Source organism: Sylvia atricapilla, chromosome 1, assembly GCF_009819655.1.
Source record: "Sylvia atricapilla isolate bSylAtr1 chromosome 1, bSylAtr1.pri, whole genome shotgun sequence".
NCBI classification, from domain to species: Eukaryota; Metazoa; Chordata; class Aves; order Passeriformes; family Sylviidae; genus Sylvia; species Sylvia atricapilla.
Window position 1 is genome coordinate 16,692,042 of NC_089140.1, and position 217,038 is coordinate 16,909,079.

The 217,038-nt window shown below is 40.0% G+C and overlaps 3 protein-coding genes across 3 annotated transcripts; all 3 read right to left on the reverse strand.

Moving 5' to 3' along the window:
• Positions 1-242: 242 nt before the first annotated feature.
• Positions 243-40,557, reverse strand: GAD2 (glutamate decarboxylase 2). Its single transcript, XM_066315982.1, has 16 exons — positions 40,433-40,557; positions 40,124-40,183; positions 39,828-39,980; positions 38,596-38,829; positions 33,799-33,889; positions 32,840-32,952; positions 28,962-29,077; positions 17,242-17,321; positions 14,076-14,130; positions 12,508-12,624; positions 11,345-11,409; positions 7,497-7,575; positions 5,666-5,815; positions 3,812-3,919; positions 2,154-2,243; positions 243-1,519 (listed from the first exon to the last, which is right to left on the reverse strand). The coding sequence occupies exons 1-16, from the start codon at positions 40,506-40,508 to the stop codon at positions 1,346-1,348; spliced, it is 1,761 nt and encodes a 586-aa protein (XP_066172079.1). The 5' UTR covers positions 40,509-40,557; the 3' UTR covers positions 243-1,345.
• Positions 40,558-43,453: 2,896 nt separating this feature from the next.
• LOC136372956 (myosin-IIIa-like) lies at positions 43,454-96,436 on the reverse strand. Its single transcript, XM_066337859.1, has 20 exons — positions 96,425-96,436; positions 93,780-93,896; positions 92,936-93,040; positions 92,772-92,855; positions 91,892-92,094; positions 89,829-89,943; positions 85,385-85,572; positions 83,375-83,522; positions 78,276-78,429; positions 76,953-77,041; positions 68,808-69,013; positions 66,542-66,653; positions 65,752-65,914; positions 65,022-65,108; positions 60,067-61,013; positions 59,273-59,411; positions 49,885-49,994; positions 47,312-47,352; positions 45,432-45,572; positions 43,454-43,568 (listed from the first exon to the last, which is right to left on the reverse strand). The coding sequence occupies exons 1-20, from the start codon at positions 96,434-96,436 to the stop codon at positions 43,454-43,456; spliced, it is 3,276 nt and encodes a 1,091-aa protein (XP_066193956.1).
• An 11,267-nt stretch (positions 96,437-107,703) lies between these two features.
• LOC136359391 (myosin-IIIa-like) lies at positions 107,704-147,079 on the reverse strand. The gene is made up of 6 exons (XM_066315996.1): positions 146,910-147,079; positions 141,910-142,044; positions 124,145-124,249; positions 123,254-123,353; positions 109,095-109,171; positions 107,704-107,853 (listed from the first exon to the last, which is right to left on the reverse strand). The coding sequence occupies exons 1-6, from the start codon at positions 147,075-147,077 to the stop codon at positions 107,704-107,706; spliced, it is 735 nt and encodes a 244-aa protein (XP_066172093.1). The 5' UTR covers positions 147,078-147,079.
• Between the last annotated feature and the right edge of the window lie 69,959 nt (positions 147,080-217,038).

Consider the following 217,038-nt stretch of genomic DNA (forward strand, 5'->3'; position numbering starts at 1 on the left):
GATGCTGAGGGGAGAAAGGATAAATTTAAGTTTCCATGCAGAGACACCTCTAAAGCTAAGGAATGATGCAGCAAATAATTTCTGCGAGAGATGTGCCCATGGTTTCTAAAAAGGTTGTGAGGCTCTGTAGGGGATGTTCTTTGGCAGATGTAGCTATATCTTGACTTCATTGTAGACAAGGATGGAATCCTGCACTGTGAAAATCCTCTGACATAACAGTTTGTACTTAGACCCCATCCCTGTCACTCAGATTTAATTTAGGTCACATTTAATTTAGGTCTTGTCTTGCAGATCTGTTCTGTACATCTGTAAGAAGTCTTCACCTTCTTAATGCAGCTGTGAGGTTTTCAATGTAGTTTGGGACTGCTCACAGCAGAAATAGTTTTGAGGTAAGAATTTACTCAGATGTGACTTTTTTTTTTTTTTAAATAGGTTTTTATAACAGAACACAGAAGCCATCCAAATACAACCTTATTTCAGTCTTGGTTAGCACTGTATATTGATTGTGCGTCTGCTTAGGCCATGTGGGAAACATAATTAGGAATAATAGCATCCTATCGTTGTACTGTAATTGATCTTATTAAGTGGTTGTAAGAGCTGCAGTCCTCTTGAGGTTTTTCAGTAATCAACCCTGGAGATGTACAATCCATATGACATGGAGAAAGAATGTATTACGTGGGCTTGTCTTTTAAAATAAGCAGTAATAAATATTTGAGGCACCTCCATCAAAAGAAAAGAATCCCAGTTAATTTTCAGCTTCTGTCCTTGCAGTTTTATAACCCATATAAAATAAAAATATATAGTTTACAAAATAGGATTTTTTATATATATATATATATTTCCTTTTGTAAAACTATACTTATTTAAATACATTTGAAATGTTGCTATAGGTAAGTTAGAAATTCTGTTCTAATACTACGAAAAAGGCAAAATCCTTTCACTTTTAAACATACAGTATGCATATTCTGCATCTCACCACCCCCTCCCACTTCCCCTAATCTGATTTTATCATAATTTTGGGCAACTTTGGCATCATTCAGTCTGATTGCTGTTAATTTAAAATAATCACTGTGTTAAAATTTGGGGTAAAATTTTAAGTATCTTCTGGTCTTCCTTATTTGTTTCAATGAAGCTTTTTTTGTGCAGCTAATTATTAAGGAGGCATTCTAAAACTCAGGAAAGGACTTTAAAGGAGCCACGTTTCTTGATTTTAAACTGTACTCTACTCCAACGCCACGATATAGAAATAGATTTACTTTGGAACAAACTACAAATACATTCGCACAGTTTGTGACAACTTAATTGTCTACTTAGAGGTCCAGGAACAGACTTTCACACCCAGTTATTATAAATCTTGTCCCAGGCGTTCTATTTCATCAATCAGGAAATCAATGTCTTGGTGAGTGGCCGCAGGGTTGGAGATCACCATCCGGAAGAAGTTCACTTTGTCTCCCAGGGGCTGATAGCTCACCATGGTCGTGCCATACTCCATCATCCTGGCTTTTATCACTGGTGCCACCTGCAGTGCAACAGAAAGTAGGGGATGATGATGACTATTATTATTATTTTCATTATTACCATTATTTTCATTATTATCATCACTCTCATTATTATTAAAACAGAGTATACTTCCTTTCTTTATAGAGGATGGAGAGCTACAAGCAGCTGAAATGAAATTACATCCAATATTATTAAAAACATGAACCCCCAGCAAGGAATAAATGTCACACTGAAAAGACATTCAATTTATCCTGTTTCTTTGTCCTGCTCTTTAAATGACTCGGGAAATTTCCCACTGCTTCTTCCTCAATATTGCTGACAGGGACAGAGTAGCTGTTTTTTGTACTGTTCATAACATGGCTACAATTGTTTTCATATGCTGGGGTGCTGTAGTATTGTTGAGCTTTTGCTGCCCTTGCTGGGTTTAGTGACTGCAGTTCACAGTAGCTTCAGTACATAAAACCAGAGCAAATACGTGCTCTGGAGATCAGGCAAAGCCAGGGAATACCACACCTGGGGACCAGAGCAAGGTGGTGTCAGACTGGCCTGCAGTAAAACAACCATGGAGGTGTCATTTGCCAGAACCTCACCTTGCCCTGTGCCCTGGGAGATCCCTCTGGGGATTGCATGCCTGCAAGGGTTTCAGTGCTCACCTTCATCAGGCGGCTCGTTTTCTCTTCACTGTCCTCCATTCCACGCAGGCTGGGAGGTATGTACCAGAAGCAGACATTTGTGTGCTGAGGCTAAGCACAGAATAATAATAGTTTACATTGTAAGAAATGCTCGTAATATCTCAATTGCAATTAAATTCATGCCTTTCCTCCCTCTCATACATCATCTTGTGACAGCAGTCAATGGTTTTCATTATTGTGGTCCACTGAGAGTCATCATCATTATTAATGCAGAAAAGATAATTTTAAGCAATTTATTTCCAGGGTGTCAGATGCAGACACATCATCCAGCTGGGCAAATATATTTATGCCTTTCTGAAAGGCATCTGTATTTTGCAGCTCCTATCTCCTCCAGGGGCTGAAGGGATCGTGTGGCTAAGGCAAGAGTCTATTACAGATAATTTAGAGGTGAGGACCGTGTCATTTACTTTCATTACATGACAGAATAATATAGAATCTGATTCTGTAAACAGGAGCCACAGGTGGTGCATAAGACAGTCTAAGATTTTCTTACATTTAATGAAATTTATTACTTCTCAATTTGATTCAGCTAGCTGCTGTATTAATATGCATGCACCACAGCATCTTAGCTCATTTAACATCTATGGGAGCATTAAGCAGAAAGGCATAAAGTAAGAACTATTTGACAAGTTGTGCATTTTTCCAATCTCCCAACAGTTGCCTGTCTTGCTGTGTTCCTCTTTGCTGGATGCTAAATGTGTGTTACAGCAACTCCTCCTGCTGCCTGTTCCTTCACTCATCCTCAGACCCAGTGGACCAAATTCAGTGATGACGTGGGAGGCGGGGGAAATAAATTCCATAGTGGTATGTGGATATGAGCCTGCAATCTCTGAAGAAACATAGTGATGTTCATCCTTTCACAGTCAGAACACCAGCTAATTTTGTAACAGAGGTTTCTACCAGGCCTGCACCCAACCCTGACAAGTGAGAGGTTGTCCACGCAGCAATGGCCAAGCACAGCAGAGGTACAGCCACCCAACCCAGGCTGCACTGCCTTGCCCTGGGCACTGTGCTCCAGCCAAGCTCCTGGTATCCAGGGCTCCCATCCCAGCTGGAGTCTCTCCACATGACATGCGTGGTTATATTTGCACCTCAGACAGTGGTGCTACCTCTGGGTGCCAGCTGGGCTCCCAAGCAACATTAGCCCCTGCCCTGCTGCCTGCGCACCATGGCAGTAGGGACCTCAGTGCAGATGGTCCCTCCAGGCAACCACAGTGCCCCTGTCACTGCCCACCTAAGAATGCTGATAAAACTGCTCTGCACACCTGTCTTTTCAGAGCTGTGTGGTGTACTGTACTCCCACTCCTAACAGATCCCGCTATTAAGAAATTGAAACTTGTTTTTATAACATAAGAGCTGGTTCTCATTGTGCCTTTGTGTATTGTGTTAGGCTGAGATACTGGTGTTTAGTTTCAGCAGGGTTAATCTGAATAAACTGAACACTTAGGCACAGCTGCTGCATCTCCCTTGTTCCTTCATTCCATGAGGAAGAGAGGAACCTTTGCCACAAGGTTTTGCTTTCTGTCTCACGGTGTTTGATTTGACCTGTTGGTAGCATCCCGACAGATAATGAAGCAAACACTGTTGACCAACTAAGTAAAAGAAGTTGCACTACATACCTTTCCATCAAACACCATTTCATACCCTTCTCTGTTCTTTATTTTATTGTATAGGTATTCAGCAAGTTCCAAGCACTTATCAATTTGTGCTTCAAATCCTGTGGTTCCCTTTACAGAGAGATGAAGAAAACAAGTTACGTAAATCTCTGTTCTATGAAGTAAAATGGTAAAAGGACCATGCAATACTTGCCAACACATCAGCACAAGTCACCTTTCAGAAGTCTCTGTGAGATCAGTTAAGAATATGATTCTATGTCATGAAGGGCACTTTGATAAGCAGAGCTCATTTGTCTCCAGCTCTTGCCACTGACACCCCTACAACCAACTCTGCAAAATAAGCATCAGGTACTTGCTTGGTCCTCAGGAATATTTTGCTGAGAACCTGAATAGCACCTCAAAGAGTGCCTTTGGTAGATTTTGCAGAGGCTGAGGATGGTTTTGGATAGCTTGGGCTGGCAGAGAGAGGGGTCTTCAGAAGGTATTGAGTTCCAAACATGGGGAGTCTCCTGCTATTTACAGGATAGGGGATTTTCATCTTCCAGGAATGATATGCTGGGGAATTTCAAAGAATAATATTTTTCTTTTTCAGTTAAGCACAGAATGGGTAGACACACTTTTAGAGCCCAGTCTGATGCCCATGAAAATGCACACTTTGTTTAGATACTACTCTGCCTCTGTAGTGTTCTTCTCTCTTCTTTTCTAACAGATGCCATACAAACTCAGAAGCTGTGTTTTTAAGAGCTGCAGAAAAGCCTGCTTTTTCTTCTCTGGCAGAAGTCATAATCCTCTCTGTGACACCATAATTGTTCCTGCAATCACCAACTGTGATGCCTCAAACAAAGGATGCAGCTTCAAGAGGGAGGAAGGCGAATAAACAACTGGAATAGATAAACTCTTTAAGAAACACACATCCTATTTTGTAATGTTAATATTACAAGCAGAGTGTTTGGAGAGAAAAAGCAGTACAAGGCATATTGAAAAAATGGGCTTTAGGATAAATGTCTCTGAGTAACAGATGCATGTCCCTGCTAAATCTATTCTGGCAGTGCAGAACTGACTTAAAAGCCCATGTCATTATCCCTCTGTGTATAGAGATTTCAAAACAGAGTAGAGGTAGCCCTGGGAGAAAGGCTTGGAGTAAAAGAGGCATGTGGCTAAAATCGCCTGCCACTCCGCAGACCCCAGCTAGCACAACAGCTATTGCATCCTCCTTTAGAGACCTCCACATCTCCTCAGAGGTTTAATGAAGCACATGAGAATCTTCAAGGGTTTCTGGAAATGAAAACAGTGATGTCATCTCCTCTGAACCAACCTTAGGCAACCTGACATAATAGATTAAATAAATACACACAAGAACTTATTTAGCAATGTAGATAAAGCAATCATTAGAGCTGGTGTTTACAGATTTCCCAGGGAAGAGGTTTTGATGAGTTTTCCTCTACTCCTTCAGAAGATTACTTCATATCTACTGCATTCAATAAAACTAGGTATTCCAGCCTTGATTTGCCATGTTTAATTTCTGAATGTAATTAAAATATCTTTTTATTTCCAGAAATCTTTACAACAACATTCCTAGGTATATGATTTATGCTGTTAGACTCCTAGAGTTACACAAGGCAAATGCTATGCAAAGCCGTACAGTTCAAGTTTCAAAATCATGCGTGCTGCTTTGAAGCTCCATCGTTAAAAGTATAAAACCCCCAGAAAATAATAATGTTCTTTCTTCCATGTTATATATGTGAAATTCAGGTCAAGTATTTTCTAAAATTATGATTACAGAAAAAACAAAAACCTCTCAAGTGTATCTGGCGTACATGATTTTAATACAAACAAATGTGTGGCAGGCAGTCCTACCTTTGCCCTCCACATCAGCCATAGCTTGAAGACATCGACATGCCGTCCACACTGCAGAGCCTTGTCTCCCGTGTCGTAGGACAGGTCGTAGTGCTTGTCTTGTTGAAAGAGGTAGGAAGCATGCATTTGATTGCAACTCTGCATCAATCCCTTATGGACACAAAGACACAAGCACAGGGATGTTGGCACAGATTTGACTACACCTCTGAGGGTTGCTTTGGGTGAAAAATTGCAAACATCCAAATTCAGTCGAATATATGTCCAAGTGCAAAAGGAAGATCAAAAAAAGCACAAAACTAGACTTAAGTTGCTCAGTGAACTAATTCCTATCAGTGCCCAAGATGCCTTGGTACCTGATCCAGCAATGTGTAATCCACTCCTGGATCCAAATAAATTTTTAAAAAAGCTGGACATCGTGCTTCCTAGCTTTCTTATGCTTAACTTCATTTTTTGGATCTTGTCTTTTCTTCTTTGTTCTGGTTCCTTTTCCTCCTTTCCTTTTAAGGCTTTTTTTCTGAGTCAGACCAAGACAATTGGTGACTAATCTACAGAATATCACAGCAGTTTTCAATTGCTTTGGTCTCTAAAATTCTGATTTTTATTCTTTTCTTTCTTTGTAGGAAGAGTTCTTTTCTGCAAAGCCCTCAGCTGTAGACTGGATGCTTAAGCAATATAGAAAGCTTTGAACAAACAGAACAGCATATGGCCTTTAAAAACCCAGCTAAAGCTATTTCTGGGCAGCAACATACCATTCTAAGAGGTAACTGTGGGAGGGACAGAAGCCAACAAGGTGAGCAACCCTGGCTCATGAAAACTTAAGTTTTCCTTTTTAGCTTTTTAAGTAAAATGCAGAGAGCCACGTTCTGGCTCTAGTAAAGATCTCAACCAAGTTTATGGTATACCTTAGGGCACTTGCCTAAAATGGCAATTTCTAGTCATAGAAGAATCATAACATGGCTGTTTATCATCAAGTCTAATCTTTATGTGTAACTCAAAACTGAGATAGCAAAATAAGAGGGGAGGAAAAGGAATTGACTTTCTCCTAATCTGAACCATCTGTTCTCACTAGAAGTCAAGGATGGTACTGACTTCAGCTGGGCAGGCTTTGTCTTGGGGGACTGACCCAGAGGGCAAACAAAAGGCAGTTTCTCTCATCCTAAGTGCAATCACTTTGTACACAATCTGTTGTACAGCTGTTAGCAAAACAGCAACCAGCTTTTTGATGGCTGGTCTATTAAGTGGTGGCTGTACAGCAGCTGTCCCAGTAAGTGATGGTTTTATGAAAATTACAGGCTTGAAGGGTAATTCAAATTCTAGCACTAAATGAAATGTCTACTTTTTATTCCAAGTGCACTTCCCGTTCCATTTTTACTTCCCTGTGCCCCCAAGTGGATATATAGACCAAAGCTGGGTAGGAGTGTCATAGAAAGTGTAATGATGCCTCGATTCTGGACTAAATGTTGTACTGCATGTAAACCATGACTTTCACCCCAAGAGGACCAGAGTTTGCCTACAGTTGTATCTTATGCTACACAGCAACTAGTGGGGTTACACAGGTTTGCAGCCACAACTTAACCATGGACATTTAGAATGGAAAGTCACAAAACTCTGTACAGATATTGCCATTGATTACCTCATTTTTGCCAGACATTTGCTTCAATTCCTTTTGCAGTCACAGCTGAAGCATGTGAATAGGGGTCTTTTCTCAGTTCCTGTTATAATCCTCATCACATTACAAGTATTAGCTATGGCACAGTGATGAAAAAATATCCAGGGTTTTCAGAAGTAAAATGCCAGAAAGAAGCATAGAAGCATGTATATTGTGACATACCTCTTCTCTTACTAGCAGGGCTGAACACTGCAGTGGGACGCCCATCATCTTGTGAGGGTTCCAGGTTACTGAGTTAGCCCTGGGACAGAAAACCACATGAAACTCAGACATTGTACTATGTGATGAAACCCCAGAGGCATTTAGAAGTAATTAGAATAATATCGAGCATGTAGAAATACTCACTTCTTTCTTTTTCTGAGCAAGCAAAGCTGAAAATAATCATGGCTGATATTAGGAAAGCAATTCCTTCACAGGGGACCTAATCCACTCCAGTTGGCTTTTGGATGACAATCCTGGCAATTTACCACAGGATAATTGCTCTATTCAGTAAATTTAATCAGTATTAAACTTTCTGGGGAGTCATCTATACTTTACAAACATAGGGCAAACTTCCTAAAAACACACACTTGATTGATGAACTTTCTAAAACTGCAATTAAAGAAACAGATAGGAAGCTGGCAACCTAGCAGCTCTCCCTCCCTCTGATTCCAGTTTCAGCAAGATTTTAGTAATTACCTCACACAGGCGTTTTAAAAAAATTCCTTGAAATTCTTCTGGGTATCACTAAGTCTCTGAGTAACCTGGAAAACCTGGCCCAAAGTGATTTTTCTTGTTGCTCTGATGATGGCAAATTTTCATACCTCCTTAATTTTTGCTTGGCTACAGCATTTCAAACAACTACAGTAAGAAGCATAGAACTGCCAGAAGAGTCTGATCCTGCCTCTGTTCAGGATACATGTGCTGGAAAAACTGCTGACAGCCTAAGTTTTGGGAACAAACAGAGAGCTGACACAATATGGTCTAGAGAAGAGGCATTTGGGACTGTGGGAAGGGCTGAATGGAAGATTGTCCAGTTGTTTATTATTTTAATTCTGTGTTGTGCTTAACTGCCTACTTTATAATTAGTATTGTTACATATGATGAATTAGCTGATAAATGCATATAGTTGCATCCTATCTGGCAAGCTATCAAGGACACATTGTGCACATGATTTCCTCTAGTGCAGGGATTTGTATTCTGATGGTATAAATCAGTCAACTGAGGCATGTGAAAAAACTCAAAGAGCCCAGGACACACTTGCAGGTAACACTGATGTAAACAGAAGTAAGCATGTTAAAATATAGTTCCTTTGTAGGACTTGGAGACAGTGTTACAGGTTTATGCACCTCCTGCCAAATTGCTTCCACTCCTTCAAAGCGAGCAACTTCAACATTCACATGGACATCAGGCAGTACTTCTGTGCTTTCTTCTTCGCTTCCATTTAAATGGGACTCTGCAAGTGCCTGATGCAAAATCTGTAGGGAACAGCCTTCCACAGGCAACATCTGGCCACTTGGCTTGGCTTTTTGAGTATTTGGCAGCTCAGAATTTAATCAGCTCAGTCAGTCATCTGATTACAACACCAAAGCTAATGGTTCTGAACATCCACTCAGGTCTATGAATTTCCCTTGATATGATACTTTTAAATTTTATTTGTGCCGATGCAAAATCAGCCAGAAGTTCTTTAAGAGACCTCTAAATAACCATAGAGGTATACATTTTCTCAAGCAAAAGGGTTACTTACTGACAACGGCCAGATGTGAATTATCTGTCTAAAAGATTTATTTTACTCTGTGGCACTTGCTTACCTAATGAGATACCAACTGCACACAGAAAAATAATTAATTATGTAAAATAAAAAAAATCTACCATTTTTCATTTGTTATTTGTTATTTTGGGCTTCTGTCATCAGTATGTGTTTGAGGAAATTGCTGACCAAGGCAAACAGTGAGGTAAAGAACGTACAGGAATCCACAGGCGTTTTCCAAAAGCATATCATATTTGCCCAAATAACTGAGCACCAAGAACCTATGTGAATTTTTGGCTGTTGGTCAAAGATAGAAAAAAAAGAAATATTTTTCTTTTACAGATTTCAAATATATGACAGGAGAGATTCATGACTGGCAGAATTTGGTCCTGAGCCATCATTAAATCCAGACTGATACAATCACTGACCAGCCACCGCCCTGGGAAGGATGCTCAGGCCCTCTGTGGGAGCACTCACTCACTGCACACATGACTTTCTCATGTAGCTGTCACCCCTTGCCTGAGCCTCTGGACGGGGCACACCAAGCTGGAACTCCTGATGTTGGCCAGACCTATCTGCTCCACACACTGGGACTCGTGCTTCCTTCAGGGAACCTTCCAGCACCTTGAAATCTGCCATGGGGAGACTGGAGGGCATGGTAATGACAGTCCCACAACTCGTCCTCCTGTGGCAGGAGTATTTTCTTCTGTTACCAGAAGGATGTGAGTACTCAGAGCACAGAGTGCTGCAGGAAATGTTCCCTCTCCCATCAAATGTGAGTAACAGCTTCAGTTCTCTTCTACTCAGACCTGTGATGACTCCATTATCTACCACGAAACAGAAAGGTCCATAAAAGGTCTGCTCTAAAGATTCCCACAGTTGACAAACTGAAACGACCCACTGTGTCCAGCAAGCAGAGGAACAGCATGTAAAGTAACAAATTTCCTTAATTCACTGCCTCAATATTGAGATGGTGCTTATCAAAGCACTTAATAAAATCCAGTGGAGTTCTGGATCTAAAGCCTATTATGTGGAAAATGTTCCAAAGTAGATTTAACCTGAAATTATCATTCCAGCACAATCTGGTCAGCAATTTGGGAGGCAAGCCCTTTGTTTCATACTCTGCTCTCACAGGCAACGAGGTAGATTTTTGCTTGCTGGATATTTGGGTGTACATCTTTTTAATGCATTATATGTAAGTCTGGAGTGCTTTAGGCAGTCTTGACTAAATGAAATTCATAGAATCATTGGCTGCTTTCCAGATTTTGCATGAGAGATGTATGAGAAAAGAACTGAGTTATCAAGGTATCCTCCTAATCTCCAGGATCAGGATGAGGAAGTTGTTTGTAATTTTAATTGGCAAGGAACAGCAATTTGATTTAGTGATAAAGAAGGAGGAAGGAAGTAATGATTTACTCTCAAACATCATGAGCTTCAGTAAGTACAGAAATGCAAGTGACTCCACCTAGCCCAGTATACTGCCTCTAGAAAGTGGACTAAATGGGTGACTGGGAAGAATGCAAAACAGGGCAAGCACCTATGAACTTTCTCTGAGTACCCTCTGAGCTTCCACTCATTTGTGGCTCATAGAAATCCTGAAAGGTTTTTGTCTTTCCTTGAATGTAGATAAACCTCAACATCCTATAGAAAGCATTTCTATGTCTTAACTAAATGTTTCTGAGTAAGCAGCTGTTTTTAAGTTTAAGCTCAGTCCTTCCAGCCTGGACTAGCATCACTTATGTTCATCTGCATTATCTCCAATGTTTATGAGGTCATGACTACAACTGTGTATATATCCAGACACAGATTTACTAAAGACAACAATAACACAGTCTGGAGAGAGCTATTCTCTCCAGAAGTGACAGAGCAGGACATCTGTCCTAACTGCAGGTGCACCCACATTTTATACTTGAAGTTTTGTACTTCAGTGTAAAAGACCTACAAGATTCACTTCTTAGAGGAATGAAATTGCTAGTTCATGTTAGATGCTGAATCAGAGAATGCTGCAGAAACAACTGTGGACCTGTGAATGTATGGTGGGAGAACAGAGAAACAAGCACGACATGTCTGCTGTTTATACCACAAACCAAATTGCCACACTACTGTAGCACAAAGGTACCCTGCAATGCTGCTTCAACTGGAAGGACAGCTTATATGATGTCTCCCAACTGTATCTCAGAGATAACATTGATCCTTAATTTTTACAGACATTGCTATGGTAATCACAAGTATGTTAAAATGCATTTAATAAATGTCTTTTATTGATATTAATAAATCATACCTTTCAATGCCATTTAACTTCCATTTGTGTTTCCTGGACATCAGGAGCCCACCACCCCATGCTCCCTGGAAGGCAAGACACATTATCTTAATGAGAGCTCTGCTCTCCTCCGTGATGACAGCTGTGTGTTCCCATCAGTTTGGGACCCTTTTTATCTCGCTGACGTGGCACATTCCAAAATGACCAGGCAGATGGGGCCTGAGGCATGAGCTGTGACGACAATTTTCTTTCAGTAGCTTGGAAGCAGTGATTAATAGCCCCTAATCTGGGCACTCACCCTTATCATCTGCAAAGCCCTCTCTTGCCCCCCTGACACCGGCACATGGGGCTGCCCCACACTCTAATTAATGACTTGCAGATCTGTTCCTGGGTCAGTTGCATATTCTCCTGTAGTCAGTAAGTTATAATAACAAACCAGGCTGGGATCTCAGCTACTCTGGGGGATTTCCATCATATTTTGGACCCACTACTGCTTGCCCTCTACTCATTTGCCTTCCTCACAGAGATCTGAGAACTGCAACTGAGGAGTATTTAAAATAGATACGAATTCTTCCTTTGAATGGACTGATTTTGGATGACACAGTAATGAAAAATCAAGACTCCCAAACCTAAGGGAAGTCAATTACCAAGCCTTTTTGGAGAAGGGATTTGCAAAAATTACATAGAAGGTATTCTAGGGCTGAAAGATGATCCTTCAGAAGGATTTCTTGGCAAGAGCCTGGATAAAGCTAAGTAGCCAATCTGATAAATTTCCCTAGCACTTGCATTAACCTCATCAGCAATTTGCAGTACTTTATTCCAGACAAACGTATCCTTTTCCTTATGTATTTATTTTGCAGCTGCTGCAGAAGCTGAGCCAGTGCTCAGTACGCTTCTTATTTATTTCTTTACTAATGGCGTTTAAAGATAAAGCTGAAAGCCAAAAGCACTCAAACTAGGTCATCTTTAGTGTCCCAGTTGCTACAAGTACAACTACAGTCACAGCTCCTAAAATATCCCCCTGACCTGAGCCTTTCAGAGGAGTGGGAAGTCAGTGCTTGGATGTTAGACTTAATTACAGGAACTAAATACAATGGGTTTTGTACAAGATGACACTCTCCAAAATGAATAAATTAATGTTAATACACCTTGTAATCCAGCCCTCCACATATGATGGTACTTACATCCACGTGCATCCAGACTTTGTATTTCTTGCAGATGTCTGCAATAGCTATGAGAGGATCAAATGCCCCATACACTGTTGTCCCAGCTGTGGCACTCACCAGAAAAGGAACAAATCCCTGCAAGAAAGCAGACAACGTTATGCATGGCCAGAGTGCTGCAGCCCCCTTATCCCGCGGCAGCCCCAGCTCCCCTGGTGCTGCCCCCACAGCGACCCCACAAGTGTCTCCCAGAGGACATCCCCGCTGTGTTACGCTGGTTTTCTCCACGTTTCGACGCCAGCGACGTTATAGTTTCCACCTTAAGGTGGCAGCAAACTTCCAAACCAGTTCCAAATCCTCCATTTATTAGGATGCGTGAGACAGGTAAGGGCTCAACAGAACAATTCTGCTTCACACCACCTGCTTGAAACAAAAAACTCTGCGCTGCAGGATGTCACATAAACAAACCTCAACCAGGCACCACAGTGAGAGAAGCATTTCTGGCGGACTGTGCCCTGGGCTGCATTGCAATTATCCCCGTGAGTGTCTGGCCATGTGGTGCCCCAGTTTTGTCAGTGGGAACATCGTGTCCGAGGGTGTCTCCTGGGGCAGTGGGCAGGGGAGCCGTGGGGCTCACTGCCAGCCCCATCCCGCATGCAGAGCAGGGAGCAGCTTTTCAAAGGTAAAAGCAGCAGCCCCCACAGAGGCCAGGGACCATCTCTTGTATTCCCTCTGCTAAATGCTGTGCCTCACAGCAGAGCACTCACCAGCCATCACTTCTGCACCACGAGACCAGGGGTCTGCTAGAATTTATACCAGTGTTTAATTTAAATTTCAGTTTTAGTTACACTGATTTCATAAGGAGTACTTAGAGGTCAAGAGTGGGTGCTCTGTTTTGCAGAACTGGGGTTCAAACCATCAAACAAGTCCAAACTTCCTTCTGCAACAGTCAGTAGGTCAGTGGCACCCTACTGTCAGTTTGCCTTGTTTTTTTATCTACTGTATTGCTTTTCTTGGAAAAAATGTGCTTTTAATGAAGATTTGTGTTATTAATCAGCTTTGGCTGCTGTGTGTCTGCTGAATATAAATGCTGAAAGCACAGGGCTGAGTTCATTGCACACTTTAATCTGTTTGAATTCTAGTTTCTCTTAGAACAAATACAAAAGTGTGTGCATTTTTAGAGATATGTGGATTTTAGTTTACCCTCAATTGATTTGGTGAGTTTATGGAAAGGGTTTTCAATGCACTGGAATAAAACAAATTCCCCAAAATGATTACTCTGGTTTTCACAATATTCTGCTGAGAAGCTGCATCATAGGCTGATGATATAAAAGAGGAGGATGTTATGCAAAACATCATACAAAATGAAAGCCAAATAGCTCATGGATATTATAAAGCAACTCTAAACCTATTTTCTCAGCAACTCTTGCCTCACTAATTGGCAGGCTACATTTCTAAGAAATAAATCAAAACTTAATGAGCAAGCCTATGTTGTTTTACCAAGGAAACCAAACAACTGGCTTTACCATTCTCTGTTTTTTTTTTTTTTTTTTTTTCTTCTTTGGAAGCAGAAAAGCTGGTAAACTTACTTTTTGTTTGGCTTCAACAATTCTTCTTTCAAGGTCTGATGGGATCATTTTCCCTCTGGAGCAAAAGAGAGTTGTATCAGTAACTTGATCTTGAAATCAACTTTTGCTGTTACTTCTTCACTTAATAGGAAACCCAAAGAACGAGCAAAGTGACTTTTTTGCCCATGAGTTGTGCTGCATTGAAGAGCACAGAAAGACTCTGTCCATTAGTCTGAGTTTCTACCCTAATTGTAGAGTCAATACATTTGCATCAATATGGTGATGGTAACAGAGGAAGTGTCTCGTGGCCACCCCATTAAAGACTGATGCTGCTCCTTGGAGCCACTTGGTCCTGTCTGAAGGTACAGTCCTGGGAATAAGCTTCAGCCTTCCAGAGAGAGGCTCAGCCCAGCATCTCAAGAAGTTCACTGGGTGCCAAATCCCATGGTCCTCTCTCAGCAGGCACAGAAAATGCCAAGCTGCAAGGCCTTGAGCAGGGCAACTCATCTGGGCTGTCAGCAGCGGTCTCTGTGTTTTCTTCAAGGGATGAACTCATTCCAGGGTGACTTTTCCACAATTTCATGAATTACATGTTTGCATTTTCTGGAAGCAGGGTGTGAGAAGCTGCCAGTCTAGACTTGCTAAATGTCCTGTCAGGCTCTTTGTACTGACTGTATTTGCAATACCTCCAGTATGAACCATCTACTTCAGATTCAAACTCAGTCATGTAAGGCTTGAAGGCTAATTTAGGAAATCCTGTAAATTAACTAGGTGCAGCATAAAACAGTGCTGATACTGAATATTAAGGCCATGGGTTTTCTTTGCTTTAAACACAAGCAAGTCTATAAAAGAAGAGGCAGCATGAATACCAGCAATACAAACATGATAGATCCCCATGTTACAGAAATAACGTCTTCACCGGCTTTGAATGTTGTACATTTAAATTCATATAAATTTTTAAAGATTTTTTCAGATTTTTTTCTTTCCCATGGCCCTCATTTCCTGCTGCTATAAAAAAAGAACTTTAATTAAAGCTCAAAATGAAGTTACATGGAAACTAATAAACCTATCAGTTTTAGTTTCATTTTGCATAAAAACCCTTGACCTGTTTTCATGACATTTGGATGCATGTCCTTTTAAAAAATTATTAATTTATTGTAGTAAGACGTTATTGACTCTGAAAGTTTATTGACTCTGAAAGTTTTCCATCTTCACACAGCTTACAGTAAGATGGTATTTATTTCAGCAGAAATGGGTTTGTACTGATGAGTTTTTTTGCAAAATCTCTCCTGCACATTCAAAACACTAACATACTGAAATAATAACTAAAAATAAAAAAGCTCCAAAAATCTAAACATTAACCCTGATTTTTCTTGCAGAAAAAGTGTGAGGAAGGTCTAAAGAGTATTCAGCTCCTTGTGAGCTCCCCTCAGACACATGTACATGTTCAGAGAAAAGCAGTAGTAGTCTTATCCTCAAAAAAAGTTCTTGGGATCACTAGAGGAATAATGAAAATAAAACCATGTCGAAGGAGAGCAATGAGTTGCTCATCAAGACGTAATATAGATGCTGATCTTTAATAGTTTCTGATTTAGTAAGCTTGTGCATAGAAATGTACACAGAACCGGGCCAATGCTTTCACTGCCCAATTTTTTTTACCAAAGCCAGTGATTATCCAGCCCCATGGCTCATCAAAGAGATGCAGGAATTCATGCCAGAGAATGCAATACCCAAGCAATGTCAGGTTTTACCAGCTAAACAAGGCAAACTTGGCAGCTGTGGGTCAGAATGGGGAAGAGCCACTAGAAAATATGCTTGGTCATACTGAAAATATCAAAAAGTTATCAGTGCACTCCTTCACCCTTCCACAGGCCCACATCTTCACAGAGGGTCTTCTCAACCACACCAGCCCATTTCCTGTGCAAACAATTTGCTCTGTCCCTGTGCTGTCTGTGAGATATACAGGAATCCTGCTGTTTACTTCAGCGTGGGCAGGCCAACCATTGTGGTCTTCACAGCAAACCATCATACTGAATTGGCACAAGAAGAAAAAGAAGACACGGCTTCATTGATCCGCATCCATCTCTGGTGAACAAAAACAATTGGGGATTTATTTTGGTATGTGCTTGTTGTTCTGACGTCATTAAATCCTCTTCAAGGTGTGTTCAGTCTTTTGTTAATAAAGAGATAATAGGACCATAAGTCAATACGCAGGCACTGTGATTAGCACTGTAAATTGCTTATTTGATGCTTGGTTTTTAATGTGGGTGCAGAGTATTTTGATAGTAGAAAGCCTTCCATTTCTGTTAGAAATGTAATTGATTCAATACCTTGTAACAATGAGGGACTAAAATAGCATTTTCTATTGGAAAGACTCCACAGAACCAATAGGAATTGTTCTAATATTTTTTTGTCCCATAGAAAACATTTTCCCTAAACTAGAAAATTTTTATCATAACATGTTGATTTTGTTTATATAACTTTTTCTCAAAATGGGTTTTCACAGAGAATTGAAACCTTTTAGTTGGGTGAGTTAATCAAGGAGTTATCTACCATCCTTTTTCAGAGCCCGTGGGAGTTGCAGATTAGTTGCCTCCTGTGCTGTTGGTTTCCACGGACCCCCATCCTCCCCAGCCTATGCTTCCCACAATGCTGCCAAGATCCTTCTCTTCACATCCTATCACAAACAAGTCCCTATCAAGAGCATTGAGGAAAATGCAATCCGGCTGAGAAAGATGGTGGGGGCATAGGGTAATAGAATTCTATAAACAAATGCTCCTAAATATTTTATTCCTATAAAAGGCCCACTTCCGCTATTTTAATGCATCAAAACTGAGAGTCTGATTTGACCAAAACAAGCTTCCTCCTAGTTTCTTAGCACAAAATGTAAAGAATGATATTAATTTGATATCCTGTTTCACATCAGAATGAAAGAGAAAAAATATCAGAAATCTCTGAGGAAAGGAAATTTTAAGATTTTTTATGATCTCCAAAAATGATCTCCATAAAGAAGCTACCAACAGAGCCAGTTTCTCAAATGTGATAAATCAGTGTAAAGCTGCTGAAGATAACAGTACTATGACAGATTATACCAGCTGTTGACCACATCCTACACACCCTGAGATGAGCACCTGATGATCCTCTGTTATGCACCACAAAAAAAGCTGTATGTGACATCTTTACTTACCTTTCATCACATCTAATCAAAATCACACTATCTGTACCAATACCCAAGGCTGCAGCTCCTTTCTTCACAGAAAAGTGACTCTGAAAAAATACATTTATTATTATTTATTGGTTTTATTGTTTATTATCTAATTTAATATAAAACACTACCCTCTTGCAAACCCTTCAGCAAGAAGTCCCACGAGGCAATAATTACATTCAGAGCCCTTTTGGAAACTGATCACTGTAATTTGAGGCTTCAAAGCAGGTCACTACCATCAAGTAGAGAAACAGCAATCACTCTAATCTAGGTTTACTCCTGGAATATTACACACACAATTGTGGTCAATACTGGACCTTGATGCATACCTGCAGCTTCTATTGCTCCGACAGATTCAGCTACGAGTTTGATTTACTGAAACAAAATAGTCTTACCTAGAGAATTAATTTAGTTTGTGATGTTTAGTGTAATGTGCTACAATGTATCTTCTGCCCAAATAATACACTTAGAGGAATGAATATAGGAAGCCTAATTGTGATCTCATGCCAGTGGAAGCCAGTAGTAACTCGTACTAATAAACAGACCTACTGAAGTTTAAAATCAGAACAGAGCTATTAAGTAAGATTATTAGTTAATCTGTGTGGACAAAATAAAATGTGGAAGTTGCATACTGGAGTGCATGTTGGCCTCATTTTCTTGTGCTCAGGACTTAGTTCCTGAGCCACTGTTGGTGTGTAATTCTAAATTAAACCCCAGTGATTATGATAATGTGACTGTTTAATATCAAATTATAGCTCCAAGAATCTGATTTTGTATTAACTCAAATCCAGCTGTTAACAATACTGTCCACAGTAATTTTAACTACAGATTATGAAATAATAAAAAAATGGAAATTCTTTAGTTACTACAGTACCATTAGCTAAGGATGTAACACTAGAAAAAAGATCCAGAAGATAAAAGACTCACAAGGCTTTTTAAGTGTCCAGAATGTTAAAGAAGAAAGGAAGACCTAGTTTGCAGATCACAAAGGAAAGAAGTAATCACTACTGCTTTGTCAAAGGAGTATTAGCAAGCAGCAGAGAGCTGTAGGGAAGAGACTGGCACGATGGTTCCACGTGTGGACTTCACTTACAGGCCATGAGGGCACAGATTCACTGCATGCTAAAGGGCTCTATACATAGTGAACACTTTGAAAACTACAGTAATTCTAAGCCAACTTAATGAAAGAGGAAGAAGAGAAGAAGAACAGCAACATGTACACCAAACTGAAGAAGTGAAAAACCTCTGTGTTTTAAAAATTGCTCAGGGAATAGTTTTTATTGAGTCTTGACTGCTATGGTTAAGAATGCTATGGTTAAGAGTTTCCAGTACAGATTTCTTTTTTTATACGCCTGTATTCTTATAATTTTGCCTGAAATTCTTAATGTTTCATGATGTCTGCTTTTTTAATATCCAGAGATTTTGAAGAAGTTCAGACTGCTCTTAAGTCATGTGTCACTGATACATGGACAATTTGAAAATGCTTCCTCAGGTAAGTAGTTTTAATACTACATTTATTTCTTAAATGCACTGGGTTGGTTCATCTTTTCCCCATGGGATATGGCTGCAGTGTACAAACAATGTGTATTGAGCAACCACTGAACACGTTGCCTAGGTGTAAAATCAGTTTTTGAAGTCCTAGTACAGCAAATCACCCCAGCCTCTGAACTAAGCACACTCTGAAATGCAAACAAGCACGCATTGGGACTGACTCTGGAATTAACTGATGATAAATGAAATGCATACCCATCACCTAGATGGGCCACAGGGGGTTTATGCCTGTGCTTAAGTGTTCTGCTGTGCTAGGCCTATTTCCTAGCAGGTAGCCTAACCAAGCTGGCATCATCAAGTGGGCTTCCTCTGCATTCTGTGGGGAACAGGCATCTCCAGGAAAAGATTCACCCAGCGTAAGGTGGCTGGTTTGGAGTGGGTGCTGAACGACATCAGGTGAAGAAATTCCCACCCTTTCTCTCTGAACCAAGTCCTGTGATATCCCCTGTGAGAATGGGAAGTGTACAGCATCTGCAGCCATCAGTGCTCCAGACACTGCAGATGTTTGACACCCAGACACCATCCAGCCTATTAAAACCACTGGTCACTGCTATGTTCCTCTAGGAGTTTGCTCTGTTGTTTTTCTAGCTGGGAGTCAGAAAGTGCTAGGAGGTATTTAGACACTGAACATCAGTGACAGCCATCACATTGACATTTTTCATGGCATGCTATTTACTTCACAAAACTGAATTTTTGAACAAATGCATTTCCATGAGTTTCATCAGCTTCACTAAATTCATTGGGCTTTTCCCCAGCACAAAAGCACTGTAGATGAAAGCTTGGATTGTGACCAATCCACAAACCTCGAAACATCAAAGATACAGAAGTCTGTTCCCAGCACTGTGGACAGCCCCGAGCCCTGGTGGCAGGGAGTGAGCAGAGTGCACCTCTATGGGGCAGCAGTGCAGCTTTCTGCGAGTGGAGAGGAGGAGGCCATGACATGGCTATTGGCAGGAGGAGGCTTACAAAAAATTCCCAAGTTTAGGAAAGTATCTTGGAACGTTACAAAAATTGAAAACAGAGAAAAATATTGCCAGCATAATGACAGTTCAGTGATATGCTATATGAAGATAGAATTGAACTCATATACTTAAATTTTTTTTAATCTGTTTTTCAATCATGTATTACACAAACTGATGTGCAAATACTGGGTGACGTAAATATATAAAAACAGGTAGATATTTAGGAGCAAAGAGTCACAGAAATATTTCACTGGAGTTTGAGTCCATGACATACATTCATTAATTTTGCTCCTTACCCCACACTAGTTAAAAAAGATTTACTGTTGTAATTGGTTTTTCTACTAGAAAACAGAACTGTTCAAAGTACCTTAAAAAAGAAAAGACAGATTTAAATGGTCTACTATGAGGAAGGAAATTAAGGCCATGTGCTCAAAGGCATCTATTGGAATATGGCCAAGCTCAGCTGCCTTGCTAAGAAGTCTCATGGCACTGCTAAAAGAGCACTGGGGAAAAAAAAAAAATGAATGTAGTACTGATAGCTCAGTTGCCTGAAGGCTTTTTACAGACTGAAGGGAATTCAGCAGTCAGGAACCAAAACTGGTTTACAGATAAATTGGGATGAAATACAGAAGTCTGTGCACAGAAGGGCAAACGCAATTACAATTTCTAGACAAACTCTCAATATGAAATGGCTCAACCTGTGTATACAGTCACAGATATATGACTGCTATAATGTTTTCAGGTTTTAGGGCAATACCACAGGAATTACTCCAAGTGCTTGAGAGGCTCTGAAAGACCAAGGATGAAAGCAAAATAGAAAAAATATAGTTGTAGGACCAAAGAAAATTTTCACAATGTTAAGTATTAAACTTTGGTTTAGTATACCTGTCATGGTGCTGAAAGTTTGGTTGCCTGTGTAATATAATAGTAAACACAGAAAACTATAAAAGTCGAAGAGATGAAAAGGTTTGCAGAAATAAACCTGATCAGACAGAACTATTCACAGATGATTTAACTGGGCTAACAAGGAAGGGCATTAAAGGCAACTCCTTTGCAAATACCAGGGCCACAGACTTTTCAGACATGCCAAGAAGGGAGCTTGAACACCATCTTTCACAACACAGCTGTGTAAGAGTTACACAGATCTGAAGCCTCATGGTGGGAGAACCAGAGAACAAAGGGAGGACAGGTGCAGGCTGCCTGATGCCAGTCCTGAAGGAAAAGCCAGGCTTGGAACGGCTGGAATGTCTGGAGTTTCACCACTGTCCTGGGGTTGCAGACAGAGGAGGATGCACATCTGGGAATGGGCTGTCACTTTGGCTTCCTGGCTTCCTCCTTCCCTCTCTTCACACACTGCAAAGGGTGCATGGAATACTGCAAATAACATCCCCAATAGAGAGGAACCTAATTTGTGTATGGAAAGAATGTGGTAAAATTCAATGGTGAAGGAAAAGGTACAGATATTAGTGACTAAGATTGTATTGATGGTCAGAAAAAAAATATTGGTAACTCTGAGTCAGGGGAATTTTCCCTTTATCTAAAATTTAAAATGCTGTTAGGTATAGGTTTGTTCCCCAGAGAGCCATTTTTACATGGTTAGCTTTGTAAGCTAGAGACAGTGGAAATGTATTACATGTACAATAATGAATAGGCCCTCTGGAAAATGGAAGAATTAGAATAATTAAAAATGCTATGATGCTGAAAAGTACATCATTGTTATCTAAAGTGCTTCAATATACAGATGCCTCTATTTTTATAGCTTGCTAAATTACTTGCTCATCATCTGGCATGGTTGAATCTGTCACGAAGAACCATCCTAATGCCATGAGCCCCACAGGGCATGGCTGTTTTTTCAGACTGCTGTTTCTCCTTGCTTACATAAATCTGGAGTGGCATGAGCTTTGTGGAGGTGGCTTATCAGTAACCAGTTCCCAAATGCTGAGCCAGCTAAGACATCCTGCAGCTGAAACTCCCCTGAGGTCAGTCACTGACAGCCTCGTGTCCAGGAGATCTGGACCCCCAGCTTCACCCCATCACCAGCTATTCACCAGCAAAGAAGGTGAACACACCTTCCTCTTCACCTCTCCTTGGGCTATGAGCATTGTGCAATTCCTGGATGTGTAGGCTGGGCTGTTTCTCTCTTAATAATCCATAAATGTGTGGCTAGTCCAGGCTTGGTGTTTGGGCTCCCACAAAAGTGAGGGGAAGAAGGTACCTCCAGAAGGCACACTGATCTCTAAGGCTTTGGCATCTGTTTTAGACTGAAGGTGAGTTTTCTTCTGCAGATCTTGCTCTTTTTTATTTGCCATAAAAAGTGTATAGACTAACTCAGATTAAATGTTTACACTTCAGGTGATTAACATTAAGCAACATGAATCCTATCTTTATCATCTAATTTCAAGCTAGAGCTTCTCCTTCAATTACCTACAAAAAGAGCATACTGTGTCCTATCCAAATTTTAAATACACTGTAATGAGAGATATATTTGCTATGTTTTGATTTACTATTGCTATTCCGTTTTTAAAGTTACTTGTTAGTATCAGGAGAGAAATGAGAATATTAATGCTTCTGAACATACTAGTACATACATCTTTGGCATTTTTGAAACACACAACTTTATGCTGCTTTTCTAATCAGAAAGCTTCATTTGTTTTTTTTCTAGTGCAGATAGTTTTGCAGCACTGTATGTGATAAGAAATGTTGCACTGAGTTCAGGAGGATACTGCGGCAGTGTAAAAGCCACTAGGTAGTGACCAGATGGAGGACTAGACTTAAATGACTATTTTCTCATTTAGTGCACTAGAGCACTACTTTTCTAGAAAACACTTTTACTTTGATTTGAATGGTGTTACCTGAACTAAGCTGTTCCTCAAATAAGATCAAATTTTCACTGCTTCCCCCGGGTTCAAATACCATAAAATTTTTTTCTAGTTATTATGCAGAAAGTAATGCAAAGAAAAAATGTGAGAATCCATCAGCCTGATTTTAAGTTTCCTTAGGTGGAAACAAATCTAATTCCTACTTACTCTGTATGCCCAGAGAGTAATTCACAGCTTTGTAATATATGCTACCGAATAGAAAACAGGACTTCCAGGCTCCTCAAACCTTTCTCTTGAAACAGCACCTCACACAACCCCCCTTGGACTACTTCTGGCAGGAGGCAGTTCTGCAAAGCATCTCCTAAGTTGCAGGGACAGAGGGCAACACTACATATCATGGAAGTGGTATACTGGAGATCAGATTTGCCTTCATTCTACACTGAAACCAACCCAAAATCTATGTCCTGTGTGAAATGGTCTATTATCAAGCTACAGACACCGAAGTCACTTTTTAATTTCCTTCTGCATCAGCACCAAGAAGCTTCATTGTAGGCTTCTGAAACTGTTCAGATAAAAACTTCCCAAAGCCACTCTTCTCCCACAGATACTGGAATCGTTTGACACATTCCCTGCAACTAATGGGGCTTATCCTCAAAGGGAAAAGGTGATTTATTGCTAACTGCCTCCTCTGATCTAGCTGCTGTGTGGATGCTGAGTGCACTTCTGCTGGGAGGGTGAGCCCCCACCACTCCGGACAGGTCAGCTCTCCCAGTGCTCACCCAGAGGATGAGGTCCCTCCAAGTGGGTCCTGCTGTCTACACTGCTGATACCTGGAGAGCCAACAGACCCCTCCTTCAGTCATTACATAGCAGAGCTGCACTCCTAGTGAAGTCTTCAGGAGCAGCTATTTCAACACAAGAGCAGTGCAGATGGAGAGATGCCAGAGGCAAGGAGATCCTCTTCTGTGTCCTCTAACTGGGTGAAGAGGTCCCTTATTGCCAGATCAGACTCAATCACCTGCCAGTTCTTGACTTTGCATTTTGTTTTCTAAACCTATAATAAGGCATAGTGTTGCTATTCCATCACTGAGCACCTGACAAGAAGTTCCTTCATAGGGGGCTTCTAGATGAGTAAGAAAGTAAGAAAGCTGTTGTGAGCTACATGAGAACAGTCTTGCTGGGTTGGAGAACAGAGTAGGCAAAAAAATTTTCTGTCTTTCTGTAGCCCTGGTTCATGCCTGAGATGTTTTAGTTTTCTGAAATTCTTTTCCCAGGGAATTTTCTGTAAACAAGAGAAGAGTTTTTGTAAACTGTACTTTGTTTTCATTCTTTCCCTAGGAGGGACTTCTTGATGTCCCTCTGGTCTGACCAATGTGATTGAAGAGGTTTGTCTTCTTGTCACCAGTCAAATTGGCCTTTGTAAAAAAGTATATAAGGGAGACACATCCCAAAAATAAAGGAGTCATTTTCAGCTTTCTGAAATCAAAGTCTTGTGTTGTTGCAGTGTACAACAGCATCATCTTTTCAATTATGACCAGCATTTGTTTCATTCTCTGAATGGTGGATAAAGCCCACACAGTCCCTAATTAATCAAGTCCACAGAAATTCTGCAAGTCTCTTTAAGCTGTTTTCCTACTATCATTGAAAAGTGCCAAAGGCTGTTTTCTGACTTGAACCCACCTAGTTCTCTACAGCTAAACTTCCCCTTGGCACACATCTCCTCCTCAGGGCAGCATGACTCTGCCCTTTTGCCTGCTAGGTGTAATCCCTGCTCCATACTATTTCCAGCTACTATTGCATACTTTTTAAGACAGTGGTGGTTGGGCACGTCAAAATCACAATAGGGAATGGGTTAAATTTTAACAGCTCTTGCCTCTTAGACAAATAGAACAATTAAAATATTCTGAGAAGGCAGCTATCCCTTTCAGCAGCTTTGTCCATGCTTAAAAAGGGATGGACTCCTCTGAACAGCTACAGTAGCCTAAAGCTGATATGCTGGAACACAGGAGGAGGCCTTCACTTTAGATTTTTCACTGTGTTTGAAATGATAAACTGAAACAGGTTTTTACAACTGGCATCCATCACTTTTCCCCTCTGAGTCAAGGTCTCTAACATCATGTGCAGTCCAGAACAGCTGCCCTGAAGGACATCACTGCTCCTGCACTAGTGCAAATGAAAGAAGACTGATGATGTCCTGATGAATGCAGAGGACTGAATTAAATCCTGAGTGCAAGTGCATCTCAGTGAGAACTCAGGGTATTTTGCAGGGTACTTCACCATCACTGGTGAAACAGAAACAAACAGAAGCAGAGTGTGCTAAATTGTGGCTTGGGGAAGATTTGCTGGCTGGGAATGTGCATAGTAGGAATAATCACATGACCTATTTTAGGCACCAAATGTAGGTTGCGTATATGAGGAAGCTCTTTATGGTCAGTGCACAGAAGTAGGTGAAGCCCTCCCAAAGGTGATTTAGAACATTTAAATGAAGGAATATTTAGGTTCCTAATTTGGATGCTCTGAGTTTCTCTCCAGAGGTGCTTCTCTTCACTGGTTGTGCAGAGAGTGAGGCTCCTAATTTTGAAACACGTTGCACTCCTGAATTAAGGAGGTAATTACTTAAAAGCTGTGAATTACTCCTCCCTTTCCTTCTCCCCCACTGGCAGCTGAACCTATCATGGCATCAGACTGAGACAGATTCTGATTACAGTAGTAGTGGTGGCAACTGTGACACAACTTCATTCATTTGTAGTACAGGAAGCTCTAGGCTGGTAGTAATGAAAACAGAGTTTCATCTGAGATGCTGAAATTCTTCGCTGAGAATTGCTGATACTGAAATCTTTGCATCTGACTAAAAATTTCAAACCCAAAATCTCTGAGTTTCTAAACACATGCAGTTACTTTTTTACTATCACATCATGCATGTAGAGCATGGGGAAATGGTATTATGGATTTACTGCTCCAGCTAGATCCCTACTATCTATCAGGTCTGATACCTACAAATCTATTGGGCCTGAATTCTCAAAGAGCTGGCTGAAGTCATCAAAAAGCCTCTCTCAGTGATTTTTGAATGGTCTTGAGAATCTGGAGAGGTCCCAGATGACTGGAAGCTGAGGAACATCATCCCAATTTCCAAGAAGGACAAGAAGGAGGACCCCAGAAACTATAGGCCTGTTAGTTTCACTTCGGTAGCTGGTAAATTCACAGGAAAGATTATTCTGGGAGGTACTGAAACACAACTGAAACTGAAGGTACTGAAACTGAAGGTACTGAAACACTTAAACCTGGAGCACAGCACAGTCATTGGTCAGAGCCAGCACGGCCTCATGAGGGAAAGTCCTGCTTGTCAAACCTGATTTCCCTCTACAATAGGGTAACCCACTGAGCTGATCTAGGAAAGCCAGTAGATGTGACCATTTTGGACTTCAGCAAAACATTGGTACTGTCTCTCACAGTGTCCTTCTGGACAAAGCATCCAGCTCACAGCTGGACAACCCTGTTACAGGATGGGTGAGCCACTGGATCATGGGCACAAAGGGTTACGGTGAATGGGGTGATACCAGGCTGGTGACCTATCACAACTGGCATTCCTACAAGACTCTGTCCTCACCCCTGTGCTTTTTGACACCTTCAATAATGACTTGGACAGAGGACTGGAAGGGAAACTAGGTAAGTTTGCTGATGACAGTAAACTGGGGAGAGCTACTGACTCCCTCAAGGGCAGAGAGGGCCTGCAGAGAGACCTCGATAAATTAAGAGGACTGGGAAATCACCAGCCATATGAAGTTCAACCAGGGCAAGTGCAGCACTCTGCACATGGGATGGGGCAACCCTGGTTGTGTGTAGAGACTGGGAAATGAGAGGCTGGAGAGCAGTGCCTCAGAAAGGGACCTGGGGGTCCTGGTCCACGGCAAGTTGAACCTGAGCCAGCAGTGCCCTGGCAGCCAGGAGGGCCAGCCCTGTCCTGGGGGCATCAGGCAGAGCCAGGCAAAGGAAGGGATTGTCTGAGGGATCCTGCTCTGCTCTAAGCTGGGGCAGCCTCACCTTTGATATTATGCGCAGTTTTGGGTGCCACAATCAAAAAGACATTGAGCTGTTGGAGGATGTCCAAGGAGAGCCCCTGAGCATGGTGAAGGGTCTGGAGAAGCTGTATGAGGAGTGGCTGAGGTCACTTGGTCTGTTCAGCCTAGAGAAGAGGAGACTGAGGGGAGACCTCGCTGTGGTCTTCAACAACCTCATCAGGGAGGCAGAGGGGCAGATACCAACCTCTTTATTCTCGTGATCAGTGGCAGGCCACTAGGGAAGGCACGAAACTGAGTCAAGGGAGGCTTAAGTTTAGTATCTGGAATAGATTCTTCACCCAGAAAGTGGCTGAGCACTGTAACAGGCTCTACAGTGAGATGGTCACCAGCACCAAGCCTGACAGAGTTCAAGAAGCTTTTGGACAATGCTGTCAGGCACATGGGGTGGTTCTTGGGGTGTCCTGCACAGGGCCAGGAACTGGAGTTGATGAGTACCTAATCAGGGTGTTATATGATTCTACAGTCCATGGTCACTGTCTTTCAAGAGCATCCAACTGCAGCAAAGAGAAATCTCAGTCAGGCCACGGAGGCTAAAAGTAGGTAGATCATCAGCATGATGTGATAAAGGAGACAGATTACATTTGCATATCTTAAGTGTCTATTCAGGTCCTGCATGACACTTCCTATCTTAAAAAGGATTGTACTTCTAGGCCTCTGTAATTTCTGTAACAGCTTCTGCTGTTTTGAGGGTTAAACCATGATCCCATATCCTTTGGGCAATTAAGGGTTAAAGGGTCCTGTCTTCACATAGTGCAGTTTCTTAACTTCTCTGGAAGATAAGAACATACTTTTTATAAAGCTTGATTGAGGAAGGGACAAAACTGCAATTTCAAGACACTTTTAAAATATAACGGGTTTCAGATGCCATCCTATGAATTCTCTAGTATATTTGATTTTTGAATGTTTAATTTGCTAAAGGAACTCTTCTTCCCTGGCATGAAAACACAATTATTAAAGCTCATTTCATTATTTTGAGACTGATAGCACAATTTGGGTCATTGTTTAACACTCCATCACTATGAAAACAATTAAATTCTCTAATGATTAATAGGATTTGTTACTTTAAATAATCACACTGAACCTTATTTGCACGACTTAGGCTTGTTACTTCCATATGCATAATGTATCTCTAGCTGTACATCCAGCCTCTGAAAGTTGCTACTCATCTGTAGACTGTCCTCTTTAACTGCTATGGGGTCAGTAATTCTGCAGCACGGAGCCCACAGCTGTGTATTGCATCTCATCCCATCCTACTGCTATGAAAGGCATCCTTGGAGAGATTTCTTCCTGCACTTTCGGGATCAATTTTTAGGGTATTTTGTTCTTCACACTTGCACAGAACAGAAGCATATTCTATGGTAAGTCAAAATAGGCACCAGGAGGACATTGTTACCTAACATGGACAGTATCCTGCTGAGCCTCGGCCACAAATGAGTCCTTTCTGCCTGAGTCCACACAGCTGGAGAGAAATTCAGAAGTGGACAGTGAAGCCTGAAACCAGCTCATAGCCCCTCCTGGGCTCTCTCTCCATTCCTCTTTCCTTTCCTCCTGCACCCACATTCTCCAATCTAAGCTGCAAGGAGTTTTAAATGGTCATAAAACAAAAAACAATACTCCCAACAGAGACTTCCTTATGGCCGTACAAAGATTAAAGAACTCTCTCATGAGAAGTACTCCTGTTTGTCTTGTTCCCACCCCCCCTTGCCTCTGGCACTGCCAGGTCCCAGCAGTGCTTGTGATGAACCCCTGTGTGCTGAAGCTTTTGCTCACAGGCAGAAATTCACAGCACAGCCCAGTTGCCCAACAAATACTGGAGCTGCTCTACTGTACACACACAGCACTGCCATATGACTGTCTTCATGTATGTTATCACCTTCTCGTTAAATAACAGCAGGAGTGGTTTCAGATGGAAAGATTTTGACTCAAAAGGATTTTCTGTTGCCCCAGAGTGACCCAAACAGATGACATTCCTGGCAGAAAGTGCTGAAACCCAGTGATGATCTCCTCATTTGATGTGGTCCTTACCACTCACATCAACATTTTTATAGACACAAGGGATAGCAAAGAATTGGCCGTGGTTTGTAGAGACTGCTCTGCCTGGATTTCAGCCTCATAGAAATAGAGAGATCAACCCTCTATAGATCAAAAAGTCAGCCTCTTCCCATGCTTTTATTCCAAGTGAAGGAATAACAGAAATGAAGACAGTTGTCAACAAATTCCCGTTCAGCTATTTTCTTCATCACAAATTCATACAAGCAGACGTAACAGATAGGAAAAAACAGAAACACATACATGTTCTGATGTAAAGGCAACCAGTCTGGGAATAGCTGCCATTCCTTTTTCTTTAACTTCTGGGAACATCTTGAAACGTGCAATCAACATAGCATACATGTTAGATATGGCACCACCTGGAGTCCACAGTAATATACTGTTACTTTTTCTATTCATTGTAATATCATTTCAGAACAAATAAGTCTTGCTGTAGTTTTTCTAACTCTAATGCTAATGTCTCTGCCTCGTGGCAGGAACAGAGACTCCTTTTCCTGATGGTCCTTACAGCTGGGCTGCGTAATAAAAGGATCTACTATACACAAATAACAGCTTATGCAAAAAGTACCACTGCAAAAAATGACTGGCACTTCCTTTCACCCTCATTGTAACTATCATCTCTCCTTCAGTCCCCAGTCTTAGCTTTCCCTGTGCCATCAACACATAATCCCCACTCTATTCCATTTCCTAAGCAGATGTCCCCACAAGACAACTTCCTAAGGGATTTCCAAGTGCCACCTAATCTGTGCTTTCCCCTCCTAAATCAGGGTGGTGTTTCATGCCCCAGCTTTGAGCAAACCCACCCACTGAGACCCAACAGCCACTATCTTCTGGGTAACTGGAGTAGGAAGAGGGAAGAGAAGGGAAAATGGGTCATTCTAACAAATATTTTTCATTTTAATTGTCCTCTAATGGGAACAAGGGGAAAAGGTTAAATTGCCTAACGTTTGCCTTAAAATCACTGGCATACACATTCACTTTAAAATAGACATTTCAAGATGGCTGTTTAATCCACTTCGAGATGAGTATCAGACCTACAACTCTGCAGTGGTCTGTTTCTCCTTTTTGAGATTTTTTTACAAACTGAGTCTCTGTGTCTACAGTGGAGCAATGTTTGGCTTTACATTAATGCTGCATGAGCACTTTGGGAATATAATGCAGTACCTGAGGCAGAAGCTGAGAACTTTTACATGTGTATGCACACACACAGACAGACAGACATACATGTATACATGAAATCCATCAGGTTTATCCCATATATATATATATATATATATATATATATATATACAGAGATTGATTATATATCCATGCTTATGCACATGTATTTATATAAAGCAAAGGTTTAAAATGAACAGGTTGAAATGCCAGTGAGGTAGAGTTCAATTATTGCAACATTCATCCACCTAAAAATGGAGTGAAGAGCACAAGATGTGCACCTCCAGAGGATGGTTCAGCTCATCCTATGGCAGATGGGTGTACTAGGTGGAACTTGCCCTGCAGACACATTCCCCACTTTCCCTTGAATACACAGGAGCTGCTCTAACTAGCCCAGGTTAGACACCCAATGCTTGGACAGACAGAGTGAGATAAGATAAAATCCACCCTTTGAGCAGATGAAGGAAGCACTGTTGGGTTATCTGTGCTGGCAAATTTAACATTGTTTTGACTTTTTAAAGATTTGTTTTAATCTCACTGGAGACATATACTGTTCCACGGCCCACACAAGCTGTGCCCTTCATTTCTAATCAGAATCCTCTGCTCTTGCAGTGAGGCTGCCCTGCTGTGGGCCTTCCCTGACCTCACTGGCCTCCTGTGAATCTAAGGGAAAATGCCACAGAAAATTGGCATTGCTGGCATACGGGGCAGTACACATTCGGGTTTTTCTTCTGCTTTCATCTATCTTGAAAGATATTAATGTATTTCTACACCTCTCTTTGAAATGACAAAACAAGAAATGGAGAGATTAAGAGGAAATGCTCAGGTACCTGTCTCTAAAAATGCAGATGTCATGCAAGAGCTGCTTTTGATGATTTAGGTGACTGAACTAAGTCAAAGCAATTTGGCCTATCTTGTCCAAAGTAACTGGCTCAGTGTCAAAAGAATCAAGACTGAAATGTTAAGTTTTTTTCAATACCAGGGTTTCCTATTAGTATTAATTATTCATGTAACCTTGAGTGTATTAATAAGCCTGCATTCTGCTTTTAATTTCATAGTTGTGTTCACAGTTAATTGCAGCTAACAAAACACACCTACAGAATTTGGAGAAAGTAGTCAGGCTTTTATGCTTCACATGTATTGATACTGTATATTTCATTCCAGAGAATGCAGAGAGAAAGAACCTTTTCATTCCAACAGTAAGGTCGTCAGCTAAAGCCATAAAGTAAGAAGACAGCACAAACTATTTTGATTATTGCCAAAAAAGCAGAACTTGCTTTTTCAGAACTGAGTATTGCTGCCTTAAGAGAGAAAATTAGAAAGATGCACGTTGCACAAATTAGAAAGATGCACGTTGCACAAACCAGAATTGCAGAGAAAGAAAGAATGAGAGGGGGCAGTCCTGTAAATGCCAGGGCAGGTACATGCCTGCCAGAGAGCCTGTCCTCACACAGGTTTCAGCTCTCACACACCAACAATAACACCCTGTCCCCTTGCCAGGCAGCACCTTCCACAGCCCCGCAGGGCCAGCAGCTCCTCCTGAGGCACACACCTTTCCTGACTGACACTGTCTCTACCCGAGTTTGCCAGACTTGGGCAGATCTGGCACATGCACTTTCACCTAGCCTGTTGCCATGCCCAGCTCTGCTCTCCAGAGCTGGCTGGGCAGCCTTGCTATTGCTCTTCTCTCACCCTGACCAGCACAGTGGGAAGGTGAGGAACTAAGAGCAGCTGCACATAGTCAGCTCAGGGTTGGTAAACAACCACTGTTCAGTTTCCAAAAGCTTTCACTTTGGTCCTGGGCTCATGATACACACTTAGATGCCCGGTGTGATGGAGGCCAACGTTTTCAGGGGGATCTAAGCACCACAATAAAAGCTGTCAGAGCTTTTGATCTCATTGCTTTTTAAGTAAGAACTCATGAAAAAGCAATGTCAATTGTTCTCATCTATTTTTCTACATATATGGGAAGGGCCAGAATAAAACTCCCACACCACTTCCCATATGTGCATTCAGATGGGAGAAGTTGAGGATGAGCCTGACTTTCATGGCCTCGGAGACCTGAATGTCCTAGGCTGTTACCAGTGAGGCCTTTCCTCTACTCAAGAGTGCACTCTTTCTCTCTCCATTAGGTCAACTAACTTTCCTTCCAGAAAGGCTATTTCTTCAACAGCTAACAGTCCATTCTCTTTTGACAAGCCAAGATATTATACCCAATGTAAATCCTTTCAGTATTTTGCAATTTTTTAAGATTAGACAAGCCAAAATTTTTGAGCAATGGAATTACAAAGTCAGAGAAGAGGTGACAAAAAGTATAAATCAAAAGAATAAGTGGAATGATTAAAAAAAAATAAAGAAGCCTTACCAATGTTTGTCAATGATTTCTCTACACTAACTTTTTCCCCTTATTGACTTGCCCTGAAGGAACCAGGTTTTAAGCCTTTAAGCACTCAGATTAACTAGCCACCCAAGCACCCCACTGAGAAAAACAGGTCAGCTTCACATGGAAAGCTAACAGCATGCTCTAATGCTGGCAGGGTCTTACTGACTCTATTAATGCTGGAAGGGATGCTATGCCTTTCCCTGTTTCCTCCAGTTTCCCCTGTGGTGATGGAGAGCTTTGTTGTGTTTCTTCCCTCTGTTCCTAATACAACAGTCTTTCTATTTCATGGAATCCATAAAAAGTGGGGGCAAAGCAAAACTGCAAGGCAAATGTCTCTTCTCATTATGTTTCCCATGTGCCATTACAGCTGCTCATCATGCAGTGCAATTTGCTCAAACAGACCCTCATAATCACATCCCTGAAATTCATAAACATGCAATACTTTATCTCAAAGAGGCCACTGGTGTTTACTAGCAAGTGTCCTCTCAAACATGCATATTTAATTATATTTACTCTTTAGCTACAGGGGATGTCATATACCACAGTCTGAAAAATAGAGGAAGTTTGAAAGGTCATGTACCAGGTGAAAATATCCCATCGCCACAGCCCCCTGGCCAGCCAACCATCTCTCTCATTTTCCTTAGTGTGACATATTCCAAAAGTACAAACACTGGAGCAATTTCATAGGTGAACCTGAAATGTAGTAATGTCCATATTTAATGCTTTCATCTACAACACTAACACATCTTTTTCCAATATTACATTACATTATAGCCAAAATATACTCTATCTTATCGCGGGTAGGGTTCTGTTTCACAATACTTGCCACAGTCTTCCTTCTGATTTGACATCTACTGTCTAGAAGGAGAAATGCAGGGAGCACTTGAGAATCCGTTTCCACCCACTTCAGTGAATAAAATCTTGCCCACCTCTCCCAGGTTCGAGGCTTTGCCCTTTATCCAAGAGATGCTGGGCAGAGCCCTTTGCCTGCACAAACCCGTGTGCATGTCTGGAGGCACATGTCAGCAATCCTATTCTTAACAGCCAGACAGAGCATGCAGCTAAGCAAGTACACAAAAATGCTTCCTAATCCCAAAGAGGAAAAAAAAACAAAAACCCACACTTTAAATTCTGCATCACTTTCTTACAGGAAGCAATAGCTTTGCTGGCTCTAGGTATGGATTGTACATAACCCCTTTATGAATGAGGGGTGCAACTGCTCACTCAGCACCCCTTTCATTTCACACATTTATGCACGCAAAATGCTAATCTGTATATACATTTTTTGTGTGCTTTTGGGAGGTAGCACAACCAACATCATATCATGATGATGAAATTTTATAAATGACAGGCTACAGGACAATGTTGAAAGTCTTTCTAAAAATAACTGTTGTAACCATTTAAAAAGCAGATAATTTTTTCTCCAGAAATTTTAACATAAAATTATTCTTTCACTCAGATACAGAAACTAGTATTTTAGAGCATAACTGTGAAATTATATTAAATATCTATATATTCAATAAAAACCCTTCTACTTACATATTAGTATTTGCTGCTGATGTCAGCCAATCTGCAGCCAATCCAACCATGTCCAATCCAGTTGAAAGTTGATTAAAATATCTAGGGTGCCCTGCATAAGATAGAAAGTGTTATCAAAAGGCTGATGACTCTGAATGAAACTATTCAGTGCTGAACAGTATATTTACCTCCATATTTCTGTAGAAAAGGAAGCGCTTTCAAGGTATGAAACAAAGCAAATGGCAGTAAATAGATTTCTTGAAAAAGGCACAGTAATTTCTCTTCTTTCTCATTCCAAAGTCAGTAAAACCAGAGTAATTATACTCAACGCAGAATACTGAATTCCACACATTCCCTATTATCCTTTCAATATGCCTTGAAAATTAGCACATTGCTGCCTCACAAAAATAGCTGTTTGCTCCCGTTAGTGTGTCACATGTTGTCACTGGATATGGTTTTGCCTGACTAGGTTTGAAAGGCACACATGAGACACCATCTGAAAAGCTTGCCAGGACATATAACATCAGTGATGAATGGCTAATGATTGTAATAGACAGGGAGAAATGAGAAAATGGAGTATTTTGGTGACTGCTTTGCACATGACTCCATGGCTGATGATTGTACGAAGATGGCAGGGAAGGTGGTGGTCCTTGTCATTTCTTCACTGTCAGAGTGCAATTACAAATAGCCTGGCTACTTGCAATTGTGATTTTAATCGAATGCTATGAAAACCAGCACTGCTGCCACAGCAGAATGATGCACAGGACTATATTCAGTGAGCTGATAGACTCTTTACTCAGTTAATCTAATTGGCTCCTGTTTTTTTTTCTAAAATCCTCCTAGAGATTTTCCTTAAAAATGTGCCTAGAGCCATCAAACACAGGAAGCATTAAAATTCCATTTTTACTAGCTCCTTCCCGCAAGCTCCTGATAAGTGGCATAATTACTGGTACAAATTATGGATGGTCCACAATTACTTAAATGCCATCCAACTCAAAGGAAGGCAGCCTCTGCTTGGAAAACACCTGTCCTGACCCTTAGACGATGTACTGTTATTGCCATTACAGAAAACAAAAGATAGAGCAAGATGATTGAGGAAATGCAGACCCAGCACTGAGAGAAAACTTATCTTTGGTCTCCTGTGGCCTCTTATCAGGCGTGGACACATGGCTGGCAGAGCAGCACGGGGAATTGCTCCCCGGCTCCCACCCTGCAGCACACAAAGGCAGAGTAATCAAGCTGAGCAGGCAGACCAGAGCTGAGGATACGGGCAGGGGACACACGTGCAAATTCCACTTGCCTGTGCCCTTAACCTGAGACCAACCCTGTGCTATTGCCATCCAGCCTGATCGCATTTTGCACCCAGCTCCCCACTCTCACTGACAGGATCTGCCACCTTTCCCTGGTCTGTGCTGCCAAAGACAGGCAGCCACAGCCCGAGCACCAAGGAATGATGCTCAGATCCAGCAGAATAAACTGCATCTTGCTCCCTGCTCTTCACACTCCTAAGTGGGGCTGGTGGACCTAAAACACATGCACACTCCATCACCACCACCACAGCCCAGGCCATCCTGCTCCAAGGACTCTGCCCGCATCTCCCCTGATGGAGGGATTTTGATGCAAATTTCCATATTTATAGCTTAGGTTCCATATCACAGCTGGATGAAAAATTTCACCTGAAAGCAACAGAAAATTAGGAGCTAAAAGCCTTTAGTGGATCAGGGTTACAGGAAGACAAAGAAGGCTACAGAAACTCCTGTTTCGGGAATAAATCCACACTGAAAAGCTGGGGAATAGCAGAATTTGTATCTGCAGCTGCAGTGTCTCAGCGGTTCTCTGTCAGCCCCACACTCAGCCCCAGGCGACAGCCCTGTTGTCACTGCTCGTTTCTTCAAGCCAACCTCCCAGCACACCACCTGCTTTGGGAGCCACTGCAGGAACAGGCCCTGTGGCACAGCCTCCTGACGCCGTGCCCTCCCGTTCTGCAGCACGGCTGTAACACGGACGGGCAGGCGATGTACTGCCCCAGCCTCACCCCTGCCCCAGCCGCAGGGGTCTGTCTGTCCATGTGACGCCTCAGTACGTGAGCGGGCTCTCTTCCCTTGCCTGGATGGCCGTGGAAAACTGAGTCTTTGCTGAGAACACAGGCTCCACTGACCAGGTAAGGAGAGTTTGTGAGAGGTACTCGAAAATCTCTACCCAGGTTCCTCTGCCTGAAATACACATCCTTTGTTGAACTTGATTCTGAACAAAGAGGTACTGCAAAAGAGACTGTGACAGGGTGAAGAATTGGTCGAGGTGAAAATAGGAGATTATTACTTAATGGTCTGTTTAGCAACACCCAGTGTATTCACAGATATCCCAGAGTAAATCGGGAGATGCTGGCCAAGAAGCAGGGCCAAGGCAAGGGACACCCGAGGCCTGGCTTTCCCTACTGAGGGCGTGCCTCTGCCCCACACACCCTCTCAAACACATTCCCAGCTGCACTGGTTTGAGGCACGGGCACGCCCAGTGTGAACACTCGGCCTCCACAGCGCCCACAGGGAAGCGACGAGCAAGGCTGGGCACGGCCGGACTGCAGGGATAAAGGCACGGCTGGCAGCGCCCAGTGTGGCCGTGCCTGCAGCCTCACGGCGTGCATGACCAGCACCACGGCCTGCCAGGGAGCAAGGCTGGGCCAGAACCAGCTCCTCGCACCCTTCCTGGAGTTTCCAAGCCGCTTTTAAACGCTCGTATTTCAATTTCCCTGTCCATTTTCAATTGTACAGCGCACAGTAACTGAATTTCACACCCATCTTTCCCTGCATTCGCAGTCACCGCCTTTTACATCCTCTCAGCGAGAATTCCGTCTCTCCGGTAAGGGGGCAGAAAGCGTGGCTTCCCCGGCACCCCAGTGAGCCGTGGCATGCAGGAAACACCTGGGAGCTACCCACACCTGCCCCTCGGCCGGAAAATCAGCCATCTGCCTCGTCGAATCCCTTGACCTGGGTATCCAGCTGTGAGGCTAATCTATGCAATACAATTTATTTTTCAATCAGCCTCCCGGGCACTAAAGCAAAACGCCGCCCAGGAGGGGCCGTGTCCGCGGGGCTCCTGCGGCAGGAGTGGAGCAGACGCTGCCGCCAGAAACCGCACCATACTGTCCTTCCTCTGAGGGTAATTCCAGTGTTTTACTCCGGAGCACATGCCGACGGCTCTAGGTGTAAACCCCACGCATTTGGTGAACTCCCTCCCAGGCTGAGGCTGTCACCCCAGGGCGCTGAGAAGCAGCAGCAGCCAAGCGAAGCGGCTCTGCACCCCCTGGGCTGAACACTACCACGCAGCCACATTTCACAACCCTCTCCTGCAGCCGTTCTCAGACTTCAAAAACATTATTTTCATTAAAGCAAATTATAAAATGCCAAGATGGGAAAGTCTCCGATATTTACAGAGAGGAAGAGAAATGGTAACATTGTTTTAAAAGGTCTTTTTTTGGGTGCACAAAATGAAATAGGTCTACTATGTGAAAACAGGCTATAACAAAAAACAATTAATGAAAACCACCTAAGACACCATATTTTTTTTTTATTTCCCAGAATCACAGATCCCACATTCTATATCATTCTGTGCAAACACGTTTCCTGTGCCCTATCCAGACACATCGCACCCATCACTGGACTGATCGACTTTGTTCCTCTGGAAATCATTTACCTAACTATTTAATCCAATATTTTACAAACATCTTAACAGCACCCCACCCATGCATCAAAACATGGTCATTTCCACCTCTAAACGAGGAGGATTACACAGACTCCTCACAATCTTTACCGGGATCGGTGTGTCCTGCTCTCTCAAAACCTGAGATTTTTTTTTTTTTGTTTTCCACTCAACCTCTAGTCACAAATCAGCCTTTTGTCTCTTTCAGTAATTGCTTCACATTTATTTTTAAGCAATTTCTCAGTAATTCAAATTCCCACTAAGAGCTCCCCGGACTCCCTATTATTTCTCAATGACAGCCTAATTGCGGCTCCGCTTTCTGCCTGCTCCGCCGCAGTTTATTTAAGGTGGCCCCGGTGCGGAGTCGGGCGCTTCCCCACGCCTGGGCGAGCCCCATGCTGCTTTCCCTCCACGAAGCCCACAGGGAGGCACGACTAACGGGGGACCCCAGGCAGGCAGGAGTCAACCCATCCCTGTTTTCCCCAGGGGAAAACAACAAATGGCTCTTAAAACAAATCGGACTTTGGTTTTATTGCTTGAGCATAAAGTTGAAACAAAATCCTCGATATTTCTGTGTAAGATTCTGCTAAATTCTCTTTTTTATTTTATGTCCTACAGGCGAAGTTAAAGACACGGCAAATGGCCGCTCAGAGCTCAATTTACAGGCCGTCTACAGCGATTTCGGCTGTCAAATGGGCTGGTCCCTGCTTAGCCCCGTGCAGGGACTCCCCTCTGCCCCGCTCCCCGCTGCCCTGAGCTCCGCGCCCGCCGCACCCCGCTCTGCAGCGAGCAAGAGGCCATCGCCGGGGCATCACGTGAAATGGATGAAAAGAAAGTGGTGGTGGTGCAAAGTCTGCTCGGTGGCACACTCGGCAGCTCCGACGCACAGACGCATTAATTTTACATCGGAAAGGGTGTGCGAGGCTGCACTGACAGCTACAGAGATGGATCTGCTGAAGTGTTTTATCATTTTGGAAAACGATTTCTGTCTCTGCTAGAAATTGCTTGGAGCTGACAAAATACAGTTGCTCTTTCAATCTTTAACGTCTCAAGCTAAATTGAAATGACACCTTTAATCAATGGATGAGACCATACAGGGTAGAAAATGAGCATTGCTATTACCTGTTTTAATTGCATACTTCAGAGTTGTTCTGCAGTTCAATAAAATTTCTTCCAAGGTCTGTGGCTGGTCTGCCAGTTCCCAGTTATATTCCTGGAGCAGCTCATTTGGGTAATGGAAATCAATAACTTTTGTTGATCTATCAAAACTTTTCACCACATACTGAAGTAAAATGTCCACAACGTCTTGTAGGAAAGACATAGTAGTTATTTCTCCATTGCATGTCGGCAGAAGATCTGGGAATGAAGAAATGTAAAAGTTAACTTCGTTTTATGACCACATGCATAGATTTTGAACAAAATGTTCTCCCGTTTATTTTTAAAAAATCTCTACACTGTAGTCAATAAAAATAAGTTTTGTTTTCATTTAATAAGCAAACTGGCAAGGTTGTATTTCGAAGAATGTTCTGAGAAATTACAAGATTTAATATCCTATCTAAATTGGCCAGTTTTGTCCACAGTATATTTTCCCATCAATTTTTAAAACAGTGAGAGCAGGGAAACAAGAAAAAGGGGAAAACAAATCTCGTAGGAAATAAAGACTGAGCAAAAAATGCTACAAGCAGCACACTAAAAACTGTCATTTGCCTTGCAATAAAATACCTTCGTGGTGACTCTCCTATGAAAGTGACTTGTTGATAATTTAATGGCTTTTTCAGAGGCAATGCTGCACGGGCTCTCGGTGTACACAAAGCTTTTGTTTAAGAGCGATGGCTCGGTCAAAGCCAGACTGTACACGAAGCCATAATTTGGTGTCCCGGGCTGCCGAACAACCGGGAGAGTTCCTGGCCAGCTCATGTCGGCGGGGAGCTGGGATCTACTCACTGGCGGAGACGCTACCTCCAAGGTCAGAAAAGATGAAGTGCAAAAATATCTCGAAATAAAGCAAATGAGTAGGAGAGCGCTATCTCTCTCCTCCCCTCCAACCTTAATTACATCGCAGGGTCTTCAATGAAAGGTCGACGCTGTCAGTGCTTCACAGAAGGAAAAAGCTGCGGGCTCCAGTACGCGGGATTTTACTGCTTTGGGTTTTACTTTTCGGGATTTTTTGTTGTTTGAGTGATTTTTCGCCCGGCGGGGCCAGGGCTGAGGGCGCAGAGCTCCGCCGCGCACCGCCAGACATTGCCGGACCCCCCACGCCTCCGCGCAACGCGGGCAAAGGCAATTTCCCGACCGAACCGCTGGTTTTTTCTTGTTAGTTTTAGAGAAGCAGCGTGCCCCGGGAGCGCCGTTACCTGTTGAGTGCAGAAAGGCGTAATTCACGTCCGCTTTTTGGCAACTGCAGGGTTTTTTGTCGCAGGTGCAGGTCGGCCTCGGCTCCGCTACCCCCGGGGCTGCTGCCCTGGCGCCGGTTTCCACGGGCTTCTCGGCATCTCCGTAGAGCAGGGCTTGACAGCGACACGGACACACGGCCTCATTACCGGGGCATCGACCCCCGTCCCCCGCCCTCCCGGCCCGGGGCAGGTCCCGCGGCGCTCCGCGGGCGCGCAGCCGCGCCCCCGCCGCGGGCTACCGGGCCCCCTGCCCTTACCGCAGAGTTTGTTTCCGATCCCTCCCGTGAACTTCTGGGCAACCTGGCACCAAGCTCTGGCTGCAAGAGAAAATCGAGCGGAGGGTCCGTGGGGACGGGCGTGTGCTGGGGGCGTCTCGCCCGACCCCCGGCTCCGCTCCCCAGGACCCCCCTGCCCCGCAGAGCCCCGCAGAGCCCCGCAGAGCCCCGCCGCCCGCACCGCTTCGTCCCGCCGGTCGGGCTGTCACAAAGGGGGCTCCGGCGACCGGGCAGCGCTGTCACGGCGGCTCCGTCGGGCCGGTCCCGCCCGGTCGCTCGGCGTCCCCCTACCTGTGCCGGGAGTCTCGGCGGCTGCGGAGCCCTCCTCGGCTCCGAAGGGCCAGAAGCCGGAGCCGGGGCTTGCCATGGCGGAGGCGAACCGGCGGGGCGGGCGAGGAGCGGCGATCTGCAGCCCAGGCGGCCTGAGCGAGTGTGCGTGAGTGTGAGTGTGCGGGTGTGTAAGTGCGCGCGGCTGCGCCAGGCGGCGGCAGGCGAAGGGGCGGGAGCGCCCCGGGCACGCGTGGGTGGGAGCGTCTCCCGTGGGCGCCCCTGGGGCGCGCTCCGCCGAGCTGCCGCTGCCGCGCCCCGCAGGCGATGCTGCCCGGGACGGGGCGAGCTGCTCCACGGGGAGAGGTGACCGCTGAGGCCACCAGCGGCGACGGCGTCGGCTGTTCTAAGGGGTGTCCTCAGCCTGCATCGGAGGAGCGAGGGGCGGCGGTGGGAATACGATAGCGCTCGGGGCAGACCCGAGCTACGGGCGCTGCTTGAGCTGGGGCTGCAGCTGCCGTGCGGGGCGAAGGCGAGCGAGGGTGCTTGGTGCCGTCTTCACCCTTCCATGCGGCCGCAGCCCGGCGGGGCGGGCGGACAGGGCTGAGCCGCCCGGTGCCGCTGAGCGGAGTGCAATGGTAGTTTTCCAAGTCTTGGCGGGCCGCCGAGGTGGTCCAGCCTGGTACCTCGAAGGGATGGTCGGGGAAGTGTTTTCAGTCTTTTGAGATGCAAATCGAAGGGAAACCCCGCCACCATACCTCCCACTTTTTCACCGGGGCACCTCCGCACGTGCGAGCAGGCCACTCCCGGGCGGCGGCGCCGAGGCCGGGGACAGCCCGTGCCGCCGGCGGTCCCGGGCGGGGAATACACAGCCCCCGAGCCCACGCCGTCCCATCGGCCCGGCCCACAGCCACCGGCGGACGCCCCGTCGGGCCGGGCCGCCGCAGAGAAGGCGCAGGTGGAGGGGCAGGCGCAGGGCCGGGCTCCCGCTGTCCCTGCTGCTCCCGGGAGGGCAGGAGTGTCCCGGCCCGTACGGACGTGCGGGAGGAGCCTTGCGCGCCGCCGCGGCTGCCCCCGCGTGTCCTTGGAGTCCCGGGGCGCTCCCGGCCGCTTCCCGCAACATTCCGAATTTGGGACCCTGGCGGAACCGCCATCCTCGCTTCAGCCTCGAGGAAGCAGAGGGCCTCGCGGCCAGACCAGAAGAGCAAGAGAACCACTGTTCCCATTCCCATTCCCTTCACGACGTCTCTGAAGCCATCCAAACCTCCTTTTCCCACCCAGCCGGGTCTCCGCGACAGTCTTTCCCTAGCGCGGCTGCCTCTCCTCTGTCACAGGAGGGATTTCAGGCCCTGGCTTTGGAGGGAGGCAGGAGGGACCACGCCAGGTCAGGATGTGGCTCTGCCGAGACCGCTGGTCACGCAGGGCCCCCACGCCGCTCGCAGCCAGGCCCTGTGCTCAGCCCGGGGCATCTCTGCTTTCTGCAGGCACCCACATGGTTAGGAGGAGTGTCCCGCCATCAGACCTCACAGAAATGTCTCAGTGCTTTAAAACACAGCTGTGGTGGGAAAGGAGAAGAAAACCAGCCCAGGCATCTCTTTGTGTGAAATTACAGTCTGTTCCAGTTGCCACATCACACTGGCTTGCACGTAGACAATAACTCCAGCTTTCCACGGCCAAAGGCTGCTGTGAGCCCTTCCCTGCCTTGCTCACTCATGCCCCAGTCCACAGTGTTTTGTCGGTTCTGTGTGTAGTTCAGACACAACCAACCGTATCACTGGTTTGTACATTTTTATTTACTGTTTTAATAATACATGACAAAGCAACTTTAAAACAGATTTCAAAATTTTAACAATTTATTCGTTTTACATTGCAGTAGATTTTGATCTGGTGCACAGCCTTGTAACTAGTTACAGATCAGGAAGCGATAGTTATCTGTCTCTGGGGAAAAGGCCAAATGTGCGTGGGGAATGGACAAAACCCTGCCCCTGTGGCTGACTGCTGCCGCCAATTGTCACATTCAGGAGAGCTGAGGAACAGAGTAGGATCAGGCCTTTATGCTGGCATCATGAAATTTGCCTTCTCTTGCTTTGCAGCTGGGAACACGCAATTATGAATCGTGAAAGGAAGCACTGCAATTATCTGTGTGGTTTCTGTGAAATAAGGTCTTTTGAATAAGGAATCAGGGGGAAATTTGAACACTGTGGCTATTGCTTTTATTTTCATTTAATTTCTAGTGGAACTGATTAAGAATGATCATTACATTTCAGCAGCAATCAACCAGAGAGTGTATTTCTATTCCTTTCTTGGTACCCCAGAGATTAAGATTCCTAAAAATCTAATGCAAATGAGAACAAAGCAAACATGATTTAAAAGTTCATCACTTAGTCACAAAGCTCAGAGGAGAGGGCTGGATATAATTCCCACAAATGGACATCTCCAATATAAAGATTATACACACAATATTGACCTTTAAAACTGGCTACAAGCTTTACAGTAAAGTCAATAATGAAATAAACTGCCATAGTATGCTATCCAATTAATCGTATACATTAATTTTCATGAGAGGGACACTTGCCACAAATGGGTCATCCCAAAATTTAGGCAATGTAAACTAAATTAAGCAGAAATTCCCCCATGGTGCTCTTTTAAATTTTTTTCCTGTTAAAGAATTTATTAGAAACACTAACTAAGGTTTTCTGAAGGTGCATATGGAAATTTGAAAGCTTAACTAGGTGACTATAAAGTAAATTATTATTTTGATTGGATGAGACTGATGAAATGGAAAAAAATAAATATGCACTGAGGAAAGCAAACTAGATTTAAGCTGATTTTTGTATTAGGGAAGAATACGGTATGTGACTGACAGCGTCCCTTTGCAATGGTGTTGGGCTGTAAACCACAGTAATTCATATTCATACGAACACACACATAAACTTGAAACATTGAAGATTAAAAAAAGAAAAGAAAAAAGGAAACACATGGTATAAAATGATAAAAAAAATTATGCTAATAAAAGCCAAATGGCAGCAGGAGCAGCAGCAGCAGCTAGAACTGCTGGATAAGGCGGCGGCGCTGTGAGGTCTTCCGCAGCAGTCGTCTGTAGTCATAGGGATTATCTTCAGCTTTGCTCTCTTCCAGGGGTCTTTCTGCAACCCTCGACCTAGGGGTTAAGCACAGAAGTGTTTTAGAAATTACAGTCAAAACATTTACCTTGGCAAACACTCCTAATCGACTGCTTAACCTCCACCCTTGTGGGGGAAAAACAAAAGGAGAAAGAAAAAAATCAGCTGACTTTGCTAGGCCTCTTCCTGTGCTGCACAAAACAGGCACCTCGGAACAAACACATTATATGCTAGAAGCAGATGAACACGGAAGAACAACATGTTCTTCTATGAAGGGGACATTATAAAAGGACATAAAAACGTTGAGAGCATGGGGATGCTTTGCAGTAGCATTTGCCTGATGGTTACTGCACCAGATTTTCGGTTGGCATAAATTTGTTTGCTCTGTATTTAACCTGCCTGTGGAGTTCACTGTAAGCGTCCATCTAATTTTATTTTATTTTCAAATGGCAAGACGCATTTTGGATGCCACCTCTGACAGGCTGGAATAGTGATGTGGCATCAGCTGTTACCATGGAGCAAGATTAAAACTAAAAGACAGTTATTTAAAAAGTAAATTACTCTGAAATAATTACAAAAATTTGTAGTGTTCTACACTTAAGGTGCCCCCACCACTGGTCCTATACTCATGTCACAGGTAAATTGTTAAATAAAAAGTACTCAATGCTTCACTTCTGTAGATTGAAATGGCTGTACAGTCTTTATATCCTAGTGACCCTATTCAAGAGATACTGAAGTGCAGAAATGTTTATTAATTGCATTCATCTGCCCTCTGAGGTAACTGTAAATTTAGAAGTTATGTATATTTTGTTTCACTATGGCTACTTAGGCTGCAATCAGAGCAGCAAACAGTAAAGGGTAAGAAATTCCTTTCAGTGAGCTCAGTAGCAAAACTTTTACTCACCTAAACCAGACCTCAGGGTGACAGATTTGGTGTAATTAACCACCTTAGAAATGCAGCATTTTCTAATGGTTGTGAACTACATGGTAATTCCCTGATATTATTACTTATAATTACACATCTTCACTTTCCTGAAACTAATTTAGATCTTACATGAAAAAAAAGGCCAAAAAATGAAAGATGGAAGGGGCACAAAACATTACATTCTAAATGTTTTACAAACATTTCCTCTATCACTGCAGATACATTTTCAAATTCAGTGCTCATCCTAGGCTTAGCATTTTTCTTAAGACTTTGACCAAGATAGTTTTCCAATCTTTTCTTAGATTTAGGAATACTCAAGAAGATACAATTTTGTTGAGATATATAGGTGTGTGTTTGCATGTGCAGTGTGTGTGAGTGCATTGGCAAGAGTGAGAATATGAATCTCCTTGGCCTGGCAGTGGTCATCCTGTATGAAGCCTATGTGGGAAGAGAGGAGGTTGAGTGAACCCTCCCTCTGGGGTTTTTCTCCTGGCTGTCCATCTTGGCAAGGTGCATTCAGGCTACAGACACCTGTGCTGCTACAGGACAGCAGGAGAAGGAGGCAAGTTGGAGTCTTATCTGCATAACACCTGCAGAAAGTCTGGCACATGTCCACCCTATTTAAAACCTAACTAATCAGAAATACAGTTTTTAGGTTCTGCTTCAGTTTAATTTTATATCAGAGATGCAGAATGTCTGTCCATCTGGCCCTCGGGAAAGAAAACCTGGCAGTTAGGCTGAACACCAATCACAATGGCATCTTACCCCTCTTGCATGGGGAATATTTCAGATATTCCAGTTCTGAGATGGGAAATTTTAGCTATATGTTTTGCAAGATAATTTGGCAAAAATTCACATGTAAAATAATAGATTTATGTGCAATTTGAAAGTGCATTTCTTTTCTTTTTATGAATATTTTTAATATGCCTACAAAGATAATATTTATTTTTTGCTATTACTATTTTGTATGAATTACCGCTCGGTAGCTCGTAAAATGGAAGTCCTGCGCTCAATTGGGTATCTCTTCCTTCTTGTGGTAGTACTGCTGTCCTTGGAGCTGGAGTCAGTAGATGAAATTTCTTGGTAGTAGATATCTATATCTAGCACTTTGCTCAGACTGTCAATAAATAAGAACACTAAGTTAACAGTTTAACTTTTCAATCTTATTTTCAACATACAAACCCAAGGCAGCCAAATATCATTATTAGTTCTGTTTATGTGTCGAGGATCTAAGGAGAAATATGTATTGGTACAAAAAAATCAGTCTCTGAAGTATGACGGCTGTACAATGTAGATATTGAGAATTTTGAAATGCTAAATACTTTTATATATTCATAAAGAAGACACAGATTACTGAAATTGTTTGGGTTTGCCATTAGACTCAGTGGAGAGGCATTTTTATGGTATAATTCATCTGCTCTATTTTAGATATCTCTTTGAGCAAGAGATGAATCATTTTCCTAAAGATGACTATTTTTTTTCTCCGAGTATAAGAAGAGAGTCTAAAGCAACTAGTTCAGATATGGGTGTCAATAATGCAGGTATCTCTTATTTTGTTAGGTGAATGCTATCTGGGGTATTATACATACAGAAAAAAAATCAATCCCAACATCCATTTTAGTATGGCTAAGGAAAGAAATAATATTTTAAAAAAGAAATTGAATAGAGAAGTTCAGAATTCAATCCTCACATTGTTAGAAACCAGAAGTAATTAATTTGTTTAACTTGCTATGTTCCACTACTACAGAGTCAGCACATGAAAGAAGATGCAGTCAGGGAACTGGTTAACTAGATTTTAAGATGAGTGAAACCTAACTGAGGCCAATGAGAGAAAACACTTGATTTTGGTGCAGACACTGGATTTTTGGGTGTGTTAGTTATTTTTTCCTCCTAGACTAGAGTCAACAGGTGTGAAATTTTTTTAGGATCCAAATGACATGAGAAAAAAAGACCAAACATAGGGGACATGGACATAAGGTCAATCCTTCAAGCTGTGGCATAATCAAGTGCAATTTGTGGTTGAATGAAGTTCAAAGCTGTAGGCACATTTTATATAGATGTAATGTCATACAACATCCTCTAAGATCCATATTTTAGCCACAGAGTTTGTATTCTGCAGCCTCAGCCGAGGATAGTGCAGAGAGCCCATTCATCTGGCAGCTATGAGCAGGCTGCCATCGCACACGGTGCCTCAGCAGTGCCACTGAGGGGGCAGCAGAAAAGCCTCCATATAGAAACACAAATAAAATAAAGCTATGATGTATGTCAGGAGCTGTGAACCAGGTCTGCAGCACACATAAGGACCTAAGATACAGACAGACAGAATACACCTATTGCTTCCTTCTTTTCTGCAGAGGTCTATCAGAATAGGCTAGCTACACTGGGAAGAAAACACTTCTGGTTCAAATTTCAGGGACTACTCTTCTTTAGCTGTTATTCATAGTTATTATTCTAATTTTTATTAACTATTTCCAGACCCTCATATATTTTTAGGAGAAAATTTTGAGAGTCTTTGTATTTTTGCTGACAAAAAAAACCTGGTTGCCCATTTGCTTTGACTAGAATTTTAAGCACCTTCAATTATTTTCTGTGCCAGAACTATCTTTGATGTGGACCTTATCTTATTATAATGCCTGTGTTACCATGGTAAACGACCATGTTTTAGGAAAACTGAAAGGCTGAATTCTATAATGGATTTTAGTCAATGAAAATTGCATTTCAACTTTGTATACATGTCCCCCTGTGAATCGCCAAATTACCATTCTTTTTTCAATGCTTTATTCTCCTGGTTAAAGTACAGCTAAAAACTGTTCTAGAGTACTGGAGCGACAATAGTGAGATAATGAAAAAAATTACCTTTCTTTTCTTGGTTTCCGTTTTTCATCTTGTATTGATTTCTAAGAAAATAAAAAGTAATTAAAAAAACTAAAAGGAAAGCTTATGCAAACATATGATTCATTAGTCTTAGGTAGAAGAGTGTTGTATATTTTTTCAGTAAAAGGAATTATAGAAAACGAGCAAATATCCCAGAAAAACCTCTTTTAAGAACCTTTGAGACTGAGATTAACATTGTTGCTCCCAAATTTGTTTCCATACTGTGAAAAAAAAAGCCAAAATAATGATTATCAGAACAGAAAAAAGGAGATCTAAAACTTTTAAATAGCTATAGATGTTATAATGAAGTTGGTAACACTATCTCATTGAGGCAAATTTACTGGGATGCCATGAGAATTTCCATGAATAAAAGCAATGCAGTGGGAAGAGGCATAATCCTATTCTCATTAATGCCAATGTAGTCTTCACACAGGTTTAGCAGAATAAAATGGACAAAAGCTCTATTTAAAAACAGTATAATAGGAGACAAAAGAACTTTTAAAATACAAGATTTCTAAAAATGCAGAGGACAGAAGATTCACAGGGAATATGAATAATTTCTTATCTCTAATAGAGTTCTATCCCTACAGCCAAAACAATATTGTGTTGCAGCACTTAATGCATCATACTTCAAAGGCAGTATTTTTTAGTGCAGATTGTGGTCTTAATTTTTTTTATTGCAAATGAGTGCAAATGTATTAGAACTAGGGACTGTAAAGTCCCTGAGAATCAGAAATCCTGATAGACTTCAGTATGCAGGCAAATGAACATGACATATGATTCCAAAATGATAGGCTGATTTAAAGAAATATGCCCCAAAATAAAATTCTCATGCCTTATATGAACAACGGACTATTGTCAGGCTTCATTTATACCTCTATACCCCTTCAGGTCATCTGATATGACAAGGAGATGTGTGAGAATGTAAGGTGTCTAATTAATGTCTGTAGCATGATGTGAGAGAAATATCTGATTTTGCAAAAGATAGAGAATTCTTTTTTAAAAATGCACTTATATTGTGTGTCTTCACTTTCATATGATCTGGGCTTGATAGTAATCTGTGAATGCCTCAAGGTCACAGAGATTTTTTAATATGGTAGAAAAATCCTTAATAGCTGGGAAAGTGGACTGCCCTCTAAAGCTGACTACCATCTAAAGTTAGAGCTTAATTAACCAGGGTCTAAGAATTTAACAACTAGCTGGTTTCCTTTCTAAGCTCCAGTGTGTAGATATTTACGCTGAACCTTTCTTTGACCAGTGAACTTCGTGTCAGGAAGACAGGTTTCCCTTTTTCACCCTGTCTTGAAAATACAACTCATTGAAGGTAATACTGATTAATACATTGAAAAGCTGCTGCTAAAAAATTGATTAAAAATCTCTTGGCACTACTGCAGTTTTTGTTTGCATTGATGCCATGGCTGTTTTCTGGTATGGAGCTGGCCATGTAACAAATTAGCTCTTCAAAAATACTATGTGCCTGGCTATATAGTCTTAGTTTCCTAAATAAGCATTTATTTCAGAATCGCCCTTCTCAGAAATTTCTGAATACAAATTCTGTGTCATGCTTTTCATTTCAGTCCTTTACATCACCAATCTTGCTTTCACAAAACAAAAATTTTATTCTTACATGCAAATTTATTTTTAAAAATGCAATTTATTTTCAGAATATCACCATTCCAAAGCTGTGTAATTTCAAACCCCCAGAATAAAACATGGCTGTATTTGTCTTTTTTTGGTATGCCAGACACAACCATCCCTACAGGCCCTGGTGACACCTTCTGTTGAAAGGAGAAGCAATTGCTACGGTTAGTTTATTAGCTGGGTTCTCACCGGCTGTTAAAATAGGTCACTAAGATACAGGCACCTCGAGCAAATCAGTTTAATTGCTTTTTTTGTTGGAAGTGCTTTCTGAGCTGCTTTTACATTTTCACTCTTTCTGCTTGCTTTCTTGCCTTTTTTCCTATATTTAAGGGCACTGAAGTCAAGAGGGGAGAGCAGCACTCGGTATCTGAACTTGGACCAAAGGCTATATATAGTGACACTCAAATCCATTAGTCTCCTGAGCTGCTGGTATTTGCCAGTGCCTTCATAATCACAATCTGACACATTTGTAAAGGATGTTACAGTGTGCATACTAATACAACTTATTTTAGTATTTGCTCTCTCTGCAAGATCAAGCACTAATTTAGATGCTGAAAATAGCTCCAAACAAACCTGTGCCTCTCCTGGTTCTCTCCTGTGACTTACAAAGAAACTGTGAGACAGGGCACTTGATTTGGTTATTGAAAATGCAAATGCTACTTATGTACAGAATGAAAGTACGTATGTTTAGGTACAAAAGTAAATACTGGTCTGACCTAGCTCCCCAGTCTGGGTAGCTCTGTACTTCCATTTCAAGTCTCATTTGAAATGTGAAGTTTGTGGCCTGTCTTCTTTCAGCAGGACAAAGGTTTTATGCTGCATTAGAAAAGAATAATGGGAATTCAGAAATTAGAAAGATAGTTTAGATGGGAGTTATCTGACAGCTTTAGCCTAGAAAAGCTACTTAAACTCACATGTATTAGAGTGTAGTAGGTGGAGTCTTCTGGATTATTTAATGTCTTGGGCTTCCGTGGCCTTCTGGGAGGTCTCTGCATTGGGCGAGAGTCTTCTACTTTGGCCACAACTGTAAAAAAGCAGAAGATAGCAATGCTTATTTCTTCACAGGGCTGGAGGCTTTTGGGAAAAACAGGAGAGAGTTTCACCAAAGAGAGAAAAAAATCCACATTGCCACTTTTACTGCTTGCAGTAATTCAAGTAAGCAACTGGTTTGGTCATTTTCATCAGCAGAGAATGGGTTTATCCACTTGAGCCCTGACTGCCCACAGGGAGAGATGCCACATAATGAATGCCAGGCTGGAATAGCCTGAAGGTCAGCCTGGCACAGGCCTCTCTGGAAAATGGCTGATGCTCCATGTTCAGAAAAGGGCTCTGAAGGGTAATGGCTACTGTGAGGCCACTGCCTCATAACAGGGACCTGTGTGGCAGAGGTGATGATTTTTTCAGACTCAAGTCAATCTTTAAGGTACTGAATGAGGTAATTAGGATTAGGCCTCTATTTCAGAGGTAGTCCTTTACATTGTCACAGTGAAGATTTTCCTCCAGGTGTCCTGCTGAGGTTTTTCATTTCAAGCCGAATCACGTGCCACTGGGCAAGACAGCATGACCATGTCCATCACATCCAATGTAGTCTATGTTAGTCTACTCAGATTCTGGTCTCTATTTCTACAGAAACTTTCTGCAAACATGTGAAAATTGCCTCCACTCTAATAGAAATTAAATCAAGATTTTAACACAAAATGGAACTATTGTCCCCTGGCAGTCTCCCAGTTCAGAGACTGACTTGCACATTACATTGGTTGGCGCATAGAGAACTAGAAAAATATCTTGGGTATTTTTTGTTGAAAATCTATATGCAATTCAGTGCTAAGATACAGGGCTGCTTGGCTTTATAGGTCGTTTGTCACAGAGACAACACAGAGTGCAGGGTTCCTAATGCCTAAGAAGACCACAGAACTGGCTCTGGAGGGACAAGAGACCACAAGACCACATAGGTACAGCTTGGTGAGCCTGGTCTCCTTCCCTTCAGCTTCAGCTATAAAAGAAGTTAACGGTCACAACAGTTCTTCATGATGAAGGAGAAGGGGGTTGCACAGCAGCAGAACACCAATGGCAGAGATGGGTCACAGACACATACAGGGTGGTGAATGAAGTCCCAGTGTTATGAATAAAATTGATGTTCAAACTGCATATGAATTTACCCCTTTTTACGCGCTTACCTGTTCTTGTTCCAACCACGTTACCTATGCTTGTTCCAACCCCAGTTCAACTCCTAGTTAATGTACTTACCCTTTTCAACTCTAAGACTTCACTGTTAAAAAGTTCTCACCTGTTTTATCTGTTTCATTGCCCTACCTTTAGTCGTTTGTACCCCTCATCCCCTTTTAACTCGTCGGGTAATCCAGCCGCTGCTCCCCAGAATGGACTTCCACATTTCCCATAAGTACTTGCGCACACATGCATATTAAAATCATACTGCTACCTGAAAATAAAACTACCCTAGACGACGAACCACTTTAAAAGGACACAAGAAACTCCACGCCATGAAATGGCAGGGACCTAATGAAGCTAACTACACTGACTTCAGCCCAACAAGTGAGTCACCACAACTTAAACAGCACCCAAGCACGAAGAGCCCCCTGAACATCTAAGCCAAAAGGGAGTCTCTGGATGATCCTTGCGAGGGTAGAGGCTCCAGTCCTGCTGGAGGCCTGTGTGGCCCTCCTCCTGGACGTCGACCATCGGGAGCAGCGGCGGCGGCGCGCACCCCGAGCCTCCACCTCTAGGCCCCTCTCTAATAAAGGCTTAACAAAGGAGAAGAAGGTCTCCTGGCCCTTTCTTTTTTACACCAGCACAGTGATCTGAGTGTTTAAGGAATCTTGCATTATCCAGTGAGGTTTGATCTTGCCCTTGTCCCATCACAGATATATTAAGGACAGTCCATGAGAAAAAACATCTCCTTACTCATAAGTGAATCTGGTGTGAGGTTGGAATGGGGAGCTAGATCCCAGTGAATTACTAAAATGTGTTCTGTTCATATAATCCACTTCCACATGGAGTAACTTTACCATTTTGTTCTCCTATGACCATCAGAAACCCTTTTACATGATAAAAATAAAAACTCGCCCACGTAGAGCAGGCTTCTTTTTAATTAAGCAGGTAGCACAATAATTTAAAATGAGAAACGATCAGTAATACATCAGTGTTGACTCCTGCAAAATTAGCTGTTTAAGTTTTTTGTTATGTGTGATAAATAAAGGCTTGTAAAGGTCATGGGTATACAGAGGAGCCAGAATGAATAATGTTAATTTAAATTGTAGTTGGATAATGATTACATTTACTGTTTTAGTTTCTTATCTGAAATGCAGACTGCTTCTTCTGTAATGAATGAACAAGTGTCTTTTTAACATTTTGCACCTAAGAGAACAATGGTTCTGTTAGCCAGGTTACAGATAATTCATGTTAAACAATGAATTTTAGATGCAATAAATTCATTTCAGTAACCTGTATTAAATATAAGTGACATTCCTTGATTTCACTAGGTACAGGAGGCTTGACTTGGCTCTTGATGTTGGCTGTTGCTCCCTTGCTGCATTTCAAATAGGCCACCTGGAATTATCTGACTTTCCACTTGTTTGAGAGAAGAGGTATATCTTCCCTATTTTATTTTAAACACAACAGAAGTCCAAAGTGGAAACACTACCTTTAAAAAAATCCCTTAAAATGCTGTTGAATAGAAACACCTAATGCCCTGTCTGTAGGACATTTTCAAAAATTTTGTCAGACACCATGACTGCATGAAAATCTGAAAAAAAAAAAAGAGAAGCCAATCTGAGTGGCTCTAGGAAAATCCCAATGAAAACACTCTTATTATGCCAAAAGATCTTTTACTGTCCCCTAAGAATCCATCACTTTGTATGCTGTTACATTATTTAATTCATCAATGTCAAACAGATAAAGCATTATTGTATTCTAGATTACAGTTATTCCAACTGAAATTGCTTGTATATTTCTTGTGTGTGTGCTCTGCAAAGAAGACTGCTTTATACTTTCAAAAAAATACCATTTTGACAATGATAAAGGTTTCAGTTAAAAAAAAAAAAAAAAAAAAAAAAAAGCTTTTCATCTCAGCTCATGTTGTACATATGTATAAGCTGTGCAAAAGGACTGAGGGGAAAAAAATACCATGTTGGGGCAGGCAGCCTTCTAAGCTTGGACCTTAATAATTCCTTTTTAAAACTAAATATAGGGCTGAAAATGCATTTCTGAATTTTGCCTCCCAATCACACCGTAAGGTTTTGCTTCCTTTGTTTCACCAGAAAGTGAAAAGGAGATATCCTTTTGCATTTAGATTTGCATATTCATTGCTACCAAAATTCAGCAGATGTGGCAGTTACTTGTATTGGATAATACAAAGTAAAATTTGCTTTTTTATTAATTTCTAATAAATACAGAAATAATTTACTTAGTAATATTAAAGGTTTGGGGTGCAAATTAAATACACAAGTCTGATAAAGGGTGAGTTTGATGTGCTTGTTTTCCAGATGGCCTATACCTTTCTGCAGCAGGTAATGAAGCAGAAAGGAGAAGCGAAATAATTCACTTACTAATAGGGCAATTACGTTGCTTCTGTATATTCCATTACAAAGAAAAGGTTTTTATTGAAGTCCAGTTTCTCCATAGTAAAGTCTCTTGTAGCTTATTTTTCCTTAAGAATTCATGTCTCTCTAGCAAGATCTTGCCATGTGCTTTCTGTGTAAAAAGAAAACTGATGTTTCCCCTCTAACAGTCATTTAAATGGATATTTTACAACACTGGTAGTACAAAAACCATTCACACAGTAGCTGTTAAAGCGCTTTGGAATGCCAGGTTGACACTACCATCCCAATCCTACTAAAAGGACAAATAAGATGCACAAAGACATATAGAGACTTGCTTAAGATTACATCCTAGTTAGTCATTAGCAGAGGTAAGGACTGGAGGGCTGTGCTGAGACCCCCAACTCTGCTGCCAGCCCACACCCTGCTGTTGGATCTACCTGGAGAGGTGCTGTCAGTGCTGGGACACACACCTTAGGAGCAATGTGTAGAAGAAACTGGAAACTTCAATTCAACACAGACATTCCCTTAAGGGTTTATCAGGAGAAAGACACTGAATAACAGGTTGAAATGCGGGGATTCTCCTCAGTGATGATGATTAAAGTTGAAGTTCTTCTCCATGAGGATAAATGAAATACAGAGTTAAGGGTCAGGAAAAGCATGTGAACAATGTGGCTGCCAGATAACATTCAAGAAGGTTTAGTAAATCCAAGACAAATTCTTTATTCATATCAGTATCTCAGCTAGCTCATTTAGCACTACCACAAAGGTTCCTACCTAAGTTGCACATACACTCAATTCTACAACAAATTAATACTTTCTTACTCAGCTCTCACTAAGAGATCCAAATATGCTGAAAAGTGTATTCAATATGTATGTGTATCCTGAACACCACCACAAACTCCAGGATCTGAGGAGGGCTGCATGTGCTTGAAACGTTCAAGGATGAGCAGAAATGTTTGAATAAAGATGAGTCAGTATCAACAGCCCTTTAGGTTGAACTGTTTGTACATTCTGACATACAATGATAAGCTTGGAAGACAGCAATCTCAAAGAATCAATATCCGTGGAGGCTAATGTAAATTAACTATGACTTACAACAGATTTTATACTGAAGACTGGAGAAAATAGTGTGGTTACAGCTGTGATAAATATCTAAGGGACCAAAGGTCTCTATTTATTAAGCCACCTGGAGAAACAGACAAAGCCATCTTCAGGTCATTTAAGTGAAATGTTGCACGCTCAGTTTAGAGCTGTGCCACATCTTATGGAGACAGAAGTATAAAGCCAGGCTCAGAATTAAACAGGAAGGAAAACAAGAGGAAAAGCAGTAATTGTATAGGTTTTTTAGTGGGAGTTGAAAGTAATCAGTAAAAATGGAAATACAGCAACTGGAATTCCAGGACTTGATAATGAGAAGCTAACAGGTATTACTGCTTGCAATATTTATGTGCATACCTTTTTATTGTTCTAATCGTATACAACATGAGAATGTAGCTACTCAAGTTTGTAATTTGGACCAAGAAAAGCACTTCTCTTCAACATTCTGGTTAGTAAATTTTAAGTATTTTTAATTCATGGGATGTTTAAAACAGCTGGATTTGGAAGTTATGGCTGATGGCTGCAAATTTTTAGCAATCTGGATTACTCTGTCACAGACCTAGAAGGAGAAACTTCAAGAGACTGAGAACTTTCAGATTGTATACAGCAGAGGCTGACAGTGTTTGATCTCTCATGCCTTGCCAGGTAGACCATGGCATGAAGTGCTAAGTCCAGCTGTTTCTTAAGCACCTCCAAGGATGGTGACTCCAGCACTTCCCTGAGAAATCCATTCCAATGCTCAACAACTCTTTCAGTGAAGATATTCCTCCTGATGTCTAGCCTGAACCTCCGCTGGTGCAGCTTGAGGCCATGTCCTCTGGTCCTATCACTGGTTGCCTGGGAGAAGAGGCCAAACCCACACCTGGCTGCACCCTCCTTTCAGGCAGTTGCAGAGAGTGACAAGGTGACCCCTGAGCCTCCTTTTCTCCAGGCTAAACAACCCCAGCTCCCTCAGCTGCTCCTGACAAGACTTGTGCTCCAGACCCTTCCCCAGCTCCAGTGCCCTTCTCTGGACTTGCTCCAGCACCTCTCATTTCGCTGAGTCTGGTGACCTGGAATTACTACTTTTTAAGAGAGGATATTTAGGAAAAAATGGATGTATTCCACTTTCACAACCTTCCAGATCTTATGCTCTTACATGGATCTGAGCAACTGTGTGGTGCCCAAAGGACCACTCCTGTTGCTGAGAACCACCAGCCAGCAGTGCTTGCCTACCCTGTTTTTCTCTAGTCCCACACCTCAGTGCTCCCTGGCTGACTACTCACTTGCAAAGAAGAAGGTCTGGCTGGTGAATACTGCTCTGCTCAGCCAGTGCTACACAGGCTCCCTTTTCCTTGCAAAGCCTGCCCATTAAATTCCTGTAAATAGTGCTTTGACAGCCTACAGCAGGAGGAATCCTGGATGAAAACCCTGTTTGTCTCATTGCCTCATTTAGTTGAAAATGTTCTCAGCTGCATGGGGGTTCCTCATACCATGTAAATTTCATTCTAAATATAGAAAATTCTCTTCCTGAGATTTTGTACTTGACCTGTCATTTAATAAGTAGAGGGATGAGCACTATGATTCATCTGGGAAAAAAAAGAAAAATAATCCCTCCCATAATAATCAAATTCCCCTCACTTCAGGCTTTGATCTCAAAAAACTTGACAGCAGCCATTTGTGCATGTATTCTGACGCCAAGCAACCCAAGGCTCACTAGCAGTCCAAGGGTGCAGTTCTGGGGTGCTGCTATTACATTTGGCTGAAAGCATGTAAGAAGCAAATATAACCTACTTGGAGATTCTAGCCACAGGGAATTTTGTTTATTCCAGGAACCTTGTGCGCTTGCTTGATGCATTTTATAAATACGAAGAAACTCATTTAAGAACAACTTTACCTTGTGGATTTAAGTTAAATTAAGATTTTGCTCAGATGTTCTTTGAACTGCAAGCTTTGCATTTTTATTAAAAAAACCAAACAAACAAGCAAACAATTTTAAAAATGTGAACATTTGTCACAGTATGTCATCAGCTGTCCCTCCGTTCCTCCCCTTCTCTAGGTAGCAAATGTAATATAATATTTTATCAGAGAAGTGGTAAGTTGTGTTACCTGCACAATGACCACCTACCCACAGACAAAGGCAGCCAAACTCTCCTATCTAGCTATAAAATACAATTCATGTGCCATAGCTGCAAAACCACACATAAAACTAGTGAAGCTGATGAAAAAAGGTAAATAAATGTAAATGACCAACGTAATTACAAATAGGTAAATACCACATGATTTAAAGAACACCTAAAGCTCAACAATCCCTGCCTTCATAAGAGTAGGACAGGAAAAGCAGCCACAGAGGGAAAGCTGCAGTAAAAGCATATACTTTTGTAAATGAGTGTGTATAAATCCTACACATAGTGTAGGCAGTAGACAGGAAGTAGACAGACTGTTAATAAGGCAGTGGATCACCTCGTCTACCTGCTTCACTTTAGCATGACCATCTGCAGGACCATACCTCAAATCTTTGGGGCTTTTGTAGATATTTCACTATATTGCATAGAGAAAGAAAATACAATATCCAGAATGCTGGTAACTCCTGTGTTTTAGACAGTACAACTTAAATGAACTGAACACAGGCATATTGTTACTTAAATATTCTCTGCATCTAGTTAGGTCATGTTTGATATAATAAACACCTACTTAAGATGATAAAGCTTTGTGATAAAGCCAGTTTCCAACTGGCTTAGAGGCAAACTGTGGAATTACTGCAGTGTATTGTCTCCACTGTTTTGTGCATTGGCCATAGCTGGAAAACAGTTTTCTTGTCATGTAAATTACGTTCAAGTGTAGAAAAAGAAAGTTCACATTTCACACCAAGAAAGGTTTTTCAGTGGACAGGTTAGCACACTTTACCACTGGAAAACTTCTGCACTGTGACAGCGCAATTTTTACAGCAGCGTGACATTTTCAGAGATAGAGAGGGGAAGTGGCTGACTGGTCACCCCTTTAGGCAGCGTTGGATGCACAGGTGACAAACTCTGGCAAGATTTTGTCTCCTGCAAAGCTACTTAAATTAATAGCAGTGTGAAGGGTAGACTTCACTGCATTTTGCACAGGAACATACTAGTACATTTGCACCTGGTTCACTCGTGTAAGTGATGAGATCTTAACTGATAAAACAGGGATTAGTATATTCCCTTTCCCTCTATCTACCTCTTTTCTCTAGCTTCTTTTGGAAAATGTGTTAGGACCAAGAGTATTTTTCAAAGCATACATTTTTAATTTCTCAGCTTTATCTTGTCAAAAAATCAGCAGTATTTCACAGAGAACTCAATACAAGACCATTAATGACAATCGCAAACCTTGCTCTGTCTTTAATGAAAGGTCATGGCATTTAGTTTTCCAGTTCCCATTTCTTTTCTCTTGCAGACTTTGGTCCTGGAAACAGGCTGAACTACACAGATTACCTACTAGCAGCCAGTTTCCACTTAGTGGTGTAAACACCAAGCCCTCATTTTAGCAGCTTGCCCATTTGAGAGGACTTCAAAGTGGGATTGAAGATCTTTTAAGATCTTTTCGATGTGGTCTTGGGAACAGAAAGAAGTTTCATCACACATGACAACTGAATCCACAATGTTATAATGAAAACAGCACAACTAGCTCTGGGCAGTGAGAGACAGTCCTAGATCTTATCACAACTCTTCCTCAGAGGCAATGCAGTGAGCTCACACAAGTCCTGCCACACAAATGGAGTCACAGGCTGTTATATGCCACATCTGCTCTCATCTTCCTCCACCTGCAGCCCAGGACATGAGCTGAGGAAATTCCCTGTTACATGTATTCCAGCAGAAGAGATCTGAGCAGCTCAGTCAATTCTTTGGTGTCCTTTTGGTGGAGCACAGGTCTTAATGATCTGCATGCTCAAGAATCCCATGTCCTCTTTCTTCTCTCAGTACTCTTCCCTACTGCCATCCAAGCTGCTCCAACCATGTTTGAATTTTGGGAACCTTCACTGCCCATGTTAATATAATTACAGAATATAAATAACTCTGGAGTGTTTTTCTAGAGATCATGCCCTCTTAAGTGTGTGAGTTAGATGGATGCTCAATATTAATAAAATTTTACATGCAATTTTAAGGACATACCCACCAACATGTGTAGGAGTTACAGGTCTTGAATAACTCCATTTACATCTGTGGATAGCTTAAAATTTACTCAGCATGTATGTCATAAAGTTTAGTAAATTGTTTGACACATTACCTAAAAAACTGTTTTGTTTTGAAAGCATAGTCCCATATCCTACCAATGGCGCACACAGCTGAGTGAAACCTGAGTTAACATGAGCCAATATGGAATTTTTACCAAATAAAGGTATTTCCAGAGACTGTGTGTCTAGGTCTCACAAAGATTCATTCAGCAATCCTAAGCAGCACTGAAACAAAATACCAAGAAAAATGGTAAATACATAAATCCCAACCAGGTTTGGGTATTTCTCTGGAAACCGTGTTCTAGACGTGTACTGATACAGGGCTTAGTACAAAAATATACAGCCAGAGTAATATGAGCAACTGGAATTAACTCATCTTACTTGTTCCTTGAAGTGATCAGGAGTAGCTTCTTTTCAGTCCTCTTTACAAATAAAAATTCTGCCAACAGTAAAGTTAAACATTACCTGACTGACAAACATGAGAAGAAAGCCGGCCATTAGCTTGCTTATCTTTGGGCATCATCACTGGTCTCAGCTGATGGGACAGTATCATTTCATTCAGTTTTTGCTGCAATGCTAAGTAATCTTCAGATAATTTTGATATCTGAAAAATATATTTTTACATTATTATAGAAATAGGTATACACATTCCAAGGAAATCAAAGGTAAAATATTGGACTAGAGAATCAATTTAAAAGGTATTGCTCCACCAACTGCAGTGCACAATCCTACCACATTTACCTCCTCATCTCTTGAAAAAAATGAAGATGGAAAAAAAAGACACATAGGAAACTCAACATTGCAGTCCAGTCCTACAGCTACTTATTGGTTCACACATGTGGGCAAATGGTGCATTGCTGATGCAAGACTGCTTCTAGACCTGTAGGCATACTTCTCTGCACATGTGCAAGTCTCTGACATTGGCACAGCAACTTTAGCTTCATTCACAGGGACATTTCACAAGTGTACTGAATTTAGGAACCTTGATGGGTAAACAAACATTTGAAAGGCAAAGCTTCTGCATTTAACTTAAATCAGATTAACATTATTTTTGCCAGTACTCTGACTTTTCATCCTTCCAGAAAATGCTATTTTCTCTTGCAAACCAAAATATGCATTTTTATAGAACACACATTACAAATCTCTGTCTTAGTTTAGAGAGCAAAACCTTGGTGCCATAGAAGTCAGTAAAATAACTCGGCCATTCTGTCACTGCTCAGAGTATTATGCTCCACATACATTGCTTAGAAGCTTCTTACCTGTCGTGAAAAGGCTGCCAAATCACAAGCCTCTTTCTCTGAGTCTCCCTTCAGTGTCTTAGAGTCTTCTGCCTCTGTACTGGTGCATTCCCTACCTTTTGTTGTTTGGGGATTGTTATTTTGAACATGTATTGCTTCTGTTGGCTCCTTTATTGTTTTTTCTTGACTTTTGCAAGGTAGTTTCCCTTCTTTTCTGAGTTGTCCCCTCCTTCTGTAACCCCGGTAATTGCTCTGAATTACCACAGCTGCCTTCTCTTTGTCTTCTGAACCTTGTTTTTCTGCCTCAGCTTGCTTCCATGAGCCTCTTCTTAGCGACTCTTTTCTTGTGATTCCTTTACCTCCTGTAGGCATCACTGCTTCACGCTTTAGGTGGTTTCTTTCCACATTCCTGTCGGTCCTCGGCTGCACTACAGCAGATTCTTGATTTTCTGCATTGAGTGTGTCTTGACTGTCTTGCTCTTGCCGGGGTCTAGGTTCAGCTGAGGTTTTGACAGAAGATCTGCTGGGTAACTCTTCCAAAGAGTCCTGTTCTTCACCTTCACTAACTTCTTCTACTGCCAGGTTCTGCTTCACAGAAGCCGCCTCTCCTTCAGTAGATGTTTGCTGTTGCTCCTCTACATTCCCCCTGTCACTGTACCCAGAGCACTTGCTGTCAGAGACAGCATCAGGATCATCTGGAGCCTCCTCACTTGCCACTTCTTCCAGTGTGTCATTCTGAGCTGGCTGCAGTTGTGCTTCAAGGAATTCCACAGCAGATAATTCATCCTCTGCTATGGCAGCTGCTGCTTCTTCGGTTCTAGGGAGGGCACTCTCCACTTCAGTCAGACTTTCTTCAGGATCTTGAAGTTCGTCATCATTTTCCTTCTTGCTAATGGTTGCTGCATTTTCAGTTTCTTCCTTTCTAAGTGATTCCCTGAATGGGACAGAGTTTTGGGCAAAAATTACAACTGAAGGAAATGAAGAATAGAGACAACTTTACAACTACCTGGGGTGGTCTTTGTGTGCTAACTGGCAATTTGATACATTGCAACATGAGAAAGATTTAGTGCACATAGATGGAATTAAATACAGCAATTTATGTTGCTGTTGTTATTGTTATCTCTTAAAGTGAAAAGGGATTATATTATTATCATCAACATCATCGTCTCTTAAGTTAAAAGGGACATCCCTGTTAAACTTCATGGAAAATTGCCAGGAAGAAAACGGAGGTTGTATGAGAGCTGATAAAACAGTAAAGAATAAATTTAAATGTTAACAAAAACATAAGGCATAAACCCTTTAGTGTCTCAAGAATGCATAAATACACACAGTCCTAAAGGTATTCTATGTTTCCTGTCATCACCTTTGCTTATTTCGAACAGCAACTTAAAATGAGAACAGTTTCTTGCAGATATCTATTTCACTCTTGTCCGAATATTTTTTTTATTATGAGCTAATTCCAAAAAGAGACTCATCTATAAATTACATTAACATTACAGGTAGGTACAGTATTGTTGACCTTTCTCCTAAATGTGCCTTTATTCCTTGGGCTTTAGAAGATGAGAAAATTGGTTACTGCTATTAAAAACCTTCACATAAATATACATTACTTCTGCATACATATCTGGAATAAGCCTAATTTACTTCACTCTTATCTTATAATGTTGTTATTCAGTGCTGTAATTACTGGAAAGGGACACATCTGAGTGACATAAGAGAAAAATACTACTAAGAGAGAATACTACCTCCTGCTTTTGAAAATCTTCCTCTCCTTATATCCCCGGTAGTGAGACTGAATTGTTATTGCTGCTTTGTTTCTTGTTTGTTCTTTTCTCTTCTTCCTGAGTAAGTATCCTCTGGCAACTGATACAAATTGTAATGCAAAACAACCTTAGGCAACAAGCAATGGGTGTCACATACATTTCAGACAGTCAAATGCTAACAGCATTAAACAAAAGCTAATAAGGAAATACAGATCAGGGTGCCTATTATGATTATGTTTCATCTGAAATGATTCCCATAAAACCTTTCTGAGATTTCAGAAACCTGTACCTATTCTACATGGGGATACAAACAAGCTCTTTTTTAATATTTTGTTGGAATAAAGAAAATATAGGAAGATGCAGAATAGAACAGAAGCACAGAGCTGTAGAAATGCCTCTAGAACACAACACAGCACTCTGAGGTTAATGTACCTGCTTTGTCTGATTCAGGCAATTGGTTTGATTCTGTCTTTAATTTCTATGGGAAATGCCTGATTATCAGTCTATAGAGATTACCAGGCTGTCAACTGGCACAGGCTTGGAATTAGCTGAACATTCAGTAGATCAGAGAGAAATTGAGAATTTTGTAGCTTAGCAGTTACAGAAGACTCAACTCATGCTCCTTCTGCAGACTCATTATTCAAAATGAAAAAAGGCTCAGCATGAAAGGTGTGCTAAGCTCCACAGTAACCAGGTGCACTGTGACAGAGAAACTCCCTACTTGTGCTTTATGGGAGGCACAAAGTTAATATTCTGGTCTGAATCAGAAATAAGGACTCAAACATGGGACGTCCCTGAGCCATGTAGGTGCTGATGGGTCACTGGGGCCTTGATGCAGTTGCCAGCACATTGATATCTGGTGCCATCTGAAGTGCTCCAGGATAGCAAGGCATCCACATGGAGCTGGCGGAATGAACAGGACAGATGGGACTTTCTGGACAGGAAAAGTTGGGTATACCAGGTGAAAGACAGCTGGAGGCCAGACAAGATAACCAGGGCACCTCAAATGACACTAGATACCAGTATGAGGGCAAATGAGCTGAGCATTTACTGATTTTGAATAAAATTATTCTAGGCTCTATGACTAGAACAGCAGTTTAGACACCTAGATCATATTTAGACATCTACACTCAAGTGTCCTAGTCAGAAACTGAATTGCATTCAGATTGTTCAAAAATTTTTGAACTTGCAAATAATTTTCTAATGGGAATTGGCACAATCTCTACAGTGCTGTGATTTGGACAAATCTGCAATTCTAGGGATTCAGCTCAAATATGCTAATTCCTAGCAAAATAAAAAGAACATAGTGTTTTGTCAAAATATTTCTGTTGAACTCTAATTCCAAATACAGTACCAAGAGTACAGGGATAATGGATTCAGGTGCTTTAAATACCCTGTGGACATGGTAGATATGAGACTCTTTCTTCAACTCTGCTGAGAGTGTTTTGCATCACAGTGAAAAGGTCAAGCTCACTTAAAAATTAAGAAGGGAGCATAAGCAGTCTGTTCCAACACATTCATATTACTTAGTGCTAAGTTTTATGTGCGTTCCCCACTCATAACTTAGGTCACCTTTGGCTCCACTAGGTGCAGCCAATCAATGTAAGAACCACCATATTAAATGGCCATAAATTACACCTTGACAACTGGATAAAGGATAAAGAAATACAAATACTTATTGGAAGTAGCATAACTGGATTTTATATTCAGTTTGACAGGGTCTTAGAAAAGCAGAAATTGTAAAGCACTTGGAATACTTCTTAAGTTTCTTGGATTTCTGAGCCAATTCTCTTTCTATTTTCATACAAAAGGAACTCAACAGGAGTTATTTTGAAACAAATCAAGTTATGGTGGACATGCCAATATAAGCTGCATCTGGTCTTTTTAGACTATTTTGGTTCATTTCTGAGGTTTTGTAGGAAAAAATGTTATGATATAGTTTGTTTACAAACTGAAAGAGGAGTTATGCATTGCTTTAGAAATAAATGAGGGAAAATGGACAGAGCTAAGTAAAAATGGACTTCATTTTAGTTTTGGTTTGTTTTGCACTGAAAATGTTGACACTGCAGACATGACAGAGAAGATGGACAAAAAGAAACATTGGGGACATCAACAGAGTGAAGAGGTAAATTTATCCTTTTGCATTTGCTAAGTATCTTAATGTAATTGACAAAGTTCAGATGTGTAATAATTTGGGGCACATTACTGGATTTTATGCTGGTTTTAGATTTTTTTCTACCCTGATGAAGTCCTACCAGCTGCAGTGAAGTGATCTTCAGTACACACTGGCCCAGTGCAATTGACACATCTGACAATGATTAAAACCAATACTGGTGGTGGTATATACTCATGAAGGCCTATCTGAGGTTGTTTAAATCTAGATAGCCTGGGTACTGGCAACACTAGCTCACATTTGTGTTGCCACCTTCGTAATTACTGAAAATGCTGTGTAGATTTGTGCCAGCTGTTTTTATAGAATCATAAAATCATAGAATGGTTTTGGTTGGAAGGGATCTTAAAGATCATCTAGTTCCAACCCTGCTGCCATGAGCAGGGACACCTTCCACAGACTAGGTTGCTCATCCAGCCTGGCCTTCAGTCCCATGTCTCTCCAGCTGTACTGCTCCTGATTTCAGAGCTGCCTAGACTGTGTCGAGCTTGGGGATGTCTCTGCAGAGACAGGGGAGACCAAGGTTCAGGGAGCAAAAAGGGATGTCCCATAGCAACACCTGGGCCCAGGGTCATTATGGCAGCAAAACTGAAACAAAGCAATGGCAAAAATGAAAAAGAGACATGAGTAAATTTACAGCTTGCAGTCTTCCTGAATATAACCATTACTGGTACATAACAAACTCTATTCCTAATGGAGCAGCACCCATACACACATACACATGATATGCAGACAGCGTCGTGTGGGTTTCAACAATACCCATAGCTGGGCAGCTGTGTACTCCAATATCTCAGACCAGGAGTGACAAGGTTTGCTATGGCATTTGAGCATCCCACTTCACCTCAGTCAAAAAGGCCTAAACCACTCTCAGGTACAGGTAACAGAATTTACTGACCCATTTCAACACTGTATATAGACATATAATAGATAAGCTATACTTCAGAATATGCAAATGAGCATAATCAATCAGTGTAGCCAGAATCTGGGTCAACATATTGTGTATGGACAGCACATTAAAAGCCAAGAAAGCAAATAATTCTTACTTGCTTGAAATTTGGTAATATATTCTTCCACTTTTTTATTATGCTTTGCATTTTTGTATTCTTTACGAGCAACAAACCCCCTGTAAGCTGAAAAGAGATGTTAAAAATTAGGTAATCCACTAGGTACAAGAAAGAATAAAAATATTCTGGAATTACAAACCTCTATTAAGATATTCATAAATATTTTGGAGGTTTTATCTTTCAAAAAACATGGCAAACAAGCACAAATAGTAAATCTACATAAAAAATACATTTTCTGGTGATTAAAGTTGTTATGAAATAAATTAATATAAAACAAGATAATCAGAATGTAAAATAAGATTATGTTTGAAAGTATTAAAAAAATCAGTTGATGCCTCCATCAACAGGGTAATTTGCCTTATTATCTAGGACAGTTAATATATTTTATTTTCATTATTACATTATACAACCTTGTCAGTGCATGCCAGAATATTATTAATAAGAGTATCATCCATGCAATCACACCCTTCCATTCTTAAAATTGCCTTTTAAATGTAACACTGAAAAATGTAATTTCAGTAAAGAGATTGTCATAACCTGGTTAAAATAAATATTTTCTTCATGAGAACAGATGTTACCAAATATAAGATATTTTGTCAAATGTAACAGCAGGAAAAGAGCGGAATCCACAACCAGCATGCACATTCATCTATTGACTGTACACATGCACTGGCTTTAAGCGAAATGTTGAATGTTTTAAAGCTATTACCTGACTGTATTTTAATAGCACTTTGTTCCCTTTGTTCCTTTATCTTTTTGTATCTCCTCGAACCCAGCCACCCTCTGACATAAGCTTGAATCAAAATAATCATATCAACTGTCTCCTTCCGCATTAAATTTAGCTGCTCCACATGATAGTATTTGAGGAATACCTTAAAAAGAGAAACAAACAGAAGTCTTAGTTACCTTCCCAGGCCTTTATTCACTTGATCCACTTAACATCAAGAAGAGTTACAAGCTGGTTTCAAATGATGAACAGACCCTTCAGCTGTAGTACTTAAAGGACCATTCTTAGAGAGAGCATTTTTATTGTTTGGGATATTACTTTACCTTACTCTTCAGCATCTTTAGTCAGTCCCTGCTTATTATATTTTTAGGGCCAGATTTTTTTAAAGTTCAGTGCAAACCTTCAGTCTGTAACTATAAATCTGATTTCAAAACTACAAGGCTGGCAGTTTTGCTGACTTCACAAATCTAATGTATGTTATATAAATGTGATCAAAATCTGAAACCTTCAATTTCTCTGTTTCCCAATTTTAAACTTAAAGCATTTTTTATTCACTAAATTGCTTTTATCAAGCATGAAACTCATATAAGTCCTGAAAAATGAGTGCAGGATAGGGTTGCCAACTCATTCACAGTGTATATTAAGGACATTGCTTTTTAAAAAGAGTCGAGACGAAGAGTGACTCCAACCAAATGGGTGAGAAAACAAAACTGTTTAATATGTTAACAATGGCATACTGGAATGACGAAGATAGAGTATATTAAAAAATTACTTTAGTTTTTCCAAGAACCCAGTTGTCAAGGTGGGCTTTTTCCAGGATGGCAGCACAGGTCTCCGGGCTGACTGGAGGATCATCATTTGTTTTGTAACAGATGAGGTAATACCTAAAGACAAATGCATGATTCTTTATTTGATTAATGGAGGGTAATACATGCAAATACATTTAAACCGTTCTTTTAAGTAATTAAAATGATTTAATGAAAGAAAACGTAGCACTGAAAAGACCAAAACAGCATATGAAATAAAGTGTAGTTATTCGTACACAGTACTAAGAAACTCAATCAAAAGTGGATGAGTGACATATTGCACACCCTGGAGGGTTTTTCAATCTATACCAACACCAGAAGGTTTTTAGAAAGAATTCAACCCAAGTAGAGTAGCACACCATTTTTTTTCTGCTCACTACATTCTGTGAGAGTGATTTCAGTGGCAATATAAAAATTATTTTAAAAGCTTTTCTGCCTAAATTATATTATTTCATATCTAGAAATGTCACAAAAATTTCCTGTCTTATCTCATGTGCTAGACCATCTACCTTTGAGATACTTATTATGATCTGAGATGCATCTCAACTCTTTTTAGCTCCTTGGAATCAGTTTTGTAGATCCTTTTGGAACATGTAAGTGCCATTGTGACACATTATCTGTAAGCATTTAATTTGGCAAACTCATTACGCAGAATTAATTTTGACTAGGAAAAGAGGTCATGATGCCCACTCATAAAAACTACCTGTGATGCACCAGCTCAGCTGCTGGATTGAAAATACTTGCTTGTTCCAGGACTTTCCAAAATGCTCTGTAACAAGATGAACCATATCCATCTATCTTGGCTTTTTAAATTAAGAACATTGCATGAATTATGTGTTCTTCCTGACAGTACATTCTGCTTTTTTCCTTGTTATTCAGCCTTTAAACACAAAGCCTGTGTTTACCAGCTTTAAATGATGGTAACAGTTTGCTCATGGAATAATAAAAAAAGAGACAATGTCGATTTCTCACTAATCACCTACAGTTCTCTCTCTCTCTCTTTTTTTTTTTTTTTTTTTTTTTTGTAAAACACAATTAATTGACTTTCTTTATTATAACCAAATAATGATGCCATTATGTCAGGTCTACCTGTAACTCTCAATTACTTAAAAAACCCAAATGCAAGAGAAGACATACATTTAATAAAAAAAATCCTTTTTCCTTTGGCACATTCTCAATGCCAGAGATCTGCACAGACCCACTGTAATCAGGGGTACACTCTCTAGAGAGGTACCCCATTAAGTTTACTGCTTTTATCTATTTTACCTGAACAGTTAAGTTCACTTTTTTTTTTTTTTTTTTTTTTATTTTATTATTATTATTATTAAAAGCTGTCACCAAAAGCTACAGCACATCTTGTAATTATAACTATCTTTTCCCATGCTGCACTCTTCCAAAAGTTGCACCTTTCCAAAACAGCAACACTTCCAGGATTATTTTTTCAAGAAACAAGGCTATTAAAACATCCCTTTGCTGTTCCCTTCTCATCTCATGGACCTGCAGCACTCTGCTGCCAGCTCTCTGTTTCTAGTTTACTATTTCTTGTAAGTGCTTCTGTCTGATTAGGTGATGCTTGCTTCTTCTCAGTTTTGATCTCCATTCAACACATCTCTCTTCTGATTGAGGCACATACTCAGGGTCTTTATTTGTAAGAGAGAAGTACAGATTTTTGGGGTGGAGGTAAAAAGTAGTTAAAGGAATAATAAAACCACATTGAGTTCATTACTCTGCTTCTTAACAAGTGACTAATGTTTAGGAATTATATTTTAAACAACATTATGCACTCAATGAACTTTTCAACCTTAGCCTAGGAATCCTGAATTATCATCTACCCTGCACAAGCAGATGATGCAGAGTGCTGAAGGTTGGGAGCTAGAGGAACTGTGGTGTTCCTTGGATAGTGTGGCTGCAAATTCTCAGCTTTAATTTGAAGTAATAAATTTCTAAAACTCAAGTCCTTGAAGAAACTTGCAGAATATAAGCAAGTAAATTTTTACCCAAATGCTCAGAGAGCCTGAAAAATCTTTCTGAGCTTCATCATCTCTCCCTACCCATCAAAAACAGGTCACTAATCTTGTGCCTGAACTACTCCTGGCCATCCAGTCTACAACCTTCTTTGTCACAGAAAATGTCTTTGTATTTTTTTTTCAAAGACCATGCCAAAAAACACTGCTGGTGCTAAACAAGCACTGGGCAGCAGTTGTAGGTGAAAAAGAGCTCCTTCGCTGTTACCGTTTTATGAAGTTAGCGAAGAGTATACGATGTGAGTAGCCCTGTCTTCGGATCCGCGCTGTCTCCAGAATTCCCGTGTAACGCAGCTGAACCAACACCTTCTCTTTGTCAAACTTGTTTGCCTGCCGGTCGTTGTTTGGCTTGATGCACCTGACAAAATGAGGCTGGCCAACGACCATTTTGGACAACAAATCCATCAGAGAATACTGAAAAAACAAAAAGATCAGAATCATGTTCAAAACCCTTTACATTTCATTAAGCTGATACTTTACAAGTAGATGAAGTAAATTACCCAAAAACAATTCTAGCTTTCCTAAGCTACTTGTGTATACTACTTGAGAGAAACACTGATTCTAAATAAATGCACCAGATTTCATCCAGGACATTCTCACAGATTTCCATGATGTCCAACATCTGACAGAACACTTATACTCCTTACATATATTTGCTTATCTTGGAGCTTTGTTAGGTAATTAAACCATTTTTCTTTTTATTGTTGTCACCTATTTGAAGACTCTTGTTCACCCAGAGAGTAAATCATCCATCTATGGATGGGAAGTGGAACAAGCCAGTAAATATTTCAATTCCTTCATTAGACTGGAGGAAACTAAGGCTACCCCAGAAGAAGGGCTGATTGAACTGCTCAGATCTTTGGATATCCTGTTTATTGCATAGACTGATGGTGATGCAATAACTGCCCTGCCAAGAGGAAACTTCCATGGAGGGAAAAGCTAGAAGATCACAATTCCAAAGTTGCATTTTTCCCACCTCACCAGAATATCAGGCTAGCAGAGGGCATACAGCCCGTAACTCCCCATGCCAGCTGAGGGGAATCTGACTGTAAACAACCTTGACTGGTGTTTTGAAAAATTGCTTCATGGGATGATCTTATTAAAACACAAATGAAGAGGCTCATTCCTCAAGATTCAACCTGACTCAACAGAAAGAGGCAGCCAGGAGGTAATGAAGCTCAGCAGTAGGTTGGTTACATGAAACCAGCATAGGACGTCAAGAGCCATATGTTTCCTATTAAAATGTGCAGTTCCATTCTGGACAGAGGCTGCACCATGCAGCAAAGTGCTTAATTAGCTCCATCACCAGTGTGCCAACTGAACACAAACAAGTAGGACACGCTAATGGATATCTTTTTTTCCATGCAGTATGAGATGGCATATGCTTTTCCCAGTCACCCATAGATTTCTGTGTATGAGTAAACCAGTGGGGCTGAAGGTGAATTTTCATTTGAGAGCATTAGCCATCGTGATCTGAGCAAGGATTTCCAGTACAGAAAATAGTATCAGAAAAGTGTAAACATAATTAACTCATTTGCAGCCTCCGATGCTAGAAGTGTTGAATGCACTGGAGCACAGGCATTAAGTTGAATGAGATCCAATATTTTTTCCATCTAGAATATTCAAACAGTATATAGCTTTGGACCACCTTGATACCTAAACTGAAGTTATCCCTCACAGTCCACAAAGCTGTGCAACTGTATCTAAAAAAGAGATCTGGCTCCTCATTGTTCTTAGATAGATGTAAGTGAACTCCTACAGGTCATAAAATCATAGAATATACTGACTTGGAAGGAACTCATCAGGATCATCAAGTCCAACTCCTGGCTCTGCACAGGACACCCCAAGAATCACACCATGTGCCTGAGGGTATTGTCTAAACACTCCTGGAACTCTGTCAGGCTTGGTGATGTGACCATTTCCCAGGAGAACCAGTTCCACGGCCAGCCACCCTCTGGGTGAAGAACCTTTTCCTGATATCCAACATAAACCTCCCCTGACTTAGCTTTATGCCTTTCCCTCCTGTCCTGTCACTGGTCATGAGAGTGAGATCAGTGCCTGACCCTCTGCTTCCCCTCGTGAGGATGTTGAAGGTCACAATGACACATATTTGTGTCCCCTCAGTCTCCTCCAGACTGAACAGACCAAGTGATTTCAGCTGCTCTTCATACGACTCCCCTCCAGATCCTTATCCTTCACCATCCTCATGGCCCTCCTTTGAATGCTCTTCCCTGGTTTAATGTCTTTTTGATACTGTGGCACCCAGAACTGCCCCCAGCACTTGAGGTGAGGCCACCCCAGCTCAGAGCAGAGCAGGACAGTCCTCTCCCTTGCCCAGCTGTGCCTGATGCTCTCCAGGACAGGGTTGGCCCTCCTGTCTGCCAGGACACTGCTGGCTCATGTTCTACTTGCCATGGACCAGGACCCCCAGGTCCCTTTCTGTGGCACAGGTCTCCAGCCTCTCATTGCCCAGTCTCTACACAACAACCAGCTGCCCCATCCCAGGTGCAGAATTTGGCCACTGTCTTTCTGAAATGTCATATAGTTGGTGATTGCCCAGCCCTCTGACTTGTTGAGGTCTCTCTGCAGGCCCTCTCTGCCCTCAAGGGAGTCGACAGCTTCTCCCTATTTAGTGTCATCAGCAGACTTGATATTCCTTCGAGCTGTGTGTCCAATTTATCATGAACATTCCCTCAGCCACTTTATGCTTTGCTGGGGGAGATGACTAAACAAGAGTTGGAAATTCAGAGCAGAACAAACTCCGTGTGCCACTTCAGAGGGAAGTGCTCTTCACTGCTATTTTCTATTTTAGGACCAGCAGCACAGCCAGTGCTTGTGAAGAGCTCTGCTGAAGGAGCAACAAGGATGAATTCTGGGCACCCTCTGTGCAGAGACCATCAAGAACTTTCTCTAGAGCTCCTGCTTCCAATTAACTTTGCCCTCTTTCTTAAACTCTTAAAGAAATTCTATACCACTACTGTCCAATCTCCCTTTATCTTCCTTGGTGGAAAAACAAGCAAGTGAAAGATTAATATTGATCACCATACATCATCATGACAGCAATGTGGCTGTGTAATCAAGTACAGTTAAAGATGAAACATCACAATCTTCTCAATATATTTGTACTGCACAGACTGCTGCACCATATATGCAGTTCACAAACTCTAAATGGACTGCCACTGACTCTAACTCAACAGGTGCATTTCAAAAAGTAAAAGAATAAACATTTGTTGAACTCTAGAAATATTTATTAAAATATCTGATATCTTACTCTAAAGTAAGAAGCAACTGTCTGTGTTTTCATGCTGGTTGTTTCTCTTGGATGATGCCCAGTATCTCCTGCTTCATTCTAGAAGGATGAAGAAAAAAATTATACTTTTTATCTCTAGTTAGCCTGTAGTGCCCTTTCCAATACCCCAAGAAAGCACCCCTCAGAGAACATAAATAATTAAAAAAGTATTCTAAACAGCAGAAGTTACAGCATGATCACTAGCACAGATCAGTAACACCAATATTTTACTACACAAAACACAAACATTCACACACACAAAGGGCACAAGTTGGTAACAGAGCATCTAACAACTGCCACTAAAACTGGACAACGTCTGAGGTCCTGCCTGTTATTTCATAATCACTATTAATTTGACAGTTCTCTAAGGAATGTGGCTATACTCCACACCAATATTTTAATTTCTCTTTTTGCTACAATACAGCTGGGAAATAGTATTTTTCCCCTGGAAGTTGTTATAAAACTATAGCCAGAAAGAAGGGAAATGTTAGGTTTTTACCTCACGGAAGGAATATGAATTGCACAACACAAAGATATCCAGCTAAACAGAAAAGAAAATAGGAGAGGGAGAAAAACCAAGGAAGGGGTTACTTGCTTACTTTCAATACCAAAACAACTACTGCCTATCTAGTTTAAATCAGGCTTCAACGCAGAGTCACAAAATCAGTTTTCTTACCTTTGTATGACTGATAGATTTTTGTGAGGTCCACATTTGATAACTGATTGTAGTTTTGCTTTTGGTGTGTGCCAGATTACCTATGGGAAGATGAAAGAAAGCAACCTAACAAAGTGCTTACATCTCATCTAAACTAGGAATGATCCTGAACCACCTTTTTCATGCTCCCAGTGCAACCATATGATTATAAAGGTCATTGACTTTTTCAGAGTATGTCCTCATTTCCCCTTTAACCCTTGGGATGGAATGAGCTCTGAAGAAGTTGCATGAACACAGAACATGATGATTTTTTTTCTCCTTCAGCTCATATGTCATCTACTAGATAACACAATAAACAAACAGACTGCCGTAGAAGGTAAGATGGATACATCTTAGAGCATCCATGTGATTTTACCCTAAGAATGTTATTGTACTATTCTAGCTCTAATGCTACATATTAGTTAAAGAAAAATGTGCTAATACCCTTCTCTGGCCCTGAGGAAAAGTGATGTGGCATGACTCACAATTATACACCCAAACTCTACTCTTCACTACTCTTTCAACCTCTTAGTAAAAATAAGGTTATACCTTTCCACAGAGCTGGAAACCATCACTGCCCTGCCCTTTCTCTGAAGTGTGGCTGGGTGTTCCTGGAAGGCTATGAGCTGCCACAGACCAACTGGCCCAGGGAGGCATTCTAACCATTAATTAGAATGAGCAGCCCGGTGGGAATGTTTCAGCTACTCTCCACTGCCTCTGTTTGGTTTACTACCACAGACAAAGTCTTAAGGCTCTAACTCTGGAATTCTAAGTCAAGCAATACCTTCATTGTGATGACTTTGAAGGACTAGGTGCATTGGCATGCTTTACACAGACACTGGTCTTTTCAAGGAATAATGAAAATTCTGCTGAGCTTTCCATCATGTCTCTCTGTCTTGATAAACTCTAACCATTGCTGCATGCTGCCACTGCTTCTGCTAATAACATAACATCTCTGGGATCTCCCTCTCCACTGGGAGAGCCTATATCTCTCTGTGCTCAGCTACTATCAAGAAGAGGTGGATAAGAGTTGGAATAATAGCTGCAAATATGTGTCATGGTAATGCATCTGGTATTATGTGATGATATCAAGGCGTAAATCTCCCTGAGGTTCAGCTGAATATCACAGGGTGGGAAGGAAAAAGTTTTACTCACAGCTGACTTTAGCTATCTGAAAATAAGGTGTATACAGGATCCCTGCTGTGTTCAGTGGAGAGAGACACCTTCAAAGGAGATTTTTCCCATCCCAAGAGAAACACCTGAGATAGGCAAGATGGGTTGGACTTTGGGTAAACGTCGACAATGATTCTAGATAAATAACAGGGATCAAAAACCTTTTAGTTGGCTATAGCTGGATGGTTTGAGTCAGTTTTGAAACACCACATGCAGTGTTTCACAATATTTAACAGGACTAAAATAGCCTTCAGAGTCTGTTTTAGTCCTTCATGATCTTGCAAAACATTAAGACTTGGGATCAGTTCTTGAAGCCATTTGGATGCTTACTTTGACTCTATGGAAATTATAGTTTAGTATATTAGCAGATATCAACAAGTCAAAAAGTTCAGGCAAGGGTATTGAGCTCTGTGCTTTCCCAGGAACACTCATTTACAATAAATTCCAAAACCAAATTTTACATTCTATTAGCAAAGCTCCCTTTGTAAAGAACAGAAGCCTTGCCAAAACCCCAGCTTCTGTAAGTTATGATAACATTTTCATTTTCCATTAGGCTCTTCCAATTCAGCTTTTGTGTCCTGCAAGAAATGTGTCTCCCATGTAGTTGTACAAGAAAGTAATATTGTAAAGTACTTATTGTCTGGCATCAATGCCATCACACAGGGAGTACTACAACACAATAAAAGACTGGTTGTAAGGAGACTTACCCATCATCCTGCAGTGGAAGGTAGGACATTTTGCAAGAACATATTTCAAATAGGGTGCAATTTAGGAGCAATTTCTGTAGAGTTAGTTTTATTCCTCCACCTCTACTTATGAATTTCTTGAGGAAGGACTTACTACAAGGACTACATCAATTACTTATTGTAAAGAACTCTAAGACTGAAAATAAAGGTGTGTCTTCTCAGTCTTTGCAGCAGATGTTAGGAGCCCCAACCTTTGTTCTCTACCACTTAGAGATAAATTGCACTGAGGCAATTTATATATGTCCTGTCCAAAACAGGACAGTGACTTACCTCATCCTTCCTGTTCAGTCCTCTACTCAAGAGATGTACTCCACTCCCTGTGTTGATCCCTTACCCTGAAGACAGGACCCTGAATGAAGTCTCTACCACTTCCTTGGCACTTGACCAGACCAATCCCTCCCCTGCAGCTTGAGATGGCTGCAGCTCCATTCAGTATAGACTCCATGGTTGGAAAGTGAAACCACAAAGTGTATAATGTCATCAATGAGTGGTCATATGAATGGCAGTGGTCATCACAAAGGCTGGAGAAAACTAAGATCACCACAAGAGCAATACCTGTTTTTGTGAGAGGGTGAGTTACCAGCTGTCGTGTCAGGTTGTTTTCAGACGATCGCAGTAGCAGCACAATATCAGCTGGCAGAGTATCTCTATTTTTGGCTAGGAATCCACTTGCATTATATAGAACCTGTTTAAAAAGGGCATTTATACATTTTCTTGGGTTTTGAAAAGTAATTGTAAATTTAAGCTTTCTGGAATAGGGCTTTTACTATATCAAGATACACAGTTTTCCAGCCATCAGGCTCACTCTCATTCTAGTTGTTTTTCTTTTTTTTTTTTTTTTTTTTTTTTTTTTAATCACTGAAAGTTCTACCTTTTCAATACTGAGATATGATGCAAATCACTAAAGCCAAATCTATCATTCCAAAGTAGTTTGAGACATTTATTTTTCCTAATGAAGGTAGTAGTTTTTACCTGTGTGGATTTATCACCAGGACAAGTGTATTGCAGTCTTCCTTTACACTTGTACATGTGATAATGCACATTTAACAATGCACTTGATTTCAACTACATTACACAAGATTACCCATATGACTGTACAATCTTTCTGTGCTATTCATATTATGCTGTACTGGACTCAGGACTTGACACTCTTCCTAGGTATCTCTGCATCAATTTTAGAGGAAGTTTGCAGAATCACAAACTGCATATTGGCAATTGAAATCTCCCTAAAAACTCCAAGAATGGTGTACCTAATTGAAAATGTAACTTCAGGGTTCTATCTTGATGGTCTAAGGGATTCACAAGAAAACTTGATCTGTCAAGAAGGGTAGCAGATACTGGGATACATAATTTAGAAAAACCCATCACAATACAACTAAGCAACAGTCTTAAATAATGAAAAAGACTTGTAAAGGAAGAGGAAATAAATTGTTCTTCATTCCACAGTAAACTGCACTAGGGGTTATGAATTTACCTGATTGCAATGGAGACATAAGTTAAGACAGCAGAAGAAACTTCTTAATGAAATAGTTTGTTGGACACTGATGGGACATTAATGTAATTCCCTATCTTCAGTGGCTGGTAACAGGAATGGTAGAGGGAGACCTGGATTTCTACTCCTTGCAGTGAGTTATGCTATGCTGGTGAATTGCAACTCAGCTGGAGATGAGGTTCAGAGGAGTTACAAGAGGCTCTTAGTAGCTGGCTGTCTTAAATAAGGGGAGTACATAGGCCTTTTCCATCAGCTGATGGGCAGTATTTGTCTCTTCCCAGGCCAGCTGCTCCAGCACTGCACAGACCCAACATGGTTCCCCATGTGAGACATCAGTGTACCTCACTCTGTACCCTTTAAAAGAGCTCAGAAGGAGATGGGAGCTCCTGCTTTCCCAAGGCAAGGTTCAGGTGCCCAGAGTCACCAGAGTCATCCTGCTGCAGTGTAGCAGCAGCTCCTCCTGTGTTTGCAGGGCACATGCAGCCAGTCACCTTGCATGGGAAGGAAGGATGCTGATCACTGAATGAAGCAGGAAGCAGAGCCTGCACTCTGGCTGATGACAAAGTACAGAACTAAGGGCTGATGGTCTGTAGGAGGCAGTAGAATGAATGGAGCTGGGTCCTGATTAGAAATAGTGGGAACAAGCATGGTGCAGGACTTTGAGGAACTAAGGGGATGAGCACTGAGTTGCATTACATACCAGTTATGTTTTGGGTCTTCTATACTACATTTACTACATTTACCTGGTGGCATTTAAGAAAAATACACTCCTGCTATTGTTTTCTTTTAAAATGAGGGATAATAACTTTTCAATTTACTTTTTGTATGCAAGGCACTGCCAGCATTCCCATGTCTGGACTGAAGAGATGAACTGCTGAGAACCAACCCAGGTGACCTCTTCTACTTCCTACCAGACCTACCATTCCACAGTCCCCAACTAACATCATCAAGTGTCTTACCTTTCCTGCATAATGATAAATTCCAAAGGTTAGATCTACTCTTTTGGGTCTCCAAAAATATTTTGATTTCAAATTATCTTCAAATTTTTCTGAAAGGAAACACATAGCTTATCTTACTGAAGTTACTGTATAATCATTCTCTTCTGAAGCTATATCTTTCCAAGGACATTTCCTGACTTTTCAGCCACTGCAGAGGCACAAAACAGACACTGATGTTCTCAAGGACAGAGATACCATAATGGTCTTGTAACAAAAGACACTGGATAGAGAATATGGGAGCTCTTGGACAAGTTACTTACTTTGTTCCAAGTTTTTAAAGTGTGACCTCAGAAAATCATGGAATCATATAATCATTAAGGTGGGAAAAAATGTCTAAGATCATTGAGTCCAACCCTTAACCCACCACCACTCTGTTCACCACTAAGCCATGTCCCCAGGTGCCACATCCACATGTGTTTTGTACACTTCCAGGGCTTGTCTTTCCAAGACTTTGATATAAATATATCAAACAATGCAGAAATTTTTCTTAAAGATTCCTTGAGAAGTCGTGAGGAAACATTTACTGGTTGATTGAGTGCTTCTGTACTGTAGACTAAAAGGCATGAGGATAAAAGAACAAGTTCATTTGAATTGCTTTAACATGGGCATTGTTACTGGATGTTATTAGGTTTTCTGATTGGCTAAAACTCTAATCTGACACTTTGCACATTCAAAAATGAGTAAGACCAGGATTTAGCTGATCAGAAATACCACTGAAATAATGAAGTCAATGGTAATTGCAGCTATTCAACAGCACTGAAATATTCAGGATCTGAATTACAATGACTTTTGGTGTTTTAATTTTAATTTGTGAATAGAAAACACTCAGAAAGCATAATTCGCTGAAAAGCACTGAAGCATGTTTACAGTCATTACTCTTAAAAAGTGTTAAACTTCTTACTCAGGTACTGCTCATCAAAAATCTCAGAATTGAACACGACTGAACTTAGCAAACGGTGTCCTTGGTCTATGAACCTAGAGTTTTAACTCAGGTTAAAAGATCAGTTTGATCTTTACTGTACAAGCTCTGCAGCAAAAAAATTCCTGAAGGCAGGAGAGCTTGAAACCTGGATCAGCAGCTTAGGCTCATTTGTGCTCTTGATTTTTCCCTATGAACTCCAAGGACATAATCATCCCAGCATGTATGTCTCCCTCAAACACACTGTGACACTGAAATGGGGGCTCACTAAAAGCATAACTAAGCATGTAGTCTGAACTGTACATGCCAAACAGAAATTAAACAGAAGACAAGTTGTAAAACTGTGAAATGAACCATTTACTTACCTACAAGTGTCTGATCTGTTGCTTGTGGGAATCGACTTTCCTCATCCAGCAGAGACAATAAACCCATTGGTTTCTGCAGGAACATATCCAGGAGGGGCCTGTTGTCCTCATATTCTATCACTCTGGCATCAACACCTTCATAAAGGTATTCATTCTGTAGCAAGAAACAGAAGGCATGCTTTGCCTGTGTATACTTTCTAAAAATTAAAGGATTGTGTACATACTTGCTAAGAATTAAATAAATTGCCTCAGATTTGCACCTAACATATTTTCACTCTTATGAAGGAACGAGGGAAAGGTATTCCCCAAGATCTAAAAACAACAGAAAAGCTGGTGGGATGGACTTCTTTGATCGCTTTTTTTGTTTGGTTTGGCCTGGTTGGTTTTCTCTTGATGACTGCAAATGTCTCTGGATTCCTCTCAGACTAAGAAAAAACAAATAACAAATGTGTCCACAGGATTTGGCGATGGTTTTATTTTGAATATGATTTAGATTATTGCTGGAGAACACAAGAATGACCTTCTTTAATCTTTTAGCAAGGCAAAGGACAGTTGTAGATTTACCAAGAGAAGGTTGCTCTAGGGACTGCCATGACCCATTGTTTTTGCTTGCATTAGGTGAAGCAGTAGCAGTTATCTACCACACAATGCTGCTGTTTGTGCCAGGGCTTCCTTCAGAACCGTGCAGGCTGTACTATGAAAAACAGAGCTTTTGATCTACTTTAAAGATCATCTCTCTGCCAAAGGACAGGACTTTACAAGTGTTGTATTCATTGTATGGCGTTAACATTACAGTTTTGCCATCTTGAATTCATGGTAAGAAGAGTGTCAAAAAATGAATAATGGCTAATGCTAATGAGTTCAAAGACCTCTAACCTTGGAAGACCTCTCCTTATATGTCATTCACTTGAGTCTGAATGAGTAAAGAAGGCAACACACTGAGCATTTAAAAAAGAGCATTTTCATATACAACAGGAAAGCACCTATTTCATATCTTATAATCTCAGAGAAACAGCAAAAGGCATAAAATCAATAAGACTGGTCTATAAAAATACAGGCATAAAAAATCTGCTGATCCATTTGAAAGAGGACACAAAATATATATACCTAAACCCTTCCAGTATCCAGGTTGATGTAATTTCCCAGGACACTCTTCACTCTAATGATAGGTTATAATTCAGTTTATATGCCATACAAGGGTGTAATCAGTAAGAATCTTGCTTACAGAACCACGAGGGCTCCTCATTTGAGACACATAACATTAACCTCATTCGTGTCTCCCCTGAAGCAGTGGACAGGTGGAGTTTTGCTTTTTTATTTAATCAATGACCTGAGTAGCAGGACAAGACAAGAGAGTAATAAATGTATCACTGATATAGGTGAGAAGTTAATTATATACCTGTAGGAGCTGGTGGCAGAAAGGGAATGAGTCTGTGTTATCTCTCAGAGATAACATGGGAGTAGGGGCAGTTTAACTGAGGACTACAGCTGCACTGACACACAGATGTTCATGGAACCAGCTGTTACTGCCTAGGATTACCTAGAGTGCCTTTATCAAGTTGGCAAGGGGAAGAGACTCCTCAGGATGGATCTATCAGAGGAGTGTTTCTGTGACACTCAGACATCCTCCAACAAGCTCTCACAACCAACCTGTCTAATCATAAACTTTTTCCAACTTCAAATGCTTGTGAGAGAGGCTGGTTTAGAGAGCTGATAAAAGTGTTCTGTTTGAAAAAGAAAGGAACTTTTAGTAGCTGTAATACCGTGCTATAACAGCAACACCTGCTCCCCTCCCTGCCCAAGCAGCACTCAGGGCCTGACCTCTAAGCCTGCAGTGTTTGTGACCACTCAGTTTGTCCCTTTTGTGTCTCGACAACTGAACGAGTGTCAACCCTGACAGGTTTGGTGATGCTGCCATCTACACAGTAGGACATGAAGGAGTTCCTTCATCACTTCCCATGGGCTCCTGAAGGACAGCTGATGACCAAGCCAGGCACCAGTGTGACAGATGACTCAGAAATTATACTGTACTACATTTTCTGATGCAATGCTGGTTTCAACCACATCATTAGGATACAAGCAGCAAGTATCAAAGCTTTAATGATGGACATCATAAAACTGTAATAAAATAGGTCTGATTTGAATTAATAAGATGAATCAGCTACAGGATTTTGTAATCTCCTGTGATGTTTTGTGACAAGAAAGCTCTGCAAAATAGCTGCTTCTTGAAATTCTAAAGCATAATCCATTAGAAAGCATTCCTGTGGATGGGATGTCAAAAGGAATAATTGAGTTACACTATTAATTGGGCTCCCATCTCATCTTAATATTACGTGGTATCTTTCCTATAATCAAAACTATGTAACATTAGCTTGTACCACCTGGTTTCAATGGTAACAAAAAAATTATTAAATGTCTTAGGAAATGGTCTTCATGTTTACTGAAGTAATGCCATTTTGCTGAGAACATTTTATGGTGATACTTTGGTTTAAATGAGGACACCAGAGACTTATTCAGAAGGAACCTCTTCCAGCTGAAACTAGAAGATTAAATTGTCATGAGACTATAAAATAAACATTGCATACATTTAATGCAAAAAATATCATCCTTCCAACTGACAGCAAATTTGCTACATTCCAAAATGTTTTAGCTATCTGCCATTACACCTTTTGCTTCTTATGGAGAATGACAAATGAGAAAGGGATGGGAAGGCTGTCTTGCTGGACATGTGACCTGCAGATCACAGAGCTGACAGAAATTAACTTACATCAGTATCTAATATGTAAGGGGAACATCTTGAAGGACAGGACTGAAGGACCGAAAATTTTGCTTTGCTTTATATTAAACAAAAAAACCCCTTGTGCTAGCAAAATTAAAAGAAGTGACTCAGTTGAGAGGCCACATTCTCTCCCCAGTCAGTAGAGATAGGGATATATCTATTTGTCTCCATTGACTACTGCAAATTTACACTACCTTTATCTTAAACTGTATACCCACTCCAGCCTTTCTGTTAAATTAGTGAAAGGAGATTGCATTCAGGCCTAAAAATCCTAAAAATCTTAAATGCAAACATTAAGTCACCAATAAATAATAAATTATCTTAATTTTGACTTGAGTTCTCCATGTTGGCCCACAGGCACTCTACTCAAGCTGACACCCTGAGCCTCAGGTTGTGATAGTATCACTGCTCCTTTTTTCTACCCCTGTCACTACTGTGGCCTTTTTTTTTTTTTTTTTTTTTTGTAGGCCTTTTTTTGGGTTTTTTTGTAGGAAAGCAAAACAGTGAATACTCTTCAGATTCAGATACAGAAAAGAGACCACTGACAATGGTAAAACAATGTCACATGCAACAATGAAAGTACAATTCAACCTTTGAGTGTATTTACTGCTTGGCCTCATTGGTCAAATTGCCAAAATATGATTCACCTTCTCTGATGACATAATCACTACTTAATAGGCGAACATGGGTTAATGACAAACTAAACTATAATCAACTGATTTAGGCCTGAACTTTCCACTAGATATGTTAAATTTCATCAAATTGCATGTGATATGATATTGAACAGGGCAAAATAGGGAGAGGAATGAAAAAACAATGTATCTGTACATTTTATGTCTCTTGAGGGAAGTGTAAAAGGATTTAAATTCTTCAGTCTTCCTTGGGTTGATCTACAGGGCTCAATGCAGTGTTGTGTTACAGATTTCTGAGGAAGCACAGGGGAAAAGTCTGGAGCAAGGAAGACTTAAACTTAGCACAGGATGATCAAGTTAGTGAACATTTAAGCAAAGTGGACACATGCAAGTCCATGGGACATGGTCAGTGCCTGGGTTTGACAGAAATAAATATTGTTGCTGCAGTCTGTGCTATTACCATTTCCTAACTGTTAGAAAAAACAATAACTAAGTGCTCTTTTTTGGTGAACTTGTGTACTTTGGAAAGAAGATGTCTAAGTAATTACAGTAGATCTAGTTAAATTTTCTCTGGATTTAAGATGACATTAAAACCAAGGAAACAGTTGTGTTGATAACCTTGCACATAAATCTATAAAAACAACTACAAGATACATGACTACAAAACAACATTTCCTGACATAATCAGGAAGAGGACTGAGCCTTAAAACATTGAGCCATTAAAAATAATTGTCATATTACATATAAATACATACACCTCTAGACTGACACATCCATGTACACACCTGTATACATGGACACATTCTAAACTTGTATCTATCTCATCCATAAAACAAACAGTGATTAACACTGACAAAATATTCTGTTTCTACTAAAAATTAAAATTATAGTTCAGGAGATTTTTCATCCATGTATCATAAACAACAATAATTTCAGTAAAACAGCAAAAGTACAATTTCACCTATGGTTTGAATTCTGACTGTCCTGCCACAGAGAATTCTGAAATATTTCAATTTTCAGCAAGATCATTTTTTCCCTGAACATGTTATTTCTTCAAATAACAATACTGAATAATGATTTAAAGGTGGTTAATTTAATTCTCCTGGAATTATTTACAAAGCTGAGATATTTTTTGAGGTTTTTCCCTCTCCTCTTCAAATTCCTAAATGTTTATATTTACAATGTTATTCCTTTGCTCTGCTTTACAATAAATTATTTAAATTAATTCCATCATTATTTAGCTGAGATGATCTAGTTTCTCAAGAAAAACAAAATAATTGTGAGATTTGCAGTTTTTAATAATGGAATTTCAGTGTTCATTAAGTTTATTAGTAAACTATTATGAACACTGCACTTTCAAAATTTTGTTACCACTCATTTACTTTTTTACTGGAGAACCATACGTTACAACACTCATTATTCCTCAAGAAAAAAGCATTGCATTTGCATCAATCAGATTATCACAGTGTTATGTTGCTTAGTTACTGTAAATTTCAAATTTAATACATTTTATGTTGGCATTTTACTTGCAAATAGCCAGCATTGCTTCATGGAAAACATACTTAAAAAACCATTTTTTATAATCTGCTATTTACAAGCTATTATGGAGAAGGAACAATGTAGTTTCTTGAGAGAAGGTTTTATATGTCCAGTAATACTAAAGCCTCATCATAATAACCAACACATACCTGTTCCCAGGCAAAGACATGTTGATTGAAGTAGAACTGAATTTGTTCATTGGCAATGTTGATACACAGTTGTTCAAAAGAATTTTTTTTGAAATTCTCAAAGCCAAAGATGTCAAGAATTCCAATATTCAAGCCATCATCATTTTCACTGCAAAGATGAAATATACTTTTCATTGTTGTATCTTTATTTTACATTAACTACCTTCATTACTATTTCACAAAAGGAAATCATAGGTCAAATCTGTACACCAGTTACACAGGATAAGTTTTGCTGAACCAGATATCTCTTAAAATTACCATAACTGTTTGAAATACATAAATTCAGATCAATTCAAAGATTACTGCAATGCAGTAATACACTGAATAAGAGATACACTGAATAACACAACAACCAAGTCAACTGATAAGTGAATAGGGGATTTACAATTTTATTTTTACACTAATATTTGTAAGTAATTATTCCAAAAAGCTGACTACAGTACAGAAAGAACATGCAATTCTTTTTGTTTCTCCTGTAGTAACACAGGCTTTACTCAACAGCATCCTAAAATTAAAGACTGTTGTCTTTAAGTATTATTTCTTCGTATTATTTATTTACTCATAACAATTAAAATTGCTTAGTTTAGCATTAAAGTAAAAAAGAATGACTAGCTAGACCTTTTATGAAGCTAAATAACTACTTTATGCACTGGGGTGTGATATGAATTTAAATTACGAATTAAATTCCAGAGAAGCGTTGGAAAAACTTTGGTTTGATATTTTAAGTAGAGCATACTGAAGATATGTGATCACTTCTGCAGCTGGAAAAAAGCTATAATATTTATTTGCTGAAGCAAAAAATTAAGAGGATATAATTTTATAATGAAGTGAAGCTGACATTAGTATCTTTTCTAGGCAAGTAAAATATAAATCACATTCTTTCTATGAAACCTCTTTGAAGGGCTATCTGTAACCATTTTTTAAATAAAGATTCAGGAAATCAAAAATTAAGAATCAGCCTCAAGACATTATCGAATAGTATTTAAACCTCTTTGTGAAGTCCATCTCAAAAAAGGAAGCATTTTTTTGTGGAGGGATCTGAATTTGGCAACTATTTCATCTGTCTCAAAATTACATTTTTGATGAATAGCCTGCTAAAATTTATCTGCTCCATTCCTTTTTCAGAGCCAACTACATAAAAATAGAAAATGCAAATTATTTTACTACCACAGAATCAAGCAAAAGTTGTTTGGTTATTATTAAACTGAACATTTCTGGTGGAATTTTCTCCCTCCTCACCAGCACAGAGAGTAAGTATTCATTTTGAAAAGGGCTCTGTAACAGACAAGTGAGAGAGGAACACAAGCTACAAGTGCTGCCCCATCTATCATGGATTTTACCCTATCCCTTACTGATTAAAGTTCTGTTTGTTGTTGCTCTGCTGTTACAAAATACTTAAAAGTTTAGACAGATTTTAAGATTGCAACCTTGGCTCTACTCTGATGTTTAAGAAGAAATAAATTCAGGAAATCCAGATCTGCAAGCCAAAGCTATTTGTTATTGACATGGCATTTAAAATGTCACCTTGTAAGTGTAAAATGGACAATACCTTCAGTAAATGTGTTTGAGAATTATTCCCACATATATATAAAATCATGCTCATAACAAAAGTGACAAAAGCAACAACATCAGTGTAAATAAGAGCAGGTTTAGACCTATGTAATCAACATGATGAATATAAAAAAATTACTCCGAAAAAAATCCAAAGAAAAAGGGTTAAAAGGGTTAAAAATACCAAAGAAAAAGAAAGGGTTAAACGAGTAAAGATCAACAGGAAACACCAGATGCTTTTGCCAACCATATCTACTGTATTTTCACTATATACTATGAACAGGACAAATCATTTTTGACATGGCGGGATCACAAAAAAATAGCAGCAAAAAAGAACTTAACTACACTACATGCTCTGGTGTAAGACAATATTATTCCCACAGAAAAAGTATCTCTTTATTCTGCAAAATCTCCTTTTACCTTAAGTGTTTGTCGGGTTTGAGCAAAGTGTTGATGCGATTGACTATCCAGCTGAAGAGGCGCCCATAGAGCGCTTTGGCCATGGCATCTCTGACATCTGTGGCTTTTTCCACAGTGTTTGGACGAATAATTGTTTCTCCTCGAGTCACCACACAGTGAGAGGTGAGGGCCTCTTGCAGTTCATCTGCCTGAATACACAGCAGGGATGCACCTGGGAAGTGAATGTCAGAGGCATAGCTCATTGGAAGGTGACCATGTAAGAAGTACCTGAGTTGTGAGTTGTGAATACCCCTCTCTGTTATAACCCACTCATACAAGTCACTGCTGTTCTCCTTTTGCTCCAAAAAAGGGGTGCTTCTTTCCCTGTTACACAATATTTTTCTGTGGCAAGAAAACATACAAGAAGATAACATGAAGACTTCATTATCTCCCGAGGTGTAATTATTGAGAAAGTGTAGCAAATTTCTGGAGAATCTTTGCCCCTTTGCCTCCTCTGCTTCCCAGCAGCTTATAATGTAAGGCATCCCTTCCAAAGAATTAGTCAGCTGTATTTCCACAAGCACATGTGGGGAACAAGTAATGAGCAGCTGAGAAAGAAACCGGGAAAAAACTATTCAGTGTGTTAATGAGGTTCTCTGTCAAATGTTCATATAACCTTGGAAAAAGTCCAAAGATTTTTTTCAGGCATCTGCAGCATTAGTCATGTTTCCTTTATGCCAGTAAACTTGTTAGTCAAATAAGATGCATAACATAGAAATTTTTTTTTTGCATTTGAATTCAGGTGGGCTTAGAATTTACCTATCTTCAGTTTTTAATTATTCTTGCAAAATTTCCATGTGAATACAGTTTTCATTGATCTCTCTCTTACAATAAAATAAGTTTGCTATGAAAACACTAAAGAAAAACAATGTTAAATCAAGAAAAAACTACTCACAGTTCTCAAGGGCTACTGGATTGGAGATGTTGCTCTTGTCAATCATATGTTCAGATACTACTGCAGAAAATTCAATGTTACCCACATTTAAAATGGCAGCCAGGACACTGTACACACTTCCAAGTTCCTGAAAAGTATATTAAAAAAAAAGCAATACTTAATAGCCAGGTAATTTGCTTCCATGTTTGTGCGATGGGCACATGCATGTGTGTTGTTTCCCGCTGTCTGCCACAGGCCCACTAGTTTTAGGAGCCCTGTTCTCAGCAATTATTCCTATTCTGTACTTAGGAAAGTCTTTCAAGAGTAAGACAGTCAAGCGGGGCAGGACAAACCATAGCCTAACCTCTCCTCCATAGCTGTTGATTGGACAGAAGTGACACAAAGTAGGAAAAGCAAAAACAGTGGTGTGCACACCCTCTTACACAGAATTCAGAGGTTATTTATATCTACCTTTCACTGTATCTGCAGGTGCAAAAGTGTCTAAAGATTTAATACCTAGATCAACAGACATATAAAAAAACATACATTTATGTTTCTCGGATCATGGAAACAAAGGTACTTCAAACAAGTCTATATGATCTCCCACCAATGCCATCAGAAAAAGTTTCACTGGGAGAAGAGTGAGGCCTCACATTTCTGATTTGGCAAAGCACTTTACTCTTCAAAATGTCACTTAGGAACTCACCAAAGCCTCTTAATATGGACTTTGCTTAAACAAATTTAGATTTCAAATTATTTAGGAGGTTCTGCCATGGTTTAGTTGATAAGGTGGTGTTAGGTCATAGGTGGGACTTGATGATCTCAAAGGTTTTTTCCAACCTGGTTAATTCTGTGCTTCTGTGGAAAGGGACTCTGTCTTGAAAAAGGCTGTTACTACTCTGGACAGTGAAGTGATATATACAGTAAATTAAGAACCTATGCATGAATACATAAATTCCAAATAATATTTGGAATTCGGAAAAGAATGCTTTTATTGCAGGTTGGACTTAGATTTTAACAGCAAATTTTCATCTGAATGGTGAATGTTTATCATTATACCTGATGATCTGAGTATTTTTGACTCAGAAAATGGTAGGTGTACCTGTAAACCAGACTAGGAGTCTGTGACAATGTAATTTTTTGAGGCATACAGGAATATAATGTGTTTTATAAATTGCAGGTTGAAAACTTTTGTAGTAGTTATATAAGAAGCAGTTTTGCAAATCTGATTGGTATTTTATAACAATGAACTTTTTATAATTGCACAGCATTTCATTTATATTATTCAATAGTTTGCTGGTAACATGTCAGGCATCATTTACTCAGACAAAATCTCTAATTGCTCTAGAATACTTGAGCTTGTTTTCAACACTTTCTGAAGTTAATCTAGCAGTTAATAATAGTGATTCCAGTGACAGCAAGACAAACTGGATAAGCTCACTCCAAAAAACAATGCTGGGGATAATTGGCACACAGTTTACTTAGGATTAAACACTCATTTTTCTTTTAAGCTTAGGGACACAGTTAAAATGCAAAGAAACAGACAGCTTAACTTCTGCCACCATGCTGTACAATATGTATTGCTGCTGACATTTTTCTGCCCTTTTCCAGTGTGTTTGTAATCTGGCTTGATCTGTCTCATACAGCATAATTATTGTACCCCTCAGGCAGTCGTTTCTTACTAATTTTGCTGCGCAGCCTGAAATAAAACAGTGTGATTTTAAGACAGGGAATACTGGAGTAGTTACTTTTAAAACCTGTCAGTCAGTTAAAAGCAAATTTCAAAGAAATAAAGCTTTGCTTAGGTCTCAATTTTAACTGAAGATTTTTTTTCTGTCCATGACTTTCTGCTAATAAAACATTAAACATGCTTATATAGAAGTTCCTCTGCGCACTGGGATGAATGTCAAAGCTTAAGGCTGCATTAGTAAAAAGTGAACTTAAGAAAGGAATTCAATGTCCTTCCTATGGGGTATTTCTTTTACTGAAGAAAAATTGTCTTTGCACATGTGTCTGATATCAGAAGCTCAGCTGGGGGAAGACGACCCTTCACTGCTGCAAGCACAGCCTCAGAGAGGCTAATTCACCTTGGGGAGGATGCAAGGCAGGCTGACATGGCTGGGGCTCACCAGTAGCCACAAGCAGATTGCCTGTGGCACTCAGCCTGCTTCTGAAACTGCGGGGTTCTACAGGTACATAATTCTTCACAGATTCAGCTCCTAGTGGCTTGCTGAGTTAATCAAGTGAAGATCCATGCTACAGCTGCACAATGCAGCCAGTGACCTGGTTCTAACTGCATCTCCAATGTGTATGGAAGGCCTCTTTTGGATGATCAGGATTATTGTTTCTACCCGTCCAAGTGAACAAAAGAACTGGAAACTGAAAACAGACTTGATGCTTTTCATGCTTTAAATTAGAACTTATCAAGGTCTCTGGTGCTGTGACAAAACTGCTATCAGTGCTGAACCATGAATGTCCTTTCATGCTGCTTCTGGAAAGGTCAAAGCACAAGTGAAAGGATGTGGTAGTACAGGTGTGATATTACTAAATGCAGTTGTGAATAACATGTAGAGGAGAAAGAGACTGTGAATACCACTGCTACTACAACCTAATGTGAAGTGACTATGGAGGAACAAAATAGGTGAATAAATCTGTTCTGCTAGCTATTTCAAATATTTACATTGAGGGAAGTCAGAAATAGTCAACTGAAGTGAGCAATTTTCTGTGAAAAGCTCCTTATCACATACAGTTTTGTCAGAAAAATTAAAACAGTCATCCATTCTGCAGCTCTAGTGCTATATTTCACAGATATTGTATGGATCATACCTCTACTATTTTGTATTGTTTATAAATAAAGTCAGAGATAAATGATCCCTGTGATGCACCACTTCTTCTAAGGTAAAACTAGGTCATAGGATGGGATTTCTTTCCTTTATAAATCCAGTCCTTTTTCATCTTAATTCTACCAAAGACAGACTGAGTAGACAGGTTTAACAGCTAGCTGAGCAATGATATGAGATCATAAAGAAAAAATGGGTTCAGTTAATGTTTAGTGACGAGATTCATCTACAAAGAAATTTAAGAACTTCATTCAACTTTATCCCTAGAGTTGTGAAAATGTATTGAGTTCATCAATACTCAGATCAATGAATTTTTAGAACTATTACCATGGACTTCCTCTTAAAACTGAGATGAGGCTTATATTCACAGGCCTAGAAATATTGGCTAATAAACAGTTACAACATAATTTTCTATGCAGTAATTTTTTTAAAATCTCACCCCCACCCAATTACTCAGCTGTGCTGTGTTCACTAATTTCAAAGTCTTGTTGACTAACACCATTTTATTGGTTTATCAATGCATTGAAACCTTAAAAAATTAAATGCTATTATACAAGAGTAAGTTGACCGTGCAAGATCCTAAAACATAAACACAAGGAAGAAAATAACAAGGGAGATTTGAATGCTTTATATACATTTTTCCTGAGGTAGTTGGTAAAGTTAACAAAAGAAAAGGGTTATCAGCACTCACCTCCAGAGTAAAACCTATGACTTTGAAGCACTGTTCTATTAATTCAAACTGAGACTTATAAAAGCTATTGTTCATGAAATCTTGCACTATTCTGAAATGATCATTTTGCAGATATCTGAAAGAGTTGATGGATACAGAGTTAGAATGTAAATGAGGCTGAGAATTCAACACCACGTCTCTTAGTAATCAATTTATGCAAAAATAAACTGCATTACCTGGGAGGTCTATATTCTGGCAGTTTATAATGTGCCAGTTTTTTCTTTTCTGCGAGACCAGCATAAATATAATAAAAAATATGGAAATTTTTCTCTCCTCTGAAACAACAGAAACAACAAACTGATTTAGTAATATAACCATGCTACATTTACCGATGACATGTATACTATTAATAAATGTTATTTTAATAACAGGCAAGATTCACACAAACTGACAGAAGACTCTGAAAGAAGCCTTATGACAGAACTTCCTGTGAACACCCTTTTCATGCCATTGTGTGTTTGTCCTGACACTGCCAGGGTGACTGCTCGATGCTAAAGCAGCTCAGTGGTGCTCTGCCCTTGATGCAATTGGTAGATGCTGTGTGAGATCTTGCACACTGCTCACCCACCCACACTGAATGGGCTGCTTAACTCCAGTAATTTAAAAAAACCCTTCTAACTGTGGGAGAGGTATACAGTCTCAGTTCACTGAATGCAGTAGTTCTGCTGTGTCCTTCAGCCCTGAACCAAGAAGCAGACATTCAGCAAAAGGGCCTTATGGCTTGGCATGCTTTGCCTAGAAGCTAGATGCCCAAACCTTGGATAGAGGTTCCTGTGCTCCTTATGAGAAAGAACTAGGTAAAGATTTGCAACCGGGACTAAGCCCTGAGATGCCCAAGTCAGCCACTACTGAATGGCAAAAAGTAATTGTGTTCAAACCCCTGCTGTGTGCATGAGCTTAGGTGTATGTCTCAGGGGCACCATTAGAACCATAGAATGTCTTGGTTAGGGAGGGACATTAAGGATCATCTAGTTTCAACTTCCCTATCAAGAGACACATTTGACTAGACTGGGTTGTTCAGCCCCATCCAGCCTGGCTTAAACACTTCCAGGGATGGGGCAACCACAGCTTCTCTGGGCAACCTGTGCCAGTGCCTCAACACCCTCACAGTAAAGAATTTCTTCCTAATATCTAATCTAAACCTACTCTCTCTCAGTTTAAATCCATTGCCCCATGTCCTGTCACTACACATTCTTGCAAAAAGTCTCTGTCCATCTCTCTTGCAGGCTCCCTTTATGTGGAAGGCAGCAGTTTGGTCATCCCAAAGCCTTCTTTCTCCAGGCCGAACAATCCCAATTTTCTTGGCCATTCCTTACAGGAGAGCTGCATCGTCCCTCTGATCTTGATGGCCTTCTCTGGAATTTCTCCAACAGGTCCACATGTTTCCTGTAGAGGGGACCCTAGAGCTGGAAGCAGCAGGGTAGGTGGGGTCTTACCAGAACAGGGCAGAGGGGCAAATTTCCCCCCTCGACCTGTTCCTCACCCTGCTTTCAATGCAGCCCAGGACATGTTTGGCTTTCTGGGCTGTGAGTACATGTGGATGGGTCATGTCCAGCCTCTCATCTACCCCCAAGTCCTTCTTGGCAGGGATCTATGACCCTTAACTGTCTATAAACAAATCCTACTAGATGTTCCAAAATGGAAAAGGAGCAAACAAAGAAACAAGCTACATCACTAGAAGAAATTCAGAGGAAGTAAATCCAAGTGATATACTTAACACAGTACTCCAAAATCCCACAAAGAAATGTATACCTGAACTATTAGAAAGTTTTTAAGCCTTTGCACATTCTTAAATGTCACATGGGCATATTTACAAGATTTGTTTAAATAACCCAGGGGGCAAGGAAAAAGAAATCTGAAGTAGTTTTCAGCTAGCTTACAGATTTATAAGCTATTCATGTACAACTTTCAGGAAAAAAATTCCAGGCACCTTATTCATCTTTGTTTTTTGAACCAGTGATTTCCTGCATCATAGGCCTACTCTGTAACCCTCAAATTAGGGCAAATACAATTTTCGTACTTACACTGCCTGGTGGACAACTCTGGATTTTTCAAGGAGGTACTCTGAAATCTGAGCTCCTACTACAGTGCCACCACATGTGAATTTCATTTCCAAGTATTTTCCAAATCTGCTTGAATTGTCATTGATGATGGTGCCTGCATTCCCAAATGCTTCTACAAGGTTGTTCACCTGGAGAATCTTCTCCTGCAGAGTCCTGTTATTAGCCTGGATATGAAAAAGATACTGCTTCAAATTATGAGCTATTATTCAAATACCTACGCTTTTAGGTGTTTCTTTAATCTTCTCATTGATATTGTGAAATGTAACATGATCAGAGCAGCCATTCCCATGGGAATTACATGGAGAGAAAGGCATATAAATGAAATGACAGAATATAGCAATCTTCAGAACTAAGGTTGTCTGGAAGAGAGAACACTAATAATGATAACAACACTACCAATGAATTTATGTGGTTCTGAGATGGCAAATCTGCTTTAAGGATCCTTAGCATCTGCTTACTGCTCCACTGCACCCTACCAATCCATTAGTTTGCTTTCATCTTTCCTGAGGCATGCAAAAAAGGCATGGTTGTGGAAGGATGAGAAGCTAGAAGAGGATTTTATTTGGTACTATTTGGGTGAGCTGAAGATACTCAATTAAACAGGGATCTGACTAAGTCACAGCCCTCACTGCAGCAGGTACTTTTCCTTGTGGAAACACCAGCATATTTTCAAGTGACCCTAGGTCAGGAGGGAGGAAGGAGTAGACAGATTGGCTTCATGTTCCAACGTTCTTTGGAAATGTGTAACAGTCTCATCCCACAACCAAATCCTCGTCCACAGGTTCAGCCCTTTAGGCCCAGGAGGGCAAAGCCTTACAGAGAAATCCCCTCTGCCACTTACCTTGCCCAGGACAGTGAGCTGCTGAACCAGCAGATGGGCACTCTGCGTCTTGCCAGCTCCACTTTCTCCAGAAATAACAATGCACTGCAGAGAACAGAGCAAGACTGAGCTCATCAAACACCTCTTAGCCTGGCAGAGGATGTAATCAGACACCTCATCTGTACCTGATCAGAGTTGTATGTCACCATGGACTGATAGCCTATGTCAGCAACAGCAAAAATGTGAGGAGGGTTGGCAGTCCGTTTGGCTCCAATGTACAGTTTGGAATGCTAAGTGTAAGAAAAATGAAAACATTATCACTGTCCTTTAAAAACATTTTTTTAAAATTCAAGTTTGGTTTTATTTTTAGATTAGTGTACAGCATGCTGAGGTTTCCAGCAGTGATGTTTTCTGAGGGAGCTGTAACTGCACTTACTATACCATGAATCTGTATGTTCTTAGGACTATCAGAACTGCTAAAGAAATGAAGTGCAATTTTATATGATTTTAGCCCTGATTACACTATGAAACTCAATTTATTAGGAGAAAATTTACTTTAGTCAGACATCATAGTCCAAACTTATTTAAATTTATCTGTGTTTCCCTTCCTATTAGTATCTCTGCATGATGTTTATATGTTAAAACTTTTCAGTACCTGCAGTATCTGATAATTAATACCCCCAAATTTTTGTATGATCTGACTATAATATCTTTCCCCTTTTGTATAATAGGGAGACAGATTCACAGAAGTTAATGTTCTACAGGATTGCTCTGTGCGTGATCTACACTGTAGACATAAAGATACTAGAAATAAATTCTTTTGGAGTTTCTCATTTCTGTGCTGAAATTCAGCAAGTGTTAAGAATGTGTGTCAATATGCACTTGAAGAACATCTCTGCTAGTAATTCTGTTTTTCAGAGTAAGCTAAAATAAATCTCAAGAATGGTCTTTTTTTATATTTAACACAAATATTTATATTTTAGTGGAAATTGGTGCTAGCTTAAAATAACAAAACCAAATTTTTCACACCTGTGAAGAATAAATGTCTATGTTCCGAAATGGGTTGACAGCGATGAGAATGTCCCCAACATATGTGTAGATCTGGTCCTTGGCATAACCCTTCTGCAACTGTTCTGTTACTGTATTCTGATGGAGAAGGAACAGGAACAATGAATCACATGGAGGAAAAAAGAATATTACAAAAATGTATAAAATATTTATATAGTTTCAATGAGTGAGGATGGGGAGGGAAGGTATTTATGCTCAGAAGTACAATGGATCATGATCAAAAGCAAACAATATTTTCAAACACACTGTCATTTCTAGTTTTTTGTGTCCAGTATCAATTTGAACAATATATACTTACAGACCCTCAAGTGGCTGCAGAAAAAGGAGTTAAGTACTGCTTTCATTCAGTTCATCAGACATTTCCATGAGACAATCTTGTCTACATTTCTACTACTACAGTTTCATGTAACTTATCAAGCAAGAGCCACTTGATTGAGTCCATAACTGCCATTACAGCTGCTCTAACATTACTCTCAGTTATGATACAACACAGATGTTCAACTGCTTGGTTCCCATTAATGTAAACAATGAGGCATCTTTCCCTATTAACAAGCAGTCTCTGCTGTGATTGTTCTTTGCTGCTGCAGAGCCAGTTCCCCCTGAACCAAGAAAAAAGAAGGGCCCATTAGCGGCATTCAAATTTCTTGATGTAATTTCCCTCAGCTTCTTCTGCCTACACAGCTGGGTTTATAAAGTGCCTAGTTATGTTTCCAATCAAATCAGGCCACAGAGCTGAATGAAGAAATTCAAACCAGCCTTGAGACTAATCTGAGGTACATGTGAAAATATTTAGGCCCCATACCCACCAGAACAGACCAACTGGCAGCAGAGGACTACAGAAGGAATTGCTTTCCTTCCTCATCTATCTATCTATTCACAGTGTTGAACACTGTGTCCTGTTTACTATGCTTAAAAGCTAGTAAACTTTTAATATAGATATTATTAACTTTAAAACTAGATAGATAACTTTTAATATAGAGGTTATATTTCCTTCATGAGAAAACATAAGGAGAAAATCTTGGTTTGCCATTGCCTTGATAAACATTTTTGTTTTGCATGCTCTCTTTCCTTTTGGCCATAACCAGATTCATATTGCAGAATTATTTTAAGGGAACTTCTGCCCTTCTTGAAATTACTTCTTGCACCAATAGAAGGTCTCTTGTCTTGCTCTGATGATGGGGCAATCTAAACCAGAAGAAAAATTTGAGTGGAAGAAAGAATACAGTTCTGAGAAGCTGCCACTCATATGTGAAAGTAGTTTTAAATTGGATTTGATTTAATAACACCACATAGTCAAATGATGCATTTAGACAGAGGTTTCTTGAGGACTTCCATGAGAATGCTCCACCTCTGAGGAGATGGGATATACTCCAGTTAGTCTGGGTTTTTTGTGCAATAAAATCTCTTTAGCTTGGATTGTTTATATGTATCATTGTAAAAGACAACCCCCCCTCAACAGTCTTACTCTTCCCAATACTAAAAAAATGCTTAAACCTGAACTTTGTCCAGTAGATGAAGTTTGGGTTAGCTTAATTACAATTAAGTGAACATCAAGCTACTGTAACAAAGCTGTTGGGAAGATGGAAGATGTTCTGTGAGCCGTCAGCATTACACAATTTACCAGCTCAAGTGCCACATGGAGTATACTGGACTGACAAAGATATAATATATCAGAGAAGTTTTACAGATAAGAGAATGTGAATTATAATCTATGCACAGCCTAGAAGATGAAGAATGACAGTTTGTTTACAACCACTGATGGCCTCTAAGACCTGCAGATAATGTGCTGCAGCCTGATTCTTCTTTCTTCTTTATGCTCTATGCTGTGAAGCTTAAAGCATAAACACATCAGACTTCCTCCCTCCCTTATGCCATGTTTCCCTGCACCTAGTGGACTAATGTTTGAATTTTGAAAAACCAGTGGTATTTGTATCAGTAATTTGGCCAAAGGTACACCAGCAGGCATTGACAGATGAGAGCTCAGCTGACATAAATTGACCCTCATGTGTTTCCACACCAAAATAAGTCAGTGAAAATCCAGTCTGGGAGAGTATGGTGAGCTGGGAGAGGATAGTTTAAGAAAACTCCTAGTGTTCAAGGAATAAGGATAGAAGGTCTTGGACCTAGACCAATTTCAGATTAACACACCACTGCAAACTGGATACTTAGCTGTAATAAAATCCAGTTATATAAATCCTGTTTAGTCAATGGTATTACAATACTGTTTGGTCTACAGCTGTAATTCCAGAGACTGTTTTAGCTTTGAGTTGGAACCTTTCTAAAACAGTAAATCTTGTTCAAAACATTTGGCATGAAGTAGTGAAATGTCATTGTACACTTAGACAACTGAAGTGTGATAATACAGTTGAATTTGAAAATCAACAGCACACCATTGTGATTTAATATGTGATTACTCCTCTTCAGGAAAACATGAAAAAAGAGGTTCTCACCTCATCCAGTACCTCCAAGGTTGCTAAATCATCAACCTCTTCTTGGTTTGAAACTAGTGACTTACTGTAGTTCCCTTTCTTTGTGTGAATACGTTCAAATCTAGAAAAGAAAGAGAGAGAATATCCTGACATTAGGAAACACAAAGCAGGTCTCACATCTGCAACCATCTCGAAGGTCAAAACATTCCAGCTTCCCATTGTTCTGAATTTAAACACACAAATGTTTGAATAGCAGGATTGGAGCCAAGATCTTGGTACAGCACACCTCTACCTGACAGTTCAAAAGCCATGATTTGATCCTAGAACTGCTGCCATGAAGAACTTTGTCACTCTATAGATCCCTGCTTAGATCACACCCCTACATCAGCTTCAAGACTGGAGCTTGGCAACAGAAGTAAAAAAAAAAGAACATATTTATAAAGCATGTAACAGTGAAATTCTAACACCAACATTCAAAAAGATCCTGCTAAAAGTTATGCATAGGACAAAACCAGGGGTTTATGATGAAATAGCACAGTAAAGATGACTCAGACAAAGCACTCAGGATGGAAACATTTCTACCTTAGTTATGAGAGTGCTTTAAAGTCTGGCTGAGATGAACAAACTATAGAGCAAAGTGCTACAGAACCACTGGGGTAAGTGAAATACATCTTGACCAAGTTCTCTTGGACTCGCTAGGAAAAAAAGTCATACATAAAAAACCCCCAAAATTTCAAATATCTTTCTTATCAGGGTTAAACTTCAAGTTTAACTTTAAATTTGTCTTAAAGTTATATTTCTTTTCTCCTTCAATCAAATCATAAACCCAATTCCATGCAGTCTTATTTTAATTAGCAAGAAAATTTCCCAGAGACTTGGATCATTCTTTATCCAAGAGTAAAGACTTTGCTAAATAGAGCAAACACAGCAGAAAATGCAAGGTTTACAATTCATATTAGTTATACTTGTTCTATGAGATGAGGGAAAATCAGGGAAAGAGAAACTGAATAAGAAACAGCAGAGTTCACAAACTAAATCAAGCTCAGATGTGTAATAAGGCACAAACACAGAGAAACTATTAAGTAAATCTGATCTCCTGATATGACCTCACTCCCCTTGATGCCACTGGTGGGAAGGCACCTCTCAAACACAAGGAACATTTACCTGGGTAAACTGAGACAGTCAGGAAACTGTTGTATGAGGCACTCACTCTTTACCTTGATCCCAGATAAGACCAGGTAAATCCTTTGTTGTGATAGTTGTGATATTTGGATATATGGCATAGGTGTTTTCTACACAGGCAAGAATTTTGATATATAGTGAACAGATCACAGAAAAAAGAGTGTAGTCACACCAAGAAAGTTAGAGAGTGACTGAACACCACACTGATGGGGAAAGCTAAACACCCATCAATTTACTGATATTTAATGGGCTGTACGTGTTCCATGAACATCACCTAGTTCATGAGTGCTGCTTCAGGTCATGCTGGCCATGCACTGGAGAGGGATGTACGTGCAGAAACTCAAGCAGGCACAAATTTAGTGCAATAACTATCTGCCAGGACTGAAACGGAACTGGAAGAAAGGGGCAAATGATGCCCTCCCAAACTGTAAGTGCAATCACAAGCTGGATGATCCAGACAGGAGTGCACTTCATCTACCACTTGTTAGAGACAATTTCTCTTGTCTCTAACAATCATTCCCTGAGGATGACAGAATGGCCTGTCCTCATCCTTGTGCCAGTTTCTTCCTCCTTTACACAGGTGCCAGCTACCACTGGAGTTTTTTAATGGTCCACAATGCAAAGGCAGGAGCTTCACACCCATAGCTGAGTAATTCTGCAACGTTAATATCAAGACATAAACATGTAAGAATTCCTTGCAAGAGCGACCACAGTTTCACAGTTTCTCTGCAAAAAATGCAGCACAGTATCCAGTGAGGAGGGTAAGTGACCAGGCAGCACAATGAACCAAAGGATTGATAGGATCTACATTATCCTAGGTTTCATCTATTCTTTCCTTTCCTTTGGAATCCAGTTTTACCACGAGAGTTGTCCTGATAGTACTGTCCTTGCAATAACAATATGAGACAATTTTTGGGAGCATGGAACCTCAGGTTGTATTAAAGAAGACATGGTAATATTCAGATTTAAATTAATTCATCATCCTTGCATAATCTGCTGCTGTTTGATTTGCATTTAGCAGCTAAAGGACATTACTGAATCCAAAGTCAGAGGTGAAGACAATATCTTATGCCCTCAATAGAAACCCAACCCCTCTATAATTCACACTCCTATTTATACCTCTTTTTAAAAGTTTCATTTGAAAAAAATTAAATTTGGACAGCTGAAATTATTTCTCCTTTGTACCTGTATGAAGGTCATTTTGTGTCCAGAGGATGTATTTAATATCAGCGTGACTTTGAGAGAGAGCTATCAATATGTACACAAGGGAAAGATGTGGGAATTGCAGGACTACGTTAAGCTCTACTCTTCTATTTTTTCCATTGCTGAAGAAAGACCCTAGAAAAAGCATCTGTCAAGCTTTGCTCTCCATTTCTGGTAGAACTGTTCCACACAGAACACATTTTTCTTATTATGTTAGATCCTTAAACATTACTGGATATCAGTGAGAGAGTGGTATTTCCCAGGATTAGTTTCAATACCATTTTTCATTTAATGTAAGAAACTAACAATTGCCTTGCAGGACAGGAGAAGAATGCTCCAGTCATGGATACCTTTCTTTTTCTATTTTTTTTTTTTTCTTTTAAGAACACAGATCTCTGTGTATGCCAGGGAAGTTTAATTACATAAAATCGATCCTCCTGTAATCCACTTCAGCTGACATTATGAGAACACTAGTGCTTGTTGGACCAGATTATATTCTCCGTTCTCCAGAGTACATGAGAGTGGCAGATTTGCAGAACACAATATTTTTCCACTTTGCTGTCAAAGGGCACAGACCCCTCAAGGGCAGTTATACTGCTTCATTCCAACCACTTGAAAAACATCCACATCAGTGCTGTTGACATCAGTGCTGAAGTTTCATTAAGATCATGCACATAGACATTATGAACTGAAATAACCACGTATCTCTGTTCTGCACAAAAATACATTGGGGGCATTGGATTTTACAAGCATGCCCAACAAGCAATTCAGGCAGCTAAAGGGCAGAAACATCAATGCAGTAAGGACAAGAAAATAAGTCAAGGCAGCATTGTTTCTGTGCATTCTCTTTCACGCCAGTGCTCCCCTCCCCCATTTATCTTTCAAGATTCAGTTAAATCAAAATGAGGCAACCACAGCTTTTCTTCTTCAAATTGTCAGAATGTATTTTAAAGATTTCTGATAGTTCCAAAAATACCATGAAAAGGAAAGTGTGACTCATGATGCCCTGCTGAACTCTCTGCCTAAACTGGTTGGAGAATCATCTACAGACTAAGAAGTGACAGGAAAAGGGCTGGCCTTAGTCTGAGTGTAAAGAAGAAACTAAAAATAATGAAGTTTTTGTAAGGTGAAGGTGGAAATGGCTGTACACTTCCCAGCAGTTACAAACAGCAGTAAAATGACAAAGAAGCAACACAGACAAACGTCTGTCATTACTGGTGATCCTATTTCTCTGGAGGCAATTGCACTATTAATTCATACTTAAAATCAAAATCTTTTCTTCACAGATACATCTTGTGAAATCTGCTTAAATAAAACTACAGTCTGCTATCTATGAAGAATCTGTACCTGACTTCAGAAAGTGTAAGACTTCAGAAATAAGCCTCCAGCTGCATCTGCACAATGCTTAGCAGAAAAACCTGTGCTCGCCTCTGTATTTAAATGATTGACAGCACTGAGACTACAGGCTGCAGTCTCAGGGAGCTGTGCTGCAGCTTATGCAATGTTTCTGAGAGCACACTGTTGCTCTGCAGAGCTATGGGGCTTTTGATTCAGAAGTGTCCTGTGCCCAACTCTGCACAATCTGTTTGACAAAACTTGTGCTGCTTTTCCAGGACTTGAAAACAAAGCAGATTATTATTCCTTCACAACAGCCTCAAGAAACAGCTGTATCCCTGACAAATTTCAGGGGGAAGTATGCATTCTTAACTGAGCAAAAGGAGACCTCTAAAAGGACTCTTTGGGATTAGTTTGCCATGAGTCAGGCCCACACACTGCGCTCACAGCCACATTGAGACAATAAAGGAGAAGCTCCATGGGTATGAAATGTCCCACCTTCAGGAGAAATGAGTTGCTGAGCAAGTAGACTGGCAGAACAGTAAAGTATCACTTGCAGAGCATTTCTCCTGAGGAGTTCTGAATGCAGGAAGAACATTTCCCTCCTCCTTTCTTCATTCAGGCACTGCTGTTGTCCATTGTGTTATATAGAAGAACATTATTCAGATACAGAGATGTGTATTAGCAATGGGACTGGACATCTGCTTATTCTATCTGTCTTTGCTCCCAGAACTCCCTATTGCTTCTACAGTCTGAGAGAAGTTTGCAGCACAGCCAGCCTATGTAGGAGTGTCCTCAATGCAGAAACACACACTTGGTATTACGAAGCCCAGACTGAGTTCCAGGAGAGCAAGAATAAAGGAATCAAAGATTGAACTGGAACGCCAAAGCCTCCCATTTAAGCCACTACTCCCATCCAGATGTCATCTGGAGGCCTTGACCAAGACAGCACTGGAATGTGTGTACTATCTTGTACTGCTTCTCATACTGTCTTTGTCAAGCCAATATGGTGATCTCCCACCCTCTCCTACAGCCTGCCCTGCAGAGCTGAGCTTGAGGGATTGCTGTCAGCTGCTTTCCACTGGCAGGATGAGTCAGAGAGGCTGGGATACAGTGAGCACCCAGAAAATGGGTGACACAAGGCTGTGCAATCAGGGAAAGTCACAAAAGGAAGCTTTTAATCGGGGTCAATAAATTAACAACCACCTTTCTGCATGTTGTGCATGAACTTCTAAGAAATGATCTTCTTGGCCTTTCCAAACAGTTAAAAAGAACAACTGTTTGGTGTTGTGTTACTGATTTCAGTACAAACCCTCTATGGCAAATATAAGAGGACAAACTCCTAAAAAAATATTTCAGCTCATCCAAAACTTTGCATCATTTTGCAGTAGGTCTCTTTCCCATAATTATTCAGAGAGTATATAAAGATGACTCTTAATCTGGGACCAGAGTAATTTGCTGAAATCTAGGTGCACTGAATATCCCTCATATGTACAGCTCATTCTGGAATGACTCACAATTCCCGGGAAATACACAATGTACTAATCATTGCATATTTCTACAGAGATTATTGTAAAAGCAGTCAAGAAGAAGACAGCCAAACAATTCAAGATAAAAGTCTTATAAGCCTGACTGTCAGGTGTAGATGCGACAGTTCTGAAGGTTGTTTCAAAGACAGCTATTTCTGTGCAGAGTAAAATTCTTTACAATGCAGGGATTTTTTCCCTCTTTTGGCCTAGGAAGAAGTATATTTTTAGAACTGTTTTGGGGTATATGCTGCAGTGCTCATTTTTAATAACTATTTTCATCACTAATTATAAATTTTAACAGCTACACTGCTATACTGAAAGCCTTTGTCAAGCTCAGGGCCCCTGTCCTAAAATTGACTCTTCTCACAAAAAAACCCACCAAAATTAATTGCACTTAGTATGCAATCTTGTCTGCTTCACCTCTTCTCTAACCTGAATTTATCCCATATAGTATATCTCATATAGCATATTTGATTTATAGCTCATATGTCATTCCCAGCAGCAGATTTTAAAGATGTTACAGTCAGGATGTTATGGGAAAATGTTAACATATCAAGGGATATTATCTCCTACTATTCCCATTGTCATTTCAGCCTGAGTTCTGATCTAGGAAAAGTTAAGTTGTAAATAGATATTTTAAACATAAAAAAAATGATGATTTTAGAGAAGAATGTAATGCATTTGCTCAAAGTAAAAAAGTGGCATTTTTAATGAAGTTCATTGCTAGTATTCATGCTTTTTTGAGTCTTCAGTAGCACAAGATATTCCAGTGATAGAACACAGCTCAAAGGCTACTGAAAAACTACTATTATCTTCTATCACTTCGATTATATCTGGAGCCAGGCTGTGGCATATTGCCATTTAAAGTTTTATCAGTGTTAATTGAGATTTTTCTGGTTAGTCAGGTGTTTCGTGGGCTCTCCTCCTCTTGTTTCTCTTCTTTCCATCTCTTGAGAGGATGCAGTATAATGCAGAACCTAAACCTTGGCTCCTCTTCACTAGAATAACAACACTGGGAATGTTCTGAGGGCCCTCATGACTCAGTGACTCCTCAGTGTTAGAAAATGAAAATGAGAACCTCAGGAACAATGGTGCCAATGGGAGAGACTTCAGGGTGGCTCCACTCTGTGCTTAGAGATTACACATCCTTCCTGAGCACACAGAGTGCACAAAGATGGGATCTGAGAGTAAAGCCCTCTGCAAAAAAACCCTGAGAATGTGAAATAATGTTATGAGATTTTCCTTTTGAACTGCATCAACTGCACATTCAGCAAACAGCGAGGTAAGATCACAAGCACATCAACAGACTGCTGCTGAAGAAAACAGTCAGAACCAAATTACACCTCAGCCCAATGGGCTAAGAAAGGTGACTTAATTTTGAGTGAAAACAGAAATAGTGCAGACAATAAAACCTAGTGGCTGAACCTCAGCTATTATTTTTTTTTTCTTTTGAAATACAAAACTGCAACTAATGAAGTAAAATTTGATGAGGAGAGTAAACACATACAGAGAAGATAACTGAATTTCTAACTTTCAGCTTTAACTCAACATTACCAAATTTATTGACTTTATATTCCAATGCCCATTTATACAACACAATACAGGTAGCAGAATTTCTTCTCTCAGTGGAAGAAAAAGATCTTTAATCCCTTAAATCACCTGCCTCCCACTGTCCCTCCCATTGTCAAGGAGGAGACTTATTCCTTCAAATTAGGGACTCAGAGAGTGTAAGCTAAAGATCAGGAAGAAATTTTACAAGGAAAGTTGCCAGCAAACTGGTGCAAGTTCAGAAATTTCACAGTAGGACCCTAACACATCAGTGTAAAAAGAGTGCCAGAATAGCATGAACAAGAAAAGAGCAGCTCTTCCAGGGGACTTGCCACTATACAGCCTATGTCTTGACTCTAAATCAGATTTACATGGTACTTCTGTACAGACACTGCTTTTAACACCATTTGCTTTGTGCAGATTAAAGGTCAGAAGATACATATGATTAGTAATAAAAGACTTTTAAAAAAGCATGACTACTGAATTTAAAGATCTTTGTATAATCTCTTACTTTCACAGCAGAAAAAAACACAAATGCTGTTCTGTAGTCAGTCTTACAGCATATTTCACAAAATTCCACAATCACAGAAACATTTAGGTTGGAAATACTACTTGCTTATATTTTAAACTGCTAAATTGGTTATGCTCATGCTAAATATGGGCTATGCTCAGTTTAACCATGTCATTAAAATTACATTCTGAATTAAAAAGTACAATTTTTGCACAGCTTTGGATAAGATATTATTATTGTTATTATTATTTCGAAATAGAAAATTCTGTTTTCCTTTGGGAAATTTGACATAAAAGTTATAATTGATCAACTATAAAAGCATAGGTAACTTCATGACATAGCAATATATTCCCTTAAATTCTAGTTCTCATGAAGAGCCATCAGCTTATAAAACACAGTCTAAACAGGACAGAGAAAATACCAGTAGATCATCCAGTTCTTGTGCCACTTGACTGCTCTATGCACATGATAATTGGGCCACTTTCTTTATGTTTGTATTGTAGAGAAAGCAAAAAAAGTTCATGTGGTTTGCTTTAGGCAGAGTTTACATGAAAAAAAAAATAAAGGATTTGGAAAAAAAGGAATATGAAAACAAACGTGAGTTCTCTAAAATGGATTAAAAAAGTCACAATATCTAATTGACTGGAGGCTTGAATTTTTTCCAAAATTATTTAGGCTTTAAAAGGACTGATATCACAACTATTAACTGTATTTCAATTCATATAACCTAGTGGTTTGGATTTATTTTACCACATATAATTTCCCTGTGTTTTATAAATAAATGCTATTTAAAGTCTGGATTATGTTGCTGGTTTAGTGCTCAGCACAGACATCTAATAAGCTTATTTGAATTCAAGAATCTTTCTGGATTAAGCAAATGTCAAGTGTGCAATATATAGAGTGTATAAATCCAGGCTGAATCTTAAATTTAGAGCCAAATGCATAGTTTTATACTGAGATGTCATAAAAGAGAAAGCACTACTCCTCACCTATCGAGTTAAAGTTGAAAAACCTTCAATATCATAATTATTTAGTAATATATTTTTACTATTATCTTCAAACATAGAGTAAATAGAAAATTCTCCAGAACCAGAACTGAAGACTGCTGTATATATTGTTACTATAAATGTGTGAAAATGTGTGAAAGGAAATAAGGCAGATTTTAACAAGCTTTTTCCACCTGGATGACAATGCAAAAATGTCTTTTAAATTCCATGTTCCTTAAAAAAAAAAAAAAAAAAAAAGAATTATGCTTTTCCTTGAAGCAGGAGCAGTCACACCAGTAGTACTAAAATACTAATCTACAACATTTCACATCTGATACATGATTGTACTGTGTGGAGTTTTTCAATTGTAAAACTGAGCCACGACATTTTCAAGTATTTTAAATAAAAGCCATCAGGTGTTAAGTGATTTGTTCAGAATAAATATCACTTAGATACTAGTGGAATAAAGAAAGTATCTATTCAAGAAAGCATAAGATTTGAAGTTTGCAAAACATAGTCTGCTAGGACTATCACTTGTTCCAGTCAGAAACATCCAATTCAGGATGCAGGAATCTGACTAGCTACTTTTAGCACACTTGCTCAAACTAAACATTAGCTGACCATGCAAATGTAAAAGAATGCCAAATATTAATTTCACCAAACCTTAGCTTTCTAAAACCTAGGGTCTAAGATTATGTCTTGAGTCATAGAAGAAAGGAGAGACAGTTCTAAAGATTGTTTCATCCCACATGTGAATCATGATGTCTCTCTCCTTTCATTGGTTGTACAGGGGACCCCAAATATTAAGCATTCTAATTTTTTGCCAGCTAAAGTTATAAGGTGCTATAACTCTGAGTGCTAGTCATTCTCAAACAGTGGAAGTATCAAGATTGATGAGCTTGTCTACTTTTTAGCTACTTTTACCTTGCCTTTTCAGTGACTCCCATTTGTTGATGAACATCAATAAATTCCATGAGTTGCCTTTGTAGCACGTTCTCTTTTCCTTCAATTTGCTTAATAAAATCATGCTGCAAAAGAGTAGATACTGTTGGACGCTTCTCATAATCTTTAGTCAAGCACCTGTGCTGGCAGAAAAAAACATATGATCATCGAGGATTCACAGTTAAATTTTGAAATTCTAGTCTGGAGTTCATTCATTTATACCTCCATAATAAATACATTCATCTTAATAAAAAAAATCCTGATATGACTTCACAAAATTGATGAGTCCAAAAAGTTAAATTATTGCGTCTTAAAACTAAAAATTCTTTAACTTAAAAAATGTCAAGGCTGTTGAAATGTTTTAAATACAGAACCTCACCTGGAAGTCAAACTGGATTTACAAACTAGCCTTTTAAGGAAGAATATTAGTTGCAACACCTTTCCACAAAATATATTTTACACATGACATTTACACATTCCATATTCAACCGGAGTGGTCTCAGTTGTTACTCACTTGTTAATGAAGTCATTGAATTCAGGTGACCACAGTTCAGGCTGCTGTAGCGTTGGAGGAGGATTCCTGCAAAGGTCAGTGTGGTGATAAGTTAATAAGCTCCTCACTTGACAAAAACAATGTGTGAAAGCAGGCTGAGTAATGAGTTTTAGAAGGCCACCGAAAAAAGATATTGATTTCCACTGGTAAAAGGAGCATGGGTAGATGATGCAATGCCTCACTGGTTCTCCTACTTTACATAACTAATAAGGAGAAATAGCATTGAGATGATCTAACAAGTTTAGCTAAGAATCACTGTGATTTTTTCAATCAAATCAATAAAAGGAAATTAAACTAACAACCCATTAATCACTATTCACTTGTAATGGCAAGTTCTTTTTTCAAGCCTGAAACAATATACTTTCTTAGGAGAAATTTTAAAAAGAAATTCTATTTTTAGTTTTCTCAGAAGGACTGAATTAATCAACTTGCTGAATAAAGTGTCCAAAGGAATTGGTTCTTTATTAATTATTCCTCACTCATCAGAAGACAATCAGAAGTGAAGGTCTAAATACAGATCTACTCTAAATGGATATACTGCTTTCTTTTCTATTGTTAGAGCTGTTTACTCTAGGTGTTAATTTAGTTGAAATGGTCTTTCTTCCATTCAGAGATGCCATTTTCACTGAATATGGTCATGAAGACAAAAGGAATGACCAGCCAATAGAGGAGGTGACTTCCTGTCTCTTTTCAATCAACCATAACTGCTTTTCTTTAGGTGCTGCTTAATGTTTACTCTACCCATCTCAGGTTTTACTTAATGGAATGAAAGGTTACTGATCTCATATTTGCTCCAGGGCAGAAAGGTGCCCAGTACTTGTAAGACTATAAGCCAGAAGCTTTTTTAAAGTCCTAGCTGCAGTGACTGACCACAATAGTTCGCAACTGCTTTTTCCATAGCAAGCAAAGGTAGGAAGAGCATTCATACTCTGTTTAAGTGCCAAGTCAGCCAAGATTTCTTAAACCTATAGGTAATTTAAACTAATTTGGGTGCCTCGTAAGCACTTACATATGTTATGTGTGCTCAACTGTTGTGGTATTGCTCCTGTTCTTAGGGTAAAATCCACAAACTACTACTGTATGATTATTACCTACAGAATTGGAGATTGATGTTCTTTGAAATACTGTAAGTGGCACTTCGGGTACCTATATTTTCAGCTTCAAAGCAAAAAAACACAAAAGAAATTGCTATTTGCACTGCCCACGGACAACAACATTGGAACTGCCAGAAGCATTACATGCTAATGAAAAGCTGAATGAGGGAACAACCTTTGCTTCAAAGGATAGAAGATAACTCCTGAAGACAAATATGGGACCTGTTCACCATAGTGGCATATTCAGACTCTGTATTCCTGTCATGTGTCATTCTTTGTAACACAATATACGAGAGCCAAGTAAATCCTGTGTTCATGTGGCAGAGCTCGCTCAGGAGAAGGCCCTGTGATTTATTCTCAAATGCAGCTACAGTCAGCTCTGAATTTCTCAATGAGCAAACACGGTTAAAGCAGAGCCTGCAGAAAATACAGATGGGCAAAGTATTTTTAATCTATCTCCTAGTATAGGTAATACAAAGAAAGTCCGCAAACCTATATGGTCTAAGTTTGAAGAAATCAATAGTTTAGGAAAAGGTTCATTCTAACCCGTCAACAAATAAATACATCAAAATATTACCTTGGTATTTTGAAGAGTGCCCTCATGGGGTGCAAATCAGCAAGGGGTGGATCTCCATCTCCCAACTCTATTGCAGTAATACCCAGTGACCATGCATCACATCTAGCATCATAGGAGCTGTCTAGCTGCTGCTCACAGGCAATCACCTGTTGGAATAACAGACTGGGATGGTTAAATGTCCACATTTGAGAGCACACCCACAGTTGGAGGAATCTCTTACAGAATATTCAGTTAAATAAACAGATAGGCACACATTTTGAAAGCTAAAGCATACATCCAATTGCCAAAAAATCTCCAATGTTTAAACTAGAGAAAGCAAGTGTCCATGAACACCACAGTCTCTGACCAGATGTTTTCTGATTAGAAGAACAGGTACAAATCCATGGCTTTTTCAGCCAAAGGTGATAAACTGCATCCCACAACAGAGGAAGCAGAAGGAAACTCAGCAACCCTACAACTCTTTATATGGATTATTCCTGCTAAGTGATTATTGTAACTATACTGCTCTCTTTCTGAAGTGAAACAATCAGGAATGCAGAAGCTGAATTCACTATCTCTAACTGTGTCCTTATTCAATAAAATCAGTCAATTCTGATCATGTGGATCTGGAAAAAGTTCATTAGATCACAGCGAAGTATTTACCTTCATTACATTTCAGCTCATCCATAACGCTGGATGAATCTAGAATTTGTCATCCCATTAACTGCAGATCTAAACATGTATGCCATTAGTTATATGGCTAGACCTCTGTGTATGAACAGAATGTGTTGATGAAAATAAATATGTACAAACAGAGTAGTTTCATGCGCTATAAACAGATATACTTTCATGTGTTTGTGTGAACACCAATACTCTAAGTAAATAAGGCATATTTATACGGAAATATTTTTCCTGTCTCAGCATAAAATGCATCTTTATATGCTTCAATTTCAGTCTGGAAAAATCTCCACAGAATCATAGTGCATCTTCTTAATTCATAATAACCTTTTCCATTTCTTGCTGCAGCAAGTATGGATATATAGTATTTAAAACTTTCCAGGTGTGGAAGTCAAAAAACAAACGCTGGACTCCCTCCATCCATGGGATATATCTGTAGTTTCAGAGCTTGAAAGGCTGGAAAGTATCAATAGTTGATTCCATATATTCTATAACCTTCAACATTTTAGTAAGCATTTCAGTATCTTGCTCCCTGTCTCTAATCTTGTAATTTCAAAAATCAACCTCATTTTAACTTAATTCTTGCAAACGTGTAAGACAGAAAGGTTTAAAACACTTTTTAAAGGATATTACTGTTTCATCTGGTGAAAGGACCAGGAAGAAAGACACAGAGCAGAAATGCAGAATAGAGCAGCTCGAGTACCAGTGACAAAATGTTTTGAAACCAGACCTCTGGAGCCATCCAGAACGGGGTGCCCACGGAGGTGTTCCGACGGAGGCGAGTGCTGGTCAGCTGAGCAGACACACCTGGAAGAATGAGGGGAAGCTATCATCAGAGCAGTGGCTGTTCCCATCCAAAGCAGCCCTTCTGAAGGGTGACATCCTTGTCTCGTCATGCTACAGCTTCCTGCGCAGGTGGATCTCAAATACACCTTTCCAGTTCTCTGGAAAGAGAGGCCCAGTCCTGAAAGGTTCTCCACATCCTTGTTTCCAGTGGCTTCAGCAGGACCGGGACTTAGTCCCAAATAAGCATTTGATTAGTAATCTGACTCCATATATTTTGACTGGTTAATTAAAGGTTTTCTATATCCCGTTTCAAGAGAGCAGTAAAACACCTTAGGGAGGGTGGAAAAGTACTGTACCTTCCACAGCTTCTAATGCTCAGTACTGACACTAACCCTCTCTTTCATTTTATACATATATATACATATATATGTATTCACATATATATATTTCATGTTAACATTAAAAAATATACCTATTCTCATCTGTTAACTGCTCTGCCATAAAAAAGAAACAGCAAAACAGTGAAACCTCAAAAATTCTTACAAAAGCAGAAGTCTCTCCATGCTCAAAGCACATTCTCAAAGCAACAATCCTGTAAATCAGCTTTGCAATCTGAGCTGTAGTTTATGGAATTAACTATTTCAGGCCAAGAGTTGGAAAGCGAACTCTGAATTTCAAAGATTTCTTGCAGTTTTGAGTTAAAAGACACTGAAATATTAGAAATTCAAGTGGTCTACAGCACAATTCTGAGCAGCCTGCCACAAATTTCCTTCCTTAAAAAACAAGAGTGTACAAGTTGGAAATAGCTCTAGTGCATGCAAAGGGGATGGTACAACACATGGAAAAAAGCAGCCACTCAGCCAGCATGCCCTAAACTATTATGGATTTATGAGTCACAAATAACAGTGAAGTCCACACATGGAGAAAAACAGCCCTTCAGCTAGCAAGTCCTAAACTATTATGGATTTGAGTAATAGCCGACACTGAGGTCCACCACAGGCGTATTCTGAAGAGCTGATGCCATGGATAGCCAGAAAGGTCCTGTGCTCCAAATATACATGCTCCAGCCTCGGTCTGACTGACACTGGAGCTCACCAATTTTGCCTTCCTACATACAACTGCTTTTTCTTTAAAACATAAAAAGACTCCATTTCATTGTTCTGAAACACATGAGCTCCAGTGAGCAGCACTGTCCAGTTTCAACTCTGGTCTGAAAATGCTTGACCTTCTCTTCCTGAAAAGCCTGTAGACAGTTCATACCAAGAGTGATTCAAATTAACTATCCAATGGGAATAATAACTAAACCCCTGTCTGGGTAGGGTTTGATTGTTTTGGGGTTTTTTTTCGGTGTAAGTAAGAAACCAGAGAGCTTGATCTGTTTTTTCCCTCTAAAGCTATGTGTTCAGCTCTGATTCACTTAATACCTACATTTGGCTCTCAGAGAAATCTACGCAAACCTCTGAAAATAGACTGCAAGGAATACCCTGCCTGTTCATTTGAGATAAATGCAACCAGTGTGGCTGCCTCTCTCTAGTCTAAACCAGCCTTGAGAAAGCCCTGTCTTTTTCTCTCTTTATGTCTGCAGAAAGTCCAATACACAGTGTTATGCATCATGGAAAGCAGGACAGTGTAAGTCTTAGCACAAAGTCCATCAATCCTACTTCAACTCAGCAAAGCAAGGGCTTTGTTTTTGCCATCTCAAGGAGTTGTCTGAGGTCCAGCTTCCGGCTCACAGAGTCTGGGGCTGTTCTGAGCTCTCAGAAAAACATGTCATTTAGTAAGCACACATCACCTCAGCTCTGAAACCACTGCAGGGATGCCAACAGACATTATTATGTGAGATCCTTAGTTTCAGAGGGAGCTGAGGATACTCTCCCTTCCTCCATGTTTTAGGAGTCCCCTGTGCAAAGCTCTTTTTTTGCAGTCTTAGACAAGGAAATGAGATTCAGATCTGCAGGGAAAGAAAGGCGCTGACTATATTTTTATGATTCCAGTGTCAGATTTTATAAAAAATCATAACTTTCTGTAGAGATAAGGAACAAAATATAAAAGGTACATTAATGTGTTCAATCTTCTCTGTCTATGCACTATTGGGTTTTTTTCCCTCTTCAAACTGTAATTATTAAATGAACTGCAGATTTTTTTTCCTCCTCACCCTTCTTTTATTTCAGTAAAAAAAACGATTTAATTTGAATTGTTCACCACTTTCTTTAGGCTCTTGGGGGTTTTGTGTGTGGTTTTTTTTTGTTTGTTTGTTTGTTTTAATCCTTTTGCTCTCAGCATTAAAGTGGCATTTTAGATTATGCAGCGTAGGTCTTATGACAAATGATATTTCCTTGGGCTTTTTCTGTGTATAGAGGAAAGATGATGTAATTCCACACTTAGTAACATTTCTTCCAGCATTTCAGTAACCAGTCAAGCATATAGCTGGCCACTTTTTTTAACTTATATATTTTCAAACAAAACTGTCTTGCTCCTCCCCTCCCCATTCACTACTGTTTTGTTGCAAAATGAGCCAAATATTTCCCTGAGAAAATCTAAAATGTGTCATAAAATGGTGGTACATATGAATTATTTTTTCTTATGAAAGTTAAGAGCTTTATAAATATGTGCATTAATACTACCAAAGCATACCAAAAAGAAGATATTGTGCGTATAGCTGCAGTTCTTATTTTTTCAGACATCGTTCTACTAATAACAATTGAAAATCAGGACACTTTCACTATGAGGATTATTCAAGGTTTTCATTGTGAAAACAGGCATATTGAAATAACCTTGCAAGTAAAACCATCTACTTCTGACCTTAAGACTCAATAAAAGAAAAACAGGGCAGAAATTAATTCTCTATTATTAGGAAAGACTTGTCTGATAGTGCCCAATCTGAGCAGATGACATTCTGATCTAAACTGGGAGACTATACAAGATCCCTTTATGATGATGTCCTGTGACAGAAGAATGCCCATTTAGTGGTTGATGCTAGTGAGGGAATGGCAAGCCCTAGTAAATTGTACTAATCGCACATTTGACACACAGCAGGGAGACTGGATTCATATATAATGACCTTGACCTTACCCCCAAGGGCTTACACTCCTTTAGCTATTTCTTCCTTCTATATTTGTGCCCTCTGTGTATACTTCACTACCAAAGCATCCTCATTGTGACCTTCTGTAGATTAAAGACATGTAACTCCATCATTCCTCAAGGCAGTATCTGGACCAAAAATGGCTCACACTGTTAACCCTGCAAATCTAAACAGGCTAAAATGCTCTGAATTATTTCCCCGTCTTTTTTTAATCTCCTAGAGAAACAGACATAAAAAAGCAATAGTGTTTCACACTGCATACCCCTTAAGCTCTCTGGCAGGTATGTTTTGCCATTCTTGTTCCATGTTGTATGATGCAAAAAAGTGGCCTCTCCTTCCTCATCTCTTTGCCCAAAGGTGTGAAGTCAGTCTTCACTATAAATCACCCAATTCCACCTTTTTTAGTAGATCTGGAGACAACAGGTCCTACTGGTCCCAGGTGTTCCTCTAGCATCTTAAGCTTCACTTTGAGAAGCCACTATTCCTGTCAGGACGCAGACAGGGAAGTATCTACTTGCCTCACAACGGTGGTGCAGTTATAACTCAATTCCTCTGTAATTGCTGATACCCTTGACACTGATTTCTTTGCTAGCTTATTTCAGGTTGTACTGGTGTAATGATACGTATATATGTTCCAAATACTTCAGACAGGTCAGCTGAAATCCATACAAAATGTTAAGAAAAACCTCAATCATGCAATTCCTTCATACTACAAAACAACAAAAGAACAATATTAAACCAAGGCAATTCTGATAGTCCAAATGGCAAACGACACACCAGGAATGTAACTACATGCAACCATGCAGTGGCATCCCCACTTAATTTAATTTTAATTTAAGTTAAATACTTATCATGAATAGAAAACATGAATACATTTAATAGAAAATGTTACTACCAGACTATAAAGACACAGATTGTTGGTTTGATGACTTTACAAGAGATGTTTCAGAACCCTTTTGAAACAATGTCAACATTCAAAACGCCTTATGGATTATAAACTGACCACAAAAGTAAACGTTTAAATGAAAAGAGCACAGAGGCTATAGTTTTCTTGCATGAACTCTAGTGAGAAAAGCCTGCTTGAGAACTGCTCAGTGATAAGTGCTCAGATTAAGTCGAGAACCAAAAATCAAGTTCTGACCTATAAGATGGAAATAAAGAAATTTGAAACAAAGTTAAAATAATGAGTCAAAAATATTAGAATTTTCAGCAGCATTTTATGTTGAAATGTGTTGTATTATGTTATGAGGAAGCATGACTTGCTTTTCATGAATCCATGCTACCTCCTCCCAATCACCTTCTTGTCTGTCATACGTTTAGAAATTATTTCCAGGATTATTGGCTTCATCACCTTCTGTGATGGAGATCATATGTGGGTCTGACCAGACTATAGTTCTCTGAAACCAACTTCTTGCCTTTCTTTGAGATTGGAATGCAAATAATTTTCTTCATTGCTTCAGGAATCTTCTCCAATCTCCAAGATGTTTCAAAGATTATTGGCAGTGATCTTGCAATGACATCAGCCAGTTCCCTCAGCACTCTTGGGTGCATTCCAACAGGCTCCATGGACTTGTGTCCATCCAATTCTTTCAAATGCTCTCTAACCTGATCCCCCTTTACTGAAGGTACATTTGCCTCACTCCAGACTTCCCCACTGGTCTCAGGGATTACAAGTTAAGACAAAGTGGAAAAGAAAGATTCAGTGTCTCTACCTTTTCCATTTCCTTTAGCTAAATTCTATATCTTTCTGTATTATTTTGATGTACATAGTGTTTTAGTGTTGAAATCTAGTGTTTTCTAGACCCTCAAGAAAGCACACATGTTAGATGGAAATTTTTAACTGAAATAGACATATCCAAAGGCCCAGATAATCAAAAGGCCCAGAAAGATCAAAAGCTTAGTATCCAAAAAGACCATGTATATAAACTGCCTGGAAGATTAAAAAACCCATGGCATTTACTACAAAATGTGGCGTAAAAGGGAATAAAAAGGTTAATATGTACTATCAAATACAGGGCATATTAAATATAAATATAAATATAAATATAAATATAAATATAAATATAAATATAAATATAAATATAAATGGATGCTACAGAAATTAAAGTCCAGTGGCTTTCATTGTAAACTCACCATAAGACTTCAAGACAAAGAAAATATATGTTTAAGCATGCAAGGAAAAAATTAAAATCCTAGAATTATTAAAAAGTACATACTGACAATAAAATGACAAAAAGGCAGAACGTTCACTAAATTTGTGAGGTATGTAATCTTTTTTTAAACAAAAGGGTTTAATAGAACTTCTTTCTTTAATAAATCAAAGATCTTTCATTTTACAGACTCTAGTAGAGCAGGTAACCAGAGGCTCCCCTCCACATGCTCCTGATGGTTCAGTGCATCACACCACCAATGATTCTAATCAAATCTCATGCTTCGGGGCTTCAGCTGGTTTCCTGAAAGGGATGCACAGGAACATTTGTTGTCCTGTTGCACAATTGACCAGATGTACTTGGATAGGGGAACTACTCTTCTCCTGAGCCTCAGGGACTTGTACAGCTACACACAATCTGGTGCAGTATGATGGTGAGGAAATTCCTCCTCAGATGCTGCCTTCCTTATACATTAGATTTCAAACTGACTGCTGCTTTGACACCCAGAAAGAATAGTTTTTTTCCCCTCTGTATGACTGGCAGAACTCTGGAGATTTTTCTCATTGTTCTATGACATGGTTTTTCTGTTAGGATAATCTGCTATGATAATTCTGGCAACACCTATGCTGATACATAACAGAATATTTAAAATACCTCAGGACTGGAATACTCCAGTATAAGTAAGTCACTGTGTTCAATTTTCAGGTAAAAAATGAATGGGGTGTAGTATACACAGATGAGACCAGAGAGCTTCTAATAACCTCAAGAGATGACTGCTTTGTGGCCCATGACAAAACCAAGTGGAAGTCTTTGCTGGTCAGAAAGGGCTATTTTCTCACTTCATGTCTGGCATCTGACACTAGCGTTCAGCATCAAGCTTCTTTAATGCTTAAGCAACCAGTGACATCCTTATGTGAATTAATAGAAGAAAATATTTGAAAGACCAAGTGAACAGCTTATCCTGGATATAGCATTTGGCCACATGATTTCTGTTTTTTTGTTACTGGACAGCACAAAGGTTTTCATTCAGACATGCCCTCCCCCAAATTTTTAGGACTAAGCCTTCAACAAAGAATTAAACATTCAACAATGAAAAAGCTCCACAGCTCAAGTCAATGCATTCCATCTTATTCCTGCTAACTCTGGGCTGAAAATTTGGAATTACTTTGATTGGGATTAAAGCAGTCTGACAAGCTGCTCACGAAGAAAGCTTTCTTCAAAGTCTTTTACTTTTATTGGCTTCTGCCATATCTCCTGGTGGATGCGTTTTAGCAGCAACATGTGAATGCCATGCTAGATGGTATGCAATGACATAGACAATGAAATGACAACACAATAACAGCCCGGGTTTGATCTGAGCCAGTGAAGCACACAGCTTTATTATGGATGCATGCTAGAATGACTAAGACAAATACAAGTCTTCCTATGACTCATTGCTTAAAGTAAGCTAAGGGCAGAAAGAAAATTATTTTATTTTTGAATACTTTCAAGTTAAATTATTTTAATTAATTGTTTCATTTTTGCTGAATGATTCAGACAGCATTAATAGCTAATGCAGGGCAAGCACAAAGTACACACTAGGAAATTCTGACTACTCCAGAATAAGTAATCTACAAAAAGTTTGGAACACTACTCAAGGTCATGCTGAGATCCTCTTCAACATCAGGAGGACATGCAAAGCTGGGAATGATGATGTATATATTAAAAGGGACAGAGGCTGAAACGTCCCAACATTCAAACTTGGATCACTCACAACTGACTTCTCAACCTGCTCTCTGAGCACAAGGTGGCTCTAGACTCCCTCATTGCAGCCTGACCTGTGCCACGTGCAATCTGAGCACAGTCCTTGGGAGCCTTCTTGGCCTCTGCAGTGCCACATGGCCCAGACTCTAGCCAGGCTGAGCTGTGATCAGCCAGCAAACTGCATCCAACAAGGCTATTTGTGGTCATTTAGGTCATGTCAGGAATGGCCAAAGCACTGTGTCTCAGCAAGACAACATGAGAGCTGGTGAAGTGTCACGGTAAAGGATGACACCCAGCACCATGGTTCTCTGCCCAACCTCTGACCAGAGATTCCAGAAGCTTTTTCCCTCACAAGATCAGCAGAAAGTGCCCTCATGCATCAAAAGGCCAGGAGAGGCGAACAATTAAAGAGATGGAATTGTCAAGATGCAGTTGTACCATGGACTCATTATTCCATGGAGATTCTCCCCATTGTTTTGGACACTCTACAGTGTAACTGACTTGACTTCTCTTGCTTTGTCATTGTAGCAGCTGCTGGCTCAGATACACTTCAAAAACTCAACCTGTTTAGCACATTCACAGAATTGTAAACATTTTGGCCTGTATTTCTGTATCAGAATGGGCATCATGGAACAATATTTGACAGAAACACCTGAGCATTCTAACCTATGTTGATCGATTGTTATTGATCACTAGTAGTGGTAAAGCGCTAATAACAATCCATAATTTGTAAGGAAGAGTGGTACACCACTACTGAGACACAAGACAGAATTACTCTTTCTAGGGAAAAAACTCCAATAAATTTATTTTAATGACTCAATTGAATTATAAAATTAAGTTGCTTTTTTTTTTACTATTGCTCAAATGAAATTATGTATACATTTTAAAGTAAACATAGAATTAATTTAAAAATATGTTATGAAAACAATGTCTTGCCATTGACTAATTTCACCAAATTGCAATTTTGAGTAATAATAATAAGACCATCTAGGGATGCCAGTATTAAGATTTCTTTTCTTCTTAGCTTTGAAAGACTTCAAATAGTTGTAATGGAAGAATGATCATTTTCTTCATAGCAAAATAATAACCCAATTACATTCCAAACACAAAAGCTGACCTCTGTCTACCTGCAGTTTCCAAACTACACAGAAGCAAGAGTTTAAGTATTAAACAAAGAAATATCAGTATGTCTAAATAGACCAATACATATTCCATTCCCCAATCCATTTTTTCCCAATGAGTTGTACTCAGGTTAACTCTCTAGCTGACCCTGACTAGTGTCCACGATAAAACTGTGCTAGCTATATGCAAAGTGGGATATCTGATACTGTATTTGGAATGCCAATAAAATACACACAACTTTTACATCCAACACTGACACAAAAGCAGAAAAATGCAAACTAAGTGTGTTTAAAGTACAAAAATCACCCTACCTTCACTATATATTCCATTACTGTTACAATATGTGTTTTAATTATGCAATCTATTTATCCACAGAGTGAAATAAAGACTTGAAGACATTATTCTATTAACTGCAGCAACACAGCTTGTATTTTTCCATCATCTGCCAGCAGCAGTTGAGATTGCATTACCTTTTTTCCATGTTTTCCACTGGAACGTGGTTTATGTATTAAAAACCACAGATCTTTCCTATGTATTGCTTATCCAGAGCCTCTACTGATGGAGAGTTTCAGGTACTATCAGCAAAATGCCTAATAAGCAACATAAAATGGACAGTGCCAACCCATTTCAGTACCCCCTTCCCCACAGTTACATTACTGGGCAAACTATAAGGAATCATGGGATCTCTTGTACCTAGAGGTAGGCTTGAATTCTAAAGATTTACTGAGTCTGCCCACGTTTTATTTTCCTTATGGGTACTTGAATATTTCTAATATCCATCTAGATTTCTGACTTCTTTTCCAGTGACCTTTCCTGGTAATAACAGCAAAAGTCTAATTACATGTGGTATGAAAGTATGTTTGAGGCATAGACAGGCTTGGCCTTCAGAAAGAAACAGTGCTGCTGGAAAAATATGCATTTCTTAAGTGGGTGAGTATAATTTCTATTTCTTTCTGGACATTTTCAAGGCAAAAGCTACTCATCCTGAGATATTTCTAGTCTGGGAGAGCAGGCTTTAGTAGTCCTGAAGAAGTATGAGCTACCTGTGCTCTTTGTAAAGACTATCAGCCTAAAGGTCAACCCTCAAAAATACAGCTGAAGAGAAATTTTCCATCACCATTACAGTCTCCTCTTTTTAGATAAAAGAATTACTTTGCCACATGACCGTAGCTGTTTCAAAGCTTTTAGTGGAAAATGGTTCTTTCCTCCATGGCTTCTGAGACAGCAGCAACTTGTCTAGTTGTCTAGTTTGCTGATAGGGAGTTGTGTCCTCTAGGATCCTCTTCAATAAAAAAATATATATATAAGCATGAAAAGCTCTGGCTTTCAAGCTCCCAGAAGCACTGAAATGGCAGCGGATTTGAGAAATAATTTCAAATCTTTCAAAACGAAATGTCACTCAGACTTTTTCAGACCAAAGTTAAAGTAATAACAACAACGACAATAATAATAATAATAATATAGCTAAACTTCTTTTCTCCCATTTGAAACAGCACATTATAGAATTGTACCTTAGATTGACATAAATTCATAAAAGGCACTGTGCAGCATCCTGATTTCAAGAAAAGAAACTGAATTGAGGGACTATTCAAAGAAGCAAGTGTTTGTCAGCAGAAGCAGATGTTATACCCTCAGTATCCCATGAAATTGGTTGCATATTATAAGATGCAGATGAATATATGAATTTTTACTACAGATTAGGTGTGCTATGTGTTCAAGTGACTTCAGGCAAGTTTTTTAACTGATGAAAGAATGATCTGACACTGGAAGATATTTAGGCAGCAAGGGCTGCAGATAAATTTGTCACATGAGTTTCAAAAGGTATCTGGCATTAAATTAATTTCTTTAAATTTCATTACATTAATTTCCTGCATCTTTAGAGGCTAAAATTTAATTTGAAATCTGTCTTTTTAACACCAATCCACTGTGTGCAACCAGAGTTCTGAAACAGATGCAAAAGACTTTCTCCATAGAACAGTAATAAGAAACTGTGAATATAATTAGGAATATATATCAAAAAGGAATTTAATTCACACCTTACCTGCCTCCAGTTCTTTTTATATAACAGATTGCATAGCAGTCACTCTTTAAAATGCTACAGGGAATTTAATGTAAATGTATATTTTTCTATCAAATCTGTATTTTATACAGAAAACATAGCAGGCACATGTGAATAAAATGTAACTATATAATGTGGTAGAGGACATTCCTTGCTTGGAGCCTAATTGCTGCAATTTTCAGCCAGAACATCCTACCCCAAAGCTTTTCTATCAGAACAATTTAGCAGCTAATTCCTACAAATGTTCAGGTAGTGAAATTGCCTTCAGTCAGCCTTCTTCTCTTACAAAGAAAATATGGATTATTAATGTATTTAGAAGTTGAATGACTTTATAGACTGAATCTGTGATCACTGGATATTCTAACAGTAGATCCCCTTGGCTGCCACTCATTATGTGTAGAAAACAAAAATTATTTTGTTTATTTCTGCTAATCTAAATTATAATACTGGATGGGTGCAAGGCCAGAGGATGCATCCTCGGTAACAGTATTTCAAAATTGCTGTGGCTTGGACAGTTTAAACTAAAATTTTATCTGACAGCTCACTGATTGAAGCAACTCAGCTCCAGAAGCATTGTTTTGGGATGCTACAGAATCATACAATGGCCTGGGTTGCAAGGGACCTTAAAGATCATTTAGTTCAAACTTATTTGCATGGGCATGGACACTGTCACTAGGTCTCTCAGAGGCCCATCCAAACTGGCCCTGAACACTTCCAAGGATGTGGCATCCACAAATTCTCCGGGCAAACTGTTCTAGTGCCTCACTGAACAGATTTTTTTTTTTCTAATATCTAATCCAAACTTATTCTTTTTCAGTTTGAAGTCATTCCTCCTTGTCCTGTCCCTACATGCTCTTGTAAATAGTTCCTTTCCAACTTTCTTCTAGGCTTCCTTTAGGTATTTGACTTGATTTAATCATAAATCTATATTGGGATTGGGTGTTTCTTAGACATGAGAATATTACTAGGGTGATTAACCAATATTCCAGCAGAATTTTAAGGGAAAGTAAGAATTTCACTCTTCAAAGCAATCTGAGTGAGGCATGCCTGTGGGGCTGTGGTATTCTTTGAGTCTATCTCTTTAACTGTCAGTACCTCTAGAAAGGCAAACAGTGCAGAGAGTTAGCCTGGATTTTGGAAGAGCTTTTCCCTACCTTTTCTGTGTCACCTCAGGCAACTCAGTCTCTCAAAGTTTCAGATACCCAGCTGTTAACTGGGAATTACAGTAATTTACTTCTCCATAAGGGCATTGTGAAGGCTATCCATCACAGACTGTGCCCTGTTCAGAAGCTATGGTCCCAACATACACAAATACCTATGATACAGTGACCACAAAGCAATGTGTATAAATTGTGTCACAAAATGAAGCTTCTGAAAAGTCCATGCCACTGTGCAAGGAAGGACTCACCATGGCAGAACACTATATACTGAGTTCAAAGAGTACAAAAGCAAGGAAGGAAAAAAAAAAAAAGTCATTTTCAAATGTGATTTAATTTACTAGAAGTTAACTGTTTTTTCATTTATGACTCTTAAAATGTTCCTAAGTGTACTTTAAAATAAGAACAAAAACCACACAAGTTAAATGATTGCACAACACATGCAGACTGAGAAGAAGTCTTTTTCTAGCTTTGTGTTCCATAAGGCACTTCACAAGCCCGTCTTTCAGACACAGGGTTTATGTTTAGAAGAAAACCACCACAAGGGGAGGACAGCAAAGGCTTCTTCAGGAACATCTCAACAGTATCCAGGATGCAGGAGGATGGTGCAGATAAAGTTATCTTGGGAAGGGCTCACCCACTTCCTTAGTTATGTGTGTTTGGTGATTGAAGGAGTCCTTGGTTCTCTGCCTCTGTTCCCCTCTCCACACAGAAAAGCTCTGTGCATGCTAGAAATGGTGATGTGATTATTTGGGTTGGGATTTTTTTGTGTTTCTTTGGCCCCACGTAATAATTGGTTTAGCCTAAACCAAAATTTTTGCTTCCTCTGAGTATTTACTGGGTTAAAAGGACACTCTACCTCCATTTCTATCTTAGTCTGTAGCCTGTCAATTTTAGATGCTTGTATAATAAAAGATGGCTGAGTTTAAGTCCCTGATCCAATAAATGTTTATGTACAATGGTCTATAGCAATGCCAACATGAGAGATTTTCATCAACTCACATTCCTGGCTAAAAAATTATCTTAGAATCTGATTAATGTGGGATTAAATCCCCTTAAGTAGAAGACACAAATCCCACAAATCCCAGCTGAATACCTTAAGCAGCAGCCTGAATGGTGAATGGTACATCTTCCGTGATGATTTTATAAAGACTATAAATTTATTCCTTCTGAAAATATTCATTATTGGCTTCAGATAGTTTTTCTTCCTGGGGAGATGGAGGGAAGTCAGGGAAAATATCAATCTATACCTAAGTTAAAGTGCCATTTGTATGTTCCTTTGAGGGGACAGACTGCAGCTATTACAGGCCCCTTTTGAGCCCACAAAAATATGTGTGTATATATGTTTCTAACATGTATTTTGGCATCACATTCTTCCCACAAGAATTTAAGATTATTTTTCAATTACAGTCTTATCAGTATATTGCAGTAACTGGGGAATAAAGAATTCAGGTCTTCATCCCTACAGCTTGTAAGTTTCAATATCTGCATAAGTGATTTAATTTTCAGAAGCATTGATCTTCTAATTACCTAATTTTTTTTTCCACAAAAAAAAATAAAAGCCTGTGGGCAAAAATACTGTGTTTCACAATAAACTTCTAGACTATCAGAAAATACTAGTAAGTATATTGCAGATGATTTAGAAAATATGAAGATTTTTCAACGGAAGATTTTATCTGAGGAATATAGAAGAAATATATGACATTTCAGAAGAATTACTAAGCCAAATAGTTGTGGGGAATTTGTGTGTCAAGTCATGAGAGTTCCATAAATATAATCTACTGGTTCGAAGATACTATACTAAAGAGAGTTAAAATCCCATGATTACTTTAAAGAATTGTTATGTGTATATCAAATCAGTATCATTAACAAAATAGGAGGGCAAAGGAAAAACAAAGATTTTCCATCTGCTGAGTTAAATATATTTACAGTTGTCTGCTCTGCTGTGAAATTGTGACCAATACATTTACTTTTGACATATGAAGGCAGTGTTCTACCCAAAGATAATAGTTCATAACAAACAGCACTGCAAGTTTTTATACTCCTCATATGAAACAAGAGTCTAGAACCTTTTAGGCAAATGACTGTAGTATGGCTGATAAATAACAGGTTTCATCCTCTTACCCATGTCTCTCCTCTTCCCTTTCGGTGGTGACACCAAAGATGAGAGTATTAAAGAATCCTTTTAGGCCTAACAGGCTTCAACTGACCCTTTTAATGCCAATTCTTAGATTTAGATTCGCCAAAATCTGTCCTCCCAAACTTTAGGGAATTACCTACATAATTTTTCCTCCTCTACTGCCTTCAAGTATCTCTTGTTTTGTTTTAAATCAAATGAAGAAGTAATACGCATCTGATGTGAAGCTCTCCCATTCTTTACAATATCCAGTAAGTTTTAAATGCTCTCATATAAAAGATTAAGCTTTTTCCTATCAGCTCCTAATTTCACTGAACCAGTGTATGGTTCTTGGAGGGACTAAACACCAAACTTATTTTGAATCCTATTTGCTTGCTTTGCCATTTCACTCACTCTGTGCCTCAAAGCATTTGGCACTTACCACCACAATATCATAATTTCTGGTTTTTAGCCATGCTATTGAAACAGCATTACCAAAAGTACTACCATTTCTATCCAGTTAAAAAAAAGTAATTTTAGTTATCCAAGTGATTTTTAATGAAGAACTAAAAACTTAACAAACATTTAACATAATATTTTCTGGTTTATTTACTCTATTCTATTTTCCATACTTCAAGTGTAAAACATTGTATATATACGTAAATACGGCATACCAAAATCCACAAGCTTGACTCCTCCTTCGGTGGTCAAAAGGATATTATTTCCCTTAATATCACGGTGGATAGTTTTGTTTTCATGCAAATGCTGAAGTCCCTAGAAGGAGAGACATAAATATGAACTTTTAATAACAGCTTTGTCCTCTGTATCACATTTGCAGAAACAATCAGGTAGTGGAAAAGTATGAAAAATACTCAAAGCTTTTTCTTTAATCCAAAATCAGAGGGTGCCATCCTTACTGCAAAACCACTTGCCACATAACAAGGAAAAAATATTCTTTAATTGCCCCACTTTATGACAAATAGAAATTTTAAGAAGGAAGCAGAAAAATATCACTATAAACATACATATTATACCTTTAGAGCATAAACTCAAAGAAAACTACTAAGACCTAAATTCCACCAAATTCTTCCAAAGGAGAAAGTAAAATTTCAGTTATAAGAATATGGTAAATAAAGACACTTGATCCTAATGAGCAAAACCAAATTCTTGTGCAATTCTTGTAGCAGGGTTTTTATTTGCCAGATATGTGGATTATTTTACTATAAAAATAATTTGGATCTGCACATAGGAAGCTGAACATATCGTATCAAAGTAGCTTGATGATATTTCTGCTAAAAGAAAAGGGTGAATTGTAGTTAATAAGAAAACTGATCAGTGGTCAGAAATCAATTTTCATTCTCTTAATAGTGAAATGAACAGATTAACTGCTATTTACCTTGCTTGCTTGAAAGGAACCATCCTAATTACACATTGCCTTGATTTCATTAAATACTGCTATAATTCAAGATAGTGAGCTGTGTTAGTGGGGACATGGTCTTCATTCATTTAAAGGAAAAAAGTATGAGCAGAACATTGACTGTCCTTTCATTGAAAGCCTATCTTACCATCAGAGCTTCACGTAAAATGTAAGCAATTATAAGTTCATTCATCCTTTCACCTCTCTTCAGAAATCCTTTCACAAGATCAGTCACAGATCCACCGTTGCACAGCTACAAAACATAAGGGGAATATAAAAAGGAATTAAGGCGTGTTGGAGTAGCCACTTGGTTTTCATTTTCAGTATTTTTTTGTATCTGTAGCCAAAGGAGATTCTATTAAACTGACAAAACCACAAATTTGTCCTTAAGTCTACCATTTATACAAACAACATACACAGCAATTTTTGCCAATTGTTTTCCACTGCTTTTTGCATTTAATCCTTCCTGTCCAAACACAAGTACAGTAGTGCATCTCTTTATTTTCCTATATCCATGACTGCTTTTCACTTTAACAGAAGTAGTTTACAGTGCAATAAATTAGCTGTGAAGGCATGTTTTGTGGGGCATACTAATTGCTTCCTATATTCATCATGTGGAACTCACCACCAATGCAGATTATTACATCATCAATTCTCAGGTACGAAAGCTACATACAGTAAAAATGGATTTAAGCCATCAGAAAACAGGCAGCAGAGAAATTTCCCAAATTGAAGCCTATCAAGGGTAAAATTGGCCTTTTTGCTGAGTAGCACTTAATCCCTAGCATAGGGAGACACAAGGCAATGTGGAATGTGATGAAAGCACTGTGGAAAGAAAGGTCTCCTACTGAAACAAGATGTGCTGTAAGACTAATTACAGCCCTTGTTGCATCAACCTTGTCAGCTCCTTGTTCCAGATGCAGAGCTACATTTTTTCTGCTGGAAGAAGCAACAATGTAACTTTAGTGAGTACCTACCACTGTAGGAGTTACATGTCTGCAAAGATGAAATTGGCACTTAAGCCCTTAAACTATCCATAATGCACCTGACAATACTCATTGATTGAAGAGCCATTTGCTCTGTAAAGGAGTAGCTGCTCCCAATAAAACAGTAAAATAAACTTTAATTCTTATGCAGTATCATCATCCAGTAGCTTTTCATATGAAACTAAATATCCACATAAGATATTTTAACAATGCAGCACAAAGCAGTAATTCCTTTGCACTACATTTGAAGTATATTCAAATCAAGGGCATAATTTACCAGTAAAACCTTTCAACTGCAGAATTCTATGCATCAGATTCTTTTGTATATGTATATTTATCTGTTCTTCTATACCCCTACAATTTTTTCTGTGCTACAATTAAAAAAAAAAAAAAAAAAAAAAAAAAAAAAGACTTGCACTTTATAGCAAAAAGCATTTTCTATCCCTTTCTACCCAAACATAACAATAATTCTCTGACTACCTTTGAAACCCCTAGGCTGCACTGAACTTGCACCAGATGAACACCTACAGAAATGCCATTCAGTACATAACTCTTGTTGTAAGGTTTGTTCCCCATCGGGTCAGGAAGGGCTCTGGTCTGACAGGGCTGAGCTCTATGGCAACAGTCTTGGAACTCACTTAACCTCACCCTTACCTAAGTGGGACAATATGCATGCTTAGAGAGGGAAGAACTCATATGCTTAAATGATGGGATTAAATGCTTTGCTGGATAAGGATCAGATTCCCAAGCAGGATTTCATTTACTGTCATTAGCCATGCTGGTCTGCCTTCTACACTGACTTTTTCTAATTAGGTTGGTTTTGTTTTGTTTTTTTTTTTTTTTTTTTTTGTTTTTTTGTTGTTGTTGTTGTTGTTGTTTGTTTTTTGGTTTTTTTGGTTTTTTTTTTTACAATGACATTGTCTTTTCAGGGTTTCTATAATTTTAACTTTGGCAAATCACTGACATTTAATCAAACCAAATGGATTATTACAGTTCTGGTTAATTTAAGGCTCTTGAATTCAGGGCACTGAAACTGTCTGACAAGTTACAAACCAATTGTGAAATACGTTACACATATGATATTCTTATATTATTCAAACTATTTTTCTTCATTATCTCATACTACATTTTGCTTCCTATAGATGGATCTTATTCCTTTACAGACCTGTATACTCATTCAATGTAAAGAAAACCAATGCAGAAAGGAATATATTCTTTTTGTAGGTAGAAGAAGGGAGAAACTGAACCTCAGAAATCACCCTCTTTATTGGCAAGAAAGCCAATACTGAATTTATTTGCCTAGGTCATTAATGTTAATTTTCGCTTTCTTTAACATGTTGCTCTAACTAATTTTTCAACTACTCTCATAAGAAATAATTCCTTATTATGAGGTAAATATCTGCATTGTAAGATAAAACTTACTAAAAATATCAGGGAATGTAAGATACTAAAGTTGTGATTATTTTAGATCACAAAAAACTGAACCTGGGTATGTAAAAGGTCAGCTAAAGAGGTCTTGAAATAAAGAACCCAGAAATCAGCCCTACCACCATGGAACCCCCCTCACCAACTCCCAAGGTGTGGTGGCTGCTTAAACAGAGTTCAGCTGAGGATGTTACAGACACAGGCTCTTGTACACACACAGGACAACATTTTTTTGCTACTTCTGCATGAAAGAGCTGTACTTTTACTTTACTTATATCAGACAATAAATATTTTTCTGAGACCTCCAGCATAGGAGGAAGAGGAGAAAAAAAGCTGAGTATTAGAATGCAAGCAGCTATAAGGAGGAAAAGGGATTATTGGAATACAACCACAATTAGAAAAGGAGATTATGGCAGACACTGCATGTGTGTGCTCTTCACTGTGTGGGTGGAGGGGGAGCAATGACGACAACGATGACACAAGTTAGTATTAGCCTTATTCTATTTTTACCATCATGGGTAAAATGTTGTATCTGCTCTAATTTCCTGTCTCTAATGTCCATTTTTTGGAGGTGAAGCTGCCACACGTGCCTAAAATCTGCAGAAGACTAAAGTTGAAATGGTGATTCTTTCTCCTGACTCAGGTTATCAAGCTGCACGTGTACTCAATCCAGAGGCATAATACACACCTCAAAAAGTCTCTCTCCTAACGAGTCAGGCTCTTCTCTTCCATCTCAAAACAAGAAGCTAGAGAGAGCTACAATACTCCTGCTCAATACAGTGCTGGACCATGCTTGCTTGGGAATTTGAGTAGAAAGGAAATAAACTATCCTTGGGGATGTTAATCAAGATCTAGTCCATAGAAACTTACAGGAGTAAAAAACCCTAAATCATTAAAAAAATCACATAACCTTGATTTATACAATCCTTTAATGAGAGATTATGGGATAAATGTTTAGTAGTACTGCTAGACACAAAGTTTCCTGGGGTGTTGCTAAATATTGCAGCTTATAATTATGATATCTGCTGCTTCTTAGTAGCATGCTGTCCACAGTAAAAAACACTGTGTAGCCTCTTAGCAAAGCTGCTCAGCTCAAGTTAAGCCAACTGAAATGCTTGGATGACAAGAAATTTTGAAGGCAACAGAGAAATTTTTTAAAAAAGATCTTTCTAATTTCCAGTGAAGCATCTAGAGAATGGAGGTGCTGGTAGGTCTTACTTTGTTGCAAACATTGTGAACTCACATGACAAAAGAGCTGATCAGTCTGTGTCATTTGCTCTACTGCATTTGGTAAAATCTCCTCAGAACACCTTGATAAGGGGAACTATAAGCAGAGAACACAAATGCACAGAGAACTTGGGACAGCTGCACAGCAGGAGCTGTGTGTCTGTCTGAGCTCTGCCCCAGGGATGCTCCCTACCCTGAAGGTCAAAACAACTCAAATGACCTTTCACCGTCATGGGACATGACCTCTTCTGGGAGGAGAGGATCATAACTCTATTTTTCACCACATATTCACACACGTTCTCTTGCATACACAGAAGCATTTAGTGTGGTTTGTATCAGATGGAAGCCCCCATTTAGCTTTGAGAATACTCAGTTTAAAGGGACAGACTTTTGGAATGTCCAGCCAGTGAGACACAGGAAGGGAAGATATTCGTGACCGTCCCACAGGGGAGTAATTTAGAAATGTCAGATCTTTGCACATGGGCAATTTTCATCAAACTAATATTAGTCACTTCTTCTATTGTCCCCTCGTGATTTAGAGGTATTTTCCTTATTGGCAGATTTTTCAGTGCCTGCATTGATAGAATGCAAATATTATCTATAAAAACAAGCAATTAAAAGGAGGGTGAACTGAAGCCTTAGGGCTACCTAAAATGGGGTGGAGAAGACAGAGACAGAATCTTCCTGGTGTCACACAGCAAAGGATGAAAGGCAAAACGTCCCCACTGCATGACAGGAGATTCATACTGGACATAAGTGAAAAATTTTCCCTCTCAGTTAAGCACTGGGAGAGATTACACAGTGAGTCTGTGTTACATCCATTCTTGGAGATATTCAAGCTTCAATTGAAAGGACAAATCTGTAACATTTCAGTTAATAGTCTTTGAGCAAATAACTTCCAAAGGTCCCCTCCATGCTGTACGTTCATATGATTCAGAATATATGAATTCTACAATATTCAGTTCTTAGTCTGGATTTTCAGACAGCAGAAAGAGTTGGAAAGAACGAAGAAAATCTTGCATACCTAAATCAACGGAAAGAAAAATTTCATAGAAAGCTTGATTCATATAAAAATCTGCCTTAAAGAGCTGTAGCTCTGATGGCCATGCATAGCTCTATCAAAAGTGGTGCTTGGGAATCTTTTACAGTGCTAGAAAAGGACTCCTCCCTTACGGTTTTCTGGCACTCCATAAGGCAAAGACTCATACTGCGATGACATGCAGTTCTCCACCCACCCATCTGCCACAACCATGTGCTACTGTAATTGAGCTATTAGTATGCTAAGCTATCTTCAGAAAAAAAAAAATAGAAAAAGCATGATCCTAACACATGAAATGTCACTTAAAACTGCCATCACACCACAGTCATGCAGATGTTCTTTTTTAGGTCTTAGTCACTCTTGACCCAGTTAGACATTTCTCCTCTTCAGCTCTTCTCGATTCTGATGCCCATTGAAGATTCAGTATCAGCTCCCCTTTTAAGAAAACTACCAGTTTTACTTTTGTTAGGGCCATTAGAGCCTTTAATCATCCAACTGCTCCTGACTTATGCATCTGTACTAAGCTGTCAGGAACTGTTTGCTTGCATCCTGCAGTTGTCAAGGTGCTTTCATCTTACTTCAGCAGCTTGGATGCAAACAATGGGACAACTACAATTGCTTCTTTCCCTATCTTTACAGGCTGTTCAGACATAAATGATGGGGCAGTACATCCCATACGAACAATTTATGTCATGCATAAATTATAGTTATGAAGAAGTCCAACCTTGCTTTAATGTTATCACACATAGGAATGCTAAAAGCATCACAGGCACTAATCTCTATTTTTTCCCTGTTCTTAGAATAGATCCATAATCTGACCTGCTCTCCTAAGCAGCCCTGCCAGTCTCTGAGATAACTGCACCTTCCTTTCAAGAAAGACTGCTGTAAGAACAGAAGATTCCTAGTGTTGCTGGTTTGTAATCATAAAATTACAGAAGTGAAGGAGTAAAAGGGATCTCAAGAAATAACTCAGTCCACCACACATGCACTGTGTAAAGACCTGGTACTTTCAACTATGACAGATACATGTCTAACTTGCTCCTAAAAATCTCCCATTGAGGAAGACTTCAGTCTTTCTAAGTAGCCTGTTTCTGTGCTTCTCTAGCCTGATAGAGCACTTTCCCTGCTGTCCAACCTGAATCCTTTTTACGGCCAACAAAACTGCATTACTTTTCCCCTTCCTTTCAGCAGTATCTGATAATAAATTATCATTATTTTCTATTTCCATCTCTGTCAGACTACTGTCATGATACGTCATTGTTTTCTTTGTTTTAGCTATACATTAATTGTTGTAACCTTTTGAAATTCTCCACATTTTCTCAACCTGGATTGCCTTCAATTTGCCACCAATGTTTGTCTTACCTTTTTGCCCTAAACTGCATACAGAACTCCCTTGAAAATCTTGTCTTAGCTGAGAAAAGCTGAACAGAACTTACTCATCTCCACTTTACAGAGAATGGCTTTCTGCAGAACTACAGCCTGGTCAGATATGTCCAATTTTTCTTCCTACGGATAGCAGTACTTTGCATGACTATCTCTTCTGTGATTCAAAAAATTTCTCTGCTATCCACAACTACAAATCTGATCCTATTCCCCAGTATGTCTGTAATTCAACTAGGTATCTGCTTCAACTTTTTATGTGGACTTTTTTTTCATCACTCAGGTTATTACTGAACAGAAACAGACCAAAAGCAGATGCCCACTTCAGATTCTTCTAGCCTGAAAGTGAACTAAGTCCAGTCTTTTGAAAAAAAGGCAATTTGTTTTATTGTTTTTTTGAAGTTTCTATATTTCCACGTTTTCCTCACTAACATGTCACATGGGACCATATAAAATCCTTACAAAAGACATATTATCCTGTTAGAAGATGACATTGTATTAATATAACTTGTTCGGTCCAGTCCAAATTGACCACTTACAATGTTACTGAGTTCTGCATGTTCTAGAGTGGTTTCTATTAATTTGTTCCGGAACCATTGAGGGAATTAAAGAAGATTGCTCTGTATTTCCCTAGGACAGTATTTTTCTTCACTTTGTAGTCATGTACTAAGTATTCCTGTATCTCATTTCTCTAGTAACCTTGTCTTTGCTACTCACCACTTTAGATTCTCTGAACCTGTCTTTAACTTTAGCTGAGCATTTTTTTTCTTCTATTTGAAGGCATTTTGAAATTGCATTCTTACTGGCCTCTTACTGTGCTTCTATTTTTCTCTGCACCAGTGAATTTGTTATTGTGTTTTTAATGTGGTTAAAGAACTGCCAGCTACCCTGGTACTTTCCTGTAATTTTACATTATATTTCCTAAGTACAGGTACACACCAGTTCCTGAAGCCAGCTAAAGCATACTCTCCCTAAATCCATTATCTTCACCCTCCTGCCATCTTTACCACCCTTTCTTTTCTTAGGTGAACGAAAGCAACTATTTGAGGGCCTTTTTCACTCAAATTTCCTCCCATGTCTTTTCAAAAGAGATTTTCTCTATTAGAACAGAACAGAACCTACCTAACAGAACAGAACCTACCTAATACAGCCATTTCCAGAGTCACTTTCTTTGCCTTCTCTCTCCAAACAAGAACTCCATGGGCTGTCCATCTCACAGTTCAGCTGGGACCAGGTAACTCTTATTCTCTGCCTACAGCGTGACATGTTTCCCTAATTATTACTGCCAAAGAGCACATTCCACTGACAGCACTTAACATCTACCACCCATACTTGAAGGTTCTTGTGAAAACTTACAGGGAGCTAAATCAGTTTCTCCAATGGGCCAAGTGGTTCAGTACACAGCTCCTGTCCGTGCAGCACAGTTTTAATTTCATCTCAAATGAAATGTGAAGAAAGATGTGCACTGTAGCCCCTATTTTTCCTCACAACTGGACAAGACAACCCATAACCAAAAGAAACCACAGCAATGGTTCCTCTATGCTTTTAGATAAAGTAGATTGCTTCCAATTTAGCATGAACGAAATGTAACACTGAAACAGGCATCTTTCCTGAATTATTTTGCTTCACTAATCAAAAACTATGGGGTATTTATGATTTTGCTATCTTATATCATCTAGCATCTCTAGGGCTGTGTTAGTCACAGCCTCACGGGTGTTTGTTTCTTCTGATTTCTTTCCTTTCAGTTTGGTTTTTAATTTCTCATTTTCTTTGTCATGCACAAGCACTGACAAGACAGCAGGCCAGAGGAAAAGTTGTTCTTTGCCTGTTTCATCTTATGCAACTCTGGCCTTCACAACCCCCTATATTTCTCAGTCAGATAGTAGATATCTTCATATCATGGCCAAAATGGAAAAGCTGCAACCATGCAATTATTGCCTAAATTTCTTCTTTCAAACTCAGCATAACTGAATGAAGCCAAGCAGACTTTACATAAAAAAAACCCAAACCAAACCAAAAACCCCACCAAACCTAATCCCCCAAATAAGGATTTTTCTGTTCTAAAGCATTTCTAATATTGTGGGGGAAAAAGCAACAAGGTGACAGTGCTGTTGCAAAGGTTTAATGGACAGAGCCCGGCTCAACTCCTCTTCTGGTTCATACCAACACAAACTTTATATCGCGCCATCCCATATTTCACAATCTTTATGTTATAATACATTTACATCCCCATCAGGTTGCTAATGAAGAGATTAACGTATCATATGTCCACATTTCTCAAAATATTATAGAGTTGAAGTGGTACCAAATTATTATTTCAAATAATCCTCTGTAAAGAAAATGGAAGCAAAATATATTTAAAACAGGAATTCTAAAGGAGCTTCACCTATAGCTTCATGGCCTGGCAACACAATAGCACAGCTGTAATTTTTTAAGAATCAAATAAATGGAAGGGTCATTTTGCAAAACAAGAGCTAACCTAACAACAAAACTGAGAGGCATTGGTCAGTATAGAGACAGGACTTTCTGAGCAAATACAAGAGGCAGCTTGCCAAGAAAGAAGATTTTGATAGAGAAAACTTAGTGCAATTCATCATTTTATCGTACACAAAGAGCAGTGGTAAAAAGAAAAAAAAAACAAACAATAACAACACATTTAGAGGGTAAGACCACTCCCTTGGCTAGGGAGAAAAAACAGGGACTAACTTTGGGATTCATAATGACAGAAGTATTTCTACTGACTGCTGCAGACCTTAGCTGAGGCTCTAGAAAACACACAGAACCCCCTAAGCAAATACAGCAGCCTGTGGTAACAGCAAGCACTTCATAGCTTTTATTTCCTTCTCAGAACTGCATTACATTTGTTCACTCTTCACCAGTTAAGAAGCATTTCAAAGCACCTTCCTGTTCTCTAGCATAATTTCTATATTATTCAGGCTTCAGACAGTAGTTCCAAGTACTGCCATGTCCACACTACTCATAATCCATTTTATGTGTGTGTTTCTACATGAAGACAGTAATTTAGTCTAATTCACTGTAATTTAAATTACTGCAATAGAAATCTTCCCTATTGAGTTTGAAATCATGGCTGGGGAAGCACAGCTCCAAACAATGGGGCTTGTCTAAAGGCCGCTTTTACAAAAGGAGTGAAGCTGAAATTCACTCATCCCTAAGGAAATTTGTCTCCTCATGGGAGTGTGTGGGGACACTAAAGGAGATACAGGACTCTGTAACTGTCTCAGGACCCTAATACGCAAGAACATTCTGAAGGACTTGCTTAAAAATAATTTTATAAGAATAAATTGATGCTAAACTCAAAAGCCATATTTCTCTTTTTTTCTTATTTTAATGAACTACTGGAATGATTAACTGGGAGAGACTAGATTGGACAGAATTGAAATTAAAGTGTTTTGTAAACCAATCTCTCCCTGCTCACTGCGTGCATGTAAGGAAGTTCCCTGCTTCCAGGCTTTGATTTCAGCAAAGTCAGCAGCTTCCTGAATTGCAACAAATGCTGGCATTACTTCTGGAGCCCAGAAAACCTTTCATCACCACTGACACCTGTCTTGTTTCTGTACCTCCCAGCTCCTTGTTTCTTGCTACAGTACTTTACCTACCACTGGAATGACTTCAGTCACTCCCTTTTAAAGAGACCCAGAATGTAAACTGAGCACAAAACCACCAAAATTGTACTGTCTATCACACTTGAACTTAAGCACTTAACCCTCAGGTGTCAGAGAGCAAACCCTCCAGCAAAGAGCAAACAAATCTTAGTCTAAGCATTCTTTCAATGAATGATGCTATTCCCCATCACAGCTAAAGGAGGACTGGTTGTCTCAGATCTAATAAAAAACTACACAAATGTGGGTTTTGGTGGTTTATTTTATTTTGTTTTTACATTACCTTACATCTTCGGTAAAATTGTGATCAAAAATAAAATGCACAGAAAGCAAAGTGATGTTAAACATTAGAATGTTAGAGGCATATTTATCATATGCTACTTTTAAATATAAATAGTGGTATAAATAGTGGATTAAATAGTGGTATAGTAAAACTATTTTCTGGGTTTCTGTTTTACTGCCTGGTGGCAAAAATTGTTAGAGGTAACTGGGAACCAGGTTTTTGCATCTGAGTATTCTCCAGGCCATAACCAGTTGTTTAAAAGATGCAAACTCTGCAAACCACAATATAATATGAAATATTCATTATGCAGAGAAATTATGGGTATTTAATGAAAGTTTGAAGCATCAAATGATAGTTGTAGCCACATATCTTTGGTCTTGAGAAAATAGGATATGATTCAAGAATGAAAAATTGCTATAATTGGGAAGCAAAGAGGGATGCATTAGAAATGGAGAAATCAAGCCCAATTCAGGCATGTAATGGATCAAAACATTCAGTGTTGGTCTGAATGGAGCAATTATAACCAAAGACATTTCTGAAAAATGACCTGTGTTAAGAAATACGAAAAAGCAATTTTCAATTGTTTAATTGTTCTGCTATATATGCCATTTGAAAATAGTTAATAATATTTAGGCAAATGACAGCTTCCTGCCCCTCACTCAGTCTTTTATGAAACCTAAATGGACTTGTTATTTTCCACTATACTAATTTCCTGAAACATTACTTTTTTACAGCAAATATCACGTACCAGAACAAGCTGTATATCTGCTTTCTTATTATAACTCTTATTATGTATTCCATTAAACAGCACAACTTCCATTCAAAGCTTTTTTTGAACTCTATAAACTTGCCTTTATTCCTGTAGATGGAAATATGCAGATATACATCTGCACATAGTAACTCCTGTATCTAACAAAAGCATACTGTAAACATGCCAAAGGAAAATCCTAAATAAATTATTAACTGTCCATACCACAGGGTTCTCTATTTCATGCAAAAGAGAAGTAACTGATACAGTGATGTCTCTAGTTCATCTCAGGTAGGCTCATCTTTTTAAAAGCCAAAGTGAGACTGTGGGGTCTTGCTTCAAGGCACTCCCACAAATTCCAGTGGGGCTCACTCCAGCCAGTGCTCATTAGTCAGAGAGGCCCCACAAAAAGAATCATGTGACTGAATTTGGATTTTCCCACTCCTGCTAAAACTGTCCCAGCAACAAAAACAACTCCAGTTTCCATACTTCTACCAATTCCTTAGAGAATCATAGAATAATCTGAGTTGGAAGGGACTCACTAGGATCATTGAGACCAACTCCTGTCCCTGCACAGGACAACCCCAAGACTGACACCATGGGTCTGAGAATGTTGCCCCAAATGCTTCTTGATCATCATAATTGTATGATTTTTTAAAGACAAAATCTTCAGTCAAATGGAATTCAACAATTGAAGTCCCAACAGCTTCAATGACATGAATTTGTTTGCTGAACTTTTGCATGATCAGCGACTTCCCAGGCTCTGTGCTTTCCTTGCAGGCTGCAAAACCTGAAGCTGCAGATATTTTCAGGCAAATACCTCTGCACATCTAGAACAAGAATTAGTTGCTTTACAGCACTGACAGCCACTCCTCTCTTCCTCTTCCATGCACAGAAAGGTGCCATGAAGAGTGACACCACCAACAGCTGAGAAAGGAAAAATGTCAAGCAAATGGAGAGAAAGTGCTTTGCTGCCAGCCATCAGGACTCACACACAGCACTGGAGATCTCAGCAAGAGAGAAGGGCAGAACTACTCATCCTGCTCTGAGCTTTGCTTTTTTGTGCACAGCCTGCTTGGGCATAAACAGCCCCCTGAAGAGGTAGCCTGTAGCTGGAAAAGGAGCAGGGGATGGACATGGTTCTGGCAGGCAGAGTGTGCTGTCACCTCCACATGGCCAACACAACAAGACCCCTCACAAGCCACTACTCCATACATTTCACAGGACTCTTTGCCCTTTTAGACTGGTATATGGGAATGAAGTGAAAGCATCACAGGCTTGGTCAAGGAAGATTATCTAAACAAACAGATTTTAAGAAAGTATTGATCTATTTACCTAGGACACAGAAGTTATTAGTCTCCCTATATAGCTTAAAAATCAAAATTAATGGGTCAAAATTAAATGAGTAAATATATTGTAATCTACTGCAAAAATTGAGATGATTGTAAAAATCAAAGAATTTCTCATGGTTGGTTTGGGTTTGTTTTGATTCATTGGATTTTTAGGGAAGGGTGGGGAGCAGGGTAGTATTTGGGTTTTTACAGTTTCTTGTCTTTCTTTGTATTTTACATGACCCAGACTTCCAGCTCTCAAACAGCTGAAGCCTCATTCAAGTTAAGGTACACAACAGCAGTGAAATATTTTTTGCCTCCACTTTTTTTTTTTTCAAAGAAAAATACCAATAACTGGGTCTTTGGACAGTTGTGGCTCCTCTTTTGTAGAAACCACACTGCAACCTAAAATTGCACTAATAACATCTCACCTTCTAAGTAGGAAAAAGAAAAATTCCATCCCATCAGCAACTGGACTTGCTGAGACTGTTATTTCTTTACATACTCCATAGATAAGACATTATATAACAAAGCAGAGGATTGTTGTTTAAATTCTGTGAGTTTCCCCATCTATTAGAATTACAGGCAATGTTTAAAAGGCAATATGGACAGAAACTCTTTCACATATACTAGGTCAGTAAAGAATCCAAGACTATTAACCACACCAAATCTGGGCATTAATTATAGTCATTTTTCTCTGAGACGTGTAAATTGTGCTGCCATTGTTCATTTATGAATCTGTGAGGAAAGTTTATAAATATTCCATGAACTCTAAGGCTCTCTTTGTGACCACAGTTAAATTTGAAAACATCTGGAAGCATCTGATTTGCTAAATTTCTCTCTGCAAAGAGCGGATCCCACAGTGCAACAGCACAGCAGACTCACTCCAGGCCAGATGCAGCAGTGTGCATGTATTGTTCAGCATTCTTAATTTTACATTTCAACGTTTTCTTCTCTTGGCATTTAGTGAGTACTTATCACTAACCAGCCTTCTCCTACCATGCCATTATTCCTTTGAACCCTCACACTGGCTGCCCTTTTTCAATCACATCAAACATGGGCTGGATGCTTTTACTGTCAAAGCCCACAGCAGTTCTAATACCGTTTCTTATGCAACAAGAGATCTACCCCTATCCTGGATCAGTTCACAGTGCTGGCATCCATTACTGGGTATCTGTAGGTATAACATGTTTTCCGTTCTGCTTTGAAGGAGCAGCTAAAACAAACCAGAAAACCATAGCACCATCTTCCTTCAAATCCTCCTGTACTACAGTGCTGGCAAATGCTTACTGCTGATCAGATTCACAACTGACTTCTGTTATCCATTCAGTTCTCCTTTTCCAAAGCCATTTGTTCTAATGGCTTAAACCTTCAAAGAAAGCTTTCTGCTATGACAAGTCACTTTTCTGACAGGAAAGGAGTGAATAACTGATACTCTACACATTGTGCTGGGTTCTCCATCTCTAATCAAGAATGGTAGTTCTTCTAAAGGATGTCCATAAAACCAGAAAGGAGTTCTAGCAGGGATCTCAGCTCAGTCTCATTTAATTTAAACACCTCACCAAAGGCAACTGCCCTTGTGATTGGTAACTGGGCAGGAACTGCAGTGGTGGGGTACTCTGCATCCATAACACAACAACAGTATGTTGACTGGTGCTCTCCCAGCTCCTACCCTGGTACAAGGCCTTTGGCAAGCCACTGGAAGTAAACTAGTAGTAATGGACTGACATAACCCTGGTATAGCAGGCTGGCAGTTGGATATACGGACATTGTGTTCCTTTTTCCCATATGGTGCTACCTTTACAATTGTTACAACGTTTGTACCCTGATTAACCATGGGTTTTCACTTTGTCTATGTTTGCAGAAAGAGTGGCAGGTGAACTGATGCACTAGTTTTCTGTATTCTAGTTTAATTCAAACTTCTGAGAGTTTCTAATTACTGAGTTTAAGACTTTTTCTTTTTTTTCTGAAAAAAACACCCATTAGAAATGAAAGCATCCCAAGGACTTAAAAAGAGAATTTAGACATTTGTACATTCTACTTTTTTTCCTCTTAATGGTAACTTTAAATGATCAAAGGTAAGTAAAAAATCTGAATCACTTCAGGGAAATTTTAAATCAGCAAACATAGCTGCCAACTGAATTACAATAATCCATCACAACAGTATTTCTGTAATTCTTTTGAGTTATCAGTGTCTGGTTAGTAGGTTCAATTAACATCATGAAAAACATTCAGAAGATGAAACTCAAAGTGTACCACTTTGCCTGCAAAAATCCAGAATTACACAAATTATCAATTTATTTAATGATTTTTCCCATGTAAAGGGTGGAGGGAAAGAGAAAGGGAAAGAGAAAGGCTAAAATGACACCTCTTCAGAGAAGCAGATTCCAAGCATAAGCTACACTACACTCCCACTTGATTTCTCTGGTGAAGATTACACTAGGTCAAGAAAAGGTTCTACATGAGAATATAAAGGAATCAGGTTCACTTAGCCTGGACTGTGCATAACCAGCATCTGCACAAATTGCATCAACAACACTGCAGGTACTTTTTAACAACAGAGCTGGTTAGAAAATAGAGCCTGCAATCCACTGGAAACTGTAACATATTCCTCTTTCTCAAATGAGCAGGAGTCTAAATTTCTTCACACTCAAATAGAATTAGATTTAGAAACACTTTCACAATGTTGAAAACATTATATTCTACTATGTGGAATATTATACAAATAGAAATCTGCATATAATAATGATGCAAAAATTCAACTTGTATGCTCATAAGGGGAGACAGTAGACCATGCCTGTATCATCATCAGGTTTAGTGTGCCCATACATGGATATCAAATGGAATAGTCTGGGATATCTGTAATACAGCAATCATGGTTGCTGGATAGCATGAGGGAAATAGACTGCAAAAAACTGGACAACTGACTCTTCCTGAACAGCATCTTCTAGTGTCACCACAGTACACAGAAATTTGAGCTACATGGACCATTGGCCTGACTCAGCAGGACACTGCAAATTTTCTTGAAATGTTCACATATACACTTCAGGAGGAAAAAAAAACACCTAAAAATATTTTGTCAGTCTTCTTGACATTCAGCAGAATGAAAGGGATGTATTTCTGTAACACTTCTTGGAAATTCCCTCTGCCTCTCCAGAAATGAGAGGTTTCTTCAATATGCTTTGGTATTACAAAACTGTATTTTTGGGTGCACAGCCATTCCTTCCAAAATTTTTCCCCTACTAAGGTAAGTTTTAACTCATTAAATAAGGTGGTTTTGGTTTTTTTACTGTAAAAATAATGCATGTTCCTTCTATTTCCTATAAAAATATATTCATGACTATAAAATACACTAGTGTACTTATGAAACTCTCAAAGAAAAAATTCATCTCAAATAGAGTATGCATAACTTTGCATCTTTTGAAAATGGACTGAGAGGCTTCTTAAAGTTCTACCTGATCTCTGTAGGAAGTGAACTACGGAAATATATTGCATTATGATTCTGGTTTACAGCAGCAAGTAAAAGCTGTGTAGTACCTACCACTTAATTTGCTGTGGCTTTTCAGCCTTCACTCTTTCTTGCCTAGGTTGTTCTTTGTACCAGGCAAGGCCTGTGCCCTTTGTTCTCCTCAGCTGTCTCAGACCTACATGCTCACCTGTACAATTCCTCTGCTCTGTCTTCCATCAGATGATTTCCAGCTATCTCAGATATTTTTCCCTTCTGAACTAACAACCAGAGCAGAAAGAAACGGGCTACAGCACACTCTGCCTCACCTGTGTCACCATGCTGCTGTTTGCTGACACCAAACTTCTAAGCTGATTCCTCCCAAGGATGGGATTTCTTTCCAACACAGACTCAGTAGGACAGTTTCTCCTGCCTGTGTCTCTGGACACACATGGCAAAGTTTAATGCACCTGGCAGGAATCCTCCCTCCTGCAACATTCTGTAGCATAAACATGATTACAACAACATCCAAGGAGGAGCAGATGTTCAGCTTATCTGAGTGCAGCCTACAGAGAGAAAGGCATTTCTGAACTGAGAATCAAGAATACTGTCATTCTGTACAGGTGTTTTCTTGTTTCACTTTCATTCCCATACGTAGTTTTCTTAAAAATACATTGCATGGGACATATAGTAAAAAGCTGAAGATTTTTTTCCTCTAGGAAAAAAACTCCAAACCCAAACATTTAAATATGGATTCAAACACTCCAGTGAATAACTTTATTGGTAACCTGCAGTGGTGATTCTAAATTGATCACTAAATGTTGAGTTTTACCATCTATCACAACCCATTCCTAGTGCAATTTGAGAAACTTTATCTCCAAATCATCCTGCTCATGGATCCCATCAAAGAACACAAAATGGAGATGATGAAAAGATACTCATCCTTATAAACTGCAGGACACCTTAATAGCTGCTGTGAAAAGCAAACTGCAACAGCCCTGTAAAGCTGCACACAAGCTGATAAGAAGGTGCCGCTTGAAAAAAGAAATCTGTTTTATGACAGTTTTCTTCCACATACACTATTATTAACAGGAAAGCTTCACCAAAGTCAATGCTGAAATTTATTTTCCTACTTATGTATATCTACACATACCAGCTGAAATCCACTGCATTCACAGATCTACATGTACAGTGACAGAAAGCATCTAAGACTGTTCCACACGCTCCATACTTGCTCATGGACAGCTTGGCATAAAAAGAGTAAATATAAAACACACTCTGCATGTAGGCTTGTGTTTTTCACATAGAGAACATCATTCCATGTGAAATATAAAAGCTGAAATATAAACACTTGACTGTTTCCTCCCAGTCTATTTCAGCCTGGCTGTTTGGCATCCATCCTTTACAGGCCAGAAGTTTCACAGATGGCAGTTTCCAACGCCCAGCAGACACAACAGAAGCTGAATTTTCCAAGATTCTCACTTCACAAAGACCTGATACCTTTTGATGCCAGTCTAACCTAATAATTTGTTATGATTTGCAATGCAAGCCATTGTTAAAAATATCTTCCAATGGAACACAAGAATAGATTTTTTTAGATCCTCTGCATTACTGCTAGCTTGTTTCTAGAATTTGATACCATTGTATCATTAAGATATTTGGTAGTAGATTTGTATTTACTTAGCTGACAAATCATAAAATACAACCAATTCTTCAATCTCAACCTTATCAAACCCTGATCAAATGACAGCAAAATCTTGATTCTTAGGAAAAGCACACTATTCCTGTCAGAGATATTCTTCATTTTTCCTCTAGATACAAGAGGAAGTTTTTACAGAACAGGCTGTGAATCTACAGAAACTGTAATGATCAAGCTCTTTGCTCACAAATTATTCAAAACTAAAGACAAACACACCTGCCTCTGAACTTAATTTGAGGAAATCCTGCTGCTGTCAACAGCATTTGGACAGTTGCTGCTTTTATTGGCTTATTTACCTATTTGTGCATTTACCTCCCACAGAAAAAAAGCAATTCAGTTAGTTTTCCAAATGAAATTATAGAAATTATTTATCACCATACTGTGTTCTTTAACTGCTCTGTGATATGCTAGTGCTATTTAAAGAAATGCTACTACAAGAAGATTCCCATGGAAAGCCTTTCACCAAAGAAAGATTTTAGGTAGTAAATCCTATGAGTTTATTAAAATTTATATCCTAATTTTAAAGGCAAAAAACTATCAGTGTAATATCAAGATAAGAACACTGAACAATTTAATCAGAACAGTAAAAAGACTAAATGACAGCATTTATCACTTTGCATACAACCACTCTTAAAGAAAAACATTACACAAATGACTTTCTTTCATTGAGTTTATACCCAACAATGGAATACCAACTAAAATAAACCTTCTATTTTTCTCTACTACTTACCTCAAGAACTAGCCAAAGCTGGTCTCCATTTTTCACATCTTTCTTATAGTACATGCCATAGAATTTGACTACATTGGGATGATCGGAGAGAGCTTTCAAAATGTTGTACTCAGCTTCAATTTCTTCATCAATATCCTAGTGTCAAAAATGAGAATTACATAGCAATTAACAAATAAATAATGATAGCCATTAAAAAACCAAACCAAACCAAAATCAAAACAAACAAACCAAATCCCACAAAGTATTTGCTGTCAATTCAAATGTAGTTTGAAACAGTACAAAGAAAAAAAATAGAACATGAATATACCATTTAAAGAACTAAAAAACCTGGTTCTGTTTAGTTAATACAAAACAATGATTTTTTAAAATTTTATTTTGTCTTTAGCAATTTCAACTAATGAGCACATGGGGTATGACAGAGCAGCCCTCAGGACACTGGGGAAGAAGCAAGGGTCCTAGAGGACAACAAGTTGTCCACGAGCCAGCAATGTGCCCTGGGGTCCAAGAAGGCAGATGGGATCCTTGGCTGTATTAGGAAAAGCATTGCCAACAGGTTGAGGGATGTGATCCTGCCCCACTACTCAGCCCTGGTGAGGCCAAATCAGGAGTGCACATCAGGAGTGCTGTGTCCAGTTCTGGGCTGCTCTCAAGAAAGAGATGAAGCTAATGGAGTGAGTCCAGAGGAGAGGCGCAAAGATGATTAAGGGATTGGAACATCTCCCTTAGGAGGAAAGGCTGAGGGAGCTGGGCCTGTTAAGCCTTGAGAAGAGAAAACTGAGATGGGGCCTCAACAACACCTACAAGTGTCTGAAGGGAGAGTGTCAAGAAGATGGATTCAGGCACTTCTCAGCAGTGCCAAGTAACAAGATGAGAGGCAACAGGCAGAAACTGATGCGCAGGAAGTTCCACCTGAATACAAGGAAAAGATTCTTTACTGCACGGGTGACAGAACACTGGAACAGGTTTCCCAGAGAGGTTGTGGACTGTCCCATTCTGGAGAGATTCAAGAACTCTCCAGATATAATCCTGCGCCACGTGCTCTAGAAAGACCCTGCTTGAGCAGGGAGATTAGATCATATCTCCCCACCACTGGTCCCTTCCAACCTTAACTATTCTGTGATGTCAAGGCAAAGCCAGTGCAATCCACAAGTAGGTAGGTATGCAGATACCTTGGGAAATTACATGTTACTGCCTTAGTCTTAATAATAACCCCAGCTAGAAGTGGTGCAGTTGGAATTACCTCTCTATCTCTTTGTGCATGAACAAGTATGACTGCAGCCACATCTTATTCATTTGCCATCCCACTTTCTAGAATTATCTGGGAATTCTTCTCATTTTCTGCTGTCATAGAAGCTGGTGAAATCCATAGTCTGTCTGGGTTTTGCTACTTAACTATAATAATTGTGGCTTTTTGTCACACTCTCATAACAGACCTTGGGTTTCTTAGACATTGAGGAAAATCCTTTTGGAGGTGAGATATGAGGACCAGTTTTGCCAACAGATGCACTGGGAGCTGGGCAAATCCCTTCAGACCAAAAAGGGACACAGGCATTGGCAGGCTTTAGCAGGCATTGGATGACTCAGGCAAACCTTTCCCACCTGTGCACTGGAATTGCTCATTGAGAGGTGATGATTACACTGCATTTGAGTCATGCTGACAAAATATTCAATCCTTCCTGACAACAGATACAGGGAATATATCTGCAGCCATTTTCCTCTCATTGTTTAGATCTCAAAAAAAAAAAAAAAAAAAAAAGTTAACATACTCGTGTCAGATTTAAAACACTTTTAATACAATTTGCTGTTTACAACTACACAAAAGGAAGTGAAAAATCCATGCTAGAAGAAGGCTCCCTTATGAACTGCATTATCCATATGAATGGATTTCATATCAGTGAAAAGCATCTACTCAGTGCCAAAAGCCTGTCTCAGCAAAGCCAAATAGAAATGACTGTGGCAGAGAAAGGGAATGTTTTGTATATCCAATGAATGATGCTCCTTCTCATTCTGTTCAACACACCTGTCCCAAGAGCACTTTTCTCACTTGTTTCTTATACAGGTGTCTCCAATATCCTATTCAAGTTACTCACACAAGCCTTTTGTCTTGAGACCAGCTTGACTGGTCTCCAAGAACTTCCTCTGTCACCAGTATCTTCATGAATCAGGCCATTAAACTTTCATATTAAGATTACCAGGATAAGTCTTTTCACAAGGAAGGATTTTAGAGATCTTATTATGGAACAACTGAAAAACAGCAGGAATTTTCCTCTTTCTAAAAAAGGAGGAAGTCAAGTTAAGGTAATTTTTGCATAAGAATAACACAGAATACAGAAAAAAATACATGGAAGGAAGAAAGAACCAAAGTACTGAAGGTGGCAGAGAATGGAAAGAAAAAGAGTGGAAGCAGGGATGAAGACAGAAAACACATCTGGCAAAAAATAAAAGAAAGAAAAAACATACCGTCAAAAGCTAAGAAACTAAGAACAAAGCCTACAATAGTTTTGACTGCCTTGGGGAAATTGGAAGAGAATTAGCCCACTGTCCTACCATGAATTAATAGAGGTTTCTGTCTCCTGAGGGGCACTCAGATTTTACGAGATTTTTACAATTATGAGGAGAAATTAAATGAATAGAATATTCATTCTGTGCCTACTAAAAAGAAAAATATTCCTTGGCATTTTATGAAGGAAAAAAACTTGAAATATTTGGTTGAATTTAGCATATTTACCTTCCGAAAAGAACTGCATTAGAAATGACAGACAGAAAATTTTCATCCTGTATATAGGATAATTTGGCTTAGAGTTCTAAAGTAGAATGGTATTGTTTTTATAGTCCTAAGGACATGACTAAGGCTTCTTAGTTCCATCTTTATACATTCTCATTTCAACACCTTTTTTTGTTTCAGTTTCAAAAAACTGAGCTGTTATCCAGCAAAAAGAGTCTCTGCTCTAAAGGATTAAACATTAAATGTGTATTCCAATCCTATATCACCCATGATAATGTAGGTTCCCAGTTTAATTTTGAAATATCAGTTAAACCAAACCACATTTCTTCTGCTTTGTTTCCAGTCTACCTCTCAAGAGGCACAATTCTGAAACGGTCTCCAAAGAAAGAGAACTGTAAAATGTGAAGAAGAAAATATATAAAGTATCTTTTTCTTCACTGCAATGGCTCCCTCTGCAGCCATTAATAATACTTTCAGTTTAAATAAAAAGAACCCATTTATTGCTTTCACTTTATTTCCAATACCAGATTGTCATTTTAGCAGTAACATGGATGTACAGCAGCTACTCCAGACACCCTTTAAATAGAAGAGGGCAAAGAAGAACAGTGTTCTTAGAATAAAAAGGGTAAAACATTTAGTTAAGAGTCAAGTCTTGGGAAAAGGATGTTGACTGCACTACTGCCATTTTTTCATTAAAATTGGGAATCTGTTTCATCAGTTATCATTTACCCATCTTCAATTTCTTATATTGCATCTTTATCCATTTCATTTCTTGTCTCCTTTACATTCTACTCCTTTCTCCTACTTAATTTATTTCTCTTTCCTCTAGCAACAGCTCTGCTATTTATTTTTTCTTATTATTATCATCCTTTAATCTTTTTTCTACAACCTCCAAAGTGTACAGAACATTCAAAGTTTCACTGATTCCTTCAGGAATTCCGGCCATAGCCAGCTGCCACTTAAGAATCACGCCTGAACACTTCTGAAGCACAGGAAAGCAAAGGTATTTCCTGCCAAACAGGTATTTAGATGAACACCAGCAGCAAGGAAGTCATGCCTATTTATTGTAAGCACAAGAACCTTGTTTACAGAAAGCAATAGAGTCAAAAATAGTCTCCAGTACATTTGAACTCATCAAGATGCTTATCACTTGGCACGTTATGTTTACTTTGGAAGAGGTTGTGGTATTGAATTGAGATGAGCACCCTTTTGTTGCTTTGAAAGCACACTGAAATAAAGAGCAGATAAGCAAGAAACACAGCCAAAATAATGGAAGATACTATGCTTTTACCAACATATTTCATAGACTTTTGTGTCTATGGGATCATAATCCGACACTCTGTGATGTGCAGAGGTAGAAGAGCCCTGTGTGGCTGGGCAGCTCCAGACCTGTAGGGTCCACACAGCATGGCATGCTTGCCCATTCCTGCCCAGAAGTCATGCCATGGAAGCACACACCTCACAAATCTACACCGGGAGTGAAGAAGATGAACTTAAAAAGGGCCTCTGAAATAGGAACAGCTGCTTTCCCGGGTTTTAGTCTCAAGAAAAGTCCCAAGCCACATGGAATACCACAGAGGTCAGTGGTGTGTGCCTTTACAAACCAGACTAGCGTTGTTCCTTACTCTTTGAGCATTAATCTGCCACCCAACAAATGTCAGTTACTGAGAACAAAACCATGCTCTATAGCTTCATAATTCCACCTCCCAGTTGCCTGGTGCTTTGTGTGTAGAGCTAATCCCTTTGCATTTTCCATTTGAAAAGATGAATTCTTCTACATATTTTGGCACATTCTGGAAACACAGAATGAACAATAACAATAAACTATGCTGTTTTATTTTTGAAGAATCACTCACAGCCTGTAACTCAGCTACAAGCATGTACTCAGATGCTTGAAGGTACAGCTTAAGTACTTAGAGGTACATAACTTCCATACTGGCCAGTATGGAAAAACTTGAAAAAAGGAAAGGGAACAACAGTAAAAATAGAATAAGATAGGACTCCTAATAATGAAAAGGAAAATAATCAGCTCTGCTTCTGAAAACAAGAGAAAAAGGGGTAACAAAGCAAAAGTAACGAAGTTTAGGTACATTTCTGACTCTTATCATAAGCAACCACTTTATGATAAGAAAAATGCATTGGTAGCTAGCCTGACACTGTAGCAGACTGAAATAGTTTATTTCACTGTCACTTCTAATATAAATTATATACAAAGATTAAGAGAAAAAACCCACTATATAAACTCACAACTAACCAAGTAATTTAAGTAACTTACGTGAACAGGATCCAAAATTTTGACTGCTGCTTTGCTGCCATTCTTCTTATTTAACACCTTGAAAACTTTTCCATACGTTCCTTTGCCAATAGTCTCAATTATTTCCCAGGTATCTGAAGGATCAGGAAAGCTATCAAATATTATTGTTTTCCCCGTCAACGGAAGCATCTCAAATGACGGCTCCTAGGAAAAAGAGATGTCAGTGTTCACTCCACAAGTGGTTAATGGCAATTTTCTTCCTAGAAATGGGAAGAGAAATACACATTCCAGCCTCAAATACTAGAAATGTTTTTGCATATAGTGTGCATGCACAGACAGCATAATGAAGGAGAATGGCTGCACTTGAATTTCCCTTCATTTTGTATTGTGCTGAATACACAATATCAAATGAAGGTATGTGCAGTCAAAACAGGATCAAATGAAGGGAAATTTAAATGATAATTTGAGCCAAATTCGAGTGAAGCCAGCAGAACCTTTCCCATGCACTTCAATGAATATATATTGTCACTCTGGGATCTTTGGAGGGGCAGGGGAATGAGAGTCAAGTTCATAAAATCCCAAAGAATTTAGGTCCATTACCAAGAATTAGGCAATAAGTGAAAAGAAAGCTACACAAAACATCTTAAATAGTAGCATTAGGTTAGTTCAAATTCTTAGAGCAAACAATCATTTTTACAAGCCTACTCTTAGGATTTGAATTATGACATAGATCTCAAAAGGCCAAGTAGATCAAAGTGACAGATCTTTTCATAATGCTGTGGTCTTCTGACAGTCAAGCACTCTCAGTCATAGAAAATGTGCTTACCAATGTACATCTTTTAAAAACTGATTTACATCCTGTAAAGGAAACAGCTTTTACAATGATTGAATTGTATCCATCATGGACCAGGTTACACCAACACCCTGGTCCATGATGGATACAATTCACCAGGAAATCTGCAGCAGTCTGTTGTGTACTTGGTAGTGCAGCCAGCAGTGGCCCAACTCCTTGATTCCAAATACTGTGACAATGAAATGACTCAATTTTACCTGATACAATGAAATCTCCCTTAACACTATTCCAGGTTAAGGTCAAAGTAAAGATCAAAATCCAGAAACATACAGCTGTAATAAGTATATTCTCAGTTTTCCATTCCAGATGTAAAATCTGCTTCTTTCTTCTGTCCCACAGGATTCACAAAGACTCAATTCAGTCAGGACACTGACTGTAGTCTCTTCCTAACATCACCTTATGCCTAGTCCTTATCCATGACTTGGGAACTTCACCACATTCAGGCAAAGCCATTTCTTCCCCCCAAAAGAACACAAAGGAATCATAAATGTCTTTTTCTTTGCCTTTAAAGTAGTGTTCAAATACAATAATTCTGTTGGGGTTTTTTAATCACTTCATAAATAAATACTTTGGAATTAGCTTCTGCACTTTGCTGGAATTAGGGGACTACATGAAACAATAGCTAAATTTGGGATGATAAAGGGATGAGGATTCATAATCTCAAACCCTTGCTTTGAGGGTTTCAATAATGATAGAATTTCAAAATTTCTTTTCTAAGCTTTAGTTTTTTAAATTAAAGCTAACTATTTGTTTAAGATCTCACTAGATACTAAACGTGCAACTAGTGATTACTTTTTTTAAGAGGAAAAAAGTTAAAAGGTATCAGTGGTTGCCTTCATAAGAACTGAGGCATCCAAACCATATTGAAACCTGTCTACACACAGGCTATTTTCTACAGAATATGTAATTGTCCATTGAAATCCAGAGCCTGCTATGTCTCACATTACAAGAAAACACAGGAGTTTCTGACCTAGGCAGTAGGAGATATGCAGCACTGACGAAAGGAAGGTTTAATTCCTTCCTTTTCAAGATGAGCACTTCTGCCACAGGAACTCAAGGAACAGCTCTACATCTTTAGGCTGTGTCAGAGCCAAGCAGGGAAACTCAGATACCTTGAATCACCAAGTAAGCAAAGGTCCACTGTGCTGCAGGGATGTTTTAAATGAAGCAGAACACTCAAAGCAGTCACATTCCAAGCTGGTGCTTCAGAGAGCCTCCCAGGCTTCATTAACTCCCCATACATTGAGAGAATGCAGCTGAAATTCATTGGCTCCCCTATCAATTGCTTACTTATCTGTAGAGACTGGTACAATGAGAACTGTTAAAGGGCTAAGGAGACACGATCCTGCAGGTGCTATTTGGCTACCAGAGGAAAAGTGCTAGAGAAATTGCCACGTGCTTTTGTTTTCTTTTGAAAATCACACCAGCTGCACATCATTTAGTCCTAAGAAAAGTCACCACATCAAAAAATATGCATTCAGTAGCTGTCATACTTAGTTCAATAATTTAAGAGTGCTATTCCAGAAAAAAAAATCATTCACTTCTTTCTTTTGATTTAGAGCTTCAAAATCATAACTTGAATAAATTATACTGAATACCATGTTTCCTCACTTTCCCCAAGTTTAAGAACAAGTGTCTGCAGATAAATTGTTTCGTTTCCACTTCTATTATTAAAATATATATTAAATAGAATGATTTCAAATGTTCTAATCTGGATGATGGATAATGTTTTATTACATCTCAGTGAAGTTGTGCAAGCTGATAATGATTTAACCTTATATTTCAGCAATAAATTGCATTGCTCCTGGAATATGTCTGGATGCCAAAGCAACTAGATAATTTATCATATCCTTCACCATTAAAAATTTGCTTTAAAGCCACCACAATTTATAACTTGATCCAAGCTTCTGAGCAAGAAAGGTATCCTTGAACCGCTAGGGAAAAAAGAACTTTTAAAAATACTTCTGGTGTGTTCAGTGTGAAAGTTCCCTCAGCTGCTGCTCAGATTTTGGCTAACCTGCTGGTGAGGCCTGATGGATGCTGGGCACAGTGCCAGCAAGTCAAAGTAAAAGCACCAAGCAGGCAGAGAGGTGACCTGAGAGAGCTCAAGAGCCATTATGAACATTACACACCATTATCACCAGCAAATCTCTGTCTCATGTCATCTTTTCTGCTGCAGTTTCCCCAGAATCTTCTCACTTACCAAAAATGGTATAGGCCAAACCTCCATGCTGGAAGGTATGAAATATCAGCTTGCCCAAAAAGCTTTAGAAGCAAATCTAACAGGAGCTGGACTGCTGAGGCTTTCCTGCTGCTTGGTGTGATAAAAGCGAACACCTGTACTGTGACAGAAGAGAAGGGATAACCACTCTCTTACCCCCAGCGAGGTTTTACTTCTTTGGTTTTGCTGGGAGGTGTACAAATTAAGAGTTACAGGTTATGAAACCGTATGGCTTGAATGGTGAATAAATGAATTCCCATGATAGACTGACCTAGGCAACAGGAGATTGAGACCCTCTTTGTTGTGTTTGTTATAGTCCTTAATGAGATCATAAAACGAAGTTTAAATCTCAGAGTACATCATCCTGTAAGTTTGAGAGAGCCAAACAGACCAAAACAGGAATTAAATTCAGGATATTCAAGGCAAGGAAAAAAACATATTTGGAGTTCCAAGAAAACAAGGTTTGGGGGTTTTTTGTTGGTTTTTTTTTGTTTGTTTGTTTGGGGTTTTTTGTTGCTTTTTTTTTTTTTTTTTTTTTTTGGTTGGTTGGTGTTTTTTTATCTGAGAGGGGGATTTGGTGCCAGTTATAAGAACAAACTGGGTGAGAATTCTTATGAACCATTCCTATGTGACTTTTTTCTTCACATCAAACATTTGCACCCTACACAGCAGACTTCGGGCCAAATATTAGAGATACCCAGAGATGTCCTGTTCAGCAGCTGTGCTGACAGACCACTGTGTTCTCCATCATTTTCAGTACCTAGTCACTTTGGAGAGGGAAGGGGAAGCCTGCTGAAGAACAAAATATATCTCCTCTGGACTATCTTGCTGCCAAGACAACTCAGTGAAGTACACTTATCACACCCAAAGCTTCAGACACAAACCAATTGCCCTGTGGAGGGCTTTTAGTGAAAGCCACAGAGCATTAGGGAAAACACATTTACATGGGAATAAGCAATTGGTTTTGCTTCTGCCAGCTGGTTTTAAAGCACAATGGAGCCTGAATTTCACATACAATATTATATGTTAATCCAATATTTTCACCACTGTTTCATACCACCTAATTGTGCAACTTTCTTATAAACCTTCTCACCCAATAGTTTCAGAATGGACCTTCATCTCACTTGGGTGAAAACATGCTCATTCCCTCCATAAAGAGCTAATAAAACAAGAGCCCCTTGCCTCATGTAATTGATCTTCTTCCACACAGGGAGCCCACAGGATTAGCAACGCAGACAGCTATTCACATTTAACTACAACGAATGCAGCCTTTAGGTTCCCATCAGCATCTGGTCTCCTGGCTACCACAACTTTCTGGCCTTGAAAACTGGAACCAGGACCTTGTTGGTTCAGTTCAAAACACACCTCCTGAGGTTGTCTTCTGTTTTGTTTGTCCACATCACTCTCTCTGTCACATTGCAAACATTAATGTTGAACCAGACAGCTCCTGTACGTATCCTACCCTGAAATGTGCCAGACTTCTTCCTGTATGTCATGTCTGGCAGATGTCCAGTGCCAAGAACACTGGCACACATGGCATATAACGTTTGTTACCTCTCTGAAGGTGACACAATGCATTCCTCCAGGTTGTGAAACTTAAATCTCTTGCCTAATGGATGCCAGAAAAAGTTATCACCCTAACAAAAACAAAACAAACAAAAATAGACAGCTTGTTATATCAAATAAAAAACTCCATCTCACCTGCTATTTTCACCTCCTTTATTGCTTTATTCGATATCTAATTTGGAAGTTCTTTGGTCTGGCACTGATCACAAGGCACAGTGGAACCTTCAAATACTTAACACAACGGCACAATCAAGTCCCAAACCACATTTCTTCTTATTTCATGAGTTATGCCACTCTGACAAGTACTTAATAAGAAAGTTAATGGCTGCCACATGGAATTCTCAAAACAGGCCAAAAAGCATGAGGCTACAATATGCCCTTCATTGCACTAGCACCTAGCAATTTCTGGATAAATGTCCAAATAATTTGATTATTCAACTAAGAGCATGGACTGCAGCTCGGATTCACAGCTGGAGCTATAATGACTCATTTATGCAGTATATTATCTTAGCCATCATTCAAAGAGTAAGTTTTGCTCCGGAAATTCAAATATCACCCCCAGTCAATTCCATGGGAATATCTGGCCTCTGATTTCCATGGTGATGCAACCTATATCTGAATGGGAACTATAAGCAAATCAAAGCTTAGTGTGAGCAGACAATCTAGTTCGGCCATTAGTTAAAGACAAGTGTTTGTAGGCTTGCAAGCTGGTGTGTTTTTTTTTGTTTGTTTGTTTGTTTGTTTGTTTGTTTTAACCTCATTTGTCAAAAGCTGAATGCACTTAGCATTATAATTTCACAAACAAAAAAAAATTGAATAATTACATAAATTTTGTACACTCTATATATCTAGACAAATTATCCTTTTCAACTGCACATCAATTTGCGTACTACTTTCTACTCTATATGTTCCCCATTGCTTTCAATTGTCCTTCTCGTCTGCAAGAAACCTTCCAGAGGGGAAAAAAAAAAAGATCTTTTTAGTCCCAGCTATGGTAGATAAATAATAAAAATCAACAAACTTCTTTAACGGTCAGTCCATGTTTTCACTGTTGTGTGCTTACACGAGTAAGAAAGACACAAGACATCAATTTAGGTAGGCTTCACCCAAGCTGATGTGTAGAATTCACCTACTGGAACATAAGTTAGATGATATAATTCATTTCAGTCAAAACAGTAAAAAATTGATTCACCTCACCTGGTTAGCATTTATCTTAGCATAAGACATCTTAGTCTCCAGACACTATTGATTCTACTGGCTAAGTTTCCACTGCCTTCAACAGGAGCCCAGTTAAACTTCTTTGGATGCAGACATGCTAAGGCAAATTAATTCTATCTACTTAAATGCTGAATAAATAGTTTTAGCTTGACAACTGACAAATTGAGTATCAGCTCCATACTACAGCCAGAAAACTGCAAGCCAGTCACATCTCATCACGTGAAAGCTATTGCTAAGTCAGGCAACTTGGATGTTGTCTGATGATGCACAAAGGACACAAGCACCATACAATGACATTGCCAAGAAAACTTTGAACGCAGAAACCAAACCCTAAATTAATGTAAATGCAGGAATAAATGGTTATGTAAAGCATTGGGAGGCAAGGAGTGGTGATCCATTTAGGCAAGTATCAGAAAAAATATTTCCTAGGCACAATTCAAAGTACATACATCAATCTTAGGGCTGTTCATGGAAGAAATTGATCTGATTTTGAGACCACTTTTTAATGTTTACCCTCTGAAAGGCTGTGTAACTGCATCTTCTGTTTCTAAAAACACTTCTCTTCAGTGACTTATCCAGTGACAACTTCCCTAACACAGCAAGACAGCTTTCAGAGACATTTGATGCTTCTGGACTCCTTGACCTTTGTAAAACTTCTGCACACTAAGTAGACAAGCAGGACTGTGTGGTATCAGTACCTGATCTCCTTCTATTGATAAATGCATATTGGGTGTCCACACTGACATTTCATCTGTCAATTATTATTCAGCTGATCTTGGCATTTTGACTTGGTGCAGACTGAATGGATCAGCCCTGCCCATGGGAGGCTCCAGCTCTTCACTCTCTGAATGTTCTCAGAGGGCACAGATGCAAGGGATCTACTTCAGTGCTAGGTTCCACCTTGGTTTCCATCCATTCCCTGTCATGCCCCACAACAGTCAAAGTCACACTGCATGCTGAGGATTACAGTTCTAAGGTAACTCCATTGGAGGAGGGGATTTTTAAAGCAACAGGGTAAAGAATCAGTGAGGGCTGTAAGCATTCAGTCTATTCCAATGCACAGGGGCTACCCACTGAGATTGCAATCCTTCAGAGTTTAAACATGATACCAATACAGAAGCCAAATCTTTTTTAAAGCCCGTCTTTAGTTAAAGAAAGAGGGCATGAAAAGAGCAAGGAAACAAAATGCTATATTTAATTACTGTCGTCAATTTTAAAAGCTCTGATGTTTTGAAAACAAATGATAGCTAAATATTTTTAGCAATTGTCGTCCAACAGACAATATTTTTGCAGAGGCATTACAATCTTGAAACAAGATTAATAATAGAAAGGGGAATGGTTCATTATCAAATTGTATCTGGACTTTGTGCCACCAGAAGTAATGAACTGACATTAGCAATCTGTGAACTGAATTATATCCAGCTAATTTTGTGGCTCTCAGAAGAGAGGCACTGCAAGTGATGAGAATAATTTTTCAATGACTAAACACTAGATCGATATATTAGCAAATAACTTGGTTTTCAAAGCTAAAGCATCACTCAATTTTCCTATTTTAACAGTAAAACTTCATAAAGCCATAAAAATCGATATGGTGTGACATCACTCACTCGGTGTTTCTCAGAACTTCTAACAGAAAAGTGGTCACTCAAAATTAATTTAGCTGTTGTATCAATGAGCTTTGCCAGGGCTTGAAATTAAGGCGATACAGTCACTTGATAGCAGGACAAGGCAGGCATTGCAGACAACAAGCAAACTTGCTAGCACTTAGCATTAGTCGACCAGAAGCTACGGGGTGTGAGCGCACAGTGGGCACGGTGGGATCGCACACGCGTCCGGCCGAGGCCACGGCCACGGTCACGGTCAGGGCACAGCCCCGCGCTCTGCCCGGCTCCGGGAGCCCGGCTGCCGCACCGCGGGCACGACGGGGCCACGCATCTCCCCCGAATACGCCGCACGCGTTTCTTCTCCAGAAACTCACAAGAAAGAAAAGCAAAAAAAAAAAAAAAAAAAAAAAAAAAAAAAAGGCGGAGGGGGTGGGAGGAATAAAAAGCAAAAGTGCAACAAGCAGGATTAATCTGAAGCAGAGACAGCAAGAGGAACCCCGCAGATGCCCCGATGCCGGCAGCCCCCGGCTCCGCGCAGCCCCAGCCCGTCCCGCCAGCACCGGGGCTGTGGCGGGAGGCACCGGCCCGGCTCGGCCCGGCCCGCACCACCCCGCGGGGGCCGGGCCACAGTCCCGCGGGGGCCGCCCCGAAGCCCCTCGGCGAGGCGTGGCCGCCGGGCAGCGCGACTCCCCGACGAGCCCCCGCTCGGGCACCGGCGCCGGGACTGGCCCTGGTGCCCTGCCCGCCGCTCCCGGCCGGGGATTACCCGCAGAGAAACCTCCGGTGCCCGCAGTGCCAGCCCCGCCGAGGGGGCAGGGGCCGCGCCGCCTCCGGCCGCCGTGCCTCGGCTTCGCCCTCCTCCTCCAGCGGACGGCCCCGGTCCGGCTGCGGTCCCGCCTCGGGGTCAGCGGCGGATGAGCGCTTTGCCCCGCTAATCCCCCGCAGGCGCCGGCAAAGCCGGGAGGGCTCGGCCCGCCCCGGGCAGGGCGCGGCGGGGGCGCCGGAGCGGCCCGGGCTCCTTCCCGGCGGGACAGCGGCCGGCCACGGCCACTGGGGATCCCACGGCCGCCTCCGGAGCCGGGTCACAGCCCCCGCACCCTGATCCGCCCCGCGGGGATTACACGGCGCCGGGCGCCCAGCGGGGCTGCCCGCCTGGCACGGGAGAGCTGCGGCTCGTGGCCTCGGGGCTGCCCACGGCTACGCTGCCCGGAGGAAACCTAATGCACCTACCTGGCCCTCTAAAAATAATTCACATCTGGTGCGTGCCCCGAGCTCACACTAGTACCTGTTGCAGAGGTGACTACACCACAGCAGCGCAAGCGAAGTGTAATAACGCAATAGCAGGGTGAAGTTGCAAGACAAAGTATTCAATAGTTGGAGATGGGTGAATTTTGTAAGTACAGTTGCTATGTGGTACATGAACCAGGCTTGAATTATGCTGGTTAGGTTTTCTTTCCAAGATCCCAGACAAATTCACTGCAAAGGAGCAGCCAAACTCCATCAGCACTGGGGACCATGTAGATCCATCAGAGCATTTGTCTGTTGCCTTTGTCTCCTTTCATTTTTCTGGTTATATTTGAACCTGAGTTTTGTTTTCAGACAGGTCCAACACGAGCTATCTATGTTCTACATCTTTCTCAAAAGCAGAGTAGACACCAGGTAGTTCATGGATGGCTGCTTATACCATCCCAGCCATCAAAATAATCACACAGACAAGAAGCCTTACGTAATTCCTCCCTGTGGAAAAACCATCATCAGAAACTTCTGAAACCCCAAAGCTAAACAGCCATGAGCCAAATATATATAAGGACAAGAGGCCTCTTTGATTTCCTTCATCCAAGTACTATTACACTACTGTATGAAAGTTTTTGTCAATTTTAGACTGTGCTGCATTATGCATGTAGAAATTTATGAGGGATAGTTTAACATCCCGTATAGACTTTATTAACTCCTTCTGTTGCTGACTGCTCTGCCCCTTCATAACAGTCCCGCTTTCCCTGGTTGAGACCCTATAAAAATACAAAATGAGCTTCCTAGTTTTATGATCCCATTTTGCTAATTCCAGTTGGAAGCACTAGCATAATAGGGCCTTGCTTGTAAAAATACCCATATCTTTAGGCTCAAATCACTCCAGGAGCAACACTCAGTGAAAGCTTCCCCCAACCCGAGCAAAGCTCTCATTGCTTTTGCTTGTGCTTGGGAGTGCCTGGCACCCCACTGCCTTTCAACTGTGTGTCTAGTGGGTGGCAAGTCACATGCAGTAGTATGACAGTCCAGTCCTCTGATCATGCAGAAGCTTGGCCAGAGTGCACCATCAGAAAAAGGCAAGAAGCCTCTCAGTGGAAATTCAGGTGCAAAAAAGAGTGATGGGTACTCATAGCTCTTCTCCCAGGAAGAGCTTACATGCATTCGAGACCTGGAGCAAGACGCTGAGAAGTGTTTAGACACAATCATGGGAAACAGAAAAGACATCAGTGACTGGCTGATATATCCCTTTCCACTTCCAGCAGTGCTGTCATAAAACTACTGCTGTCCACCTCACCTAACTCTCACTGTGTGCCAATGTTACCACCCCTTAGCTCTGAAGACCTAAAATTCTCTATGAGTGTTCCCCCTGTCAAAGGGGCCTCAAAGGCAAATACCTGTGATAGGGCTCAGATAAACCACTTGGAGTATTGAACACATAGGACTTCTGCATGATTTAATTTTTCAGGTGAACTGAAAACTTGTATCTGTTTCATTTAGGTAATTGTGAACAATATATAAGTAGTGGCACTCTGTTGCTGCAGAAAGGGTCTTAATTTAAACTGGTTAAAGTCATAACCAGTGTCCAAGGCCTTTTGAGCTAGGCACTGTTCAAACAAACAGGGAATTTATGCCCGTTGGGAATGACAATCTTTATGTCAAATGGACACTGACTGTGCTGGAAAATTTAGTCATGACATGATTACATGACATTCAGTGTCATGCAGCCTAGCCACATTTCTCCTTTGCCTTTATTTTCACTCCTTCATGTTCTTTTTCCATCTCAACCTGCCTTGGCTGTTGTCCATCATTTTCCCAAAAAATTACTGCTTTGCTTTTATCTAGAAAGCCTTTCAGATGAGATTTCAAAGTTCCAGAGTAAATATGGGTGTATGCTTTCTCTGCCCCAAAATAAATTTGAAAATATTAAGGACAAATGTTATGTATTTGCAACATCCAGATATATATATTAAAAGATAAATGAAGTGTGATCATCTCCATCTGTACCTGGTATGAGGTTAAGTTGTGCTTAATGCCACAATACAGCGCCTATACTGCACTACCTTTTTAACAGATTGTGATTAGATTAGTTTCATACTTTCTCCTTGCCTTTCAACACAGTTTTTCCCTTCATTACAAGCATTGTGGGCGCAAGTCTGAAAACTATTTTTAAATTACTACGTGACAAATATGAAAGCAGTATGAACAGACAACATTTCAAAGCATCTTCAACATTGGATCACATCAGGTAGTTGCTTTTAGAATGTCTTACTCTTCATTATTAAAATGTAATGGACCTGAAACATACATAAGTAGAATATGCCTCTTTTACTCCAGAACTGATACATTCAGACTTCTACATTCTTAGAAGCTTCTAATAATAAAAAGGAGGGGGTGGGTAGGAAGCGTGGGAAAGGTGCCCTTGTGATTAAGGCACCAAATTAAGGCTATAATTTACTTAAAATAATATTTTCTGTATTTTGAAAGATCACACTACATATGAATAAAGTCAGGATGCAGATAGGCAGGACATGGTGGACCATCCCTACAAAAGGAGGTCCTTGGCTGCTAAGGCTCCAAATCCTGTGCAGAGCTCAGCAATAGAGAGTTTGTGGGACCTAAGGCATATGTTCCTGATTTTTATCTATTTTTTCTCTTTATAATTGATTTTTAAATAGTATTCTACTCAATAGGAGTTGTTTTGATGGCTGATGAGGTACATATGCAAATAACAAGTGACACACAAAAAGATCAGGAGATATATAAATGATAGCTTAAGAAAATAAACAAGCATACTTAACTATCAGAAGACCACCACTATAAGAGTCAAAGAACTTACCTCTCTGAGGAAGTGCTTTTTGACCTCTCTGGCTGCTTAACTGAGCACAGTCTGTAGCAAATATAAGGAACTCCTCCCCTTTGGTGTTTGTTACAGAGAAGCAGTACTTCCTGCAACGCCTGAGTAAATATCCTCTAGGAAAACCACCACTGAGTTTGTCTACATCTAGTTCAGTATTCTTTTGATCATAAATACCATCTACCATAATGAATTATCAAGGATGTCCAAAAGCATCCTAAGTTATTTATTGAATGCATAGTTTTCTCTAAAGCAACTCTGAGCTTTGCCAGATATTTTCTTTAGTTGATCAGAAGAACTCCGTAACCCCTTTTGAAAGTCTTAGATGTGTGATCCTCGTAATCACATTTAAGGGGCTGGTTAGCTCAGGAGATTGTTAATAGGATACAAACCCTTTAACATCCAACCCAGATCATTGCAGATGAAAAGCTGAGACTATTCAAAATTTTCATGTCCCATGACCTAACTTTGTTCCTAAAAGAGATATGTTTGTATTCCTTCAAATTTACAGAATGTGCTTTTCAAACTTTTTTTTAACTGCACATGTAATACAGAACATTTGACAAACAGGAAAATAATTTAAATGCTCAGTGCCAACTAATGAATCCAATTAAATCTGCAATCAAAAGAATTATGAAGTTCCCCACTCTAAAACTGTCTCCACAGTCTCAACAAGCCCATAAGCACAGAAATTGCCAGAAAATAAGAGTGGTTTAGGAAGCTGATGGTTCTTCACTAAAGTGTGCCCCTGTAGGCACATTCCAAGTCATTAGACCCAGGATCTGCATATCTTGCACAGAAGTATTACTGTTGAATGGTGATAACCTAACTCATAGGTAAAAAAATGTTACAAGTAAAATGTGCAAAGCATTGTACTGAAATTTCACAGCTGTTTCAATTTCACTGGGTTTGAGGTAGCAAAGTTTTAGGGTTTTGCAGGTGTTGTTTTCCATCTAAGAAAGTCCTAAGTCAGACACAGTTTGAACTCATGTCTGTAATTCAGTTTTTAAAAGCTGCTCGTAATTTTTTCAAACAAAATACTTGGAAAAAGATGCATTGAAAAATTTGGAATATAAAACCTTCTACAGTTCTAAAAAATTGTAGTAGAGAAACTCAGGGACTAAGTGGTAACTGCAGAGAACTATGCTGCAAAATGTCTCCTGGCCTGGTGTCAGCACTTACTTAGAGAGTACCCTTATCCTTTTCTTGGAACACACTGATCACTAAAATAACATTAAAGGATTTTGCTTACGTGCATTGATGTCAGCCAGTAAGAAGGTGTTGGGACATCTGAGGATTGCTGCTTTCTGCATACCTGGGGGTAAGGGAAAGTGCCAATCTTGAAAATGTGCAGGTAAAGATCTGGGGTTGTGGTACTGCTGTGTCCAAGTGTGCACAACATATCCCTCAGTCATGAAGCTGTCTTAAAAATGTGGGATTAAAAATCTAAACAAAGCAATAAACAACAGCAGTCACATGGTAATATTGGTCACGTGGGTCGTCTTGTTAGTCATCTTGTTAATACAGCAGTTCCCAAACTAACTGCTTAGAGATTTCAGGTTTGGTATTTTATAGCTTTTTGCCACATCTTTTTGAATCAGTTGTACTGATTGATTTGAATCAGGAGGGCCTCACTTGGATCCTGGAGTAGCAATGCCTGTCTTATGAGGTGTTATGTGTATTTCTTTACAGTTGTTGTTCCTCTTCCCAGCCTTCAAAGGTTTAGGTGATCAGCAGTCTGACATTAAGTAAAATACCTATTAAACAAATACCACTGCTGACACTACTAAATACAAATCTACTTTGGTATATAAATATGACTGAGAACTAGTGAAGTATAAGCAGCACCAGGGTATTGATAACTGAAGAAGTTAAATTTATTTTTGATATGTGCATCTAATTATTATCTACCATTCAGTCTCTTTAATTCATTGCATTCCAGCTCCTGCTATTTAACCATTTTTAAAATGGGGCAAATAGAAGTCTTTTCATATCAGGTGATAAAAGAAGACTCAGTGTTGAACAAGTGTATTTTTTCTTCTGCCTCTAAAGGGGTCACAGTGCACAAATGTAAGTGTCAGCGAGCAATGATAGATGTCATTTTGTGTTAATGAGATGGAGAGACAATTTTGCTTGTTCAGTAGCCAGAGCACACACATTTCTGTACAGGTACTAAAGACATTATGGTTTATCTAAGACCGACTTCTCTCAAGATTCTATCAGTTGCAGTAGTCCTGGCAAGAGTCAGAAGGCACCAGATCCTTAATCTGTGGATTAATTGGATGTTGAGGTCACCATTTGGAAAAATTATGCTACTAATCCTCATAATATGTAAGGAACTGTAAAATCTAATTTAAGTATTCAGCAACAAGATGGAAAAGAATGGTAACCTAAGCAATTTCATGAGCTTTATTTGGCTATACTTTTTTTTAAAATAACTTTTTTAAAAGTAACTATCTTGATTTTGAGTGGAACTTACTTGTGAGGCTTGGGAATTTGAGGCTCAAAATACTATTCTTGGACAGTTTGAAGTTTGGAATATCACATAATGTCCAGAACACTTCCAACGGATAAACAGAATGTGTCCAACATTCTTTGTTTTACACATTTTTTTTCCCCTGGTATGTTTCAGACATACCAGGAGCTTGCTGTCAGTCTATTCCTTCCCTTGGAGCCAGAGGCAACAATCACATTTCCAGACTTTAGGCACTTCACAAATATACACTTCATTAATCCCAAACAATTGAAAAAAATTAAATAAAACCTAGAAAATTCTTTTTCTTTCAAGTGAAAGAAGAGACAGACACAAAGAGAGAATGACAACATAATCTGAGAATAACCTGGATGGCTTGTTCTGGAGGTTTTCTGCATTATTCTTCCCGTACTATTTTGAATTCCTCAGCCTCCTAATCCAGAGGCACGCCACAAATGAGTTTTATAAACAGTTTCCAATCTGTGAGCCTGTCATTAATCTCTGAGGATGTTCCAAAGATAGCCCTTGGAGGATTTGGATTTGTCTTCTTTTTCTTTTTAATCCAGTTAGGGAGTATAGCAAACAGTGACACAAACAGGATTACATTTGGAGGGTTTCTGTGCCTGGTTATGTGAGTGGCACACAGACACAGACACGCTGAGCTCTGCTTTCCTGCAGTTTTGCTGGCTTCCCAGCTGCTCCTCCTCTTCTTTTCTGGTTGATTGTAAGCACATTTGAAGAAAGCATTTATTTTGGAAAAAAAAAAAAAGAGATTAAAAAAAAATAAATAAATGAGAAGGAAAGTTGTGCACCATCCTGATTTTTTACTTCTTATCTGTCTTTGTTGGGACACACTTGTGTCCCAGTGCTCTACTGTTAGCTGGATGTGCATTTCCAACACTCCACTCCCCTGAATGATGCAAAAGCTTTGTAATCTCATCTGACAGCAGGAGCAGAACCAGACCTCCTCTGCTCACACTTCCAGTGTTTTTGTGGTGATGGCTTTTTAGAAGCAAATAGTTATTAGGATTTTGTAGATAACAAGCATGTTTTTGAAATTAAAACATGGATTTTTAAACACTGAGGGTAGCTTAAAACACTGAAGTGAAATACAGAAGATACCAGCATATTGTCCATTTCAGATTACCTTCAAATCAAAGAATTTAAAACAATGAAAATCTATTAAAGCATCAATAATTCTGTGTTCCTGGAAGTAATAATTGCCTATTTATTATGACAGCTGGTGTGCTAAATGGTCCAATTGATCATCTCTCTCCATTATTTGTAACTCCCTCAATTTCTGTCATTAGCTGTGAACTGTATCAGAAAATAATTTTGCTTCCCAGCTATTGCCAGGAATAAAATTCTTTAGGAGAAGGACAGATTGATACAGACTTTCATTAAAAACATGCCTGGTTTTGAGTGGTTTTTAATCTCTTAAGATTTTGAAACCTACATGTAGCCAGGTTCATGTCTATCAAATGGTGAAGGACTGACTCCATAGATTCTTAGGACTAATATAAGATATCTAGAGTGACTGGCTGTAGTATTTAATGTAAGTTGTTATAGATAGCAAGGGTTCACATTTAAGAAGATCCCTGATAATATATTTTGTCAAAAACACTCATAAGATAATCAAGATAAACTTAATAACCTCTCATGTTATTCTGACTAGAGGCCTAGTTTTCAAACGTACCTTATCTGTACTATGTTATGATTTGCATTAAAATAATAATAATAAAAAAGTCACAGAATGCATTTTCTAAGTTTATGTATAATTTCTAGATTAGGTAGTATTGATTTTGCTGCTGTACACTTATGCCTCAGGTGGTGTCTGACATAATTCAATATGAATTGTAGGTCCAAACAACATGTCAGTGTAAATTGCCTAGACTACCTCTGAAAGTTTCAATAAAAAAGATCTAAACGACATGAAAAAGCCAACATTCAAAACCCGAAAGCCAATGATCAAAAAAAGTCAGGTAAAAAGTTTTCTCCTTCACATTTTCTAGATAGGAAAGAAGACTGTACTCTGTGTGTTGTTAAATAATACACCTTTGCAAAGCTGAGGTAAACTTATCTGGCTGTTCTTTAAAACATTTAAGTTGCAATTAGTGTAATGGTCCAGCAGTTTCTGTGTCTAGCTGCCTTCCAGTGCCAGAGTTAGATCTTCAGTTAGCCTTTTTAAATGTCTTTTTAAAAGGGATTGTTAAGAAAACCTGCAAAGGAGCTGTAAAGGATCTAAATTCTGTGGAAGTTTTCAGTCCTGAAGTTGAAAATGGTCTTTATGAAAGTGCTGTAAGGTACAGGTTGAGTGGCATAAACTCTGTTCCTCAAACTCAGTAGCTTTTGCAGCTGCTCGTGCTAAGAAGTCTCAGAGGAATGGATCATGCAAAGTGAAATTGAATTTTACTCCACCCTAAATTATGAGCATTGTGTAGGTGATGAGTTTTCCCTTAGAAAGCCTGTGTGGACTGGACTTTGAACTGGTTTTCACACCAGAGACCAGTGTCTCAAGGGGTGAGAGAGTGGGGCTGAAAGTGTGTTGCTGGAAGTAGAAGTAGGGCTGTTTCACCCCCCATTACAAAGGTGACACTGAGAACAGCTGTTTTTAAGGTATGATCTGGCCTCACTCACAAGCAGTCTGAAGCACAGCCTGTTCTTGACTCTGTGACCATAGAAACATTCTCTTTAAGCTCAATATATCATATCATATCATATCATATCATATCATATCATATCATATCAATAGATACAATAATTTATAATAACTAATGCTCTTTTCACCTGTTGTTACACAACTGTGAATCCACAAACACACTATTTGGAAGGACTAAACCATAAATATGTATTCCAGATGTCAACCCAGTCCCAAAAGAAGTATTAGGATGAGGCATTTATATTGGGTTTTCTTATCCCACCTCTGTCTGTTACAGTGCTTCATGCACCTTTCTTTGATGGAGCTGAAATTGCTCACTGTCGGAGGCCCGACCCTAGACTGGGAACCCCACAGGTTTGTTTCACGGCTATGAAAATTTGGTGTTCCTGCTGCAGCCTCTTGGCCTCAGGATTAGGGTGTTTTCCTACCCTGTTGCTGTCTGACACAGTCTCCTGAGGAGAGCATCCTCAGCAGCAGCCAAGACTGTCTGCTTCATCCCTTTTAGCTAAAACATAAGAGTCAGCCACTATTTTCACACACAGTCGAGACAACAATGTGATTTTTGACTTTTGATAAACCAGGCAGAGGTCAGGGCTGCTGCTGCTCTCCTGTGTGCACTTCCACCCTCAATCAGCCTGTCTAGTGCAGAAAGGCTGTTCTTGGGGATGGTTTTGCGTCCTGAGGTTCTGACTCTGATTGTGGCAGCTGCCTTATTTAGCGGGCACGGCGGGACGCAGGGGAAAGCAAATCAGAGCAGCGGGGGAGGCTGGTGCTCACCGCCGGGGCACAGCCAAGAGCAGGGCCACCCACCGCTCCCCTGCTGCCGCCTGACAATTGAGATCCGATTTCTACCTTCAGGTCTGCTTGAATCCAAAGAAACGAGCCGCGTGTAGCAGAAAATTGCATACAAACTTTCCGCAAATACAAACAATTTTTTTTTTTTTTTTTTTTTTTTTTAAAGCAGACTTCATCTCAGGAAAATTTCCAAATCTCACTACATTTCCCATGCAATGCAAATCTCCTCCCCACTCTGTTTGGGAGTGCTGGAAGAAGGACAGTGGGCCTGATTCTGTGTTCCCTGGGCCTGTCTGACTCAAGAAGAAACTCTCAAATTTGTTATGTGAAAGCTAATTCCTCTAGTTTAGTGTTCAGAATGCTACTGCTGTGAGTATGGAACAGCTAATTACTATGGCTGTATGAGGGAGTTCTATAGCACTGTTTTCTGATTGGGGAAGCACATGTGTGTTTCTGATTATCAGATGCACCTTTTAGATTAGCATTCCTAACCCCAGTGTCATTCAAGGTAACAGTAAAATTTGTGTTGGTTTGGAATGGGCTGGGCACTGACCCTTGGCAAGCAATACTTTAAAAAAAAAAAAAAAAAAGTTACTTCCCTTATTGCCTTTTTAGATATGAGACAACAATAAGGAGCAATACTTTTCCCTTTCTGGCACTGTTTATTCCTAGGATTTATGAATATGCTGCAGTCCACATGCACATCATCTGCCCATTGCCAAGGGCGTAGCAGTAGGCAGTAGAGATCTCCAGACTCACAGAGAGCAGGCAAGATTTCGCTTCTGAAATCTGATACAGAAGACCCACTGCACAGAAAGCATCAGAGCATCTCAGATGGCTGTCTCAGAAGGAGCAAGGCGCAGGATATGATGTGTTTTGCACCTGTTATGCAACAGAGAACAATTTGCCAATTAATTCAGGTAGAAGAGATAACATGTCTTGGATTTCCTGCTCTTAATTTATTGAACAGCTAAGCCCTTGGGACTAATAAAAAGTATTTCATCCACCTGCAGGAGATCTACAGTTTCTGATATAATAGAAAAATACCAGCTCTCAGAATGGCAAAGTATTGTTAACTGATGGAGACTTTGCATGAAGAGCATTTCTGTTGGACTATTTAAATAAATGTCCTTACCTTCAAATTGTACTCCCCGATGGGCAAAATAATAAACAATAAGGTACATGGGTGAGCATTTCCTCATTTTCTTACCACTATTTCTTGACCAGCCATGAGAAAACAAGGTAGGAATTAGCCTTTCCATCTTCCACTTTTTTCAGGTATGTAGGTGGCAGGAGACTTTAATTTCCTAATTTAATTTGTTACATAGGATTGCATCCTAGGACCTAGGTGACAATCTCAGGTGTCTTAGGTACTAAACCATGATGGAGGGAATGTGAATACAGAGGACTCTATGTGTTTACTTAGGAAATAACTGGAAAGAACTCATAAAAGACTAATTCAGTTGCTAGTTTCTTCTTCTCTGCAGCTTCATTATACAAATTGGAAGAACAGGTAATACAATAGAAACTCTTCTGGCTTGACAATGAATTCCCAGAATCTTCTCACTTTCAGACTAATAAATAAATCAAATGTTCTTTATTCATGAAGATGGCAGTACCATCTTACAATGCTTGCTCTGATGCCAAGTGCTGTTTAACTAAAACATAGGGCCTTTTTGTTTTTCCCTTGGGGACAGAGGGCTTATTGAGGTCACCAGCTGCTCTAGAAGTGATAATATTTTTCTGCAAAAGGCCATTAGAAAATCAATGTTGAGTTAATATTCTTCAAAGAATTGTGGGGTTTTTTTTTAACTAGTTCCAGTTTGCACCACATTTATTGAGCTTCTTCTGGACAGCCTGTATCAAGTCTCAGATGATTATGCATCATTATCTCCTGATTTGTGATCTTCTTGCATAGTTATGATAAGATTTGTTTATCAAGGTACCAGTGGAGTTATGATCACATAGACCAGTCAACATAGACCAGTCTTTCCTCTTCTTCATTGATACATTTTCTCTTTTACTCTCTTTTCAAAATAGGCATCTCTATCTTCAGTAGTTTTGAGGACATATCCTCAGCCTGTAGTTTGTTTCACAATGTAGTGAGGTTCAGTCTCAGTTTAATAATGAGATTCATGACTGAAATCTTCAAACCAAACTGCAGACATGTCTGTTTTTTTAGTTTATATAGTTTTGCTTTCTTCCACAGACAGGAGGCTGTGTCCACTGAGATGTGAGTTGTGTCACACATGAGATTCATCTTACAGAAAACTGAGACCTAAACAAAACCTCGTTAGTTTGCAAAGTAGCTGAGGTCAGAGTCTGTAAAAACCATCTGCACTGAAGCACCTGGTGGTGAATTCCCCCAGCCCAGAATGAAGTGCTTACAGCCAAAGGCACGGGAGGTTCGTGTCCAACCTCCAGCTTTCGAAGACCTTCTGAGAAGCCAAGGTGATTCATGTGACTTCCAGGAGAACCTTGCTTACGATTCTGACTGGAGCTGCTCAAAAAATTAATTTCAGCTTCTTTCAGGCTTCTTTGAGTCTCCATTATATTGGTCACCCTAAGTCAGGTTTGTTGTCATCCAGGTTGCTTGTCTTGGATTTCCTTGCCAGCACCTCAAAGACGGCTTGCAAGATAAGGCCTCTGCTTTTGTTCTCTAGATAGCTTTAGATAGTTTTTCTTCTCATGTATCATACTTCCTGCAGTTTCTAAATCTAACTAGATAAAAAGTAAAATGATCAGTCACTTTAATTATTATTTATAATTTTGCCTCTACAATCTAACTTCATCAATTTTCCTACTCGAGTAGAGAAACAATAAAGTTACATTAGATACACGGCAGAAATCTTTTCCAGTTATACATAATACTGAGTGGTTTTTGAATTAGTTTTCTGTCATTTTATGTGAAATCTTTCTCAAAGGAAAAAAGTGATAATGGAATGTTTTCAACTACTATTTCCTTCATGTTTGCTGTTTTTTCAAGTTTACTATGTACTATTCTCTGTATTTGCTATTTCTCCATATTTCTGGATCTCTGGGTTGAGGTGTTGCTTGTTTTGTTGTTCGGGGGTTTTTTTGTTTTGTTTTGTTGGGTTTTTTTTTAAGCGAAAAGGACAAAAATGTGGAGGACAAAATTCAAGGCTTGTTATTTTAGAGAATACTCCTCAGTGCCAAAACAGCTTCACTCTCAGTTCTTCAACAGGGTGACTTGCAAAGAATCCAACACAGCACACTGAATCTGCAACACCATTTTTATTCATTTCACACAGATCTGTAGACAGCATCCAGGGCAGAATTAGGTCTGCATTGCTATTGAATGACCTGGCTCAGCGTCATCGAAAGATTTTTGCAAGCAGCTCCTAATAATGCTATCAGGAATGTGACATATTAATCTCTTGTGCAGAAGAGAGAACAAATCCGTTCAGTTGCAGAATAAAAATACTGTTAGTGTTTGAGGAACTTACAGGAACATGAACCATTTAACAACAGCAACAAGCAACAGAACAATACTTTTGGCTAGTTATAACCGTGCAGTACAGTACAAATCAGTAGAGGTACAAAGATAATGCAGTGTGTCCCTCCACTCTTCCACCTCTACTAGGATTTTTTTTTTAATTGCAGCAGCATTATTCCAGCTTCTAAGAAAACCTGGGAATGCTTAATATAAATATTTAGCCTGTTGTAGAGGCAGAACTGAAGAGAAGAAAATGGAAAAAAAAAACTAAGGTAAAAAAATAGCTCTTGATTACCATTGCTATAGTAAAACAAATAAATTTTGGGTTCACTTGTTTAAGCCTGTATTTCCATTGTATATTCAGGTTTGCTTATCTGTAGTAAGCAAGTTACTCTTCAGCTATTTTCAGGTTTTATAGCATGATTTCATACCTTCTTCCCAATAAATATTATTTGCCTAAGGGAGCTCAAACCATAATCCAAATAAAGCAAAGATTCTTCTGAAATCCTGCATCTTTACTTTTATCTCGGAACCAGTATATCTTTTCAATTTCTAGCTCCACTGTTTAAAAATGGTAACTCTAAAAGGGAACATTACAGGGACAACTATGAGGAAGATTCAAATCTATTACACTGGTTAGTAGAGGACATGTAGGTATCTAAACCTAAAAAAAAGTAAAGAGAAAAAATAGAGTAAAATCAAATGTTAGGAGACATCTGAAGATGCTGCAAGGATATATGAAATTCTGGGTCGTGGATGTTTAAATGTTTTATATGTGCCTGTGAGAGACATATGTTTTCTGTCCTATTCTGCCACTTGTATATTCAACTTGTATACTTATATACAGAAAACATATGTTTTCTGTCCTATTCTGCCACTTGTATATTCAACTTGTATACTGTCCTATTCTGCCACTTGTATATTCACATGTATATTCAACTCCTTGTATATTCATGAGTAAACTGCCATATTATGAGAACATGTCTGGTGCATGTTGTGAGCCAACACAAGCCTCTCAGAGGCACATTGGTGGCTTCAGAATGCCATCCTCTCCTGGATAGATCTGCCCAGCAGCGGGGACTAGGATGTCTTGCCAGGAGTGTCCCCAGAAATGCCTTGCTGTTTACGGGTGAGACATAGAGTTGAGCAGGCTCACAGGGGAGTCAGACTGGCTGGGACACTGCAAGGACCAGCTGTTCCTCAGGTTTCTCCCTGCCACTGCACCTAAAAAACATCCCAGAGGCATCCTACAGACTAAACAGAAGGACTTGGGAAGGCCCTTCAAGGGCCCTGTATTCTTCCAGTGGACATGCAGCCTTGCCTGATTGGCACACTGGCAGCACTTCTTACTGGGAATGGGGAGCTAACCAACTCAGCCAGTTTTTCTGCATACATCTGAATGCCAAGTATAGTGCTGATTGCAACAGCATTTGCTAAAGGTATAAAATATAACTTACTGCTGTAGCCTAATTCAAAGCCAATCAAAAGGGCACTATGAAAGACACCAGCTAAGACAAATCTCCTCTGGTGCACTGAAGTAAAAATCACCCCTGTGCAAAGGAGTGGGTTCCTTGGTGGTCTGCTTTGATGCTGGCTGGTGTTGAGTCAAGAGGCATGTCTGAAGAGCTCTGTCCTGCTGTCTAAACTGAGAACACTGCCAAAGGGGGTGAAACGCAGAGTGTCTCCTGCATGTTTGACAACCTACCTTATGCAGTCTGTGGGTACCTTGGAGGTCTTCCAAGAAGCTGAGGATCCCAGACAAGAAAAACAAGGCATTTCTTGAGGGAATAAAAGGAGAGATTCCCTTAACTCATAAGGGAAGAGCTGGCCAACCACACTTGAAGAAGCTCTTCAGGCACTAAAATAAGGTAACCATCATACAATTCTTGTCACTACTACAGCTGCATGAAATTTACTTCTGTGTATACGTTTTAACATACAAACCTGTGTTGGTTTTGCAAGGCATGGTTCTTGGTAGTGGAGGGAGATGGGGAGCATGGGGCACAGAAGATGCTTCATTTACCAAAAACTCTAGTCTGGCCCCACTACAGGAAGTATGAACACTTGTAAACTCTTTCCAAAAAATAGTTTCAAAATGACAGTTTATCTTTCACCTACATCACATTCATCTACTATAGTTTTCAAACCTGTAAAATATATTTTTCTTGTGATTTATACTGAACTTTTTGTTTGGTTCCCCTAATTTGTCTTCTGGCCTGCAATTCAAGCAGAATCCATCATGCAGTTCTTTGGCTAGACCTGAATCTTTCTGGCAGAGTAAAATCCCAGGACTCTGGGAGTTTTGTGGTTTACCATAGCCCTTTCTTGCCCATTCTAGAACCAAGAGCAGGGCAGCTTTTGGGGCTAAAGTCACAAACTACCTTCTTGGTTTAAAAGATCCAAAATGGAATTTCTAGATTTTGGCTACATAAATTTACCTGTAAGCTCCCACTTGTCTTTCTGGATGTCATCTGATGCCCCACAGACAGTTTTTTACTATAAAAATGAGTGAGTATACACACAGATTCAATATCACATCTGCAATCTAGCTGTAACATTCTTCTTAGCCAAACTAACTCTCCTTATAAAGGTTTCAGCTGATCTCATGTGTACAGAAGAGACAGGCATTTGTAACTTTCTGGAGGATGCTGTGGGGTGCTTTCTCTGTGGCTCTGATCTCCTCACCAGCATCTCAGACTGCTGGCAGGATCAGGGCCTCAACTTTGGGAAGAAGGGAGGAGGGTGCTGTGAGGTGCTTCATCTGTCACTCTGGCTGGTAGCTCAGTGATTTATTTTATTTCCCTTTAATCTATGTCCTATAAAAGGTCTAGAACCTTCATTTTCTCACTTCTGCCTTGGAGCTGCACTCTGTCACTATGAGCTGCTAAGATAATTTCTTTCAAACTGCAGAGATGGGAAGAGGACTTTGTAATCATCTCAGATATATTTTGTCACATTAGCCATGGACTTATATTTGTATTTGGGGTCAACCTCCAAATTTTTCCTGCTGCCCCAGTTTTGGCACTTTGTCTTGGGTATGAAGTGGGCCAGGTAAGTCAAGAAACAGCAAAGCATTGGAGGATACACTAAGCTGAAGCTCAGGCTTGACAGTGCCATGGCATAACCATCTTTGACAAAGTCCTGTGAGGTTCTCTATTCAACACTGGATTAAAAGGAAATAGCAATTTATCCACTTAAGAATACCAAAACAAAATTGATGGAAATAGTGATACTCTAGGTGAAAAATGTTGTGCTTAGGAGTCCCAAGACAGTGCAGCCAGAGACCTGGCCTAGGGAATGAGTCTGGAGCATTCATGGTGTGTTTGTCATCAAGTAAGAGATGTCATCAGCTGCCAGAGATTGAGATATCTGTGAATGAAATCCAGAGGAAATCCAGAGGGCAAAGTGTATAAGGATTTTCCAAGCATATCTACATTTCTGTTTGTATTACCAGAACCTTCTCTTGAATGGCGACTAACTAATCACGTGGTTTAGACAGTCACACACCACAGATCAGCAGTGCTGTGATGGAGCTTGAGCTGCAGTGGGCTCACTCAGCACGACTTTCCACATCACTGAAAAACAGAACAGCCATGGCCATGGCTCTCATCATTACTGCAATTTCCTTTGCTGCATCAGCTGACAACATATATCTACACCTGCCCTTGTGCAGTCACATAGGATGGCAGGAAGTCCAGACCAAAGCACTAAAGTGTATTTGACAACCAAGGCAGCTTAACAGATATGAGATCCGTGTATTGAGCAACGTGAGAAATATGCATGACAACTTTTGTTGGAAATTGTCAGAGGCAAAGGGCCAAACTTTCACATGCTTGTTAGGTGAGAGACAATAGGCCCTAGAGTAGTTAAAAGAGCCATGATATGTCAGGAAACTAAGACAGCAGAAACTGCTATGAGATTGCCTAACAGACATCCTGCTGCCACCAAGAAAGAAAATTGGACTGTAGAGACAAGATAGGGAACTGCACCCATGCTACAAACAGGAGAGAGTGCTGAGCCTGCAGGAAAAACAGAAAGCATCTTTTTGATTTCTATCTTGCAATGATTCCATTTTTACAGGAGCAGTGCAGGCTCACCCAGCCAGGCTAGGACTGTGAAATAGCCACCAGAGTAACAGGCTCTGTGAGACAGAATGAGCTCTTTGGTCTTTCTGTTTTGTCAATAAAAGCAAGCATTTAAAATCGGTCATGACACCCACTGTTAGTGCCTAATATGCTCAGTGTCCCCCCTTCTACAGTAGCTCTGCACTGTATTCCCCCTTTACTCCATGTTTTTGGATTCTTGGACAATATAATAATTGATTTCAGGCAAATGACTTTTACTAAATTTTTTAAAATAATATTTTAATTGCTATGTTAAAGGGTCCCAAGTCAATGAGTCACCAGGCTACTAATGAGAATTCAATAAAAATATAAGGCAGTCCCTCATCTACAAAGGATAAAACCATCTACCTATGGTGTCCCATGCCCACAGTTAACCAGCTGGCAAAAACCACTCAGGGGTTTATCGGCACTACTGTGTACATTGTGCTTTCTTTGCAGGAAGGAATCAAGTATTATTTATTTCAATATCCTAACCATAACAAATGAGGGCTTTTAAACCAAACTTTGTATTTAACTGTACAGATGTGTAGATATACTGCAGGTGGATAGGAGGTGGTTTGTAACGCAGGATGACGTTAACCTGTACCTTCTGTCCAGGAAAAAATCATACATAGTGAACTGTAGGAAGAAATATTCAAAAGCAATAGAGTAACACAGAGTGCTTTGAGCAAGTCTCTCTCGAACACCAAAGGACAGAAAAGCCAAGCATCAGCTTTTCATAAATGAATTAATATGTTGCCAAAGGTCTGACCACTGCTAATGTGTCTTTGTATGGAAAAGAAACCTCAGCAGATTTTATCTCACTCCAATGAGCACTGACTTGTCTTTTCTGCCTGCGTTAAGTATCTACTGAACCTAAACCTTCTGCAAATGTCTCTCTTCCTTAAAAGAAAGAGGGTTTCTGTATTAGTTCTGGATGCATTTTTATGAACCAAGATAAATGAGATTTGTTAACACACTCTTCAAGCACTTATTCAGGTTTTCAGGCTTGAAAAATCAAGCTAAGTGTATCAGTAAGAAGTCTACATTCAGCACACACAGCACCTCTGTCACTGGAGCATAATTCCTCCACTCTGGGATTAAATTCCAATGGACCTTGTTCTGCAAGTCTTACAGAAAGTAATTAATGAAGAGAGGCTATATGAAAAGATATAATTTGATATAAGAATGAAAGATCACATACAGGGGATCAATATGTCTCTTGATTCCTCTCATACTTGGCTTGTAATTACTTGCTGAAGTATCAGGATATGAAGAAGCCCAGGTGGTCTGCTAGCTCTGCTTTTTCTCTAAGGACTCAAATAAACTTTTTCTTCAATCTTCTCAAACCATTTTCTGGAATCAAAACTCTATGACTTTAAGAAAATTCATAAGGTCATCAAACTTTAACGACTGCTTGTAGAGAATATACTGATTTTCCTATGAGCAAGAGATTTAGTTTTCTAAATTATATCTGCCTATGTATATATAGATATTTTCTGATACTGTACTGGACTTATGTTTTGGTTTTGGTATTTCATTTTGTGTTTTGCCAGGTTTTGGTAGTGGTGGAGGGAGAGGTGGACTACTCCTACTCCTCTTCTTTGAAAGTCTGCTAGAAGCTTCCTCCATGTCTAACAGAGCCAATTCCAGCTGGCTCCAGGACACACCCAACACTGGCCAAGGCTGAGCCCATCAGCCTTGGTGGCAGCCCCTCTTTGATAACATATTTAAGAAGGAAAAACAAGGTTTTGCACAGAAGCAATTGTAGCCAGAGAGGGAGAAGAGTGAGAATATGGGACACAGTTGATTCTGCAGACACCAAGGTCAGTGGAGAAGGAGGGGAAGAAAGTGCTTCAGGCACCAGAGCTGAGCTTCCTCTATGACTTGTGATGAAGGACGTTCTGGGGCAGCTGTGCCCCTGCAGCCCTTGGAGGAGCCCCACACTGGAGCAGGGCCCAAAGGGCTGTGACTCTGTGGGAAGCCCATGCTGGAGCAGGTTTGCTGCAGGACATGTGGCCCCATGGAGGACCTATGCTGGAGCAGCCTGTTCCCGAAGGACTGCAGCCCATGGAATGGACCCACACTGGAGCATGTCAGGAAGAACTGGTGCATGTGGGAAGGACTCATGTTGTAGAATTTCATGGAGAACTGTCCTGTGGTAGGCACCCCCTTCTCCAGACTGCAGGAGGATAAGAACTGCTCTCTCAGTGGAGGAAGCAGATATGAAACCAATGTGATGAACTGACTGTAAACCCCATTCCTTATCTCCCTGCACTCTGGAGGGGAGAGGTAGAGAATCAGGAATAAAAGTTAATCCCAGGAAGGAGAGAGGTGGGGGGAGAAGGATCTGTTTTACTTCTCATTATCATACTCTGATTTTGATTAGCAATGATTTCAACTAACTTTCCCAAGTCAAGTCTGTTTTGCCCATGATGGCCACTGGTGGGTGATATCATCCTGTTCTTATCTCAATTTATAAGCCTTTTGTTATATTTTCTCTCCCCTGTTCAGTTGTGGAAGGGAGTGATAGAGTGGCTTTGGTGAGGCCCTGGCCTCCAGTCAGGGTCAAAGCACCACAGATATATAGGCAGCTTGTCCTTCAGAACAGTCACTGGGTTGGTTTGGACATTGCTTGACTACCTAGGGTCTTGTTCATGCCTGGGACACAGCACACACTTGTTCAGTGAGTGATTAATTTTCCCCTATTAAGGTTCACCTTGAAATTTCAGTCAATAGTACAGTAAAGCAGAACTACAAATGCTCTGATCAGCTCTATCAGCTCTATCAGCACCAATATTTACAAAGATTATCATAAAGGACTTAATTGTGTTGCTCTGTGCAGTAAACTGCTTCAGTAAAATGCTCTGCATTAGGGGCAGGTTACACCTAAAACCTGGCAAATGGTGTGAAACAGGCTGGAAAATGTAATGATCATACAGTAGCATGTATTTCAAGAAATTACTTCTGTCCACCCACAATATTGTTTTAAGTGAAGTATTAAATGAGCCCATAGTTCAATAGGTCTGTGTGAAATATTTTAACAGTCTAAATGTCCCAGATGAGGCAAGGCTAATGGCAAGTTGCAATGCACATATGTGCAAGAAAAATCACTTTACCACATCTGAAATAATGTTTGGTGGTGCAACTCCTGGAGGCTGATTGCAACTCATACACAGATACACAGTGGATTACCATGACCACATGAAATTGTAGGTGGCATTTCACTACAGTAGGACACAATCATGCAAAGACAAAATGGGAAGTTGAGCCTAATGATCCTTCCATATGCCAAAGGTATTTGTGGTGAGAAATCACAGACAGAAAACCCGAAATTTCTTTAGTGCCTGAAGTACCTCTCCTTGTTTTGTAAAACTAGGGGAAAGTAACATGATCTTCCTAAAACATTCCGAGGCACCACATCAGACAGACTGAGAAGGAGGAATGCTACCTGCTGCTTTTTTGAAGGATCCAGTCTCCTTCACTCAGTCACTAACTCAGGCTGGCCATATATATATTAGAATTGATACAGTCATAACCTCTGCAGGCAAGTCTGGAGAACCAGCCAGGGCAGCTAGAGATAATGCTACAGATCATAAATATAAAAATATTATTGTATAAAGTCTCTGAAGACACCTGAAGCTAAAAAGTTGCTATGACCATTCAGTGACTACATAGGTTTTGTCATCACCAGGGACATATAATTTTATTTGTGTGTTTCCTGTTTCCTTTTGTAGCTGTATTATTCTCCAGAACTGTGAGGTACTTATTGATCACACTATCATTTCAAACTCATTTTTTATGCTTTGGTCCCAGGTCACTTTTCACATCTTGTTTCCTGCAAGTTATGTCCATTTCTCTTAGGGAAAGAAGGGAAGATCTTTATGCATTCAGGACAGGAGTTACCAGCCTGAGCGTTTGAGTGCCTAAACTAAAAGTGACAGACTGCATTTGACTTAGTTCTCCTCTCTGGAGGAAATACTCTTAACCTCAAACGTGTGGGCAACAGAAGCTGGATCTGACAGCATCTCACTCTCCATCTATCAAGTTTTCAGTGTTCTCTTGAAGTGCAGAATCCTACTTTTCTCACTACTTGGCTTACTTGCAGGACTTCTGCATTCTCAGCCTTTATGCCCTCATGCCTTGCCTGCAGGTGTTTGAGAAACACCTCCATCCCCTAGCTGGCTGCATGGCCCCAAGGGGTGGCACAGTCTCCTCTTCCTCTACAGATTTCCTCAGACCAGGAGGGGAGCCATCAGGATGAAGAGCAGCCTTCCACCCTGCTACCCTTTCTCTCGGGCCTTTTCACAGAAACATGTTAACACACAATATGTAAGAAAGCATTTTAAGCAGCTGTGCCACCCATTCACCATCTAAGCCAGAGTTTCCTAGAAGGAATCTGCCCCAGCTAGTGTGAAGTGCACTGATAAGGCTGCAGTGACAGCTGGCTATCAGAAGACATTATCTATTGAATCAGTAGGATTTCCACCCATGAGATATGGGTGCAGTTTTGGCCCTGCAACCTCTAAAATGAAATGAATAAAACTTCTGCTCATCTTCAGCCAGAGGTCTGTCCAAGGGGCCAAGAAGGCCAGTGAATCCCAGCCTATATAAAAAAATGGTGTGGCCAGCAGGACCAGGGAAATGTTTGCCCCTCTGCACTCCGCACTGCTGGGGCTGCAGCTCAACTCCTGGGTCCATTTCTGGGCCCTTCATCCCAAGAAAGACATCGAGGGGCTGGAGCGTGTCCAGAGATAAGCAGTGATGCTGGTAGGGGATCTAGAGAGTGAGTTGTGTGAAGAGAACTGAGGGAGCTGAGGGTGTTTAGCCTGGTGAAAGGAGGAACCTTATTATTCTCTATAACCACCTGAAAGGAGGGTGTAGCCACGTGAGGTCAGTCTCATCTCCCAGGCAGCCACTGACAGGACAAGAGGACATGGTCTCAAGCTGTGCCAGAGAAGGTTCATGTTAAACATCAGGAAAGGGTGGTTAAGCATTGGAATGGGACCTTCATGGAGGTGAGGGTGTCACCATCCCTGTAACTGTTCAAGAAACAACTCGATGTGGCTCTCAGTGCTTTGGTTTAGTTGGCATGGTGTATGGTCAGAGGTTGGACTTTATGATCCTGGAGATCTTTTCCAACCTTAATGATTTTTTATGATTCTCAGGGGGCATGGCAGGCTGAAAAGTGCCTGGACTTTCCCTATCAAACCCTCTCTGCTTTTTTTCTGGTGAGTGGAAAGAAGAAGAGTCAAGACCTAAAGAGCCTTTCCTACAATGAAAGGCAGCCCTGCTTTAGAAATCCTGGTGCCGTTAGGAATCATTTTTCAGACAGGGACCATCAAGATGGCAAGGGAGTTGATGGCCAGTGGTGAGCAGGGAGCAGTGATATTTCTGGCTCCTTGGTGCCTGCAGCACTGTGCAGGGAGCCCAGCTTGCCCTGGCCCAGCAGAGGGCAATCCCAGCAAACAGGGATCAGTGCCATTGCAGGGTTCAATTTTCCTGCAAACGTTGAAAGGTTGAAAAAATAATAGAGCTAAAGCTACCCAGCTGCTTGTGCCTCCTATGACCCCTGCCACTCAGCCTGTGCGTGAGTGTGAGGTAGGAGCTGGGAGCATGGGATGTGAGAAAATGGCCCCTTTCTGCCAATTTGGGGTTAGCTTGTGACCTCAGGAACTCTGCCCCTTTCAAAGATTAGATGGGATCAAGCCCTGCTGGAAGGGAAATTCTGAAAAGCAGCCAAATTCTGCAGATATAGGTATATGGAAAGATCCAGGAAGAACCATGTTGCACCTTGTTTAAGCCTCTGTTTTTTCTACACCTCACTTGTATAACATTAAAACTTTTCTAGGCCTGCCTGGAAGAATATTTTCAAGTAAAAGAAAGTCAGAGCAGCTTAGTAGTCAGACAGATTCTGGGTGCTTACTTCTGCTAATAAATGAAATTACTTGCTTCTAAGCCTCCAAGTACACTGAGTTTACTTTCCCACACACTGGCATCAGCAAACATTTTTATTGTAAAGCATATTAGCTAGTCATAAGCTTTTTTGCCTATAATTTGATGCAATGTGTGCAAACCCCTGCTCATCTACATAGGTATTTGTTTGTTTGTTATTCTAGGCAGTTGATTAACACTGAAAGCCAGAAATACCACAGAAATCATGCAATACCAAAAGTCGCTATACCACTTTTCTATATAGAAGGGAACTTAATTGCTCTTAGCAGTATAAAGGTATATGAGACATCAGAGAAAAAAACACATACCTATTTGTGGTAGTGTTGCAAGAAGGCTTTTGACGTTCCCTCCATCAGCAGCACTGCTCAGTAAATGACCTAAAACAGTTGCACTACAGTAGACAAACCTGGCAGAGGCAGAGTCATGGATGAATGCTGTGAGGTCTGTAGTCTCTTGGCCAGCCAAAGGTGATTAACAGCAGCACAGACTTGTGCACTGCTCCTTAAAAGTGGCTGCAAGAAAGCAGGCTGGACAGGGCAGAGATAACTCCAGGAAGCACCATTAAGTGGATATCTGTAGCATTTAGAGAGGGGTCTCTTCTAGGGCCACCTCTTGTTCCATGTGAGGAAGAAGAAATTGCTTGGGATGTCTTGTGATTTTCATCCAGGCTGTTATTTATCTCACATTGTCAATGGGTTCAGGAAGGAATATTCAAGAGCCTTTGAGGTACATCTTCTGATATTTTATCTCTGACTTTTAGTCATGAGATAAGATCCACAAAAGCCCTCAACAAAGGAATACAATTGCTGAACTCACCTCTTCACCCCCTCTTTGGAGATCTTTGGAGAAAATCTACTAAAATGCAAGTCTTCAAGTAATGATTTACCCCAACCCTCCTAAAAATATATATTTCCATTATGTATATTGTATTATATTACATATATATACATATATATAAAATACAATATAATATGCATATATAGATAGATATAATACTATAGCTATCTATATATGCATATTATGTATTCATAGATAGATATAGATAGATAGATATAAATATAAAAATTATACATCTAGAATTTTTTATTTATATGTATATAATTTATATATATATATATATATATAATGTGTGTATCCCATACCATTTTCCTAAGCACTGTGATGCACTATGTCTTATCTATGCTTATCAATGCACAGTCAATTCAAATGTTAATGAGATTTAAGAACTGTTTAAAACTTGGCAGACTTATTCAGCAGTACTCTTTCTTCTCACACTCAGCCTTATGTGGGTTAGAAAATCATATCAAATCATCAAGCTCATCTCATAAACCCTATAGAGAAGAAAATAATCACTAGAGAACCAATTTGATATCAACTGACTATTGAATTAATTAGTAGAACAAGAAAGATGAGTATAAAATTTCTACTAGAAATAATTTTATAGAAATCAATAATATGACTAATACATTGATCATAAAAGAAAGCTTGGTTTTATAAACTCCTTCACTGCATGTTTTATTTGAAAACTTTCTCAAAACATTTTTCAAGAAATTAAACAAATATCTTTTGCTCCATGTCACAGTGTGTCATTAGGAAACACAAAGAAAAGTCTAATGCTGTCAATGATACAGTGAAATGACTACATGATTTTGAAATATGAATATAATACAGGCATGCCCCTTTAAACCATTTTAGTTAGGCCCTGTGTATGCCATTTTGCTGAGTGCAGTGTCTTTTGCTGAGGACTTCGAACTCAGCAAGAAGATATTTTGGCCTCATATCTGAAATTTGTACTAACATTTTGGTAGATTCTATCATTCTCTATTTGAAGAACAAGAAAGAAAAATACTTTTTTTCATTTGAAGGAAAGGGATGAAAAGAACAGACCAGAACAGACCAGAAACACAAAGATTATTGAAAGTGTGACAATAAGAAGGTTCAGAGAGAACTGCAGAGATGGATGATTTCTACTGTTGCTTTTAAAAATTAGATATTAAAATTGTAATTGTGTAAATAAATTGATGTTGTTCTGATACCAATGCAAAAGTGAAGACATAAATAAAACTCCCACAAATTTGAGTCAATCTGTTGGGTTTTTTTCAGGCTAATGTTTGTTTTAAAAATAAAAATGTACAAATGTACTAGGTTGCAGCCAGCCATTATATAGTCACAGAATTAAAGATTGGCACCTGCCTGCCTCTTTCTCATGTGGAATTGCTCATTCCCCAGGCAAATGTACTCATAATGCTCTTCTTTTCTGATGTGTTCCCAGCTCCTTCATATTAATCACAGTGGAGCATGTGACAATGGTTCTTGTCATGCTAGGCCAGAAGAAACTCTTTGCCATCAAGTGTTGTGCAATACAGAGGTCTGGTGGATGTGCTGACCCGTGAAGATGTGCTGTGTCTGAGGCTGTGCCAGTGCAGGTCAGCTGCTTTAATGCACATGGACATCTGAGGCTGGGGGGTTGGCCCTGAAGTGCTTCACGTTATTGCACAAAATACGCTTTAGAAGAAAAAAAGAAAGATTGAATCTGCATTTATGCCTGTCTTTGATTTCTCAGTTTGCCACTCTGTATGTCCTGGGCAGACAGGCCCTGCAGCAAATATGGCCTGCAGCAATAGCCCACACTGTTGACAAAGTGTGTAAAATGTGGCAGATCAAAGAACAAAGGTAATGTATGGACTGCAGTAGCAATCTGCTACTGAGCATATCTGCTCATGGCATTTGCAATTTAAAGATATCCTGGCTTCTGGGAGCTTTTCTCTTTACACTCTTGAGTGTCCTCTCCTTCCACACACTTTGGTCATTACCCTCTATTTTATCATCTTCCTCTGAACTGTCAGATTGCCTTCAAACAAAGAAACATTAATAGAAGTTTCTCCAAGGAATTCAGCTCAGGAGAATTTAGTCCCTTTTATTTAAGGCAGAACATGTCAGTCCTAGCATTTCCATCCTCCTCTCTGGTCATCTTGTGGTCCATTTCAAAGTTCAAAAAAAGTTCAAAGTTGCACCTCTTCATGTAATGTCTGTTGAGATTCTTTACTGGTGCTGAGAGAGTGATCATTAAACTTTGATTTCCAAGTATGACCTGCTCTGGTAGGTGTACATCTCCCCAAAATCTTAGCAGATCAGATCCTTCACCCCAGTTCAGCTGGGGTCACGTCCAATGGGGAGTGTGAACACCTCCTCCACACAGGCTGTCTCTGCCTTCAGGGCAGTAACCAGATGGGCAACAGGCTCATGACACAGTTCAGATGGTCTCTGAATGGGAGATACCTAGGGTCCAGAAGGAAATGTCCAAGCCTGATGAGGATGACTGCTCAGAAAGGACAATGTGAACAACATAGGAGTGGTGGGTTTGGACCACTGTAGGGAGAAAGGAGGGACAAAAAAGTTAAGTGAGGTGGCATGAGTGAAAACATTGACTTTCCCATGGAGTATGGAAATCTGATGGCTGATCCAGAAAAAAATTAGAAATATTAATTTAAAAAATAATCTGGGAAGCAACTTTGTGCAGAGTAAGCAGTTCCAATGCTTTGAATCAGGTAAGGATGTCAGTTTTGTTGTGAACATCTTTTTTCATTGGAAGGAAACACTGAGTATTTCATACTGCCACCAAGCCTGAGAACAGTTATTGCAGTACACTGGAACAAGCACGAAAATATTTAGGCAGAAACCTCTGTTAGTTTTATACAGTCAAATACTTAAAGCCTCTACTAGAAGCTGGTTGACTCCCAGGTTTTCACACAGGGCTTACCCACAGGCAGTGAATCAGGCTCAGTGTTTTGCAGTTGCATTCTACCTTTGAACTTGGTAATTCTCTCATCTCTTAATCTCCTTTTCTGCAGGAACTGGCAGCCTGCCTGGCTTTAAGCAGAAGCTCAGGAAATGATTTTGCATTTTTTGTGTGTGTGTCTTTTATTTTAGTTTGGATTTTTGGTTTTTGTTTTTTTTGGGGGGGGGGGGGGGGTGTTTGTTGGTTTGGGGTTTTTTTAGATTTTTAGGGCACTGCTCAATCTTGAATTTTGGATCTCCCGACTGATATTCAGTTGCAATGACAGATACAGAGAAGAAAACAAGTTAAGTCTGTCCAGTCTGTCTCACAGACAGATGCAGTTATTCTCCAGATTCCAATGAATCGCATGATTTCTTTGATTGGCATTTGGGAAGAACAGCAGTGACATCTATATACCACAGCTATCTATTGTGGCATGATGAACAGGTATTTCCAAGGATCACAGCTGATCCCTGGGACATTGCATACAAGATTCAAGGTATCTGTCCTCTGATTAGATGTTGTGCTCTGCTGCCTCCCGCACAGAGGTGGCAGACACAGGTCAGATATGTCCATCTCACATTTGGGCTATCCTTCAGATTCCCACTCCATGTTATAATATAAATTTTTTGTGACAGGTTTTTAAGTGTATGTTTTGAGATGTAAGAGAAAATCTGGAACATCTGTGAGTTAAATCAGAATTGAGATCTTCCTTACTGAAGCCATCAGTTTTTGAACACTAAAGCCATGAGTTTTGTTAAGGAAGTTCATTTTTTTTCTCCTTAAACGTCTGGGCTTATAATACTTTCCCTAGACTATTTAAAAAGAGGAAGAAAATATTTTATCACTCTTCCAGTGTGGCCTCTGAAGGACTTTGGCACATTGCTGCTAGATAAAATCTGTCTGCTTCCTGAAATATATCCTGACTCTGATGTGGTTCCTGGTTCCATCCATCCAGTAAGGTACCTGATCCTCTTTCAAGCAGTGTAGAGGAGAATTTTCAAGGGTATGAAGAACATCTACATCACTCCTGCAACATCACATGAAGTACATTCTTAGCAGAAATACTGTGGATGAAAATAGCATTGACTGTATGATGACAACGGAGCTTTTGACCTTGGGATTTCCTTTCCTAGTCTTTAATGTTCCTGCTCCTTTAAAGTGATAAAACTACAAAATCCTTCACTATTTTTTCTCTTTTTTAACAGAGTCAGACACATATCAATGATGGGCATAAAAGACATCTTAGGCTCACAGGAACTGGAACATCAGCCTCATAGAAAGTTTTTTTTTTATTGCTAACTCTTCATTATATAAATTATTAATCAACAACTTGCGGATGTAAAGTGGAAAGATACAGAAGTTGCATAGTAAGGATTAGGTTGGATCCTCGTCCGCTTGGAAACCTAGAATTTTCACTGTGATTGATGAAGACGTTGAAAAAAACTAGTCCCAGAACTGGTCCACACTTCTCCTCATCTTAAAAAGGGATTGTTAAACATTAGCACTTTCTTCTTGCTCCTTATTCAGCTTTTAATCTGTAAGATGGCCTTCACTCCAACACTTTCTTCAATGTTTTTGGAGAACAAACCCAGGCGATACAAACTGTCCAGATGCTGGGACTGAGAGGTGGAAGCTGTGTTTATTCTTTGAATAAATTTGTGTCATGTGGTGATGCACATCTTGCCACATGCCAGGTAACCTCAGCACAGCAGGCACAGTAAAAGATGCTGTTGTTGTGATGATATGAAGAAGGGCCAGTGACAAAACAGAGGAGACCATCATTGCAAGGAAGAAAACTTTAGCTGCCATTCAGAAAAGGAGGGAAATAGGCAAAGAAAACCGTGGGGTTGGAAGATGCAGCATGTAAAGTGAGTTGCCATCAGTTACCAGTGACTGATGTACAAGTTGTGAGCTTTGAGACATCCAGTCAGCCTCTGGCACTGTCTGAGGAACCCATAAGGACCAGCAGATCAACAGGATTTGTGCACTCTGTAATAATCAAAAAAAAAGTTATTTAAGAACATTTTTCCTTTGAAATTTTAAACACCTTAATGCTGCGTCAGCTGCAATGGGACATCACCTTCAGATTGAGACATATCGTACCAAGAAAGCAAACAATCCTCCAAAATCCCTAACTCCAAATATTAGATCTTCGATTTTTTCTGGCTGTGATAATTGCAGCCAACATAAAGTGGATCATCAGTGAGAGACAGCCTGGATACCCTTTCTCTGAAAAGGGTAAGCAGAGATCCAGCCAAATAGAGTGATTTTTTTTAAAGAAACAGATGTAGAAGGATGCTGACATTGATAAGTCTTTATCTATCACACACATCTGCATAGAATCACAAAATATGAAAAATGGTGAAAAAAGAAGTCAAAGGCAAAAGTCTATGAGATTCATTAATCAATGATAAGGAATGGAAGGATATAAGACAAATGAAAAAGCACAGAATAATGACTTTGACACTTTATCACATAAGATTGGTGTATTATTTCATAGTAAGCAAAAATAAAAGAAAAAAACCAAAGGTTCATATTAGCACAGTTGACTCTTTCTGTCGTAAACTGTGAAGAGTGAAATAACTATTCCTGCAACAGAAAATGGGGCTGTTACTGGTGACTGGGTGGGCAGCAGTGGAAAGCTCTCAGCATGTGCAGATTTCATCAGTGATGTAATAGCCAAGACAGAGATATGGAAATCTGTAACAGTAAGTGTTGTTCTTTGGTTTCCATGGGGTAATTGTTGCCAGCCTAGGGATGAAACTGAAATTTTGTGACTCAAAAGATCAGTGTTTCAAGAAAAAATATTCATTAAGGCTTTGAAAAATTGTGCAAGAGAAATAGAATGAACAAAAATCATGTGTTAGAATTCTCCTACATCTGTGAAGAAGTTTCCAATGGATTAGTATTTCTGCCCAGATTGCAGATTGCAAATGAAATTATGTGTTTTAAAGGTAGAAAGAGAGCACTATCTTTCTTTGGTTATGACTACTTGCATAATGTAGCTGTAGACTTTCATTCAAGAGAACTTTTTTAGAAAAACTAGTAGTCTTAAGATTTCAAATAATAGAGAAACCACTACCTTTCTTTTCTGTTAACATGAATTACTGACTGGAACATACCGTGAGGGACACATACAACAAAAGAAGGACACGGATCTACTTGAACAAGTCCAGAGAACAGCCACAAAGTTGATCAGAGACTGGAAACACCTCTCCCAGCTGAGAGAGTTGGGAATGTTGAGCCTGGAGAAGGGTCCCAGGATATCATATAGCAGCCAGCAAGTACCTGGCAGGGCCTTTGAGGAGGCCGGAGAGGGTTCTCTTACAAGGGCATGTAGTGACAGGACAACGAGACATGGCTTTGAACTGAAGGACAGTAGGTTTAATCAGACATGAGGAAGAAATTCTACTGTAATGGTGGTGAAACACTGGACCAGGCTGTGGATGCTCCAGAAGTTCAAGGAAGTGTTCAAGACCATTTTGTATGAGGCTTTGACAACCTGGTCTAGTGGGAAGTGTCTCTGATCATTGCAGGGGGGTTGAGTTAGATAATCTATGAGGTCTTTTCCAACACAAACCGTTCTGTGATTCATATCAAGTTGCTGTTGTCCAGTTTTAATTTCTCACTAATAGTTTATATTGCCTGTCCCCTCCAGATGCTTACTGACAGAAGGCAAGTCATATTCAGTGGTATATAAAAGTTAACAGAAACATTTCTAAAATATTGCTGTTCCACATTGTTATATCTGGTGGCTTAGTTGGCAGTGTTCAGTTCCTGGAGATAAAATAGCTTTTCTCTCTGATTTCTTCTTTTTCTCTTATGTAAGTTCTCTCTTGGCCTCCTATCCAGACTTTCCTTATAGAAAAAAAGAAAAAAAAAATAGGCCAAAACCAGTTTATTAGTGCATCATCTTGTCAATAAATGGTGAAAATTGCTTTTTGTCAACGTGTTTCTGGGTGACATTTCTCTCTCAGTCTGTAACAGTGCACCAGCAAACCCATCCTACCTAGGATGCATGTTATGAGTACACTTTCTATGCAGAGAAGGTAAAGAGAGGGATGATTACAGTGAAGTAAACTAAGTTTCTAGATCTCTAATACTACTCCTTTTTGCTTTTTCTGGAAACATCTTCTCCCCAGATTGTCGCATTCATTGGAGTCACAAGCAAACAAATCAGCAAACATCTTTACTCACTGATTATCTTCTCTGACTCTTTAGAAAAATCAACCACAGAAATATGTTATGTTATGTGATGTTACATTATATTATATTACTCTGTACCAGTCTTCTCTGTCTGCCCTGTCTTACACAGGACATAAGTGACTTGCCTCTCAAATAGTGCTGAAACACACCTTCCTTTACAGCCAGTGCCAACCCTTCTCCTTCCCTCTTCCTGCCCCATCTCCCTCTGCTCTGCACCACAGCTAACTCTGGCCCCAGCCCCTTCATGCCTTGGTCCCTTGCTACTGAAATTCCTCTTGAAATTACAGCCTCTGTAACCAAAGAAAAATTTAGTCATGCCTACATAACTAAGTGGATTAAAGTAATATCTTGTTCCTAGTAATGTTGTCTTATTTATATTTGAAAAATACCTAGACCAATCAGAAAAGAAAACCTGCCAGTGATATGCCCTTTGCTGGCAAGGCTATTCCTCTGCGTATCCTCGGAGATTGAAGGCAATTCCATAGAGGGGGAGTTCAGACAAATCCTATCCCTCAAACAGGAATCACCTTGAAGGTCTAAATACTAAACAGATTTCTTTAGAGGACAGTCTCAAAATGAATCTCAGAATACATAAGGAACACTTTCCAAAAAGTGCACTAGAAGGAAAATATCTGTATTTGGATTACAGGTTAAGAACACAGTTTATTATTCAGTGTAATTTAATTGCTTTGTTACTAGGGGACACCCAGTCATACAAATGCCCCAAAGCAGCTGTTTACAGGGGGAGGGTATAAATGTGATTATAGCAGCTGAACCCTTCTATTTGCTGCTGGATGCCCAGAAACTAGAAAAGGGAACCACAAGCCCTCCTTGACACAAGCCCCTCCTGGTAAAGGAAAACCCTTGTTTATGTAAATACCACTTTCTAGTAATTTGGAAGCAGCTGCTAACCACAAGTGTTTTAATTGCCACTGCACTATTTCAATTACTAATTTTTGAATTGTTTCCATCTCTCTATGGACATGTTGCAAATTATTATAATTGGTTATGATGGACAGCATTAGAATGGCATCTATTAGCACTTCTATAGATGAAAGCCCCTCATAATGACTATTAGCAGCCCTTGCAGGTGATAACAATGATGGAAGGGAGCTACACCATCCTACATCTACTGTGAGCACTAATTCAGCTGCTGAATTCTGAATAATTACTCTTCTTTTTTCTGTCTGCTTTTTTCCCCTTTTATTTGTCTCTTTCAGACATAAATATTGAAATGTGTAAGTAAACTCAGTCATCCTAAAATTCCAGTAGAAAGATTCTGCAGTATTTTACTACATTCAAAATAATTTTAAAATCAAGCATTTTACAGACAATGAGCTCCTCATATACTTAATGTTAATTTTTGACACTTTGTTTTGAATACTGAGAGAGAGCAAGTTAGGATTCTAAAAGGTAGCAGGAGGCCTATTACACAATGGGTGGCATAGGAGAGAGACAGCTTCTCTATAACCTTAGTGACCCCTGCAAGCTGTAAAAATCAATAAGAGAATCCAACCAATTAAGGGGTACTGAGAAGTTTACAGAGGGTGAAAATGGAACTGAGGGATACAGCCATTGATTTATTGTCATAGCATGTTCCCAAATAATAAATTTATAATTCCATTGTTTGCCACTAGATTCTTTTTCTTCTTTAAAGTAATGAAATACAAGGCCCTCTTCTGATGCAGGTGCATTAGGTGATTATCCTTGTAAAAGGTGCTTTTGTCCTTCTTTCTCTTTAAAATACTTGAAGATTCACTTAGACAAAAAACAAGTGACTGAAAATGGCATATGGCTCAGTAGATTACAGCGTTATTCTCATTCCATTTCTGTGTGGGTGGAGTATATGTAAATGCTTTTTAAGGAAAAAAAAAAAAAGTAAGAAATGGGTTTTCTGTTATCACTCCTTTGCTAGTGATAAATACTTTAAAGAGTATTCTCTTGAAAGTTGTTATGGTCTTGGATCCCTGCAGAGGATGGCACCACACCTTGCTCACTTCCACATGTCCTTGCTCCTAATGACCCAGCAAGTGTCACTCCTCTTCCCTCAGCTGCTCTGTGCTCCTGCTCCCTCACAAGGCTCCCTTTTTCTTCTGTGTACTCAAACAAGATGGTTTCACTCTGAACCAAAGGGAACATCCTGCAGCAAAGCAGGCGTGAGGCTTTTGGGACTCTAATTACAACAGTGCAGGACCAATAACTTACTGGTCCAGGGCACTGGCTGTCTGATGTTCAGTTCAATAGCACTGAGACAGGGCTTCCCCTTCTCTGTGTGTTTGGAGTCACACTGCAGAAACCTGACTGCTGCACTTTTGATGTTATATAGATACACACTTGACTGAAGAGGTCCCTCCCTTGGTGTCACAGCTGTGCTATGCAGGAGTGATAGATGCTTGCAATCAAGGTATCACATAAGACAGCTGCCTCAGTTTGCTTTGAAATTCAACCAGATTCTGGGGAAATATTCCAGAATTACCTCATGTTTCAACTGCTCTGGCATCCCTCCTGGCTTCTTGGACAGTGGAATGCTCCAGCCCAGCGCAGGTACTTTCCTTGGATAGGGATTTCTTATGTGCATCCCTCCTTGGATCTCCAAACTTGAAGATGCTATAGAACACAACTGAGTAGTTTCACTTTGAGAAATGAATGGCTCCATCATTTGCAAAAATCCCTTTCTCCACTTTGTATTTCATTAGAAATGTCTAGTTCTACCAAAGAGGTAGAACATCACAACTGTGTGATCCATGTCTCACTGCCCTTTTTACTCAGGTATGCAATCAGGGGATTCTGAACCTACACCAAAATGCAATTTCTACTCTGAACTTTTTCTGAACTCTGTTCCTTCTGCTGCCCCGCCTGTGTCCTTCTTCCAAAAAAAGATCTATTTGTGGAATGCAAGTTCTCTGTCTTGCTAACACAAGAACGGGGTGCATCTAGAATAAAATACAACAGAACAGACAATCTCGGTACAGGCAATTTTAATTATTTAATCCTCATTCAAGGCAGAGGGGCTATGGAAGTATTGGAGAAGCAACAGAACAAGAATAAAGATAAGGCTGGGTTTGAGAATTGGGAAAGAGGAACAGCAAAAGGTCCTTAGCACAACTGCTCTGCTGCTGCTGCTGCTATGTTAAAGAGGGAAGTAAGTGCTTCTGGGAAAATACATCGCAGATCTTTTGAAAGAATCTGCTTCCCTGCCAGTCTTCACATCTTCCTTCCTCAATGCCAGCAGTTGCCATGTAGGGCTTGGCAGTCAGAGCAGGCAGCAGAGCTATGGCTGGGTGACAGCCTCACACCAACACAAGCAAATACTTACCTTGTCTTTGTGGGTCCTGAAAATTGCTCCTAGGGACACAGAAAGTTCACAAAACCAAACTAGAAGCTGTATGTCTGGAGATACCATCCTACTTAATACCCTTTTCCCTAAAAATCAATCTGACCTGCTTGCTCAGACACTCAAATTTTTCCAAAAATATCCAAATCCTGTCTTAGGGGTCTAGAAATCACTTTAAATTACTTTGGCTATGCATGATGGAAAGTGCTGAAGGTTACTTAGTTAATCTTTGAAAACACTTTAAAGACAAAAAATGTCAATTATATGTTACAATTATATAGTAGCTGTAAATATACCCTTATGTTATTCTTTTCAGTAGAGATACCTGCACTTCAATTAAAGCTAAAAAACTAAAAAGGAGAGAGCACCGCTGGACTAATTGCTTTTAATTGCACTCCACTGTTTTGCATTTACTGTCAGGTGAGATTTGTTTATTCATCTGTTTGCTGATTTAACTATGTGACTCCCCCAAAACCAGGCATTATCACAATAAAATTCTGATGCATTTTCTTGACAAACTTATCCTTAAATTGCTTCTTTATAATTTACTAAAATACAACCATTTATAAAGAGTCAGTTCACTAATCCCAGTGACACTGAGGAGCTTCAGCCTTACTAGCAGCTAAGTGGCACTAACGTTATACTGAATTTGGGAAGCAACTTTTTGCATGGAAGAGCTCATTGCTCAGCTATAGTCTGTAGTCTGTGGAAATTCAGCAGCATCTACTGGTTGTAGAGACCTATGGGCTTTGTATTTTTTTAAGTTCTCACAAAAGACCTGAAATATTTGCCATATACCCAGTGGTTTCACAAAGCCTTTGTCCAGCATTGGCATAATCTTGTTTATAAAAAGACAAATATATTTGGGCTTTTGTAACATACAAAAGAACAGAAAAAAGTAAAATATTCCACATGCTCCCAAACACACAAAAAGGATTAAAACCACCTCTTGAAATACAAATATATTACAAAAAATTTTTTCTTGTTAGAGCAGTTCAGAGTTATGACTTAGTTCAGTGATACTACACAAAATCAACGAGCATAGCATATGCCTGGTGATGAACTATTTACATTTTTTTGATAGATACTAATAATGGTATGCACTTTTCTAATTAAAATTATAATAGCTATTAATTTAAAACTGTCTTAACATGACTGATGCAGTTTCATATTGGCTAATGATATTCCTCCATTTGTTTCTCACCTATTTATATGCTGCCGCTTAGTGTTAGTGAAGTGTGACCCTGCCAGATGTGCCTGCAGAACTGAAATGAGCGCACAGTAGCAGTGAAAGCCTTGAAAGCCCTTCAGCTAACTGACATTATTGTGTGTACAGGAGGCTGCAGACAGAACAGCAGAACAGCAGTTTGTGTCTTCACCAGACTTCCACTGCAAAGCCACAGTCATGGCATCCTGCCAAACTGAAACGCTCTTGTTGAGAGATATTCCCACTGGTTTTGTGTGAACTTTTAAAGATTCAAATTCTTTATTGACTAGAGAATCTTAATCTTTACTATATTTACGTGTTTTATTAGAATCCAAGCAATTGTCCTGGGTGGGATTATGCAATTTAACCTTATTTGGATACAAGTTTTGAAAGCTAGGGAGTAAGAACAACACTTTCCTCCCTCCACACACCCTTCCTCATTCAAAGGCCACCTTATGGGAGAAAATGTCAAGTAAGACACAATTTCTTTTAACCAGTGTAATAAACAGTTATCTAACTTATGTTTTGGGTTTTTTTTCCTAATCTCTTAGGTACAGAGCTGGTCTTTGCATTATAAATACCTGTGGATGCTGATGCTGAAGTCCAGAGGGATTATTCTCTTTAGGCAGCAGCTCCTCACAGAGGCAGTCATCAGTTTCAAGGCTGAGATGGATCTGAGTCCATGCCCATGTCTCAGAACTTAGTGGTATCAGCTGGAAATCAATTTCTTTACTACATGCATTGCTTTGCTCTGCATATCTAGACCAACAATGCTTCAAGGATTGTCCAGTCACCTGCAGAGATAACACATTGCCTTTTCTCTTGCTGTGGTGCTTGGGGAAAGGAGCTTTATCATCAGACTACTTCCTTTCTCCTCAAAAACTTCATGTGTTGCCTGTGGCAGGGACAGTAAAGGCCAGGAGTGCAGCAACAACCCATGTACAAACATGGCTGGGGCCATGGAGAGGAGTTGGATGAGGCATTGGTTGGACATGGATGGGGCAGCCCCAACAAGAAGGCCCTGCAGCAATCCAGGATGAGCTGGCTGCTACACAGATGCAAAAGTGAGCAGCTGAAGCTCAGCAAACTGAGCAGATTTGACATCAAACCTTTTTTTAAGTAGGGAGCCATGGAACAAATTTTTACATATAAAGTGTCCTTGCTGCCATCACTTGAAAATGTGAAATCTTTGGTTTCTTTTTGAAGTATTTGTCCAGCTTCCTCCAGCTTTTGCAATGTTATAACTGAGTAGTTCAGATATTAAAGATGGGAAGATCCTTCTCCTTTGCAATATGCAACAGTGAACACAGCAGTCTCTTTCTGCCCTTACATTAGACTGGTCTGTTAGTTCTGTGACTCCGACCAGTTACATCTCAAAATATCTTCAGTTTCTCATTTACCAGCATTTTCCTGACATGAGGAATGAGTAGATAACTTCTCACTTTCTTGGTAGGAACAGCGGCACAACAGAAGCAGTGGGTGTTGAGGGCAATAGCTGGTGTCCCCTTTGTGCATTCTCCAAATACCCATTCTAAGGGCTGATCAAAGCATCTGAGATGTTCCTGCAGAGCCCAGCTTCTTCTTTGTTTCACCCAAAAGGGAGACACTTTGCAGGTTCTCAGATTACTCTCATAGGTGGTGATGATTTGCTTAAACTGCAGTCTCATGGTCAAACAACAGTGGTGATGTGGACACACAACCACTAGCATGGCACAGAAATGCCCCAGTCCAGGAGAAACCTTTGCTCTGATAATAATCAGCACTGGGTCCTCAAGAAGCAGGAAAAATCACGTCTTGTGATTCCCATGGCCAATATTGTGACACTTTGATATGGACTTTGACTTAATCAGTTTGGAGATGATAGCAGGATCTGGCTAATCTCTAGGACATATGGTTTAAGACAGTTATGTAAAAAGAAAAATATTTACAACACTAGAAATGCTGAAACATATGGAATATTATTTCTAACAACCTGAAAGAAAATGTTGCTAAATAGCAGTTCTTGTCTTCTCTTTAGCAAGGCTATTCTTAGTCCTCATTTGTTTTCCAAATGACATTATTATTCAGTAAATAGAATATGAAGCCAAGGAATTGAAATTGCTCAGTTCCTGGCAAACTTTATTCTCATCTTGCTCAATAATCATGATTATAATGATTTTATTCATAAGTCACATTAAGTTTTTCCCTATGGTAAAATTAAATGCAATGGGATTTGAATGAGCTGTTCCCTAAATGCAAAGCTAAAAGCAATACATCTTGCTCCTACATGAAGCAACTATATTTATGCTCTGGATAGTCAATGACTGATTCAGAAATAGCTATTCTGAAGAACATTGGCATTCAATTCTTCCTTTTCTTTTTGTTTCATAGCAGAAGAAAATGTCAGTCTAATAAATTAAAGCATTGATATCTCTATCTATGGAGACCCCAGAATGTCAGAAAGATTTATACTAAATTGCTAGATACAGAGTAATCAATGCCATATGGGAGATCAAAATCCAGAAGTCAAACATGACACCGAACAGATTGATTTGTGTCATGTTTTGTTATAAAACATGTGCCATCAGCTCTTTACATTTCCATCAGATTGAAGAGGACCAACTTTAAGACTAAATTTGGTGTGAACATTTTGTTGAATTGGGGTATCCTATAAAACCAAAGGCTGGACATAATTTGCTGAGGTTTTGGTTTAGTAGAAAGTAATTTCTCACAATTGGAGGGAAACTCTGAAAACCATACACCCAAAGAAAGAACTGAGGTCTGAGATTGGCATGCAAGAAGAAAGAATCCTCACATCCTCTTAGTTCACTATTGCCTCGAGAAGGTATATTGTGGTGTGCCAGGACACCTTCTGAAGGAAGCAGGATAACTGCACAAAAGCCAGATAGTCTTTTCCCATTGAAGTGAAACAGACAATTTTTTGAGGAGCAGGGCAAGCAGAACACACTCACTTGGGGCTTGACACAATCCTAAACCTGGAAAAGGAGACAGAGAATAAGAAGTAGGAAAGGCTGCATTAACTTAAATCAAAAACTTGCAGCCTTGGGAGATGAGTGACTGATATGTTTGCAAAAGGCATTGAAATGTTTTTATATTCACTTGGTGTTTATGAAGGGTCAATCAGGGTTTATATTTGTCATATACAGTAAACTGAGAAGATTTGAGGGAAGAAAACTTAATAATAAATCTGCTAAGACTCTATGAGTATAAAAGATTCTGTTATAACAGTGGCAGAATTTACCTGAGATATCTGCATTATTCTGGAGAAATGTTACCATAAAATTTATGGTTGTAATGTTCAACAACTCACCAAACTTCAACCAAGTTTGATAACGGTTGAATATTGTATATTGTATATTGCTTTAATTGAGGCTATGGCATGTCCATGACACAAGTCTTGGAGAACAAATGTCTTCACCAGCGTTTTGAAAGCAAAATTAGTTAAATGCATGGGATCATTGAGCATAAAGAGGTTGCATTGTCCTATCCAGGTGTTGTGGTTTAACCCCAGTCAGCAATCACGCACACAGAGCCACTCACTCACTCCCTTGCCAGCAATTGGGGAGAGAACTGAGAGGGTAAAACCTGCAAAACTCAGGGGTTGGCATAAAGACAGTTTAATGGGGAAAGCAAAACTTGTGCACCAAACAAAGAAAACAAGGAATTAATTCGCTTCTTCCCGTGGGCAGGCAGGTGTTCAGCCATCTCCAGGAGAGCAGGGCCCCATCATGGGCAGTGGTTAGTTTGGAAGAAAAATGTCCCCCTCTTCCTCCTTCTTCCCCACAGCTTTATATACTCAGCATGTTGTCATATGGTTTGGAATATCCCTTTGGTCAGTTTGGGTCACTTGTTCCAGCTGTGTCTTCTCCCATCTTTCCATTCACCCCCAACTTCCTTGCCAGTGTGCCCATAGAAAAAGCAAAAAAAGCTTTGCTCAGCAATAACAAAAACATCCCTCTGTTATCAACTCTGTGTTTAGCACAAATCTAAAACACAGCCCTGTACCAGCTGCTGTGAAGAAAATTAACTCCACCGCATCCCAAACCAGCACACCAGACTACCATAACACAATAAAAGTTTACTGGAGAGCAAAGCAATGTAGCTAGACTTGCTACATTGTGTCTGCCTCACAAAGCATATTTTCTGGTGTATGCTGAATTTTCCTGGAGTTTTGCCACAGAGGTCCTTTTTAGGATTACCTTTTGGGAGCTTGGGAAAATTGATGCCGATTTCCTTGGATAAATTGAGAGGGGGGATTTATTAAGGGAGCACAGGAGCACCATGTCACCTGACTCTCCTACCATTGAACACAGTGGACAAAAGCAGCTCTGGCAGGGCAAGTGTGGGCCAGCCTCATCTGAAATGTATGGGGCTAGGAGGCCACACTTAACCCCTAGGGGCTGAAATGCCCAGGGCAGGCAAAGGTATATGAGGGACCAAAACTATCAAAACCTCACTGGGCACTGAGCAGTCCTCCAGAAACAATAGCTTGGTTTGCTCAGGACTCTGTCTTTTGAATATAAAACCTAGAGCAAATAATGACATCTATTTCTTTATTAGGTTTTCTGTCTGGTTTCCAGTGGACTAGGTATCAAGAATCCATGTCTGTCTAGTTTACGCTGAACTTATGGCCAAAGGAAAATGTGATCAGTGTTGAAATCACATTCCTCCAAATAACAGAATTCATCCCCTAATTCAACAAGAGCACCATGGAAGCAGCACATTTAAAAGAAAAACAAGACTTTGATTAACTTATTTTTGTGTATTTGCATGCATATGTGTACATCGTATGTGTAAAAGCTTATGTTTATTTACACCTGGCATGCCTGTGGAGTACCAGATACACCCTTGCAGGAAGGAGTGTGTTCTCTTTTTTGCCATGAATACCTCTTGAACTACAGATGGAAGAACATTAAGATTTACAAAGCTATTACAACTGACATATTAAATTTCATGGGGATGTGTATTTTAATTGATAGCCATAAAAGCAGTGCAGTAAAGGTTATCTTGCAACTATATTTGGATATCACTTTCATAACATCACTTAATTCCCCTAGAAGATATCTTTAATTAAAGAGAATCTCTGCGGATATTATTACATATACTTTATCTGAAAGTGACCCTATTTTTTCTTGTTGTGACCTTATCTTATGCATGATTCAGCAAGAATGGGAGCCCATTTACTTCCCACAGATCTTGTTACTTCATATATGCTGTGTAGATTTTCTGTCCCCAAACAGACTACTGCAAGAGTACAAACACTGACTATGATCTACTGAAATCCCTGCTCAAAAAAGGGCTGGCATATAATGGTATCCTCAAGCAACTGACTATAAAATGCTAGAAAACTGTGACAGAAGGCTGTTTTTTTTCTCCTGTTTTTGTAAAATAAAGATTTTGTGGGGAAATGTGTGTTGACAGAAAACCAAAATAATGTTGTAGTGTCATTTACTACATATAACATCAAATTGTTCTCTCCATTAAAAATAGAAGAAAATAAAGGCTGTGCTTTTTAACTTGAAACTCTGTGTGATGTCTCTCCCCAGCTGCCGGTGGACAGCCCACATTTTGCCATCAGCACAGTCTGTCCCTCTCTGCTATCATGTATCCACAACCTGAATAAAAGTATTGTGAGATACACCAATTTAAAAAATCTCCCTAGGCCGTGTAAGAGCATCACCATTTCAGAGAAGGATAACAGCTTGGAAGGTGATTTGACTGGCAGTGGGTTTTGCTGTTTGTCTGTGTTTTCTCTCCTCCCTCCTGTATTGAAACACACTGTCTGTTCAGCTGTGCATGACTGTGGAGAGGCTGGGGCATACAAGTCTGCAGGGCTGTCTGTAAGGGTATCTGCAGGGGTGGCTGTGAGGGTGTCTACAAACATGACACCTTTTTCCTCTTCTCAACGTGACAGTTGCCATGTTCATTAAGAAACTTCTCCAGTTGTCAACAGTGAACAAGTGTGTGTTAGGAGCTGTATCCATGTTGTTCATGAAAGCACAAGTGTTAGAAGCCCTTTCAAAAATGAGAAAGGTGTGAAATGAGAGCCCTGGAAATGCTCATGTTGTTTGACTCTCAGTGTTTTGCACAGCATGTGCCCTAACCCACCTGTGCTCCAGGTCCCAGTGGCGAGACGCTGGACTGTACTAGTGACACTTAGTTACAAAAACATAATGAAGGGCCAGCAAGCAAAGTTATGGAGCAAATATGGACAAAGAAAACTGCAACAGCTTGATAAAATCAGATAATTTCCAGCCATCATTAATAGATCTAGACATCAACACACATGGTGTCGTGTATTTAGACACTCAAAAGTTCCTGGACAACTGCTGGACGAGGGGCTTGTCAAAGTAGTTCAGCTGAAAGAGAGGAAGAAAGATGGCTCTGGCCTGGACCTGTTCACTGGCTTCAAGGCACAAAAAAGAGAATAAGTCACCGATTTTAATGGTAGGTGATTACAAGTGGGGTCTGAGTGGTGCAGCATAGACAACTTGGAAGTGGAATGAGCAGGAAGGTGATGTGTTCTGCTGATGACACAGAGTTATTCAGAAAGAAAAAAACTAGGGCTGGTTTTTAAAAGCAATAGAAGAACCTGAAAGTGGTCATAGACTGGGCAAAAAAAAAAAAAAAAAAAGGAAGTTAAGTCAAATTCAGATAAGTCTAAAGCATGATGAAAACTTGTTTGACCTGACAAGCAAAAGCTTGGGCTATAAGTATCATTAAAATTGCAAGCTCAAAGTTCAGCCATCAAAGAAATGCACCAAATATAAGGAATGACAAGAAAGGAACAGAAAACAAAGCAGCGAACATGTAGCAATGCATGATGTATTTGAATTTCACTTCTTTAGGTAGTTCTGGTCCACAGATTTCTGCCCACAGGGAACATAATAGAAGAAGTTTAGAAGAAGGGAAATACTATGGTTATGGATATAATGCAAATTCCTTTAATTACACTAGAATGCATTTGCTTAACAATAAAGGAAAGAGTTACTCTCTAAGAGCAGAAGTGTCTTAGACAAGGTGAACATAACAGTGAGGAAAGAGAGATGGACTTCAGATGAAGAATTCATAGGCCCAAAGTAAATCAAATAGGTTTTTTTTTCCTCATGATGTAGAGTAAAACCATTATTCCTTGATGCAGAATTATGACTTCTAAGTGTCACTTCGACAGGGCCAATGAGACAAAATCTGTGAAGAAAAATCCACTGACAAAAATGAAATATATATTTATTTCTCTCTCAAAAAGTGTCAGAGGTGGAATGGTAGTGCTGGAAGGCCTTATTCCAAGCTTGCCCTGTGCTTTTACTGCTCTCTAGCTGCTGGGCACTGCTCAGGGCAAGGCCCTGGGCTGCCTGTGGTTGGGATCTGGCCACTACTAGCACTCTTGTCAGAGAGCTGTTGAACAATAAATACACTTTCCCACATTTTACAGTAATTATTTAAGTATAAATATATGAAAATAATTGAAAAATTAGTAAAGTGACAAATATCTTACCATGCAGTAGTGGATCCTGTGGTAATTGCTGTCCCACTAGGGTCTGTCTGAAAGATACACATCAATACGTTTTGTCCAACTGTGGTTGGCTTGGACATTTTGACCGATCGTCAGACTGACCAAACAGGGGCATTCTGTAGAGTTAACCTGCAGTATTCAGCCTGACTAAGAGGTCAAAACTGATATTTTATAACTGACCCAGCTCTGCCAGCACAAAACTGATTGGAATCCGGAGGACCATCATGCTCATATTAATTTACCAGCTAGGATAAATGAAAAAGTTTTGCTTATATAAGATAACCAAATTAAATAATTGCTGGCCTTTATGCTACTGTTTGTAGAAAGTGCACTGGGGCTTTGTTATTCTTCTGTTATTTCTTAGGATTAATTCAGATTAATCTAAAAGCTCCTGAAACCTTTACACAGTATTACAGAGATCATGCCAGTTCATCAGCAACTTTAGTCACAAGTTTTTTGACTGCATAACAAGTATATATCCTTCCTCTAGCCCCTTTTAGAACTGTACTTCCAGCGAATTAAACACATAGAGGCTGAAAAATTCAGAAAAGTAGAGATGGGGAGAAAAGAAAACAAACAAAATTAAGTGCCGACTTACTGACTTCAGAAGCATCTAATCTCCCTGTGGTTCCTGGTTAAAGGCCAGACAGCCTGGGTGAAAACATATCTGACTCAAAGGAGGAACCTGTACACTTGAAAACCCCATTGTACAGAAAGACACAAAGCATTGCTACACACCATTTGGGGGAAAAGTGCACAGATTAAATATGAAGAAACAAGTGTTCTTCTGAGGCTGATGTTTTTACTCATCTTCCGGAACCACATACTGTGTGGTATATTTAGGATATGTTATCTCACAGTTCTGCATTTAAAAATCCTATAAAAACACATCCTGCTAAATTCTGGTGTTCTTTTCCAGAAAATAATTATATCCACTTACAGCTGTTTTTTTGGTGTATGTCTTCTTTAAAGGTTTGTGCTTGACTTAAGCTTCCTTCTTCAAAAAGCAGACATTGAGAGAACAGCACTGCCAAGAAATCCTAATCAAGATTTAGAGTAGCCTGTTGCTATGGAAATAGCCATGGCATCCAATATGACTTCTGCTGTGCTAAAAATAGGTTGAAAAACCATGAAAGTCTGGCCTGAGTAAAATAAAACAACAGAGTAAGCAAATTTAGGGAATTGCATCAATGATACATCATGGTGAAAATTTAGCCTTTATTAATTGTGCTTTCATTGGCTCATTTTTGCCTGCAGGCAGAGGAACTGCCTCCCACCAGGCAGGGTGAGTGCAACAGAGAGGAATTACTTGCCCCTAAATACCCCAAATGAGTTCACTATTATGCTGAGTATATGTTTAGTTGGACTGGTTGTATCTGCGCTCACTCAGCACTGCTGACACTAAGGGCTGAGAAATCATGGCTTAAGTCTGCAAAAAATAATTTGGGGAGCAAAGGCTCCCTGCTCCACGGGATTGTGTGAACAGGGACTGCTGTCAGGGCTATTGACTATTCTCATGGATTCGCAGGGCCCCATAAGGTCTCAGACCCACAGAAAGCCTGTAGCAGTTTATTCTACACCCCAAATTAAACCAGGTCCACTGTAGAGGTATAATTTCTGTCCCATCAAACTCCAAGACATGGTAGTCTGCATCTCCAGCCCACCCATCTGACAGCCCCCATGTGCCAGTTCTGTCCTTTCAGCTCCATCACATCCCATCCATTGACCTAATTTTGATCTTCTAATATTCAGCAACTGTGCCAGTTAAATTGATGCAAAAGCATCATGCTGCAAGGAAAAAATTGACCACAAGTTCAGGAGTAGCAGGGTCTAATCCCAACTCTATTGCAACATCAATTCTTGAGACTCTTGAACCCTTCTTTTGCTTAGTTTGATCCCTAGTTAAAAGATTACTGAAGTTGAAGATACAAGCTGTCTTTTGTGCCTGGAGAGTTAATATCCTTGGAGGTGAATCAAGATGATTTGCACCTCCTTCTGGTCCTGGCTCTGGGTATTTTCCACTCCAGGTAGAGTGTAAAATTTCCACCGATATTATATGGGGTGCCTAAACCTAGTGTTGGCAGGTAGATCTTGGAAGTCTTTGGACTGTGTATTATGAATCCAAATCTTAATATCCAGCTGATCCAATGCAATTCTTTCTAAGCCATCTTATGCCAGTGATGACTACAGTGAAACTACTTCTAAAAACTAGAACAAAATTGTCTAGTTACCTCAACTGAAATTTGCACCTTTAAATTTAACCTGATATGGCCTCAGGATCAAAAAAAGAAACAGGAAGAGTTAAGTTTGATATTGGTAGAAGGACATGCTCTAAAAGCCTGATTATCCAGATGGAACAGATAAATCTGTTACTCTTTCTCTAAATATCAACACTGCATAATTAGCAGCTGCTAAAATAATGGAAGCCAATTGAAGAAAAACATGGTATACTCTACATTCATTTATTAAATACCTTATGTTTCCAAACAGAGCTTCCCATATTTTCTGCAAAACTCTGTAGCTTCATGCTTTACACAACTGAGCAAAGATGACAGCACTGAAATGAGCTATTACTATTTCCATCAGGAAGATATGGGGAACTAGTCTGTGTCTTTGAGGCGAAAATATATATTCATCAAATGGAAAAGCTTTAAAAAGCAGCACTATCTAAGATATCAGCATCCTGTCTCCCTTGGAGACAGCTAAACCCCATATTTATCTAAATTATCTTGGTAATATGACAGAGTGATTGCTCACTAATGGTCAGTAACAGTTTTCTTTGTCATTTTCCTAGTCATTACCTCCTCAGAATGAACTCCAGAATAAACTGCTGATGCATCGTGACTAGAATATAAAGCTTATCATCACAACAGAAACCATTTCTATTAAACTCACAAACCTGTACATTGGACTTCTGACATTTTCGTTTACAAAAAATAATGCCACTCTATTACAAACTCTAGAGACGAGCTCTAGATGAGCCTAGAGATGTCTTACTCTTAAAACAGAAGTAAAGTAATATTTATTTTTCACATCTGTTTTCTTTATTTTCTCCTCACTGCTATTCATGCACAGGACCCACATTCTCTGCAAAGAGCACAGTTCAAACCAGACCAGTTTTTTAGGTACTGTATTCCACAGCCCATTCAGATGCGTTTTTAAGTTTGGATGTTTAAGTCTATTTGCCCTTTTTCAGGAGCTGGAAAGAATCACTGATTACACAGTCTGCCCGAATCTCATTTTCCCTGCTGAGTCTGAGAAAAGCCCTCATTGAAGGCTTGTGCATGTGGCAGCTGCTTGACTCTTTCTTCTCCTCTCAAAGACTGGAAAGTCTCAGTGCTAACATCCATTGTCTTTATTTCAAATTAAACAGAGATGATTTTTGTGAGCTGCCAAGATGGAGGAGACAAAAAACTCAGTCAGAAGGAGCCAAAGTGCTGCCATGTGAAGCTGCCTGACTTTGACATAGTGCATCAGCCTAGAAAAACAGCATTAGGATGACCGTAATGGAGGATTGTATCTTCTCCAGTGTTAGAACAAATGGATATGTACTGATCCTTTGATCATTACATAATGATCGAAGTCCTAAAGGCCAAAGCGGAGGGGAAATGCTGTGGGCCTTCTTTCTACACTGCACTGTCTGACTTTCTTTTCAACAAGAGGCAATCCTGTCTGTTGGGTGAGCAAATGGTCACTGGTGACATGGGCAGCCACAGAATGACAGAGGTACTTCTTCCTGTGAGCTGTCAGGTACTCTTCTAACCTTGCAAAAAAAATTGCACAAATAAGTTCTACATATAAAAAGCTATCAACGCTATTTAAGCTCTGCTGTAATTAGGAGGGAGAAGAGAATCACAGCACACTCTGACTCCCAAGGAAGTGGGACCCACCTGGAAATTCTGATATTTTAGAGTCATTAGGAGACAAGGAATCTAAGAAATTAATTTTTTTTTTCTCTTATAACAGGTTACTAGGCCACATGCCTCCCCTTGAAGTAAGGAAAATTCTGTTTGTCTTTCATTCTGTTTATCTAACCTAGCTTGACCATGGAGTTCAGGTCAGGACCATGGAGGAGGTCAGCTTGACCATAAGCTTGGGTCAGATCACTTGAGTTTGAACCATGGAGTTCAGGTCATGTCCTCAGTTTAGTTAATCCAGAGGTGCAGAGTTTGCAAAAGAAAAAGAGGGCACAGAGCTTCTTGAGGTGCCTTTCATAGTTGACCCCCAAGAATAGGCAGTGGTTAATTTAATGCATCCAAGTTTTTTCCAAAAAGTGTTGTCTGGTAGCATCACGAATGCTCCTAGCCCCCGAGCACTGGAGGAGAGAGCTCAGGGAGGAGCAGCTTGAGCTGGGATTCTCTGCTGAGTCACGTCGTGAGGCTGTGCAACGCTCCCCTCACTATGGTTTGGGCTTGTCTGTGGCAGTGGATGATGCAAAACACTTATTACCAGCTGCTTTCAGGCACTACTTTCCAAGAAATGCAGATGTATTCTTTATTTTTTAAAGAGAGGAGAAAGACATGAATCTGAAGTCTGACCATGATTAGATTTTTCAAGTCTGAGTTGCTTCATTCCTATTGCCTTCCCTGAACCCAGCAGTGAAGATTTGCATATTTCTGTCTATGTGCAAAACGGAGTTCTCCTTGGCAGGCAGTGTATTTACCTGATAGGACAATGAAGGACTGGCACAGAAAGGAAATATTTTTTCCCTGCCAGAGTGTTGGTGCATGTCTATTCAACTTCTGTTTTCTTATTTTCAAAAAGCCATCTACCATCTGAGTGTAATCAGTCTCCCTGAGGGCTAAGAAACAAAAGGGTGAATCTGTTTCACATGCTGAATGGGCCATGAGGATAGGACTAGGAGGTTGTCCTGAGCCTTGTGTGTCCTGCCCCCATGGAGTAAGGGAGGGAGTTATGCCTTCACCATCTACAGGAGAAATTCCCACTACATCCATAGATTAGCATGAACTTAGTTATTATCTATTATTTTGAAACTAGATTTATTTTTTACATGTAGAGTAAGAAACACAACAGGAACCTGAGAGTGTAAGACCCAACAGGCTGAGCTGGACAAAAGCTCAAGTGAGCTCATTACCATATCTCTAGTGCCCAGCATTGCATGGATATCCACATTTGGCATTTTGTAGCAGCAACGGATTCCACAGTTTCATTAGGGATTCTGCAGCAAATTACTTCATCTTTTGAGACTTGTTGGAAATGTCATTTAATGTCTTTAAGTTGCTGCTGGTGAGAAACAGTTACTACCTTTTCACCTTCTCTATACATCTCTTTCCCAAGGCAAGAGTTTTAATCTGATCTTATATAGAACATATTCCCACAGACAAGATTTGAATGTTAAATTACTAGTATGCAAATCAAGTAACTTAATGAAATGTCTTTAAATAAAGCTAATCCATCTCAGAAGAATACCTGTTTTAAGATGGAGATCAGATTGCACTGAGATAGGTAAGATTATTTTCACTGTTTGATCCTTTGCTCTTGGGACAAATTAAAACACTCAAATATTTGAAAAAATATATATTGCAATAAAGAAGCAGGACAATATCAGCAGGAACCAGCTAAGTATGTGTGGGAGAAGTGAGAGGAGGCAGGAAGAAAGGGCGTATGAGTTTAACATAGCATAGAAAATTCCCTCCCCAAAATAATTTGAATGCAAAAAGAAATTAATCTATTCTATATATTTCCCATTATAATGAGTTATTTTTTGCTTCAGGCTGTCAATCTTTTCTGCTGACAAAGACTCCAAACCTTCAAATATCTTGCATCATGCTATATTGCATGAACTAAAATTAAATGTAACAGAGGGTTAAGAATAGATATTGAAAATTTTTGCTAAATTTATCAACTAGAAAATTGCAAGGGCTAATTTACAAGAAAATAATTTCATTCTCTGAGGTGATTTATTCTATCTTTCATGACTAAGAAATATAAGAAATTAGCAGGCTATGTAAGCAAAATAGGTCTTTTAAAAATGTGCAGTAGATCTGGAGATAGATGTTTTGGTCTTTAAGGAGATTTTAATCCATGTTTGCACAACCCTGAGGCCAAGTTTTCAAGTGGCCTTGCCTGAGGGGTACAACAAGGTAGAAGAAATAGGAATACATGAAAAAAATACCCAGCTTGGTGAAAGGAAAAGTCTCATAAGAAACAGCCCCATGCCTGGGATATGCCCTGCTGGTGACTCCAGGGTGCCAGAGGGGATTATCACCCAGGAACCAAGGCCAGGGGTACCTCAGGGCATCCCCTCTGGCAGTGAGAGCACACAGTAATCACTGCTGCTCACATGTGGGGGGCTCCCCTTACCGGCAAGGCCTCTGAATTGGACAAAATATATGCTTTCATTATTAATAATAATAATGATATAAATATTATTAATATTAATATTAATGTATTTATAGGGAGACTGAATTTTTGGGAAAATAGGTTTTGTTATTTTGAAAATGAGTAGGAGGCCTTTTTGACCTTAAATGACATGCACAATTCTCTAATCCTCTCAGAAGCAGCCTCGTCACGACACACAAACCATTTAGAGGAACTCCAGGCCACTCTAAAATCAGGGGGCATATGATTAGCATTAAACCAAAAAGCATTTTAATCCTGCTGCAAGATTAAAAGGGTGCTGACAAACAAAGAGGTGTTCCTGTTTTCCCATGAACAAAATATTTAATTTCATAACAACAGGAAGCTCTAGAGAAGAAACACCTGCACATTGAGGGGGATGAGCATGTGGCTGGACGACTTTACAGCTTTTATCCATCCAGCTATTAACTCCACGGCAGTTGCTCCAAATCTGCATCAATAGTGCTGGAAACAGCCCCTGGTCTCCAGCCATCAGACCTTGCTCAGTTCTCAAATGGCTTATCTGTAGCTCCCTAATAGAGAGGCTTACAAATAAGTGGCTCAGCTTGGTAAAAGCCACTTTATAAGCTGCCTGCTACAAGACAAAGCTTCCTTCTTTGATTAAAAGGTACTAAATTTATGGGAAGACAGCAGTGATACACCTTCCTGATGCTTATTGAGAACAAACTCATTTATGAGAGCAGAGAATCCAATAAAAACATAGAGATTGAGTCAAAACTTTTTGGTGGAGCTAGAAAACATGGTTTTAGATATTTATAAATGATGAGCTTCTTCCCAGACTTAGAGGCACAAACTGAACACTTTTTATAATCTCTCCATACTTAAAATCTGTGAACATGGGGCTGATAGTGTCCTATTTAATTATAACACCTGGCTGACCATCAACATCCTGGGCTATCTCTTGGTGCAGTGGGATTAGAAGTGCTTTGAAGGTGAGTATTTCTTTACTCAGGACTGAGTGATCCAGGGTGACCAGGCTTCTATTTTTTACAATGCACAACAATACCTGAAGCTCCTAAATCCAGGCCATAGGCTGAAAATATAAGGAGAGATCACTGCCATGTTGTCATTCTTTTGTTACTTTATATGTTGAATTTGGTCTTGAACCAAGACTGGATAGGGATTTGCCCTTACTATCCATCAGTTTGTTCAGTATCTATAATACATGCCATGATAAGAAACAAATCCAGAGTGCTGTGCTAAGATGGAGCACCTATATTTATTCTCTTATCCATTTTCCATTGTTCATGGCAAATTTACACTCCAGCTAGTGAAAATTATAGTATATTCATGGAAGGTGATTCAAAATCCTGAGAGAGAGGAGACAGAAAAACCAAAGGGAAACTTGCAGATTCTGTGTCTTTATTACAATATAATAATATCAGAGCGCATACATATATATTTTTTTTTGAAGACATTAACATGTCACTTGCTTTGGATTCCTGGATTTAAGAAAAAAGGTCTTAACCAGCAGCTGATGGAAAACGTGCTGCAGGAGAGCCTGGTGCTATGGTAACAGAGCTGCATGCCCGTGTGAGCTGCACTGAAGCGGGAACCATCAAACACCAGCTTCACTCCCATTGAGTTCCACTGGAAGAGCCACTGTCATTTCAAGCATCATGAAATCACTCCTCTCGTTTCTGTGTCAATGCAGGATAGTCTTTCTCCAGATAATTTCCCTTCAAGGTAAGATTTTTAAGGGAGCATGCATACAAACGATGTCAGTTAAAATAGAAAATTTCTTTGAAAACACCTCCTTTACTCAGGGTTAAACACCCAGATACCTACTTCTGCATCTTAGATTTACGCATGGTTCTATTACACTACTTTGCAAATTGTCCATGAAATACAAGGAACTAAATGTGAATGCCCAAGATCTGAAAACAATAGACATGCTTTGCCCTGTATTTACCAAGCAGCCAGTGGCCTCGCAAGTCTGCATTTTTGAAGTCTGATTTCAGGCACCACAGTAGGTGTGTGCAGGCAGATAGCAATTCCTTCATATTAAACTTCAACGACTATTAGTCATTTCTAAAAATATAAGCTGCTGACTGTGTGCATACGAGCACTGGTGGGATCAGGGTCCTGTGGTGATTGAAAACAGGTATCTTTTAAACAGCCCCCAAATCCCTAAGGAGATTGCCTGACTTGAACTATAAACCTCTGCAATTATTTCTTAATTTGCACTTACTTTCAGACCCCTGGATAGTTTGATAACAAACAAACAAACAGACTGAAGTCGCTAATTTTAAATTAATTGCAAATGCAGCAGTAAGACTAATTATGCCTAATGCCCTAACTCAATAAATTGGTGACAGCACAGAAGGGAAGGGTATCTTGCAGCTCTGTGTTTCTAGGGTATGTGTCAGGTAGATCTATCTTCACTTTAGTAGTTTAATTTGGTTGCCATGTCCCCAGAACTTTAGGGCAGGGATTGTTGGCTTTCCTGTATCTTCAGCAGCTTCTGTATCCCATGGAGAAAGGTGCTGTAGGTAAAGACCCGTCCCACACTATGTGAGACCCTCACTCCTCACTCCCTGCATTGATGGCTTGGGGAGGCCTTAAGGATCACAGTGTAGCCCTAAGAAGCCTGCAGTGAAGAGGAGGCACCTTTGGCCCTGTTCCCAGCCTGACATGCTTCTCATTCATTCACAGGACCACAGAGCCTGGGAAGCTGAGACCAGAGGTCCAGCAGAGGTGAGCAGGGGAGAAAGCACAGCTACAACACACCTTGTTAAAGAGAAAGAGCCTCAGGATTTTAAAATAGTTCCAGAGTAAGGCTGCTTTCATCTTATATCAGACAAGACAATAATGCTCATTTTTCCCCTTTAAAAGAAGAAAAATGGAGGCTACAAATAATGCTGTGGCCCTTAAAAAATGAAGGCACGAACACTGAACATATGTACTGAACAGCACTTCAGTAATGACTTCCAGGTACACAAATACCAGACCCAGTGTGATGTTTGAGACAGTTAAGAAACAGGATTCATCTCTCTCAGAGATTTTTTTTTTTTGAAGGAAATTAGTTTATTTTTGTTTGCAAATTGCTCCTCAGAAAGTTGTGCCCAAAACTGCATACAGCTCAGGGTGTTATGGCAGCCCTTTCCTCACAAGTGAGGCATAGCTTGAGAGCAAGTATTTACACATTTAATATGCAACACAGCAAGTATCAATGCAGAGGTGCAGAACAATAAGAGGATGTTGCTCATGCAACTTCTTTGAAGTGTTTTTGGATATTATTAGATCCTAGTTGGACTTGTCATTTGATAAAAGTTAAGCAAGTGCATGGATTATAGCAAGAAGTGGACCCATGTCACGATAAGAACATTACAGGATCTCTTGAAGATATTTATAATGACTTTCACCCTGCCCAGGTTTACAACAAGGTGCTGCCCTTGCTGTTCTCTTATCTCTCTCTAGTTTCCTCCTGTAGTGCTCAGGCAGCCATGGCTCTCCTGACTCTGAGGAGTGGAAGCCCAGAGGACATTGTGGGGAGCAGCACAGAGCTACTTCAAAAAGTCACTCAGAGATGGAGCAGCTGAAAGCAAGCTCCCATCAGTCAAAGCTGTGTCTGATGAGAGGGTCTAAAAATATCCCTGCACAGTCTGTGAGAGGTGACAGCCCATTACTGGCTCCACCTTGCCTTTGCTCGGTGTGTCCTCACAAGGTGCAGAGCAGTGTGGCTGCAGAGGATCGCTGGAGCTGGCCAGGGTGAACCTGCCCGTGCCCCAACGAGGAAAACAAGCAGCCACTGAAAAATGAAGGCAGATCCTTGTGCGTGATGGCATGGTGGTTCAGTGCAAATAGTTGTCCAGGCAGAAGCCTAAGACAAATCAATACCTGTAATAAGGCTTATCATGCTCCAATAACTGCTGCAATCTGCATAGGAAGACTGAAGCTGGATGAAGGGGAAATGTGTGCTCCTGGGGGAAAAGGCACTTAAAAGTAAATTCTCATTAAGTGAAAATTATTTGCTGATGAAAGATTAAGCCAGTTGGCAACTGGACAAGAGATGGATGTATGGCAGGGAAAGAGCACATAGTGTTTTCTAATAGATTCAGCTGAGGTTTGTGGTGGCGATATTCAATGTAAACTGCACTAAAAACTGCAGCTTTGCTTCCAAGCATAGCTACTTTTTAATTCCTTTTTAAGAATTTTCCTAATATTTCTACAGAAGAAAGCCAAGACAGATCTATTGGAAAATAGCTAGAGAGATTATTTTTATATTTTTAATTAAATATTATGAAGAAGCACACTTCTGAGAGAAAAAAAATATGCTCATATTATAGTGTAGGGGCTAGGCTGTTAGAGATAAGAGCATTTATGATTTTCCATATAGACCTGATGAAACAGCTTCTTCATTTACATTTCAAAGTAGAAATTGGATGGGTGAATTTTGTGAGAAAAGAAAATAAGACAGAAGAAAAAGAAAGAAATCAAAGTGAGAGGAGCATCATACAGCTACAAATATCTCCTGGAGTTACCCTGGAAAGAAGAGCATTCACAGCCCACTGTAGCTTCATGCCTGACAAACAAATTTTGACCATTTTACTCTGGGAACAAGAGCATGCATTCAGGGATGAGGGGAAGGATTTCAAATGCTTTTGTTACTGAGTGCTGGCTTCACAACACTAGTTAATGGCTCTTTAGATGTGCCCGGGCAAAAAAACTCTTCCTCGACAAACCCGAGGAGTGGTACACCCGTGCGGGCAGAGCCTGGCTCCCATCAGTGTCCGCGGGAAGCTGGATCTGGTGTCCCTGGGGACCGAGCCGGTGTCTCCGGCAGAGCGCTCCTGACCCCGCAGGACTCGGCACGGAGACTGCCCGCGGTGCTGGCACGGAGGGAAGATCTGCACTCCCACCACTCGCTCCGGCCACAAGTAAATAAGTGAAGCCCAGGGTGGGGAGGGTGTCTGCCTCCGACGCCCTGCCTCCTGCCACCTGATCTCCCCGGCATCCAGTCCTCCCCTCCGCTTCCCAGCCAGCAGCAGGCGAGAGCCAGCAAGCCCCAGCTGGAAAGGGAATAGCGTGGCCGAGACCGAGTGAGTACAATGATTTAAATGGAGCGAGCTGGACAGTTGTCAATGGAAAGGAAATGAGTTGGAATCTAAAACTAACTAAAAGAAACTACCCAGATTACTGACACGGTAAATTGGATTAAAATTAAACGCTACGGGAAAATCGATGGAAAGCGATAAGCAAGCAAGTCAAAATGACAGCAGAAAGAGGAGGACGCTCCCTGAGAGCTTCTTCAAGAGAACCAGTCTGATGGAGAAAAGAAAAATTGAGCCAATCCAAATCTAAATGACAGAAAAATAAGGGGAAATTAGAAGAGATTAGAGAGAAAGCCCAAGGAAAATATTTTTAAGAACGTTATAAATCAGTACACAAAACAGAAAGTGGGAGGGAAACTAAAGAGAGGAAAAAGGCAATTTTAATTATGTCTTAAAGTAAGTGAAATTAAGTGCCTGGGAGTAGGTTTTTTATAGGATGCGTTTGTTTACATGGAAGTAGACTTAAATTGACATGAAGATGTTTTTTCTGAAAATAGGCTGCTTTTTTTTTTTTTACCCGTATGTGCTGTTACAAAGCCTTTGAAATACGTGTGTCCTCATACCATGCTGTGAAAAACACTGGGTTTTTTTCTCTCTCTCTTTTTCTTTACAGGTTCATCCCTTACAGAGGAGCTGCTCAGGGCTGTGGGCAGCTGGAGCTGCCTGCATCCTGCCAGCCACCCACGACGGGCAGGGCACGGGCAGCCTGTCCCAGGGTGTCCCAGGGTGAAAGGCTTTACATTTCCTTGGCTATACCTACAGTACCACTGGATGTCACTGTTGTTTCATAAAAGACAAAAATCTTACTGTGATCTTTTTGATAGATAATGTTTAGTACATAAATATATACATGTATTTATATTGTCTTTCCCACAACTTTTCTGCACAAGGATTGAAATTACAGAGCGTCTATGCAGCCTCCTGGCTCTCACTCACATTTTTGATGACTATTTTTATAAAGACTGTGTTTTTGGGTCCTTTCGTGGCAGTCCAAGAGGCATCTCTTCCATAAAGGATTGCTTTCTGCTCTGGTAGATGAAGAGTGTGTCAGAGCTGCCACAATAGATTTAAGTTGTTTGGGCTTTTCTTTTTTTCCTCTTGTTTTATTTCCAGAGAATTATTTCAGCTCACCTCGGCTGGACTGGTTGCAGCTGTGTTGGGGCAGAGGTGTGAACTGCCTGTGGAGCAGCAACATCTGGTGCTGTCTATGTGGAGCCCAGAGAGCTGGGCACTGCCAGAGCAGCACTGCCCATAAATCAGGATTACCCTGGAGGCATCTGCTTCCCTCCACTTAAAGAGTGTGCAGAGACTGACCCTAAATCTCCTGTACTGAGAGTCAGTGAGAAACTCGGACCCTATTCCTTACAGAGGAAAAAGCTCTTTTTTCTTCCCCATTGCTTGCCTGGGGTTGTATTTAGCTGGCCAAATGAAGACAAATAACTCTCTTTAAAGTCAGTGAAGAGGAACAGGCAATTCCAGGAAAGTGATTCATCCCATCTGAAAGAACACTTGTAACAGACAGGTGAGGTAAGTAGAGGCTTTTAGGCATCTATTTCTACCGAGTATCACTGCAGAAATCTTCAGTGACCAGTCACACTACAAGATTCCTACCCATTTTTCCTGGTATAGGCACCTCTGCAGCCTTTTTTTTTTTTTTTTTTTTTTTTTTTTTTTTTTTTTTTTTTGTGAACCAGTATGCAGACCTCTTCTACATAAACTCCACTCCATTATTAATCATTTTTGAGGCAACCTTCTATATATTTCCCCGATGCTGAATGTACCACTGGGCACACGATGGCCAGTGACTCACCCCAAACTGCCCATCAGGAGCTCTGCTATCTCCATCCAGGGACAGAGAATGAATCAAGAGAGCCCTCAATAGCCTTGCTGAAACACGCCAGGAGCGGACCCAAAAATTTGGCTGTATGGACAGGGCACTGCTGTGCCCAACAAGGCTTCTGGTGCCATTTCATAATCAGTGCTGCAGCTTAGGGGGAAAAAAATATTTCTATTGGTGGCAGCTTCATAGACTTCTGTTTCAGTCCCCAGTTCCCAGAGGTTTATCTGGTACACAGAGGATAACAAAACTGTTGTTATACATGACAGGACATGAAATGCAGTCCTGAGAAGGTGGTCCTCTATTCGCATGAAAATAGTTCAGCTCTGTAAACTGTTCTCCCTCTCACACCCATTTCAAGCAACGGTGTTACAGACTTCTTTAGGACATTGTCAGCCTTCCCCAGCATGGACTGGTCCATGCAATGTGATGGCAGCTGTGGACTTCTGTACAGAAGCAGAGTATGACAGTCCACTTCCTCTTAAGGAGCTCTTTAGAGCTCAGGGAAGTCTGAACAGGGTAAATAAAGAGAATAAGAAATTTCTGACAGTTGCCTGTATCACTTAATGGGAGAAAATGAAAAGAAGAGACAAAGATTGAGAATAAATGCCTATTACTCCAGTGAGGAGTTAACATATTTGGGGTTAAAGGTCATGAATGTAGACTGGCCTAGGAGATTTGCCAATTTTAATTAAAATTTTGCTAAAACAACAAGGAGGAATAATATGTGCAGTGCAAATTCAACAGGAGACTCTTAAGTCCCGGCTGTTTCTAACTCTTTTAATTTTGTATCCATAAATAAAGGAGTGTGGAAAGACTGCTGTCATCTGATACAGCACCAAAATGTCTAAATCATGCAAAGTTAGTTTCAGGGAATTGAAATGATAATCCATTTCTAAAAAGAAATAGAGTAACTGCTCAGAGTGGAGCTCCGCTAGGTTGTGATAGGCATTTCCTCCATTTCTCCATGGCACAAACCTCAGCCACCACCTGCATCTTTGGCCTACTGCTGCCTACAGAGAAAAAGGCAGAAAATTTTCTCCCCAGTCTGGGCGCAGCTAGCTAGCTGCATCTTCTAGGTCCCATCTTAATGGGCACCAGGAGGTTTGTACCAGCCAGGCAGCCTCGGGCACTCCGTGGAGGTGCTCAGCGCTCCAGGGCTCCAGCCCGTGTTGCCCACAAGAGCCGAGGCTGCTGTGCCCCTGCCCGGCCACAGCCCGCGTACCTGACAGGCAGAGCTGCAATGGCATTATGTGTAGGAAATGAAGCAGTCTGCAGAGTGCCCAGAGACGTGCGAGGTGTGGGGCCGGGTGAGATTCCAGCCCGCTGCCTCCTCCAGGGAAGCGGTGGATGCATGATGCCCCATGGGTGCAGGAGCAGAGTAACATCCCTGTACCCTCACTTCGTCCCCGGCTCCGGGGCTCCTCAGGACAGAGGGCAACACTTAAAAAATCAGGTTTGCTGTATTTTTCATTGTATGAATTTCCCCCTAATTTGCTGCCATTTTCCCCATCACTCAAAATCTGGCCAGTGATTTACAGAAGATGTAACAAGCCTGATCCTTCTCTCATGCACTGGCTTCCCAAGCTGTTTCATGGTACACGTTCCCGCGGCAGCCGTGGAGATCTAAACTCCTCCGTGTTCGTGGCTCTGGCTCCTGGGGTCTGTCCCGGGCTGGGAGCCGTTGTTCCTGCGCGCTCCACAGCCCAGGGAGGCCGGGAACAGAGGCGGGACCGCCTGAGCCCTGCGCGGGGACTCAGCCGGCGCGGGAGCTCCTCCTCGCGGCTCCGAATGGGGAGCCCCATTCCCGCTGGGAGCGCTTCCAGCCGGGGAAGCGGCACCCCGGGAGCGGGAAGCTGACAGCATCGCTGTGCAGCATCCTTTCAGAGAGTTTTTTGCATTTGCTGTTATCTCCACGAGTCATATGTATGCAAATTAAACACGGCTGGTAGCCGCTAAATAGGTATTTCTTGCCAAAAATATCTGCTCTCTGGGGTCTCCACCCTCTCGCAATTTGCAAACTGCATCAGATGCCGCATGAGACATCCTCCAAAATGTGCTGGCACTCATACCAGTATCAGGCAAGAAGTTTCCATCACTAGCCACATTTTCCCTTTAATCTTTTTTTTTTTTTTTTTTTTTTTTTTACTCCCTCATGATTTTAGTTTTTTTACTTTTACATTTCTAAGCAATTAATTTTTTGGCTTCCATGTAGGATCAACAGGTGCGGAAGGACTGATACGCTCCATCTGGTTGCTGCTGATAAGGTAATCCTGGGAGTCGAGAGCAGTATCTCCAATAAGCTTAAACCGCAGCAGCCTAATCTATTTGCAAGGGAGAACAAGCCCTGCAGCCAATATTGTTCTTTCACGGGAACAACAGGGCTTTCACAGGAGAGGTAGGAGGGTTTTCACCCTTCTATTTTCCCCCTGGGAGTGATGATTCACTCGGTGCTGTTGTACCCCCTCTTAGAAAAAGGAGAAGCTTTGCTTTGAAATTTGCCCCCCAAACCCATGATTTCTGAATCAAATCATCACTTTGCTTCTTTACATCCCACTCAGGAGTCCTTATTTTATCTTTATCAAGGCAATGGGAAACTGTTGGCTTTGGGTTCATAATAAATACAATTGTCTGTAACTTCCAAAAACCGACAATATCTGTTGAGATCTGATGCGTGTGTTGTGTTCTGGGGTGTGTTGAGAGCAACGGGGTCTGCTTGGGGTGCCCTCTGCAGATGAAGGGCTCTGTCATCTCCGCTCAGGTTTGGGTTTGTGGTGACAGACAGGGGCTGTCACCACAGGCACACTGAGAACCGCGTCGCCTCCCCTCCGGGTGTTATCCCGGTCTATGGCACGAACCGCGCAGTGTCGTGCCGACAGCATCACAAACCTACGCCTGCGCTTTTCCTGACGCCCATTTCGTGGGATTTCAGCCAACAGCTTTGGGGTTTATTTATCGATGATTTCTGTTCTTAGCTTTCACTGTGTGCTTACCCTGTTTCAATATCTCCTCTAGTTTTCCCCGAGCCAGACTCGTGCTGCGGGGTCAGCGGCAGGGCCTGCCGCAGCTTCCCGGGCAATTAACAGCGTGCTCCTTCTCCTCTGGGCTGCGGGAAATGCAGAGGGCATTTCTAAGCCGGTGTCCTCTCAGAGAAACAAGCGGGCGGTGCTGTGACAGACACGTTTCCCGACGCGCAGGACGGGCGATCCCGTCACCCAAGGACACCGGAGTGACGGAGGCGCCTGGATGCGGAGCTGCCACCCCGTGCTGGACTCCGTGGCCCGGTGATGAGCACAATCACCGTCCCTGCGAACACGGCGCTGATGGCGTCGGCGGGAGTTACAGCATCATTGCACCGCACAGTTTTATCATTGCTTCTGTCAGCCACAGCGACATTACAGCACCCGATTTAGACAGCGAATGCGCTCGTCTGTATCCGAGCGGGCAGTAGCCAGCATAAGCCCTCAGTCTGGGGGCAGAGGGGAAGCGGGGAGCATCCAGGTTCTCCTTCATGAAGAGTTACGCTTTTCCTTTTTTATACCTCGAGCTGCTGCTGGTGTCAGACACAGCCCCATCTGCTGGTGAGCAAAGCAAGAAGCTCGCAGCAATGACGGGGAGTTTCTGCATCTTGTCCCCCCTAACGGTGGACAGGGGTGTCTCGGCCATTTCTGGTGCCCAAGGCTCCCCAGGGGTACTGGGGGTCCCTCGTCCTGCCAACCCACTGTGGCGAATCCTTCTGCCTCCACCTGCTGCTCGAGACCAAACACACTTCTGCCCCCAAGGTTTACGTCATTCCTGAATTTACCAGATGAAAAGTTAAAATTAAACATACATATTTGATTCTCCAGAGAGAGTTTCATCTCTGTTACCTCCTTTCTAAATCCTCAAAGACATCAGGACACAGAGACAAGGCTTTCAGTTCTCTCGTAAGAAACAGGGCTGCTTCTGCTAGCACTTTTAAAACTGACTCTGAAAAGAAGTGGCTCTTTCCCCTCCTTGCAGTGTTCTGTTCAGTCCTCCTGCCCAGCCCCGGGCAGCCCCAGAAAGAGGGCTGTAGCTGCACCCAACTCAGCATCCCAGTTTTTCCATGGCCCTGCTGACTCTGCCACCAGGGAGCCAATGCTCATATTGGGTGCTCAGCTGAGCTGCTCCTGTTTGCAGCAGAGACAGCAAGCGAGGAAAGAGTGAGCTTCAGTAATTACATGGAATAGTTCACGTGATGCTCACATGCATGGCTTTTGGGACAAGCACAGGACACAGAGATGATGGGAGGGATCTGCATGCTGTCAACCCACTTCAGAATAAATGAATGAATAAAGCCAAAATTCTGATTACTTTTGCACCTGGGTAGTTTCACTGGTGTTAATTACATAGTGGAAATGGAGGATCCATGTAAGCAAGATTCCAATCAGTCACTGATATTTAGCTTTGCTTCAGGTCCTCTCTATAGTGTTGCTTCTGTCGAAGTGAAGAATGAAACAAAGAGGGGAAAACCTAAATAGTGATTAATGAAGAACAGTCCTTATTTAATCACAGCTTTCAATTCAGACTTTGTAATTTAAACTTCAGCAATTGTCTTCACAATTTTGGCATCTGCCCATCTCAGCCTACACTCTATCTTTGAACTAACAGCACAGCTTATCTTTGCAATTAAGCATTCAATGTAGCAACAAATCTTCAATTTGGTGTGAGTCACTCAGCTGCTAAATCAAACAATGTGTCACTAAACAAATCAGTTTCCTCCTGACCTCACAGGATGATAATAATGACTTGTGAAACTATCTTGAGATTTCCTTGGTATAATTTGCTGGTACTTTCTGACACATTCCTTTTCATAAATATAAATGGGTTCTGCATTAGAAACAAACAATTTAGAGTTGTTAATATCATGGAAATGTAAAAAACTTACCTCAAAACCAGTTGCTAAAAAAGGAAAATATTTTTATATAAGTAAGAGCTGTAAGTTCAGGGTGAGCCAAAGTTACAACAGCATTGGCCTCAGTGGGTGGGTGGGGATCTGGACTCCTGTTATGGGGGTGGGCAGGGTGGACACTCCTGGTGAAAATAGGAGCCCCATGCCTCCATATGCCAGACACATACTTGCTGCTCTGCATCACAAGTCTTCCTATGTCCAGTCAATTAATAAAAGAAATCCATGATCTTAATCTCAATGTGGTCAAGATGATGTTTGGTGCAATAAAGTACCTAGAAAGTGCATTTCTGCACTCAACCAGAGAACAGCAATACTGGGGTTGTTGTGATATGCAGTCCCAGGGCAGCCTGGGCTCCCAAAACTGACACCGTTATTTCATACAGGTGAAATTTCTGAGAATCTGGATTTGGAGTCACGGTAGATGCAGGTGGCAGCTGACATCAGGAGCACAGCCTCATTGCAGGATAGATGACATTCACTGCAGAAAAGGCAACTACTTAAAGAGACTCTGAAAGGATGAAAAATCTCATTTGTTTTGCTAATGGGCATTTTAAAAGGGATTTTGCAAACCTTCACTTTTATTAGTACCATTGACTTCACCAGTTTCACTTCAGCAGCACAGACTTTTCTGGGGCAGAGTCCCCTCCCAGTTCTGAGCCTGAAAACGCTGCAAAGTTTCTGAGCCATCTCATTAACAGACAAAAATGAACTGACTCCCTATACAGTGGAAGCATGGTGGGTATTTTCAATTTTGTACCTACAGAGACTGCTCTTGCATTGTGTTTTCATATCTGTCTTCACAACTGCAGTTATTTTTTAGAAGGTGAAAGCTGAGATATTTGTCTATCCTACCTCTCCAAGAGCTGGTAGAAGCATTCTGCATGTCATGGTAAAGATA

What these genes read in the sequence shown, in the direction of transcription:
- GAD2 (XM_066315982.1), bottom strand. Translation starts at nt 40,508, where the DNA reads ATGGCAAGCCCCGGCTCCGGCTTCTGGCCCTTCGGAGCCGAGGAGGGC. An exon ending in CGATGGGATATTTTCACCTG is followed by an intron (nt 29,078 to 32,839) that starts GTACATGACCTT and finishes TGTGGACTCCAG; the next exon opens with GTGGTGCCATATCTAACATG. An exon ending in TTGCCTTTACATCAGAACAT is followed by an intron (nt 17,322 to 28,961) that starts GTATGTGTTTCT and finishes GTATTTTTTCAG; the next exon opens with AGTCACTTTTCTGTGAAGAA.
- LOC136372956 (XM_066337859.1), bottom strand. An exon ending in AAACCCGACAAACACTTAAG is followed by an intron (nt 83,523 to 85,384) that starts GTAAAAGGAGAT and finishes TCATCTTTGCAG; the next exon opens with TGAAAATGATGATGGCTTGA. An exon ending in ATGTCTTTGCCTGGGAACAG is followed by an intron (nt 78,430 to 83,374) that starts GTATGTGTTGGT and finishes TTCTTGCTACAG; the next exon opens with AATGAATACCTTTATGAAGG.
- LOC136359391 (XM_066315996.1), bottom strand. Translation starts at nt 147,077, where the DNA reads ATGCTTCCGTTGACGGGGAAAACAATAATATTTGATAGCTTTCCTGAT. An exon ending in AAATTTTGGATCCTGTTCAC is followed by an intron (nt 142,045 to 146,909) that starts GTAAGTTACTTA and finishes TTTTGACACTAG; the next exon opens with GATATTGATGAAGAAATTGA. An exon ending in AGTCAAGCTTGTGGATTTTG is followed by an intron (nt 109,172 to 123,253) that starts GTATGCCGTATT and finishes TCATTCTTCCAG; the next exon opens with GTGTGTCTGCTCAGCTGACC.